Source organism: Artemia franciscana, chromosome 6, assembly GCF_032884065.1.
Source record: "Artemia franciscana chromosome 6, ASM3288406v1, whole genome shotgun sequence".
Taxonomy (NCBI): Eukaryota; Metazoa; Arthropoda; class Branchiopoda; order Anostraca; family Artemiidae; genus Artemia; species Artemia franciscana.
In genome coordinates, this window is record NC_088868.1 from 39,058,473 (window position 1) to 39,346,830 (window position 288,358).

Below are 288,358 nucleotides of genomic sequence, written 5' to 3' on the forward strand. Positions count from 1 at the left end.
ATTTTACGACTTTTAGGGGGTGTTTCCCCCTTTTTTCGAAAATAAGGCAAATTTTCTCAGGCTCGTAACTTTTGATGGGTAAGACTAAACTTGATAAAATCTATGCATCTAAAATCAGCATTAAAATGTAATTCTTTAGATGTAACTATTGGTGTCAAAATTCTGTAAGTTTCGGTTACTATTGAGCCGGGTCGCTCCTTACTACAGTTCGTTACACCATGAACTGTATGATGACTCTAGAAAAAAAAACACTATTTCATGTTTTAAGTAAATTTTTGAAACTATTCACAGAGCAAGTGACGTTTTAAAAAGAAGTCAAAACAATTCATTTAGAATATATGTGTATATATATCCACGAATATATATATATATAGATATATATATATATATATATATATATATATATATATATATATATATATATATATATATATATATATATATATATATATATATATAATGAAAAGAGAAATCACCAATGCAACAGCACAAACACAAAAAAAGACAGAAGGAGAAAAGGAAGTCTGTTTTCCTACATTAGTGATTAATATAGATCAGCACTTGAATGAGGCCTTAACCCTACTCATCCACACAATCACATAGGTCAAACAGCATAGCCATACACAATCAACCATAAAGAATAATCCATGGACAGGTAGTCGTGTCATCAGTAAGTATAAGTCGTCATTTACCAAACATAAAAAAAAAAAAAAAAAATACAAATAATTCAGAGGCAACAACCCAACACAAGGGCTCATCAGGAGAATACACGTGCTGAGTTGAGTGGATGTATTACTTCATCTTCGAAAAAGTCAACATTTATGAAAGGAAACGCTATAGAATTCAGACTGAAAATAATAAGCTGCAGGCGAGCAATAGTAATAATAGCTATACCAGTAAAATAGCGTATAACCATTATACCTTTAACTATAGGCATGATCCGTACAGTATGTAGACATACAGGTATGATAGGTATAAAAGATCGCAACTAATATATGGGTAGGTATATTCTATAGGCATACCGGTATGATAGGTTCAAAATATCGCAGCTAGTATATACAGCATAAATAAAAACTCTTTTTCTTAACAACTATCAAATCTGATATTAAAATTTTTTTTTCACGTTCAAAATATTCTTAAGACTTAAAAAAAAAGAAAAAGAAAACCAACATTAAGAACCATGGGCAAATTGCGCCTATATGAGAATATGTCGTACTATGGGGATGCGGTATAAAGACCTAATTTCTGTATCCTTTGTTTTGTATATGGTATTTTTGTATATATAAATATATATATATATATATATATATATATATATATATATATATATATATATATATATATATATATATATATATATATTACTTAAAAGCTAAAAAGAAACTTAAATGGTAAAGTCCTTCCCCCTCCCTAACTAGTGCAGGTCCAACGTATAATACGAGAACCAGCTTGTCTACATTTATATAACCCAAAGCTACTGAGCGTATAGACAAACTTATGACAGCTCACAGGGGTTAGAGGTTGGAGCCATCCTTGAAGCGCTCCCCCCACGGACGGAGAGAGGCATAGTCTTTACATAGCCAACTTTCAATAAAATTCAATTTTAATACAGTAGAATAAGGCTGAATTCATTATAACAAGCCTCATACGCTTCAAAAAATAGAAATAATAACGTTTCATTGATTCTCGTACCCTGGGTTCCCACTGATGCGATTTTACACAAAAACGGCCGTTTTACGTTATCCATCAAATTTCCTCCGTTTTTTGCTGCAATTTTATGCGTCATAGCTGTTCAACGGCTGCCTTGAAATATGTCTACTAAGCCATTTAAAATCGCATTTGTTTTTCTTCATTGAAAGCTTTGTAGAGCCATAAATTGCACGTAACTAAGAAATCAATCATGTTCAGAAGTTTTCCATTAATATTTGAAAAACAACATGTGGGTTGTTTCCTTCTAATACAAGATTTTGTTGCTCGAGGCCTAGGGACATATTTCAAGGGAAGTGGCATAGAAGATAAGAATTATATTTTTCATAAGACATAGTTAGCCAAGCTTAAAACAGGTTAGACCTTTGAATATTTTTCTTCGCTTCTAGAACTTGATTTATCCAAATTCTATGCATATGCTTTTTAAATATCTCATAATTATTTATATACAATCATAACTATATCATATTTATATCATCATATCATATAATATTTATATCATAATCATTTATTTTCGAGCTTCAAGTGCTGCAGTGAACCGTTTCAGTCTGAAATTTTCTCCGATTTAGCTCTATCCGCCGTCCGTGAGCCGTTTTGCTTAAAAAAAGATCGCATTAATGGAAACCAAAAGTTAAATGTCGAATCCGGAACTCTAGGTATGCTTTCGTTCACAATTATGTTGCTGCAATTTTCTAAAAACTATAAAACACTGCGATACAACAAACATATAGTATATTTTAAATTCAAGACATTGAAGATTTTAGCCAACAGGGAAATATAAAGAAAAAAATCATCTAAAAACATTAATAGATGCAAAAACTTTTGTTAAGTCAAGAAGTTGGATCAACTGCCATCTATTTTCTTATCTCTATGAGCACCATTGTTTTCAAGATTGTCATGAAATATTTGAAAACAAGGAACGAGACACAAATTGACTTGACACTCAGGGCAGCAGTACTTGGTTTTCCGTCGAAGTATTTTCATTGTCCCTGGTATTACGGAGTTCCAACAGTAAATACAACCCAAGGCAGGCCCATTCCGTTGAACTGGGCAGTGACCACTATTGGCAGCTATAGGAGAAATAAATATTTTAATTAAAAAAACAGTATATAAGCTCTATAGGGGTTGAGTAATTACTATTTTCCGTTCCCAGTGAGTCTCCAATAGTGGTTTTTGAAGCTACAAATTATTTTATTTCTTTTTTAATTATTATCAGTTTACTCTTATTTTTTACATTTATTATTTGCTTCGTATTATCATTTTAATCTAGATTCAATATTATAATCAATTAATAACTTAATTACTAACTAATGAAAAAAAAAAAAATTAATTAGACTTAAATTAGTAACTAATTACTTACGTAAATACTAACTCAGTAATTCTAAGTTAATAGTTTTATTTCATTATTTCTAAGCCATTTCTATCGTTTTACAATCACCGAAGTACAATCGCAATTGCTCTGGTCTATAAAGCCTGGAACTCTATTGCTCCATATGGCTGAAACATAAACTAGTAACTTGTATACGCGTGAGACAATGAACTTGACGCCTTTATAGGTTCTATAGCAAAACCTTATTAACTTGACGCCTCTATTTTTCTATAGCAAAATCTTATCATCATAAATGTTTTTGGTTAAGGACGGTCATACAGATCAAGTCCTACTTGTCCCTTTCTCCTTGCTAACGTGACAACATTAGCATACAAATACGCGAAATTTCCTTGTTTTTCAAGCTGGCGGACTGCAGAAATTCCGGTAAAATGATGTGACACTCAAAAGAAACACCCGAGGTCACCCATTATAATTTTTTTTAGTTTATGTGGCTAAACTATTTAGAATTGATTGAGCGGTGTTGCCACAGCTTGTTGAGCTTAAATAATAGATCCAAAAAAAAACAAACTAAAAGGCGGCCCCCACTTTCCCTGAAATCTTCGGAAAACTATTTAACTTCTCCTGTTTTGTGCCGGAGATAGAGGTGTTCATTTTTGATAAAAGTTGCATCACTAGAAAGTGCGAATTCTTTTTTTTTTTTCTATTAAACAGAGCAGAATCGTCTTTTTAAAGTTCAGGTAAGGGCAGTCCCTAAAAATATTGGCTAGCCAGCTAGCCAGTCTAAGATAGAAAAACGCTACAATTCACCTCAAAGGGAGTATCGTCTGAGCAATTTGGCAGCTTTGGGAGTTCATTGTGGTGCCACCCGATTTGATTGACAACCATGTCGATAAAAGTAAAATAAAGTTTTATTGTCTTTTCAACAATTTTTAAGGTACCGCGTCCTTTTAAGGGTTTACAATAAAGGCAATTTCAGTGGTAGGCTATAACTATTTCGCTAGTTAAATCTGAGGAATTTCTGGCTCTTTTCAGAGTCACCCCCCACACCAAAACACCTTAATTGCAAAGAACTATTGAGTTGAATCTGGACAAAAGCTATCATTTCCAAAACAGCGTCCGATTCACAAGGCTATAACTCTGAAAACGCGCTTTTTTTCCTTTTATTTTTTGCTTTAGGTACTATGGGCCAGGGTTCGCTCTGTCTAGATTGAACCTACTGCTGCATCTATGATTATCAGTGCAATTCATTCAACTAGGTTGATTTCTTTTTTGATTCTATCAATTTATCTTAAAGATTTCGTAGTTGCACACTAACAGTTAAGGAGGGGTGGGCATGAAGTCCCAAAGAGTGCAACTTATCACATTTTATTAAAGCGGTATATCTTTTAGATATACCTTTTAGATATATCTTTAGATGTAAGAAACATACAAAGTACAAAGAAGATACAGAACAATATCAGAATCCAAACAATTTGGATTAAGCCAATGGCCCAAAGACCCCCCCTGGTACGCTCAGCCCCTGTCCGTTAGTAATTTGAGAAAAAAGAAATCATAATCTGAAAGTCATTTCTAGCCAACCTGATCTGATTCCTGGAAAACAAAAATTCAGAAGAATTTTTTTTTTGATCCAATGAAATTAGAAGATAGAGAGACTTCCCATTTGAAAAAAAAATATTCAGTTCTACTGTATTTTTATTAATGCAGATAAAAGATAACACTCAAACTTACTTCTGTTTTCTGCGACGTTGTGCTATCAAGCAATTAAATAAAAAAAACAAGTTTTTTCAACTGAAAGTAAGGAGCGACATTAAAACTTCAAACAAAAAGAAATTACTTTGTATATGAAAGGGGCTGCTTCCTCATCAACGCCCCGCTCTTTACGCTGTAGTTTGACTTTTTCTCTCAACTCTACTTTTTAAAACAGTAAAAAATTTAGCGTAAAGAGCGGGGCGTTGATGAGGAAGCAGCCCCTTTTATATACGAAATAATTTCTGTGTTTTAAGTTTTAATGTCACTCCTTACTTTCAGTTAAAAAAACTTGTCTTTTTAGTTTAATTTCTGAACGTTTTTTAATCAATCCATGTTTTGATTTTGGCTCTCTGCAGAGGAATAATTAAAGCGAACTTTGCATATTCATTTTTTTTTTGGCTAAATGGGTGTCGTATAGTTTTGATGGAATGATTTTGAGAAAAAAGGAGCGGGGGACGAAGCCTAGTTGCCCTCCGATTCTTTAGTTACTTAAAAAGGCAACTAGAACTTTTAATTTTTTACGAATGTTTTTAGTAGTAAAAGATATACGTAACTTATAAATTAGCTTACGCAACGAACTTTTGTATTCTCATGTTTTTATTAAATATATGAGGGGGTTCACCCCCTCGACAGTATCTCGCTCTTTACACTAAAGCTTAAATTTTGTCCCAATTCATTAAGAATGACCCCCTGAATCTCAAAAGCCTTAGAATAAATAATTGAAATTACTAAAAATACTTTAGCGTAAAGAGCGAGGTATTAGGAGGAGGTGAGCCCCTCATATGCGTAATAATTTCTATTCGTTTTAAGTTTTAATGCTGCTCCTTACTTCCAGTTGAAAAAACTTTTTCATATTTATTTTTTCATTCTTTTTTCTTTTAATAATGCAAGAAAATCTTGCGCTTCCTTCAAGGAAATTTTCATCCCCCATGACGAATTCCTCGATGGAAAGTTCCTCCAACATATCCCCCACTTCTCAACCTCTCCCCCAACCAAAAAATCCCCCTGAAAACGTCTGTACACTTCCCAATAACCATTACTATATGTAAGCACTGGTCAAAGTTTGTAACTTGTAGCCCCTCCCACGGGAACTGTGGGGGAGTAAGTTGTCCCCAAAGACATAGTTATAAGGTTTTTCGACTACGCTGAATAAAATGGCTATCTCAGAATTTTGATCCGTTGACTTTGGAAAATAATTAGCGTGGGAGAGGGCCTAGGTGCCCTCCAATTTTTTGGTCACTTAAAAAGGACACTAGAACTTTTCATTTCCGTTAGAATGAGCCCTATCGCAACATTCTAGGACCACTGGGTCAAAACGATCACCCCTGGCAAAAAAAAAACGCATCCGTGATCTGCCTTCTGAAAAAAAAACAACAAAATTCCACATTTTTGTAGATATGAGCTTGAAACTTCTACAATAGGGTTCTCTGATATGCTGGATCTGATGGTGTCATTTTCGTTATGATCCTATGACTTTTAGGGGGTGTTTTCCCCTATTTTCTAAAATAAGGCAAATTTTCTCAGGCTCGTAACTTTTGACTGGTAAGACTAAACCTGATGAAACTTATATATTTAAAATCAGAATTAAAATGCGATTCTTTTGATGTAGCTATTGGTATCAAAATGCCATTTTTTAGAGTTTTGGTTACTATTGAGCCGGGTCGCTCCTTACTACAGTTCGTTACTACGAACTGTTTGAAAATTTGGGTAAGAACAAAGGGCAGGGGGTCGAAAGGATGGCACTAGCCTCAGATTTCTAGTAATTTTATGTTCATTCTAAGCTTAGATTTTCTTTTTATGTTGATGTAAAAATCCGTCTTTTTTGGCAAGGTAAAAGCCATGATAGTCATTTTCAGTCATATATTTATCATCACACAATTACTCAGTGTCCCTTAAAATTTTAAAATGGAAAGCCTCAGAAAGGAAATTTTCTTTTTCTCAGAATTTTACTCAATAGGCTACATCACAAAATCGTTAGATCAATCCTCTCCACGACCTAGTGTAATATCCGAGAACTGTACATTCCATCACACATAGTATACTCCACATTAGCCTTGTTAACCCCCTCCCCACCCATAGCCCATTTCCAGCATACGTGGTATGCGGAAAGTGACCCACCTCTTTGGCACGAGCAGAGCCTTGGATCGGGGACACCAAAAATATAGAGAGGACGGATAGGATTCTTTTAATTGTTTAACAAAGTTACATAAACAACACTTTCAAATTCTAGGCGGGGGGCATTTGCTTTCTTCAAAGAAAATACCAAAAAAGGCGTTTTCAAAATCTAAAGGGGGCGGTAAAATCTAGGGAGACTATCACCTCCCTGCAACCCCTTTCCCAGATTCACGCCCCTACATTGAATGTAAAGCTTAGTAAAGTCTAGGAGGCACAAGAGGCAAATTCAGAGGTGTATGACCAGAGGCAAAACTTTGAGTACTTGCTGGAAGTTCAGTATGCAATCGCTTGGACCAGTAAAGCCGTATAGAATTAAATACTTTTATATGGATTTATCAGGAAACAAACGAACTTGAATATTTTTCTGAAAATCATGCATACCCAGCAATACCCGATTTACGTCCAAATTATAAATAAGTAAACAACCAGTACAATAACAGGCAATTTTCCGGGAACACAAATGGTTTTGGTTACAAGAGGTTTACATTTGAGACAGTAACAAGAATTAGATAATCATACAAGAGCGGAAAACGCTTTTACCGCAGTATTTACCCATAACTCTAGGAAATCATTAATATTGTTCGCTTGTAAACACTCATTTCCTGACCGACATGGTCTGAAGGGTTGCCTAATTTCTGTCACTTGTTTGTTTAGCATCTGGAACACTGGAAGGACTAAGGGTATGTTCAGGAACGGCTATTGTTCTGAACTAAAGAAAAAGCAAATATGTGTATCCAATTTGTCACAAAGGAACATGTGCAATATCTCAGGAAACTAACGACATTAGATAAAAACTATAAGGGCATGTCAAACCAAGTCCGAAGACATTATAATGATGGATGTTAAAGACATTATAAGGATGTTAAATGAACATACCTGTGATATCTCAGAAAACGCTAGAGTATCAAGTTAAAACTTTCAGGAAATTTGAGGGTGATGTTAAACTAGATCAAAAGACACAGCGGCGGATCAAGGATTTTCCTAGTGGGGAGGGGGCATAATAGGTTGCTTCAATAAACTTGCGAACAAAGAAATACCCACGACAATTATGTGTGGTAGGTAGGTAGAGGAAATGGTTGTAAATTTAATCCAAAATTCGGTGAGGGTTTAAGTTCTAATAAATATGATGAGATTAAAACGGTATAAAAATACTGATATAAAAAATAGTAAGTTATAAATACCACCCCACGATAAAAAAATAAAAAGCTATTTACCATCTATAAAAAAAAATGATATTTAATATTTTCAGCATAATTTTTTGCATTTGCACTTCTGATCACTATAGCGAGTGAGTTAAGCTTTTTATTGAAAAAAAAAATTATTGGCCTCGAACCATCTTTTGGGGTCATGCACTCTTTGTGACAATTAGTATAGGTCGAACAATTTAGAATGTTGCCTAACTTTGTGACATCGCTTAGTAGCTATGATAGTGATGATGAGTGGGAAATGAGGATAAAGACACAACTTGTATATTCGCAAAAGATATATTAAATATTAAATACTATTCCTTTTAGGGGGAAACAAAAAAAAAAAAAAAAAACAGAACGAAGAGATAGAAATGAATAGGAGACATTTAAAACGAGGATTTTAAGTATAGGCATTAAAGCATTAACTAATCTCTGTTTCTTTTTAAAAATAGTATTTTAATAAAGTTTGTCAACTTTGACGAAATCTCAAAAATTTACAAATGAAAATTATAATTTTCATAACAACGTAGTGTATCTTTCTGCTTTTTAAAGTTCAATATATTTCGCTTAAATTACAGAATTTACAATTTTATAAAAAAGGATATTTCTCTATTTCCACCCCCGTCATATCTGTTTATTACACAGTCGAAGTTTACCTCAATATTTTGGTGAACTTTTATAATGGCCAGCCCTATCAGTCTAGAGTCCTGTCAGTTTAGAGCTCTTTGTTAGTATTTCCTCTTATATTCATCCTAAAATATTCGAATAAAGACCAAAATTGTTAGAAAAATAGGAACTCTATTAAAGATGCGTGTAGGTATGTACTTCAGACTAAGTATATGAGTCGAAATAAAAATAATTATGGGTTTGTTATCTTTGTATTTGATAGGTATAGATTAGTGATTTAAATTCTCAGGGTTTCAAACTGTGGAGATTTCTAATTAATTTGTTTTAATCTTGATATTTTCAGATATCCAATTCAAATGTTTAAATCTAGATATGTCTGTTGAGCAAAAAAATAGAAATTTGAAATTTGACTCAGATTTAGAAAAAAGTAAGAGAATTGTCATGTAAAATTTTGATTTATAAACAACTAATCGTGGAAATATGATTGGATGACAAGTATCAAAATAAGTATAAAAATCCTTAGCGGTATATATAGCAGTTTAGACAATTTTATGGACAAACGTATCCAACCCCTGTACAAAAAATAACTATATTTTGTGACTGGTTCGTATTGAGAAGGTGAGAAATTGTGAAGTAAGATTGCAGTTGCATTCTGTTTCCGTGGTTAACTCAAGTTGTGTGAATTTCCTTTTTTGTCATTTTTTTTTTGTTTTTGAATCTTTGAAAAAAAATCAATGCTATTCCACTTAATCAAACTGAGAATTCAGAGACCGATCTATACCAGCTAGACAAAAAATGAATAAACACGTAATTATTTGCCTTCTTTTATACCTTCTTTTATACCTTTTTATACCTTCTTTTATACCTTTTATACCTTCTTTTATACTTTTTTGCCTTCAATTTTTCGAAAATCCACTCTTCTCAAATGATTACTGCAAAAAGATTTAATCATTTAAATGATTAAATGATTACTCCTCAGAAGGAGTATTTTGCCTCATATACTTAGTTTTAAGTATATACTTACACAAACCTTTATTAAAGTTTAAAGACTATGGCCTTTATTTTAATGTTTTAGGATAAACAGAGGTGATTTGTCATATAATTTACAGCTTTAATTAGATGAAAATAGGCAGTAAAGTGGCCACCATTTGCTCGCCAAAATCCAAAATTTAAATTAATAATTTTTGCACTTCTCATACATTTACTTTCTATTACACAAATCCCCTAAAAAAACAACAATGTTCTAAAAACCACACTGCTTCGCAAAAAAGGCAAGCCCATAAAACCAAAAAAGACAGCCAAAAAAGTAAAAATATCAATTTCTTTGCCTCAGTGCTATAACAAGGCTTCAAAACAAATTTTTGACAGTAAGAAGAATTAAATATTTTGCTTTTCAGCCCCATTGTAACAGCACAATCCTGAAATATCATTTCGACAGCCTGAAGAAGTTAGGATTTTAAATTTCCCCTCCTTGTTACTACGAAATGAAGATTTATGCCTCCCGGTTGGCTTTTTTGGTCAAACAGACATATTCCCTAGATAAACCTAAATTTAATTGGAAATTTTTTGGTAGTAAATACTGTTGTGGCTGACAGCACAAAGTAACTAAAACCTTGTTTCAAGCTTGTTTGCAAAAAGAAACAGTCGTAATAATTAAAAACTTATTAAAAACTAAACTATTAAAGACCCATTACACAAAAAATAGCTTTCGTCCCAAACTAGAGCAGGCGGACCCAACCACAATCCATCACTACATTAGGGGGCACTCCCCCTGGATCCGCTTGCTTCCCCACAGTCCCCATGGGAGGAGCTAAAAGTTACAAACTTTGACCAGTGCTTACATATAGTAATGGTTATTTGGAAGTGTACAGACGTTTTCAGGGGAATTTTTAGGTTGGGGAGGGGGGGGGGGGGTTGAAAAGACGGGGATATGTCGGGGGGACTTTTCGAAGAAAATTTTCATGAAGGGAGCGCAGAATTTTCTAGCATTATTTAAAAAAATGAAAAAATAAATATGAAAAAGTTTTTTCAACTGAAAGTAAGGAGAAGCATTAAAACTTAAAACGAACAGAAATTACTACGCATATGATGGGCTCACCTCTTCCTAATACCCCGCTCTTTACGCTGAAGTATAATTAGTAATTTCAACTATTTATTCTACGGCTTTTGTGATTCAGGGGTCATTCTTAAGAAATTGAGACAAAATTTAAGTTTAAGTGTAAAGAGCGAGGTACTGACGAGGGGGTGAACCTCCTCATATACGTAATAAAAATTATGAGAATACAGAAGTTCGTTACGTAAGCTAATTTGTAAGTTACGTATATCTTTTACTAATAAAAACATACGTAAAAATTAAAAGTTCTAGTTCCCTTTTTAAGTAACCAAAAAATCGGAGGGCAACTAGGCCTCCTCCCCCGTTCCTTTTTTTCTCAAAATCGTTCGATCAAAACTATGAGAAAGCCATTTAGCCAAAAAAAAAAATAAATATGCAAATTTCGTTTTAATTAATCATCTGCGGAGAGCCAAAATCAAAGCAAGCATTGATTCAAAAACGTTCAGAAATTAGATAAAAAAAAACAAGTTTTTTTTTAACGGATAGTAGGGAACGGCATTAAAACTTAAAACTAACAGAAATTACATCGTATATGGAAGGGGCTGCTTCCTCATCAACTCCCGCTCTTTACGCTAAAGTTTTTTACTGTTTTAAAAAGTAGAGTTAAGAGAAAGAGTCAAACTTTAGCGTAAAGAGCAGGGCGTTGATGAGGAAGAAGCCCCTTTCATATACGAAGTAATTTCAGTTCGTTTTAAGTTTTAATGCCGCTCCTTACTTTCCGTTAAAAAAAAAACTTGTTTTTTATTTAATTCATATATGGAATAATTTATATTCATTTAAAGTTTTAATTTCAAGCTAAGCCGATGAGATACCTTAAAAATCATTTTGTAAGCCTTAGTTCCGCCAGCTAACGCAAATTATATCTGGGCATTGTCGGTTAAATTGTTTCTTAAATAAAATTGGGAAGCCTAGAAGTGGAGAATGTACTTGCAGTAAAAGCAAAACTTGTAGCCACTTTACTTCCCTTTTATTCTTTACAACGCTTCGGTTTGGAACTAGAACTCCAATCTCTATGAATTAATTTCCCTTTTTGTCTTAGTTCAGTAGTTTCTGATAAAGCACCAAGGAACTGTTTAAATAGGTTTTTAAGTTCAACTAGAAGACTTGTTTGATGTTTTTATTTGATTGTTACCTTTGATTGTGGCATTTAGTAGTTCAATTTATTCTAGTTTTTATTTTCAGTAGAAGTGAAAAACCTGTAAAGATTTATTCATTTAATAAAATTCATTCATTCGTTCAAGCTTCAGCGACGGCTGATCGTCTCCAAGGAGACTAGTTATCATCGAGCGTTGTCAATAATTTGGGGTTTAGCAGTAAAATTGGACTGAAAAGACAGTCAAATTCCACTTCCCCTTTTTGGGCGAGTTTGGCAATCAGAGCGAGTGGTACGACTGGTTCAGAAGCAGTCAATTAGCATAAACGATAGTTCCTTTAAGCTGATTTACAACACTTTACAACCAGATATGCTAAAGCATTTTTAGGGACTGCCCTTCCCTGAACTTAAAACAAAAAATCTGTTCCATTCCACCGGAAAAAAAAAATTCAAAATTTCTGATGATGCAACTTTCAATATCTCTGATACAACTCAGTAACTCAGTGTCTCTGATACAAAACGGGGGAAGTCAAAGGCTAGTTTCTAAGATTTTGGGGAAATTAGATTTTGGGCCTATAGTTATCATCGTTGATTTGGACCTCTTATCCAAGCTCTACAAGTTACGGTAACACCACCCAATCATTCCAAATAGTTTAGTCAAACAAACCAAAAAAAGTTTATAACGGACGGGATAGGGCATTTTAAAGTTATTGTATAGCCTTAACGTTCAATCATTTACAACCAAGGGGAAACTTCGGAAAACTCAATTACTCTTTCGAGGAAATTAGGGAAAAATCCAAAAAAGTTAGGGAATAATGGAGGACCAATGTCATAAAGAGATGGGTACTTGTATCATATAGCCCCTACTACTCAAGTTGTTCATTCGTTGACACATTATAGAACCGTTTTTTTTGCGTTATTTTCTTTCACCTTAGCGTGATACAAGACAAAGAGAAGTGGCAGAATAGATGGAAAATACATAATTCGGCCTATATATTTGCATATTAGTGGGAGTGGGGGTAAAGTATTTGGACAGTATGAAGTTAGAAAACAATACTTACTACATAATATACAGAATAATTGTACCTAGCAAATTAGGCATGCAGGTCCGCTATACTTTAACCCCTCCCCCTAATGTGCAAATATATAGCCAAAATTTGTTTCTAAGGTACTATATTTTTATCATACTTAGGTATATTTCATAAGGATTGAGCATCGGAGAAAAATCTTATAAGAATATTAGGTAGGGGCTATATTTTACAAGTACCAAGGGATGAATTCCTTTGACGGTAAATACGTTACGTAACATCCAGCTAACACTTATTCACTACCCGACAGTCCTCTAATCTGCCAGTATAATATTTATATATGGAAGATGATACAGGTTAAAAACTAAAAAGCGTAAATACATAGAGTAAGCAAACACAAAGAGACTGTTTAATTAGTTTCACAATGTTTGCTTTAAGTAGTAGCTCAAATTCCAAGTTTCAAAGAATATTTACGCACAACCAGGAAGCTTCTGTCAAGAGAGAAATGACCTTAGTTTGGATCAACTTTGTGCTTGAAAATAAAATCTCCCTGTTTATACAAATGTACCGTACTGCGCATATTATGTTAAAAAAGTACTATCATTATTACTATGAGCAAATTACCAAAACTGAATCTAGGATCTGGCTGCAAAGGCCTCCCCCCAATATTACAAAAATATTAGCCACAATCTAGGGGAGGGGGAGGGGCAAATGCCCCTCCTAATTGACACCAGCGGTAGAGCCTTAAAGCCTTCAATGATAGTGACGAGGTATCCATCAATCTTTTCCTTATTCCGAGAGCCCCACCATCAAGCTTCAGAACGGTTTGTGCAGCCATTACTCATCAGTCAAAAGAGGGAGTGTTACCCACCACTCAGCCATCACCAGCACTTGATCTTTAGATTCAGTACTAGAATGATAACTTCCTCCTGTCATCTCGGATTGTTTTTCAATTGATCCTTTCGTTCGGTGTTTCATGCATCGAGGGGAAGCGAGCCCCGGGCATGATTTCGGCAGCCATTACTGGCTTCAGTCCATCCAATATCGGCAATGTGTTACACAAAATACACAGCCTTATGGTAAGACACTGGCTACGAGGCAAGTGGTTGGACGGTGTGGTGACTGAAATTAGCAGAAACAGACTTTATTTGTGCCTCCTACTCTCAGGGGCATCCCAAAAAGGTTGTCACACTTGGCCCATTGAAAGAAATAACATGGGGTCTATTTTTGTCCAAAAATTTTATGGGAAGACTTTAGTTAATTTCGCTTTTAATGAGAAATACCTGTCGAAATTCAAACGGCAAGTTAATGATTTCAAGATCAAACCAACTTTCCTTTTATAGTTTGATTCCAATTACAACCATTAAGTATGATTATAGCTGTGGATATCCAACATTGTAAAAACATTTCTTCTTTTCCAGAATTGTGAAATACTTTCGCGACGCCGCGCCTCTTCGTGTACTGGAGGGCGCACTTTACATCGCGTCTATTTGCGCACTCCACCACCAGCGTCAGGTGTAAATAATTCTGGAACTGGGCAAGACTTAATAATCTTCGCCAAGTTATTTGAACCTGCCTGAAATAGACTTTGCCAAAAACTGACAAAAAAGAGTAATTTCCGATGCTTGTTGAAGAAGAAAGTGATATGGGTTAGCGGATATATTTCAAACAGAAAATACCTTAATTAATTGACCAAAGATCTCCAAATAAATCATAACAATTATCTTCTTTTGGTATATCAAAGCCAGGTGTAAAGGCACGTGTGTTATTCAAAATAAGCATGGCGAATGGCGTATAAAGAATAAAATGATGGTCTGATTTAGCTAAGAAGAGACATCTAGTCAAATACACATAGACCTATATACAAGGGCATATCCAGGAGTTTTGTTCGGGGGGGGTGTGTGTTTTATTAGAGGGTAGTGTTTCTACAAAAATAACCTTTAAAAAGGCATAACAATTTATTTATATGCATTTCTCTTACTTTTTACAAGTCGGACCTTTTTGGAGGGGAGGGTCTAACCTGGCAACCCCTGGATACGGCTTTGCCTATGCGATATAGAACTGAAAGTTCCCCTACCTCCCAAAAGATGAGAATATTAACAATTTTTCTGTGATTTACAAAATTATCCATAAAAATGACGTACTATTGTGACCAATTTGTCATCTCCCTCCAAAAGACGGACCTAAAAATAAATTTCTACCGACGTGTCTGGGTACGGTAGCTTATGACAGAAGTATATGTTAAGCTAGGCCCACGCTTACTTGCGGTAACTTCTGCTCATTTCAAGTTTTACATGTTATAGACTTTCTTCCTGCTCATTTTAGGTTTAAATATCCCATACTGTAAAAAAGAATTGTTTGAGATTCAACAAAAATTGTTTTTAATGTTTATTAACAACAAAATTGGAATTTAAACAACCAAAAATTGGCAAATTGAAAACTAAAGACCTTATTAGGATTCCCAGATCATTATTGAATTTCCAGTTTGTTGACAAAAAAAATGTTTGATTTTAAGATCCTTATTGGATTTCCATCTTGTTTGTTGAATTTCCTGTTTTTTGGATTTCCATCACTAGCGTTGTTCAATTTCCTAGGCCTATAGTCTAATATCTAGTTCTCATGATTCAGTTTCCCTTTCTTGTTTCTGAAGTGTCAATAAATACAAAAAAAAATTTATTTTACAAGAACAGAGAAATGCAACAAAAATTTCTCCAAGATAATATGACACCTAACCTAACGGCTGCACTTTTTCATGGTGGGAATTAGTGGTTGAACGGCGTTGTTCGTATTAATTATTATTAGTTTAATAATTAGTAGTTCAAAACGCATCCGTGATCTGTCTTCTGGCAAAAACACAATCATTCCACATTTGTGGAATGGAATTTTGAGGTTGAAACCTCTACAACAATGTTTTCTGATCTGTTGAACTTGGAGGTTTCATTTACATTAAGATTCATTTACTTTTCTGTGGCGTTTCTCCCTTTTTCGAAAATCAGGCTTCCTGTTTTCAAAATCCCTCAATCCATCAAAATCTCTTTGTTTTTCTGAGGCTCGTAGATTTGATGGGCGACATTAAAATTAAGGAAATTTATTTATTTGGAATCCGCATAAAAACACAACTCTTATCAATTGTTATCAAAATTCCATTTTTGAGTTTCGGTTACTATTGAGCTGAGTCGCTCCTTAATTTACAGATGAATTAGTGTCTTGTGCTTTTTTTGTTTTCTTTTTTGTGCAACATCTTCTTTTCCATTGATGGGTATAAAATACATTCATTCGTTCATTCAATTACAGCTTAGCACTATAATGCCCTATGAACTGTCTGATAAAACTTATTGGGCTAATGCCCTATTTTTTAATTAACCCTGTAGCAAACTAGAATTACAGTTTAGGCAGCTATCGAAGTATTATTCGTGCTGCTAAAGTGTAGTATTATAAATTGTAGAGTCCAGTTGAAATGTCCACTATTTTGGAGAATTCTCTTTTTTGGGGAAGCTCTTGGTTCCTTTACGTGTAGGCCTACGTAAAGGGCTGAAATACCCATACAGGTGTCTTCTTTCATTGGATATATTTGCTTACCTGATTATTCAGCGTTAGCAGCAAATTTATGGTAAATCCAGGCAAGAATTTTTTGAAACGCTTTTAGGTTTCATTACAAAAATGACGTTCATGGCAAAAATTAAAGTTGTCCCCACAAAAGGATTTTAGTTGTTAATTAAGAAAAATTTAATTCAGATAAAAAAACATTTTAATCATTATTGCTTTTAAGATTAGGGTAGCATCTTAAGAAATTTTCTACCTGCAGGAACTCACAAAAAATTTATTTTTAAAAAGCGATTGTAAAGTTAAAAGATAATTTCTGTACATAAATTTCTGCGTCTTAGTTTTGCAGACAAGTAAGTTAAACTCATTTAAAAGTAAAAATATATTCTCTTTTTAAATCCAAATTTCAATTAGCATCCGCCTTTTTCTGCTATTAAATAAAAAAAAAACAAGTTTTTTTAAATGAAAGTAAGGAGCGACATTAAAACTTAAAAGGAACAGAAATTTCTCCGTATATGAAAGGGGCTTTTCCTCCTCAACGCCTCGCTCTTTACGCTAAAGTTTGAATCTTTCTCTTAACTCTACTTTTTAAAACAGTAGAAAACTATTGAGCCAGGTCACTACAGTTTGTATCACGAACTGTTTGATAATTCCAGTGTTTGAATTGAATTTATACTGAACATATTACTTTCAATAGTCAAATTTAAAATGATATTCAAGGAAAACTATTGTTGAAGTCCAAACCATGTTGATTAATATAATCTTTTATGTTGATAATTACATTTTTTCTACTGAAAAGTACTTAAATCTTAATAATTTCTATAATTTGTGAGATTTCAAACAGCAAGTCAGAATTTTAACCGACAAATTGAATTTTTTTTACTTGATTAAAGGCCAACAAAACTTGTGTAAGAAATCTTTTTTTTTTTTTTTTTTTTTTTTTTTACAGTGCACTGTGTTGTTAAAGTGTTGTTATACTGAATATATGATGGTGATTAAATAAAAAAAAAGTTTTTTTCAACTGAGAATAAGGAGCAACATCAAAACTTAATATATTGAGAGTAGTCAATATATTGAGCTACAATTAGTGATAAGGCTATGATAAGACTACAATTACATTAGTGATTAGTGATAATTATTGAGCTACAATTAGTGATAAGGAAAGAGTTAAAAAGAGATGGGCAGAACATTTTGAGAATGTGTTAAACTGACATATAGAAACAGCAAAAGACAAAGAGGAAAATGAAAAAGTCTGTGATACCTTGGTTGCAAAGGAAGATTTGTCTTGCAAGGAGGAATTAGCGACATTACTAAAAAGATTGAAAATAATAAGGGTCCAAGTGCTGATAGTGTGGTAAATGAGTTTCTTAAATAGACAAATCTCATTCGAGTGCAAATGGAAAGTTCTAGTGCCCTTTTTAAGTGACCTAAATAATTGGAGGACACCTAGGGCCCCTCAAACGCTCATTTTTTCCCAAAGTCAACGGGTCAAAATTCTGAGATAGCCATTTTATTCAGCATAGTCGAAAAACCTAATAACTATGTCTTTGGGGACGACCTACTCTCCCCAGTCCCCGTTGGAGGGGCTGCAAGTTACAAACTTTGACCAGTGTTTACATATAGTAATGGTTATTGTGAAGTATACAGACGTTTTCAGGGGTATTTGTTGGTTGGGGGAACTTTCTACGGAGGAATTTGTCATGGGGGAAGAAAATTTCCATGAAGGGGGCGCAGGATTTTCTAGCATTATTAAAAAAAAACAATGAAAAAATAAATATGAAAAAGTTTTTTTCAACTGAAAGTAAGGTACTGCATTAAAACTTAAAACGAACAGAAAATATTAAGCATATAAGGGGTCCATCTCCTCCTAATACCTCACTCTTTACGGTAAAGTATTTTTAGCAATTTCAACTATTTACTCTACGGCCTTTGTGATTCAGCGGTCATTCTGAAGGAATTGGGACAAAATATAAGCTTTAGTGTAAAGAGCGAGGTACTGACGAGTGGGCGAAACCCCTCATATACGTCATAAAAACATACGAATATAGAAGTTCGTTCAGTAAGCTAATTCGTGAGTTACGTATATCTTTTACTAATGATTAAATAAAAAAAACAAGTTTTTTAAATGAAAGTAAGGAGCGACATTAAAACTTAAAACGAACAGAAATTACTCCGTATATGAAAGGGGCTTTTCCTTCCCAACCCCCCGCTCTTTACGCTAATTTTGACTCTTTCTCTTACATTTTAAAACAGTAAAAAAACTTTAGCGTAAAGAGCGGGGCGTTGAGAAGGAAAAGCCCCTTTCATATACGGAGTAATTTCTGTTCGTTTTAAGATTTAATGTCGCTCTTTACTTTCATTTAAAAAACTTGTTTTTTTTTATTTAATTTCTGATTTTGGCTCTCCGCAGAGGAATAATTAAAACGAAATTTGCATATTTATTTTTTTTTGGCTAAATGGCTTTCTCATAATTTTGATCGAATGATTTTGAGAAAAAAAGAGTGGGGGAGGAAGCCTAGTTGCCCTCCGATTTTCGGTTAATTAAAAAGGCAATTAGAACTTTTAATTTTTTACGAATCTTTTTATAAGTAAAAGATATACATAGCTTATAAATTAGCTTACGTAAAGATCTTTTGTATTCTTATGTTTTTATTACATATATGAAGGGGTTCGCCCCCTCATCAGTACCTCGCTCTTTACACTAAAGCTTAAATTTTGTCCCAATTCATTAAGAATGACCCCTGAACCACAAAAGCCGCAGAATAAATAGTTGAAATTACTAAAAATACTTTAGCGTAAAGACCGATATATTAGGAGGAGGCGAGCCCCTCATATGGGTAATAATTTCTGTTTGTTTTAAGTTTTAATGCTGCTGCTTACTTCCAGGTGAAAAAAAACTTTTTCATTGTTTTTTTTTTTAAGTAATGCTAGTAAATCCTGCGCTCCCTTTATGGAAAATTTCTTCCCCCATGACAAATTCTTCGATGAAAAGTTCCCCCAGCATATCCCCCTCTTCTCAACCCCTATTTCCAACAAAAAAATCCTCCTGAAAACGCCTGTGCACTTCTCAATAACCATTACTATATGTAAGCACTGGCCAAAGTTTTGAACTTGTAACCCCTCCCACGGGGACTGTGGGGGAGTAAGTCGTCCCCAAATACATAGTTATGAGGTTTTTCGACTACGTTGAATAAAATGGCTATCTCAGAATTCTGATCCGTTGACTTTGGGAAAATAATTAGCGTGGGAGGGGGCCTAGGTGCCCTCCAATTTTTTTGGTCACTTAAAAAAGGCACTAGAACTTTTCATTTCCGTTAGAATGAGCCCTCTTGCAACATTCTAGGACAATTGGGTCGATACGATGACCCCTGGAAAAACAAAAAAAACAAAAAAAAACAAAACAAACAAATACACACGCATCCGTGATATAAAATTCCACATTTTTGTAGATAGGAGCTTGAAACTTCTACAGTAGGGTTCTCTTATGCGCTGAATCTGACGGTGTGATTTTCGTTAAGATTCTGTGACTTTTAGGGGGTATTTCCCCCTATTTTCTAAATAACGCAAATTTTCTCAGGCTCGTAACTTTTGATGGGTACGACTAAACTTGATGAAACTTATATATTTAAAATCAAAATTAAAATGCGATTCTTTTGATGTAGCTATTGGTACCAAAATTCCATTTTTTAGACTTTTGGTTACTATTGAGCCGGGTCGCTCCTTACTACAGTTCGTTACCACGAACTGTTTGAAAACGTTCGTAAAAACTAAAAGTTCTAGTTGCCTTTTTAAGTAACAAAAACATTGGAGGGCAACTAGGCCTCCTCCCCGCTCCTTTTTTCTCAGAGTTGTTCGATCAAAACTGCGAGAAATTCATTTCGCCAAAAAAATAAATATGCAAATTTCGTTTTAATTATTCATCTGCGGAGAGCCAAAATCAAAACATGGATTAACTCAAAAAAGTTCAGAAATTAAATAAAAGAAACAAGTTTATCTAACTGAAAGTAAAGTTTTTACTGTTTTAAGAAATAGAGTTGAGAGAAAGAGTCAAACTGAAGCGCAAAGAGCGAGGCGTTGAGGAGGGAACAGCCCCTTTCATATACGGAGTAATTTCTGTTGGTTTTAAGTTTTACTGTCGTTCTTTACATTCAGTTAAAAAACTTGTTTTTTTTTATTTAATAATTGAGAAGTGCCTGAGTTAACAAACACCTTTGATCGTTAGTTTTATAGATTATGAGCAAGGATTCAATTCTGTTTATAGAAGAGTTTTAGCAAAGGTCTTATCCTTGTAAGGTATACCAGACAAATACATTAAACTGATTAGTGCAATGTACTAGAATAACACTGTTAAGGTTAAGGTAGGAAATGAGGTTAGCAGCTGGTTTTGCATTAAATCAGGAATTAAGCAGGATTGTGTGCTATCTCCCTTTATATGGATCATTTTGATGGACTTTATCTTAAGGAGCACAGGAAAGGCAATGGGAGACCACGGAATCAAATGGGGATGAAAAACTCTCATGGACTTAGATCATGCCGATGATTTTAGCATCATAGATGAAATTTGAGCGAAATCAATGTACTTCTAGAGGTTTTACGAGTTCAGGGTGGTAGAATAGGTTTGAAAATTAAAGTTAAGAAAACTAAGTAGCTAAGGTTAGGAATGAACGAAGATAAAAACACGAAATTGGGTAATGAAAAGATTGATCAAGTGGAAAGCTTAAATTACCTTGGTAGTGTTGCTAGTAAAGACGGTGGGAGGAGTGAAGATAGTAAAAGTTGAATAGCTCAGGGTGTTTGAAAAAATTTCGGAAGAATAGGAAGATAAGTTTGCAAAAAAAAATTAGAATATTGGAAGGTACAGTGATGACAGTGGTCAAATATGGTTTTTAAGCATGGGCGCTTCGAAAAACGGATGAATATTTACGAACTAACGGATGGATATTAACGAAATAACGGATGAAAAAGGGAGAAATTGCCCAAGGATTGTTCTTGATGCCCGGCTGCCTGACCATATTTCAAACAGCAGGCTGTACGAAAAGTATGATTCAATCTTGCTTTGTAGGGCTAATGAGAGAAAGGTTAAGATTCCCAGCGCAGGTTCTGCGGATGAATGATAACAGATTGCCGAAGATCGTCCTTTTTTGGCCAACCGTCTAGGGCTAAACGGAAAGCAGGTCGTCCGCCGTTGGGGTAGGATGATGTTATAAAGAAAGATTTAAGGGAAATGAGAAATTTCTTGGAGGGTGTAAAGAGGGAGGCTTTGAATAGATTGGGATGGAGGAGTGCAGGTAGCTGTGTTGGCCTCAGGCGGCTTGGTGCTGTGGTGAGTTGTTAGTAGTACTAGTATTATTACAAATGTAATAACAGGCAGCAATATCTTCACTGGAACAAAAAACAACTCTGATCAAAATAATACTTCAAAAAGGAAGGGAATATAAAGAGAAGCTAAATATACCGACGATGAGTCAGTTCTGCTCCCATTCTCCAGTGTCGATAGTGGGCAGGTGAAAACTTGCAGCCTAGGACATGGCTTGGCTGGGGAGTCTTTGATCGTATATGTGAAAATGGAGTTACGGTTAGCTACATTAGTTGCAAGAGGGCGGTCGCAAGACTTCTTTTGGTCCGATGGAAAGGCATGTATTTCAATATTTTCCTTCCTTATTCTTATTCGCACTTTTTATATGTCGAACTTATATATTTTAAGTTTTTAATATTTCGTCGTGCCACTATATATAACTTACTCCTTCCATGCATTTAGTTATTTGTTGTAGTTACTATTCGTTTCTATATTCTTATGTTTTTACTTATTCTATTCGTTTTACTATTCTTATGTCGCAGTTACTACTGTTGTAGTTACTATTCGTTTTTAGCTTGACTGAATATGAACATTAATCGCTATTCATTTTAGGTTTCAACTTTTCATCTGTAGTATTATTCTCACCCCAGCTTGAGAAAAGAAGAGGATGGGTGAAAGGGATATACTTACAATTTGAAAAAAATCTCAAAACATGGAAAACAAAGCAATGTCAAAAACCAAATATTGGAAAATATATATGCTAAAGGATCTTTGAGAACCTTGATGAACACAAAAAATTAGGTTTTGTTTAAACATAAAATTCAAATTCTCAGGGCAGGACTTTTTACAATTATATATTCACTAAATATTATTTAGCGTATAACATTTTACAATATAGCGTCATATTTAAACTTAAAACGGGCTGAAATAAATTCATATAATAAGTAAAACTTAAGACGAAAAGAAATCATAAATGAACGAAAAAAGCAAATGATACCTAGAAAAAAAAGAATTGAAATAAACATACATATTCAACTTAAAAATACCAGAGATTGCTAAGGATGAAAAGATCAATATAAACAGAAATAAAATGAATAGTCAATTCAAACTTAAAACCCACAGAAGTTACCACAAGCAAGAGCGGTGCTAGAAGAGTATATTCTCCTGTAATAGGCTAAACAGACATATTAATATAACTTTTTTAGAGTCGTATTGAAGGGGGGAAGGGGCGAGAGACTTGTAAAACAAAAGGCCAAATACAGGGACGACTTTGTAGAATAGACGCAAATTGTCAAAGCATTTGTCTGTAAAGTTACAGAGGACGCCATCAGCCTCATAAAGCATGTATAGGCCGAGGCTTCAAATTTCGAAATTCGAGGCTTCAATGTACATGCTTCGAAATTATATAACTTTCCGTGAGAGATCCTTTAGATCAATACAAAATGAAGGACAGATTATCACCCAAATCCTTCATTCACTAGGAGGAATACTTTCTTTGGGTATTTTTAACAAGGTGTGAAATAGGGGTCAATACCTCCATGGTATTTATGTCAAAGCATCTCGTCCCAGAGCCAACTCACCTGAGGCAAACAAAGCTGTGAACACTCCCCCCCCAATATGTCCAAGGATTCATTATTTAATAGGGGGAACACTCCCCCCAACATGTCCAAGGATTGACTCTTTAATGGGGGGGGGGGACACTCCCCCAAATATGTCCAAGGATTCACTCTTTAATCACTCCCAAGAAGTTACAATTGTCTTTAAATTCTTTCTTATGACCTATTCTCAAGGACCTCATTCAACCTCAATTCAACCTCATTCAAGGAAACTCTGAATTTCGCCCCAGTTTCGCGTTATTATAAGAACGATAAGGTTTCAATGTATTATCTGTTTTCAGGCCACTTGGTACGGAAGGAGCTGTCTTTTTTTTAATTCCTGGTTAAAGTTATTGCCATTTTTAAGAGTCAAAAGTGACTAGAAGGCAATCACCACCCTTCCCACGTCCCTTTTTGCCACCCCTTTCCAAAGGAAAATGAAGTGATTCTATTTTTTCTAAAGTCAGCATACTGGCTTGTTTCGTCTGAATTTTCAATGAATTCCTGAGCAACTTACTGAAAAATTGAAATGGACCAAGACTTAGTCGAAACCTTGCAAAGGCGTTAACGATATACGTTTTTTTTTGTTTCTGCTCACAAATTTTCTCAGCAAATGTATAAATGGAATGCAGGACAGGATTAATAAATATAGTCTAGGCGTCTCCCGTGGGAAACTCTCCCCCCCCAAACCCCCGGATATTTCCGGATACTCCTTAGAAGGGAAATTGAAAGTTGAAATGACCTATTAAAGTCAGAGACAATGCTATAGCGTTGCCATAAGAGAGCCATAAGGGTTCAAAGTACTAATAATTACTTATTTTTTCCCCAGAAGCACTTCGTATAAAAGGGTTGGTCGTATAAACTCCAAAGGCGGGCCATGGGGATTTTCGAAGGAATTTTCAGGGGAAAATTTTCCACAGGGGGGTATTTCTGCCGAGGGGAATTTCCAGGTTAGAATTTTCCGCGGGTTGGTGGGGGGGGGGGTGAATTTCCACAGAGGCAATTTTCCAGGGGGGGAGAAACGCCGGTCCCCGGTAAACAATCTTGCCAAGTTAAATTATTACACTGTGAATTGCAATTGTTAATAATTTATTACATAATGAACTGTCAAAATGAAATAATAAAAAGGAAATCACCATGCAACAGCAAAAACACATAAATAAACATACAACATAATACAAAACAAATACAGAAAGGAAGACTGTTTTCCTACTTTAGTAATTAATATTGATCAGTACTTGACCCTACTCATCCATTCAATTACATAGGTCAAACAACATAGCCATACACAGTCAACCATAAAGAATAATCTATGGACAGGCAGTCGTGTCGTGTATGTATGAGTCGTCATTTAACAAATATTAAAAACAGTAAAAAAGACATATAATTCAGAGGCGACAACCCAACATAAGGGCTTATCAGGAGAATACCCACTTGCTTATAGGGTTTCGGCATTTTTAAACCTAAATCAGCGGTAAAACATCACAATAAACAAAAACAAAAAATGCGTACAAAAAGTAGGCTACTTGCTAAGTATTGTTCCAAAAAGGGTTCCGACTTAATAGATAAAATGCTCCCGTTTCTTCTGAGGTCAGTATACAGGTTTATTGTTTCTTAACTTTCGATATAATTTCTGAACAACCAGATGTAACACAAGTTTCATGGCCAAAATTTCCCACACGCGATAAAAGAACACGTTTTTGCACAGATATTTTCAGAAAACACGTAACACCTAACCACCTCTATATGTAAAATACTTAATTAAGATGTACCTGCATCGTAGTTTGTTTCACGAAAGTATCTAACTTCACTTATTGAGTGTGTTCTGAATACTACACAAGTACCGGGGGGTATTTCTGTGGAGGGAAATTTCCAGGTTGGGATTTTCCGCGGGTTGGTGGTGGGGGGAGAATTTCCACAGAAGGAATTTTCCGGAGGGGGAGGGAGAAACGCCGATCCCCGGTAAACAATCTCGCCAAGCTAAATTATTGCACTGTAAATTGTAACTGTTAATAATTTATTACATAATAAACTGTCAAAATGAAACATAAATTTCGGATAAACATTCTTCAAAAACCTAAATCAGAAGTAAAACATCACAAAGAACCAGAAAAATTGCACACAATAATTAGGCTACTTGCTAAGTATTGTTCAAAAAATGGCTTAGAGTTAATAGATAAAATGCCCCCATTTCTTCTGAGGTCAGTATACAGGTTTATTGATTCTGAACTTTCGATATAATTCCTGAACAACATGCTGAAAATTCCGGATGTAACACAAGTTTCATAGCCAAAATTTTTCAAACGCGATAAAAGAACACGTTTTTGCTCAGATCTTTTCAGAAAACACGTGCCAATAGAAAACAGACTAGGTTTACAAAAAAAAATCACCACATTAAATTAGACCGCCTCCCTCCGTATGGCTGATCGAACCCGGCTCAGATTCTACCGGATACACGTGGTTTTTCTAAGTAGTGTAGGGAAAATGCGTAGAAAGAGCCAACTGCTGATGAAAGTCAGTTAATAAAATATGGTATGAGTGCCAAGAAAGGCTCAAGAAGTTACGCAATGAACAGGAACTAAACCAGGAAACGTGACTTCAAAAACACATGCTTCATTTGTGACAATTCAAACCTGTCTGCTTATAAAACGAAATCAGGTCCTGCTTCTTATTTAGCTGATATTTAAGTAATTACAGGGCAAACAAGATAAAAGACAGCCGGTGTGAATACAGACGTACAAATGCCTGTAGATTAGGAAATTACGAACATATTATAATATATTTGTAAATTATAGGTTGTATTGAGTGGGTTTTTCATTGTCTTGAAGAATATATATATATATATATATATATATATATATATATATATATATATATATATATATATATATATATATATGTATATATATATATATATATATATATATATATATATATATATATATATATATGTATATATATATATATATATATATATATATATATATATATATATATATATATATATATATATATATATATATATACATATATATATATATATATATATATATATATATATATATATATATATATATATATATATATATATATATATATATATATATATATATATATACCCCTTAATGGTATTTGTCCCCAACTTTAGTAAAAAAACAAAAACAAAAAAAAACATTAGTTTACCTATTCCTTGTTATTGTCATGCAGACACACGTACACAACGCAACACACCAACAATACCACATAATTATTTTTTCACTGTTATCAAACAGTTCGTGGTAACGAACTGTAGTAAGGAGCGATCCGGCTCAATAGTAACCAAAGCTCTAAAAAATTGAATTTTGATATCAATAGCTACATCAAAAGAATCGCATTTTAATGCTGATTTTAAATATATAAGTTTCATCAAGTTTAGTCTTACCCATCAAAAGTTACGAGCCTGAGAAAATTTGCCTTATTTAGGAAAATAGGGGGAAACGCCCCCTAAAAGTCGTAGGATCTTAACGAAAATGACACCATGAGATTCAGCGTATCAGAGAACCTCACTGTAGAAGTTTCAAGCTCCGATCTACAAAAATGTAGTATTCTTTGCCAGAAGACAAATCACGGGTGCGTGTTTATTTGTTTGTTTGTTTGTTTTTTTCCCAGGGGTTATCGTATCGACCCAGTGGTCCTATAATGTCGCAAGAGGGCTCATTCTAACGGAAATGAAAAGTTCTAGTGCCCTTTTTAAGTGACCAAAAAAATTGGAGGGCATCTAGGACCCCTCCCACGCTCATTTTTTCCCAAAGTCAACGGATCAAAATTTTGAGATAGCCATTTTGTTCAGCATAGTCGAAAACCATAATAGCTATGTCTTTGGGTATGACTTACTCCCCCACAGTCCCTGGGGGAGGGGCTGCAAGTTACAAACTTCGACCAGTGTTTACGTATAATAATGGTTATTGGGAAGTGTACAGACGTTTTCGGGGAGATTTTTTTGGTTTTGGGGGTAGGGTTGAGAGGAGGGGGCTATGTGGGAGGATCTTTCCTTGGAGAAATATGTCATGGGGGAAGAAAAATTCAATTGAAAGGGCGCAGGGCGCAGGACGAATCTGGTCACGTTAGAAAAAAAAGTCAAATTCAGAGCTTAATATACAATGCTGGGTGTTCGGAGCCTCTCTATTATGGAGTATAATTTGAAAATAACACAACTATACGAGCGATAAAACATATATACCACAACCATAACTCAACTAACGAAAGAACTGCTAAGAGATACCACAACTATAAAGCGAAAACAGGTGAAAATTAACGGGAAAATAAACTAACTAAGAGGTGGAAGGGGCCCAGAGAACAAATATAATCATTTTCCAATTTTGAGCCTAACTTCCGCAAAGGAGTAATAATGTCAGAAGCCCCGAAATACCGCATTATTTTCTTTTCAAACAGTTCATGGTAACGAACTGTAATAAGGAGCGCCCCAGCTTAACAGTAAACGAAACTCTAAAAAACGGAATTTTGATACCAATAGCTACATCAAAAGAATTGCATTTTAATGCTGGTTTTAAATATTTAAGTTTCATCAAGTTTAGTCTTACCCATCAAAAGTTACGAGCCTGAGAAAATTTGCGTCATTTTAGAAAATAGGGGGACGCATCCGTGATCTGCCTTCTGGCAAAAAATATAAAATTCCACATTTTTGTAGATAGGAGCTTGAAACTTCTACAGTAGGGTTCTCTGATACGTTAAGATTTTATGACTTTTAGGGGGTGTTTATTTGTTTTTTTGTTTTTTTCCCAGGGGTGATCGTATCGACCCAGTTGTCCTAGAGTATTGATGCTAAAATATACATCAAAAGAATCATATTTTCATGCTGATTTTAAATATGTAAGTTTCATCAAATTTAGTCTTTGTCATCAAAAGTTACGAGCATGAGAAAATTTGCCTTATTTTAGAAAATAGGGGGAAACACCCCCTAAAAGTCACACAATCGTAATGCCCCGCTCTTTACGCTAAAGTTTGACTCTTTCTGTTAACTCTACATTTTAAAACAGTAAAAAACTTTAGCGTAAAGAGTGGGGCGTTAAGAAGGAAAAGCCCCTTTCATATACGGAGTAATTTCTGTTCGTTTTCAGTTTTAATGTCGCTCCTTACTTTCATTTAAAAAACTTGTTTTTTTATTTAATTTCTGAACGTTTTTGAATCAATGCATGTTTTGATTTTGGCTCTCCGCAGAGGAATAATTAAAACGAAATTTGTATATTTATTTATTTTTGGCTAAATGGCTTTCTCATAATTTTGATCGAATGATTTTGAGAAAAAAAGAGCGGGGGAGGAAGCCTAGTTGCCCTCCGATTTTCGGTTAATTCAAAAGGCAACTAGAACTTTTAATTTTTTACAAATCTTTTTATAAGTAAAAGATATACGTAACTTATAAATTAGCTTACGTAAAGAACTTTTGTATTCTCATGTTTTTATTACATATACGAGGGGGGTTCGCCCCCTCGTCAGTACCTCGCTCTTTACACTAAAGCTTAAATTTTGGCCCAATTCATTAAGAATGACCCCTGAATCACAAAAGCCGCAGAATAAATGGTTGAAATTACGTAAAATACGAAATTAGCGTAAAGAGCGAGGTATTAGGAGGAGATGAGCCCCTCAAATGGGTAATAATTTCTGTTCGTTTTAAGTTTTAATGCTGCTCCTTACTTCCAGCTGAAAAAAAACTTTTTCATATTTATTTTTTCATTGTTTTTTTAAGTAATGCTAGTAAATCCTGCGCTCCCTTCATGGAAATTTTCTTCCCCCATGAAAAATTCCTCGATGGAAAGTTCCCCCAGCATATCCCCCTCTTGTCAACCCCTGCCTCCAACCAAAAAATTCTCCTGAAAACGCCTGTACACTTCCCAATAACCATTATTATATGTAAGCACTGGTCAAAGTTTTGAACTTGTAGCCCCTCCCACGGGGACTGTGGGGGTGCAAGTCCTCCCCAAAGACATTGTTATAAGGTTTTTCGACTAAGCTGAATAAAATGGCTATCTCAGAATTTTGATCCGTTGACTTTGGGAAAATAATTAGCGTGGGAGGGGGCCTAGGTTCACTTTTGGTCACTTAAAAAGGGCACTAGAACTTTTCATTTCCGTTAGAATGAGCCCTCTCGCAACATTCTAGCACAACCGGGTCGATACGATCACCCCTGGAAAAAAAACAAACAAATAAACACGCATCCGTGATCTGCCTTGTGGCAAAAAATGCAAAATTCCACATTTTTGTAGATAGGAGCTTGAAACTTCTACAGTAGGGTTCTCTGATACGCTAAATCTGATGGTGTGATTTTCGTTAAGATTTTATGACTTTTAGGGGGTGTTTTCCCCTATTTTCTAAAATAACGCAAATTTTCTCAGGCTCGTAACTTTTGATGGGTAAGACTAAACTTGATGAAACTTATATATTTAAAATCAGCATTAAAATGCAATTCTTTGATGTAGCTGTTGGCACCAAAATTCTATTTTCTAGAGTTTTGGTTACTATTGAGCCGGGTCGCTCCTTACTACAGTTCGTTACCACGAACTGTTTGATATTTGTGACGTTCGTTAAAGAAACAAGTTTTTTCTATAATACCAAGAGGTATTATAGGGAACACATCATTAACGGAACACACCAGTTTTCTTAATGATATATTTATGAGGTTCGTTAAGAAGCCAGTTTTCTCTATAATACCAATAGGTATTATAGGGAACACACCATTAAGGGGACACACCAGTTCCCTTAATCACATATTTATGAGGTTCGTTAAAGAAGCAAGTTTTCTCTATAATACCAATAGGTATTCTAGGGAACACACCAGTTCCCTTAATCATATATTTATGAGGTTCGTTAAAGAAGCAAGTTTACTCTATAATACCAATAGGTATTCTAGGGAACACACCAGTTCCCTTAATCACATATTTATGAGGTTCGTTAAAGAAGCAAGTTTTCTCTATAATACCAATAGGTATTCTAGGGAACACACCAGTTCCCTTAATCATATATTTATGAGGTTCGTTAAAGAAGCAAGTTTACTCTATAATACCAATAGATTACATTCAGAAAGACGTTGGAAGAGCTGCAAATTCCCGAGGATTCGATTCAGAAAAGATGCTCGCGCACTTTGATTCCCATGGCGCAGCAGGCAGTGTTTAAGTACGTATTTAAACATTTTGATAAATCTCATTGTATATAAGTTATTTTGTTTTCATGAGGGCAGTACAAGATTTCTCGAAAAGGAAGTAACTTTTCAATAAACATACAAACCGTGCCTCAAGCATCGACTCAGGTATACACTAAAAGCCACTGATCTGCTATACCTTTATTCATGGATAACGTATTAATAATCATTTATTGTGATTTAATTAACTATAATTAACTTATGTTCCAATAAATATCAATTAAGTATTGAATAAATATTTAAACTAATAATTTGACATTGTATAACTATTCCCTGGTCGGTACCCTTTGAATTTACAAGGCAAAAGCATTAAGAGTGTGCATACTTTTTAAATTTCAATTGGCGCTGAGGAGAGATTATAAAAATAACTCGGTTGACTTGCCCATTTTAATGGCCCAGTGGTTTGAAGATAAAGACATCAATTCCCTCAATGATGTAGTTTTCTTCCATTCCTAGGACTCTGAATGAAACTTATTGGACAATTCGATTACTTGTAAGTAGAATAGCAGTGTAGACTTACTTGGAATGAAAGGTTGTGGAGAAACATCAGGAATCTTAACCCCAGCTTTACCCCCAGTAGCAACTTGTTTTGGCTTTTCACCCTTTCTTAGAGGCGAGGCTTCTATAGTTCTTGATGCTTCTCTTATCGTTTCTTCAATTTTTGACCTTCAAAACAATAAATTAAAATAAATAAAAAATATTCAGTAATGATAAAACATCTTTCAGTGTTGGTATTGATTTGTCGCATTGATTTTATAGCATTTCTTACCTTGACGCTTACAATGATGGACCTTTCAAAATAACAAATGGAAAAAAAAATAATAGTAAGACATCAAACTTCAGAAATATTGGTTACTACCATTCATCCGGCAGCATAGACGGTTTTTATGGCACTTGGTATTTCGGAATTTTTTTTTCCGAATTGCCGGTGAATTCGGAAAAGAAAAAGAAAAATGAAGTATTTTTGACTAACGAACGGATGATTGGATCTTAATGAAATTCGATGTTTGGAAGGGTATCATGTCTCAGAGCTCTTATTTTAAATCCCGATCCGGTGACATTGAGGAGAGTCAGGGGGGGGACCAAAAATCTTGGAATACGCTTAGACTGGAGGGATTGAGATGAAACTTGGTGGGAAAAATAAGCAAGAGTCCTATTTACGTGATTGACATAACCGGAACGGGTCTGCTCTGTTTGGGGGAGTTGGGGGGAGGGTTAACTCTAAAAAAATCAGAAAAAATGAAGTATTTTTAACTTACAAAGGGTGATCGGATCTTAATGAAATTTCAGACTTAGAAGGACCTCGAAACTCAGATCTCTTATTTTAAATTCCAACCGGATCCAGTGTCATTGGGGAGGGGGAACTTGGAAAACACTTAAAGTGGAGAGATCAGGATGAAACTTGGTGGGAAGAGTAAGCACAAGTCCATGATACATGACTGACATGACCGGACCGGATCCGCTCTCTTTGGTGGAGTTGGGGGGGGGAGTAATTCGGAAAAATTAGAAAAAATGAGGTATTTGTAACTTACGAACGGGTGATCGTGCTTTAGAACTCTCATTTTAAATCCCGACCAGATCCTGTGACATTGGGTGGAGTTGTAGGGGGAAACCGGGTGATTGGATCTTAATGGAACTTGATATATTGAAGAATCTTATGTCTCAGATGCTCGATTTTCAATTCGAATCAGATCCGGGGACATGGAGGGTTGGAGGGGAAAAACAGAAATCTTGAAACCGGAAATCTTGGAAAACCCTTAGAGTAGAGAAATTGGGATGAAACTTGATGGGAAGAATAAGCACAAGTTAAAGATAAAAGATTGACATAATTGGAACGGATCCATTCTCTTTGGAGGAGCTGGGGGTTGTTAATTTGGAAAAATTTGAAAAATTGATGTATTATTATGTCATTTGGTATTAAACAAGTGACATATAGAAATCGCATATTCTGACGGTCTATTTGTCTGTCTGTCGGCCCTGGTTTTGCTACTTTAGGCACTTCCAGGTAACCTAGGACGATGAAATTTGGGATGAAATACGACCAGATTAAATTGGAAACAGTCGTTTTCCCGATTTGACCATCTGGGGTCAAATCGAAAAGAAAAACAGACAAAATGAAGTATTTTTAACTTACGAACGGTTGATCAGATCTTAATGAAATTTGATGTTTGGAAGGATATCGTGTCTCAGAGCAGTCATTTAAACCCTGACCAGATCTGGTGACATTGTGGGGGGGGTGGGAGGGTGAAACCTAAAATCTTGGAAAACGAGTGGAGGGATCGGGATGAAACTTGGTGAGAAAAATAACCAAAAGTCAAAGATACATGATTGACACAACCGGAACGAATCCGCTCTCTTTGGGGTAGTTGGGGGGGGGGAGGTTAATTAAAAAATGAAGATCTCAATAAGATTTAATATTTAAAAGAATATCGTTCTCAAAGTTCTTAGTTTAAATGCCGACCGGATCTGGTGACATGGGGGGAGTTTGGGGGGGGGAACCTAAAATCATGGATCGGGATGGAACTTGATGGGAGAAATAAGCAGAGGTCTTAGATACGTGGTTGACATAATTGGAACGTATCCGCTCTATTGGGGGGGGGGGGGTAATTCTGAAAAATGAAGTATTTGTAACTTACGAACGGGTAACCCGTTCTCAATTAAATTTGATATTTAGAAGGATCTTGTGCTTTAAAGCTCTTATTTTAAATTCCGACCAGATCCTGGGATATTTGGGGAAACCGGAATTCTTGGAAAACGTGAAAAATGGAGTATTTTTATTTTACGAATAGGTGATCGGATCTTAATGAAACTTGATATATAGAAGGATCTTATGTCTCAGATGCTCCAAATTCCACCCGAATGGGATCCGGGGACCTAGGGGTTGGAGGAGGGAAACTGAAATCTTGGAAAACGCTTAGGGTCGAGAGATCGGGATAAAACTTGATGGAAAGGATAAGCACAAGTTTTGAATAAAACGAGATTGACATAATTGGAACGGATCCGTTCTCTTTGGAGGAGCTGGGGGGTGATAACTTGCCAAAAGTAGAAAAATTGAGGTATTTTAACTTAAGAACAGGTGACCGGATCTTAATGAAATTTGATATTTAGAAGGAATTCATGTCTCAGAGCTCTTATTTCGAATCCCGACCAGATCTTCTGACATTGGAGGGAGTTGGAGGGGGAAATCGGAAATCTTGGAAAACGCTTATAGTGGAGGAATCGGGATGAAGCTTGGTGGATAGAATAAGCAAATGTTCTAGATACGTGATTGACGTAACCGTCTCTTTGGAGGAGATGGCGGGAGGGGTTCAGTAATTTGGCGAGTTTGGTGCTTCTGGACGTACTAGGACGATGAAAATCGGTAGGCATGTCAGGGAGCTGCACAAATTGACTTGATAAAGTCGTTTTCCTAGATAAGAAGACCTGGGGGGCTAAAGGGAGAAGAAAAATTTGAAAAAATTAGATATTTATTACTTACGAGTGGGTGATCGGATCTTAATGAATTTTGATATTTAGAAGGACATCGTGACTCAGAGCTCTTATTTTAAATCCTGACCGGCATTAAGCCACTGATTCTCCTTTTAAATCAACCTATTGATTCTTAGAATTTTGTTCAAATCCCCACCGGATCTGTTGACATGGGTGGAGTTGGAGGGGGAGACCGGAAATCTTGGAAAACGCTTATAAATGCCGTAGATACGTGATTGACATAACCTGACTCGATTCACTCTCTTTGGGGGATTTAGGGGGTGGGGTTCAGTGCTTTGGCGAGTTTGGTGCTTCTGGACGTGCTAGGACGATGAAAATTGGTAGGCGTGTCAGGGAGCTGCACAAATTGATTTGAAAAATTCATTTTCCCCGATTCGACCATCAGGGGGGGGGGGCTGAAAGAAGAGGAAAAATTAGAAAAATTGAGGTATTTTTAACTTGCTAGTTGGTGATCGGATCTTAATGAATTTTAATAACTAGTAAGACATCGCGACTCAGAGCTCTTATATTAAATCCCGACCGGCATTAAGCCTCTGATTTTCCTTTTAAAGCAATCTATTGATTCTTAGAATTTTTCTAGAGCTCATACCACATGAGCTCTTGGCTCTTCCGACCTCGTCACAAGTGCCATATGAACTCTCAGCTCTTGTTTGTTTTACATAATAAGTGAGAAAATACTGAAATACAATATACACTTTAAATCCACATTTTTAGAACAAAACTTTATGACTAAGGAACGTTTAAGTCAATTTAAAAAAAAAAAAACAAAAAAAAAAAAACAATGGCGTTATAAACATTTCATAATACGAATTTTTAATTTTCAAATAAACATTTACTATTAAGATGAATCCGAAACCCTAAAAAAACCACTTTGATAATAATAGATAGATAAAAGAATTGAATTTTTATGCTGATACAAATATGTAAAGCTCAATAAGGTTAATGTAACAGTAGAGAGACTTGACGTAGAGAAGGAAGTTTCCGCGTATGAGCTCTCCAGGCGAAATTCTTTTTAATGTCCAAATAAACGTTTACTATTACGATAAACTCAAAACACTAAAAAACAGAGCTTTGATAACAGTAGATAGATAAAAATAACTGAAGTTTTATGCTGATTCAAAATATATGAGGTTCATTAAGTTAAATGTAAACCAACAAAAGTTGTGAGCCTGAGAAAAGCTGCCCAATTTTAAAAAAACGGAGAAAACACCCCAAAACCGTCACGAAATCTTAAAGAAAAATACAAGATCAGATTCAGCGTATCAGAGAAGAGAACACTTCTGCAAAGGTGTCAACCGCCTATATACAAAAATGTGAAATTTTGCATTTTTTCGAGAAGATAGATCACTGGTGCGTGTTTATTCGTTTATTTCTTTTTTCTCCCAGGGGGGGGGGGATCGTATCAAACCAATGATCATAGGAGATCGGGAAGGGGCTCGTTTGATTGGAAATCAATAGTTCTAATGATATTTTTAAGTGTGACCAAAAAGATTGGATGACAGCTAGCCAAACCCAAATACACCCTTTTCCCCGAATTCATCGATCAAAATTTTGAGATAATCATTTTTTTTCAGCATAGTTAAAAAGTACTTTTAATATGCCTTTGGGAATAACAAAACCCCTTATAGCCCCAGGGAAATGGGCTGTAATATTCGAAATTTATCCACTATTTACATATAGTATTTGTTTTTGGCAATTATACAGACATTTTCTCTGTTTTTTGGGATGGGGTAATTTTCTTCTTGGAAGGATTTTCCACAGTGATCATTTGCCGTAGAGAGGGAAGTTTCCGCGGGCGAGCTCTCCAAGGAAAATTTTAGATTAAGAGAATTCACCAGAATTCCTGTACGAAATTCTTTTTATTTGTCTTATTTTGTCTTTGCCGACTAAATTTAACATAGGGAGATTTTCCGAGGGAACTCTCCATAACCTAACCTAAACCTAACCTAAAATTTTCCCTAAACCTAGGGAAAATTTCGGTGAGGTTGAAATAGCCTTGAGGATTTTTACACGGGGGGGGGGGATTTTTCACAGAAGAAATTCTCCATGGCTGGGGGATTTCCAGAAAAAAATTTCCGCAGAAGGTGGATTTCCGACATGATTTGAAAAACCTTTTAAAGGTTTTAAAATACTTTAGCGTGTGAAGCGAAGTTTTGAGGAGGCGGAAGCCCCCTCATATAAGGAACAAGTTCTGCTCGTTTTAAGTTTTAATATCCCTCTTTACTATCAGTTGGAAAAAAAAAATCTGTTTTTATTCATTTAATTCTTTAAGAATCCAGAGGCTTTTTTCACCAGAAAGTATTTCGTTTTTTTTTCTTATCACATGACAACTAAGAGTTTATACCCATTAGGCATGATCTGGAAAAAGTCCAGCAGGAAAATTTTGTTTTGGTTGAACTAAATCCTTAAAATGAACATTTCATAAACTTATGCATGTGCCATTGCGTCTGCAGTAAATCACAAGGCGTTATGTGACTCTTTTTGTCAATAACAAAATAAATTGATAATATTAAAAAAAAAACTTATTTTTTATAAAGAAATTTAATGACAATAAATACTTTTTCAATACTAATAATGACCTGATAATTAAACAATGGTTTATGAAGATAGACATGTTAAATTAACCGAGGGTAATCTGTGTTTCTGTATTTCATTTTGGCTTTAAGGTGATTCAGAACTTCCGTTTTCTTCCAAATTCAGTATATTTCCTTCTCCTCTTCGCTATACATACCTTTTTTAATTCACTATATTTCCTTTCCTAGAATAATCATAAAAAAGCCGAGTTTTTTCTTGCGGGAGTAACGGCCAAAGTTGAAACTTAAAACAAACCAAAATTATTAGTCGAAGATTACTCAAGACGTATCTGCAAAACTAGCTCAAATAAACTAACTCGTGACATTTTCCAGCATCCGAAAAATTCTAAAATTAGACATGACTAGCCATTAGACAATTTTTTTCAAGACATGTTTTTAAATTTTCGGCTACTATGGCCTGTGGTTCGCTCTTAACAAGATCACAGCCATTGCTGCAACGTGATAAAACAGATGGAATTTTCAAATTTTGAAAAAAAAAAAAAAAATCAAGCCAGTCACTTCGCGAGGGCTAGACATACACTTTTTTCGTAGGAGCTACTGCTCGTTCATAACACCCGAAAGCAATTTTCAGTTTTTCACTCTCCTGTAGAACTTCTAACATACCACATACCACGTTTTGAATTACCGCAGTAGATTTGCATTGATGTCTAGATGAAGTAATAAAAAAAAAATAAGGAAATCAAATAAAAATGGTTCATTTACATTTCACAAATCCCAAAAAAGTCTCTGTATAGTGGTCAACAACCGGTACTCAAAGGTAAACACCAAATAAATGACGTCACAAAGAGACTTTTGGAGCTTCAGCTTCCGTGGTCATGGTAGTCAGTCACTAGTTAAAGTCTATTGAACTTAAGAAAAGAAAAACTATGCCTACCATGACAAAAAGAACAACTAATATAACGGAGCCAGCCGAATAGCTTCAGATTTAGCTATAGCTGCTATAGAATATGAGTCCCGCCACATTCAGATGAATGCCGAAGAAAAAAAAAATTATACGCCCACCTTTCTGCTGACTGTATAGTCATGTGATACATTGTAGTAGCACAATGGACTGATCTGTACTTGGCAATAAGAAGGCCAGGGTTTCTTCCCAGCTGTTACGGGGCCTGGAAATGCATCGAGATTATGCATTAGCTCCTCTAAGTTATCAAACAAGAAGAAGAAGAAAAAGTTTACCAAGACGGTGGATCTTTAGTCTCGTGTCTAGTTAGCTAGAGCCACCGTTAGCTTTTCAGAAAAGTACTTATGCATTCGACAAATGCAGGTCAGCTTCTTTAGGGCAGTAACTCAAAAAAGTAACAGACCGACGCTCCAGTATGATGGAATTCTTTTCCGATTATGCTAAGAAGACTTCTTGAGCTGGTAGGTCACATCTATTCAGCCTTAGCATGTTTCGGTTAGGAGTAGTTACTGGACCAAGAATTAGAGTCACTTGAAGCTGTGACTAAGGTTTTGCGATACTTTGAAAAAATCACACTGGAGGATTAAGTAGAGGGTATCCTTTCTAAAGTCCTTACACCCATGACGTTTCTGAGGCAAAAACAAATTCTGCATGGATAGTTGTGACTTTTGTATCCTTTCAAAATTCCTTATAAGTCCTTCTAAAGTCCTTTAAAGAGGTTATCATTTCTAAACACCTTTAAAAGAGGTATCATTTCTAAAGTCCTTTCACTCATGACGTTTCTGAGGAAAAAAAGACATTTCGGCATGGATAGTTGTGACTTTTGTATCCTTTCTAAGTCTTTCTAAAGTCCTTTATATAGGGCATCCTTTCTAAAGTCCTTCCACTCATGACGTTTCTGAGGCAAAAAAAGACATTTCAGCATGGATAGTTGTGACTTTTGTATCCTTTCTAAGTCCTTTAAAGAAGGTATCCTTTACAAAGTCCTTCTAAAGTCCTTTGAAGAAGGTATCCTTTCTAAAGTTCTTCTACTCATGACGTTTCTGAGGCAAACAAAGACATTTCAGCACGGATAGTTTTGACTTTTGTGCAGTTTCAGAACGGAAAATATATTTGACAGAATATACGAAACAGCGATTTCGTCCAAATGAAATATGGACATCAACTGGTTAAGGGTGCTATAGAGAGATAGATAGATATATTTATTCACATGAAAGCCCAATTGGGCCATGGTGACATACACAAAACAAGCGAAATATCCACTCTGACTCCAAGAAACTACTATACTACCTATACTATACTACTATACTACTATACTACCAAGATACTGCGACTCACTATGTAACTCTTGTTCGATTTAAACTAAGTTAGGAGCTGGATTTGAGTTATTGTTCTGGATACAAAGATTTTGCCTACAGTTAAAGTAGCGATAGACCTAAAAGAGTCCGACATCTAATGTTGGTTCTTTCTGGCTCTAGCGTTATGCGAATGTACAAGTTTAGAGACAAGGACGTACGAATAAGGGGGGGGGGGTCCTCGTCCCCCATGGAATCCTTATTCAAATTATCAAACAAATTGTTTTCCCATTAAATTATCAAATAATTTTTTTTTCATTATGAGCCCCTCCCGAAATTCCTTTTTATTATCCTCCCAACCCACGAAAAAAAAACTGTGTATGTGTTTGTTCAGAGACTCTAGAATCTAGACCGTTGGTTTTCTGAAAAAGCCTTTAAAATAAGAAAGTTCAGAAAATCTTTGAACTAGCAATTGTTGTGCCTTCAGGAAAGCTCTCGTCCAAAGCTGGGCAACTGTTCAGCAGTCTAAGGCAACTCTTAAAGCCGAAACTATTGACAGGTTATTATTTTTATGTGCATCAAATTGATGATTTTAACAGTGGAAAGAGTTGTTTGAATAACGTGACTTTGGGTTTTTAAATCAGCATAGAGTTGCTAGGATTGTATCGACACCTTTGGGAAGTATCTAATCGAATATCGATACCAATATTTTTTAAGTATTTTCCAGTTCCTCTTCAGCTATTGAAAACAATATGAGAGAATCTTGTTATAGAGGTTACTCGCCAGCCGGGCGCCAAATTTAAATCTGGACAGTAACAGAGAGGAAACGAAACGTCTTAGTTAGACTTGACTGTTTGGAATGGATCCATAAATCAGTCTTTATTCTAGGTCGGGTTAGAGAGTCAAGTAGCGGATTCACTTTTTACTAATCATCTTAACAAGGAGTAGCCTCTGCTTTACTAGCTTATGACCAGAATGGTCAATTTTGACGGACTTCCTCATCATTGGTGGCATTAATTGAATTAACGCATAATTTTCACTAATCTAGTTCTTCCTTTGACAAGGAATCGCGAATAACACCTTCATTTAAGCACCTATAGGCAGATTTTCCTTTCGCGTAACTTTTGAAATAAAAAAATCATGTAGGCTATTGTTTTTACTTTTTGCACATTTTTTTACACTTTGGAAAAAGATTAGGCTATATAAATCTATTTGAGTTTGTTGAATAAAAAGTAATAGATAGGAGATGAAAGCAGATTTTTGTTGATACGACCAGCATTTTGGGAAAAAATATTGGTTTGGAATTTTATGCTTTTTTCTTTTTACTAAAAACTCATTTCGATTTCCTTCATTTTGCTTGCTCAAAGTTGTGTAAATTGCTGCAAAGACTTAAATTTCGGAAGAACCGATATAGCTTCTGTAAGCTATAATTGTTGAAGTAAGTCCCACTGTGTCAGCACAAACCGACTGAAAGCAAAAAAAAAAGTAAAAATAAATTCAGAAAATGTCTTGCTTATAACTTTATTCATCCAATTTTTCCTACTAATTAGCGGTTATTTCGGTGACCAATAAGAAGCAAGTACTAATTGCAAAATCTCACTGATAAGCTAATATTCCCACTACAAATCTCCAAGCACTAGCATCACCAGCGTTGCCACCAGCACTTTGAAGTCAATTGTACCGGTTTCCTCAACCCCAGTTTCGATTCCAAACACAAAAGCACTGGAATAAAGCAAAAAGTAAGTAACCCTTTCTTTCACTCATATCAATCATTCTCCCCTGCTCAAAACTATATGTCATGTGTTCACTACAGCTTTTTCAGGCAAAGTCGGCAGAATAGAAACAGCTTTTGTTCTTCGAAAAATAATTTTTTCTTGAATAAGACACTTCAAATGGGCCTGATTTGCTTATAAAGTATCAATGGAGACTGAGAGTGCCTCAAAATGTAAAAAATAACGAGCGACTTTGCCTGAAAAAGCTATAATGAAGACATACCATGAACTGTCAAAACGTTCTGCATTGTAAACAAGCCTCTAAACTGTATAAAGGCGGAACAATTGTACCGCACTGGCAACGCTGTACATCACTAGGATTTGTCGAATCTCTTAAAAATTGAGTTAGAAAAAAGATAGATTCACCTTTAGAAACAAATAAGGAAAGCATGATTAAGAACATATAATTTAAAAATTGCGTGTAATTTATCTCTGAATGTAGGGACACGACCAAAACACATTAACGTTTGAGCAAAATAAAGTTAAACCAATAGATGTAAAATATAGAGTAGGGTTTTCACGTTTTTCTTTTTCAAAAGTATCATCCCCAAACGTATTTATCAGGAAAAAAATAAAATATAATAAATATATAATAAAAATATAATAAATGTATAACAAATTATCAGGAAATAAAAGGGAGTTGATGCCTGACATCAGTTTTATTGCCCTATTAAAAAAAAAAACTTCAGTGTTTACGAAAAAAATATTAGCGCAAAAAAAAAAATAAAAAAAAAATAGGGTTTATGAAAAAAGTAAATTCAGCTGCGGAAACAATTTTGCTGCCTGATTAAAAAAAAGTCCAATTTTAAACAGCCTATTGGGTAGATTTTGATTTTTTTCATAAAATTAAAAAATCTGTAGAACACTGGGCAATTTTAGAAGAGCCAAGGTCATCAGAATAAAAACATTTTAAGTGCCTGGGCACATGTTAGGTGTATTCATAACCTATAATGTGTCCAAACGGAAATAAGGACGTCTTTAAATAGCATAGGAAAAAGTCGCATTAAAAGAGTTGGAAAAAGTAGGAAATTCATGGGGAAGAGTAATGAATGACACCGATGGCAGAAGAGGCAGGAGTAGGATGGAGCAGGTGTGTTGGCCTCATGCACCTTGGAAGTGGGAAAAGCAGTCAGAACTGTAGTAGAACTAGCACTTAAAGCACCTAGTTTATATAAGATGATATTAATAGAATAGCACATTAAGACAGCTTCAAGGAGTATGGGCTAAAACATGCAGGTTACGAAAATACATTAGTAGAGTCATTGATGTCGGTATAAAAGTAAAAAAAGAAACAAAAGGTAAATAATAGGGCATTAGACTTTACAATCCCTACCGACGGTGCTGATCTCCGTTTTTCAGCCCTTCAGTCAGGAAGTGCAATGGGGGGTTGGGGGCCAACCATACTGTGGTTTTGCACAGCCTTCCTGTTTACCTTCCCCAGTTTTCTCCAGGGACCTATTTAGAGCTGGGTCGACTCTGGCTGAACTTACAGAGTCAAACCACTGACCTCCGTCCCAAACTAAATAATTGCGTACACTAGGATTCGAACATTCGCCCTCTCAGACAAAGGATCCTGAATCCAGGCCACCAGCCAACTCGGCCAGGACGGCTCGAAAAAGGCACCCCCACAGCCCAAAATGACTATGTTTTAGGGAATGTACTTGAAATTACTAGGAATTATCTTTGTAAATGAGGGGTTTTATCTGAACCCCAACCTCAGTGAAATTCTCTGAAATTCCAACCTCAATGAAATGAAATCGATTTATAAATGTCTCCAAAAGTCTTAAACGTCTCGTATCCAGCACTAAGAAACATATGGTTTTAACAGGATCTTTTTGTTCGCTAAAAGCTGCAACTGCGACCTCGCCATACCCATCTTGAAGCATGCCAACAAGTTCAAGGGAGTTCAACCTGGCAATCCAATGTCACATAGCAAAGCCTAGGTTAATTTTAAGGTTAAAGTCAAGGTTAAGAAGGGGTGGAAAAGACGGATGTGTTCATAGCCTCAACCAACAACGAATTCTTTGCTTGACCTTGCATTTGATGACATCCATTCCAAACAAGATGAAGATTTGCACCACATTTTTCAGGGGAGGGAGGGGATCCAAACAACTACAATACAAAGTTAATTATGCGGCAAATTAACATTTTATAAATATAACGTCCAATCAAGAGATTTCAGGGAAGGGGGCCATGGGCCAAGACCCCCTGCATACATCTGATTAGCAAAGAGAAGTAAGCAATGGAAAGGTTTTGTTTCCCTGAAACAAGCGCTGTGCGACCTTTAAAACTGGACTATATCATCAACTTCAAGCAAACTTCTAGTTTCCCCATGAAGAGTTGACAGTCCCAAAAACTGCTCAACTTTTGAGCACCTGTGATTTGAAGCTAAAGGGTTGCATTACAAATAACAGCAGATATTGCACAACGGTTTGTAAGAGCTGGAGGATTCAAGGGGCCCTTTTTATATCTCGAATCATAGAATAAAATCGTATATAACCTCCCCTCCTACTACCAAGGAAAACATCCCCTCGAAAAGATACACCCCAGTGGAAAATCCCCCCTCGTAAAATACCCGCGTGGAGAATAAGGGTTTCCAAATTCGAGAATTTTATTTGAGTTTGGTTTTTTTTTTTTCCGTAGGGAGAAAGATTTTCGGTACTTGTGTATTATACCTTAGCGCGACACAAGAGAAAGACAAGTGACAGAATAGATGGGAAATATATAATTTGGTTTATATATTTGCACATAAGGGGGGGGGATACAGCATTTAGACAGTTTAAAGTTAGAAAACAATTCTTACTTCATAATATGCAGAATAATTGCACATAACACATTTTGCACGCAGACCCGCTATAATTTACCCCCCCCCCCCCAATGTGCAAATATAGAGCTCAAATTAATATTTAAAGTAACGAAGAAACTACTGACGGAACCGGTTTGTTCTCCAGTTATACACATCATGAACTTGAATGAGTGGCGTATAATACACAAGTACCGAAGTCAAACAGTTCGTGGTAACGAACTGTAGTAAGGAGCAACCCGGCTCAATAGTAACCAAAACTCTAAAAAATGGCATTTTGATATCAATAGCTACATCAAAAGAATCGCATTTTAATTCTGATTTTAAATATATAAGTTTCATCAAGTTTAGTCTTACCCATCAAAAGTTACGAGCCTGAGAAAATTTGCGTTATTTTAGAAAATAGGGGGAAACACCCCCTAAAAGTCACAGAATCTTAACGAAAATTACACCATCAGATTCAGCGTATCAGAGAACCCTACTATAGAAGTTCCTATCTACAATGATCGAAAACGATCATAATTTATGATCGTTTGTATGTAATAACGGGAAATCTAGATCTCTTTTCATGAAAGATTAAATAAAAAAAAGATGTTTTTTCAACTGAAAGTAAGGAGCGACATTAAAAATTAAGACGAATATGAAAGGGGCTGCTTCCTCATCAACGCCCCGCTCTTTACGCAAATTTTTTTTACTGTTTTAAAAAGAAGAATTGAGAGAAAGAGTCAAACTTTAGCGCAAAGAGCGGGGCGTTGATGGAAGCAGCCCTTTTCATATACGAAGTAATTTCTGTTCGTTTTATGTTTTAATGTCGCTCCTTACTTTCAGCTGAAAAAACTTGTTTTTTTTTTAAATTTAATCTTTCAAGAAAAGAGATCTAGATTTCCCGTTATTACATACAAACGATCATAAATTAAATTAAAAAAAAAAAACCTTTTTCCAACTCCAACTAAAAGTAAGGAGCCACATGAAAGCTTAAAACGAACAGAAATTATTACGTCAATGTAGAAGTTGCCTCTTTCACAAGAATTTGCTCTGTACGCTAAAGTTTTGACTTTTTGTCCTAATTCTTTAAGAATGATTTCTGAAACACAGTGGCCGTTCAACTAGAACCATAAGCGTTGTTCTAATGTTCTGAAAAAAATTAAGGTAAAGAGCGAGGTCTTGAGAAGGATGCAACTCTTTCATATAAGTAATAATTTCTGTTCGTTTTAAGGTTTGAGGTTGCCCCTTACTTTTATTTGAAAAACTTTTTTTTTTACTTAACAACCTATAGATAGTAGCCTATTTGTTAATGGGAAACATAGGGAACACGTTTTTTAAAGAAAAGTAAAGACCTTGATTAAACTAAAAATGAGCAGATTTTTCAGTGAACTTTCCCTAAAATAATATAGTGAAGAATCCGGAAGTTCATTATTTTGTGAATGACCCAAAAACGTAATTTTTTTTTTCTGTATAAATATGCAAGTTTCAATTATATAATTTTTGTAATTCTAATGATGTCGATCACTATAAGTGTGATCAAAATACCTGGACATTTTTTTGTTTGTTGTTTTTTCCACTGTCTAAATAAATGGATTTATCCCCATTGGAAATGTTTGTTCATTTTAAATGTTACTTTAACAAATAAAGAAGTATTTGGACTATAAGAAATAAATATCAGAATATGTATATCAAACTGAAAATAAACGGTTATTATTTTTTTTAGTGAAGCGCAAATTATATTCTGGTCTTGAAAAGACATTGGTGCTGCCAGGCATACTCCTTTTAAGTTTGGCTCATTTTGAGTTTGACTAGGTTATCTGTTGTAATTTCTCTTAGTTTTGGGTTTCATTTGTTTATTAATGGTGATTTGGGGTAGTTTTACACTTGGTAGATAAGAAAAACAAACTAGAAGAATTTGACAACGCTTTCATCCGTAAAAAATTGAACAATAAGAATTGGTTTGTTCCCAAAGCCAACTATACTTCCACGTGCAACGGATATTTTACACAGGGGAGGGGGTAAGCGCTGGCCATCACATTGAGTATGGGTTGCTCTTTCCTTGCATTATTACAGGTCTTTACTGGCAAACAGATGATAAAAAATAAGTGACTTGGTGCGTACAAGTGTTTTTTTTTTTTGGGGGGGGGGGGAATCATTTTTTTCAATAATTTAAATAAGAGGTACCTATAAATTCAAAAAAACATTTGATTTAAATTCTGAAAAGAATAACTAAATTAGAGCATAAAAATAGTAAAAATACTGTAACTTCAAACGCTTAGAAGACGAGTGTCATACAATAGATAAGTTAAGTCAAAAATGTACATTTGCCAAGCGTAAAATTTTATAACCTCTAATCTGGAACACAGCTACGGACGAAATTTAGCAAATTTCATTTAAGATTTCGAAATATATATTTCGAAGATTATTTTCCAAAAGAGTTAATTTAGATTAGTAATATATTTTCATAATACAATCTAACTACTACTTAAGAGAGGCCAAATAATCGAGCCTTTTAAAAACCTGACTTTTTCATTGTTTCTGCTCTGCAAAATTTAAGCCAGTATAAAGAAAGAAAAGTAAATTTCACCTGATTAGTTATCCATCATAAAATTTAGGTCAGTAAAAAGAAAAAAAAACTTTCTGAAACACAAGTTTTTTTTTACAGGCAATCCTTCTATTTCTCTACATCTTCGTAGTAATGACAATACAAACATTTTAAAGATTATATTGATAGAATCAGGGGAAATCATACAGAGAATTTTCATAGGGGGAGATAATAAAATCTCTTTGGCGGAGGGCATAATAAATAAACAAATTTTATTTCATAATTAAACTGAAAAAGATGGAGAAATACGAGAAAATCTAAAATTCCGTCGACTGCCCCGCCCCGAGCCCCCCCCCCCGGCATACGTTATTCAGAAGATTAGGTTTATTTTTGTTCTTTTACGAGTGAGGGCAAAGCAAATATTTACTTTTTATTCCAGTGATTGAAAATATTTTTTACATTGATTTAAATTAAAGGAAGGAAATAATACCCCTTTTTGTACGAGTTTGAGTTACCTCAAAATATTGTCCTTAAATTAAGTCGGTCTCAGACACAATTGTCTTTACATTAAATCCATTTCAGTCACATTCTCAGGGCATTCCCGCAAAAAATAAAAAAAAATGAAAAAATCCTGATTCTTACGTATAAAATTTAAGACAGATTGATTGGTAAAACCAGAATCCATCTCACTCTAAAATATAGCCACCCCTCTAATAAATAATGACGAAATAATTCGTCACCCCTCTTACATACTATCCATCTGCCAAATTTCGGATTTACTTATGAATAAAGCAAAAATACAGTTAAGTCTTTTAACAATCTCAAAATCCTCAGAATTCTTCTCAGAATCGTAATTCATTATTCTGACGATTCTTAAAAATGTCTAATGACTTTAAACTGGATCTTGGGTTTATTCAAAGTAAAACAATCTAAAATCTGAATTTTGATAGATATGACTGTATACAAGACTGGTGACGAATTCTGAATATAGAATTTCCTTCTAAATAACTTTCGAACAATTTTCAAATGGCGATCTATAAGTCATCTGCCAATCTCCTGAATTTTCTGAATGAGCTGAATTTTCTTTCTTATACGTTTAGTTTTTGTCCCTTGCTTCTTCTTGCTTTTGAAACCAAATTGAATAAACATCAAGGCCGTATCCAGATTGAGCGAGGGGGGCTGTTTACCAGGTTTGAATCCCTTCCTATAAAATTTTTATCCGACTCGTAAAAACGTAACAAAAATGCATATAAACAAACTTTTGAGTCTTTTTGTAAAGTTTTATCCCCCTCCCCCCCAAAAAAATGTAACCTCCAGAACAAAAATCCTGGATACGCCCTTGCTTAACGTCGCGAAGAACAAGAAGTAAAAAATTGTGGAGAAATTTTTATATCTAATTATTTTTTGTGATATCTTTAGACTTTATTTGAAACAAAAGATTATTTAAATTATTAAGTAAATTATTTCAATTATGCAAATTTTTTAAGACTAAATAATTTAAGAATAGACGTTATGTTGCTTTGTCAAATTCGACGGCATTCTTTATGTAAGGAAGGAATTGGAGATGACCAAACAGAAACACAGAGAACAAAAATTAATTATGACCGAGTTAGACAATACCGTTTTACAAATTTTATTATCATCATTTGTAATAAAAGAACGAGAGAGAAAAAAAAACTCTCAAGTTCAATGACATACGTCTTTTCACTGAGACTGTCAAATATATACCATGACCAGACAAGATAGAGAGAAGAGTGTAACAAGCAAACCCTACAACCCGAAATACCCGAAACTCAAGTTTAGTTTTTTAAACTGGTATTGTGGAGGCGGCATTTTCAAAATGGATTAAAGAGAAAATGCAGCAAGAATATTCATAAAAATCTCTCAGTCACAATGTGTAAATTGACGAGACAAGACCTCTTCAGCCTATTGGCTATTATAAATGCTGTTGTATATTTAGTGTCCATATACTACGAGCTAAGCTCTTTACATGCCAAAAAATCAAAATTTAATATAACAATGAGTTTGACCAATACGAGCCTGCTTGGGATTTTACTAAAAATGGAAAGGCTATCGGAATCCAGTTCCTGCTTATCATTAAGTGAAAATGGACTTTGTACAGATGAAGAGCTTCCATTACCTTTCTTATCTGAGCCAGAGTCAGATGACGATGAAATCGAACCCGTCATAGAAGAATTTGAAACGACAGAAAATAAATCTTTTACAATTAGTGGAATGCTAAGGACCAATTACCCCATTGAAAAAGTGCTGTTTTAAGTTATACAAGGCTGTGATCTAAGTTTAAGGTAGTTTTGTCTTAATGACTGAACTTGTTTATTGCTACCTCGAGTGTTTTAGTATGAACTGTCGTGACCCTGTCAGTTGATGGTGATATTAGCCTATTTTTACTTTATTTATAACGTTTCAAATTAAATTCGTGTCGATTTCGTACTCTTATTATTTGACATATTGGGTTCACTTATAGCTTGATGGTGCCTTGTCTTAAACATTCTTTCTACCTTTCCCCCTCCTTGTAAATATTCAGTAAGTTCGATTAATACGATAAATAAGGAAAATACCTTCTGACCTCCGCGCTTTTTCGAAAGTAACGCCACTCTAAGCAGAAACCTTGGTAAGGCGGGAAATGTTTTGGACCAGGCACGAACTCAACATTTTTTATAATCTTTCTTACAATTTGTTCATTTTAAAGTAATTTATCAATTTTTGTCTTTTCTTTCAAAAATTGCTCTCCTCAAATTTCCTGGCTCGTTACTTGGTTTCAAGCAGGTCTAACGGAAAAGTTCATTTTGATCGAATTTAATTTGGTTTTAGATTTTTAGCCTTTAGGAGAGGGGGGGATTAATGGTCAATCAAGGATGGTCCCAGCACTAAGTAAGCCGTTTATACCTTAAACAATTAAGTTGACTAGATTAGGATACTTTCCTTTCTTAGCTGTCCTAAAGGTAACTTAATGTGAGTCTAAGCGGCAAGAAGGGCAGTGGAGCCAAAATAATTTCCTGGTTGAGCACCGTTGTAAGAATGCTTAGCGCCATGAGCACCAATTCCAGCAATTACCGAAGAGAACAACTTCCATCCAAACTAAGTTCTATCTACTGGTAAGTGTATTTCAGTTATAATTAATGTAGTATTTCTAAGACCATCCAAAGGGGTCACCATGTTTGCCGCACAATTCAGGCAAACTTGCCAAAGTTCCGCCACGTTTCCCGTACTGTTGCCACGCTTGGGCCATGTCATCTGGTGTGTGATTTCCGTAAGTTGGTGATCATTCGAAACATCCGATGCTTTATTTCCTACTACTAACAACTCCCCGCATCAACGAGCCGCCTGAGGCCAACACTACCACAAATGTTCCACCTCCTTTTTACACCCTCCCAGGAAGTTCCCATTTCTCTTAAATATCCCGTTACGGCATCCTCCCATCCCAATCGAGGACGACATTCTTTCCGGTTAGACCTAGACGGTTGGCCAAGAGGACAATCTGCTATCTTTCATCCGTAGAACGTGTCCTAGCCATCTCAACCTTTCATACATAATCTACGCCCACGAAAGTTTTTCATCCCTATTTGATTCTGTGTTCTCCCATTGCCGTTCGTGTGCTCCTGAAGAGAAAATCCATCAAAATGATCAATATAAATGGGGATTTCTTGCCTGATTTCAAATTTGAAAATTGACTTTCTATTCTGATCTCGCTTGAGTACTTCCATAGTAAAAAAAAAAAGAAAAAAAGAAAAAAAGACAATCAGGTTTGAAAAAGGCGAGGTTATCGACCTCGCTTTTTAAAATGCGCTAGAGAAAGGCTAGAAGGCGGGACACAACCAAATTCGTGTAAATGGCTTGTAACTTTTTCACTATCACGTGTAAAATAGCTTTGGTATTTATCTGAGTGGGCCGTTTCAGATTTACATGCTTAAATGGCACTAAAAAAAAAAAAAAAAAAAAAAAAAAAAAAAAAAAAAAAAAAAAAAAAAAAAAAAAAAAAAAAAAAAAAAAAAAACCTTTAGTCTACTATCAACAGATATGCTGATGCTGACAACACGCCCAGTCGAAAAAAAATGAAACGAGTTTTCTAAACACGTTTAGTTGTGAAGCCATAACGTTGGCAAGAAGGTTTTAGAAAAAAGATCGCTGTGGGCATAGAGAGAATTTCAGCCGAGGGGTTAAGGTCAAGACAGTATTGCCTGTTGATGGCGAAGGGGCTATAAGTGACTTCATCATACTCGCATATCCCTCGCGCTTTTTCCGCTTGCATTTTTGCATAATTCAATTGTTCAACGAGGCTTCAACAAACATATACAAGGCTGAATCCATCCTGATTCCAACCCTGTACAAACGCTATAGGGGAGAGTGGGGTTGGTTCGGACGCGGGGTGAATCAGGGCAGGCGCTTCTCTTCCTACAGCGCCGTCTGCTATTCACGATTGTAGACCTGCCATCTAGCATTCTACTTTCATAATTAGTTGTGTTACCCCACGTGCAGTCGTAGGCTTTTTCTCTCAGGTGGGGTCAGTTTGGACAACCACAGTGGGGTGCATTCGGACATTGTCCGAACTAACTAAGTCCCCACTAACTATTAAGTCCCTTCCAATCGTTTTTCTTATCATATACCTTCTACAATTTTTAGTTTTAACCGTTTCTCATTTTTCATTACTATTATTATTATTTTTATTTTTTTTAGTGCCATTTAAGCACGCAAATATGAAACTGCTCACTCGGATGAATACCAAAGCTATTTTACAAGTGATGGTGAAAAAGATACAAGACATTTACACGATTTTGGTTATGTCCCGCCTTCAATCTATAGATTCTACAATTTTTCATTTGCCCCTCCTTGTACACAGAATATCTTTGTCGCAAGTCCGTGGTTCATAGTAGAACAGATTTGGAAATAGTCTGGAAGTTTCCTCTCGTGTCCCATGTCAAAAACTTGCCTGTTGTGTTTGGCTTTTATCGCGAAGTTGATAGAGTGGCTGAGTCTCTTCATTGGCTCTTGGTGAAGCTTCTTCCCTTGATGGCTTTGATCGCTTGACGTAGTCCAGTAAAGTAGATTTTTTAATACCAAATTTTTCCGCAATTCCTCTCAACGTGCCTTCTTTCTTGATATAAGCCTCAACAGCTTTCTTCATATTTTCTCGATCAAGAGGAGAATCGTGTCCCTTTCTTTTGTACACTCGAGGCATTCTGAATATAAAAAAAGAAAAAAAAAGAAAAAAAAGAAAGTTAGAAGCAGGTAAAAATAAAAAACATAAAAGGTACATGATAAGAATAACGATTGGAGGGGACAACCCCTCCCCTCATGTACGGAATAATTTCTGTTCGCCCTAAGTTTTCACGTTGCTCCTTATTTTCAGTTCAAACAGCTTTTTTTTTTTATTTAGATGACTGAAATTACTAGAAATAACTTGTATTCTTTATTTAACTAAATAAAAAAAAACAAGTTTTTCCAACTGAAAGTAAAGAGAAACGTTAAAACTTAAAACGTACAAAAATTATTACGTATATGAGGGGGATCCCCCCCTCGTTAATACCTCGCTCTTTAAGCTAAAGTTCGGTTTTCCCCCGATTTTTTTAAGAATGACTCCTGAATCACAAAGGCCGTTTAATTGGAATAAATAGCTCGTTTAAAAGTACTAAAAAGACTTTAGCATGAAGAACGAAGTATTGACAAGGAGGCGATCCCCCTCGTAAGTAGTAATTATTGTTCGTTTTAAGTTTTAATGTTGATCCTTACTTTCAGTTGAAAAAGCTTGTTTTTTTTATTCAATTTCTGATCGTTTTTTAATAATGCTGGGAAATCCGACTCCCCCGTACCCCCCCCCCCCCGACCCAAACTAGAAAAATTCCCCCTGAAAACGCCTGTATACCTCCCAATAACCAATATTATATGTAAACAATGGGCAAAGTTCATAGCTTGCAGTCCTTCCCACCGGGGACTGTGGGGTTAAGTCATTCTCAAAGACCTACTTATTAGAATTTTTGGACTATGCTGAACAAAATGGTTATCTCAAAATTTTAATCTGGTGACTTTAGGGGAAAACGAGCGTGGGAGGGGGGCTAACTGCTCTCCAATACTTATGGTCACTTAAAAAGGGTACTATAACTTTTTATTTTCGATCAAACGAATCCACTCTTCATCTTCTACGATCACTGGTTCAATATGATCATCCCTGATAAAAAATAAATAAAATAAAGACACATCCGTGATCTTTCTTCTGGCAAAAAAAACAAACAACAGAATTACACATTTTTGTAAAAAGGAGCTTGAAACCTCTGCAATAGGGTTCTTTGGTATGCTGAATCTGACGAAGTGATTTTTCATTAGAATCACTTGATGTTTTGGGGTTGTTTCTCCCCGTTTTCAAAATTGGGCAACTCGCAACTTTTGAAGGGTACCGTTAAATTTGATGAATTTACATATTTTGAATAAGCATCAAAATTCAATTCTTTTAATGTATCTATCATTATCAAGACTCTCTTATACATTCGGTTACTATTGAGCCACCTGGCTCCTTACTTACACGAACTGTTTGATCAGCATATAAAGTCAACTCTTTTGATATATCTATTGCTATCAGATTCTCTTTTTAAGAGTTTTGCTTACTATTGAGCTGTCTCTATCCTTACTTACTACCGCAAACTGTTTGAAAATATATAATTCAGATTAAAAATTCCGAAACCCTTTAAAATTAAAAAATAATCCTCGTTAAAATTGCTACAAATGCTACACTCACGGACAGACACATAAGTAGGAATTCATTTCAGGAGGGATGGGGGTGACTTGACTTCGAACAAAGCACGAGAACAGGTGGATTACATGGAAAAACCTCAAAATTTGGGAGGCAGAGGGTTTAAGCCCCCTCCAGCATACATACCTGGACACAAATTCGCTGTTCACTGTCATTTTTTATCTTATTACATATAAAAAAACTAATTAAATTCAATATTGTTCATAATTTTATATCTGATGCTTTTCCTTCTTTTGCAACAAATTTGGCATCAGATTGGCACAAGTTTCGTAATAGACTTCAAAAACTATTGCAGGAAAAATACTTGATATTTTAAATGCGCCAGTAAAAAAAGAAAAAACAAAAAAACAAAACAAAAACAAACAAAACAAACACACAATGTACTAATCTCAAGACTAGCGAGAATTATGATGTGTGCTTGCAATACTGCCTGGGTTGCCGAAATAAAAAAAAGAAAACATGAAAAGGGCTCTTTAAGATGGCAGTTCTTTCCTTTTTTTGGATTGATATCAGCAGAGAGTTCCTCTAACAAAAACAAGAGAGCATCATGGTTGCAGCGGCAGCTGCAACCTAGTAAAGAGCGAACAACAGTTTATAGTAACTGAAAGTAAAAAACACTTTTTGAAAAAAACTGCCAAGTGAAAAAAATTAACACCTGACAGTGGTTCAGGAATAACTACTGTTTCAGTTCGTCTTAAAAGTAAAAATTTATTGCGAAATTTATGGTGATTTCAAAAAGCCTGAAACCCCCGAAAATGTCGTCAGATCAAAATGAAAATTGGAATCAGCGAGGTCGGAAACCTGAAATAGGGAAATTATAGTTCACCCCCTTGAACAACAAAGAAATTTACTTTTTTGCATCGGTAGCACTGATCTGTCCCCCTTTTTTTTCAGTAGGCCTTTTTTTTTTTCAAAAAAAAGGCCTACTATTTTTAGTAGGCTCCCTATTTTTTAAAGGGTCCCTATTTATATTTTAAAGGCTCCCTTTTTTTCAATAGACCAGAGCATTATAGAAAGATGCTTAATGGCTCATTCAAAAACTATTTCTTAGATATATGTGCTTTTTTTTATAAATTCCGCACTCTCCAACTGCCATATGGCACTTTTTGTGCCATTTCTCAAGGGGACTAGCAGGCTACCAAAAAATCTTAGATAGATTTTTATAGCTCATATAAAAGATATTGTTCATATCTACGTTATTCCTATAAATTCCACCATCTCCAAGTTCCAAATGGCACTAAAAACCGCGCTTTTGGTGTCATGTCTCAAGTGGATAAGGTGGGGCTATTGGACTACCAGAACTTCCAAGAGCGATGTTTAATGGCTCATTTGAAAGCTATTGCTCATATCGTGTTTTTTTTTGTCAATTCTACCATCCGTAAGTGTGATAGCACCGAAAACAATACTTTTGGTGCCACTTCATAAGTGGAAAAGTTCTGAAATACAAAACAGGTACTATTATAATAGCTATATTCCAAAACCCTTAAGTGGGGGTTTACTAGAACCCCTCTCGTACACTGCCCCTCCCAGCCCCCTTAGTAAATTTCATAAATCGTCTACTCATCAGTAAGCTACTGAAAAATCAGCAGGCTACCACACCGTCGTATATAGGTGTTTAATGACTCAATTTAAACCTATTGCTTATATTTACTAGGTTTTTATAAGTTCTCAACATTTCACAGATTCCAATGTTAACTAGTTTCTGGGGAGAATTTGCATTGAACTCTTTGTCATTGTTGAAGCACTAGCTGCAACCCAGTAAAGAGCGAACCACAGCCCATAGTAACTAAAAGTTAAAAAACGCCAAAACGGTCTTTTTCTTCTTTTTTTAGAGGCATGGCGGGTTACTAGAACATCATAGAGAGATGTTTAAGAGCTCATTTAAAAGCTTTTTCTCATATGTTCGTGGCTTATATGAATTCCACGATCTGCAAGTGCCATATGGCACGAAAGAAGGCACTTTTTATGCAGTTTCTCAAGGGGTGGGTCTAAAGGGCTACCAGAACATCATAGATAGATTTTTGATAGCTCATACAAAAAATGTTTCTCATATCTACGTTTTTCCTATAAGTTCCACCATCTGCAAGATTCAAATGGCACTAAACCATATCTCAAGTGGAAAAGCTGGGGCTAGTGGGCTACCAGACCTTTTTAGAGTGATGTTTAATGGCTCATTTGAAAACTTTTGCTCATATTTACGTGTTTTGTATCAGTTCTACCCTTCGTAAGTGAGATATAGCACTAAAAACAACACTTTTGGTGCCACTTCTTGAGCGGAAACTCTTGAAATTATACAACGGCATCATTGTAATCAGTCTAAAACCTTCAACTGGAGGTTGGCAAGAACACCTCCCGCAAGCTCATACTCCTGGCCCCCTTAATGAGCTACGCAATCAAAGTCTTACAAACACCAATATATTAAATTATATTATTAGAGGCATGGTTCTGCTAGTACAGCTGTGGACTTCAAATTAGATTATCATACGTTCGATTCCAGCTTGGATTTTTTTAAAATCGTGGTTTGTCCCTCCTAATGATTACTTTTCAGATAATCGATTATTTTTGCAAATGTGATGCACTCATTTTTTAAAAACATATCCCGGGAAGGCTCATTTTAAACCTATTGCTTATATCTAGGTGATTTTTATCAATTTTACCATCCATAAGTGCCATATAGCACTAAAAACGGTAATTTGTTTCCACTTCTTAAGTGGAACAGTTTGGAAGCATAAAATGCTAGCATTACAATAATTATGGCCCAAAGCACTTAACTGGAGATTTATAAGCACCCCTCACATATACTCCCCCTCCAAACCCTCTTAGTAAGTTTCATAAATTGCCTACTCATCTTTAAAGTAAAAGATTGTTGCAAAAACAAATTAACTAAAACAAAAAACTTTTCAACAAAAATCTACGAAAAATTAAGCTTGAATGATCAACAGTTTTGATTTGAACCTTCAAACTTTACTCTGCGATGAAGTCTGTGTACTAGTTCTAATGGCGGTAACTGAGGGGAATGGAAGTCCTTGCCTCCTTAGTTTTTTGCTCCTGCCTAGGTTTTGAAAAACACCCTTTTTGGTCATTTCATTGGAAGAAACACTTTTCATTTGAAGAAAAATGGGGGAAACAACCGAAAGTGCCCTTTATGGGAATGTGCTATCAAGTCAAATTTATAGAAAGCGATTAGGTATAAATATATGATTTTAAATGAACCCTTAAACAGATCTCTTTCGTTACAATAGCCTTCTAGTTTCTGCTAGTCAGTAGGCTATTTATAAAGCCCTGTCTTCATTATGGCTTTTTCAGGCGAAGTCGGCCGAGTAAAAAAAGCTTTTTGTTCATCGAAAAACAAACGTTGAAAAACATGTATTGTTTTGTGAATTATGAATAATAGACTTTATGTTACAGACTAAAAGTTTTTCGTAGATGTTAAGGTTATGTGTAGTATTTTCTAGAGGTGTCTTATCTCCTCTAGATCGGTGATAATCAGAACTTATATTAAAAATAAGTTTTCAGCTGAAACTAAGGAGTGACATTAAAACTTAAAACGAACATACATTAGTCCGTATAAATAAAAAAATCATGACAGCGCTGTTTCTACATTAAGTTTTAATCAAAAACAAATAAACATTAATTTAAAAACAAATTTTTCTTAGGGATTTAAAGATCGAAGTTGAAACCTAAAATGGACAAAAATTATTACTTCACAGCCTATCGAATATATATATCAATAAAACTGGTACAAATAAACCAACTAATTATGTTCCCCTATATTTTTAGAATTATAGAAAACTAGCGTTTTACTGAAAACACAAAATAATATGGAGTTATGGTACAGTGAAAGCAAACCAATTAAAAACCCTTTTTATGGAATAAAAATATTATAAATCCCTTTTAGGATAAATCCTTTTTAAGATAAAGCAACAATCCATTTTAGGGTTGTTGCTTTATTTTTTTTTTCGCTTATCACTTCTGCACGATGGCTCAGTTCAATGACTGGCTCTTGTTTTGGTTCTGAAAAGGAAATGTCATGATTAGTTTGTAGACAAGTTCGAAGTAAAGCCGTTTTGATAGCATTAGGACTATAGACTAGCTTTAGAATTTTATCATAACTTGAAATTCACTGTTGTATCGAGAGAAACAACCAGATTTCCAGAGTTCATGTTGTTCAATTCCAGAGCTATTTGTATTATAGCTGACGAGACCAAAATACTACCTGATAAATCAATTCAATATTTCTGTATACTGTTCAATTAGTTGGCGGTTATTAAAAAAGAAAACAAAATACTAATTTTATGCTTATATTTTTAAGTGATTTTAATTGTATCCTGAAAGTTACTGACGTCAGAACTAGTGTAAGACTATGCAAAATTTTATAGATTCGTTTATTGGTGTCTGAATACATACTCAATTTTGACTACCAAATTACTATTCCTGTTTTTATGCTTGACTTTTGTGTTGTCAGTAAAGCGCTAGTTTTCTATAATCATAAAAGTATAGGGGAACATAAGACGTTGGTTTATTTATACTAGTTTTAATGATATATATATATATATATTAGATAGGCTGTGAAGTAATAATTTCTATCCGTTTCAAATTTTTTATTTATACTAGTTTTAATGATATATATATATATATATATTAGATAGGCTGTGAAGTAATAATTTCTATCCGTTTCAAATTTCAACTTTGCTCTTTAATTCCCTCAAAAAGAAATTTAGTTTTTAAAGATTAATGTAAGTTAAGGATCTTTCAAAACACAGTGATTAAAACAAAATTTAAGAGAATATATTGGCTATACCAAAGAAAAAATAAAACAGAAACAACAAATAAAGTTTGCAATAAGCCTTACATGAACGGGTAGAAGGGGAAGATATACACTTATTGAACATTTTAAATGCATAGGGGGAAAATTTCTTCTATGTCATTCAGTGGAAAATTTATCAAGGTAAAAACCAGGATTTTTCTAAGGGCAGAAGGAGGGAGGCAAGGCATAAGTAGAGGGAAGGGATGCCAAGGGAAAAACAAATTTGTCCATGAATATAAATGGCAGGAGAATTCTTAAACACTATAATTTAGGACTTCTAAACTTTTCAGGAGCTTAAGAAAAGTGCAGTGGCATCAATCAACAGAAATTAGCCTAGGGGGAGGGGGACCAAGATATACATTTTTTTTCAAAATCAAAGGGGAGGGGTCAATTTTGTTATGTTTTTCAATTTTTTAAAATAAAAATACACAAATAAAGAATTTCTCAGAATTTGTGGGACAAAAAAATCAAGAGGCACATGTCCCCCTGTCCCCACCGATTCCGGCCACTGGAAAATTTGAATTATAATTAAAATACAGGAAAGACTAAAACAAAGAAATCAATAATAATTCAAGATGATTAAAAAGCTTCGATAAAAAAGAAAACTAGAAACCAAAATCAAAACTAAAAAAAAAAACACTCCTGCGTATGCGCCTGGCTGATGATCGCCAAGCAAATAAATAGCGGGGCCAAATCACATAAGCGTAGGGGAGCTAAGATTTATTTAAGTAAAGATTTTAACAATGCATTTATAAATCTGGGGACAGAAGAGGGAGGGGCACAATATTGTTGTATTTTTCACTTTAATAAAAAAAAATATATTTTTCAAAAATTACAACCCCACTCCAGCCAATTGGAGTCCCTAAAAGCGCTGATGGAAAATAGTCTCCAACTGTCAAGATAACCGAAAATGGACATGTAAACAAGTATAATACCTTTTCAAACCATTCATCATTCCGCAATTATCTGCTGAATTGACTGATAAAGGAAAATAAATATTTCAAAAGATTTTTAATTGAGTTTAAGCAAAGAAATTGTATCTGCAAATCTTGAGAGTTCACCGACTTTCAGAAATCATGTACATCAGGTGAACGTACTAAGCGTGACAGAACTATGCTATGCGTTGCGGGGACATTACAAAACGTTGTGGGACTGTGCCATGCTTTGCGGAACTGTGTGGCAGACATGGCCCTCTGAGATGTTCACCAGGTGGCGGAAAGTGAGGAACCCTCATAAAGCTCTTTGACCTTACAGGTGATAAACGGATGGACAAACTTTATTAAAGCCTTATGGGTCATTTACAGAAAAATTATTTCATCTCATTTACATTTGCTACATAAATCAGCACTAAATTGAAACACGTATGTAAAAATTTAGGAGCTTAAATTAGATACGTAGACTAGAGACAGTGACGTAATTTCTTCTAAATCCTGGGGGAGGGATCAAAATAGGAGCCAATTTTCCCAAATCAAGTGAAAATGACTGTGAAAACTGAAAAATGAGTAAAAAATACCAAAAAGGTAAAGATATACTAAAGAAAACTGACCCGTTTCTATGGATGCTTGAATTATGCAGGCTTATCTTAATCTTGACCAGATTTTTTGAAGCAACTAAATTCCAGCACGGAGGGGGGAGGGGAAACCTAGATTTGCTAACAAAGTAAATCCCATAACAAAGATTTCCCCATAACTTTTATTTTTAGTATATAACATTTTTAGGACATCCCTGACTAAAAAGTCCTAAAAATGTAAAGAAAATTTGAATTGAAATGCGATTGACTTGGTTAAGTGGAAATTTACACAACCACATATATGTTTGGAAATTAGAAAATCGGGAATTAGATTTCTAATAATCAAAGACTTTCATCTGCAGTTATATAAATTTTTGTTGTAGTTGTAGTTAAGTATAAATTTACACAACCACATATATGTTTGGAAATTAGAAAATCGGGAATTCGATTTCTAATAATCAAAGACTTTCATCTGCAGTTATATAAATTTTTGTTGTAGTGGGCTACAAATAAAAAAAGTAACGCCACCAAAAATCAGCAAAAAATAAACTAAAAAAATATGGCAGTAAAGAGATTAAGAAAATGTAGCTTTCCTTTGAAGGTTAGTTGTTTTTTTTTGGAAGTCAACAGGTTTTTAATGTTTGAATTTTTATAAAAGAAAAGTGGTGTCGCATTTAATTGATTAGTTTCATTTATGAGTTTTCACTGTTCAACGTAGCAAGACTGGCGAAAATGTGATACTGCCATGAAAACTTCATAGTTAAAAAAAAAGCTGAATTCCCAGAAAATTCCTATTTTCAGCTGTGGATAGATCTAAGACAGGTTCAGAGACCAAAAAACGTCTTAATTTCGATGTCCTTGCTACTTGAACTAATCAGAGAAAGACATGGAGTTACTGCCAAAGACCAAGGTGGGCCAGTAGTTTAAAATTTTTACACAGGCCTGCATATTAAAAGTTAATAAATCTATTCAAAAGGCCCGGCATTGAACTTCCTAGCTTACAGGAGGAAAAAATGAAAAATAGCAAAAATCGAAACAATAAGAAAAAAAAATTAAAAATAGGAAAAAAGGAAAAATATCGATTGCTAAAAATTGGGTAATATTTTTATATTTCCATCTTAAAGTAAGCGAAAAACTTACTTATTTCTGGTCAACAATCGACACCAGCCAAATTACATGGGAATTACTCCCCAGAGAGGAAGACGGCGAACAAAAATAAAAAATACAAACTATATGAAAAATTTGAGGAAATATGGGAAAGCATTTTGACGTAGTAGGCTACTTATATCGATTTTCTAAAAAATAACCAACACATTTAATTCTCCTTCAAAAAAGTTCAATTTTACTCCCCACCCACCCAAAAATGCCAAAACTGAGACTGCGTCGCAGCTTGGCGTAATATTCTTTAGCAAGGGGATAGGCAAATATCCTACAAAAAGGGGAAAATTTCAGAAAAAAATTAATTTACAACATAAGTGTCACATTTAAACAGCCTAAAATTGATGAATTCATTGTGAATTCGTCACCATGAGACACGTAGGGATATTGAAAGTTATTTAGTTACAATATGGAACTACCACCTAGTGCAGAAATTATACATCGTACGCTAATTACTTTTAAATTACGTTATTACGTAATTACGTCAATTACGTACGCAGAATGACTTTCTTCCCTATGCCCCCTGCTCTCCTAAATAATTTCTTAGACCACGCTGTCCTTTCAATTACAACTAAAACGAAAATCTACTAGAAAGGGTAATTTCTAAATTAGATATTGAAAAAACAAATTTTGAATAATAATATAAGTCCGAATATGTTTACTTACAATTCGGAAGCCTTTAGGAAAAGAAATAATAATAATAATAATAATAAAAACAACATAAAAAACAAACAAAACAAAAAAAATTACACACAAAGAAAACTCATAGTTACCCTCTCTCCAGAGGCATCGTTTGGGGGGGGGCAAGGGGGAATTTGTCCCCTAATAATTTAGAGAAAAACTGTTATATAACCCATGTTCCCTGACTATCTGGATATATGCCCCTCTTGCCCCCCCATCAAAATGCTGGAACTACGCCCCTGCCTCTCTCCTACATCCCGAGGTATTTCTCAACATTTCTTGTACTTTCTATATAAGTCTCCTTTGTTTTTTTTTATAATTTGTCATTTGATAATCTCCCTGCAATAGCACCCCCCCCCCCCGAGACGAATAGTTGCCTACGTGCTTAATATCAATAAAAAACATCTCATTGCGTTTAATTTTATCTAAAAACACGCAAATCCTTCAAGTGCATGCAATTTTTTTTTTACTTTGTATAAATAATTACTAAATATTCTTATGTCTGTCAGCAAGTCATAGCAACAACGTTATCTGACAGTACTACCTCCTTAACCTACATAAAAAGTTACTAGGTTTAGGCCTTCGGGGGAAGGGATTCTGCTTTTGTAGGGGGGTTACCGAAAAAAAAATCCATATTCAGGAGAGAGACAACCCTGGGGGCCACCAAGGAGGGGTGGAACCCACTATCTCAGAGAGAGCAAGCTTCATACACAAATTCAATCCCTTTAGTCCTTCCCAAACCCAGGATTGGGTATGGGGGTATGTTGAAATACAAGTAGATACCCGGGAGACAAGAGCATGGGGGCCACCAGTAAGGGGTGGAACCCAACATCTCAGATAGAGCAAGCTTAATCCACAAAAAGTCCATTTTCTCCCATTTTATTTGGTTCTCAAGATATTTAGAAGTTACTAATATTTTTCAAATTGTTTTCTGAATTTTAATCATTTAGAGAAACAATAATGAAATGACATTTTTGGTTCCAAACGCTTTCTTGCCATAGCTTGGATGCAAGAACGTATCCAGGATTTTTTTTTGGAGGGGGGTACAACAAAAACGTAAAACAAAATGTCAAAATTTGTCTAGGCCTAAATTCAATTTTGTTGCGTTTTTAGGAGTCAGAAAAACATTGGGGGGGGGGCTACTAACACCCTCACCTCTCCAACGTTGAACACAACCCTGTTTGGATGCCTTTAAACTGACCAAAATTATTTATATCGTTTATTAGCACTTCACTGAAGTAGATGAAGCTTTTGATCTTGAACTGTTTTTTTTTTGCCGCATCTCCTTTTTTAATTTTTACTGTTTTTGCCATCCTTGCACACTTAATTGATCCTTCATAAAAGTTAAAAAACGCAACACGCGTTTCTCAATTCTCCTTTTTCATACTTTACTCCTCCCATAAAGTTCCAACTTCATTTGAATTCTTTCAAGTTCCGACTTCATTTGGCAATTTGCCACCCTTCGTCCGTAAAATGTGCGAAGCAATTCTCCTGGAAGACACTTCACCAATCTATCTCTGCCTTTCGAAGCGCCTACGCTTCAGAAACACACTTGACCACTGTCATTATCGTAGCTTCCAATATTTTACTTTTGCTTCAGAGACTTAGCTTTTAACTCTTCCGAATTTTTCAGCACACTCAACATCCTCTCTTCAACTTCTTTGACTCCTAATCTATGCGACTCAGTCTTCTTAAAATTAATTCTCAAACATATTGTTGCACCCTGAACTCTCAGACCTTCCAAAATATTCATTCATTTTGATAATTTTTTGTGCAGGACACTCAAATTATCTTCATATTCTAAGTCTAGAAGAGCTTTGGCTTTGCACTTGATTCAATGCTTTCCTATAGTCTTTGCCGTGCTCCTTAGGATAAGGTCCATGAAAACAAGCCCTGTACACGGAAATAGAACACGACCCTGCTTAACACCTGATTTAACACCAAACCAGTTACTAATTCAGATTTATTAAACCTTTGAACTGAATGAAAATCAATTACAACACACAAATAGTAATTGTTTAAAAGTTCATGGATGAATTACCAAGTACAGTGAAAAGGAAATCTGTTCGAAACTTACGTAACCACAAATCTCTTGCAAAACTAGAAAAATTAGGAATTCATTTTTGAAGTAAAAAAGACGTCCATGTGCAGTTATATAGTTGTCCATGTGCAGTATATATATATATATATATGTATATATATATATATATATATATATATATATATATATATATATATATATAAAACAAAAAAAAAACAGAAAGTGAAACATCATAAAAATTAAGCTAAAAACATTTGGCACCAAAACAGCTTAAAAGGTGTGGCTTTCCTTTGGAGGTATAGTTGTCAATGGTAACCAACATTGTTGACATTTGGTGTTATTTGGACGGAAACCGTCGTCAATTATAATCAATTAGTTTCACTTATTCCTTTTCATAGCTCAACGTGGCAACACTGAAGAAAATATGATACTGGCCTAATAAATTAGTAATATTGAAACGACGGAGGGGTTACTCACTCTCAGAAACCATGTAGGCCTACACCGGATGGAGCGTGGCAAGCATGGTGGAACTTGGGCAAGTGTTTGGGGAATATACCAGGCGAGGCAGAAATGTGCGGCATTCATGGCGTTCCGAGGACAAAACTTAGAAATTAATGGTAAACAAAGCTAAGATGGGTTCCAAGGGGGCAAAGCGTCTTAGTTTTGGTGTCCTTGGTGTCTTAAGTAAACATTTTTCCTTTGAACAATGAGTCAGAACTCACTGAGTGGCATGATTAAGTGAAAATGAACGTCAGAAAATTGTAGGATGGTTCAAACCAGATCGCATAAGCAATCGCTACGTTCACTTAGTGGGCAGTACTTAATTTTTTTAATATTTAAAAACTTTGATTCCACCATTGCGAGTTCAAAACTTGGAAAAAACAGCAATAACTTGCAATAATCATAGCCCGAGAGCAAAAACACTGTCAACAATTGTATATTACAACCATTAATTATTCCAACTCCTTAAAAAAGAGAACAAATCTACCTACCTATAAAATATTCATAATATAAAAGTACAAGAGAATCGTTAATAGTTTTAAAGGATAATTTTCACCAGTCGTCGAGAAACGCATATAGAATTCAGGCAAGAGCTGAAGATCAGGTCTAAAATTAACGCTTGACCGCGAAGCGACTGCCAAAATCGTGCTAATAAATAAAAAAGCGATTAAATTCTTAACTAACGCTTAGCAACAAAAAACTTTGAACCGTTGGAAATGTCTGGTAAAACCGGAATATCAGTAGTTGCGTCCGAAAACAGGAACTCATTTGATGTCGAATTATTTCGCTTCGTTGAATGCAAAATTATACTAAAAAATCTTAAGTGGCGCGGGATTCAGGGAGTGGTGGTCTTAAACACCAAAAAACTAAAAAATGTTGGCCACCACATTAATGTTTTTAAGGAGGGGGGAGTTAGGCGACTAATTTTTGAGGTAGAATTCGTGATACTTGATACACACGTGGTACACGGTACTTTTAGGCATAATTTTAGTCGCCTAAAAACTTAATAAGAATCCTGGCAAGGGCCCCAAATCAGGTCCTAATTAACATTTGGTGGTGGAGCGGTTGCCAAAATCTTGCTAATACATAAAAAGGCAATTAAATTCTAAAGTAAAAACAAAGCCCTTAATAACAAAATACATTGGAGATGCCTGGTAAAACCAGAATAGAAAACCAGTAGCTACGTACAAAAACAGGTACTAATTTACTCTCAAATTATCCGCTTCTTTGAGAGGAAAAAGAAATACCACATTGGCATAGGTACCCAAAAATATAACCTTTCAGGTGGGGGGGGGGGGTGAAAAACCAAAATTTCGTCTTAAGCCACTATTTTGAACTTATTTTTAGAGCAAGAGGTTCTGAACTCCGGGTTCAGTGCTTTACGTACCATACAATTTTCTAGTCGCCAAGACACTAAATTAGAATTGCGGCGAGAGTTGAAAATTAGGTCCTAAATTAACGCTTGGCCACGAAGTAGCTGCCAAAATCGTGCTAATAAATAAAAAAGTAATTAAACTCTAAGAAAAAGCACCTAACAACAAAGCACTTCGAACCGCTGGAAATAACTTGTAAAACTAGTAGCTACGTCAAAAATAGTTACTGATTTAATGTCAAATTATCCGTTCTTTGTGAGGCAAAACAAATACTATGTTTTCACAGGTACAAACAGTTCTAACCACTTGGAGGGGGGTTTCAAAACATCAAAAATGTATTTTTGCTTATACCACCATTTTTGAGTTTCCTCCAAGTATGGATGTTTCTGAGCAATTTCAGGGGTAGAATCCTGCCCATTTTGTACAGGCATGTAAATAATAAACTTGGTAAGGTTGGGTTTCTAGCGGAAAAATAAAATAAAGAAACATTAAATGTTGTAACCTGTATTCGAACTCAGAATTGTATTCCACTGTATTATTATTGTTGTAACAAAGTGACAAATATAAAAATTACAAGAAAACAAAACCACTTACAACTATCCACATATCTAAAAAAATGGACCAAATTAAAAGAGTCTCGGTCCGAACTTGGGTAAGGTGATAATGCTTAGCTGACTTCTAATTTTGCTAATTTTTAGGTTTTTTCAACTTTTTTTTATTGATTCTTATTTGTCTTAAATTTTCTATGTCTTTCATTTTATTTTTTTTCTTCGTCAAATACAGTGGATATATATATATATATATATATATATATATATATATATATATATATATATATATATATATATATATACATATATATATATATACATATATATATATATATATATATATATATATATATATATATATATATATATATATATATATATATATACATATATATATATATATATATATATATATATATATATATATATATATATATATATATATATACATATATATATATATATATATATATATATATATATATATATATATATATATATATATCTATCTATATATATAAAAATAAGTTGTCTGTGTGTGGATCTGTGGATGGATCATGTGACGTCATGTTTCGGCTGACGTCATTCAAGTTATATAAGACATATGTTCGCCGTCATGTTTCGGCTGACGTCATGAAATTAGTTGCCATCATTTTTGCTTTGAAGGCGTGACGTCATTCAAGTTATATAAGACGTATGTTCGCGTAGAATTCTATTAATGCTTAAGTTTATAATGACTGATGAAGATGCTCAAAGAGTCTATGCCAAAAACTTGCTGCTGATAGAGAAAGTCAGAAAAGAAAGCGTGCCGAGGAACTACCAGAGCAACGCGAAAGCAGACTTGCTGCTAAAAGAGAAAGTGAAAAAAGAAGGCGTGCCGAGGAACTACTAGAGCAACGCAGAAGCAGACTTTCTGCTAAAAGAGAAAGTGAAAAAAGAAGGCGTGCCGAGGAATCAAAAGACCAGCAGGGAAACAGGCTTGAGGCTGATAGAGAAAGAAAGAACAGAAAGCATGCCGAGGAACTACCAGAGCAACGCAGAAGCAGACTTGCTGCTAAAAGAGAAAGTGAAAAAAGAAGGCGTGCCGAGGAACTACTAGAGCAACGCAGAAGCAGACTTGCTGCTAAAAGAGAAAGTGAAAAAAGAAGGCGTGCCGAGGAATCAAAAGACCAGCAGGGAAACAGGCTTGCTGCTGATAGAGAAAGTAAGAAAAGAAAGCGTGCCGAGGAAAACGATGACTCTGGTCAAACATTTTCAGATCAATTGCTGGCAATGGCAAACGGAAAGCTCCCAGTAGACTCAATTTCAGGACGTATACAACTACCTGCTGATTTCTGTAATTTAGTGACGTCCAAAAATGAATTGATTGAAAAAATATTTCCGAATATTCTAAAAAATTATAAAAATAATAAATGGCTAAGTGAAAGAGCGATTCTCGCACCCAAAAATATAGATGTCCACGAAATCAACAATATTGTTTTGACCAAGATTCAAGACCAGGCAGTCCTTTACAAGTCAGTCGACACAGTTTTGGAACCAAATGAAGCGGTTAATTATCCATCTGAATTTTTAAATTCCATAGATCTTTCAGGGTTTCCACCACACGTGCTACAACTAAAAATAGACGTACGAATAATATTGTTACGTAACATAAACCCACCAAAGCTTTGCAATGGCACTCGACTTGCCGTAAAAAAAAACAATGGAAAACCTAATAGAGGCCACAATCCTGACAGGGCCTTTTGAGGGTGAGGCTGTTCTTATTCCTCGCATTCCCATGATTCCAACAGATCTGCCTTTTCAATTTAAAAGATTGCAATTCCCAATTCGATTAGCATTTGCAATCACCATTAACAAAGCTCAAGGTCAATCATTAGAAAAATGTGGTATTGATCTTAATACTGATTGTTTTTCCCATGGACAATTGTACGTTGCATGTTCGAGGGTCGGTAAACCTGACAATCTATTTATATGCAGCGAGAATTGGACAGCGAAGAATGTTGTATATTCGCAAGTTTTACGCAGTTAATTTGTATTTCGGAACCAAATGAAGCGGTTAATTATCCATCTGAATTTTTAAATTCCATAGATCCTTCAGGGTGTCCACCACACCTGCTACAACTAAAAATAGGCGTACCAATAATACTTTTAAGAAATATCAACCCACCAAAGCTTTGCAATGGCACGCGACTTGCCGTAAAAAAAAAAAAACAATGGAAAACCTAATAGATGCCACAATCTTGACAGGGCCTTATGAGGGTGAGGCTGTTCTTATTCCTCGCATTCCCATGATTCCAACGGATCTGCTTTTTCAATTTAAAAGATTGCAATTCCCAATTCGATTAGCATTTGCAACCACCATCAACAAAGCTCAAGGGCAATCACTAGAAAAATGCGGTATAGATCTTAATACAGATTGCTTTACCAATGTACAATTGTATGTTGCATCTTTGAGGGTCGGTAAACCTGACAATCTATTTATACGCACAGACAATGGGACAGCGAAGACTGTTGTATATTCACAAGTTTTACGTAGTTAATTTGTATTGTATCTATCTATATAAAAACGAGTTGTGTGTATGCATGTTTGTTTGTTTGTAAAAAGAGCGTTTGCATATGACGTCATTATTAGTACATACGGCTTTGTATATGGACAGACAATGGGAAAGCCAAGAATGTTGAATATTCGCAATTTTTACGTAGTTTGAAACACATATATAAATCTATCTATATTCACAGGTGGGACACAGGGACATAACTACAATGGCGCGTAACTAATATGGCGCGTAACTAATATGGCGCGAAACGACTTATGCGCGCGGGGGGGCTTGGGGGGGGCGAAGCGCCCCCACCAACTAGGTGTTGGGGTGGCGCTAAGCGCCACCCCAACAGCTAGTATATATATATATATCACTGCTGCTACTTCAAGCCACTCACTGCATCACCAAGTCACCTGAGGCCAACCGGACAGCAGACACTCCTCTCCAATCCCAACTCATATAAACTTTTATTATTTATGCCCTCCCATGGGGTTCGAATTTCGAATATAGGCTTCGAATAGCGGAATTGGAATATTGCAGCATATGATGAAACAATGATCAAGTATGGTTCTGAAATGTGAGCACTTTGAAAGCCTGAGGAACATAAATGATTTTCAGAACGATTGTCTGAGGTACCTTAATACCTCAGACAATTTTCGGAGGTTTTTTTTTCTCGAGGGAAATTTGTCGGTAAAATATATTGGTGTCGTATCGGTACGACAGCGATATACGGGTATCAGTATAAGATACCAAAAATCCATATCAGTCTGGACCTAATATAAGTATATACAATTTTCTGACAATGCCTACGTTTTCCCCTTGTCGATGTTTGTTCTATCCGTTTTTCGTGGTAAAGCACCATAAGAAAACCGCGTGCATTGACTAGTGAAAGTTTCTATTGGCGGCTTTTATATCGTAAAAGGATTCTAGTGACTAAAAGCAAAAAAGTTGGGACAAAAGCTTTCATCTTAGGTAACTGATAGCAGAAAGTGAATACGATCTAGAATTGATGAAAAGGCGAAACAATTGGTTTCCCGTTTGACCGTTAGTCGAACGGGAGGTACCCGTTTGACTAATGGTATTTCGAACAACAAGCTGTGCGAAGAATTTAGTTATATTCCAATTTCCTGGCCGAGTGGATTGGTGCGCTGGATTCAGGGCCCTTTGTCTGAGAGGGCAGGGTTCGAATCCTAGCGTACCCAATTATTTAGTTTGGGACGGGGGTCAGTGGTGTTACTCAATAAGCTCAGCCAGATTCGACCCATCTCTAAATGGGTACCTGGAGAAATCTGGGGAAGGTAAACAGGAACGGTGCGCGAAAGCACAGGGTGGTTGGCGCTTCCTGACTGAAGGGCCAAGGAACGGAGATCAGCACCGCCGGTAGGGACTGTAAAGTCTAATGCCGTATTCTTTACTCGTTTCTTTACCTTTTTAATCAAAGAAAGGTTGAGATGGCTAGGACACGTTTTACTGATGATGGTTGCCAAAGATCGTCCTTGTTGGCCATCCACCTGGAGCCAAATTGTGAGCAGGTCGTCTTAGAATGGGGTTAAGAGAAGTCTTATGGAAGTATTTGAAGGAAATTGGGACTTCGTATGAGGGTCTGAAGAATGAAGCTAGTGTTGGTATCAGATAGCCTAGTGTTGCAGTGAGTTGATATTAGTAATACTAAATATAATATCACTTTCTCTCTTCAATTTTCTTTAGGAAAAGCAACATACAATAGCAGATTCATATTACTCGTATATTTTTATGAATACAATCTATCACCTAAATTCTTTTTTCAAAAAATAGAAAACAAATAAGCAGAAAAATGGACTTTAAAACTAGAAAGTTACAACATCAATAATTGTTTTATTGCTAAGACTTCTAAATTATATTGACTTACCTAATATGATCTTTTGACAAAGGAGCCGGGTATAAGCTCGTTTAGGCTCTAGCTTGATTCACATCATTTTGGACTAATACTGTTTTTTGCTCTGGATAGTTTCACCCTCTCTTTGCCCTCTTCCCCCTTAAAAAACCAAAAGTGTAAAACTGATTGGCATTTCGTTACAGCTTTTGTAATCAATAAATTAGAAGTGGGGAGGGAAAATTCCTAAGGCATATGCAAGCACAGAGGCAGGGAGCAATTCCGTTTTTTGGGGGGAGGGGTAGAGGGTTAGAAACGTCATACATTTTGGCACCAAAAACTTCAAAGTTTCTCTTTGAGGGATTTTTGAAACAAATGTGGCAAATAAGAATTTCTTCTAGATACAGGTATAGCTGAATCACCCAATGAAATAGATTTTTTTTAATAAACCACAGTATTCCTTAAGCAAATCAAGGAGGCACACTCGTGCCTCTATAAAGAGGCGACACACGACAATGTTAAGCGATCTTCGGTTCTAGTGGTCGCAGACGGATGGGGAGGGATGCATTTCGTAGCCCGAGCTCCAACTAAGAAACCTGCAAAATTTCATCCCCCTCCAACTTTTTCTTCATGGGGAAAATCTGGCCGAAAGTTTCGACCTGTCAACCCAAGCCCCCCTTTAACGTTGTCCGATCGGGCTGAAATTCACAAGTTAAGGTCCCCTAGGGCCCAGGAGCTTATCCGCGAAATTTCAGCTTGATCCGATAACTCCTTCCCTGTTTTCCAGAAACCACGCATAGCCACTTAAAATTCATTTACTTTTTTTTCCTAGACGCCTACAGGTCACATCCGACATCGGATCTGGGTGTACGAAGACTCATTCGATGCGGAATTCTCCGAGTAAGTGCCCATGAAAGTTTCGTAGGAAAATCTTAACCCCCCGAAAGTTTCGACCCTCCAACCCCCCCACCCCTTTTAACGTTGTCCGATCGGGCTGAAATTCACAAGTTAAGGTCCCCTACGGCCCAGGAGCTTATCCGCGAAATTTCAGCTCGATCCGATAACTCCTTCCCTGTTTCCCAGAAACCACCCATTAGCTATTTAATTAACGGATTTCTCTCCATAAGAGCCCATGTTAATTTGAAATTTTTAAAAGCTATTGAGAAGTTATATTTACACACATGCAAGTTATTAGCTCAGTTGGTAGAGCGTGAGACTTTTAATCCTCGGGTCAAGGATTCAAGTCCCTTACGGGCGGTTTTTTTTCACAACATCAAAAAAATTTTGATAACACCTGGACAGCTTATCATTTGAGAGATAACAGAATATTAGCTTCTTATGAGCAAAAGAAACATTTCGGTCATTCTATCTATTTTTTTTCTATTTTATACAATGATTTAAAAGCGGGGGGGGGGGGTTCCTCTCTTAATTCCTGTACGAGGAGTACAGGAATTATTAAATTACATCCACCATGGATTGTAGAAAAACGTACAGAATTAATATGAAAAAAAAATTAAACCTGTACAAAAGAGTCTTTAAAAGCTGGGGGTTTGCCTCTTCTAATAGTCTTCTTATAGTCCTACCTCTCCTAATTCCTCCACGAGGAGTACAGGAATTATTAAATTACATCCACCATGGATTGTAGAAAAACGTACAGTAATAATATGAAAAAAACTTCGTTTTCTTAAAGAGTTAAAGAGGCTGCGTCCCAAAGTCGAACCTTAAAACGTACAGGAATTAGAAGAGGCAGTTGGGGGGCTGCCGCCCCCCAAACCCCCAGCTTATAAAGACTCTTTTGTACAGGTTTTTTGTTTTTTGCTAACCCCCAGCTCTTGGCTTCGGAAAGGCCCTCTTTTAATTAACAAAAATTGAAATGAATGAATAATGGAATAACTTCGAAAAATGTTAAACACAAGAGGACAGGAGAACCATTGCGCCGAAACTAGTAATTAGTAACAATGAAGACCCCCCCCCAAAAAAAAAACCTGTACAAAACCTGCCTCTTCTAATTCCTGTACGTTTTAAGGTTCGACTTTGGGAAGCAGCCTCTTTAACTCTTTAAGAAAACGAAGTTTTTTTCATATTATATTAGAAAGGGAAGGCATTGTTACCTGTCATTGCTATATCAAATTTGGTAGTAAGAGTTTTTTAGTCTCAAAAAGGAACAAAACCCTGTCTCGCTCTTATAAATGAAATTTTAATCAATTAAAGGGAACTACAAGTTTTGAGTCATACATTTTTTTTAATAAATAAATTTTCTGTTTCTTTTTGGGTATTTTTTATACCTCTATTGGGTATGACTTTGTGTATAATTTAAAAAACATCTTCACTTACCTAATCTGCTCTTTTGACAAGGGAGCTTGGCTTTGACCCGTTTGAGTTTGTAGTTGACTCCCGTCACTTTGGGAAAATGGCGATTTTTCACTCGATATAATACAATAGCTGAAATCATTGATTCCAGAAGACATTGCAGTTGATTGGTTTGTACACTCAAAGCCTTGTATATAATTATTGGCGTTAGTTTCAAAAACAGGAATTGGCGTAAAACATGCATTGGATTGCACTAGTTCTCCCCCCTAGAAAACAATATAAATGTTGAAATGCCGGAGAATATAATTTTAACATAATTCACATACTCATATGTTATGATAAAGAATAAATATAATCTAAACCAATGGCAGTTATGGCCTCTCTTGCACCGGAGCGAAACCTTGATTAGCGCCCCGCCCCTGTCACCCACAAAATTTTCAGACCAAATTTCAACAAAGTGTTCATTTATTGGCAAAGTTATTTTCAGTTGATTAAATACTAATTAACTTCAATTTATTTATTATTTAGTTTATTTAATCACTATTAACGGAGTCAATTATTTTAATTATTATTATTGTATAATTATTTTTAACTAATTTTTATTTCATTAATTAATTAGCGTTGTATTAATTTGTCATTTTCATTTATTTACTTCGCTCTCTACTTTATTTTAAAAAAATGAAAATAAAAAGCTAAAAAATGATAATAACCGTTAGATTTTTTATTTGAAATTTTTCACCCTTAATATTTCTGTCCACGAGGCAAGTGCCCCTCTGTCCATCCCCTAAAGCCGCCTCTGATCTGAACATAATTTTGTGTATGAAAATCTCTTTCCCCTGAAGACGAACTGGAGATTTCTCTCTAATTAATTTCTGATATTCTTTGGTAGAACATGGGATACACAAATGGATACGGTATGTTTACTGCTCTTACCACAGCTCTACGACTACTAAATGCTTATCACAAGGGCGTAAGAGGGGGACTAATTGCCCTCCAAACTTTTTGGTTAATTAAAAAAGAAGCTAGAACTTTTGATTTCCGTTCGAACGAGCCCTATCCCGACCTTCTAGGACATTCATCCAATTTTTCTACCTCATCAGCCGGGTTATCTGATATGCTGACTCTGATGGTGTGATTTTCAATAAAACTGTTTGAATTTTTGGCGGCATATCTACCTATTTCAAAAGTCAGGTAAATTCCCTCAGGCTCGTAGTTTTTGATTAGTTACATTGAATTTAATTAGTTTTCCATTTTCAAAGCAATACAAAGCATAATTTTTTTTTACAAGATTGTTTTTTTAACTGTGTGAATAAAGAATCAAACGATGTTTTTGGGGTTTCTTCTTCAATTACCTGAGACAAAATCGATTTTCCAACTTTATCGATTTCCCATACTCTTGTTATACAAATAGATGTCTTATGTTATTGATTTAACCACATTTATGGTAGAAACCATAATAATTTGTTTATAGATTTCGATTATCTTCCCTTACCGCAGTTATGTTAGATAACTAAAACATAATATCGATCTAGGCTACTTTTAATTGGACTTAGCAGACTGCACGTATTGAGTGACCATTTTGCGTGCAGGCGAATTAAACGATTGGGTACGAAGCAACATCAGATCCCGTCATAACAGAGTTTTAATTCATTTAATTCATCTTATTTTAATTCAGAGGAGGCTATTAAAAACCTAATTTAACATTTTCTGTATCTTTCTATGTATTTTATATAACTAATGGTAAAAGGTGGGACGGTCCATTCCCTTAGATTTTCGAGATTTAGTTATATATCATTTAGTTTTACATACAGTTTTTAAGTTGCACCCCTCCTACCGGAATGTTTCCAGTGTACGTGTGGGAAAACCAAACCATTTGGTAATGGTCTTCAAGTCCTTTTGCCAACACTGTCTACTTTAGCCAATAGTTATAAGGTACGAGTCAAAAAAAGGGACTACCTTATTTTGCATTAAAACTGTTGCAATGCAATAGCCTAGTAAACTATGCTTAGAGTTAAAAGTATTCCGATAATAATCTATTTTTAACCCTCTAAAATACAAGACAAGTGGAATAAATAAGAAATAATGAAAGAAAAATAAAACAACTATATCAGAGATAAAACTTATACAACACAACCACTAATCAACTAACGAAAGAACCTCTAAAAGATAACACAACTTTAAAATGAAAACAGGTGAAAACTAACGACTAAATACACGAATTAAAGGGTGGAAGGGGCCAAGAGAAAAAAAATAATCCTTTTCCAATTTTGAGTCTAACTTCCGCAAAGGGGTAATAATGCCAGAAGCCCCAAAATACCGAATTATTTTCTTGACGGAGAATGACGGAGAAAATTTTCGGACAGAGAAGTTGAACACGGAAGACAATTGGCCTTAGACCGGTTCAGCGCTCCTCGCGGAGCTTTTATCGTTAGTCCCCCCAACTTCACCATCATCATTTTTGTTGACAAATAATTGGACTATTTAAAAACTATTTATTTATACTCGCAACATAAGGTTCATCCATCCCAACTTTAGTTGGAAAGAAGAAGATGCTTCAATCTACTACAAAATACTCTTTGAACAGTGTATACTTTGGTGTGGTCTGATGGGGATATTCAGTGATAAAATATTGATGATGCTGAGGAACGAGGGGACTTTCGGGAACTAATCCGCTTGGCGTCTCTGAACCCGAATAACGAGAATTGGGCATAGACTTTGCACTAAAGACTAGGTAATCACGCTTAACGATATTCAATGACAGGCCAACACTTTGGAAATGTTTTGAAATAGATGATATGGAATTCGAGAGGCTAGATCTAGGACGGCTTAAAAGAAGTATATCATCCGCATATGCAATATAAGAGAAAATTACCAAATCACAAGACAAAAGAGAGAGCAAGACAAGAGAAAGAGAGAGCATGGACAGCAAACAGTGGATCCAAATACTGAACCCACCTTGACGCATATACGCAATTCAGCCAGATCCCTTTTTTTCAGGATAGGTGAAATACCAAACAGGAATAGCATTAAATGGTCATAAAAGCTACTATAGAGCAATGCAAGCGCTTTTCGAGAACAATGCTTATTTTCCACATTTTTGTATTTGTTTTATTAAGATAAAACTGCGTTAAGTCAAGACTTGCCGGTACCTGATTATTAATCATTATTATATTTGTTACATTGGTACTGTGCATGTTCTTTCTCTCTCTTTTTTTATGCCTATTTTTTTCAACCCGTTCTTCATTCTTCATTTTTTTTATTTTTTTATTTTTTTTTTAGAGAGAAAGAGGAAGATAAGTTTATTAATATAAATAAACAAAACAAAACAGACCAATGACCAGAAGCAAAGCTTGTTTGAGCTTACAACCCCAGTACAAATACAAATAAAAACAATACCAAAAAAAGAGAGGAAAATAAAAAAGAAAAAAAGGAAAAAAAAAAAATCAATTGCCCTGCATTTCGATCGGTACGGGATTACACTTCAAAAAAGACAAAATAAAAAGAAACTAAAACCACTTGACGAGTATCGCATAAAACAAAACCAACACCTTGGATCCATTTGAGGTCCACTAAACTATCAAAAACATAAATATTAAGGCAAAATAACTTTTCCTCTATGTTCTAATAGAATAGTTTAATGCTTTACAGAGTTTTTGTATGTCTGGTGTCATTGCTTTACAGGCCATAAGTCTATATCCAACCATACCATTGGTATGAAAGTAATATTTTTTCCACTTTACTCTCACTATTGATGACTCATTTAAGCATCAATTCACCAGGGCAGCTGTATTTCTTCTTTCCCCAGACATTTTCATTTTTTTTTCTTTATTTCCTTTTCTCTTTTCAGATGACTAAGAAGCACCTGATCTTAAATGAGCAGCATAGAAGGACTTTTATGAAAACGAGATGAATATGCCAAAGATGATAAAGAAATGTAGATGATCAAAAAACAAAGAAGATAAACTACTTCTAGCAGTGCTTTCATCTCTTATATATATTATTATTTATATCATTTATACCTATAGAATAATTAATTACTAGGTAATAAAGACTTGCAAATGGAAATGGAAAGCTTAGCAAATTTATTTCTAGTGTGTAAGATTTTTCGTTATTTTCTTGATGGGTTTATTAATATTTGTATCGATGAGAAGCTTTCAAATACAAATGGTTATAAATTAGTACCATGTAATATTCTAGAGGGATTTCTATATAGGCTGAAATCCCCAGCAGTGAAAAGGATAAAATCATTGACACTATATAAAGTTTGACTTCAAACTGAACAGATCAATCAACGCTGATTTTAACTATGGATTTCCCATTATATCCCTACGAGGAGGAGATGTTAGTGCTGAGCAGCAGTAATCTGTACTTAATAGAAGGGAGCAGGGTTGCCACCTGTAGGACAAAAGCTCTATTTTAGCACCTTTTTTTATTATGTTTAGCACTATAGCAAGACCTCAGGGATGCAGAAATTGAATAAACCCTGTTGATTTTGACTTACTTTCCTCTAAACTTTTCTGAAGTATGGTTGTGTGTTTATAAGGAGGGGGTGGGGTATGTAAGAGGCGATGGTAGCTTTTGTGTAAAATTTTGTGGTTTACGAACATTACATAAAGAAGGTATTTCCTTAAGGTCTATTGTAGTATGGACAAAAGCCCCTGCTTCCATTCAACGGCAGTAGTCTGTACTTAATTGAAGGGAGCAGGGTTGCCATCTCTAGGACAAAAGTTCTGCTTTAGCACTTTTTTTTATTATGTTTAGCACTATAGCAAGACACCAGTTGACACAATTTATTACCGGCCATTGTCGTCTTAATGGTTGAGAATTGGTAAAGTTCCTTCTAGCTTGTGCCATTGCTTTAAAATTCTTGAAACTTACAGACATCTTTTATTTGATTGTCCTTTATATTATACCCAGAGAATGTTTTTGTCTTTGTGCATATCTGAACTAGGTCTTAGCTTTCCTTTTAGTTTGAATTTGGCAGTCAGTAATAAGGATGTTAGAAACCTTGTTATTGTTTTTTTTTTTAAAAGAACTGGGAGATTAGAAATTTCGTAGTTGGTGATCATTGGTTGTGTAATCATTTTTCTTCATTTGTGACATTAAGATTAGATTAGTGTTTTTTTTTTTTTTTTTTTTTTTTTTTTTTTTTTTTTTTTTTTTTTTTTTTTTTATGTCATGTAGTTTTAGTTTAGCATACAGTGTGAAATACCTTGTTTGGTTTACTCACAAATAAATACTTACTTACAATAGCAAGACCTCAGGGATGCAAAAATTGAATAAACCCTGGTGATTGTGAATAAACACCGACCAGCAATAACTGTACTTAATAGAAGGGAGCAGGGTTGCCACCTCTAGGACAAAAGTTCTGGTTTAGCACTTTTTTTGGTAAAATTCTAGTTGTTTGACTTTTGGCTAACTCGGAAAGGGGTTAGGTTAGGAAAATGAAACTTTCAAGGATGGGTCTAAAGGCTAAAGTATGTCCCGGGAAGGTATTTTGATGTGAAATTTTGGCAAAACAACATTTTACCTTAATTTTCGGTTACCAGTTGCCTTTTTTCTCCCTTTAGTTCTGAAAATACAATTCCTGTTATTTGAGTAGAAATCTGATCCATATCAATGTTTTTTTCTTTTCAAAATTTAGGAAATGTATTTGCATATATTTAAAACCTTATAAATTGGAATTGAGCCAAGTTGTGAAGCTGAAAGCAATTTTTTTGTACTTCATTCAAGCAGAAGATCTATTTGCAAGGTTTCATTTTTATAACATACATATTTTTAAAGGTCATCAAAGGTCAGGGACGTCTAGAGGGAGAAGGAGTGGAGGTGGGTCCTTCAAAATACCTTCCCAGGACAAACTTTAGCCTTTAAAATTATCCCTGAAAGTTTTATTTTCCTAACCTAACCCCTTTCCAAGATAGCCAAAAGTCAATCAACTAGAATTTTACCCTTTTTTTTTATTATGTTTAGCACTATAGCAAGAGCTCAGGGATGCAAAAATAGTACTAAAATAACTTAAAAGTGCTAATTTGGCACTATTTTAGTACTATTAAAGTAATTTTTTACTCTAGCACTAAAAATCACTGTGTACCCGCAAATTTGGGCAATTTTTAGCACTTTAAGAACTGACCGTGGTGGCAACCCTAGAATAGACTCTTAGAATTCTCAAGGTCACCAGATACCGACAAAAAAAATCCATGATGTTGCTAGAAATTATTCACGGTGGGCGGGAGAGGGGGAGGTAAATTTTCAAAGAGACAATTCTAAATGAATAGGTGTGTTGCCAAGCACATTGAATGGGTTAATAGGTAATGGCATATTATTGCAAAAATAACTTGGTTTTTTTAACCCACGGACGAAGAGGAACACATGAGCCTAGGTTACGGAGTTTTTCTTTTTCCCAGGGGGAGGACATTGTCTATCTCGGCCATTTCTGGAACCACTCAGGGACAAGATACTTACAAAGACAAAAGAAAGAAGAAATCCGTTGTTTTATTTGGGCCTTGATATGACTTTGAATGACCTGAAAACGGTTCTAACATCAACAATTTTGGAGCCAACATATAATGAATGAGCAATCGTATGTTTGAAAAATATTGTTCAACCTTGCTGAAACACATAGCAACCCAAATTGGACGGGTATGTTAACAACTTACAAAAATCAAATGCAAATTTTATTCATTGTAACATACTGTCGTATTTATAATATTAAAACGATACAATTTTGTATTCTCAGTCTAAATGTTTGTTGTTTGACAATATTTCGCACATCTTATATCAAATAATGATATTATTTTGACCTCATGAGCTTCATGGAGTTAAAAAAAACTCATGGATTTAATGTTGGTGTCTTTAGTGAAGTTCGAGCAAATGGTGAGCGAAAATACTTTACCCTACTGATCCTTCCTTTGGGAAAAGCTTAATGGGCCTTTTTGGCAATTATCGCAGGAGAGTAAACATTTTTGTTGCGGTCTTTAGGTATGACAGCGATGATTAATAGTCCTTACTTTTGGACAGTAAAATTACATATCTACTTGGATATAAGTAAAATTATCAAGGTTGATTCGTATTTAGTTTATATAGGTTGCCCCATTATTGCGCACCATATTAACGTTATTTTCATCGAACAACTTTTATGTCCCACATAGGAAAAAGGGTGACAAAAATAAAAAGGACGACTGACATTATAGTGCGAGAGGTAACATGTGGTAACCTTAGGTCCAGGAGGACAGTCCCAACCCAAAAAGCTGACACAAAACGCATTCACAAGAGGAAAAGTTTTCCTCCAGGAAGGAAAGAGGACAGGCTTCTATGGAAGGAGTTGTAACAAATTCGGAGGGACTCATTCGCGGAAACTGAAAGTTTTATTGTACTTTCTATTAGTCAAAAGCGATTGGAGGGTAACCGGGAAAATCACTGGAGGAAAAGACGACACTGATAAGCGGTGGCGTCGTTTGAGGGGAGGAAGAAAGGGGACAGTTTCCTCTTCCCAATAATTTGAAGAAAAACAATATTAGGTTACTTTAAAATTATTGCTTGTTTCAAGTTTCAGCTTCGTTCTTTACTTTGAGCATATGAGTATATGCTCATGATATATTATAAAATAATCCACCCTTGTTTTTAATAGAAAAAAACAATGGTATACTATTCCTTCTAAAATGTTCCACATTAATATTTATACAAATATACCACATTCAACATGTTTGAGGGGAGAAAGAAAGGGGACAGTTTCCTCTTCCCAATAATTTGAAGAAAAACAAAATTAGGTTACTTTAGAATTATTGCTTGTTTCAAGTTTCAGCTTTGTTCTTTACTTTGAGCATATGAGTATACTCAAAGTATACTATACATGAGTATATATATATATATATATATATATATATATATATATATATATATATATATATATATATATATATATATATATATATTTTAAATAATCCACCCTTGTTTTTAATAGAAAAAACAGTGGTATACTATTCCTTCTAAAATGTTCCACATTAATGTTTATACAAATATACCACATTCAACATGTTTGAGGGGAGGAAGAAAGGGGACAGTTTCCTCTTCCCAATAATTTGAAGAAAAACAATATTAGGTTACTTTAAAATTATTGCTTGTTTCAAGTTTCAGCTTCGTTCTTTACTTTGAGCATATGAGTATACTCAAAGTATACTATACATGAGTATATATATATATATATATATATATATATATATATATATATATATATATATATATATATATATATATATATATATATTAAATAATCCACCCTTGTTTTTAATAGAAAAAAAAACAGTGGTATACTATTCCTTCTAAAATGTTCCACATTAATATTTATACAAATATACCACATTCAACATCTAATCATCAAGTGAAAGATGAGCTTAGTTAAAAGCAAAATTGCAAGAAAATACTATACTTGCAGTTTATTCAGATCGGCCCCCCCCCTAGGGTCTTTTACTTCTTAGAATTTATCAGTCCAAGAAAAAGAAATTCTTGTTTCAAAACGTTCAAAAATGGATATGAATACACCCTCTACATATGCAAGTAGGACAGAAATGGAATCACTGAAAAACAAGAAATCCTTGAAAAGAAGAATTTTTTCATTGAAAAATAGAAAAAGGAATAATTGAAAATAAAGAATAAGACATAATTTGATATAATAATATTCGTGTTTCAGCTAGATAGGTCAAATCAGTTGTAGTTTAGTCGTAGAAGTTAGCAGGGAGGGGAGGGGTCAGCACCTGGAACCATTTAATGTTTTAATTATTTACTTTCAAATATTTAAAGCTAAATTCAATACAGTTCCAGATTCTCTTATCAAACAGTTCGTGGTAACGAACTGTAGTAAGGAGCGACCCGGCTCAATAGTAAACGAAACTCTAAAAAACGGAATTTTGATGCTAAAAGATACATCAAAAGAATCCGATTTTTATGCTGATTTTAAATATTTAAGTTTCATCACATTTAGTCTTTGTCATCAAAAGTTACGACCCTGAGAAAATTTGCCTTGTTTTGGAAAATAGGGGAAAACACCTCCTAAAAGTCATGGAATCTTAACGAAAATCACACCATCGCATTCAGCGTATCAGAAAACCCTAGAGCAAAAATTTCAAACTCCTATCTACAAAAATGTGGAATTTCGTATTTTTTGCCAGAAGACAGATCATGGGTGCGTATTTATTTGTTTTATTTGTTTTTGTTTTTCCCAGGGGTCATCGTTTCGACCAAGTGGTCCTATAATGTCGCAAGAGGGCTCATTCTAACGGAAATTAAAAATTCTAGAGCCCTTTTTAAGTGACCAAAAAACGGAGGTCACCTAGACCCCCTCCCGCGCTCATTTTTTCCTTTAAGTCAATGGATCAAAATTTTGAGATAGCCATTTGTTCCAAATAGTCTAAAACCATAATAACTCTTTGGGAATGACTTACTACCCCACAGTCCCTCGGGGAGGGGCTGCAAGTTACAAACTTTGACTAGTGTTTACATATAATAATGGTTATTGGGAAGTGTACAGACGTTTTCAGGGGGATTTTTTTTGGTTTTGGAGGTAGGGTTGAGGGGAGGGGGCTATGTGGGAGGATCTTTCCTTGGAGAATTATGTCATGGGGGAAGAAAAATTAAATGAAAAGGGCGCAGGATTTTCTAAAATTACTATAAAAAAAAACAATGAAAAACTAAACATGAAAAGTTTCATTGAAAGTAAGGAGTAGCATTGAAACTTAAAACGAACAGAGACTATTACGCATATGAGGGGTTCTAAAAACACTTTAGCATAAAGAGCGAGGTATTAAGGAGGAGATAAATACCTCGCTCTTTATGCTTAAGTATTTTTAGTAATTTCAACTATTTACACTATGGACTTTCTGATTCAGGGGTCATTCTTAAAGAATTGGGACAAAACTTACGATTTAGTGTAAAGAGCGAGGTATTAACGAGGGTACAAACTCCCTCATATAAATAATAAGAATATAAGAATATAAAAGTTTATTACGTAAGTTAATTCTTAAGTTACGTATATTTTTTACTAATAAAAACGTTCGTCAACAATTAAAAGTTATAGTTGCCTTTTTATGTAACCGAAAAATTGGAAGGCAACTAGGCCTCCTTCCCCGCTCTTTTTTTTCTCAAAATCATTCGATCAAAACTATGAAAAAGCATTTAGCCAAACAAAAATAAATATGCAAATTTCGTTCAATTCCTCGCTCTTTACGCTGAAGGTTGACTCGTTGCCACAATTCTACTTTTTAATGTCATGTTTAATGATTTTTAACTTGTCACTTTTAAATTTTAAGTGACAATTTTAAATTGTCACTTTTTAATGAAAATTCTACTAATATGTCATGGGGGAAGAGAAATTCAATGAAAAGGGCGCGGGATTTTCTAGCATTACTATAAAAAACCAATGAAAAAAAAAACATGAAAAAGTTTTTTCAATTGAAACTAAGGAGTAGCATTAAAACTTAAAACGAATAGAGATTATTACTCATATGAGGGGTTCTAAAAATACTTTAGCATAAAGAGCGAGGTATTTAGGAGGAGATAAATACCTCGCTCTTTATGCTAAAGTATTTTTAGTAATTTCAACTATTTATTCTACGGCTTTTCTCATTCAGGGGTTATTCTTAAAGAATTGGGACAAAACTTAAGATTTAGTGTAAAGAGCGAGGTATTAACGAGGGGCAAACCCTCTCAGATACATAATAATAATATAAGAGAATAATAGTTTGTTACATAAGTTAATTCTTAAGTTACTTATAATTTTCCAAATAAAAACGTTCGATAAAAATAAAAGTTCTAGTTGCCTTTTTAAGTAACCGAAAAATTGGAGGGCAAGTAGGCCTCCTTCCCCACCCCTTATTTCTCAAAATGGTCTGATCAAAACTAAAAGAAAGCCATTTAGCCAAAAAAAAAAAGAATTAATATGCAAATTTAATTTTAATAATTTATGTGCGGAGACTCAAAATCAAACATGCATTAATTCAAAAACGTTCAGAAATTAAAGAAGAAAAAACTACTTTTTTAACTGAAAGTAAGGAGCGACATTAAAACTTAAAACGAACAGAAATTACTCCGTATATAAAATGGGTTGTCCCCTCCGCAATCCCTCGCTTTTTGCGTTAAAGTTTTTAATTGTTTTAAAAAGTAGAATTGTGGCAAAGAGTCAAACTTTAGCGTAAAGAGCGAGGGATTACGGAGGGGACAACCCATTTCATATACGGAGTAATTTCTGTTCGTTTTAAGTTTTAATGTCGCTCCTTACTTTCAGTTAAAAAAACTAGTTTTTTTATTTATTTGTAGTTGAAACGCGTATAAGCACTGATAACGTCCATTTCCTAAACTTTCAGATTCACATACTAATCCATAAATATAGAACTGTCTCTATATACCATACCATGCTGACGGCTGACTTTTGGCTATTTTAGCTTTTCTAAATATTTCTTTTAACCAGCTCAAAAAAAAAAAAAAATCGACATAGATGTACTGAGGATTATTACTCACATTAGTCGCATTTCACGTAACACCAGCGCAACTTGTGTGACCTTTATCTCTGCATCAGCAAGCTGTATCAAGCCTGCATCAAGCAAGCTGTACGAGTATCAAGCCTGTATCAAGCCTGCATCAAGCAAGCTGTACGAGTATCAAGCCTGTATCAAGCCTGCATCAAGCAAGCTGTACGAGTATCAAGCCTGTATCAAGCCTGCATCAAGCAAGCTGTACGAGTATCAAGCCTGTATCAAGCCTGCAGCAAGCAAGCTGTACGAGTATCAAGCCTGTATCAAGCCTGCATCAAGCAAGCTGTACGAGTATCAAGCCTGTATCAAGCCTGCAGCAAGCAAGCTGTACGAGTATCAAGCCTGTATCAAGCCTGCATCAAGCAAGCTGTACGAGTATCAAGCCTGTATCAAGCCTGCAGCAAGCAAGCTGTACGAGTATCAAGCCTGTATCAAGCCTGCATCAAGCAAGCTGTACGAGTATCAAGCCTGTATCAAGCCTGCAGCAAGCAAGCTGTACGAGTATCAAGCCTGCATCAAGCAAGCTGTACGAGTATCAAGCCTGTATCAAGCCTGCAGCAAGCAAGCTGTACGAGTATCAAGCCTGTATCAAGCCTGCATCAAGCAAGCTGTACGAGTATCAAGCCTGCATCAAGCAAGCTGTACGAGTATCAAGCCTGTATCAAGCTTGCATCAAGCAAGTTGTACGAGTATCAAGCCTGTATCAAGCAAGCTGTACGAGATGTCTGCTGCAACTAGGATAAAGTGAATCCAAACAGTAGATACATATATTTTTCTAACAATTTAGACGTTTTATGATTGCATCTAGCTGGTACCAACCCATAATCTTTATCTATTGTTATCAGTTTCAACATTCAGCAATAGGAGACTGAGCTTCGCTTGGTGAAAGGAATTTCAGACATAAAAAAAAACTTTTGTGTAATTTGCTATATTTCGCTTTTTATGGCACTTGATATTAGCCAAGTGACATATAGCAATCACAAATTCTGTCTGTCTGTCTGTCTGTCTGTCTGTCCCGGTTTTGCTACTTTAGGCACTTCCAGGTAAGCTAGGACGATGAAATTTGGCAGGCATATCAGGGACCGGACAAGATTAAATTAGAAATAGTCTTTTTCCTGATTTGACTATCTGGGGGGAGTGAAGGGCCGGTTAATTCGGAAAAATAGAAAAAATGAAATATTTTTAACTAACGAACGGGAGATGGGATCTAAATGAAATTAAGATCCCATTTAGTTTTACAAAAAAAATTGTTTAATTTGTTAGATTTCGCTTTTTTTAACAAAGATTACAAACACAAAGATGCAAAAAGGAGGTAATTTTCAAAGTCTAGGTGTCAATTTTTTCTATCCGATTGAGTTCTCTTATTTTAAATTCCGACCAGATCCTGCGACATTGGGGGGAGTTGGAGGGGGAAACCGGAATTCTTAGAAAACGTGAAAAGTGGGGTATTTTTATCTTACGAATAGGTGATCGGATCTTAATGAAACTTGATATATAGAAGGATCTTATGTCTCAGATGATCCATTTTCGACTCGAATTGTATCCGGGGAGATAGGGGGTTGTAGGAGGGAAACAGAAATCTTGGAAAACGCTTATAGTGGAGAGATCGGGATGAAACTTGATGGGAAGAATAAGCACAAGTTCTAGATACGTGATTGACATAATCCATTCTCTTTGGAGGAGCTGGGGGTGTGTGTGTGTTAATTTGGAAGAATTAGAAAAATTGAGGTAGTTTTAACTTAAGAACGGGTGACCTCTTATTTCAAATCCCGACCAGATCTGTTGATGGGGGAGTTGGAGGGGGAAATCGGAAATATTGGAAAACTCTTAGAGTGGAGGAATCGGGATGAAGCTTGGTGGATAGAATAAGTAAATGTCGTAGATACGTGATTGCCGTAACCGTACTGGATTTGCTCTCTTTTGGGGGGTGGGGGGGAGGGGTTAGTGCTTTGGCGAGGTTGGCACTTCTGGACGTGCTAAGACGATGAAAATTGGTAGGCGTGTCAGGGAGCTGCACAAATTGACTTGATAGACTCATTCCCAGATTCGACCATCTGGGGGGCTAAAGGGTGAGGAAAAATTAGAAAAAATGAGGTATTTATAACTTACGAGTGGGTGATCGGATCTTAATGAATTTTGATGTTTAGAAGGACATCGTGACTCAGAGCTCTTATTTTAAATCCTGACCGGCATTAAGCCTCTGATTTTCCTTTTAAATCAATCTATTGGTTCTTAGAATTTTTTTAGAGCTCATACCATACGAGCTCTTGGCTCTTAGCTCTTCTTGCCTCGTCACAAGGGCCATATGAGCTCTTAGCTCTTCTTTTTATTTAGTAATGCAGAAAGTGCGTATATCGGAAAATATAGATTAACTTTAATCTGTAGTATCGTAGCGAATGGGGGGAAGAGGACTGAAGCCTCAAAAGTACGTTTTAGGCTCAGGTTATGTTCATAGCGACTTAGAACCAGTGATTAATCTATTATATCCCACTGAAAGGGAAATTTTAGGGTAGTGCAATATGGGTGCTGTTGGGGATAGTTATTCTATTGCAAAAACGTAGATTTTAATGAAAAATGATAGTTTCCGAAATTGATCCATTAAAAGCTGTACTTTATCCTGAAAAGGGGGAAAAACGCCCTAATACCAAGGATAATTCCATTCTGCTGTGGAAAGAAAACTCTCTTAACAAAAAAAATAACAGTACAATTGCTAATTACTTCGAAGAGGGTAAAAAGTTAGACAGAAAATGGTTTAATAATTGGGCAGTGACTTGACCGGATAATTGCATGCTGTAAAATCCCCCAAGAAAGGCTTCATACATTTATCTAGATTCTTAATAAATGTCCAACTTTTGCCAAAAATCCCAAGAAACCACGGGGAAATTAAACATTTCACAAAATTTCGTGGGGCCCGGGCCCGAAGGCCCCCCTCTGCGTACGTGCCAGTGCTCGGTATACATTTAGAACTAGTCACAGGGGTCATTTGCCTCACTGAAATTGGTTGTTCGCTCATTTAAATCAGTAAAAGTGTGAAAATGATAATTCAGCTCATATTCAGTTTAGTTACTCTATTTAAAGGGGAGTCAATGACTTAAGAATTAATTTTGCGAGTCAGAGAGTCGGCTAACCGTCTCAAAGACAAAGGACCAATTAGCGAATTTTCCCAGCGCAAGGATTTCCAACGCAGTTTTGGTAGAAATTGATATGTGATCTTAAATGAGTCAAAAGTTCGACAAACTAACGAGAGACTATTTTAAAATAAAACCAAATAAAGAAAACGTATAATCTCCTGCTTATTGTTAAGCAGAGCGCTGTCATTTCAATGCACATATATCATGATTAATATGCATCCTGTGTCGGATAGGTTTTTAATCGGTGTGGGTGTTAAACGCCACCGCGGTTTCCCGCCACCGTATGTTTTCCGCAACCCAAGAAATCTTTCATCATCAAGAGGATTAGTTGTGTCAGAATAGACACGTTAGTCTATGTCTATGTTTTTGTCTATATCTGTGTCTATGACTAAGTCTGTTATTATGTCAATGTCTATTCTGACTTACCTGAATTAAAATGTGGCGGAAAACATATGGTGGCGGAAAACATATGGTGGCGTAAAACCACAGTGGCGTTAAAACACTGCTACATTTCAATCAAGGCGGTTATCACAAAAAGGAACTCCTAAAGCTCTCAAATTACTCAAATTATACTTCCTTTAAGCTTATTTTAAATGTTTTCCAAGCAAGTATGCTAGGATACTCTTAGGGACTTGCCTTTCCTGAACTTAAAAAGAAAATTCTTCTCCGTTCAACAGAAAAAGAAATTTACATTTTCTAATAATATAAGCTTTACTAAATTTGAATATCTCTATGTGTGGCACAAAATGGGATAAGTCAAATGGGTTTTCTAAGATTTCCAGGAAAGTAGGTATCTGTTTTTAGTTTTCTATGGCTTACTTGGATCTCTTATCCAAGCTCTTAAAGTTAAGGCAAGACCATCCAATAAATTCTAAATAGTTTAGCCACACTAGCTAAAAAGCTAGGGTGATCCTTTAAGATTGAATTCCCATAATATTCAGTTTGATCACATAACTCAGTGACGGGTCTTTTTTGGAATGATTTTTTTTTTACCCAGTCAATTTTAGTTTCGGTCATTGACCACAAGAGAGGTTTGAAAAAAGAGAAATTACTATGCGGTTTCACCACATGAACATATGCAGCTTGACGACTTTTTATCGGTATTTTATTTTTTTTTTTAATTTCCTTTCTCTCTGCTATAAAATTAAATCAGTACGAAAATTATTACTGACAGCCAGGGTCACATTTTCAAAAATTAAAGAAATCAGAGTCAGCGTTCATAATTTAATGACTCTATAGCCGTGGTTGGATGCACAATCATGGTTGGAGCAATAACATTTTGAAAAAACTGCACGTTGAAAAAAAAAATTACCATCTGACATCATGAATTTATGTTTATCCTAATGGAATAGAACAAAATATGATGAAAATATAATACTTAGTAACAAAATTATGGAAACTACAACAAATAATTATGGAAGGGGGGGCGCCCAGAACACATTAAATTTAATACATAACGTAACTCAACCCTCTGTATATTAAATATTTAATAAAATATACCTACTAGTCCTACAACTTAGATTTCAAATGAGCTAAGCTATTTGTCTCCGGATACAGGCAGCTATAAACCGGTGATTGTCTGATATTTCCTTGTTAAAGCCTCGAATGGTGTTAGTCATATAGTAAGGGGGGATTTTAATTATGGTGATTTCTTAAATTTTATAAAAGCACATGATTTATTTCCACTCTTTATGGCTCTGAAGCATGGACGCTCCGAAAAGCGGATCAAGATTTAGCAGATGTTTTCCGAGAAACTGCTTATGGATTGTCTGGTGTACCCGTCTGACTGACCTTATTTCAAACAGTAGGCTGTATGAAAAATGTGGTTCAAACCCGTTTTCAAGGGCTATATTGAAAGAAAGATTGAGATGGCTAGGGCGCGTTCTGGGGATGAAGTAAGACAGATTGCCGAAGATTGTCCTTTTCGGCCAACCGCCCAGGGCTAAACGGAAAGCAGGTAATGAAAATAGATAGGTATTTCCCTTTTTCCAAAAACCATATTCGAAATTTTCAGTAATTTATTCCTGACTTCATAACAACTGTATTTTGAAAAAACAAAATAAAACATTTACCACACTATCAACACCTGGGGCCTTATGATTTTTAATTTCTTTAATTTAATCATTAAATTAGATAAATTTAGCCTGATAATTTCTTAATTTGCGTAAAAAATTGTCTGAATTTGTACAGCTGATTGTTGATTAATAGGCTAATTTATTAACTAATGTTCTTAATTCAAAGTCGAGTGGTCTTAGCGCCAACCAATAATGAGCTGGCTATTCTATTGCCAAAATAAATAAATAAAAAAACAACTCTTTCACTAATGAGACCTTGTATTTTTCTGCATCACGGCTCCAACTTGAAGAGAAAGTGAAAGTAGTTTTTCATACAACCGAAAAAAGAAAAATTATATTGAAAAAATTTGTATTCTATTCTATTCCTTTAAGTGAGGAGTTGGTCACTTGAAAAAAAATCAAGTGTTCTATGAAATGCATACAACTCGTGACACAAAAATGGATGGCGAAGCAGACGTAACGGGGAGTAGGCCCTATACCATACGTGGTTGAAAAGGTCACGCTCGGGGACATGTACGAGGTGGTGAAGAGTGAGAAACTCCTTGAATGCACAACCCATAATTTTCGTCTAATGATAAGATTAATTTTGAAAAACGAAGTTTTCCCAAGGGAAGTAAGGAGCAAAGTTAAGACTTAAAGCGAATAAAAATTAATACTGCACAGCCTATCTAACATATATCAATAAAACTAGTGCAACTAGATCAACTGATGATATTTCCCTATGTTCGTAGGGTTACAGAAAACTAACTATTTACTGAAAACACAAAAGCCAAGTATAAGAAACAAGAATATTGATTTAGGAGTCAAAAGTAAATACGTAGCCTAGTCTATAACGCCAGAAAATAACATCAAACTAGTCTACAACACTTTTCATAGTCTTACAGGAGCTGTGTTATCAGTAACTTTCAGTGTTTAATTATAATTATCTTAAGAAATTAGGCATAAAAATAATATGTTTTTAAATTCACTAAAAAGAATACAAAATAATGAATTGTTTATCAGGTAACATCTTGCATTCACTTAGTATTACTCGAAATAAAGAACTTATCAACCGTAATATGAGCTCTGGAAATCCAGTTATCAAACAGTTCGTGGTATCGAACTGTAGTAAGGAGCGACCCGGCTCAATAGTAACCGAAGCTCTAAAAAATGGAATTTTGATACCAATAGTTACATCAAAAGAATCGCATTTTAATCCTGATTTTAAATATATAAGTTTCATCAAGATCAGTTATACACATCAAAAGTTAAGAGCCTGAGAATAGTAGCCGAAATTCTAAAAAACGGAATTTTGATACCAATGGTTACATCAAAAGGATCGCATTTTAATGCTAATTTTAAAAATATAAGTTTCATCAAGAACCAGTTATAACAATATTATATTATTTTCAATATTCAATATTATTTTTCAATATTATTTTAAAACAATAGCTACATCAAAAGAATCGCATTTTAAGGCTGATTTTAAATAAACAAGTTTAATCAAGTTTAGATTTATCCATCAAAATTTACGAGCCTGAGAAAATTCGGCTTATTTTAGAAAAGAATCTTAACGAAAATCACATCATCAGATTCAGTGTATCAGAGAACCCTTCAGTAGAAGTTTCAAGCTCGTACCTACAAAAATGTGGAATTTTGTATTTTTTGCACCAAGACAGATCACAGATGCGTATTCATGTGCTTGTTTTTTTCCCAGGGGTGATCGTATCGACCCAGTGGTCCTAGAGTGTAACGAGAGGGCTCATTCTAACAGATATTAAAAGTCCTAGTGCCCTTTTTACATGACCAAAAAAATTGGAGGGCACCTAAGCAACCTACCACGCTCATTTTTTTCCAAAGTCACCGGATCAAAATTCTGAGATAGCCATTTTATTCAGCATAGTCGAAAAACCTAATAACTATGTCTTTGGGGACGACTTATTCCCCCACAGTCCCTGTGGGAGGAGCTGCAAGTTAAGCTTTGACAAGTGTTTACATATAGTAATGGTTATCGGAAAGTGTGCAGACGATTTCAGGGATTTTTTTGGTTTGGGGGAGGGTTTGAGGGGAGGGGGTTATGCAGGGGGAGCTTTCCAAAGGGGAATTTGTAATGTGGGAAGAAAATTTCCATGAAGGGGCTCAGGATTTTTTTAGCATTTTTTGAAAAAAAAAACAATGAAAAATAAATATGAAGAAGTTTTTTCAACTGAAAGTAAGGAGCAGCATTAAAACTTAAAACGAACAGAAATTATTACGCATATGAGGAGTTCACCTCCTCCTAATGCCTCGCTCTTTATGCTTAAGTAATTTTATTAATTTCAACTATTTATTCTACAGCCTTTGTAATTCAGGGGTCATTCTTAAGGAATTGGGACAGAATTTAAGCTTTAGTGTAAATAGCGAGGTATTGACGAGAAGGTGAACCCCCTCATGTAAGTAATATAAATATATGGATGTAGAAGTTCGTTATGTACGTTAATTCGTGATTTATGTATATTTTTACTAATAAAAACGTCTGTGGAAAATTAAAAGTTCTAGTTGCCTTTTTAAACAACGAAAAAATGGAGGGTAACTAGGCCTACTCCCGCGCTCCTTGTTTTCTCAAAATCGTCCGATCAAAATTATGAGAAAGCCATTTAGCCAAAAAAATAAACTAATATGCAAATTTCGTTTTAATTATTAATGTGCGGAGAGTCAAAATCAAAACATGCATTAATTCAAAACGTTCAGAAATTAAATAAAAAAAACTAGTTTTTTAACTGAAAGGTGCAACATTAAAACTTAACACGGACAGAAATTACTCTGTATGTGAAAGGTGCTGTTCCCTCCGCAACGTCTCGCTCTTTACGCTAAAGTTTGACTCTTTCTCACAACTCTACTTTTTAAAACAACAAAAAAACTTTAGCGTAAAGAGCGGGGCGTCGAGGAGGAAAAGCCCCTTTCATATACGGAGTAATTTCTTTTCGTTTTAAGTTTTAATGACGCTCCTTACATTCAGTCAAAAAAAAATTGCTTTTTAAGTTTTTCTCTCTAAAAGAAAAACTTGTTTTTCTTTTAGAAAAAAGAAAAGTTGTGATATAAATTCTAAAGCGAGAATTTGCATGAATTTTGCATTTTGTTGCCAGAAGAGAGACCACGGATGTTCGTTTATCTATTATCAGTTTTTATTTCCTCAGGGGTGATTGTACCGAACCAATGGTCCAAGGAGATCGGAAGAGGGCTCATCCAAACGGAAATCAAAAGTTCTTTTGCTTTTTTTAAGTGACCAAAAGAATTGGAGGGTAACTAGCTCCTCTCCCATGCCCTTTCCTCCAAAGACATCTGACCAAAATTTTGAGATAGCATTTGATTCAACATAATTGAAAGGTCAAATAACTATGCCTTTGGGGATGACATGACTCACCATAGTCCCTGGGAGAGGGCAGCTGGTTTCGCAATTTGCCCATTTTTCTCGTACAGTATTTGTTATTGAGAAACAATGGACAATTTTGGGAGGAGTTTTCTGCGGGGGGGACTTACACGGGGAGAACTTCGGAGAGAAAAATTTCTGGGGAAATTTTCCAGGGAATATTTTACACAGAGGGCGAAGGAAGAGGATTTCCTGGCAGAAATTAAAAAATAGTTTTTTGAAACAGAAAGTAAGGAGTAACTTCAAAATCTAAAACAAACAGAAATCATTGCGTATGTAAGGGGGGCTGCCTTTTCCTCAATCCTAGCTCTTTCCACTAGTTTGACTTTTTGTTACTATTATTTAAGAAAGAGCGCTCGAACACAAGGACCGCCAAATTTGAATGAGAATTATGTAAAAAAAAAAGCGACAGAACTTCAGATTTAGCGTAAAGAGCAATGTTTGAGGAAGGGACAGTCCCCCTCACATAAGGAATGATTTCTGCTCGTTTTAGTTAGTAACGCTGCTCAGCTGAAAAAACTTGTTTATATATATTTTTATATATATATATATATATATATATATATATATATATATATATATATATATATATATATATATATATATATATATATATATATATATATATATATATATATATATATTTAGCGAGCAATAAGAATAATCAAAGAGTAACATTGTATCCCTTAGGAACACATATTCGTCCTGGATTGAGGTTGATCATAAAAGTATAAATATTAACATGAAAAGGTTTATTTAAGAAACGTACAAAGAAAAAAGAGACTGTTTATTAACAGACAGACCAGACAAGTTTTGGGAGGTCACTAGGTCGTCACCATAGTTCAAGACTAACGCAACACACGTCGAGGATAAGGGAGGCCCAGAAGCAAAACAATATCTCACGATTATTACTGTATGTTTCATGCTTGCTCACCAAATTTAATTAACTTGCCCTCTTTTTCTAATTTGGCAGACTTACCTCCCCCTCCCCAAACAAAGCAAGTAAATCCTGAAAACAACGAGTCTAAGTCCAGCTGGAAGCAGTGGCGTAATTTCGTCAAAAATCTGAGGGGGGGAGGGTAAAGTTACAGCAAAATTTCCCAGTCAAGTGAAAATAGCGGTGGAAACTGAAAAATTAGTCATACATTACCATAAAGGCAAAGATATACTAAAGAAAACTGACCTGTTTGTCTGGATACTTGAATTATGCAGGTTTATCTTAATTTACAAGATTTTTTGCAGAAACAAAATTTCAAATGGAAAGGGGGGGGGAGAGAATTGGTTCTGTAGGGGTAGTTGCCCCCCCCCCTGTCCCATAGAAAATGAAGCCCATGGTTGGAAGAACCATCAAATTAATGTTTCGCATGTATGCCGTAGATCCAGTGTTTTCAAAAGTAATCTCTTTGATTTTGTCAAGGGAAGCCAGTTTGGCTTTAAATACTCTATTGCCCTTCCCCTGCCTCTATACAAAAAAATTAAGATTAATCCCTATCCCTGTCTTTTATCCCTATAAAATTTAAGGTAATGCCTAGGAAGAAGTGGCAGCCTTTGAGAAGCTACAAAATTCCTGAAAGCTATAGTTTCAGGAACGGCGTGAGGATATTTTCCATGGACGTACCCGTGACGCTTGTTGGAAAGGGGGGAACGTTGGCACAAGCGTATACTTGTTTTTGATGGGCTTATATCAAGACCGTACCCATGGGAGTAGTTAGGGGGTGTGAACATCCCCCCGACACCAAAAATGTTTGTCTTACTCGTAAAAACGTAACAAAAAATGGATATAAAAGAAATTTTTTATGCATTTTCTAGGAGTTTTTTGTGTAGCTCCCCGTTGCAAAGAGACGAAGAAAAACACAAAAAATCTAATTAATATATTGTTTAATGACCCACTTTCCCTCATAAATTTGATTATACCAGAGAAAATGTAAAAAAAGAAAGTAGCAAACGCAGTCATTAAAAAATAAAGGTAAAAAGTTTCATCCAAGCGGGACCTCTGCCAGAAGTTAAAACAGGATGCTGAGCAGCTCATGATGTCATGCTAAAACTAGTCCAACAAGAAGATCAAGATCCTGTACGGTTTTGGAAAGGTTCAAGGTTATTCACATGGTTAAGAATTCGTACCTAAGTCACGTTTAAAGTAATGAAAAATAAATTGGCAGATAATGTGACACGAAATTACACGATTTAGGTAACTTTGCGTGCTGCTTTTTATACCCAAAGATATTTCTCATCCAGTACGCAAAACTCATGGGCGTGGCGGCAATTTTTATTTGTAGATGCACTGAATGCACGTAAGTACAATTTTCCCGGGGGGGGGGAGGAATGGCTAAATTTCAAAGGGGATAAAAATCAAATTTTATTCCTATAGCTTGGGTGGTTTGATATAAATCTTATATATATTGGTTAAATTTCAGTGTTTCATAAAAATCACAATTTGAAGATTGGTTTTACATCTGTTGTAAACCGATTCACATTTATTGTTCTATTATAATATTATTATTTAAGAATTAACGACGCTTCTTGACTACTAAGGTCCTTGCGTCGGCCCTGCAGTGCATTCCTGCAGCGTGATTCGATCTCTGGGTCCCGTATTACCAAGCTAAGGTCAAATCCACTCCGCCACCACAGGATTTCAATTATAATAACTACTTAAAATCCGAATTTTTAAATATGAGCGAAAACAAATCCAACGTAAGGCTTTGTGGATAAGTAAATCATGTAATCCATTTTTACAAGTGAGCAATGATTGTGTATGTATTCTATTTCTCGAAAAAGAACTCTATATATATATTTTTTTGGGGGGAGGGGAATTGGTATCTTAGGATATTCTCTCATAAAGATATGTTTTTGGCGAACTCAAAGAAATGCATAAAGGGACATGCAAGGGCCGGGTTGCTACACTTGATTTATCACTATTTTCAGCGATTTTTTCTCGCTAAGTAATTTAGTATTGCCTAGTGATTTTGAGCTTTTATTCGCAATTTTTTTCTAAAATAGCGAAATACGAGAAAATTCAGGCAAAAAAGACATAAATACTTGAATCAAAATAAAATTAGTAGGCCTATTGGCATTCGAGTCTTGAAGGGACAGTTTGCACGCAAGGCAGCTTTCATTTGCTTAAAAAGTACAATTATACCCTTTTGGTTTCATTCACATTAACTTTTCATTCGATTTCTCATTTATCCTCCTTTCTAGTTAATTAATTTTGACTTTCTTTCAGCAAAAGTAAATTTTCGAAGAAAAGTGAAGAGCTATATTAAACCAAAAGCGAGTAGGAATAAAGCCATATAATATTTCTGTGACATTTCACATATTCAATAATACTTCAAACGACCGTAAATTACTAACAATAAATAGATGAAACCCAAAATAAACAGAAATTACAATAAATACCAAAAACAAGCAGAAACTACCTGAATTAGGAGTGGGGGCAACACCCCCTGTACCTTCCAAGATTAGAGCGTAGTTTGCCCTTCACTGAAAACAATTTTCAGCAATCTGTATTTAATCCTCATAACATCAAGAAAGAAAATCAGTATAATAACCAATATTACTAAAAAGAACAAATGAATAGGGATTGAAAATGTAATATACACTGATATTCATTCCTAAAAGTCTCAATAATTTGGATTACGTAACGCTACAAAAGAAAAAAACGCTTAAAATATATTTTCTTTATATATTAAAGGAAACTATACCCCTAATACACAAGAAACTATGCCCTTTCTACCGCTCTCAAGAGGAAAGCAGGCACATCATAACTTTTCCACCCGATTAGTTTTTTCCTTCATGGTGCTAGGACTTGGTGGCAATCGTCTGCAAGGGGCCTTCGGGTCTATATCCTCTCCCTCTAAAACGATATCTCGCACAGTTTTCTTATATTTATTAAATAAAAAAAAACAAGTTTTTTTTAACTGAAAGTAAGGAGCGACATTAAAACTTAAAACGAACAGAAATTACTTCGTATATGAAAGAGGCTGCTTCCTCATCAACGCCCCGCTCTTTACGCTAAAGGTTGACTCTGTCTCTCAATTCTTCTTTTTAAAACAGTAAAAAACTTTAGCGTAAAGAGCGGGGCGTTGATGAGGAAGCAGCCTCTTTCATATACGAAGTAATTTCTGTTCGTTTTAAGTTTTAATGTCGCTCCTTACTTTCAGTTTAAAAAAAACTTGTTTTTTTTATTTAATTTCTGAACGTTTTTGAATCAATGCATGTTTTGATTTTGGCTCTCCGCAGAGGAATAATTAAAACGAAATTTGCATTTTTTGATTGATCGAATGATTTTGAGAAAAAAAAGAGCGGGGGAGGAAGCCTATTTCCCCTCGGATTTTTTGGTTAATTAAAAAGGCAACTAGAACTTTTAATTCTTTACGAATATTTTTCTTAGTAAAGGATTTACGTAACTTATAAATTAGCTTACGTAAAGAACTTTTGTATTCTCATATTTTTATTACATATATGAAGGGGTTCGCCCCCTTGTCAGATCCTCGCTCTTTACACTAAAGCCTAAATTTTGTCCCAATTCATTAAGAATGACCCCTGAATAAATAAACCGCAGAATAAATAGTTGAAATTACTAAAAATACTTTAGCGTAAAGGGCGAGGTATTAGGAGGAGGGGAGCCCCTCAAATGGGTAATAATTTCTGTTTGTTTTAAGTTTTAATGCTGTTCCTAACTTCCAGCTGAAAGAACTTTTTCGTATTTATTTTTTCATTGTTTTTTTTTTTAAATAATGCTAGTAAATCCTGCACTCCCTTCATGGAGATTTTCTTCCCCCATGACAAATTATCGATGGAAAGTTCCCCCAGCATATCCGCCTCTTCTCAACCCCTCCCCCAACCAAAAAAATCCTCCTGAAAACGCCTGTACACTTCCCAATAACCATTACTATATGTAAGCATTGGTCAAAGTTTGTAACTTGTTGCCCCTCCCATGGGGACTGTGGGGGAGTAAGTCGTCCCCAAAGACATAGTTATAAGGTTTTTCGACTACGCTGAATAAAATGGCTATCTCAGAATTTTGATCCGTTGACTTTGGTAAAATAATTAGCGTGGGAGGGGGCCTAGGTGCCCTCCAACTTTTTTAGTCACTTAAAAAGGGCACTAGAACTTTTCATTTCCATTAGAATGAGCCCTCTTGCAACATTCTAGGACAACTGGGTCGATACGATCACCCCTGGGGAAAAAAAACAAATAAACACGCATCCGTGATCTGCCTTCTGGCAAAAAATACAAAAGTCCACATTTTTGTAGATAGGAGCTTGAAACTTCTACAGTATGGTTCTCTAATACGCTGAATCTGATGGTGCGATTTTCGTTAAGATTCTATGACTTCTAGGGGGCGTTTCCCCCTATTTTCTAAAATAACGCAAATTTTCTCAGGCTCGTAACTTTTGATCAGTAAGACTAAACTTGATGAAACTTATATATTTAAAATCGGCATTAAAATGCGATTCTTTTGATGTAGGTATTGGTATTAAAATTCCATTTTTTAGAGTTTTGGTTACTATTGAGCCGGGTCGCTCCTTACTACAGTTCGTTACCACGAACTGTTTGATCATGTAATTAAATTTTTTGGCTGCATCCCCACTTAAGAAAATTTTCTCCTACCAGCCCGGGTAATAGGGATGATTCGGAGATGCGGATGCAGCATAAGGAGTTTGACCATCGCTGCATTATGCGGCCCTAGATTCGACCTAAGTAAGTTCGACAACTAGACGACGACGTGATATTTAGCATGTAGAAAGACTTCCAAAGTTCTGTATAGGATCAGGCGTGAAAAACCGCTTCAACGGGATTAGTAGCAAATAGAAGCTTTTTTTTCAAACGAGATTAAAAACCAGTTAGTTCAAAGATCATATAGTGGGTGTCTAGTTTTAACTATACTCATTAAAAGTAGTGGCGTCAATAACCGAAGGACAATTGAGCACCTGCGTCAAACAGTTCGTTTTAACAAAATGAAAGAAAAGAGCGATCCATATTAATAGTAACCGAAACCTAAAAAACCCTTGGGAACGATATTGACATAAATCCGCTTTTATATTAATTTAAGACATTTGAAAAAGTAACCATCAAAAGCACCTAACGATACAAAATTTGCATAATTCCGGAAAAGGGGAAAAATCTCCCCAAAATTGACCCAGCTTTGATAAAAAAAAAATACCATCAATATATGAATGCCCCCGAACTCTTTCACAGAAATTTCAATCTCCTAGCTACGAAGATGCAAAATTTCGTAGGATTCTTGACACAACTGCGTGCATTTTTTTTCACCTGGGGTGATTGAATCGAATCGGCGGTCATAGAAAACTGAGAGAGGTCACATTCCAACGGAAATTGCAAATTCTAGTGCCTTATTAAAAGCTGCAAGGCAACTAGGCTCCCAGGGCATTTTCGATCTCGCGGTCCATCACTATCAAGCCTGAGGATGCAACCTCAAGGGCAGAAGTCCAAAATTCATTTTAGAATTGCTAATTTACATATGAGAATTTAAGAATTAATATTGGAAGAGAGGTATACTCGTTGTACATTCTTGGGCACAGAATCTTAAGGGGAATATATCGGTAACGAAGTATTTTAAGGCTTTATGAAAGACCCCAAGTTGATCAAAACGACTAAATTCAAACGAAAACGTTCATCTGTGAACTGCATCACAAAAAACATAAACAAAGTACGGGATTACTTATTACTATTATTATTATTTATTACTAATTACTATATTGGAGACAAACATTGCAGCACCCCCTCTTTACTAGGTTGCAGCGGTAGCTGCAACCTAGTAAAGAGCGAACAGCCCAAAAGTTAAAAATCACGTTTTGAAAAAAAATTCCTAGTGGAAAAAAATTGCCATCTGACACCGATTATGACACTATTATTGACACTATTATTTTGATTCGTCTTAAAAGTAAAAGTTTATTGCGAAAAGTTTTTTTCGAAAAAAGCCTGAAACCCCTCAAATATGGCGTCAGATCATAATGAAGATTGAACCACTGGAATCAGTATGGTCGAAAACGTTATTCAGGGAAATTAAAGTCCCCCTCTTTGAAAAACAAGGGAAATCACTTTTTTGCAACGGTAAAACTGATCTGTCTCCTGTTTTTCTCTTCTTTTTTTTTCTCAGGCCTAGTGGGTCACCAAAACATCATAGAGAGATGCTTAATGGTTCATTCGAAAGCTATTTCTGATATGTACATGCTTCATATAAATTTCAACATCTGCAAGTGCCATATGACAGTAAAATGTAACTTTCTGTGCCATTTCTCAAGGGGTGGCACTAGAAGGCTATCAGAACATCGTCGACAGATTTTTTATAGCTCATATAAATGATATTGCTCATATCTAAGTTCATCCTATAAATTCCACCATCTGGCACAATTCCAAATGACATTAAAAACGGCACTTTTGGTACCATGTATCAGGTGGAAAAGCTGGGGCTATTGGGCAAGCAGAACTTGTAAGAGTTATGTTTAATGGCTCATTTTTTTTGTTATCAGTTCTACCAATCGTAAGTGTGATATAGCACTGAAAACAATACTTTTGGTGCCACTGCTTAAGTGGAAAAGCTCCGAAGTACAAAACAGGTACTACTGTAATAGTTATGTTCCAGAACCCTTAACTGGAGGTTTACAAGAACCCCTCCCGTACACTGCCCTCCCAGCCCCCTTAGTAAGTTCCATAAATTGTCTGCTCATCAGTAAGCTACTAAAACATTAGCAGGCTACCACACCATCGTAGATAGATGTTTAATGATTCAATTAAAAGCTATTGCTTATAATTATTACGTTTTTACAAATTCTACCATCTATTACATTTCACAGATTTCAATGCTAACTAGTTTCTGGGGAAAACTTACAATGAACTCTTTGTCATGGTTGAAGCATTAGCTGCAACCTAGTAAAGAGCGAACCACAGCCTATAGTAACTAAAAGTTAAAAAACGCTGAAACGGTCTTTTTTTTCTTCTTTTATCCAGGCCTCGCGGGTTACTAAAACATCATAGAGAGATGCTTAAGAACTCATTTAAAAGCTGTTTCTCATATGTACGTTTATATTAATTCCGCCATCTGCAAGTGTAATATGGCACGAAAAAAGGCACTTCTTATGCCGTTTCTCAAGGGGTGGGGCTATAGTGCTACCAGAACATCTTAGATAGATTTTTAATAGCTCATAAAAAAAATATTTGTCATGTCTACAGTTCTTTTTATACATTCCACCATCTGTTCATAGTTTCCCCCAAGTTTCAAATGGCACTAAAAACGGCACTTTTGGTGCCATATCTCAATTGGAAAAGCGGGACTAGTGGACTACCAGAACTTTTTAGTTTGATGTTTAATGGCTCATTTGAAAACTTTTGCTCCTATCTAAGTGCTTTTTATCAACTCTACCATTTGTATGTGTGATATAACACTGAAAAAAACACTTTTGGTGCCACTTCTTAAGTGGAAAATGTTATTAGAGGCGTGGTTCTGTTAGTACAGAGCTGGACTTCAAATTAGATCATCATGCGTTCGATTCCAGCTTGGATTTTTTTTCAATCATAGTTTGTCCCTTCTTATGATTACCTTTCAGATAATCCCCTATTTTTGCAATTGTGATGCACTCATTTTTTCAAGCATATCCCGAGAAGGCTCATTTTAAACCATTTAAAACTCATATTCACGCGCTTTTTATCAATTTTACCATCCATAAGTGCCATATAGAACTAAAAACGGCGCTTTTGGTGCCACTTCTTAAGTGGCAGAGTTTGGAAGCATAAAACGGTAGCATTGCAGTAATTATGGGCCAAAGCCCTTAACTGGAGGTTTATAAGAACCCCTCACATATACTCCCTCTCCAGATCCTATTAGTAAGTTTCATAAATCGCCTATTCTTCTGAAAAGTAAACAATTATTGCGAAAACAAATTAACTGAAACTAAAAATTTCCAACTAAAATCTACCAAAACTTAAGCTTGAATGATCAACAGTTTTGAAGGGACCTTCAAATTTCACTCTTCGATGAAGCCTGTGTGGTAGTTCTAACGGCGGTAATTGAGGGGAAAGGACTTCCTTGCCCCTTTAGCTTTTTGCCTCTGTTTAGATTTTGAAAAACACCTTTTTTGGCCATTTCATTGGAAAAGGCACTTTTAAAATGGGAGAAACAACCGAATGTGATTTTGTGGGAATGTGCTATCAAATCAAATTTATAGAAAGCGATTAGGCATAAATATGAGCTTTTAAATGATCCCTTAACAGCTCTCTTTTGTTACAGTAGCCTTCTAATTTCTGCTAGTCAGTAGGCGATCTATAAAGCCCTGTCTTCATTATGGCTTTTTTAGGCGAAGTCGGCTGAGTAAAAACAGCTTTTTGTTCATCGAAAAACAAACGTTCCCGAAAAACATGTATTGTTTTGTGAAGTATGGATAGTGAACTTTATGTTACAGACTAAAAGTTTTCCGTGTCTGTCGAGGTTGCCTGCAGTATTTTCTAGAGGTGTCTTATCTCCTCTAGATCGGTGATAATTAGAAATTATATTAAAAATAAGTTTTCAACTGAAACCAATGAATGACATTAAAATTTAAAACGAACATACATTATACCGTACAAAAAAAGGGCATGGCAGCGTTGTTTCTACAATAAATTTTAATCAAAAACAAAAAACATTAATTTAAAAAACAAAGCTTTTCCGAGGGACGTAAAGAGCGAAGTTGAAACTTAAAACGGACAGAAATTATTACTTCACAGCCTATCTAATATATATCAATAAAACTGGTACAAACAAACCAGCTGATTATGTTTCCCTATGTTTCTAGGATTATAGAAAACTAGTGCTTTACTGAAAACACAAAATAATATAGGAATTTAGGTATAGTAAAAGCAAACAAATTAAGGACGCTTTTAACAGAATAAAAAAAAACTCCAAAGTAGAGTTGCTAACCCTACTTACACTAAGGTTATCGGCATTACTATAAATTTTAACAAGATAACTTCATTAAATGTGATTACTATTGATTTTTGCTGTACCAGCTGATTATGTTTCCCTATGTTTCTAGGATTATACAAAACTAGTCCTTTACTGAAAACACAAAATAACATAGGAATTTAGGTATAGTAAAAGCAAACAAATTAAGGACGCTTTTAACAGAATAAAAAAAACTCCAAAGTATCCCCCGAGTTGCTAACCCTAATTACACTAAGGTTATCGGCATTACTATAAATTTTAACAAGATAACTTCATTAAATGTGATTACTATTGATTTTTGCTGTAAGGTTACTGACCTTCCAACAAGTAAGGTCACTAGCCTTACTTTTAACAAGGTTGGTAACCTTATTTAATGCAGTAATGACTAACATCATAGGGTTAATAGCCCTACTGTTAAAAAGGTTAACTACCTTATAAAAAGCCGTAACAAGCAACATTTTTCACAGTTAAGGTTACTAACCCTGCCTGGGATTAAGTTACTAGTCTTGTTGCATGTAGCCTTAATTCGTGTCTTTTTTAACAAGTATGGTTAGTAATCCAATGAAGGGTTTAGTTTTTAGGACGAGTCGCAATTGATGCCAAGGGATAGCGTATATTACCTCTGAACAAGGCCGTATCCAGAAAGGGTATGAGGTTTGACCTCCCCCCTCCCTAGCAATGTTTGTCCAACTCTTAAAAATGTACCAAAAATGAATATAAGAAATTTTTGATGCGTTTTTTAAAGTTTTTTGTACCCCCCCCTCGCAAAAAAAAAATCCTGGGTACGACCCTGCCTCTTAAGCAAGCCATTTTGTGACAAGCCTGCTGTTGTAACTTGCACCAAAGGGACAAAATGTCGTTGGATTCATTGATCACAAATCTATCCATTCACCGAGTCAAAAATATTATAGTATTAATTATAAATTAATTAATTATAATTAATTATATATAATTATTTAATAATAATAATTAATATATAATATATAATTATATAATAATTATTAATTAATTATTAATTATATATTAATTATAATATATTTTTATAAATATAAAAATATAGTATTTAGACTTATTCTTTGAAAAGAATCTATACTTGCTTAGAAATAGGACAATTCTCCTTTTTTCAACCACCTTCAATTAATATTCAGTGCATTTTCAATCTAAAACACCGTCCAAAATAAATTTCAAAAATTCAGTTCAGTAAATGGATAAAGCTGAATTTCAACAATGGAATGATAGCAAAATTGCTGTCTTTCGTTGATATAAACCGTAGGAGAGCAGAAAAACAAAATGAATAACCAAAACCTTAAGTGGTCTAAAAATATCGGTTCTATCAGAGACGTACGCGAAAGGGGCGCTTCAGGGCCGGGGAATTTTTCTGCATCTCATTTCGCTTTTCGATAACAGGCTTTCCAGGTCAAAAACCGCTGATTGGTCTTAACAATACAATAAGCGATAGTTTTTCATTTGTTACTGTATCTTGAAGATCCAACATATAGTTTCATAGAAGAAAAACGGAGCCAGCATTTACACACAAACATCCCCCCTCCAGCTCCCTGGCCTCCCATCACTTTCGACTTATAGAAATGATTAGAACTCTGAATTTCTGATCTAATGAGCACCCCCAAACTTTTTACAACCACAAGATGAAGATGTGGATGAGGAAGAGGCAGTCTCCCTCCAAAAAGGAACAAATTCTGCTCATTTTGGGGTTTAATGTTACTCTTTACTTTCATCATAACAGCGTAGACCAGAAATATTCCCAGAAATCATAAGGGAGTACATATTAGGTCCACATTTTCAAATTTTTTATACTTTTTTTTTCTATATTCCCACTCTGGAAAAAATACCTACCCCCTAAAAAAATCCTGGTTTCGAGCCTGGGGATCATGCATCAATTAATACCTCCAACCTCCCTTCGTCTCTCTCTTAGAACTAATTTTGTATTTACCTGATGGCTCGATGAGAGCTTGGATGTTTTGACATTAAAATGCAATCTTTGAGGCGCCTCCCTCCCTCCCTCCCTAGCTAGAAAACAATCAAAAAACCAAAATGTAGAAGTTTAATTGCCTTTTTAAGCTTTGTGATTTGTCCATTGCTTACATATAGCATTTGTCTTTGGGAAACATACGGACATTTTTCACGGGGGAAATTTCTGCAGGGAGGGAGGGATTGTCTGGGGGAATTTTCAGTGGGGAGAAAATTTCCTTTCAGAGGAGATGTATTGTCGACGAACGGTATTTTCCGGAGGGTATTTTCCAATGGGGGGTTTGTCTCACGGGGGTGTATTTTCTGGGGAAAGGGGTATTTTGCAAGGGGTAAGCACCTAGAAACCATAACATACCCCCATGCGGAACAAAACTGTAACTAGAGTGTGAGGAAACACGCAATATGCAAATCATCCTTATAGAACAGAGGCTTCCTACATATATTTCCATAGAAAGGTAGGTATAATGCAACTCGTTGAATAAGTCTTACAGGAAAATAAATTTACACAATTAGAATGCCCTAAGAAGAGTCTCTGCGCCTGTGTTCCATCAAAAGGCCTTCCCCCTATATTTTGTGCCTTCTTCAACTCGCAGAGTACAAAATGAGCTCGTTGTTTACACAACTGAGGCTAGTATCGGAATACATTACGTTCAACATTAAAGCAATTGAAGTCAGAAATTATTAGGAAATGGTACTAAGCGACTAAACATTAGTAAATACGAATTTTTAAGAACACAGAATGACCGTCCCTAAGCACATCCCAATATGTGCATGTTTCACAAAAAAGCTTCATTTCCAGCAAAATTTGTTTTATAAAGGGTTTCTGAAATGATTACATATTGAAGGCTAAAATTGCGAAACACAGGTCCGAACTCGTTAAGAGCAGGTTTAGAAAATGGTGGACATGTCTCGCCCTGTTGAAATCTTAGGGATTTTCGAACCCACCTCATTATTTCAAGTTCCAAAGTAGGCTCCTTGGGCCTGTCCTGCTCCAGCATCCCACCACTTTAAACACAAAGAGACATTGCGCCTGTTTTGACTCGGGATCATTTAAGAAATATTAAGGTACTCTTGAGAAATTGTAAGTCCAAGATCAAAGGATATAAGCTCAAACTCATTTTTCTTAGGTCGGTCTAAAAATTTCCTTCTATTGTTTTGTTCAGTCTTACTTCTCTTATTGCCCTACTATAAAGATGTCATCTTATTTCTTTCTGATCAACAGTTCGTGGTAAAGAACTGTAGTAAGGAGCGACCCGACTCAATAGTAACTAAAACTCTAAAAAATGGAATTTTGATCCCAATAGCTACATCAAAAGAATTGCATTTTAGTGCTGATTTTAAATATATAAGTTTCACCAAGTTTAATCTTACCCATCAAAAGTTACGAATCTGAGAAAATTTGCCTTATTTTAGAAAATAGGGGGAACAACCCCTAAAAGTCATACAATCTTAACGAAAATCATACCATGAGATTTAGCGTATCAGAGAACCCTACTGTAGAAGTTTCAAGCTCCTATCTAAAAAAAAATGTGAAATTTTGTATTTTTTTGCTAGAAGGCAGATCACGGATGCGTGTTTAGTTGTTTGTTTGTTTTTTGTTTGTTTTTTTTTCCCAGGGGTGATCGTATCGACCCGGTGGTCCAAGTCTCTTACGCGAGGGCTAATTCTAACGGAAATGAAAAGTTCTTGTGCCCTTTTTAAGTGACCAAAAAATTGGAGGGCACCTAAGCCCCTCCCCCGCTAATTATTCTCCCAAAGTCACCGGATCAAAATTCTGAGACAGCCATTTTATTCAACGTAGTCAAAAAACCTTATAACTATGTCTTTGGAGACGACTTACTCCCCCACAGTCCCCGTGGGAGGGGCCAGAAGTTACAAACTTTGACCAGTGCTTACATATAGTAATGGTTATTTGGAAGTGTACAGACGTTTTCTGGGGGATTTTTAGGTTGGGGGGGTTGAAAAGAGGGGGATATGTTGGGGAACTTTCCTTGGAGAAATTTGTCAAGGGGGAAGAAATGTTTCATGAAGGGAGCGCAGGATTCTCTAGCATTATTTAAAAAAAATGAAAAAATAAATCTGAAAAGTTTTTTTCAACTGAAAGTAAGGAGAAGCATTAAAACTTAAAACGAACAGAAACTATTACGGACATGATGGGCTCACCTCCTCCTAATACCTCGTTCTTTACGCTAAAGCATTTTTAGCAATTTAAATTATTTATTCTGCGGCTTTTGTGATTCAGGGGTCATTCTTAAGAAATTGGGACAAAAATTAAGCTTAGGGTAAAGAGCGAGGTACTGACGAGGGGGTGAGCCCCTTCATATACGTAATAAAAATATGAGAATATAGAAGTTCGTTACGTAAGCTAATTTGTAAGTTACGTATATCTTTTGCTAATAAAAAGATTCGTAAAAATTTGAAGTTCTACTTGCCTTTTTAAGTAACCAAAAAATCGGAGGGCAACTAAGCCTCCTCCGCCACTCCTTTTTTTCAAAATCATTCGATCAAAACTATGAGAAAGCCATTTAGCCAAAAAAAAAAAATTTATGCAAATTTCGTTTTAATAATTCATCTGCGGAGAGCCAAAATCAAAACATGCATTGATTAAAAAACGTTCAGAAATTAATAAAAAAAAAGTTTTTTTAACGGAAAGTAAGGAGCGACATTAAAACTTAAAACGAACAAAAATTACTTCGTATGTGAAAGGGACTGCTTCCTCATCAACGCCCCACTCTTTACGCTAAAGTTTTTTTACTGTTTTAAAAAGTAGAGTTAAGAGAAAGAGTCAAACTTTAGCGTAAAGAGCGGGGTGTTGGTAGAGACTTGAGAAGATATGTTGATCCCTGTTCCACACTGGTATTTGGAATTATTGCAGAGAACTGGACATTAAAAGGAGCGACATTAAAACTTAAAACGAACAAAAACTACTTCGTATATGAAAGGGGCTGCTTCCTCATCAACGCCCCGCTCTTTACGCTAAATTTTTTTACTGTTTTAAAAAGTAGAGTTAAGAGAAAGAGTCAAACTTTAGCGTAAAGAGCGGAGCGTTGGTACAGACTTGAGAAGATGTGTTGATCCCCGTCCTACACTGGTATTCGGGATTGTTGCAGAAAATTGGAACTTGGAAAGTTACGACGTTAAAAAACGACTATCATATAGACATTTTGACTGACGAATTCAGAAAATTCGAACTAGACTTATTAGGTGTTTCAGAAACTCATATCCCAGGGGTAGGAAGCATGAAATTAGGTGACATAGAATTCGTTTACTCAGGCATGAAGGATGGGGTACATAGACACGGAGTAGGGATCGTGATGAATAAGAAAGCTGTTAAGTCTTGTTTAGGCTGGGAAGGAATTAATAATAGAATACTAATTGCTCATTGTATGATTGAAAAGTTCAGGGTATCAGTTATAGTACTATATGCCATTGTAGAACCAACTGACGGAGATACCAGTGACTCAGATGAATTTTACTTACAGTTAAAGGAGCAAATAGACAGGGTTCCAGGTAGAAATAAGAAGTTTTTACTAGGAGATTTTAACGCTCAGGTCGGTGGAAATAGGGATAGATGGTATCGTAGCCTAGGTAAATTTGGAGTAGGAAAAGAAAACAGTAATGGCTACAGACTTTAGCAATTTTGTAGGTTTAACTATCTAGTTATAACCAATACGGGGTTTGGTTATAAAATGGCCAATAAATTAGCATAGTAATCACATGAGGATAGGACAACCAACCAGTTATAGTAAATCGAAGACTGGCAGTATCAACCCAAGATACTAGGGTACATAGGACTGATGTTATTCACGTTAAAAGTAAACATCACCATCCAGTAGTATCTAGAGTTAATTTAAAGCTGAAATTTCGGAAGGGTAACAACCTCCCGGGAAGTTATGATGTTGGTAAACTCCAAAATGAGAATTTAAGAGAAATCTTCCATGAACAGTTGAATACTAAACTTGAGAGTTTAAAATTTGACAACATGGAAGATGGTTGGAACAACTTTAGAAAAACAATTTGTGAAGTTTCTGATGGTCTCTTAGGGAAGAAAGTTAGGACTACAACTAGGAATATTAGTGAAAAAGGTTTATGTTAAATAGGGAGGAGAAGGGGCTTGTAAAAGAATTATCTAAGTGATAGATCATATAAAAACAAAAGGAATGTAAAGAAGCACTCAACACTTCATATGAAAACAAAAGGACTGAAAAGAATGTGAAGAAAGAACACGGCACATTCTTTATATCCCCCCTCCCAACTCAAAGCCCAAGCTGCATCACTGGTTCTTTCTGTAAATGTATAGTAAAATAATGTGAACTGAAAAGCTTCCTTTCGAGGTCATATTTCTGCTACGTTATATTTACATACCTTAAGCATGTCAGAGGTGATCTTATCCGTAGGTCTTGGTATTAGTCTTGGTAGTTTTCTAGGTAATTCCTCCCAGTTTTTCTGAATTCCAGAATTAGTTTCATGATCTTCAAGCTGATGCTCTTCATGTAGATAATCTGGATCCAGCTACAATCAAGAAAACAACTTAAAAGAAATGAAGTTGAAAAAAAGCCCATGTAATATATACCTCTTTCAAAACAGGACAATCCCCCCCCCCTCGAGCTCATTCAAACGTAAATTTAAAACTCTATTTTAAGTGAACATACAGATTACATCAGGGGAAAGTTTGTTTTCTTGTTATTTTAGGGCACCAAACTAGGACTTAAACCCGAAGAAGACGAATTTGCAATCAAATTAAAATTCTGATAAGCTAACGGTGGCAGTACTGGATTCAACCAAGTTGATTCGATTTATTTGTAATTAAATAAAAAAAACTAGTTTTTTAACTGAAGAAGGAGCGACATTATAACTTAAAACGAACAAAAATTACTCCGTATATGAAATGGGTTGTCCCCGCCGCAATTTCTCGCTCTTTACGCTAAAGTTTTTAATTGTTTTAAAAAGTAGAATTGTGGCAAAGAGTCAAACTTTAGCGTAAAGAGCGAGGGATTGCGGAGGGGACAACCCATTTCATATACGGAGTAATTTCTGCTCGTTTTAAGTTTTAATGTCGCTCTTTACTTTCAGATAAGAAAACTAGTTTTTTTTTCATTTAATTTCTGAACGTTTTTGAATTAATGCATGTTTGATTTTGGCTCTCCGCACATAAATTATTAACATGAAATTTGCATTCCAATTCTTTTTTTGGTTAAATGGCTTTCTCTTAGTTTTGATCAGATTTTGAGAAATAAGGGATGGGGAAGGAGACCTAGTTGCCCTCCAATTTTTCGGTTACTTAAAAAGGCAACTAGAACTTTTTAATTTTTTAACGAACGTTTTTATTAGTAAAAAATATACATAACTTAAGAATTAACTTACGTAACAAACTTTTATATTCTTATATTTTTATTATCTATATGAGGGGGTTGATCCCCTCGTTAATACCTCGCTCTTTACACTAAATCTTATGTTTTGTCCCAATTCTTTAAGAATGACCCCTGAATCAGAAAGGCAGTAAAATAAATAGTTGAAATTACTAAAAATATTTTAGCATAAAGAGCAAGGTATTTATCTCCTCCTAAATACCTCGCAATTTATGCTAAAGTATTTTTAGAACCCATCATATGCGTAATAATCTCAGTTCGTTTTAAGTTTTAGTGCTACTCCTTACTTTCAATTGAAAAAAAAACTTTTTCAAGTTTATTTTTTCATTGTTTTTTTTTATATAGTAATGCTAGAAAATTCCGCACCTTTTTCATTGAATTTATCTTCCCCCATGACATATTCCTCCACGGAAAGATCCTCCCACATAGCCCCTCCCCTCAACCCCACCCCCAAACCAAAAAATCCCCCTGAATACGTCTGTACACTTCCGAATAACCATTACTGTATGTAAACACAGGTCAAAGTTTGTAACTTGCAGCCCCTCCCCCAGGGACTGTGGGGGAGTGAATCATCCCCAAAGACATAGTTATTATCTCAAAATCTCAAAGTTTTGATCCGTTGACTTTGGGAAAAATTGAACGTGGGAGGGGGCCTAGGTGCCCTCCAATTTTTTTGTCACTTAAAAAGGGCACTGGAACTTTTCATTTCCGTTAGAATGAGCCCTCTTGCGACATTCTAGGACCACTTGGTCGATACGATGACCCCTGGAAAAAAAAATATAAATAAACACGCACCCGTGATCTGTCTTCTGGCAAAAAAAAAGGAAATTCCACATTTTTGTAGATAGGAGCTTGATTTTTGCAATAGGGTTCTCTGATACGCTGAATGCGAGGGTGTGATTTTCGTTAAGATTCTATGACTTTTAGGGAGTGTTTCCCCCTATTTTCCAAAATAAGGCAAATTTTCTCAGGCTCATAACTTTTGATGACAAGGACTAAATTTGATGAAACTTATATATTTAAAATCAGCATAAAAATTCCCTTTTTTAGATTTTCGTTTACTATTGAGCCGGGTCGCTCCTTACTACAGTTCGTTCCGACGAACTGTTTGATGATCTTAAGCTACTACTTTTGATGCTCTGTAATTGCGTATCAGCTATAATGAGGGGAGTGGGCGGGTCATTGCTTAGGTGCGGACAGGGTAGATTTCTAAAAAGAACATTTTAATTGACAAACTGCTGACTGTTCATGAGGCTTCAGAGAAAATATTGAAAGAGGTAGGGCGGGAGTAGGAATGAATTAAATTGTTTCTCTATACAGCTAAAATGTTTCATTCCCATATCTAGCAGCACTGATGTGGAAAAGGCAAGGCAGATCATCATCAGCCCCGCCAGTAAACTAGCCCCGCCCGCCTATATCTACCAGTACAGAGGTGGAAAAGGCAAGGCAGATCATCATCAGCCCCGTCAGTAAACTAGCCCCGCCCGCCTATATCTACCAGCACAGAGGTGGAAAAGGCAAGGCAGATCATCATCAGCCCCGTCAGTAAACTATCCCCACCCGCCTATATCTACCAGCACAGAGGTGGAAAAGGCAGATCATCATCAGCCCCGTCAGTAGACTAGCCCCGCCCGCCTATATCTACCAGCACAGAGGTGGAAAAGGCAAGGCAGATCATCATCAGCCCCGCCAGTAAACTAGCCCCGCCCGCCTATATCTACCAGTACAGAGGTAGAAAAGGCAAGGCAGATCATCATCAGCCCCGTCAGTAAACTAGCCCTGCCCGCCTATATCTACCAGCACAGAGGTGGAAAAGGCAAGGCAGATCATCATCAGCCCCGTCAGTAAACTAGCCCCGCCCGCCTATATCTACCAGCACAGAGGTGGAAAAGGCAAGGCAGATCATCATCAGCCCCGTCAGTAAACTAGCCCCGCCCGCCTATATCTACCAGCATAGAGGTGGAAAAGGCAAGGCAGATCATCATCAGCCCCGCCAGTAAACTTCTTTGGGAGGGCAAATACTGCTGGTAGGCTAACTTAGTTTTCAGCAATTTTAAATGGAGTTATTTTCTTTTTCTATTTGTATAAAGTACTTTGATGTATTTAAAGAAATGTATGTACTGTATTTATCGATAAGAAAATCCTATTGCAGAGGTTGTGATGGCTTCAGTTATGTAGAAGATCAAAAGCCTCACAGAATTTCCATCCATACTAACAATAATACTCCTTTTCATCCAACCGAAATTCTTTAGTAGTAATATTAACAAGAAACTTTTACCAAAATTACCATTCAATGCCAATTTTTAAGTACATTCAAATTTTATCCAAAATTGATATTGCAAACTTAAACGTAGGATAGTTCTAATCAACATACAATTATTTATTTACACATTTTAAAATCAATTAATCAGGGATTTAAGGGACCGGTACTTCGAATTATGTCTTGCTTAGGCGTAGGTATGATTTGGAAAACAACCAGAAATTAAATAAAAAAGAGCTTTTCAAATAGAAGCAAGGGAAAGATTTGAAACCTATTTGAACAGATTGCTCTTTATATTAAGGGGGCTGTCTCTTTCTTAGCTCCTAACCCTAAACTGTGAAGTTTGGCTTTTTTCTAATTTTTTAAGAAGATTTGCAATTGGAAAGATAAGATTTTTCAAAGTACTAAAAAACTTTTGTTTAATGAACAAGATGTTGAGAAGGGGGCAGTCCCCCTTATATGCAGAATAACTTATATTTGTTTTAAGTTCTAAACTTGCTCCTTAGTTTATTTGAAAACCTTTTCTTTTTGTTTAATTACATTTCATGACACACTAAAGTTTTATAACGCCAAAAAAAGACCAATATTTCAATGACGTCTGTTTAGATTTATATGGGTAATCAAACAGTTCGTAGTAACGAACTGTAAGGAGTGATCTGGCTCAATAGTAACCGAAACTTTAAAAACGAAATTTTGATACAAATAAACATATCAAAAGAATTGAATTAATATGCTGATTCCGAATATATAAGTTTCATTAAGTTTAATGTTACCCATCAAAACCTACGAGCCTGAGAAAATTTCTCTGATTTTAAAAAGAAGGGGGAAAAGCTCTATCTAAGTCATAGAAATTTAATGAAAATCACACCATCGAATTAAGGGTATCACAGAACCCTGCTGTAGAGGTTTCAAGCTCCTTACACAAACGAACTCTTTTTGATACTATTACCAAAGACTAAGATACGATACCTGCAAAAATGTGGAATTTAGTAATTCTTGCCGGAAGAAGGATCACGGATATGTGCATGGGCTCCGGCAAAAGAAGGGGGCAGGGAGGGGGGTGCCCTACCCCCTCCCCAGAAATTTGGGACTATGAAGTAATTAAATGGAAAACGAAGGAAAAAGAGCATAATAGGGGAAAACTAGGGGGGAAATGTGTGTTGTCCCATTGTTGGCTGCCTGGAAATAGATTTGGCCCTTAATAGGAAAAAATTAAGTTCTGCTTTGTGACTAAGTGACCCCTTTCCAGTTTTTCACAAACATGTTTTCTATATGATTTGGCTGGAGTAACACAAAAAAAATCGATTTCTTCATAGTAAAGAATGGTAAGTAAATAATGATCCTTGTCAATTATGAAAGTGTAAGAGCCTAACTATTGATAACATTCAGTCAAAGAATCAGCGTTTTATGGTGATCCTAAATATGTATTTTTTATTAGGAATTGGTGCAGTAATTATTATACAAGAAAGTTTGTATAATTATAGAAAACACAATGAAAACAACTTAATAAGGGGCAATTTCGGTAAAAATATGCCGTCAATTTTTGCTTACATTGCAAAAGTACCCACGAGCTGATATACGAAGCCACTATAATCAGTAATATTTCTCCTGAACGGAATGCTGGGAATTTTTGCACTTTCCCTCTGAGCAGATACATTTTTTCTGTATTTTATTACATTTTTTCTAGAGGTAATTGTATTTATCTAGTTGTAACTTGAAAAAGAATTTTTTTTTTTTTACAGTTATGAAGTATAGAAGAATCGAATATATTAGTATTTGGTGTTCAAAATTAGATCAAAAATACTGAATTAAAAAATTTTATTTTGATTTTCTTAATTTTAGTTCTGATGTTTTACTTTGAACAAACTGCTTTGGTAATGCGTTACTTTTTATAAGCAATTGATTCTGAAGGCATCAAATATTTTCGCGTTTGATAACCAAGTTCAAAACTTTCAATATTGTTAAAAAATATCAGCCCAACACTTCGGCATTGCTCAACAGAACTGAAGGCTGGGAGTTAACATCCTAGTTTTTGCAACTAGGCTATTGTTTTGTAATTAATAATTTTTTTTTCATTTTTTTTACTTTTACTTTAATTGATATCCTTTTCCATTGCCTTTAGAAAAATCTTTGTCTCTAAGCTTCATTAAAAGTTTTTTTTTCATTTTGCATACAATTTAATTGTTCTTTTTATTTGAGAGTTTTCCCTAAAGTATTTAAAACAAACTTATTCCTATGAAAAAAAAAATCCTGAAATATATTCCCTGTCACTCAACCACCATATTTTGGCGTTTGCCTCCTCCCCCTGGAAAATTTTCTGCCGGCGCTCTTTGCATGTTCTTTGTATTTTGTTGTTTTTTTTCCAAGGGTGATCGCATCGACCCAGTGGGCCTTAAACGTCGAGAGAGGGCTTATTTTAATGGAAATGAAAAGTACTAGTGCCTTTTTCAAGTTACCAAAAATTAGAGGGAAACTGGGCCCTTCCCATGCCACTTTCTTCCCAAAATCGTCCGATCAAAATTTTGAAATAGCTTTCTTTTCAGCATAGTCAAAAACGAGTCCACAGTCCCTGTGGGAGGGGCTGCAGGTTACAAACTTTGACAAGCGTTTACATATAGTAATGGTTATTGGGAAGAGTACAGACACTTTCAGGGGGAATTTCACCTCCTCGTAATACCTCGCTCTTCACGCTAAAGTAATTTTATTACTTTCAACTATTTATTCTACGGTCTTTGTGATTAAAGGGTCATTCCTAAGGAATTGTGACAAAATTTAAGCTTTAGCGTAAACAGCAAGGTACTGACGAGGGGGTGAGCCCCCTCATACACGTAATAAAAATATACGAAACCAGAAGTTCGTTACGTAAGTTAATTCGTAAGTTACGTATATTTTTTATTAACAAATACGTTCGTAAAAAAGTAAAAGTTCTGGTTGCCTTTTTAAATAACCAACAATAGTTAAGAGCTTATATGGCACTTGTGACGATGTCAAAAGAGCGAAGAGCCAAGAGCTCATATGGCATGAGCTCTAGAAAAATACCATGAATCAATAGATTGATTTAAAAGAAAAATTAGAGGCTTAATGCTGGTCGGGATTTAAAATAAGAGCTCTAAAACATGATATCTTTCTAAATATCAAATTTCGTTACGATCCGTTCACCCATTCGTTAGTTAAAAATACATCATTTTTTCTGATTTTTCCGAATCAACCATCCCCCCACTCCCCCCAGATGATCAAATCGAGGAAACGACTAATTTTAATTTAATCTTGACTATTCTCTGATACACCTGTCAAATTGCATTGTGTTTGCTTATCTGGAAGTGCCTAAACTAGCATAACTGGGATCAAAAGACTGACAGACCGACAGAATTTTCGATCACTATATGTTACTTGGAACAAACCAAGTGCCAAAAAAAATTGGAGGGTAACTAGGCCTACTCCGCCGCTTCTCTTTTTCTCAAAATCGTCCAATCAAAACTATGAGAAAGCCACTGAGCCAAAAAAATAAACTAATAGGCAAATTTCGTTTAAAATATTAATGTGCGGAGAGGCAAAATCAAAACATGCATTAATTCAAAAAGGTTCAGAAATTAAATAAAAAAACAAGTTTTTTCAACTGAAAGTAACGAGCGATATTAAAACTTAAAACGAACAGAAATTATTCCGTATATGAAACGGACTCTCCCCTCCTCGACGCCCCGGTCTTTACAATAAAGTTTTTTACTGTTTTTAAAAAATAGAGTTGAGAGAAAGAGTCAAACTTTAGCGTGAAGAGCAGGGTGCTGAGTAAACAGCAATTTCTGTTCGTTTTAAGTTTTAATGTCACTAAGTCATAAGAAAGGACTCACTCAGTCAATAAATTAGAACTTATAATTTCCTTATTAAGGGTCAAACCCTATTGGCAGGTAGCCAACAATGGAGCAGCACACATTTTTTCCATGGTTTTTTCCTATTTCGCTCTTTTTCTTTGATTTCTTTGAAATTACTTTATAGTCCCAAATTCCCAGGGGAGCCATGGCCCGCCTGCCCTCACCCTGCCGGTGCTCATGGCGCAAACCCTTTATATCAGGGAAAAAGCAAGAAGTTATGACTGAATACTCTGTGTGTATAGGAAGATTCATACATAAGCCTTGGAAAAAAGGTAGTTTTGTTGGATAAAGTCAAACTTGGGACTTTACTAATATTTTGGTCAAAGTAACTTGTTTAGATTTGAGTACCACAGTAATTTATACTAAAAAAAATATGATCCAAAAAGCCTTGCATTTTTATGCAAATGAATCAAAATTTAAACGTCACATTCAATACCCATGGGCTACATTTTAAGAGAAAGCTGAGGATACCGTAATGTTTTGAATAGGACATTGAGAGTAAATGACATGCGTGACTGAGGGGCTCTACCTCCTTTCCCCTACTTTCCTCATTCCTACATCCCCTAGAACAATGATCACAAGTACCACTGGAATTGAGCCAATGGTCAAGTTTTATTGGAAGAGGGATGTTCCAAAAGTAACTACAGGCTCAAATACCCTTTTCTGCATTCAAAGTGATGAGGTAACAAGTTCCAATCCTTACCTATGGGCATGAGGCCACACCGTGACAACGGTGACCAAAATAGTTCAATTCAAAAGTCGTATCAAATAGTTAATTCAGTAAAAAAGATTGAAATGCACACGAACTATGTTCCTGGAGGTATATTCCCTGAAATATCCTGAAAATGATATTAAATTAACTGAAACCCAATTAAAAAACTAATTTCTTTAAAAAAAAAGTAAGGAGTGGCATTAAAGCCCAAAAAGACGATTGATTGATTATACTGCCAAGGAATGGGACAGAATCTATTTTTTCAAAATGCCATTGAGGTTGTTTTGGCTTATATATTCACATTTGCTTGAAAAGACACAATTTTCAGTTCTAATGTTTAGAAGGCAACCGGTAACAAAATACTACGTTTTTGGCACTCTAAAATGCTTTCAGTTAAGCACCAGTTAAACTTTGTTGTCTTCGGAATTTTTGATTTCTGTTCCTTTGCAACCTTAATTAAAAAGTAATTATTTTCATTTGAAAGAAAACTAGTTTTTTGTATTTAATTGTTACGAATAGCGGTAAATCTTAAGGCTTGTGCGCATTTGAATACTGCGTAGAATAAAAGTGCGTAGTCGAATATTCCTGCATAAATAAGGAATAAGAGGCAGACAATTACCGGCCTGTTTCCGGAGTCAAAACAAAAGATTCTTTAAGTAGCAACTCTACTAGTAGTTGTGTTTCGGCGAGAAGAAAGTTGTCACTAAATATTATTAAATAAAAAAAACTAATTTTTTTTAGCTGAAAGTAAGGAGCGACATTAAAACTTAAAACGAACAGAAATTACTCCGTATATGAAATGGGTTGTCCCCTCCGCAATCCCTCGCTCTTTACGCTAAAGATTTTAATTGTTTTAAAAAGTAGAATTGTGGCAAAGAGTCAAACTTTAGCGTAAAGAGCGAGGGATTGCGGAGGGGACAACCCATTTCATATACGGAGTAATTTTTGTTCGTTTGAAGTTTTAATGTCGCTCCTTACTTTCAGCTAAAAAAATTAGTTTTTTTTTATTTAATTTCTGAACGTTTTTGAATTAATGCATGTTTGGTTTTGGCTCTCCGCACACAAATTATTAAAATGAAATTTGTATATTAATTCTTTTTTGGCTAAATGGCTTTCTCTTAGTTTTGATCAGACGATTTTGAGAAATAAAGGGTGGAGAAGGAGGCCTAGTTGCCCTCCAATTTTTCGGTTACTTAATTTTTCGGCAACTAGAACTTTTAATTTTTAACGAACGTTTTTATTAGTAAAAAATATAGGTAACTTAAGAATTAACTTACGTAACAAACTTTCATAACCTTATATTTTTATTATGTATACGAGGGGGTTTGTACCCTCGTTAATACCTCGCTCTTTACACTAAATCGTAAGTTTTGTCCCAATACTTTAAGAATGACCCCTGAATCAGAAAGGCCGTAGAATAAATAGTTGAAATTACTAAAAATACTTTAGCATAAAGAGCGAGGTATTTATCTCCTCCTAAATACCTCGCTCTTTATGCTAAAGTATTATTATTAGAACCCCTCATATTCGTAATAATATCTGTTCGTTTTAAGTTTCAATGCTACTCCTTCCTTTCATTTGAAAAAAGTTTTCATGTTTGTTTTTCACTGTTTTCTTATAGTAATGCTAGAAAATCCTGCGCCCTTTTCATTGAATTTTTCTTCCCCCATGACAGATTCCTCCAAGGAAAGATCCTCCAACATAGCCCCCCCTTCTCAGCCCCACCCCCAAACAAAATAAAATCCCCCTGAAAACGTCTGTACCCTTCCCAATAACCATTACTATATGTAAACACTGGTCAAAGTTTGTAACTTGCAGCCCCTCCCCCAGGGATTGTGGGGGAGTAAGTCATCCCCAAAGACATAGTTATTTTGGTTTTCGACTATGCTGAACAAAATGGCTATCTCAAAATTTTGATCCGTTGACTTTGGGAAAAAAATGAGCGTGGGAGGGGGCCTAGATGCCCTCCAATTTTTTTGGTCACTTAAAAAGGGCACTAGAACTTTTCATTTCCGTTAGAATGAGCCCTCTTGCGACATTCTAAGACGACTTGGTCGATACGATGTCCCCTGAAAAAAAAAAACAAACAAACAAACAAATAAACACGCACCTGTGATTTGTCTTCTTGCAAAAAATAGAAAATTCCACATTTTTGTAGATAGGAGCTTGAAACTTCTACAGTAGGGTCCTTTGATATGCTAAATCTGATGGTGTCATTTTCGTTAAGATCCTACGACTTTTAGGGGGTGTTTTCCCCTATTTTCTTAAATAAGGCAAATTTTCTCAGGCTTGTAACTTTTGATGGGTAAGACTAAACTTGATGAAACTTATATATTTAAAATCAGCATCAAAATGCGATTCTTTTGATGTAGCTATTGATATCAAAATTCATTTTTTCAAGGTTTTGGTTACTATTGAGCCGGGTCGCTCCTTACTACACAGTTCGTTACCACGAACTGTTTGATAAGTGAATTTCTCCAACTATAGAAAATTGTGCATCCTAAAAAAGGACTGGAAAAATAAAAGTATAAATTACATACTTTCATTTAAGAAATAATTGTCGACGCATTTTCATAGCTTGGAACCTACATAGTGCACTTAAATGCTAGTTAATATATTTTTACAAAATGTGTTTATAGTTTCCACACATCTATTTTATCAAATCATTATGGCAACATATCAATGTGTCTCCGCAAATTCTCTGTGACATATTTTTATTGGCAAACAATTCTGTTTACGTGAGATGACAGTAAACTGTCAGCAATAACTAGGACGGCAGAAATAGGCCAATTGTTAGGAAGTATTTTTGATATCAGGACTGGACCAATGGGGATAGTCAGAGCAGGGAAAAAATTATACAGAACTCTGGGGCAAAAATTATTCAGGTGTGACCTGACATATGAAACAGTGTACACCCGGCGGCGCAGGCAACTCATGGAAGAAATTGTGGTGCAAAGATATCTATGAGTAGTTTGATGAGGCGCGGTGTGGCGAAAAAAGTGGAACTTCAAGATGTGCACCAAATGGTTGAGTGTGTGTAACCCCTTGGAAAACCACTTATCTTGTTTTGTTTTTTTAAATTGAGGCCAGTTTCATCAGCTGTATACACTGATTAACACTTATCTTTATTTTTCTAATTCTAAGACAAAATTCTATTCCCACGAAGAGCTTTAAATAATAGGCCTACTTCGATTGGTGCGAAAAAACTTCTTATCTCGTAAAATAAGAATAGCAATGAAAGCTCTTTTGTTTTGGGGTAACAAAGACTTGAATATTTTTTTAAGGTGATTCTCCGAGGTTTGAAGCAAATTCTATTTCCTATAGCATTGAAATACGCAACGAGATTTTCTCCTTTCTCATTGGCTTAATTGCTCTCTTGAGGGTTGTACCAGAATATTTAAATACTGTTGTTTATTACGATCGGATTTAAAGGGAATTTAAATTTTTTTCACATGTCTAATTGGTAACAGCTGACCTTTGAAATTTGGTTGGTTACAAGTCAGATAACAGTTTAGCATTTGAATTTTCACAATGGGCAGAAAAAAAATAAGAACAAATAAAGGATGGGAAAACCTGAGACATTGGTAAGTTCTATTCCAACGTTATTGTAGATTATATTACTTTTATTCATGTACAAGTTACATTTTCAAACAGTTCGTGGTAACGAACTGTAGTAAGGAGCGAAGGGGCTCAATAGTAACCAAAACACTAAAAAACGAAGTTTTGATACAAATAGTTACATCAAAAGAATTGCATTTTAATGCTGATTTTAAATATATAAGTTTCATCAAGTTTAGTCTTACCGGTCAAAAGTTACGAGCCTGAGAAAATGTGCCTTATTTTAGAAAATAGGCGGAAATACCCTCTAAAAGTCACATAATCTTAACAAAATCACACCATCAGATTCAGCGTATCCGAGAACCCTACTGTAGAAGTTTCAAGCCCCTATCATAAAAATGGTGGAATTTTGTATTTTTGCCAGAAGACAGATAACGGGTGCGTATTTTTTGTTTTTTCTTTGTTGTTTTTTTCCTCAGGGGTGATTGTATCGACCTAGTTGTCCTAGAATGTCGCAAGAGGGTTCATTCTAACGTAAATTAAAAGTTATAGTGTCCTTTTTAAGTGACCGAAAAACTGTAGGGCACCGAGGCCCCCTCCAACGCACAGTTTTCTCCAAGGTCACCGGATCAAAATTTTGAGATAACCATTCTGTTTAACTCAGTCAAAAATCTAATAAATATGTCTTTGGGGATGACTAAATCCACCTCAGTTCCCGGGGGAGGGGCGGCAACTTATAAACTTAGACCATTGTTTACACATAGTAGTTGTTAATTATGAAGTGTACAGAGGTTTTCAGGGGGACTTTTTTGTGTTGGGGTTAGGGTGGGTCGGGGGGGCAGGTTACGTGGGAGGATCTTTCCATGGAGGAATTTTTCATGAGGGAAGAGAATTTCCATGAAGGGGTCGCAGGATTTTCTAGCATCATTTATAAAAAGACAATGAGAAAATATTTTTTTTTCAAATGGAAGTAATGATCAACATTAAAACTTAAAACGAGCATAAAATATTACTTAAATAAGGGGGTTTGTCTCTTCCACAATACCTTGCTCTTTACGCTAAAGTATTTTTAGTAACTTCAATTAGTTATTCTACGGCCTTTGTGATTCAAGGGTCATTCTGAAAGATTTGGGACAAAATTCAAGCTTTAGTGTAAAGAACGAGGTATTGACGAGGGGGCAAACTCCCTCATATACGTAATAAAAATACACACATATATAAGTTCGTTACATAAGCTAATTCGTAAGGTACGTATGTTTATTACTAACAAAAACGTTTGTAAAAATATAATAAAAAAAAATCTAGTTGTATTTTTAAGTAACCAAACATTAGGAGGTAACTAGGCCTCCTTTCCCCCCCCCCCCTTTTTTTTAGCGAAATCGTCCGATCAAAACTATGAGAAAGCCATTTAGCTTGTAATTAACATAAAATTGCTTCTCCAAACTAAACATCCGTATGATATATGGGTAGATTATAGCAAAATATATCGTGCAGAGTACATTCCGGCAGAATATGCTTCAATCTTTTGAGGATGCCAACTCCACGTGCAACTTTGGTGGAGATAATGTCGCTATGATGCTTCCACGATAGATTTGAATCAATATGGAAGCCGAGGTACCGCAGCTTTTCACCTAATAGAACTTTACTACTTATATCAACAGAATCACCCACTCTACAAAATGTCAGTAAGAATTTTTCTTTACATTCACACACAGCAAACTTAAACTTGTAAACATCTCTAATCTTTTGAGAGTAATATGAGCTTTTACTATTAAATCATCTGCGGATTTTGCAAATACTGTTAGCAATATATGTATCCTTTAGATAAACGCGCGTCTTGTTCACATAAACTGAATAAAGTAAAGGGCCCAGCACAGACATTTTGCTATTTATAATGTTAGATATTGTCGTATGAGTGTCTACACCAGGTAACTACTTTACCCCATGAAATACAAGGCTATCAAGCATGGACTCCTGATCATAATTATCAAGCTTTTTTTCTATTCTACTAATCCTCTCCTCCAAATTTTCAATTTGAAATCTCAGACTAACAAGAGCCTGCTCGATTTTGCAAACTTTGGATTAAACTTGAGCGTGATTGAATCATAAACCTGGCTGATTATCAGTTCAATACCTTCTTTGTTCAATGAATTTGGGTCATTGGGTCATTGGACGGTTAATTCGAAAAAATTAGGTATTTTTAAGTTACGAAGGAGTGATCGAATCTTAATGAAATCTCATATTTAGAAGGATCTTGCAACTCAGATCTTTTATTTTAGATCTGGCTGAATCCAGTTTCATTGGGAGGAATTGTGGGGGGGACCGGAAATCTTGGAAACGCTTAGAGTGGAAAAGTCACGATGAAATTTGGTGGGAAGAATAAGCACACATCCAAGATACGTGACTGACATAACTGGACCGGATCCTCACTCTTTGGGAGAGTTGGGGGGGGGGGGGTAATTCTGAAAAATTAGAAATATGAGGTATTTGTAATTTATGAACTGGTGATCAGATCTTAATGAAACTTGATATTTAGAAGGATCTTGTGCTTCAGCACTCTTATTACGAATACCGACCAGATCCGGTGACAGTAGGCGGAGTTGGATGGGGAAACCGAAAATCTTGGAAAATGATTAGAGTGAAGAGATCGGGATGAAACTTGGTGGGTAGAATAAACAAATATCGTAGATACGTGATTGACGTAACCGGACTGGATCCGCTCTCTTTGGGGGAGTTAGGGGGGTCTAGTGCTTTGGCGATTTCGGTGCTTCTGGACGTGCTAGGACAATAAAGATTGGCAGGCATGTCAGGGACCTGCACAAACTGACTTGATAAAGTCGTTTTCCCCGATTTGACCATCTGAGGGGGGCTGAAGGGAGAGGAAAAATTAAAAAAAATGAGGTATGTTTAACTTACCAGTGGGTGATCAGATCTTAAGGAAATTTGATATTTAGAAGGACCTGGTGTCTTAGAGCTCTTATTTTAAACCCCGACCGGCATTAATTATCTGATTTTCCTTTTCAATCAATCCATTGATTCTTAGAATTTTGCTAGACCTCATACCATATGAGCTCTTGGTTCTTCCGACCTCGTCATAAGTGCCATATGAGCTCTTAGCTCTTGTTTTTTTTTTCAGGAAGAAAAACTTGCCCGAACAAGAAAGTTTACCTGAACAAGAAAAATTTCCAGTGTCTCCAAATTGTTCCAGGCTTTCCGAAACTCCGAATCCGGCTTTAACTATTATAGATGATTCTACGGTTAGTAAAAATGCGCCATCTGGTAGCTCTTGCGATTTTGGTTCGCCAGGAGAACACTTTGGAATCGATTTGTCTGGAATTCCAGATGTAAATTGTATAGTCAACTTGCGTCATCTGCTTAGTGAGTTTATAGAAGCAATAAAACATCAGTTCAATTGCAAGGACGGGAAATCAAAGCTTTGCGTGAAAGAAATTAAAAACACTGGACTCCAAACAAAGCTCGTCGTTCAAATCTGCCAAGACTGTGGCTGGAAAAAGCGAGTAGAAGGTGAGCCGGAAGCCCCCCTCACTACTGTAAAAGAATACCTAACAAATTTCAGTGAACAGATATTAGGTAACAAAAAAGAGAAGATCAGCAATTTACGAGGCAACGTGAACGTGAAAGCTGTATGGGGTATCATGGGGACCGGAGGAGGCTACGCATCTTTGAACGAATTATTAAGTGTATTGGGAATAAAAAATATGAATCCGAAAACGTTTATGAATTTAGAACGCTTAGTTGGTAACGCATGGATGGATGCACTATCAGATGTCTTAGAAGAAAATGGTCGTGAATCCTTGAAATTAGCCATTCATGAGGACAGGTTTATCAACGATTTTTTCTGGACTAAGGTCATCTGTGATGGTGGCTGGAATAAACGCAGCAAAGGACACGATTATACTGCAAAAGGTTGTGTTGGGGTAATCATTGATGCCTTTACGAAAAAATTATTATATGTAGGAATAAGAAATAAATATTGTTACCTCTGCTTCAGCTCAAAGAAGGCAAACCAGAAAGTGAAAGATCATGTTTGCTTTATGAACTACAATGGTCCCTCGAAGAGCATGGAAACCGACATTCTTGTTGAAGGTTTTCGCCAAAGTGAAGCCATGCATAACCTTCAGTATTTACAATACATCGGAGACGGCGATTCTAGTGTTTTTTACAAGCTAAGACAAAGTGTTTCATACGGATCATATATCCAAAAAGAAGAATGTGCCAATCACGTGACCAAGAACTATACAAAATACCTCCATAATGTTGTGAAGACAAAAAAAGGGATGCACAGCAAATTTCTTTCAAATGACATAATTCTAAAGCTAACCAAAAATCTACGAGGTGCAATAAAAAAGAACTCGGCTGATGGTGGGTCTGCCGAAAATCTAAGACAACTCTTACGAAGAGGCCCAGAGCATGTGTTTGGTAATCATAAAGAGTGTGATTCTGGCTGTGCCAAAAAGAATGGGGTCTTAGAAACTGTTGAGAACCGCTATAATAACCTTCCGAAAACTATTTTGGAGGATGTAAAAGCTGGCGTGGAAAATATTTGTAAAAAAGCGGACTTATTAAGAAACGATGCAACGACCAATCTTGCCGAGAATTATATGTCTGTTGCAGTGAAATTCGTAGGCGGAAAACAAATAAGCCGCTCTAAACGATGGTCATACCATGCTAGGATAAGTGGAGCAAGCCTATCCTACTCCTTGGGCCCGAAATGGCAATCTTCTACATGGAAAAAAACATTTGGCTACAGTCCTTGCAAAATAACAAAAGAATACACGGTGAAAACTTCTAATCTTCGGAAACGGACAAAAACAAATCTGAAAAGATATTACGCAACCATGGGTGGGATATATATGGCCAAAAAGAAAGAGAATCGGAGTTTGCCTAAAGGCGATCAAAATTACGGACCAAATTGCAACAAGCCTGATATGAATCCAGAGGAATTTGAAATCGCAAAGGCTGATTATGTTGCAAAAAATATGAATCTGGATGGAGCCAAACTGCAGGAGATCTACGTAAACACAATGGGGCAAAATGATAACTGGATATTTGAGAGGAGCAAAAGGATTACTGCCACTTATTTTCATAGAATAGCTTCTCGCAAAAAAAATACTCCAACCGCACCCATAGTCAAGAATATCCGAATTAATTCTAATTTCAAATCTATTCCAATGCTTAGGGGAATTCAACTGGAGGCTATTGCACTGACGGCGTACGAGCAGAGAGAGGGAGTATCATTAATAAAAGGAGATCAAATGGGACTACTCATTCATCCAAATATCCAGTTTCTTGGAGCTTCTCTTGATGGTCGCTTAGAAAACGGCACACCAGTTGAAGTGAAGACTGTCCATAATATTCCCAGAGGAATGGCCATAAGGGAAGTGGCATCCCAAAAAGGATTGGTAAAGAATTTTTTCCTATGGTCACACAATTCAAAATTGGAGTTAAAGAAAAATCACAAATACTATGCTCAAATTCAAGGTCAGCTAGAAATCACCAATCATGAAGAATGTCACTTGGTGGTATATCACCATGAGCATGATGTGGAAATTTTAACTATTCCGAGATCAAAAGAATATTTTTTGTCCATATTACCAAAGCTTCAGGAGTTTTGGAGCGATTGTTTACTTCCGGAGATATTAGACTCGCGATTGATTAGGAACATGCCACTTAGAGAGCCTGCCTTAGTCCGGGCTGCAGCAAATCGCGGAATGAAACGGACTTTGGAGCCAGAAGACAGTGGATGTGAGAAAATTACTTGGTCCGACACTGAAAGTGAATATTGAAAGTGGATTTTTCATTGACATGCGAATAGTATAGAGATTGTTTAGGGGTCATAATGTATTAGTAGCAGTATTGTTAACCTTAACCTATTAGGGTTGTTTGAATAGTAGACTATTATAGGTTAACTATTAGTGTTGGTGAATAGCATATAAATATTAGTAAGTAAATTCTATTTGAAAAATTTCAGCATTCTGTCGAAGTCCAAACCATGTTGATAAGTAAACTCTAATTACGTTGAGATTTAGTTGCTACTTTAGGCACTTCCAGGTAAGCTAGGACAGCTAAATTTGGCAGGCGTATCAGGGAGCGGACCAGATTAAATTGGAAATAGTCATTTTCCAGATCTGACCATCTGGAGGGGGTAGGGGCTGGTTAATTCGGAAAAATAATATTTTTTCGGGGGCCGGTAATATTTCAGAAAAATTTCGGTTAATAGAAAAATGAAATATTTTTAACTGACGAACGGGTGACGGGATCTTAACGAAATTTGATGTTTGGAAAAATGTTGCGTCTCAGAGCTCTTATTTCAAATCCCAACTGAATCCGGTGATATTGGGGGAATTGAGGGGGGAACCTAAAATCTTGGAAAACGCTTAGAGTCGAGAGATCAGGATGAAACCTGATGGGAAAAGTAAGCAAAAGTCATAGATACGCAATTGACATAACTAGAACGAATCCGCTCTCTTTGGGGGAGTTGGGGGGTTAATTCTGAAAAATAGAAAAAATGAGGTATTTTTAACTTAGGAAAGAGTCATCAGACCCCGATGAAATTTGATGTTTGGAAGGATATCGTGTCTCATAGCTCTTATTTTAAATTCCGACCGGATTCGGTGACATTGGGGGAGAGATGGGAGGGGGAACCTAAAATCATGGAAAAGGCTTAGAGTGGGGGGATCGGGATGAAACCTGGTGGTAAAAATAATCATAAGTCCTAGATATGAGATTGACATAACTGGAACGGATCTGCTCTCTTCGGGGGAGTTGGGAGGAGGATTGTTAATCCTGAAAAATTAAAAAAAAAGGTATTTTCGAGTGACGAAGGAGAGATTGGATCTTATAGAAATTTGATATTTGGAAGGATATCACGTCTCAGAGCTCTTATTTTAAATCCCGACCGGATCCGGTGAAGAGGAAGTTGGGGGGGGGCCTAAAATCTTGGAAAATGCTTAGAGTACAGGGGTCGGGATGAAACTTGGTGGTAAAACTAAGTACAAGTCCTAGAAACGGGATTGACATAACTGGAACAGATCTGTTCTGTTTGGGGGAGTTGGGGAGGGAGGGTTAATGCTAAAAAATAGAAAAAATTAGGTATTTTAACTTATGAAAGAGTGATCGTACCTTTATGAAATTTCATATTTAGAAGGACCTCGAAACTCAGATCTCTCATTTTAAATCCCTACCAGATTCAGTGTCATTAGGAGGGGGGACCGGCATTACTGGTACGGATCCGTTCTCTTTGAGGGAGCTAGAAGTTGTTAATTTGGGAAAATTAGAAAAATTGAGGTTTTTTTAACTTAAGAATGGATGACCAGACCTTAATAAAATTTTATAATTAGAAGAAACTCAGGTCTCAGAGCTCTTCTTTCAAATCCCGACCAGATCTTTTGACATTGAGGGGGAATTGGAGGGGGAAACTGGAAATCTTGGAAAACGCTTATAAACGGCGTAGATACGTAATTGACGTAACTGGACTGGATCCGTTTTCTTTGGGGGAGTTAGGTGGTGTGGTTCAGTGTTTTGGTGAGTTTAGTGCTTCTGGACGTGCTAGGACGATAAAAATTGGTAGGCATGTCAGGTAGCTGCACTAATTGACTTGTTACAGTTGTTTTCCCCGATTCGACCATCTTGAGGGCTGAAGGGAGAGGAAAAATTTGAAAAATTGAGGTATTTTTAACTTACGAGTGGGTGATCGGATCTGAATGAATTCTGATATTTAGAAGTACCTTGTATCTCAAAGCTCTTATTTTAAATCCCGACCAGCATTAAGCCTCTGATTTTCCTTTTAAAGCAATCTATTGATTCTTAGAATTTTGCTAGAGCTCATATCATATGAGCTCTTGGCTCTTCTTGACCTTGTCACAAGTGCCGTTTGAGCTCTTAGCTCTTGTTTTTGATGAATAGTATATAAATATAAGTAGTTTCAAAAATTTATTAAATACTCCTAAGGGGTTTCCTTCCTCCCTTACCTGTATTTATGACCCCAGGGCAAGGGTGCCTAATGTTTATTATGTACCTTCAGGAGCATATCACTTTAAATGACATTAATTTAATAAGTATATGCATTACTCCGTAAAGCAAAGTATATGATTACCCCGGTTCCAAACCGGGGTAATCAGTCATTTATGAACGAGCTTATAAATCATCAACTATATGAGATGACGGGGAAAAACCAAAATATTCTAAGATACGGCACTATTAGGAATAAAATGAGATCCCGTGGAACTAAAATGGACGAATATCCTACAACTTTAGATTTAAAAAAATAATGTTCGTATATTTTATAGGCCTACAATCGGCGTTTCTTTACTTTTAAGAGCCAATAATGTCTAAAATAATGTGTTTTAAAGAATAACGTTCTTTTTAAAAATAATATTCATACATTTTATAGGCCTACAATCGATGTTTCTTTACTTTTAAAGGCCAATATTGTTTAAAATAATGTGTTTTTAAGAATAATGTTCTTTTTAAAAATAATGTTCATACATTTTATAGGCCTACAATCAGTGTTTCTTTACTTTTAAAGGCCAATAATGTTTAAAATAATGTGTTTTTAAGAATAATGTTCTTTTTTAAAAAAAATGTTCATACATTTTATAGGTCTACAATCAGTGTTTCTTTACTTTTAAAGGCCAATAATGTTTAAAATGATGTGTTTTTAAGAATAATATTCTTTTTAAAAATAATGTTCATACATTTTATAGGCCTACAATCGGTGTTTTTTTACTTGTAAAGCCAAACTGTTATCTGCTTTGTAACCTAACAAATTCCAATTCGTATGGTGTTAAAATGATATTGCCTCAAGGTGTTGTTGCCAATTATACATGTTTTCAGCTTCCTTTTAAATCTGGTCTTAATGCTAAGGAGATGTCAACATTCTTAATGACATTCTGGCAAACCCCTCAAGGAGTGCTTAAGCCAATGAGAAAGGAGGAAATCTTGAATACTAAGAATTATTGCTAAAAATCATCTGTTATAACTACAAAATTAACAATCTTTGGGATTATTTGTCGGTATAAGATCTACAAAACGACACAAAAATCAAGGCTATATGATTAGTAAAACCCTTTTAAACAGTAAAGGAAGAATATCTTAAATGGCAAATTTTAAAGGAAACTGATGATAATAAAAAAAAAAATTCACGGCTAAAATTTTTGAAATCTTGTGGCAAATGGAGAGGCTACTTTACAATTCTCTACGTCTTCTAAAAGTAATTTTATTGCTACTTTTAAAAATTAGAGGTGTCCCCACTAATTAATTTTTTATGAAGCTCTAAAGAAAAAAAATGCAAATTTGTTCGGCCTATTCATGTCAAAGCTTTCAATGAAGCCACAGTAATTTTTTCATCAAAGAATCTGCTCGTGTCTGTTGTTAATACGCATTACACTGCTATAGGAAAATAGCATTGGCTTCAAACCTCGGAGAATCACCTTAAGTGTTCGCAATAATGGAAAAATATTATTTACCAAACCTTCAAAAATTTGACAAGCTAGAGAAATCTTTCTAGTTTTCTAGCTCGTCAAAGTTTCTGATCCACCCTTTTACTCTGTGCACAAAGATAACAAAAACATCCGCATTTTTTTTGCGTGATAATTTAGAAACAGCAGTTACAAAAACACCTTCAAAAATTCAACCAGCAAGAGAACTCTTTCAAACTCGTAAAAGAAAGCGTCAGGTAGGCTACAGCCTATTTATTCTGGGTAGGAGGATAACAGAGACTTTAGCATTTTTTTTTTGCAACCCATGGATAAAACACACTAAAAGGATATTTCTTACTTTTTAATTCGTTTTAAAAAAGCGTCAGATTATGTCCCATTGTTAATGGCACGAAGATAACAAGGACCTCAATATTTTTATTATCCTGATAATTTAAAACTACCATTTAAAAAAGCACATGAAAATGTGACCAATGAATAAAATGCACTAGAAAGACCTTTTTGACGTTCTAACTCGTTATTAAAAAGCATCATATAACACCACTTCATCTCCTGCCTTTAACTATCAATTTCATATATGCAGGCAAAACTAAGGTAAACCAGATATTTTCTAGCTACCCTAACAGAATTGAATTTGAATTGAAATAGATGATTTCTTCTCTCTTCCTGCAAGGACTCAGGAGGCTTCTTATATTATAATCACTATACCGCTTGGTTTATATAAGATATACCCGATTAATATCCTTTAAAAACTTGCATATTAACTTAAGTCCATCAGCACAGTCAAACAGTTCGTGGTAACGAACTGTAGTAAGGAGCGACCCGGCTCAATAGTAAACGAAACTCTAAATAACGGAATTTTGATGCTAAAATATACATCAAAAGAATCGGATTTTCATGCTGATTTTAAATATATAAGTTTCATCAAATTTGGTCTTTGTCATCAAAAGTTACGAGCCTGAGAAAATTTGTCTTATTTTAGAAAATAGGGTAAAACACCCCCTAAAAGTCACAGAATCTTAACGAAAATCACACCATCGCATTCAGCGTATCAGAGAACCCTATAGCAAAATTTTCAACCTCCTATCTACAAAAATGTGGAATTTCGTATTTTTTGCCAGAAGACAAGTCACGGGTGCGTGTTTATTTGGGTTTTTTTTTCCAAGGGGTAATCGTATCGACCAAGTGGTCCTAGAATGTTGCAAGAGGGCTCATTTTAACGGAAATGAAAAGTTCTAGTGCCCTTTTTAAGTGACCAAAAAAATTGGAAGGCACCTAGGCCCCCTCCTACGCTCTTTTTTTCTCCAAAGTCAACAGATCAAAATTTTGAGATAGCCATTTTGTTCCGCATAGTCAAAAACCATAATAACTATGTCTTTGGGAATGACTTACTCCCCTACAGTCCCTGGGGGAGGGGCTGCAAGTTACAAACTTCGACCAGTGTTTACATATAATAAAGGTTATTGGGAAATGTACAGTCGTTTTCAGGGGATTTTTTTTTTGGTTTTGGGGGTGGGGTTGAGGGGAGGGGGCTATGTGGGAGGATCTTTCCTTGGAGAAATATGTCATGGGGGAACAGAAATTCAATGAAAAGGGCGCAGGATTTTCTAAAATTACTATAAAAAAAATTAAAAAATAAACATGGAAAAATTCTTTCAATTGAAAGTAAGGAGTACCATTGAAACTTAAAACGAACAGAGATTATTACGCATATGAGTGGTTCTAAAAATACTTTAGCATAAAGAGCGGGGTATTTAGGAGGAGATAAATACCTCGCTCTTTATGCTAAAGTATTTTTAGTAATTTCAACTATTTATTCTACGGCCTTTCTGATTCAGGGGTCATTCTTAAAGAATCGGCACAAAACTTACGATTTAGTGTAAAGAGCGAGGTATTAACGAGGGTACAAACCCCCTCATATACATAATAAAAATTTAAAAATATAAAAGTTTGTTGCGTAAGTTAATTCTTAAGTTACGTATATTTTTTACTAATAAAATATTCGTTAAAAATTAAAATTTATAGTTGCCTTTTTGTGTAACCGAAAAATTGCATGGCAACTAGGCCTCCTTCTCCATCCCATATTTCTCAAAATCGTCTGATCAGAACTAAGAGAAAGCCATTTAGCCAAAAAAGGAATTAAAATGTAAATTTCATTTTAATAATTTATGTGTGGAGAGCCAAAATCAAACATGCATTAATTCAAAAACGTTCAGAAATTACATAAAAAAACTAGTTTTTCTAACTGAAAGTAAGGAGCGACATTGAAACTTAAAACGAACAGAAATTACTCCGTATATGAAATGGGTTGTCCCCTCCGCAATCCTTCGCTCTTTACGCTAAAGTTTGACTCTTTACCACAATTCTGCTTTTTAAGACAATTAAAAGCTTTAGCATAAAGAGCGAGGGATTGCGGAGGGGACAACCCATTTCATATACGGAGTAATTTCTGTTCGTTTTAAGTTTCAATGTCGCTCCTTACTTTCAGTTAGAAAAACTAGTTTTTTTTATGTAATCACTGTTAAAGCCTGCTCCACTTAGTATGTCACTATTCTGTCGAATTCTTTTTTCCCAATAAATTGTTTAATATCCTTCCTCCTGCCTTCTGGTCCGGCACATTCAAATAAAAGATGCTCTACCGTTTCCTTACTTCCACAAAATGCACATCTCGGATCTTCGTAATAAAAACGGGCTATATATGTCTGAATTTCTGTATTACCAAACCTTAGTCTATATATCACCCTGGCTTCAGATTTACTTAGCGCTCCATATATATTCTTTTCAAATCGTCTTTCTTTGGAATAATTAATATACTTGTTGAGAGCGCGCGACTGTCCTCGAATGTCCTTATTTTCAGTTTCTTTATCACTTCTCCAATTTGATTAACCATCCGTGGCGTGGCTACCCTAACGGACTGGGCATTTGATGTCGGTTTAAAATTCCGACACTTTCAGGGAGAAGGTTATGGGGACTAAGGCGTTCAACCCCCATGAAATCTAACAAGAAATTCTCTTCCAGTAAACAAAGAGCGTTGGCATTATTACTGATCACCCTATACAGTTGAAATCTAATGACCTTTCACTTCATATATTGCTTAGTACTCATTACTGTGCCATACCACCATGTGTGTGGTTGAGGGGGGGATTGCTTTATATCCATAAGCCCCGTCGGATTAACAATATTTGTCACCACTATTATAAGCCTTTATAACTGATCCTGCGAGTATTACCATGTTTACTTGATACAAGGGATGGTAGACCATACCTAATTGTGATCAGAAATTTCAAACTTCTTTTTTTATCTATATAATACAAAGTTGCACTTCTAGCAACTTTCACAACAGTTGATTGCAACTTCAGTAGTATCCTCTTTTAAGGTCTCATGTCACAAATATCCCTGGATTCTATGATAGCCCTAGTTCTAAACGTCCCCCTAACCCTGGATTCCCTGACAGCCAGCAGGAGTTTGTTACACCATAAGGAATGTTTACTTTTGCGTGTTACAACATAGGGAATGTTTTTATAAGGTTGCTATGCTTAAACAAGAGCTAAGACCTCATATGGCACTTCTGATGAGGTCAAAAGAGCCAAGAGCTCATTTGGAATGAGTTCTGGCAAAATTCTTAGAATCAATAGATTAATTTAAAAGGAAAATCAGAAGCTTAATGCCGGTCGGGATTTAAAACAAGTGCTCTGAGTCACGATGTCCTTCTAAATATCAAAATTCATTAAGATCTGGTCACCCACTCGTAAGCTAAAAATACCTCCATTTTTCCTTTCCCTTCAGCCCTTCAGTTGGTCGAGTCGGGGATAATGGCTTTATCAAGTCAATTTGTGCAGCTCCCTGACACGCCTACCAATTTTCATCGTCCTAGCACGTCCAGAAGCACCAAACTCGCCAAAGCACTAAACCCGATTACGTCAATCATGTATCTACGACATTTATAAGCGTTTCCCAAGATTTCCAGTTTCCCCCTCAAACTCCCTCCAATGTCAACAGATCTGGTCGGGATTTGAAACAAGAGCTCTGAGACATTACTTCCTTCTAGATATTAAATAAAAAAAACTAGTTTTTTTAACTAAAAGTAAGGAGCGACATTAAAACTTAAAACGAACAGAAATTACTCCGTATATGAAATGGGTTGTCCCCTCCGCAGTCCCACGCTCTTTACGCTAAAGTTTGACTCTTTGCCACAATTCTACTTTTTAAAAAAATTAAAACTTTAGCGTAAAGAGCGTGGGACTGCGGAGGGGACAACCCATTTCATATACGGAGTAATTTCTGTTCGTTTTAAGTTTTAATGTCGCTCCTTACTTTTAGTTAAAAAAACTAGTTTTTTTTATTTAATTTCTGAACGTTTTTGAATTAATGCATGTTTGATTTTGGCTCTCCGCACATAAATTATTGAAATGAAATTAGTATATTAATTTTTTTTTTGGCTAAATGGCTTTCTCTTAGTTTTGATCAGACGATTTTGAGAAATAAGGGGTGGGGAAGGAGGCCTAGCTGACCTCCAATTTTTCGGTTACTTAAAAAGGCTACTAGAACTTTTAATATTCAACGAACGTTTTTATTAGTAAAAAATATACGTAACTTAAGAATTAACTTACGTAACAAACTTTTATATTCTTATATTTTTATTACGTGTAAGAAGGGGTTTGTACCCTCGTTAATACCTCGCTCTTTACACTAAATCGTAATTTTTGTCCCAATTCTTTAAGAATGACCCCTGAATCAAAAAGGCCGTAGAATAAATAGTTGAAATCACTAAAAATATTTTAGCATAAAGAGCGAGGTATTTATCTCCTCCTAAATACCTCGCTCTTTATGCTAAAGTATTTTTAGAACCCCTCATATGCGTAATAATCTCTGTTCGTTTTAAATTTCAATGCTATTCCTTACTTTCATTTGAAAAAACGTTTTCATGTTTATTTTTTCATTGTTTTTTTTTTATAGCAATGCTAGAAAATCCTGCACCCTTTTCATTGAATTTTTCTTCCCCCATGACATATTCCTCAAAGGAAAGATCCTCTCACAAAGCCCTCTCCCATCAAAGCCACCCCCCAAACCAAAAAAAAACCATGAAAACGTCAGTACACTTCCCAATAACCATTACTATATGTAAACACTGGTCAAAGTTTGTAACTTGCAGCCCCTCCCTCTGGGATTGTGGGGGAGTAAGTCATTCCCAAAGACATAGTTAATATGGTTTTCGACTATGCTGAACAAAATGGCTATCTTAAAATTTTAATCTGTTGACATTTGGAAAAAAATGAGCATGGGAGGGGGCCTATTTGCCCTCCAATTTTTTTGGTCACTTAAAAAGGGCACTAGAACTTTTCATTTCCGTTAGAATGAGTCCTCTCGCAACATTCTAGGACCACTTGGTCGATAATATGACCCCTGGGAAAAAAAAAAACAAAAAAAAAACAAACAAACAAATAAAAACGCACCCATGATTTGTCTTCTGGCAAAAAAATACAAAATTCCACATTTTTTAGATAGGAGCTTGAAATTTTTGTTATAGAGTTCTCTGATATACCGAATGCGATAGTGTGATTTTCGTTAAGATTCTATGACTTTTAGGGGATGTTTCCCCCTTTTTTCCAAAATAGGGCAAATTTTCTCAGGCTCGTAACTTTTGATGACAAAGACTAAATTAATTGAAACTTATATATTTAGAATCAGCGTAAAAATTCGATTCTTTTGCTGTATCTTTTAGCATCAAAATTCCGTTTTTTTAGAGTTTCGTTTACTATTGAGCCGGGTCGCCCCTTACTACAGTTCCTTACCACGAACTGTTTGAAAAGAAAATAATTCGGTATTTCGGGGCTTCTGACATTATTACTCCTTTGCGGAAGTTAGGCTCAAAATTGAAAAAGGATTATATTTTTTCTCTGGGCCCCTTCCACCTCTTAGTTCGTTTATTTTCCCGTTAGTTTTCACCTGTTTTCGCTTTATAGTTGTGTTATCTCTTAGCAGTTCTTTCGTTAGTTGAGTTATGGTTGTGGTATATATGTTTTATCGCTCGTATAGTTGTGCTATTTTCAAATTATACTCCATAATAGAGAGGCTCCGAACACCCAGCATTGTATATTAAGCTCTTAATTTGACGTTTTTTTCTAACGTGACCAGATTCGTCCTGCGCCCTTTTCATTGAATTTTTTTCCCCCATGGCATATTTCTCCAAGGAAAGATCCTCCCACATATCCCCCTCCCTCAACCCTACCCCCAAAACCAAAAATATCACCCTGAAAACGTCTGTACATTTCCCAATAACCATTATTATATGTAAACACTGGTTAAAGTTTGTAACTTGCAACCCCTCCCCCAGGGACTGTGGGAGAGTAAGTCATCCCCAAAAACATAGTTATTATGATTTTCGACTATGCTAAACAAAATGGCTATCTCGAAATTTTGATCCGTTGACTTTGGGAAAAAAATGAGCGTGGGAGGGGGCCTAGATGCCCTCCAATTTTTTTGGTCACTTAAAAAGGGCACTAGAACTTTTCATTTCCGTTAGAATGAGCCCTCTTGCGACATTCTAGGACCACTTGGTCGATACGATGACCCCTGGGAAAAAAAAAAAACAAAAAAAAAAACAAACAAATAAACACGCACCCGTGATTTGTCTTCTGGCAAAAAATGCAAAATTCCACATTTTTGTAGATAGGAGCTTGAAACTTCTACAGTAGGGTTCTCTGATACGCTGAATCTGATGGTGTCATTTTCGTTAAGATCCTACGACTTTTAGGGGGTGTTTCCCCCTATTTTCCTAAATAAGGCAAATTTTCTCAGGCTCGTAACTTTCGATGGCTAAGACTAAACTTGATGAAACTTATATATTTAAAATCAGCATTAAAATGCGATTCTTTTGATGTAGCTATTGATATTAAAATTCAATTTTTTAGAGTTTTGGTTACTATTGAGCCGGATCGCTCCTTACTACAGTTCGTTACCACGAACTGTTTGATCAAATCAAACAGTTCGTGGTAAGGAGCGATCCGGCTCAATAGTAAACGAAACTTTAAAAAATAGGTTTTTTATACTAATAGATACATCAAAAGAATGGAATTTTTATGCTGATTTAAAATATATAAGTTTCATCAAATTTAGTCTTACTTATCAAAAGTTGCGAACATGAGGAAATTTGCCTTATTTTGGAAAATAGGGAGAAACACCCCTAAAAGTCATAGAATCTGAACGAAAATCACACCATTGCATGCAGCGTATCAGAGAACCTTACAATAGAATTTTCAAGCTCCTATCTACAAAAACGTGGAATTTCTTATTTTGGCCAGAAGACCGATCACGGTTTCGTTTTTTTTTGTTTTTTTTAAGGGCTGATCGTATCGACCCAGTGGTCCTATAATGTTGCAGGAGGGCTCATTCTAACGGAAATTAAAAGTTCTAGTGCCCCTTTTAATTGACCAAAAATATTGGAGGGCACCTAGACCCCCTTCAACGCTCTTTTTTTTCCCAAAGTCAACGGGTCAAAATTATGAGATAACCATTTGTTTCAGCATTATCAAAAAACCTAATAACTATGGCTTTGGGACGACTTACTTCCTCACAGTCCCCGGGGGAGGGGATACAAGTTACAAACTTTGACCAGTGTTTACATATAATAATGGTTATTTGGAAGTGCACAGACATTTTCAGGGGAATTTTTTCTAGGATAGAGAGGGGATTGAGGGGAGGGGTTACATGGGAGGATCTTTTCACGGAGGAATTTGTCATGGGGGGAGAGAATTTCCATGAAGGGGGTGCAGGATTTTCTAATATTATTTAAAACAAAAACAATGAAAAGATAAATATGAAAAAGTTTTTTTTCAACTGAAAGTAAGGAGCAGCATAAAAAAAACGAGCGGAAATTACTACGCATATGAGGGGTTCATCTCCTCCTAAATACCTGTTCTTTATACAAAAGTATTTTTAGTAATTTCAGCTATTTCTTCTACGGCCTTTGTGATTCAGGGGTCATTCTGAAAGAATTGGGACAAAATTTAAGCTTTAGTGTGAAGAGCAAGGTATTAAAGAGGGGGCAAACCCTCTCGTATACGTAATAAATATATACGATAATAGAAGTTCGTTACGAAAGTTAATTTGGAAGTTACGTATATTTTTTGTTATTAAAAACGTTCGTAAGAAATTAAAAGTTCTAGTTGCCTTTTTTTAGTAACCAAAAGATTGAAGGGCAACTAAGCCTCCTCCCCCACACCTTTTTCTCAAAATTGTCCGATCAAAGCTAAGAAAAGCCATTTAGCCAAAAAAAAAAAAATGCAAATTTCGTTCTAAGTATCCATGTGCGAAGAGCCAAAATCAAAACATGCATTAATTCAAAAACGTTCAGAAATTAAATAAAAAAACAAGTTTTTTCTAACTGAAATTAAGGAGCGACATTGAACCCTAAAACGTAAGGAGTAAAGTAAGGAGCGACATTAAAACTTAAAACGAACAGAAATTACACCGTATATGAAAGGGGCTGTTCCCTCCTCAACGCCCCGCTCTTTACGCTAAAATTTTTCACTGTTTTAAAAAGTAAATTTGAGAGAAAGAGTCAAACTTTAGCGCAAAGAGCGGGGCGTGGAGGAGAGAACAGCCCCTTTCATATACGGAGCAATTTCTGTTCGTTTTAAGTTTTAATATTGCTCCTTACTTTCAGTTAAAAAAAAACTTATTTTTTTATTTAATTACATTAAGAACCGGTCAACCGTTCTTAAGTTTAAATACCTCAATTTTTCTATTTTTCCAAATTAACAACCCCCAGCTCCCCTACAGAGAACGAATCCGTTCCAATTATGTCAATCACATATCTATAACTTGTGCTTATTCTTCCCATCAAGTCTCATCCCGATCTCTCCACTCCAAGCGTTTTCCAAGATTTCCGGTTTCCAAGATTTGCGGTTTCCCCCTCCAGCTCCCCCCAATGTCACCGGAACTGATAGGGATTTAAAATGAGAGTTCCAAAGCACAAGATCCTTCTAAACATGAAATTTCATTAAGAACTGTTCGTAAATTACAAATACCACATTTTTTCTAATTTTTCCGAATTACTCCCCCCCCCCCAACTCCACCAAAGAGAGAAGATCCAGTCCCGTTATTTCCGTCACATCTCTTGTGTTTGTGCTTATTCTTCCTATAAAGTTTCATCTTGATCTCTCCCCTTTAAGCGTTTTCCAAGATTTCCGGCCCCCCTCCCAACTACACTGGATCCAGTCGGGATTCAAAATAATAGATCTGATTTACGAGGTCCTTCTAAGTATGAAATTTCTTTAAGATTCGATCACTCCTTCGTTAGTTAAAAATACCTCATTTTTTGTAATTTTTTAGAATTAACCTCCCCCCAACTCCCCCAAAAAGAGTGAATTCGTTCCGGTTATGTCATTCACGTATCTAGGACTTGTTCTTATTTTCCCCACTAAGTTTCATCCCGATCCCTTTACTCTAAGCCTTTTCCAATATTTTAGGTCCACTCAACTCCCCCCTGAAAAGTCTGAAAAAGATTTTTTTCAAATCTTTAATAATTAAGGCCCCCAACTCCCCCAAAGAGAGCGGATCCGTTCCGGTTATGTCAATCACGTATCTAGGACTTGTGATTATTTTTACCACCAAGTTTCATTCCAACCCCCCACTCTAAACGTTGTCCAAGATTTTAGGTCTCAAACACCAAAAACAAGAAGAACAATAGGGAATTCCTCAAGATAGTTGGAAACAAATTAGAATGAATATTTCGGCCCTATGTCCAAGGGCCGTCCTCAGCAATACAAAAATATATAAGAAGCAACAACTTACAAGAGAATCAAATCAATAATACTAAAATGAAAAGTTTTTCAAAACAGTCCCAGCATTCTTATCTCAGCGAAGTTCAACAAGGACTGATAAATAAATTGTGATGAAACGAGGTAATTCATTGAAATGAAAGAGAATGATTTAAAAACACGTTTTTAATGCCAGCCTTGCTTTTTTGGCTGCTGATGTCATAGGTCTATTTGTGACAGGTTCTGTGTTAATATCTATTGGTTTTTTATTTTCGTAAGATCATTTGTAATTAAATTTGTGTATAGAGCATTTAGTGAATATTCTCCCAAGTCCCTATTTAAGGAAATATTATTATTAATCTTAAGTCTGATTTCAATTGCTTCTCGAACTACTTGCTTTATGCCTAGGTCATTGCTAATAATAGCAATTACTAGTTTAGAAATATTTTTCTAGAGAATCCTAGAGAATGATCTAAGTTTGCTAAAAATATAGGAAGTTTTATATTTTATTCATTTTTCTTGGTATAATTTTCTCTCAATTCCCAAACAAGGACACTAAATGGCTGACCAAATTCCAAAGCGAGCAATTCAAACGGGGGGTGGGGGGAAGGTGTCCTAGCAGCAAATTCCAGAGGGGAGGACTTTTTGTCGATTCAAATATTATTATAAGAAAAAAATTTACAAAGCATTATTAAAACACAGAAAAAGCAGTAAACACTCGAAAGTTAACAACGGAAAAAAACAAAACATAAAAAAATACCTGAAATGGGATAAAATATAACCGAAAGAACCATGAATTAAGGAACAGTTGGGGGCCTAGCAACCAATTCCATGGGGACTTTTTGTACATATAAATTTTAACATTAAAAAAAGAATTACAAAGCAGTATCAGAACTCAGGAGAAGCACCGAAAACTCAGCAAACGAAAGACAAACTTAAAAAAAAACTGACATAGGAGAGAATATAAAACAGTTCGTGGTAATGAACTGTAGTAGGGAGCGACCCGGCTCAATAGTAACCGTAACTCTAAAAAACAGAATTTGGATACCAATATATATATCCCCAAATATATCAAAAGAACCACATTTTTATGCTTATTGTAAATATATAAGTTTCATCAGGTTTAGTCTAACCCTTCAGAAAATACGAGCCTGAAAAAATTACCTTATTTTCGAAAACAAGGGGGAAACACCACCTAAAAGTCAAAGAATCTTAATGAAAGCCACACCATCACATCCAGTGCATCATAAAACCCTGCAGTAGCGGTTTCAAGCTCCCATGTAGGAAAAAGTGATTCTCACAACCCTACTTTTTAAACCAATAAAAAATTTTAGCGTAAAGAGCGGGGCGTTGAAAAGGGGACAGTCCCTTTCATACACGGAATAATTTCTGTTGGTTTTAAATTTTAATGTTGCTCCTTACTTTCAGTTAAAAAAATTGTTTTTTATTTAATATATAAAAAACCAACGAATTAGAGAACAGTGGGGGTCTTGGCAACCAATTCCGGAGGGGGTAAGGTTGTTATTAGAGGTAAATTTAATTCATGTTAAGAACTATATATTAAAACTTTTAATGAAAATACCGCATTTCTTTGAACCAAGACTATACATAATCAAGCTACCGTAAAAATGTGGCAACCTAACCGAGCCAGCAATTCCACATTGGGGGGATTATTATTAGGGGTAAATTCAAACAATATTTAGAAGTATTTCTAAGAGGTCCTAATGAAAATACCTCGTTACTTTGACTGAGCGTTGGACTTCACTCCCCCCCAGTCGAATAATTCATCGAGCATCTCCCGGCTTAACTTTAAACTATAGACAGTATTAGTCCAAGCAATTCACACCACAGTGGCAATATGTGGCTGCTCCAAGGCAACTCTCTGATAAATATTATCATTCCTAGAACATTTTTACCAGATAGTTTCATGATATGATACATCACGTCAATTAGTGTCACCATAGCACACTATCATTGACCATTTGGCACCTTCTGTTCCACCCACTAGTTATCATTCCGAAGACCTTTTCCGGGTATTTTCGCGTTAAAAATCATACATTACATCCAATGGAGAACGTTTTCGCAAGTCAAAACTCCACCATACCCCATGTCAATTCTCACCACGTGCCACACTAATACTGCCCCTTCTAGCGCCCTTTAAGCCCCTCTCACCATTCTAAAGACATTTTCCAGATATTTTCCTGTTAACAAGAGCTAAAAGCTCATATGACACTAGTGATGAGGTCGGAAGAGCCAAGAGTTCATATGGTATGAGCTCTAGAAAAATTCTAAAAATCAATAGATTGATTTAAAAGGAAACTCAGAGGCTTAATTCCGGTCAAGATTTAAAATAAGAGTCTTGAGACACCAGCTTCTTCTAAATATCAAAATTCATTAAGATCCGATCACCCACTCGTAAGTTGAAAATATCTTATTTTTGCTAATTTTTCCTCTTCATTCAGCCCACCCCCAGATGGTCGAATCGGGGAAAACAACTCTGTCAAGTCAATTTGGGCAGGTCCCAGACACACCACCCAATTTTCATCGTCCTAGCACATCCAGAAGCACCGAACTCGCCAAAGCACTGGAAATCCCCATAACTCCCCCAAAGAAAGCTGATCCGTTCTGATTATGTCAATCACCTATCCAGAACTTTTGCTTATTCTTCCCATTAAGTTTCATCCCGATCTCTCTACTCCAAAGGTTATCCAAGAATTCTGTTTCCCCTCCAGCCCCCTATGTCCCCGGATCCGATTCAAATTGAAAATAGAGCATCTGAGACACAAGATCCTTCTATATATCAAGTTTCATTAAGATCCAACCACCCATTCGTAAGATGAAGATACCTCAATTTTCATGTTTTCCCAAAATCTCCAACTCCCTCCAATGTCAACGGATCTCGTCGGGATACACAATGAGAGCTCTAAAGCACGAAACCTTCTAAATATCAAATTTCATTCAAGATCTGATCACCCAATCGTAAGTAACAAATATCTGATTCTTTCTAATTTTTCCAAATCACTCCCAGCCCTCCCCTTCAACTCCACCAAAGACAGCGGATCCGGTCCAGTTATGTCAGTCATGTATCTTGGACTTGTGCTTATTCTTCCCACCAAGTTTCATCCTTATCTCTCCGCTTTAAGTGCTAGTCAAGACTTTCGGTTCCACCCTATCCCCCCAATGACACTGGATCCGGTTGGGATTTAAAATAAAAGATTTGAGTTACGAGGTCCTTCTAAATGTGAAATTTCAAAAAGATCTGATCCCCTTTTCGTAAGTTAAAAATACCTCATTTTTTCTAATTTTCAGAATTAAACCTCCCCCCACCAAATCCCCCAAAGAGAGCGGATCCGTTCCGGTTATGTCAATCATGTATCTAGGATTTGTGCTTATTTTTCCTACCAAGTTTCATCCCAATCCCTCCACTCTAAGCGTTTTCCAAGATTTTAGAATCCCCCCAACACCCCCCAATGTCACCGGATCCGATCAGGATTTAAAAGCTCTGAGACACAATATCCTTCTAAATATCAAATTTCATTAAGATCTGATCACCTACTCGTAGCTGAAAAATATCTCATTTTGTCTAATTTTTCTCAATTAACCGTCCCCCCAGTCCCCAGATGGTCAAATAGAGGAAACAACTATTCCTAATTTAATCTGGTCTGGTTCCTGATACACCTGCCAAACTTGTCGTCCTTGCTTATCTGGAAGTGCCTAAACTAGCAAAACCGGGACAGACAGACCAACAGAATTTGCGATCGCTACATGTCACTTGGTAAATACCAAGTGCCATAAAAATATGATTTAAATTCACTGGTTCATGTTTTTGCGAGCCAACATTCTGTGATACACAGTCTCAATTCTTGCCACTGTGCCATACTACAACTAGCCTTTCTGGCACCTTCCAGCACTCCTCATCATTCCTAAGACATTTTCCAGATATTTTCTTATTAAAAATCACGCATTAAATCCAGTGGTTTATGTCTTAGCAATCCACGCCCAAAAATGATACCCCCATGAAAATTCAGGGCACTTTGGGCAAACTACAAATAGCACACGGCACCATCTTGTGCACATTATCACACATATGGCGTTTTTCAGACACTTTCCTGCAAAAATATTAGTTTTTTCAATTTTATTTTCTTCACATACAAAACCAAAACACTTCTTTAGACAAGAATCAATCGTTCAAAGCGTAACGTTTCTTCCGATCACTCCTAGAATGTGAGGCCAGGGTGGCACGATGTAACACTCCCAATGACGCCTTTTTGGTGCAAATTATCGCACCTTAAGTTTCTTCCAACATCTTCCCCTCAAAAATAAATTGACGAACTAAAAAACGACCATTGTTCTTATTTGAATTTGTTGTATGTTGATTTTTTTAGTTCATGGAATTTGTTGCGTGCTGATTTTTTGTTCGTGAAACTTCTTGCATGTTCATTTTATCTCTTCGTAAAACTTGTACATTGATTTTTTCTCCTCACGAAACAGATTTTGTTCGTAAAATTTCTTGCGTGTCGATTTTTTTTCCAAGAAATTATCGAATGCTGATTTATTTTTGTTCTTGAAACCTCTTGCATGTTGGTTTTTCTCTTCGTGAAAATTATAAATTGATTTTTTTTTCTCCTCATAAAAAAGATTTTGTTCATAGAACACCTTACGTGTTGACTTTTATTTCCTAGAATTTATTAGTGCTGATTATTTTTGATCGTGAAACTTCTTGCATATTGATTTTTGTCTTCGTGAAACCTGTGCATCGATTTTTCCTCCTCATGGAACTGATTTTTGCTCATGGAACTTGTTACGTTATGATATTCACTCGTGGAACTTGATGTGTACTGATTTTTATTCGTGAAACTTATTGCACATTAATTTTTCACTTCGTGAAATTTGTACATTGTTTTCTTCTATTTGTAAAACTGATTTTGTTCGTGGAACTCTTAAGTGCTAATTTTTCTTGTTCGTGGAACTTGCTGCGTCCTGTTTATTTGTTCATGAAACTTGTTGTATGTTGATGTTTCTCCTCGTGAAACTTGTGCATTCATTTTTCTCATCACGAAACTGATTTTGTTAATGGAACCTATTGTGTGCAAATTTTTATTCGTGGAATTTATTACACGCTGATTTTTTGTTCATGAAACTTGTTACATGTTGATTTTTCACTTTTGTGAAAGTTGTGAAAGTTGTATACACTGATTTTTCCTCCTCGTTTAACTGATTTTCTTCGAGGAAGTTTTTGTATGCTGATTGTTTCTTGTTCGTGGAGCTTGCTGTGTCCTTCTTTTTTGTTCGTAAAACTTTTTGCATCATGGTTTTTCTCTGACAGAAACTAGTACAATAGTTTTTCCCCTCGTGAAACTGATTTTGTTCATGGAATTCATTGCGTTCTAATTTTTTTGTTCGTGAAACTAGTACAGTAATTTTTCTCCTCGTGAAACTGATTTAGTACATGGAACTTGTCGCGTGTTGATTTAGTGCTCAGAGAACTTGCTGCGTGCAGATTCTTTTTCGTAAAACTTGTTGCATGCTTATTTTTCTCTTCGTGAAACTTGTAAATTGAAACTAATTTTGTTGACGCAAGCTGTTACGTGTTGATTTTTCAATCTTGGAACTTGCTGCGTGCTGATTTGTGTTTGTGAAACTTCTTGTATCTTCGTTTTTCTCATGATGAAACTAAAAATTGATTTTTCTCCGCGTAATCTAACCAGCTTAGGCTAACCTACCATGTGTAGGTTAGATGTAGGTTCCGTCATGTTTGGTACAGTTCCCCCCCCCCCAACCTAGCCTTACCTATTACAAGTTCCATGAACAAAATCAGTTTCACAAGGCCAAAAATCAACGTACAAGTTTGACACAGAGAAAAAATCAAGTAGAATGAACATAAAAAAGTGTCAAAAGGAAAAAAAAACTGGATATATAAATTTCACAAAAAAAAATCGAAATTCAAATATTTTCACGAACAAAAATATCAGCACGCAGAAAGTCCCATGAATAAAATCAGTTTCACGAGGAGAAAAATCCATTTACGAGTTTCAAAAGGAGAAAGGTCAACATACAAAAAGTTCCACGAACTAAATCAATGCGGATCAAGTTCCATGAATAAAATCAGTTTCCTGAGGAGAAAAATCAACGTGCAAGTTTCACGAAGAGAAAAAACCAACATGCAACAAGTTCCGCGAACAAAAATCAGCATGACTCAAGTTCCATGAACAAAAATCCGCATAAAACAAGTTCAGTGGACAAAACTAGTTTCATGTGGAGAAAAATAAATTGTAAGTTTCAGGAAGAAAAAAACAACATGGAAAAAGTTTCACGATGAGAAAAATCAACATGCAATACTAGCAATCAAAAATAAAAATTCAGAATCCAATGCCAATGTAAAAACCCCTTTGTGCATGGGACTGATTAAATGGGATTCCCCAACCCCTTGACGCAGAGGCCATTCAAAGTCTAGGTTCTGGATGTGAGAAAGCCGAACAATGTGGAAAATCACGCGCATTCAAGCTGCATTTTCCAAGTCGTGTATCCCTCGATACTGCCACAAAATTGTCAATGAAAGTGGGCTTTGAAAGTTTCAGAATTCAAGAATTCGTATTTCTTTAAACGTTGCTACAATTGCCATGCTTTTCATCTCCTGGAATAAGAATGGTAGTCTTAGTACCAAAATTATAGTGCTTGAACAGCTCTGCCTCACCGAAGAAATTATTTGTCTCCAAGAACACTTTCTGTCTAACGACAGTAGAAATATATTCGATGCCTTACCCTAACACATGGTCCATTTTTTACTAGCAAAAATACCTAAGAAACGAGGGCACCCCTCAGGTGGGCTTGGTACGCTACTAAGTGGGCATATCAACTCCAAATTGTTCACTAGTTCCAACCATTTCTTAGCAGGTAGAGTGGGTGAGACTGTTATAATAAATGAGTACCTGCCAACAGACTACAGTGACGATTGCTCCGAAATGAAGTTTGCTCTAGCCTGCAAAGAACTTGGGAAACGTATGAATAAAATTTCGGCGACCGTTTATGATAACTGAGACGAAGGAGCTTCGGAGAACCTATTGCCGGTATGCCAAATACCTGCTTGCCCTTCCACCATGGTCAAGCAACTCCTGGGTCATTAAAAGATACGGCATCATACACCCCAATACTTCTATCAGAAAAAGCATGCCATTTTCTTTTTCCTATTTTCTTTTATTCACATTATATTCCGCTTTTCATGTGTATTATAGCAGGTTATAAATAAATTCAATTCAATAAGAAAAACAAAAATAAGTACACAACAAGTTCCAAGAACAACAATCGGCACGCAACAAATTTATGTACAAGTTTCACGGTGAGAAAAATCAACGTACAACAAGTTTCACGAAAAAAAATCTGCAAAAACCAGTCCCACGAACAAAAATCATCACGCAACAAGTTCCATGAGAAAAAGAAGTTTCACGAGGAGAAAAATCAATGTACAAGTTCCATAATGAGACAAAATCAATATGTAAGAAGTGTCACGAACAAAAACTAGCACTCAGTAAGTTCCAGGAACGAAAAAAAAACACGCTAGAAATTCAATGGACAGAATCAGCTTGGCGAGAAGAGAAAATCAATGTACTACTTTCAGGAAAAGAAAAATCAACATGCACGAAGTTTCACGAACAAAAATCAGCATGCAGCAAGTTGTATGAGCAAAAAATCGACACATGACAAGTTCCGTGAACAAAATCAGTTTCACGAGGAGAAAAAGCAATGTACAAATTTCATGAAGAGAAAAATCAACATGTAAAAGGTTTCACGAACAAAAATCAGCACGCATTAGGTTCCGCGAACAAAAAAAAAGAATGCAATGGGTACCATGAACAAAATCAGTTTCACGAAGAGAAAAACCAACGTACAGGTTTAACGAAGAGAAAAATCAACAAGCAACAAGTTCCACGAACAGAAAATCAGGACGCAGCAAATTCCATGAACCACAAAAAATCAGCACGCAAAGAGCTTCATGAAGAAAATCAGTTTCACGAGGGGAAAAATCTATGTAAAAGTTTCGCAAAGTGAAATCAACGTCCAACAGGATTCACGAACAAAACAAAATCCACACGCAATAAGTTCCACGAAGAAAAATCTATGTGCAACAAGGTCCATGAATCAGTTTCGTGATGATAAATATCAATGCATAAGTTTCCTGAGGAAAAAATCAACATGCAACAAGTTTCATGAACAAAATCAGAACGCAGCAAATTACATGAACAAGACAACAAACATCGCGCGAAGAGTTCCCTGAACAAAAATTAAAGAAAAACAAATTTTCCTTTTAACTGCAAGTAAGAAGCGACATTAAAATTTAAAACGAACAGAAATTATTCCGTATATGAAAGGGATTGTCCCCTCCTCAACACCCCGCTCCTTACGGTAAAATTTGACTATTTCTCACAATTTTACTTTTTAAAACAAAAAAAAATTAATAAAAAAACAATAAAAAAAAATCAAAATTTAATAAGTTCCATGACCAAAAATCAGCACGCAACAAGTTCCATGTTCAAAAACAGCTTCACGAGGAGAAAAAATAAATATACAAGTTTCACGAAGACAAAACTCAATATGCAAAAAGTTTCACGAACCAAAAAAAAAAAAAACAACACACGACAAGTTCTAGGAAGAAAAAGATCAACACCCTAGTTCCATGAACAAAATCTGTTTCGTGAGGAGATAAAATCAAATTAAAAAGTTTCACGATGAGAAAAAATCAGCATGCAAAAAGTTTCACGAACAAAAAAAAAGCACGCAATAATTCCTAAGAACCAAAACAAAACACAAGAAGTTCCATGAACAAAATATGTTTCGTGAGGATAAAAAATGTGCAAGATTCACGAAGAGAAAAAATCAACATGCAAAAATTTCACGAACAAAAATTAGCATCAAGAAGCTCCATAAACAGAAAAATTTAATACACAAAAAGTTCAAATAAAAACAATGGTCGTTTTTTAGGTTATAAATTTATTTTTGAAGGGAAAATTTCGAAAAATTCTTAGGTGTAATAACGTGCATCAGAAGGGTGTCATCGGAAGTGGTACATGGTGGCGCACTGGTCTCAAATGCTAGGAGTCATTATAAGAAACGCTAATGGGGGTTTTTAATTGATTTAAACGAATGATTCTCGAGTAAACGAATAATTTTTGCAGGAAAACGCCTGAAAATGCTATATGTATGATAATGTGCACCAGATGGTGTTGTGTGCCAATTTTAGTTTGCCACAGTGGCGTGAATTGTCATAGGGGCATCGTGTTTGTGGGTGGGCTGCTAAAACATGAGCCATTGAAATTAATACGAGATTTTATCAAGAAAACATCTAGAAAATGTCTTAGGAATGATGAGGGGTGCTAGATGGTGCCAGAACAGTTATTGATAGCCTACTGTGGCACAGTGGTGTGAATTGAGACGTTATATCACGGAGGGTTGGCTTGCAAAAACGTGAACGAATGGATTGAAATCATTTTTAACAAGAAAATATCTGGATAAATGTCTTAAAAATGATGAAGGGGTGTAAAAGGGCACTTGAAGGGGGCAGTAATAGTGTGGCACGGTGATGGAAATTGTCTAGGGGTACCACGGAGTGTTTGCTCGTGAAAACATGAACAATTTGATTTAATACAGCATTTTCAACGAGAACTACCTGAAAAATGTATTGGGAATGATGAAAGGGAGGGGGGCAGAAGGTGTCAGATGGCTAATCATAGCGCGGTATGGTGGCTTGGATTGATGTGGCGTATCACGGAGGGATGACAAAACGCCTTAAATAAAAATGTTTAAAAAACGTCCTAAAACGGCTTGAAATATCTTGAAAAAACCTCTTGGGAAAAAAGTCTCAAAAAACTCCTCTGCTTGAGTAGTGGACTCTAGCAAACCTTATTACGTAACAACAACTCTATTACGTAACATTCGAAGAAATCCTGAACATCCTCAATTACATAATACGCAGAAGTGAACATTCCCTATGACGCGCACCAGCTGGCTGTCGTGGAGTGTCGGGCACCCTTTAAAACAGGGCACTTTTTAAAACTAGGGATAGGGTTCAGAAGGCCCCTGAAGGTTTCTCCTTACACCTTAGGTTATTTTAAGAAAAACACCCAAGGAATCTTGAAGCAGAGAAGCCCTGACACTCGTAGGTAGACACTCGTGACACTCGGAAGTAGAGAAGCTTAGATTTTTAGACAGAACCAGAGAAAAGATGAAATAAAATCTCAGAAACCCCGATTTGGTGAGGCTCCTCGTAGGTTTTTTAAGCATAGCAACCATATAAAAACATTCCCTATGATGCAACAAGCAAAAGTGAACATTCCCTATGACACAACAAACACCTACTGGCTGTCATGGAATCCAGGGGTAGGGATATGTTTAAAACTAGGGGTGTCATGGAATCGAGGGATATGTGTGACATGTGACCATGAAAGCGGATACTACTAACTTCATAGAAAATATAACCCTCTCTGGTCAGAAAAGGTCAAGAAGTGAGGGACAGGGGTTGTAGCAGGGTCGGGGGGAGGCTAAAGGTACATTTTCAGTTATTTAAATGGAGTAATAGGGTTGAAACTACATAATATTGAAAAGGCATTGAGGGAGGGGAAGGAGGGGGTTGAAAAATACAAACAGCTCTATTTTTACCTTAGATCCGTAATTTTATTTCCTGAACTAAAGTACTATCAGAATAGAAAATAGACGGTATGAATAGCAGTACGACTACGCAATATTTTTTATCTCATACTTGTAGTCGTAGAAATTCTAAAATCTGACCTAAGAAGACAATCTTCAAGTCAATATTTCATTTATTAAACGAGTCCTTCATAGGACATATTCTAGCCCCTCTTTCAAGTCCCTTCTAAATAATGAAAGGGCGAAAATATTAAATGATATCGATGTCTAGAAAGGTGCCTTAATTTGTGAATGAGCCACGAACATCACCAGCGATTTCAGAGACATTTACCCTTTTAAAAATTAAGTTTTTTATAGGATGTGTGAAAATCGAACAATTTCAACAAAACCGGATAAAAAGAAAAAAAAAGTAACTATTCAGTACTGTTCATTGCATAATAAATCATAGTATCTCTTTCAATTCCCTTCTAAATTATGAGAAGGGCAAAATCATGATTGTAGTCAAATTTTAGAAAGGTACTTTAACTTCGGATAAGCCATGGGCATAACCAGCGGTTTCAGGGGCCATTTCAATTTAAAACTGAATTTTTTGTAGGATATATGAAAATTTAAGAATTTCCTCAAAATTGGACAAAAAGAGTAATTCTTCGGTAATATCCTACATAGGAACCCCCCCCCATTCCTGCTCCCTTTTAAATTATATAAGGGCTAATACCCCGAGTCTAGTCAAATTCTCTAAGAAGGTACCTTAATTTGTGGAATACTATTTGAAGTTTTTAATTGTGTCCTACTGAACTTCCTGGCGATTGCTCCCCAACTGTCTTGACCCGGGACTGGCAATGACTCATCAATAGGAGGACTTATCAACGCATCGTCTACTTCTTTCTTCAAACATTCCTGGCGTTTCAAAACACGTGCTCTTTTCGCCCGATTTACTACACCTACATAAATGAAAAAAATTAAACATATTGAATTAATTTAGGATATGAACAGACAATTCAATAGGTAGGATGAATTAATAGGTGGTGTTCATCATAATCATAAGGAATCATTCCAAAGGAAACTAACATCCTTAAAGATTTATGGAAGCCACTTTGGGAAACTGCTATTACGAGCCACATTTACAAGCATGTGTCTTAAACTTAGACAACTCAAAAGTTTGTCTATACCAACTGTCCAAGAACTCCTAAAGAAATGTTGAAAATAAAAAAGATAGAGCAAATTTAAAAATTAGTCTGCGGAGTTAATTAGAAATAACTGGGCGGAGCTAATCCAACTCCAAAGGACAGCCCTTACGAAACAAGACATTCCTCTAGAATCATTTGAAGTCATTTTAGGCCTTATCATAAAAAATACTATTTGAAACCATCTTTATGAATAAATCTTTATGGCAGGTCAAAAATATATCTCAATGTGCAGTGTCGTTTAAAAAAGGCCAAATTCAAGAATATATGTTATAATATCAAAGCAGCAAAAAAGCTCATGATTTTGAACGATACAAATACCAAGGACATCAAATTAAAAATATCCCCCCGGATTCATACTTGACAAAAAAAAAGAAGAAAAAAAATGCCAAGACTTTTTTTTGGTTGTTTCAAATTTACATGTTTTTAGTGCAGTATCGAATTATTAAGCCACGTTGCCATATTTTGATTGCCAGGCTGATCAGCAAAGAAATAAGCAAACTTATGTTAAACTTGACGCTTTCCGTTGCTAAAAATTCGAACATTAACAATCAGTCGAATCCCAAGTAAACTACATCTTAAAAGGAAAACCACACCTTCTAAAGGTGTTTATTGCCATATTTTTCTAGGTTACTTTCTGCTAATATTTCACCCATGTTTCTTTTTTTATTTAGCACCCTCAACTACCAAAAACTGTTCAACTGCATATGGAGGTTATCTAAAATCCCCTCAACTACCAAAGACTACACAACTGTATATGGACATTATTTTCATTACCCTCAACTCCCAACCTGCACAACTGCATATGGAAGTTATTTTCATTGCCCTCAACTACCCATAACTGCAAAACTGCATATGGATGTTATTTTCATTATCCTCCACTACCAAACTGCACAACTGCATATGGAGGTTGTTTTCATTACCCTTACCTACCAAACTGCACAACTGCATACAGAGGTTATTTTCATTACCATCAACTGCCAAACTGCTCAACTGCATTTGGAGATTATTTTCATTACCCTCAACTATTAAACTGCACAACTAAGTATGGACGTTATTTTCTTTACCCTCAGCTATCAAACTGCCTAGCTGCATATAGACCTTGTTTTCATTTCCATCAACTACCAAATTGCACAACTGCATATAGAGGTTATTTTCATTAACATCAAATACCAAACTGCACAACTGCATATGGAGATTATTTTCGTTACCCTCAACTACCAAACTGATCAACTGCATATAGATGTTATTTTCTTTACGATCAACTACCAAAGTGCACAACTGCATATAGAGGTTATTTTGTTTACCCTCAAGAACCAAAAACTGCACAACTGCATATGGAGGAAATTTTCATGAAAAATTGAATACCCAGTTTTTCCAGATGTATATGTCTGTGTAAGTTTCCACTTAACAAATTCAAGCAATCATATTCCATTTTGAATTACCCTCTACTTACACTAGGCGTACTTAAAGGGGGAGGCGAGTTAGGGGCCTTGGCCACTTCCTCTGAAATGTATGTTCGAATCATAAAAACGACACAAAATGCATATAAACAAATATGTGATGCGTTTTATTTGTACCCCCCATATCTCCAGAAAAAAATCTTGGATGCGACCCTGACATAATTTTTCACATAAAAGGACATAGAAAGGTCAGTAAGTGGGATTAATCAATTGATGGAGTTATTAATGTATCATTTAGTTTTTTTTTTCAAAAAAGTGTCTGTCGTTTCGAAACACGTGCTCTTTTCACATCACTGACTATTCCTAAGGAAATGACGTACATACTGAAATAATGACTTGGTAACCGCGATTTGGTTTATTGATACTAAACGGTGACTAGGTTTCTGTGGTCCGACTAGTGAGAATTCTCTCAGAAAACTGACATTATTACGAAACAGGAAGAAAATGAAAATAAAACTAAAAAATTACAAAAAATGAACTCTTAAATAAGACTGGATATTTGGTTTAAAATATCCTCCCAATTGAGGAGTACAACCCTGGTAGAGACTGGCCTTACTTCAAAACTGGAAGGAAATAAGAATAAAAGTAAAAAAAAAAATAATAAAAACGTTGATTTTACTCAAAGAGTAATGCTCAATTGAACTATTTTTCTCCTTCAACTCCTTTTTTTTTGGTACTCACGTGTTATCCCGACCACACTCAAAAAGTGAAGTTAGGTTACTCATAATGAAAAATACCAAAATCTGATGAAAATATAATACTTTAGTAACACAATTACGGAAACTACAACGGAGAATTATGGAAAGCAGGCCACCCAGAACGCATTATATTACTACTACTTCTGGCAATTCACCATAGCACCAAGCCGCCTGAGGGCAACACAACTATGCACACTCTTCCTCAATTCCAATATATTCAAGGCCTCCCTCTTTACACCCTCGCAGAAAGTTCCTCTCTTCTATAAATCTTTCTTTAGGACATCCTTCCACCCCAACCGCGGAAGTCTTGCTTTACCTTTAGCCCTAGACGGTTGGCCGAAAAGGACAATCTTTGGCAATATGTCATCCTTCATCCGCAGAACGTGCACTAGCAATCTCAACCTTCGTCTCATTAAAGCCCTAGAAAGCGATGTTGAACCAGATTTTTCGTACAGCCTATTGTTTGAAATACGGTCAGTAAGCCGGGTACCCAGAACAATCAGTAGGCAATTTCTCTTGAAAACACCTAGAAAATTTTCATCCGCTTTTTGGAGCGACCATACTTCAGAGCCATCTTTGACCACTGTCATCATTGTAGCCTTCAAAATTCTAATCTTGGTTTGCAGATTTATCTTCCTATTCTTCCAAATCTTTTTTAATTGCGAACAAACACCCTGAGCCTTGGCTATTCTACTTCTAATCTCTTCACTGCTCCCATCGTCTTCATTAATAATGCTACCAAGGTAAGTGGAGCTGTCCACCTGATCAAATACCAAATCTAACCAACTCTATATATTAAATGTTTAATTAAAACATACCTGCATAGTAGTTTATCTTAGCTTTTGCTAAGCTAATTATATTCAAATGCAGACGGAGAAACTAGTTTTTACTCAAATCAAGAACTTGAGTGTGGTCGGTATAACAAATAAGTACACTTTTCTTATTGTAGACATTAGTTTAAAACACCCTGGTGTTGAGGCGTACATCCCTGGTACTTGAAGTGTATATTTCGGTGTATGTATTACATATTCGAAGAGTATATAGAGGTATATGAACTGAGAAAAAGTGTCAATTATGACGCATTTGTTACGCAAATATAATCTGTCTTTTTAAGAATATAAAAGCAAAAAATTGTGTTAAAAAATTTGTCGTATGCAAAGAATAAATCCCATTTGCTATCTTTTTTCTCGTTCAAACCCAATAGTAACAAAATCCAAAACACTTTTCAAAAAACGAACTCTTGAATAAGACTAAAGTCAAATTTCAAAACATTCAATTTTATGGAGAAGACACATTTGTTGTTTACTGGAAATATATTTAAAAAGATTGGACATTTGGTTTAAGCTAGTTTCTTACTTGAGGGGTACATCCCTGGTAGAGATAATATAAAAAAAAAGTTTTTTTTAAATGAAACTAAGGAGCAACATTAAAGCTTAAAACGAACAGAAATTACTCCGTATATGAAAGGGGCTTTTCCTCCTCAACGCCCCACTCTTCACGCTAAAGTTTGACTCTTTCTCTTAACTCTATTTTTAAAACAGTAAAAACTTTAGCGTAAAGAGCGGGGCGTTGAGGAGGAAAAGCCCCTTTCATATACGGAGTAATTTCTGTTAGTTTTAAGTTTTAATGTTGCTACTTACTTTCATTTAAAAAAACTGTTTTTTTTATTTAATTTCTGGGCGTTTTGAATTAATATGTTTTGATCTTGGCTTTCAATAGAAAAAACTTTCAATAGAAAAAACTTTTCATATTTATTTTTGCATGTTTTTTTCAAATAATGCTGGAAAATCCTGCGCCCCCATCATTGAAAGTCTCTTCCCCCATGAGAAGTTTCTCCATGGAACTGGAGAAACCCCCCCCCCCCTCAACTCTCCCCCGTAAACAACCAAAAAATCCCCCTGAAAATGTCTGTACACTTCCCAGTAACCATTACTATATGTAAACACAGGTCTAAGTTTGTAACTTGTAGTCCCTCCCACGGGGACTGCGGGGGAGTAAGTCGTCCCTAAAGACATAGTTATTAGGTTTTTTGACTACGGTGAATAAAATGGCTATCTCAGAATTTTGATCCGGTGACTTTTAGGAAAACATGAGCGTGGGAGGGGGCCTAGGTGCCCTCCAATTTTTTTGGTCACTTAAAAGGGCACTAGAACTTTTAATTTCCGTTAGAATGAGCCCTATCGCGACATTCTAGGACCACTCAGTCGATATGATCACCCCTGGGAAAAAAACAAAACAAAAAACAAATAAACACGCATCCGTGATCTGTCTTCTGGCAAAAAATGCGAAATTCCACATTTTTGTACATAGGAGCTTGAAACGTCTACAATGAGGTTCTCTGTTACGCTGAATCTGATGGTGTGATTTTCGTTAAGATTGTATGACTTTTAGGGGGTGTTTCCCCCTATTTTCTAAAATGAGGCAAATTTTCTCAGGCTCGTAACTTTTGATGGGTATAACTGATCTTGATGAAACTTATATATTTACAATCAGCATTAAAATGCGATTCTTTTGATGTAACTATTGGTATCAAAATTCTATTTTTTAGAGTTTCGGTTACTATTGAGCCAGGTCGCTACAGTTCGCTACTATTGAGCCTTACTACAGTTCGTTACCACGAACTGTTTGATTGGCATTATAACGAAACGGGAAGAATTTGAAAATAAAAGTTATTTTTTTTTCGAAAGTCCATTTATGCATGTAGTAAATCTTTGCTGAATTCTTTTTTATTGTTCAAAGCAAATTTTTCATTTTTAGATATTTCTTTCAAACACTTGGTTTAAAGAGGCCTGATACTTCAGGTGTGCATCCCTGTTAGATATTGGCTTCATTAGGATTATATTTTAAATCTTCTTCCATATTATAAATCTTTATAAATTTCTTTTATAAATCTTTTTCAATCTGAAAAAAAGTGACAATGGAACATATACTGCATACATATAATGCATGGACATATACTGAGATTTCTTTTTTAAGGTTTGATAATTTTTCATTTATGAAAGTAAGAAAGGTGAAAAACATTCAAACGTATTTTATTTTCAGTAAAGTGCAAATTGTGTTCTGGTCTTGAGAAGGCATAGGGGTTGTCAGCCCTACTTATGTTGATTTCTGCTCGTCTTGAGTTTGAATCGGAAAATATTTTTCGATAAAAAAAAAAAAAAAAAATCCATGGAATGGGTCGCTATTTGTATGTTGGAGAAACTTTTTAACAATTTTTAATTCGGACACGAACAATATTTATTAATTTAATTTTATAGCTCCTGAAAATGACCTGAAAAAAAAACTTATTTTCATTCCCAAAAGGTTCTATCTACGCTCTTTGACAACATGAATACACTTACACTCTTTTTATTTACTTAAATTGTAAGAGCAGAAGTAGTAATAGTAGTATCCCAAAAAGTTTCAACTTAATACCCCCAGTCGTTCTCAATATATTGCTGAGGTGTCTTATAGGCAACAATAAACACAATGCCTTGATTTATTTTAAAGCAACATTTAGTTTTAATACATAATGGGCCAATTGCATAATTGTGGGGAGCTGACATTGTCTCAAAATTTTGACTGGATGCGTTTGGAAAATGTATGGGCTTGAGAGAAGGGCTGCTTATCCTCCAATCTCTTGTTATTCTTAGAAAGGGCACCAGACACCCTTGCTGTAATTGGAATGCAAGGGGTAGGATATATCTAGTCAAAACATTTAAACAAGCAAAAATAAAGTGAAAACATTTAAATGTATTTTTGTCAGTAAAGTGCAAATTATGTTCTGGTCTTCAGAAGGCATGGGGGTGGTCAGCCCTACTCATGTTAATTTTAGCTCGTTTTGAGTTTGACATTGTTATTTATTGTATGATTTAAATAAACAAAATAGGTTTAAAATCTTTCAGCTTTTCAAACTTTAATAAATAAAAAATTATTAAAACTTTAATATGAGAATATGTATGCTAAAGTGACAATCCACAGCCATTTTTTTCCAGTAAAGTGCAAATTATGTTCTGGTCTTGAGAAGGTATGGGGGTTGTCAAAGATATATACCTTATGTATATAACCCTAACCTTATATATATATATATATATATATATATATATATATATATATATATATATATATATATATATAAATATATATATATATATATATATATATATATATATATATATATATATATATATATATATATATATATATATATATATATATATATATATATATATATATATATATATATATATATATATATATATATATATATATATATATATATATATATATATATATAAATAAGTTGTCTGTGTGTGTGTGTGTCTGTCGAGTGACGTCATGTTTGTGTGTCGACTGACGTCATGTTTTCGACTGACGAAATAACAGACCGGGACATCGGGACACAAATGACGACCGGGACACCGACACATAGGGAATATAAATGACGACCGGGACACTCAAAGAGAAAGCGACCGGGACACAAGGAATGTTCGATTAGCAATCACCATCAACAAAGCACCGGGACACAAATGACGACCGGGACACAGGGAGTATAAATGACGACCAGGACATAAGTAAAAAAAAAAATAAAAAAAAAGGTAAAAACTACAAAAAAACTAAAAAGAAAAAAACAACTAAAAACTAATAAAAAAGCTAAAAAACTAAAAAAACTAAAAAAGAAAAAAATGAAAAAAATGAAAAAAAGGAAAAAAATGAAAAATAAAGGAGAAAAACAAAACTAAAAAAAATAAAAAGAAAAAAAAACTAAAAAGAAAAAGGGAAAAAAACTATATACAGACCGGGACACCGGGATACAAATGACGACCGGGACACAGGGGCACTACTACAACGGGGACGCCGGGGGGCACAGGGGGATATATAAATGACAACGGGGACACAGGGAATGTTCGATTAGCAATCACCATCAACAAAGCTCAAGGGCAATCATTAGAATCATGAGGTATAACTAAAAAAACTAAAAAAAAAGGTAAAAAAGTAAAAACTAAAAAAAAGACCAATTCAAAAACGAATCCATATACAGACCGGGACACCGGGACACAAATGACGACCGGGACACCGGGACACAAGGTATATAAATGACGCCCGGGACACTCAAAGAGAAATCACAGACTGGGACACCGGGACACAAATGACGACCGGAACACAGGGAATATAAATGACGACCGGGACACAGGGACACAACTACAACGGGGACGCCGGGGGGCACAGGGGGATATATAAATGACGACGGAGACACAGGGAATGGTCGATTAGGAATCACCATCAACAAAGCTCAAGGGCAATCATTAGAATCATGAGGTATAGATCTGAATACGGATTGTTTTCCCATGGACCATTATATGTTGCATATTCAAGAGTCGGTAAACCTGACAATCTATTTATATGCACAGACAATGGGACAGCAAAGAATGTTGTATATTCGCAAGTTTTACGTAGTTAAAAACATATATATATATATATATATATATATATATATATATATATATATATATATATATATATATATATATATATGTATATATATATATATATATATATATATATATATATATATATATATATATATATATATATATATATATATCTATATTCAGAGGTGGGACATAGGGACACAACTACAACTACAATGGCGCGTAACTAATATGGCGCGTAACGACTTACGCGCGCGGGGGGCTTGGGGGGGTGGCGCGAAGCGCCACCCTAACAGCTAGTATATATATATATATATATATATATATATATATATATATATATATATATATATATATATATATATATATATATACATCGCCCTCCAATCACTTTTGAATATACACATTGTATCTTTATCCCCATTTCCTACTCTTCATTACTACCATAGTTACTAAGCAATGCCACAAAATTAGGCGACATGCTAAATGGTTTGACCAATACAAATTGTCACAAAGAGTGCATGACCCCAAAAGATGGTTTTATTATTAAGTTGTTTTTTTTTCCAAGACCACACTACCTTTCTATGACGAACAAATACAAGTTTAGATGGGGATAAGTCCCACTGGGTATCGTTTATCTGCTGATGACGACCACTGGTATATGGGGTCAAAATGTCCAGATTTCTTTTGTATCCGATTTCACTGTCTAATAAAAGGACCTATTCCCATTGAACTCTTATTTGATCGTCAAAGTAAGGCAGTGTGGTCTTGGATTAAAATACCCTACGTCGTATATATGGGGGTGATTTGACCAATCAAGTACAAAACTATAAATCCATACACATTTCTTTGGCAATTGTAAGAAGAAGAAGAATGTACCCCCTCATTAGAAATTTAACTTATAAGTAGGCAATACTAAAGAAAAAAGAATTTTCAACAGAAGACTTTGAATGAACCATGTTAATGAAATCTCTCAGGCAAATCTAGTTTTGAACCGGAAACTATTTGTGTCCCGAAAGTAATTATTTTGTTATGTATAAATTCGTTTGTTTTAATCGTAATACTTTAGTTTATCTGCTGACGACCACTGATGATGTGGTTGATATATCAACATTTTTTTTTCATCTATTTTCACTGTCTAATTAAAGGATTTATCTTGATTTGAACTTTTATTTGTAATCCAAATACTATTTCTCTTTGGATCAAATCTTTATTTTTGATAAAAAATATCAATAAAAAAATATATAACAAATAACGTTTAAAACTTTTCTGTGTGATGACTTAAAAAAATGACACAGAAAAAAACCATAGACTGTTGGAACCGCCAATTCAGTGTGCTAAACCCTATTTTTTCACCACAGCAGCACAGTTGATGACCCCTTCAAATCATTATTTTTAAATACAACAATTAACACTCCCCCTGAATTCCACCCTTTCAACATAAATCATTCAATTCTGGGATAGTTAAGAATCCAATTGAAATCAAATTTTTTTTCTTCCTTTTGGATCCTTTCTTATTCAAATGTATAGAAAAACTAACTACCCAGACAAAATTTCCTATTTAAACTATCTACAAAGTTTTCAGTAAAGTATAAATGGTGCCGAAGCTTTTTTGGCAAGGTTTGAGGGGGAACACACTTGTGATAATATCTGCATGTTTAAAGTATGACTTTAACCTACTAATTAATACTAAATTTATACTACGATTGTTCATTATAATCTCTGCTTATTTCAGGATGTATTTCTTCATTCTTATTTATTTCTCTTTATTTCAAATTGAGATCTAATACAAATTTATTTTTCTTCGCTTTATGTTTTAAGTATTAGTATGTTAATTATCACACTTGTGATAATTTCTGCATGTTTAAAGTATCCCTTCAATCATACTAATTAAAACTCAAATCATACTACGATTGTTCATTATAGTCTCTGTTTATTTCAGGATATATTTCTTCGTTCTTATTAATTTCTCTTTATTTCAATTTGACACCTTATACAAATTGACATTTCTTCGCTTTGAGTTTTAAATTCGCTGTTTACTTTTGTTCTATTTTACAATCTCATAAGATAGGAGGAAACTAAGTTTTATAAGAAAATTTTAGCTAAGCATGCTATTGATGATTTTAAAATATCTACACACAATGATAATAATTTATAATCATAAATTTCCTCATAGTAATTATAACCAACATAAGTACTTAAGTAATATTATAAGTAAATACATACTTTGTACTCACTTAAGTAAGTACAGTAATATTACTTAAGCAAGTACATAAGTACTTTAGTATATTATAAGTACATAAGGAATTATAACTAATATACTTAAATATAAAGATACTTTAATTTATATTTATACAATATATCAATTAAATTTACACATAGAATAAAATGCAAATAAAAGTTCACGGACGATATGATATTTTTAAGTTGTCTTTTTATACTGTCCACAGTACTCCTATCTGTTAAATATTTTTATTTCTGCACTAAAGTAATAAAATAATTATATAAAAAAATTTGTATTTAAGTAAAAAAAAAATATTTAGAAATAAAAAAATAACATTTATCTATAAATATGTTTATAAAAAAATTACATCTCGACTAAAATATTTGTATTTTTCTTCTTTTTATTATTTTTCTTATTACCTTATTCTTATTATTTTTCTTCTAAAATATAGTATTTTTCAGTACTCGTATCTGTCAGATATTTTTATTTCTGCACTAAAGTAATAAAATATTTTTATACAAAAATTTGTATCTAAGTAAAAAAAATATTTAGAAAAAAAATATTATTTATCTATAAATATATTTAGAAAAAATTATATCTCGACTAAAATATTTGTATTTTTCTCCTTATTATTATTTTTCTTATTATCTTATTCTTATTATTTTTCTTCTAAAATATTGTATTTTTCAGTGCTCGTATCTGTTAGATATTTTTATTTCTGCACTAAAGTAATAAAATATTTATATACACAAATTTGTATTTAAGTAAAAAATAATAATTAGAAATAAAAAAATATTATTTAACTACAAATATATTTAGAAAAAAATTATATCTCAAGTAAAATATTTGTATTTTTCTCTCTTTGTCACTGGCTATGGTTTATCTCATTTTTCTTCTTTCTCATTTGCTTTTTCATTTGGTGAAACTTTTCAAATAAATGCTAAGGGACATTTTAAGGAATAAATATTAAAGCGGTTAAAACTTAAATTAAATATTCAAATCAAACTTAAAACGAACAAAAATCCCTACAAATAAAAGCTTAGCTACTGTCCCCTTTCCACTCCCCTAATTGTAAAAGTCTAAAGGCTACTGTGTCATTTGTGGCTTGCTGAAAACAAATTATATTACAAATATTTTCTTTCGTACTTACAACATTGAAAAAGAAAATAAAAATTACAGTGAAATCAAATCTTGAATTGCTGATCATTCAGCAACTAATAGTATTATATACAAATATTCAAATTAATTTTATTAGTTTTTTCTATGGGCTCTTCAAGACACATATATATAGTTTTCAATAAAATGTAAATGACACAATAGGCTTTAGACTTCAACTGTTTGGTAAGAGGGCAGTAGTCAAACTTTTATTAGTGGTGATTTTTTTTTTTAAATTGACTATTCAATTTAACTGTTACTCGCTTTAAGATTTATTTATTGATTTGTATTATTAACTGTTTTTCTGTTAGCTATGAATGTTTATTCAATTTCTGTTCGTTTTTGGGTTTCATTTATTCTTTAACAATGATTTATGATCGTTCTGTTTGAATTAAAATGAAAGTTTATCTCTGCCACTCTTAAGTTTAATATTGCTCTTTATTTTTCTTTGAAAAACTTCTTTTTCGGGAGTTTTTTTTTATTAATTTCAAATGAGTGCTAAGGGACATTCTAAGGAATAGAGCCGCGTTATCAAGAATCAAACCCTATTTTGGATTGCCACAGCCAACTTCTCGTTTGTCACCTCTTCCATTTTCTTCCTTCAAAATGGCAAACACTCACACTACGCCCGCCCATTTAACATAAATAATTTGATTTATTTATTTCCAGATTCTGCCCAACGATTGATTTGCCTAATTGATAATGAATATTTGAGGTTTATAAAGAAATTGCTTAAGGAAGATTCTAGGAATACAACCAGGTGATAATTTGTCAAGCTCTATCGTCGATCACCAAAGCCAAGTGGTCATGGCCCCAATGGATTTCTTTTTTCATTAACCTAACCAGCCAGCCTAACCAAACCTAACCAGGTGATAATTTGTCAAGCTCTATCGTCGATCACCAAAGCCAAGTGGTCATGGCCCCAATGGATTTCTTTTTTCATTGAAATAAAATAAAGAATTCAGGAATATACTTGATATTTATAAGAGAAATCGTTTAATGAATGAATGAATGAATTCCCATCAATGGAAAAACAGAAAAAGTATGGAGCACAAAAAAAAGGCACAAGACATTAATTCATCTGACACAAACAAAACAGATGCCGACATCTGCTCTAAAACATTGGCCCTTGGCTTGGTCTTCACTGATGAATTATACCCGTCAATTTGCAACAGCATCGTTTCTTCAGGGTTGGTAGCACTGTACTGGCGCGTAACATACCAACGCTGGTAAACGCAGCAAAACGCTGGTAAACGCAGTCAACGCTGGTAAACGCAGTCAACGCTGGTAAACGCAGCAAAAACTTTGCAAACTGGGACATACATTGAGCGTGATTTCAGTTTATCTGTTGCTTTAAAAATGCGCCAAAACGGGCTAAGGTACATATAATGTGGCGAAATCATACCATTCTACACCTGGGTCAAAACGACAATCAAATTTCCGCTTATTTGCCACTATACAGCTATACGTAAAAGAATACCGCTTCTGAAAATGAGAGAGCAGTAACCGTGGTCTCTCTAGTATTGACCGTCCAATGGGAAGGCCCAGATATACGAAATCATCCACAAGCTCAACAATAGAATCACCAAGTGTGACGCTCCGATCAGCATCTGATTTGACTTAAAAAGCAGCACTTCAGACTTTTCAGCATTAAACTGAAGTCCAGTATGGGCATACTCTTGTTGTAACTTCATAAAATTAGCTTCTAGCCCATGCAGAGACCGAATCAGGTTCAGCACATTATCTGCATAACCAATCAAAGACAAATCAATACCACACAGAACATATGTCATAAGTGACTTTGATTGCGGTCTTACAATATTGTTATTAAATGCTGTCAGTGACGAAATAGCAACTTGTCTTACCCCCTTCTTCTTTTAAAAGTAATATAACACTACTCATACGTCCTGCCCTCTTTACATGAAATTACTGGATCTATTTACCCAACGATTATATCAAACAATTTATTTGCCGAACTGTCCTTAAAGTTCGTTAATTTTTTTCAAAAATATTACCTAACACTGTCCATTTATCCCCTATGACACGAAATCATTTAAATTTCAAAAAAAAAGTTACCATCAAAAGAAGCATTGCTTGGTGTCGTGTCGCTATCGAATGAACTCCCTGCTGCAGACGATATACTGCTTTGGACGGTCAGAGAAGACAGATACTAAAATGGGAAAAAAAATCCATAATTTCCAGTATAGTTTGAAGACAGGCATGTACAGATAAATCTATTTATCTGTCTTTTTTAGACAGATAAATCTATTTATTTGGCGGTCTTTTTGTCATATCCGAATCTACTGTTTAGCTGATTTTTAACTTAAGTATAATGCGATCAACCTCTTTTTTGAAATTTTTCTGACACTTGCATCTAGATAGGCAGATAGATTAGCTACATTATAGCCTATATTTGTTTTTTTCATTGCATCATGATCATTTTTTTATATTCACAAAAATGACAGACAATGGAGCATTCGTTTTTTTTCATATTACCTCCTCGTTTCCCAGTGGTATCTTAAAATAAATCCAAACCACATGTCGGCAACAAATGTTGGCGGGTTATAGCACCTATCTGGCAATTTTACTGCCTCAAAGTTTCCCAATGACCGGCAATTTTAGTTTCCCGGCAATTTTGCAGCCTCAAAGTTTCCCAGATGGGAACCTCCTCGTTTCCCAGTGACATTTTAAACTAAAACCAAACCACATGTCGACAACAAATGTTGGCGTGTTGTAGCACCTATCCAGCAATTTTACAGCCTCAAAGTGACAGTAGGTAATTAGAAATTAAATTTGGCGTCAATGGCTGTTTTCTACAAGTATTTCCAATATATCTTCGAAGAGTTACCTCTACATTACCTCCGTTTGCCAAGCCAATACGGCAATCACATCAAGGGATGGCATGATTATAACACTACTGGTGATATACATTAATTACAAAAACTATTAAAGAAATACTTTTTCTTGAATATTAATTTTGTTCTTCTATTTATAGGTTTGTATGGAAAATTTTGAATATATATATAGTTTCAGAGGTAATGAAAAAAATGTTAGTTATTATATATTCATTGGAAACTACGGGGGTATGGGTGGTGTCAGTGGCAGAATATTCTTTCTTTTTTTCCCCTTTTCCTCTCCATGACTTGTTCCCCCTACCTCTGCCACGGACAAGTCGCGCTTATTAAGATAGGTAGTAAAAAAAAAAAAATATGTTACTTGTGTGTTTTATTTAATAAATTCTTCAGTTCTTATATGCTTAGAATTTAATAAAACTCATTTCTGTTTTCACTTAGAGAGAGTAAATGGCATTTCTATATTTGCAAAAATAACATTAAACTGCGAAATTATATGAAAACTACATGCCAATTCTTTACTGACTTCGAATTTTTTTGCAAGCATATCTTCATATTCATTTCCCTTCGTAAAAAAACTCAATTGGTTTGACACTTTGCTTTGGCTCAAACAGCATTAGTTTGACAATTTTAGAGACAGTTTTGATGGGGGGTGGGGACTTTAAAATTTTGCATTAGGGGGGGGGCTGTAAAATATGGTTGAGTATACAAAAAACGATTTTTATTGTACCAAATACCATTAATCTCGGAGCGAAAAGTCACAGCAAATATTATCCTTTGCTTTCAAGCATAAGTCTATTAACTTAAATAATAATTATCACGAAATTAACGTTAAAACTGGTTTGTGCTGAGAGTCAACAGGTAGCCAGACTTGACAGTGAAAAAATATTATCTTGCAGACGAGTTTTTGGTTGGATTGTCTCAGATCAAATAATGAAAAAAAATTAAAAGAAAGGAGTTACATTAATACTTAAGAAGAATTGAAATTATTCTGTATACTGAGGCTTCCCCCTCCTCACTCCTCTACAGTTTACGATAAAGTTTTAAAGTGCTTAAGCGCAAAGAGCATTAGTTGAAGAAGAGGCAGCCCTCCCCCCTTCTATATGAAATAATTCCTATTCGTTTCAAGTTTTAATGTCACTCCTTGCTTTCATTTGACAAAAAAAAGCTTTTTATCTTAATTTCTGAATGTTTTTCAGATCACGCCCAGATCTCTCCAAGGTATGATGGGGGATATCACCCCCATAACACCCGACTGCCTGCTGTTATACTGTATATATCAATACTTGGAAATTTATTGGTTGTGCTAAAATTTGTCCGATTAACAAGATTGTTGGATAACAAAATTAACACAATTTCTCTGGCGCTTAATTTCTTTTATGTTGTAATAATGATAAAGCGATTAAGTGCATTTGACACTGATGTGAATTCGTGAATGAAAGAGTGAAAGTTGCTAAAGTGTTTCCGCTCTTTTTTCAGGCTCGTAAGTTTGGTTGGGTAACTTCAAACTGAACCAATTTTATATTTTTAGAATTATCATAAAAAGCGGATTCTTTTAATGTAAATATTACTATCAAAACTTATTCTTTTTAATTTTTGGTTACTATAAAAAGAAGTAATTCCTTCATAAGAGTCTGTTCATATATAAAACTCAGTATTTCCAATAAACTGAAAAATTTCCTGGTAAGGCTTGCCTCCCCTCTCCTGGGAAATTCCCAGAAGGACTCCTAGGAGGACGGTCCAGATGCCTCTCCGCTTCTCCATCTTTTGTGCCATAAGCAGTAGATTTTATTCTATTATGTTCCAAAGAAATATTTTCTGCAATAAAAAGGAAGCTGTCATCCCGCAGGTTCAATTCCAATGAAAAGAGATTAAAGATTAATTTATACCCCCCCCCCCTTCTTCTATATTTCCTGAAAACTCACAGAAAGTTATAAAAGTCGCATCTAAGATAGCACTCTTTGAAGCATCACGCCACCCTCCCACCTTTGCACTGACCCACCGCCCCTTGTCCATAATAGCTGATGAAAATTTATCCATCATTGTGTATAAATTTACCGAATATCAGGAAAATCAACTTATATGATCCTCAGTACTTGACTGTTTAAGCACGAATGCGCCACCATGCGGTAATACTGCCGGAAACAGGGAAACTTAATAGGCAGTTTCTCAATAATTTTAGTTCGAATGGCTGTCTCAGATTTTCCAATCGATAGCAACCTTGCCCTCTTTGAGTAAAAATTGTAGTTCGGTGCCACAAATGGCAGAAAACGCCAGCTTACTGAGGTACAATCTTTTTGTAACTTAAAAAAGCACTAGAGCTTGTAATTTCCGTTCGAATGAGCCCTCTCCCAATTCTCTAGGAACATTGATTAGATACGATAATACCCTGGAGAAACACAATAAAAAGGCGACAAATAAGCATGCTTCCATATTATTCCTCCTCAGAAAAAAAAAATGTAAAATTCCACAACTTTTAGATAGAAGCTTTAAAACTCAACAGCAGGGTTCTCTGATATGCTGAATCAGATGGTTTGACCTTTGTTAAGCTTACTTACCCTCGGGGAAGCTGTTTCCCCCTTTTACGAAAATCTGGCAAATGTTCTCAGACTCCTAGATATAACTGTAACTTTAAAACTGACGAACTTTCTATATTGAGAATCACCATGAGCGTATATTCTTTGAATGTGCTCCATCTTTTAAAGTTTCGATTACTGCCCAAATGAGTCCTTACTTACAATTCGTCACCACGAACTGTTTGATTACTGTTGAACAAAGAGATACCGTGGCCATTTCCGGTTTCCTAGGAAGCAGGAGGGATGGCTAAAGATCTTTCTATTTTTGAAAATACAAATTAGAACGAAATCAGCCACAAAGAACCAGGAAGGGTAAGGTAACTTCGTGAACATGGTGCACTTTTCAGTTTGGTTCACTTAAATATAAATAGTTCCGGTACCGTTCTCATTTTTCTGGAAGGCGGCAGGGATGGAGGGAAATGAAACGAAATCCTAAAGAGGTAAGAAGGATAAGTAACTTTATGAATGTAATGCAACTGTCAATTTGGTTATATTAAATTAAAAATCAGTGCCGGTACTGTTTTCGTTTTTCTAGAAGGCGGTAGGGTAAATGTAAACAATTCCGACTAAAAAAATTTCAGGAAACTGAAAATGAAACTTAATCAGTCCTAAATAAGCACGAATCAACTTCGCGAATACTGTGCTCTTTCCATTGCAACCGATTTCATAAAAAAAAACTTACTGGGGCCGTTTTAGTTTTTCTAGGAGGCGGTAAGAATGAATGTTGCTGATAAAGTAGGTGAATTATGTAGGTGGATGCAGAAACGTTATATTTAGGAATATAATCAGTTCGCTTCTGTTTCAGGTCACTATAGAACAAATTAGTCTCTTTAACCGGTAAAATTTGGTTTAAACCAAATTAAACTATATTTGTGTTGAATCGTTTATAGCCAGCGAAATTATCTCCTTTACTATCAACCCTAAGGAATACAATTTGAGGGTCAAAAAATAAAGAAGAACAAAGAACTAACGTAATAAATAAAGAAAAACAAAGAACTAACGTAATAAATAAAGATGAACAAAGAACTAGCGTAATAAATAAAGAAGAACAAAGAACTAACCTAATAAATAAAGAAGAACAAACAACTAACCTAATAAAAAAAGAAGAACAAAGAACTAACGTAATAAATAAAGGAGAACAAAGAACTAACTTAATAAATAAAGAAGAACAAAGAACTAACGTAATAAATAAAGAAGAACAAAGAACTAACGTAATAAATAAAGAAGAACAAAGAACTAACGTCATAAAATAAAGAAGAACAAAGAACTAACGTCATAAAATAAAGAAGAACAAAGAACTAACGTCATAAAATAAAGAAGAACAAAGAAATATACTATAATATGATAATGCATTAAAAAACCAACATTCAGATACAAGAAGCCACAGAAAAGAAGATTGTTAGGTAGCAAGGATGTCTTGTGCATTCGTTTGAATATCTGGGTATCACACAATGATATGTGATCAAAACCTGGTTCAATCTCACATTTTGGGACTGTCAGAAAAAGACCATGATGGTTTTATCCCGTTTAACGGGTAAGGGATTGTAACAAAATCAGCGATTTTTGAAAATCCAGCTGGGGCCAAACTAAAAAATAGACACCCCAAACTAGGTTTTGAGGGGCCCCTACATTTAAATGCATAATTACCTCCCTAATTTCAAGCAGCAGTCTATTAGCTGACGTATAAGTCACTCAGCATATCTCCCAAGAAAAATAAAATAAATAATCACACTAAAATATAACTAGTTATGATTATAAAATGCGTATTTTTCACCCGACTCCATTCTCCATCTACAAACTCGTCTATGGGCTCCCCCAAAAAAACCTGGTCGTGCGGAAGACTCTTTGATATACGCGTTATATCTCTAGCCTACTAATTCTGAGTCAAATATTTATCCAGAAATTATGAAAGATTCTGCTGTATATCGCAGATTGAATTACCGAAGAAGCATACAATCTACGTATTTCCAATCTACTCAACTACCCCAATAGCGTCATTTTTTTAAGTTCTAATCAATTTTCTGCTTTCTAAAATAAGTGTCTTCTGACGTTAAGATTTAACGGAAGGTACTTTGTTCAAATTTAACAGCTAATACAGCTACTCACTTCTCGTCCTTGTATCCTATTATCCTCTTCAGTTGATGGTTTGGATATGGGAATTGGATCGTCCCCCTCTAAGCTTGTATGGGGGTCATTTTTCGTCATATCTGTGTCTGCAGATGTTTCAAACGATTCTGCTTTGAAACTTGGTAGTGATGAAATGCACAGAAAAGATGGCGTTGATTGATTCAGTTCTGACTGACTTACTACCCCTAGAATGAAACATAAATATATAACAGACAGTAAGACAGTAAGCCAAATTGGATATTGGATTTCTCAGTGACCGAGTTGAAGGTAGTTAGTTGTGGCTTGTGCAAAAGATTTTTCAGGGAGGGGGCAAAGCTTTGAAAAGGGCATATTATACAAAATATACAAAACTGTAGAAGAAAGCGTAACGAAACCAAGATTTCAGAAGGAGGACCCAAGGCCCCCATCCCTCCATGACAACACGTTTGGTTACATAAATTTCAGAAAAATGAGTTTTACTTTTCACAATTTCATCCAGCTTTGATAAAAGTCTAATGATTTTTCTGACAGAACAACTTAATGCCTTACCCCAAACAATTTGGAGCCATTTTAGGTAACTTTAAGATAAAACTGCTCTGAAGATACGTATGATCCTTGGTAGTTACAGAGAAATAAATGTTTCAATGTTGCCCTTTGTTCTTCCAAACCTTAAATTTCTACTCGAACTAGTTCTTCTCAAATAATCCTTTTTAGGACTTATAGTTTTTCAATCACAATAAGAAGGAGTTTCAGATGTGGGTACAAGAAACAATCATATTCAGTGGCGTCGAAAATGTAGAAGGGGACTAAACGTGTTTTTCGGAATCTAGGGGGCGGAGGACATGCAATGGAGGGCTGGGGGCCCATCATCCTGTGCTTTCGCAAACCCTTCATGTTTACCCTCCCCGGATTTTTCCAAGTACCTATTTAGAGTTGGGTTGACTCTGGCTGAGCTTACAGAGTCACGCCAATGACCCCCGTTTCAAAAAAGTAACCAGTGACACCAGGACTCGAGTCCCTATCCTCTTGGACACTAAAGCGTAATACTTTACTCGGACGTAAAGCACTATTGAGTCTGTAAATATAAGTAGCTAGTCTTTTTGGTGCAAATCACAGCAGTAGATCGGGGTGTCGCAAAATGGGATGTTTTACAGGAAACACAAGCTTTAAGAGTCAACTTCTTTAAAAAAAAATGAAAATAGTTTTTATATATTGTCTTGGGCAAAAAGTAGTTCCCATCCTCGGAAAAAAAAACATTCTGAATTATTAGCATTTTTGAAATGACAAATTTCGAATAAACTAACGAATTTTGAACTAGCGAATATCAAATGCAACAGGATGGTATAAAACTACTTTAGCTTCCCTTATAATTTTAGAATGAAAACTTTCTTTGAGTTAGCCGACAAGCTTGACATAAAGAAGAACTTTTATCATTATTCTTTCTGAAGCTTAAAATGTTTTTGACCCACCGTGAAATTATCCTCTCCCCATAGCTGAAATTTAGCGTCTTCAGCAATCATTTCAAAATTAAGATAGATCAGCTTAATTCAAGGATCCACAATAACATATCAGTTTCTTTTGATACACCTTTGCCGAGTGTCTATTATATAACCGATAAGTACCTATTTAATTTCTAGTTACATTCCACCTCCCCATTAACCCCCCCCCCCCATTGCTAATTTCCACATTGTTAATTTTTTAGCAGAATGCTATTTAGAGACAGATCAAAGAGATTCCATTCAATAAGACCCCATAAATCATTAGGACATGTCGAAATGGGATATTTCCTATTTCTAAAAATGAGAAGTTCTTATATCTACTCCCTACTGCCTCCCAATGAAAACGAAAACAGCACCTCTGAATTAGCGACAAACTATTTGTCTTCTATTCAACCAAAGCAGTTAATTTGGCATGTGCACCATATCCACCCAACCCTTCTTGCTTCTTGAGGATTGATTTCATTTCAAGGATCGAAGATATACGATTAAAGTAATTAACATGGCTAAATACATTTTAAAATGTATTATTATATTTCATTACTTATACATCGGGGTATACGTCGGGATGTATAAAGGGTAAGTGATAGTGATTTATTTTAATTATGTTTGTATCTATTTCTATACATAATTTTTTGGCCAAGTTCTAAAGCAAAATAAAAAAAATTGGAGGAAAATTTAAATGAAACCAGAGAGGTTAAGAGCCATGAAGCTTAGCTTTTGTGACTAGAGCAAAGTATGACTAGAACATAAATAGGGCGGGGAGGGGTCTGAAAGAGAAAAGGGGTGAATGAAAAAAGGGAACAAACAACTTTTTTTTTCTTTTTATTTAATCCCCTAAAGAGTAGTTATTCAAGGAAATAATTCTGAAAACTATGGTATTTTTATATAAACATATTCTCATGTTAAATCTTACGATAATGCATATTACAATTGCTTATACGTGACCCTTTGAACACCATGTATAACTATTGTAAAAAACAAGCAGATATTACCCTATATATGCCTTTAGTACTGTTTTTAAATATGCCTTTCCACTCAATTTTGAAATATTTCGAGTGTACATCTTATCCTATGCATAGTAAAGGGCAACCCAAGTTCAACTGTAAGCCAAATTTTGAGCCATCAGAAGTCAAGTTTAAAAATCCTGAGTAGTGCATAAAATATAGAATCAAACACACTAATTTTTTTTTTTTAGCTTATTTCAAACATGCAGAAAAAATTGAATTTACTCAGAATATATAACTAAGATTTGGATGAGTAATTTGGAGTAAATGATGTTATTCACAAAAATTAAACTGCACAACATTTCAGGAATTAAAAGCATTTTTGGCCAAAAGGAGCGAGTATCGAAATCGAAAAGAGTGCATTTTAAGGCTATTGTTTATCAAGTTTGGGATTCAAAATCGAGAAAAATAATATTTTTAGGTCGTATGACTTTGAAAATATGGGGAAATATCCTAAAGAGATAATCACACCTTCAGCAGCTAATTTTTTTCCCGGTATTACGTTATCAGTAGAGCCATATTCCTTTGGTGGCGCATTGCCAAAATTAAGCCGATGGCACGCCCTATATTTTTTTGTGTCCGTCTTTCTTTCGCAGCTTTTCCAGCATTTTTATCTCCTTACATCGGTAGTTAATCGCAGTCAAAAAGGCAGAATAATAAATTAAAGAATATTAAGAATATTTAGAATAAAAATTAAAAAATATTTATGCTTAACGAAAGTTGTACATATCTTCCAAAAATAATGTTACAAAAAAATAGAAGAAAAATTTAATAGGTTTAAGCATTAACAAATTGAACTACAACACATAAATAAAAGTTATCATTCTGAAACTTAGGAGACACAAAAACACATACAAACGCATAGATTCAGACTGTTGCAAACTAGAAGCGATATTACAGGCCAAAAGTTTGTGAAATCCCTCTCCCCTTAACAAATCTTAAGCTAGAAAGCCGACAACACATGCTATACACCTGTACATACACTAGGTTATACGCAGTTAGCATTTCAGCTATCCTGTGAAATGTGGCGACCACAGGAATTTAGGATGGCTAAGATTTAATATCGTTCAAATAAGGATGGCTAAGATTTGGGTATCGTTCATGTAGTGCCAAATATAAAGCGAGTTTACGGCAATACACATCTAATATTCATATAACTAATTATGTGAAGCAAATGCAAACCATAGCTTTTAGTCGTTTTTTTTTAATCTAGCACCTCAAAATGCCTTTAATGCCACGATGTTATCCTGTCATTGCCACAATGCCACACACAAACTTTGGAATATTTGACGAAGATATGTAATGTCGACTTAATCCAAAAAAAAGACGACAGCCAAAATTTATAACTGAAATTTCACCATTACATGTTGTTTTTTGTGTGTTTTTTTTATATCAAAAAGAAATCTTTCAGGCGTACTGTCAAGTCTCTATTAGCGGGAAAAAAATAATTTTTTTTCCAAGCGTTCCCCAAAGGAATTGGTTTGTGGCATCCGTGTGACTGATCGTATATCTACAGAAACATACGCGAAAAATATGGTTGGATCCCTCATTTTAGAGCTATAATGTCACCTTCATTAAAAAAAAAAAAAAAAAAAAAAAAAAAAAAAAAAAAAAAAAAAAAAAAAAAAAAAAAAAAAAAAAAAAAAAAAAAACGGCCAAAATTAAGAATCGGAATTCGACGTTATACGATTTTGTTTAGGGTTGTAATATAAAAAAAGAATAGTTTCAGGCGTACTGTCAAGTCTCGGGGAAAAAGTGATCCCATAATGAGAGAGGTTGAGATGGCTAGGTCGAGCTTTGCGGATGAAGGATGACCGATTTCCGGAGATCATCATTCACATGGGGCCAAAGGAGAAGGAGGTCCTCCCCAAATGGGATGGGAAGATGTGACAAGAAGTGATTTAAAGGAGGTTTAAATAAATGGGAGGTGTAAAGAGTGATGTGAATCGATTGGGAGAGAGGAGGAGGTGCATGGCTGTGTAAGCCTCCAGTCAATGAGCGCTCCAGTAGGCTGTTAGTAGTAGAGATAGTAGTTTTTTCCCTTTAGAATAGATACAAAGTTTTACACGCAAGCTTCAATACGTTAGCAAAACACCTCAAGATAAAAGTATCTTTTGAAAGTAACCCTTTTAAAGATAAAACTCTTTAAAAGGATTAAACTCAACTTTCAGAAAAATACAGAAAAAAATTATTGACCATGTTGTGTCAAACTAATTTTTGGTTCAACATACTTGAGACGTTTATAGCTCTAATACGGTCTTACTACTCGTCTATATGGTAAAACCAGAATAAACTTACTCGGCTGAGGTGATTTATCAGTGGAGTCACTTGAAGAAACTACATTTCTAGTGGTAGCCACGGTGACCTCTGCATCCCTTGTTAGAGTGGCAGTTTTTTCCAAAGGTGCCTGCCTAGAAAATGGAGAATATCCTATCTTGGGTTTAAGGATGAAGCAAGCACTAGGAAGATTTGTTTTCTTTATTTGTTTTATTTAGATAATATTCCTCACTGTATTTAGGAAAATCCTGTTTTTTGTCATGGTAGCGCAGATAAATTTCGATTTATTTTTTAGATCAATTTTTCTTTTTTAAGGGATAATCGTTCTTTTTTAAGGATAACCTTGAATTTCAAAAATTAATTTTTCGAGTGTTTATAGAAAACAAGAGCTAAGAGCTCATATGGCACTTGTGACGAGGCAAGAAGAGCTAAGAGCCAAGAGATCATATGGAATGAGTTCTAACAAAATTCTATGAATAAATGGATTGATTTAAAAGGAAAATAAGAGGCTTAATGCCGGTCAGGATTTAAAATAAGAGCTCTGAGTCACGATGTCCTTCTAAATATCAAAATTCATTAAGATCTGATCACCCATTCGTAAGTAATAAATACCTAATTATTTCTAATTTTTCCTCTGCCCTTAGCCCCCCAGATGGTCGAATTTGGGAAAACGTCTTTATCAAGTCAATTTGTGCAGGTCTCTGACACGCCTATCGATTTTCATCGTCCTAGCACGTCCAGAAGCACCTGACTCGCCAAATCACTGAACCCCTGCTCCCAACTCCCCCAAAGAGAGCGAATGCAGTACGGTTCCATCAATCACGTATCAAGGACATTTGCTTATTCTCCACTCCCGATTCCTCCACTCCATGTGTTTTCCAAGATTTCCCCCTCCAACTCCCCCCAATGTCAAAGATCTGGTCGGGATTTGAAATAAGAGCTCTGAGACATGAATTCCCTCTAAATATCAAATTTCATTAAAATTCGATCACCTATCCGTAAGATAAAAATACCCCAATTTTCACGTTTTCGAGAATTCCGGTTTCCCCATCTAACTCCCCCCAATGTCACAGGATCTGGTCGGAATTTAAGATTAGAGCTTTAAAGCACAAGATCCTTCTAAATATCAAATTTCATTAAGATCTGGTCACCCTTTCGTAACTTACAAATACCTCAATTTTCAAAATTACACCCCCCCCCAACTCCACCAAAGATATCAGATCCGGTCTGGTTATGTCATTCACGTATCTTAGACAGGTTTTTATTCTTCCCATCCAGTTTCATCCTGATCTCGCCGCTTTGAGTATTTTCTAAGATTTCCGGTCCAACTGTCCCCCACCAATTACGCTTGATCCGGTTGAGATTTAAAATAAGATATCTGAGTTACGAGATCCTTCTAAATATGGAGTTTCATGAAGATCTGATCACTCCTTCGTAAGTTAAAAATACGTCATTTTCTCTATTTTTTCGGAATTAACTCCCCCCCCCATAGAGCGGATCCGTTCCAATTATGTAAATCACGTATATAAGACTTTTGCTTATTTTTCCCACCAAGTTTCATCCCGATCCCTCCAATCTAAGTGTTTTTCATGATTTTAGGTTCCCCCACCCCAAACTCCCCCAATGTCACCAGATCCGGTCGGGATTTAAAATAAGAGCTTTGAGACACGATATCCTTCTAAATATCAAAATTCATTGAGATCCGATCACCCGTTCGTAAGTTAAAAATACCTAATTTTTTCTAATTTTTCAGAATTAACCCCCCCCCCCCCAACTACCCCAAAGAGAGCAGATCCATTCCGGTTATATCAATCATGTATCTAGGACTTGTGCTTATTTTTCCCACCAAGTTTCATCCCGATCCCTCCACTCTAAGTGGTTTCCAAGTTTTAGGTTTCTCCCTCCCAACTCCCCCCCCCCAATGCCACCAGATCCGGTCGGGATTTAAAATACGAGCTTTGAGACACGATATCCTTCTAAATATCAAGTTTATTGAGATCTGATCACCCGTTCGTAAGTTAAAAATACCTCATTTTTCTAATTTTTTAGAATTACCCCCCCCCCCCAACTACCCCAAAGAGAGCAGATCCGTTCCAGTTATGTCAATCATGTATCTAAGACTTGTGCTTATTCTCCCCACCAAGTTTCATCCCGATCCCTCCACTCTAAGTGTTTTCCAAATTTTAGGGTTCCCCCTCCCAACTCCCCCTATGTCACCAGATCCGGTCGGGCTTTAAAGTAAGAGCTCTGAGAAACGATACCCTTCTAAATATCAAATTTTATTGAGATCCGATCCCCCGTTCGTAAGTTAAAAATACTGCACTTGTTTTATATTTCAGAATTAACCCCCCCCCCTAACTACCCCAAAGAGAGCGGATCCGTTCCGGTTATGTCAATCATGTATCTAGGACTTGTACTTATTTTTCCCATTAAGTTTCATCCCGATCCCTCCACTCTAAGTGTTTTCTAAAATTTTAGGTTTCCTCCTCCTAACTCCCCCTCTATGTCACCAGATCCGGTCGGGATTTAAAATAACAGCTCCGAGACACGATATCCTTCCAAACATCAAATTTCATTAAGATCTGATCAACTGTTCGTAACCAAGTGCCAAAAAGAGTGAGTGTCCGTGTTTAATCTGGTATCTTAGAAGTATGAAACATAAGATTTATACGCAAAACATCGTCCATTACAGCCAAAAGCTCCATTTCAAATAATAAAAAAAAGCCTTAAAAAAGATGTAAAAAAGAACCTTGGCACCAATTCAATCTAGCGGCATAGAACAGATTTGAGGGTATAAAAATAAGTAGCACAGATTTCATCGAGAATACTCACACAATCATATATGTAAATAGACATGTTTTTAAAGTTTAAGTCACATGTGTACACCAAAAGCAAAAGTGAACACAACATTTCATTATTTCGTTATTAATTTTGTATTAATAAAAGTAATCACTTTAATAATAAATATTTTATTTATAAACTTTCGTATCCGAATACACTATCATACACTCAGATCCTTATACATGAACGAGTTTCAGAGGCAGTGGCAGACTGTCCAGCACTCAGTAATGTACGTGTGAGTTCGTTGTGCAAGGGGAGAGGGGATCCAAAATTAGAAAAGCGCATAAGACGAACTAAACGAGAAATGCACAAAATTACAGGTAAAATTATAAAAATATCACCTTTAAGTTTATTAAAACATACAAGGATTTCAGCTTAAAAGGTAATTATCCTATAGTTTGGTTTTGTTTAGCATTGGAACAGTAATAATATAGTTTAATATTTATGCCTGTATTCAAAAACTGATTATATATACATTTAACAAAAAGTATTTATACTCAGTTTATATTATCAAATATTATCAATAAAACCTTATTGGCCTACCTTTATTTCAAATTTTAGGGAACAACATCTACTACTACTACCAAAAACTCACCGCTAGCCCAAAGCCACATGAGGCCAACACAGCTACGCATGCTCCTCCATCCTAATCTATTCAAAGCCCTCCTCTTTACACACTCCAAGGGAAACTCCATTTCCCTCGACTCTTTCCTTACAACATTGCTTTCCGTTGAGCACTAAAGAGTAGGCAGAAAAGAACAATCTTTGACGGTCTGAAAACTTTCATCCGCAGAACGTACCCTAGCCGTTTCAGCCTTTCCCTCATTAAGAAAGCGGGATTGGCCAACTTTCTTCCTGCAGTTTACTGTTTGAAATACGGTCAGTCAGTTGGGTACCCAAAACAATCCGTAGGTAATTTCTCTGGAAAACATCTAGCATATCTTCCTCCATTAATGGAACATCAACAAACAAACAAAATTAACAAGGATAAGTACTCTTGGTGACACAGAGCAAAGAAGAAAATCAACAAACAAGGATAAGCACTCTTGGTGACACAGAGCAAAGAAGAAAATCAAATCAAAACGAGAAGATTTTCAACAAGCTGAAAAACAAACAAAGAATTTTTGTGTTGTTTATAATTTTCAGTTAGCTTCAGGTACTAACTGTTTCCATGTTTTGTGGAATACCGTATTCCACATGTTTGTGGAATACAATAAGCAAAAGGGTCGGGTCACACTACCTCATTTAAAAAAAACCCACTTGCGAGCCAAAAAATAAAACCTTGTCCCCTTATAAAGAGAAAATGTCATCTAGCATCTGGCGAATATGTGCCTTTGTAGCCCACACAAATCTATTGCATACTGGTCTATTAAGATACTTAAAAATGCAGAGACTGGTAAACAGAGCAAAATTCTAAATGCGGAAGGTCTACAAGATTAAAGCAAACTTGGCCTACTTTGTGCAAACTGGATTTTGACTTCAAACAATTCTTGAGAGCAACAAATGCACATTAATTATCACTTATGCAATAAGGTCAATTATTTAACATCATGTAATAAATAACAAATTCAATAATAGCACAAGGCAAACAACAGATAATACTTTTTAGACTTTGAGATGCGTAAAGTTTTAAGGGAAGAACAACATAGGCACTTCGGAAGACGGAGGTAAATTTATAAGGAGGAGGATTTGTTAGAAGGAAGATTTGTTAGGAGGAGATTTTGTTAGGTGTTGTCCAAGGAAAATGTCAAAAGATAGACTTTGTGTACCCGTTTGACTGACCGTAATTCAAACACCATTCTGTACGAAAAATTTGCCTCTATCCCACTTTTTAGGGCTATAGGGAGAGATTGGCTGACATGGCTGGGACAGATTTTGCGGACAAAAATGACGGTCATAAGGAAGGACTTAATGAAAAATGGAACTTCTCTGGAGGGGGTAAAGAGGGACAATTTGAAAATTGAGATGGAGGAAAAGCTTGCGTAGCTGTCTTGGCCTCAGGAAGCTTGGTTAGTAGCAGTAGCATATGAAAAACAAATTTTTTGAAATTATTACACATTGGGGCCCGGGCCTGTAGGCCCTACTACGCCAATCCTGGCTATACAGATTAGTCTAGGGTTTAATCCTCTAGTACTCAGTAAAAGTTCAAAACACATATTTCAGGTAATAAAAGCAGCAGATTTCTGGCTTCAAAATTTACTTACTTTCCTATAGTAACAGCCCCGCCGAACCAGTTATACCAGGAAATAGAATAGAGGCTCAATAACAGAGAAATGTAAGCTTTAATACCATTTCAAAATAGGAAAAGAATTCAGCCCCCCCCCCCCAAAGGAACTTACAAGTTTTCCCTACGTTTTTTACATTTGATAGACTTGGCCTGTATAATTATAAAGGTCAATAAACAGACTACGGCTGGAACAAGTCAGGAATTCAAGAACCTTTGGTCACTCATTTAAATCAAGGGTAAAATAAGCAAGACATGGAACGCTTTCGGCCAACTAAGAAAGCCAATATGGCCCAGAAGAGAAATCACCGGGAAGGCCGAAATTCGAGTATATATGGTGTGTATTGTGTGCACCATTTTGTTGTTTAGATGCAAGAGCTGGCCACTAAAGACAGAAGAAGAACACTCGCTCGACATCTTTGATGAGGAGTGCCTTAGAGCCATTTGTGCCTGGAACTGCTAAGCAACAACCATCTAAGGCAAAGGTGTAATCAGAAGCATTCATTATAATATAATAAAATGAATACAATACAATAAAATGATAAATATAATAAAATATAATATAAATAAATATAATAAAATAATAATATAATAAATATAATAAAATAGTAATATAATAAAACGATAGATGATTTATGATGATCCGCTATCGTAGAGAGCAGAATGCTTAGATGATTTGGGCACGTTGTGCAGCACCCAAGCACCGACCCCACCAGTCCCTTGAATTTAAGCCCCCTTACCAGTGGAAGAAACAGTAAGATCAAATTAAATCCTTGCAGGTCACAGTGAAGAATGACCTCAAACCTTTGGGAGGATTCCAAAAGCATAGATGCAAATAGGCAAACAATGGTTGGAAATCATCTGCCCCACAACAGAAGATCCAAGACAGTGGCAGAATAGGGTTACAAATAAGTACGCCCGGACATACAGCCCACTTGGTAAGGGACACAATATTTCAACATATGAAATCAAAATAGCCTATGATTAGTAATCGGTAAAAAATTTGATAACAAGTATTTCTGATAATAAAATCTGCAAATGTCATTCTTTAAGCTGTGTTTTTTTTTTCTTTTTAAAAAATTACTTTAAAAAAGGTCAATCCAACTCGATGGAAAACGAGAACAAGTTCCCAGATTCTCCTTATTAAGGATCTGTACCCAATCCTACGTATGTGTAGTAAATGAGTCCTTAAACTCCTGTTGTCACGATAGAAATCAGAAAGGGTTTCACATCTTCGCTGCTATGAGAATTAGGGGAAAATAAGACCTAGTGTCACAGCTAGGGGTTTTTGGAGACCCAGACACATTCCAAACTCCGCAGACTAGGGCATGAGGGGGGAGGGAGAGGCTTCTAAAGTGATTTCATCATAGTAATACCAAATTTTTCAATGATATTATTATTGTTCCCTAAATACTATACAAGTTCCCTGTGTTATTTTTCTGGAATCATATTTTTCATTAGTTTCAACATAAGGCGACAATTTTTCTCTTATTCCGTAACTGAGATCCACCTTCATACGTTCATTAAGTTACAATTTGGAATTTGTTTTACATTTTCTTAGATTGAAAAATACGTTGAGAAATGCTTGGAATTTGTTGAAAAAGACGAATTTCCTTTTTAAGGCAAGCTTAGATGATTCCCCAAGAAACAGTGCAAGTGATTCTTAATTCTGACTTTGTGAATGGAGAGATATGAGACTAGTATAATCTACAATACAATATATAAATGATAAAATCTAACAATATATGAATACCCTGTGTTTTTGGATCAAGATGCAGCTGAGGGCTTATCGCAAAATTGGTGTTTAAGAGGTAAAGTAAACCTTGAGTAGCAAGGAAATCAAAAGATTTGGCCCCTTGAATCCCTCTAAAATCTATTAATACCTAAAACTCACGACTTTCTAAGATTTTTATTTTGGCTGTTTCAAATTATGAAGTTTTAGGGACAGTATTAAATATTCGTCGATGTTGCCACATTGAACCATGACAATAAATAAGGTAAACTAATTAGTTAAATTTAACAACGGCTTTTAATGGTAAAAATTCAATTGATTCCTGAAGAAAAGTAAAGCTAGAAAAGGAAAGGAAAGTGATTGCTGATTCTGTAGATTGTTTCATTTATTTTAATTTGTGCAGCCACTAGCGTAAGCTGCACAACTGCATCTGTTATCACTTTTTACAAACACAACTGCATATCTTTTTAAAAAATTGTATCCACTAAAGTTACGACTTATCCGATTCAAATAATCTGATTTTATTTCCACACTCTTTTAGTTTGTGCAGCCACTAACGCAAGCTGCATAACTGCATATGAAGACCTCCTTTATTAAAAATTGTATCCACTAAAGTTACCACTTATCCAATTCAAACAATCTGATTTTATTTCCACTGCCTTTTAATTTGTGCAGCAACTAACGTAAGCTGCAAATCTGCATATGGAGAACTCTTTTTTTTAGAAATTGTATAAACCAAAGTTACCAATTATCCAAATCAAACAATCAGATTTTATTTGCACTGCCTTTGGTACTTTGAGGGTCTTCACATTAGGAAGTATTGCTTCCGTTAATTCAGGAGGGGAAATTTCATGACCTTCATTAATTTCCTCCCATTGTATAAAACCTCCGTGTCATATCTTGTACATGGCTTAGACCAAACACAGCGAAGAAATCCTAAGACATACTAGTATGCATGACCGTATGAAGGATTTTTATTCGAGGAGAGTTTTTCTTCTTTTATTGAATCTGCGTTCATTTATATAATATTTAGAGTTATAAATATAGTTACTTACTTAAAATAATTGTTCGGGGGAAGGGGGGGGGGTAAGTTTGACTTTTTGTCCCAGCTTCTTAAGATCGATTCTTGAAACATAAGGGCCGTTTAATTAGAATAGAATTTTTTTTAAGTATTATTAGCGGCAAGAGCAATGTATTAAGGAGAGGGGCGACCCCTTCACAGGCGGAATAATTTTTGTTCGTTTTGAGTTTTAATGTTGCTCCTTACTTTCAGTTAAGAAACATTTTTTTAAATTAATTTCATGTTTTATCTAATTTCGTAAGAGCAGAAATGACCTTTTCATTATGTTCTCAATAAAAAATAAGTACAATTAATGTTGATCGCGGACCTTGCTTCAGCTTAGTCCATTTTCTTCAACCTGATAGCATCAACAGAAAATCTACCCTACAGGTAAATTTACCCTGTTGGTTAAATTTTGAATAAAATTAAAAATTCTCAAGATGGAATACAAAAAATTGGTCCGCATTCTTTCTATCTTTAGTAAATCTTAATTAATTTTTATTTAAAGTTTAAATAATTATTATAAAAATTGGAAGTGGCTTCCCTAAACAGTTGTTAATGGTATTAGAATTAAGCCACTTTTGTGTCTTTTTTTGGTCATAAAATTTTATATGTTCATTATGTTCTCAAAAAAAAAAAAAGTAAAAATAATGTTGATCGCGGGCCATTATCTTCAACCTGATATCATAAACAGAAAATCTACCCTACAGGTATACAATCTACCCTACAAAAATCTACCCTACAGGTAGATTTACCCTGTTGGTTAAATTTTGAATAAAATTAAAAATTCCCAAGATGGAATACAAAAAATTGGTCCGCATTCTTTCGTTAATCTTTAGTTAATCTTAATTGATTTTTATTTAAAATGTCAATTAAATATTATAAAGATTGGAACTGGCTTCCTTCAACTGTTGTTAAGTTTTGTCTTCTTTGTGTACTTTGTGTAACTTTTTTTGAGTATAAAATATAGTATATAGTATAAAATATAGTATATAAATAAAATAAAAGACTTACAGTTCGTTGGAAGCCACTTCTGAGCATTCTCTTGAAAGTCGGTTCTCTGCAAAGGAGCTTTGTGATGTGAGACTGGCAGACATTGATTGACTCACGAATCGACCCCGTTTTATCATTGAAGGATGTGAAGGCAATTCAACAAGCCCCTTGATCTGGAGGGTCTCAGCAGTCTTTATGAAAACAAGAATCATTCTTATGATTATCAATTATAATCACAGATATGAAATATAGTTTGAGCGGGGAAGTAAGTTTAGCCTTCTTTTATGCTTTTAGAACCTACAGAAATGGGGGAGGGGGGATGGTTAAAAACATAAAATTTGATCTTAATGTCAGAATATTTTGCACTCCTGGTGAATTTTTTATCTTCAACAAAGGGGTGGAGGGCTAAGGGAAGTACATATTTCTAGCACCCTCCTAAATCCACATTAAAAACAAGACTCTTGCTTATGACGAACCTATTACTACAATCCTTCGACATCAATTTGTCAATAGTGATATTCAGAAGCTAAGTTTTAAAATAAATGTTTGAAGCCAAATAGACAAAACTTAGACGAAACTTTTGTTGTCAAGCTTACATAAAAGACTAATGCTTGATATAGCATAAAATGGACGCGGAAAAGTACAGTCAAACGTGTTTGAGAAACACGTTAAGGGTTGGAAACACGTAACAGAAAACTCGCAAGGGCTGGAAAGACATGGTGTTTTCCTTCTGCGTTTGAAGAACGTAGGTGTACAAGAGAATAGCGGAATTTTCTCGTAAGAAATAGCATTTTCTTGGGCAAATAATTTAAATTTGAAAACTCTGATACTCGGAATGAAGAAAATGGTTGGCCAAACCATCAATCAGTATATTAAGAGAGATTGGGTGAGCTCTAACTCAATTGTAGATATTCCCGTAAATGCAGTATTGAGAATATTCGGTTTTACTGAGTCAAACTACTATTAAAAATTTGTAAAAAGGGAGCGTTAACCAAGAAAGAATTCGTAGGTCGAAGTTGGTGTAAAATACGTTTATATTGCATAGATATGGCCGTTCTCTAACTTTACGCATTCCCCAGCAATCAATTAAAGCAACTTATTGCTTCCCAGTAGCTTACTTTACGGCAAAAAAGTTACCCCCGAATAATTTTCACACTTCTTTTTTGCTTTTTTTTATTTTCAACATTCATATTTGCTCACTATATTATTTATAGCATTATGATTTGTTTTTCAATTCATGCCTATTACTTAAATGACATGAAAATTTTCCCAGTAATCAATTACAGCAACTTATTGCTTCCCAGTAGCTTACTTTCTGGCTAAAAAGTTACCCCCGAATAATTTTCACATATTTCTTTTTTTTTCAACATTCATATTTGCTCACTCTATTATTTATAGCATTATGATTTGTTTTCCAATTTGTTATTGATTGTTATTCAATTCATTATGATTGTTTTTCAACACAGCAATACCAAAAAAAAAAAACAGCAGACCCTGTGCTAGCCATGCCATTGCATAACAAAAAAGAAGCTGGTAAGAAATTGGTGCGACTCCTCTTTCAGTGATTTTTATATGTATCTGTTAATTAAAGTGATTTGCATATATTGGGATCGGCTCACCAATAAACATACAATTATTTGTACCTTTTGTACAAATTGTCAACAGATTAATAATTACCTTTTTTTTACCAGCAAGTACAAGTAAGTATCTTTTGTTGTTATAAACAGAAATGGCAACAATTTTGCCAATTTTGGCCATTCCTATTGTCGGTTGATGGGGGGCAAACACGTGCAGATGAAACTAAGCAAAAGTTAGAATAAGGTAAAATTTTACCTAGCATACCTTACCTCTTCACCCTTACTATAATATCGAGATCTAAAATCCACCTCAAATTGGAAAATCCTAATACCAGAGGTGAATATCTACAAATTTTATTTAATCCCATAAGTCTACAGTATATATTACTTGGATGACCTTAGACCCACCTGTGCCTCCAAAAGCAACCAGGGCATCAAGAAGGAGCCACCAACCTTCCCGCAGCTTTGCTTCTGATAGTATATCCTCTCACTGAGGCTGGATTGAGGTGCTCAGTTTAAGCACATCTTTCTGTCAAGTTAGGCGCATGGTCTTTCTGTTTCTGCCTCTTCAGAGAGTACCCAATGATTGTCAGTGGAACACTGCATTCGGTAGGCAGGGATTGTCCATGCGTAGTATGTGGCCAAAGTATCTCCATCGGCGAAATCTTATCATATCTGTCGCAAGCGGCTGACTCATCTTGTCGAGGATTGATTGGTTGGTTATCCCTTGCTGTCCAGTGGATGTTGCGAATTCTTCTGAGACATGTGGTCTCAAAAACGAGAGTTCTCCTCTCATGTTCCTGGTTAAAGTACCAGGATTCACCTGCGTAAAACGTTGCTATTAAGCAGTCGTGACTTCAGCCGAAGAAAAAAATTTAGGGACCACCAAAGTTTCCGTAATCTATTGAAGGTTCTATTGGCTTGACCAATTCTTGGAGCACTTCTTTTGTTGGCAGCTTCAATTCTAGGTGTGGCATGTGGCCACATAGAGTCTTCGACCGTATAAGAAATAGAACCACTGAGCTTGATGTAGGTTGAAAAAAGCAATATCCCCAGCTATCTACGAAAACAACTTCCTTAATCACCTGATTGAACTGACCGAAATCGCCTTAATCAACCTTACTGAAAAATCCCCCAACATACTCTTAGCTGCTTTTGTAATTTAACAGGAAGTTGTTGGAGTATCAACACAAAAACGTTGAATTACGATGGTTAGCAGGCTCAAAAGAGATTTCCTTGGCTTAATAGTCAGTTTTTCTTGGGACTGCGGTCTCTGTTTTAAAAAACGTTCAAAGCCGTTAGGGATTAATAGCCAGTGAGTCTCCATTTTGTTGAAGAAAAAATCTGGTCGGATATTTTTGTTTATTTGAAACAAAATCTTCTCATCAAAAATCTGTTGTGATTTTCTCTTGAAATGACTAAGAAGCGCTGATAACTTCATATTCCTTACGTTTAGGATTCACGTACTAGCCCATAAATGTATAACTGCCTCTATACTGACTTCTTGCTAATACCATGCTGACTTTTTGCTATTTTCACTTTTCTAAAGTTTTCTTTTAACCAGCTCAAAAAATTGATATAAATTTGCCAAGAATGACTGAAATTAGTTGCATTTCACACAATGCCAACGCTACTTGTGGAACATTTATCTCTCCACCAGCATGCTAAAATGTATATATTTTCTCACAATTTAGGAATATTGTGTACGCGTGTGAGCGGCACCCACGCATTCTCTTTTTCTATTGTTATCAGTTTTTCATGCTGCACTAAGAGACCGAGTTTTGCTTGTGAAGGGAATTATAGACATAAAAACGACATTCAGTGTAACCCCCCTTCGGAAATGTATTCCCTTACCCTGATTTACACGAAAAACTTTTCTGTAATATTTACAGAATTCTTTTTTTTAAACAATGGCACAGAGGGGGAGGTAATTTTTAAGCTCTAGGAGTCAATTTTCTCATCCAATTGACATGCCTGGGAATTTATAATTAATTTAGGTTCCTGCCGCAATGATGCCATGAATTATTCAGATTTTCTGGATAATCTTTGTCAAACAATGTCCGACGCATAAGTTAAAAATTCTAACTTTATTTTCCGAATACTTTCAAATTTGGAATACGGTCACTTTATAAATGTGGGGAATATGCCGCAATAAAATGTTATACAATTTCTGGCAATACTTTATCTTTGCTTAGACGGCACTATTGCCATGCCTATGATTTTTGTTTCGGCTCTATGTTAAACTCACGAAGCAACGTATTTGCTAAATAGTTACTTTTCTTCACTGCCGCTTGAACAGCACCTACTTCAATAGCACCCCCTCTTGCCCCTCCCCCCAATAAAAATACTGTAGCTACACCCCTGCCTACAGCCATGTTAGTTCTATTCATACAAAAAAAAACTCAATTTTCTAAGATTTTTGATAAGTTATTTTTAAATTGTAAAGTTTTTAGGACATTTCCAAAATCCTGTCAATTTTGTCATTTTGAACCGTGAATATAAATAAGCGCAACTAATTAGTTAGATTTCGTACATAAAAGTTCAAATATTAACCTCTAATTTTAATTCTAATTCTCAAAGACAGCTACAACTTCAAAAGAAAGCTACATCTTTTTAAGCTGTTTTTAAGCTGTACATCGTATTTTTTTATCATTTTCTTCTTCTTTTTTCTTTTTTTTTTACAGGTTTTTTTTACGGATCAACCGAGATCCGTTGATTTTTGAATTTAAAAAAGAGGGAATAGTTGTGGGAAAAGTGGAAGTCATGGCCAATTGTAGAAAAAAGCCAAGACAGATATTTGAATTCAGTGGGCAGCCCAGTCAAGGGTTAATTTTATCCCTTTGATTGCCGTTGCTACTGTCTGCCATTTATGCTACACCTTTCCGTGCATGTGTGTCCCTTCACCAATGCCAAACTAGAGTCGTACCTGTTGGAGGTTCTCGCTGGGGAACACACGCAGGTTGACTACGGGTTAACTAGAGTCAACCCTCTCAGAGTCAACCCGCTGAACTAGAGTCAACCCGCTGAACTAGAGTCAACCCTGCTAATTCACGGTGGGTTGGGTTCAACCTGTTGGAGGTTCTCTCTCAGGTTAATTCACGATCGCAGAAAGGGGGAAGCAGCATATTGACAAATGGAAATAACGAGTCCAATTCAAGGCCTACAAGGGCCTCCTGCAATCTGTCTCGACTCTTATGCAAGTGAACTTGCATTTATAAGCCAAGGGATTTGGGCGAGAAAATAAAAGCTACATCTTTTTAAGCTGTTTTTAAGCTGTACATCGTATTTTTTTATCATTTTCTTCTTCTTTTTTCTTTTTTTTTTACAGGTTTTTTTTTATCCAATTTTCATTTTTCGCGATTTCAGAAATTTCTACACGATTAATCCAAACGCCAGATTCTATTTTCACTGTTATTGGTGCTTCCAAGATACTACAAAAATACAAGAACACAACTGATTTTTAGTAGGATTTAAAAAGTAATTTCGTATTTTCCTTATATTTTATGTATAAAACATTCTTTGCGTATATTTTATGTTAAGCGGAAAATAAACAATTATTCTCATATTTTATAATAAATAAAAAGACAATAAAGAAAATACGTAATTTTTCAGAACTATATAGAACTAGTTTTAACTATTATTTATTAGGAAATTTTATTGAATACAATTTAACCATGTATATTTAAAAATGAAAATTTTCATCAATTTTACATTCATTATATACATTATGGTTTACTTATCGTGCATGATTTTTAACCAAAAAGTTATGGATATTTTCAAGATTCATTCTTGTTTGCTTTCATAAGAAAAAAAAACAAATAAAATCGCATGCCAGACGGTTAATTTGACTGGATCCTTTAGTCGTATCATGAAATCTATCCATAAGCCTACACATAAATATATATCCATAATATAAGCATAATTTTATCCATTTAATACTGTAATGTTAGGGAAAAAAACTAAATAGAAAATCGCTAAATTTTGCAGGACAGTAGAAACCCGGAAAACTTCCTTCAAAAACCAATATTTGGAAAAGGATAGTCTATATCCATCCTTCAAAACACGATTTTGACATAAAAACTTCTAAAATTTTGCTATTAAATGTATCCTTCAAGATATGAATTCGACATAAGCTTCCAAAACATTCGAATTAAATTTGGCATGGTCTTGACATAAGATATATTAAATTTCAATTTATAAATATAAAAATCGAAATTGTGACATAAAATGCGTTAAATTCCAATATTTAAGTATTTGAGGAAATCTGAAACTCTGATACTAAATTTATGATAGTTTTGACATAAAATGCATTAAATTGCATTATTACAGCATTTGAGGAAATCTGGAATTTTGATATTAAATTTGGCATAGTTTTGACGTAAAGGACATAAGATTGAAATACTTGAGAATTTGAGGACACCTAAAATTTTGATATAGATTTGTCCTAGTTTTTACATAAAATGCAGTAAAATCCAATATCAAAACACATTATCAAATAAAAGTGTGAAAGTGTGAGCAAAATGAATGAACTTTTGGAGGTCTTGCGAGTTTAGGGTGCTAGAATTGGTTTGAAAATTAATATTAAGAAGACTACGTTACTAAGGTAAGGAATAAGTGAAGATGAAAAGGTGACGTTGGGTAACAAAGGATTGATCAGGTGGGAAGCTTCAGTTACCTTGGTAGTATTATTAGTAAAGACGGTGGGAGCAATGAAGGTATTAAAAATAATATATCCAAGGCTCAGGGCGTCTTTTTCACGGTTAAAAAAAGTTTGGAAGAATAGAAAGATAAGTCTGAAAAAAAGATTAGAATATTGGAAGGTACAGTGATGACTGTAGTCACATATGGCTCTGAAGCATGGGCGCTCCGAAAAGCGGATGAAGATTTACTAGATATTTTCGAGAGAAATTGCCTCTTGTTATCAGTATCATTGATTATTTTATTATCTTTTATTATATATATCATATATATATGTATATATATACATATCAGGGCCTCCCCCCTTCAGCTCCAGCCTACTAATGTACCTGACGTTGTACCAAATACGAATAGTTATAATCTATATAGTTGTATCATAATAGTTAATCAGTAAACAAGAATAATTAATTAATACTTATCAATATATAATGAAAAATAATTAATAGTTTACTATTAATAATAATATTAAAATAATCATAACCTTAATAATTCCACTAAGTCGATCATTTGTGATGTTAACTTCGCCAAAATAAACAAAATGGATAACAGCAACAAGATCAGATATTATAAATACATAATTAAAATAATATTATAAATACATAAAATAAATATTATAAATATATTTATAATTAAAATTTATAAAATAATTAAAATTTAAATTTAAATATTAAAATTATTTTAATATTAATATTAAAATAATAATAATTCAATAGGAATAGTTAACCTTAATAATTCCGCTAAGTCGATCCTTTGTGATGTTAACTTCGCCAAAATAAACAAAATGGATAACAGCAACAAGATCAGATATTATAAATACATAATTAAAATAATATTATAAATACACAAAATAAATATTATAAATATATTTATAATTAAAATTTATAAAAAAAATTACAATTTAAATATTGAAACTATTTTAATATTAATATTAAAATAATAATAATTCAATAGGCATAGTTGACCTTAATAATTTCACTGAGTCGATCCTTTGTGATATTAACTTAGCCAAAATAAACAAAATGGATAACAGCAACAAGATCAGATATTATAAATACATAATTAAAATAATATTATAAATACATAAAATAAATATTATAAATATATTTATAATTCAAATTTATAAAATAATCTAAATTTAAATTTAAATATTAAAATCATTTTAATGTTTATATTAAAATTATAATAATCCAATAGGAATAGTTAACCTTGATAATTCCGCTAAGTCGATCCATTGTGATGTTAACTTAGCCAAAATAAACAAAATGGATAACAGCAACAAGATCAGATATTATAAATACATAATTAAAATAATATTATAAATACATAAAATAAATATTATAATTATATTTATAATTCAAATTTATAAAATAATCTAAATTTGAATTTAAATTTTAAAATTATTTTAATGTCTATATTAAAATTATAATAATTCAATAGGAATAGTTAACCTTAATAATTCCGCTAAGTCGATCCTTTGTGATGTTAACTTCGCCAAAATAAACAAAATGGATAACAGCAACAAGATCATTGTATGATATATCTTTTAAAATGACTATCGGATGCTTGTCTGGATTCACTGCAAACAATTCCTGAAAGCAAAATCAAACTAAAATACACATAAAAATATCGTCAATAAAATCTTCAAAAAATAGTAGACTAGAATCAAGTAAAAATACTATTAATTATTGTGCAAAAGGGCATAGATCCTTTACTTGTCTCTATAAACTGACTAAAGAACAAGTCTTGGACTTCACACAACTTTTCTGTTAGAGACAACCTAAATATTGCACAAAAATAGAAAACTAGAAATTTGGGTAAATATTGAGCAGTTCACATAAATGACCTACGGATAAAGCGAATATATTAATCGACGCCTTTTTATGCTCTTTCCGAATATAATAATCGTTTTTGTCGCAAATTCAAATTCAAGCCCTTTACGGACGCTCAAAGATGATACCTTTTTTCTTATTTTGGATACGGTTTATATATTTATATATATATATATATATATATATATATATATATATATATATATATATATATATATATATATATATATATATATATATATATATATATATATATATATATCTGTTAGCGTTACTTTTGCTAAAACCGGGTTACCCGTAAAATAAATTGGCGGTGCCGAAATCAAGAATCAGTAAACGCATAGGAAATATATAATATAAGCTATATATTTAAGTAAGGTTAGGGAGGTTACGCAAGGGCACGCAATTCGGTCCAATAATCAAAAGGAGGAACCGAGTACTTGAAGATGAGCTTCATCCGGCGTTGCACTTCTATCAGGAACGATTTTCCTGGGGATTTTGTTCCAGCAAATCCCTCTTTAGACTCCTTCAAAAGAAGGCTCAGCTTACATTTACAACCCCAGGGTTTCAATACTTGAAATTTAATTAAAATACTTAATTGAAATACCTTAGGGTTTCAATACTTGAAATTTAATTAAAATACTTAATTGAAATACCTTGACTAAAATTAATACCTGGCTGAAATTAATTAATTGATATACTTGAAAATTAATTAAACCTCGGGGTAAATGAAAAGCAGCATGTCAAATACGTTTAAGTACCTGGCGCCGAGAATATAGGATAAAGGGGTAAGATTGAATTCGCACCAGAAACGATTATTATATTCGGAAAGAGAAAAGCACAGTATGTTCACTATATTCATAGAGCATTTATGTGAACTGCTCAATATTTATCGAAATTCGTTTATTAATTCGATTCACTAAATATACGAAGAAGGCTTGACAAATTTTAAAAGAAAGCAGAAAGCTTACAAAGCATTTTCAGATTTCACATATTATTTCACGTATAGAACTGTAAAGAAAATTCAAAAATTTATTCTTTATAATGACAATTTTATATTCCCTAAATTTTACGTAAAAGAGTACATATACACATAGAGACTAAATTAGTGTTACAGGAAAACTAACTATTAGTCCCAGATTTAACATGCGTTTTATCAAGACTAAGAAAAAGTATACAGAGAAAGAAGAGATGTGGATAATTTTTCTTAAGTTTTACAGAAAATTTACAGTGCAGATTATAAATAGACTGCATAGAAACATCTATCGACCAAAAATTGTAGTCAAAATTCAATATTAGCCGCAAAATGGGTACTGAAATTTAAGCCTTCCAGTCTGTCGAGAATAAAAAGCAATGACAATTCTAGTCAATTCCCAATTGTCCAGTCAATTGAACGAGTCAAAACAAGACTTTATTTTTTAAACAATAAGAAAAGAAAAGGTAAATTTGGTAAATTCTCTTGTTTCACCTTGTTTCAATCTTGCTTCATTAAATTTGTTAAAGACGCATCCCGTCTTTTGGAAGTTTTGCTCGTTCTGGATGTTTTTTTTTCTTTTTTTTCTATGCTCGTTTTACATTTTAGAAGTATACGGAAAGCTTACAAAGCATTTTCAGATTTCACATATATTTCACGCATAGAACTGTAAAGAGAATTCTAAATTTTATAGGAAATTTAGTCTCAGAATTGACGAAATATACGAAAAAAACTTGACAAATTTTAGAAGAATGTAGAAAGCTTACAAAACACTTTACAGGAAAGCAGGAAATAAAAAATTATTGTCAGATATGCCCTAAATTTTACTTAAAAGAGTACAAATACACAGAGAAACTAAATTAATGTTACAGGAAAACTAACTATTTGTCCCAGATGCAACATATATTTTATAAAAAGGAGTAAGAAAAAGTAAACAGAGAAAGAAGAAATTTGGATAATTGTTCTTAAATTTTGCAGAAAATTTACAGTGCAGATTATAAATAGACTGCACAAAAACAAAGGGACAACATAAGTTTTACAGCAAAGGTGAAAGCTAAAAATGATCTCAGCTGTTACCTACAATTTATGTAAAAATACAAATAAACTACACAAATTGAAGAGACAATGTGGTGGGTATTAGTGAGTTTCTAGGGTTGATATCCAAGTATTCATGCGACAGGCCAATTATTTTTCAACATAGATGTAATGGGACTACTTAAACTTTACAGGGAAAATGCAGGCGCTAGTGGGTATTTTTCTGGGGTGGCTGCCTAATAATCCTGAAATACATCACCTGTTTCGTTTACACCCTACCCAATGGCAAAAACTCGACAGATTAGACATGCAGTCTCATGAAACCGTCCATGGTATCAAACAGCAGGTACATAAGGAAATGAACAGAAATTAAAGCTCTAAAAATTAACTTTTGATAAGAAAATATAGACCTGCATCAGAGGAATTTTCTCTGCATGCTGATTCCAAATATGTAAACTTAATTATTTCTAATTTCCCAAACTAAAAATTATAATTCCAGAAAAATTCTAATAATTTCAAAAATGTAGAAACACAATCCTAAAAAGACGGGCGAAACTGTTGACAATTATAACATCAAATTCAACCTGTTTGAGAACTCCAAAGCAAAAGTTTAAAGACTCAACAAAAAACATATAATTTCATATTTTTCTTGGAAAATTTCCCTAATTTTCTTATTTCAGCATTATATTTTCATCATATTTTGGTATATTTTATTAGGATTTGCTAACCTTCTATTCTTGAGTGGGGTCGCTATAATACAGAACCCCAAAGCACAAGTTTAAAGACTCAACAAAAAACATATAATTTCATATTTTTCTTGGAAAATTTCCTTAATTTTCTTACTTTAGTATTATATTTTCATCATATTTTGGTATATTTTACTAGGATTAGCTAACCTTCCATTCTTGAGTGGGGTCGCTATAATACAGAACCCCAAAGCACAAGTTTAAAGACTCAACAAAAAACATATAATTTCATATTTTTCTTGGAAAATTTCCCTAATTTTCTTACTTTAGTATTATATTTTCATCATATTTTGGTATATTTTACTAGGATTAGCTAACCTTCCATTCTTGAGTGGGGTCGCTATAATACAGAACCCCAAAGCACAAGTTTAAAGACTCAACAAAAAACATATAATTTCATATTTTTCTTGGAAAATTTCCTTAATTTTCTTACTTTAGTATTATATTTTCATCATATTTTGGTATATTTTACTAGGATTAGCTAACCTTCCATTCTTGAGTGGGGTCGCTATAATACAGAACCCCAAAGCACAGGTTTAAAGACTCAACAAAAAACATATAATTTCAAATTTTTTCTTGGAAAAACCTCTTTCTCTCTATAAGGGTGACCATAAGAAGGAGAACTGAAATTTCTAGATTTCTTTTGTAGCAACAAAACATAGAATGGCAGCAAAGTGTTGATTTGCGTGTTACATACACGTGTACGTGTACGTTGTAGCACAAGAAAAATCATTTGGCCCAAAGCGGGCCGACATGCTATAAATATAATAATAATAATCTATTTTTGACCCAATAACATGATAATAAAGTGGAGTAACAAAAACAAAAGAAAACATATAAAAAATAAACTTTCCTATGGCAATATTAAAAATCAATAACAACAATACAAATAAAATAATCGCACAAGAGGATGAAAACGACCTAACCCCAGGCAAGCCTCTTGTTTTAACTTGGCAACCAACTTAATTATAAGATTTCAATGAATCAGTAGCACTAAACATTCGAATAATCTTTCGGTTCCTATATCAACGAAATAGATATAAAAGATAGCAAGATTAACAATCGATTTTAAACCATTGGTAAGAATTTCGATACTCACGGATTATAGCGACCCAACTCAAGTTCTTGATCGGAGTAGAACCGGTTTGTCTGTCTGATCTCGGTTATAATTAGCTTCTTAGCGTGAATACTATGATATAGGCATATTTTAATTAAATATTTAATATAGAGAGGTGGTTAGGTGAGGTATTTAATATAATGTGTTCTGGGGGGCCTGCTTTCCATAATTCTTTGCTGTAGTTTCTGTAATTTTGTTTCTAAAGTATTATATTTTCATCTTATTTTGGTGTATTTCATTAGGACTTACCTTCACTTCTTGAGTGGGGTCGCTATAATACATAAGTACCGATACTTAATACATAAGCACCGATATTTCTATAGTTTTATAGTTTCAGGGATTATAATGCCTTGCGGTGGCGCATTCATTCCAAAATCTACATTGTAATCTACATTGTACATTGTCTTTATTTGAAGCTGCATTAATTTATGTAGAGTTAAGCTGCATAATTGAGCAAGAGCTATTGGAGGAGGAGAGATCAATGGGTCTTTCTGTAGGAGGGAAGAGGGCTTCATTTTTGGGCCAAGCTTTCTTTCTAATTCCAGTGACAAACTCTTAATATAAACACAGAGGAGAGGCAGGAAGGGTGGATATCTACCACCTAAGCTTCCTTCATCTGCAAGAATACATTTAGATTAAGCATACAATATGGGTGGGAAAAAAAAATCCTGTAAAATCACTGGCTCTCTACGGTTACATGCTTTGTTTATGATATCTTGATTCTGTGTCTCTGTAATTTATAAATCATAATGTACTTAAATCTATATTTATAATTTAAAAGTATAAAAATTTTCGCAAATTTCAATGCCAATTCTTCTATAGCAGTTTTTTTTTACATTATTAAATAAATAAAACATGTTTTTAGCTGAAAGTAAGGAGCGACATTAAAACTTAAAACCAACAGAAATTACTTCATATATGAAAGGGGCTGCTTCCTCATCGACGCCCCGCTCTTTACGCTAAAGTTTGACTCTTTCTCTCAACTCCGCTTTTTAAAACAGTAAAAAACTATAGCGTAAAGAGCGGGGCGTTGATGAGGAAGCTGCCCCTTTCATATAAGAAGTAATTTCTGTTCGTTTTAAGTTTTAATGTCGCTCCTTACTTTTAGCTAAAAACACTTATTTTTTATTTAATTTCTGAACGTTTTGAATCAATGCATGTTTTGATTTTGGCTCTCCGCGGAGGAATAATTAACACGAAATTTGAAAGTTTTTTTTTGGCTAAATGGCTTTCTCATAGTTTTGATCGAATGATTTTGAGAAAAAAGGCAACGGTGGAGGAAGCCTAGTTGCCTTGCAATTTTTTGTTGCTTAAAAAGGCAACTACAACTTTTAATTTTTACGAATGTTTTTATTAGCAAAAGATAAACGTAACTTATAAATTAGCTTACGTAACGCACTTTTGTAATCTCAGGTTTTTATTACATATATGAGGGGTTCACCCCCTCGTCAAAACCTCGCTCTTTACACTAAAGCTTAAATTTTGTCCCAATTCATTAAGAATGACCCCTGAATCACAAAAACCGTAGAATGAATAGTTGAAATCACTAAAAATAATTTAGCGTAGAGAGCGGGGAATTAGGAGGAGGTGAGCCCCTCATATGCGTAATAATTTCTGTTCCTTTTAAGCTTTAATGCTGCTCCTTACTTCCAGTTGAAAAAACTTTACATATTTATTTTTTCATTGTTTTTTTTTCAAATAATGCTAGAAAATCCTGCGCTCCCTTCATGGAAATTTTCTTCCCCCATGACAAATTCCTCAAAGGAAAGATCCCCCAACATATCCCCCTCTTGACAACTCCTCCCCCAACCAAAAAGTCCCCCTGAAAACGTCTGTACACTTCCCAATAACGATTACTATATGCAAGCACTGGTCAAAGTTTGTAACTTGTAGCCCCTCCCACGGGGACTGTGGGGGAGTAAGTCGTCCCCAGAAACATAGTTATAAGGTTTTTTTGACTACGCTGAATAAAATGGCTATCTCAGAATTTTGATCCGTTGATTTTGGGAAAACAATTAGCGTGGGAGGGGGCCTAGGTGCCCTCCAATTTTTTTGGTCACTTAAAAATGGCACTAGAGCTTTTCATTTTCGTTAGAATGAGCCCTCTCACAAGATTCTAGGACCACTGGGTGGATACGATCACCCCTGGAAAAAAAAACAAAAAAAAAAACAAACAAACAAATAAACACGCATCCGTGATCTGCCTTCTGCCAAAAAATACAAAATTCCACATTTTCGTAGATAGGAGCTTGAAACTTCTACAATAGGGTTCTCTGATACACTGAATCTGATGGTGTGATTTTCGTTAAGATCGTATGACTTTTAGGGGGTGTTTCCCCCTATTTTCTAAAATAAGGCAAATTTTCTCAGGCTAGTAACTTTTGATGGGTAAGACTAAACTTGATAAAACTTATATATTTAAAACCAGCATTAAAATGCGATTCTTTTGATGTAGCTGTTGGTATCAAAACTCCATTTTTTAGAGTTTTGGTTACTATTGAGCCGGGTCGCTCCTTACAAATCTACAAAAAGGAAGCAGATATAAGCTTTAGCCAATAGAAAGTACCTAGTTGATTTACATAATTAATAATTTCATGTAATTATTTACATAAAAAATCTTCATGTACTTCTTTGTTCGTTGTAAACCTTTTTTATTCTTTAGATGAGTACATTCTAAGACCAAACTGACTATACACGGCGTTTGACAAGAAACAAAAAAAAAACAAAGCAAAGTCTAAAGATAATTGAGAAACACGATAGGAAAATGAAAAAAAAAACTGACAAAATATGAAGAGGAACAAAAATAATTGAGAAAGTAAGAAAGAATAATTGAGAAAGGGGGCAGCTGATTTAACGAAACACATATATAAAGACATTCTAAACGGTGGCCGGCGTATACCCTCCCCCCCCCCCCCGCGGAAAATACCCTAGTGTGGAAAATAAGGCTTTTCAAACTTGCGAATTTTATTTGAGTTTTGTTTCATTATTTTCCGTAGGGAGAAGGAATTTTGGTACTTATATATTATACGCCACTCACTCAAGTTTACACCGTGTAGAACTCACGAGAACAAACCGGTTTCTTCGCTAGTTTCCTTCAGCTTAGCGCGAAACAAGACAAAGACAAGTGACATAATAGACGGGAAATATATAATTTGGGATATATATTTGCATGTAAGGGGAGGGGGTGAAGTATTTGGACAGTTTGAAGTCAGAAAACAATTCTTACTCAATAATGTGCAGAAAAACTGTACCTAACAAATTTTGCATCCAGACCCGCTATACTTTACCCCCCCCCCCTTTAATGTGAAAACACATAACCTAAATTTGTTTCTAAAGTAAAGAAGAAACTAACGAAAAAACCACTTTTTTCTCGAGTTTTACACATCGTGAACTTGAATGAGTGGCGTGTAATACACAAGTACCAAAATTTTTCATGCTGAGAGCCAGCACGGAATTATTTGAAATCGATCAGGAATTAAATTTAAGAAAGCAAGTTTTTTAACTGAAAGTAAGAAGTAACATCAGAACTTGAAACGAACAGAAATTATTGCGTATATGAAACGAGTTGCACCTTCCATAAGGCCCTTTACGCCAAAGTTTTGACTTTTTGTCCTAATTCTCTATGAACGATTCCTGAAACACAATGGCCGTTTAATAAGAACAATAAGCATCGCTCTAAAATTCTATAAAAAAAAAACTTTAACGTAAAGAGCGACGCCTAGATCCATTTTAAACAGAGATACTGGGGATATTTTTGTAAACCCAACTTGTGATATATTAATACAAAGAGAATCAATTAACATCCTTTTTCATTTTGAACCCAGTAGCAACAAAATCAGGTCAATAGAAAGGACGCATTAATTCCCAGGGAAAGAACTCTTGCGAAATCTAATTTTTTAAAGTCTTTCTTTTGTTTAACTCAGTACTTGTTTCAATCTTTTCTTTTGTATTGTTATAATTTATTGAAAAGGTTTGTTTTATATTTAACTGTTTTTCCTTCCATCTCTTTTTTGAGCACCAAGGACGGCTTGATGGAAGCCCCTGTCGAAATATCTGCTATTTCCATTGCTTTTCTATTTTCTATTTTTTCTATTTTCATTGCTTTTCTTCCGCTGGCTAAAAAACAACCTTATTTTCGTGTCTCAATTATTTTTATAGATGTTTTTTCTTCATTTTTTCGGCCAAACGTCAATCTTTTGATATAATCAACTGTTACAAATTTTTGTTTCTTCTCTACATCTAATTTCATCCTTTTTTTCTTTCTTGTTCCACTAAGTTTTATGTAAATGGTGGGTAAATAAATCCTTATTATATAATTTATATAACAAAAAAAATGGTTTTAATATCACAAGACAGTCTTCACTCACCTGAAAAAATGGACTACAAGCAGATAACACTACTTTATGGACCTGCATATGTTTACCTTCAGCAGCAACTGTACAGTCAATTAAAGCTTCATTTCGGAATAGCTCAGAAAACACTGAGGCAAAATTTGTCAAATGGTCATTCCAACGTAGACAATAATGCTGGAGTCCTCCAGACTGCCCTTCACTGTTAGATGACATGGTAAAACGATTGAAAATGCTCTAAGATGCACAAGCAAGCATTCATTGATATTATTGCCCTAGAAAGTATAAACATTATAACCATTTCTTTTGATTGGCTAAGTCTAGAATATTATTTTGTATTTGGTTTTAATAGTATACTATTAATACTTACAAAGGCACTAGATATAGCAATTTTTTTCCAATGAGGCGCTTAAACAACTCTCTATGGTGTTGCAGTGCTGGTGGCAAAAAAAAATCAAAAAAAAAGAAGAAAAAAGAAACAGTGCTACCCAAAATGTGTTTTCTGTGTATGGGAAGGCAACTTTGTCGATTTCTTTGACATTTTCAATGAAAATACCAAAAAAGACATTTTTCAAAAAAAAAGTATTTTTGAAAATCATGGTGGGGCGAAATCTAAGGGGCACACGCCCCAGTACCCTCCCGCAATCAGATACCACTGATCACAAACTGTTGACATTTATGTGGCTACAGATTCTCAACAAATATTTATTATCTTAAATCACAGTTGCCAGCAATGAGGACGAATCCTGTAGATACCAGTCAATGATGATGGTGAATCATCTCTTTGGATGCATCCTAAACTGTGTACCGTGGCTTGTTGCATCAATCTCTGTTAACACCTGACTTAAAGGCTTCAATACTAGAGGACATGACTGTATTTGGTCTAAGGGAGTTCCATAGGCCAACCACACGATTGGAGAAAAAATTTGTTTTGCAGCCCAGTATTAGCACATTTTCAGTAAAACTTCAGGATGTACCCTCTTTTTCTTGAAAGACTGTCCATCTGGAACAGATTAGGGATGATTTAAAGGTTACAGGTCAAATTATAAGCCAATTATTCATCCCCACACCTATGTTAGTATGTAACTACTACTACTGCTAACTCACTGCAGCACCAAGCTGCCTGAGGCCAACACAGCTACGCATGTTCCTCCTCCAACCTAATTTTTTCAAAGCCTCCCTTTTTACACCCTCCCAGGAAGTTCCCATTTCCTTAAGATCTTTATCTATGGCATCCTCCCACCCCAGACAAGGACGACCTGCTTTCCAAGTAACCCCAGACGGTTGGCCAAAAAGGATAATCTTTGGCAATCTGTCATCCTTCATCTGCAGAACATGGCCTAGCCATCTCAACCTTTCTTTCATTATAGCCCTAGAAAGCAGGATTGAACCGCATTTTTTGTACAACCTACTGTTTTAAATACAGTCAGTCAGTCGGGTACCCAGAACAATCCGTAGGCAATTTCTCTGGAAACACCTAGTAAATTTTTGTCCACTTTTCAGAGTGCCCATACTTCAGAGTCATATTTCACAACTGTCATCACTGTAGGTTCCAATATTCTAATCTGGGTTTGTAGACTTATCTTCCTATTCTTTCAAACTTTTTTGAACTGTGAAAAAACACCCTGAGCCTAAGCTACTCTATCTTTAATATCTTCAGTGCTCCCACCATCCTTATTGAAAATACTACCAAGGTAAGTGAAGCTGCCCACCTGATCAGTCCATCAAAATGACCCATATAAAGGGGGATAGAACACAACCCTGCTAAACTCTGATTTAATACAAAACCAATTGCTAACCTCATTTCCTACCTTAACTGCAGTAGTATTATTCTTGTACATAGCACAAACCACTTTAATGTATTTGTCTGGCATACCATGTAAGGATAAGATCTTTGCAAAAGCTCTTCTATCAACAGAATCAACCATATTTAAGAAACTCATTTATCACACTATCAGCAACTGGAGCCTTATTATTTTTTAATCCTTTTAGTACTGTTGCTAATCCTACCTCAAAAAACAAATCTTCCTTCACATCCAAGGTATCACAAACTTTTTCATTTTCATATATATCTTTTCCTGCAACTTTATCTTGGTTTAGCATATTCTCAAAAAGTTCCGCCCATCTCTCTAACTCTTTCCTTATCACTAATTGTTGTCCCATTCCAATCTTTAACTGGGACTAATCCAGACTGACTACTCCCTCTCAATTTATTAACATGGAAGTATAATATTTTACTATTATGCCATCTAGCTGCATCTTCCAGATCCTCAGTAATTTTATCCATGGCCTTCACTTCACATCACCTTATTTCCTATATTTATGTTTCCTTCACTTTTTTTAAATTCCTTTTGTTTTCATATGATCTATCACTCAGATAATTCTTGAACAAACCCCTTCTACTCTTTATTAAACATAAAGCTTTTTTCACTAATATTCCTAGTTGTAGTCTTAACAGTCTTCCTTAAGATACCATTAGCAGCTTCACAAATTGTTTTTCTAAAATTGTTCCATTCATCTTCCACATTGTCAAATTTTACTCTCTCAAGTTTAGCATTCAACTGTTCCTGGAAGGTTTCTCTCAAATTTTCATCTGGGTGTCTACCAACATCATAACTTTCTAGGAGGTATTTACCCTTCTGAAATCTCAGCTTTAAATGAACCTTAGCCACTACTAGATTGTGATCTTTACTTTTAACATCAATAACAGCACTCCTCCATGCTAGTCTTTTGTTTACAATAACATAATCAATAAGGTTTGCTGTGTTACCATCATGTGAATATCATGTCAACTTATGGGCCATTTTACTACCAAACACTATATTGGTTATAACTAGGTTGTTATACCTACAAAATTGCAAAAGTCTTTGCAGTATGGTAGAAAAGGGCAAGTTTTGGAAACCCCCTATACATTTTTTACTCACTACTGTACAAATTCCAGGATTGATTGATCTAGCTTGTTAACTGGAGCAACAATGGACATCCAAAATTCTACTTTAGGTCAGATCAGGCCCTTTAGGAGCTTAGTAATCACTGCTGGGACTTACTCCAGAATGTTCTCTTTAGTATACCAAAAGTTTGGTTGGCTTTGCCTACAACAGATTGCTTGTGTAAACTGAATTTGCTTGTCCAAACCAAAATTCCCACAAATTTTTAGCAGCAACTAGTTGTGAGTAGCTGTTTAGAAAAAACTATCACTGAACTCCATAAGCTATTGAGCATTATTGGCTCCAAAGTATATGACATTACATTGTTGATATTAAATTCTGGTTGCTAGATTTTTGCCCACATTGAGAGTGCATCAAGATCTGCTTGGAGTTCTTAGGTGCTTTTGGGGGTTATAAATCAGACCAATTAATTTGGAATCATCTGCACATTAGCAAGTTTTATTCTTTATGATTGAGGCTGCATCATATATAAGAATATTAAATAAAGTTGGCTGTAACTGTCAGATTATTATTGAAGTAACTGTTAAGAGTAATGCAATTACAGAGTATTTTATGTACTATCCAGGCATAAATAAATGTTTTGAATGAAAATTCAATACTCTGCAACCCAACACAAACACTCCCCCTAGAAGAAAATATCTAAAAATTCAATATTTAGTAATACTTCAAAAATTAGAGTGTTTTAAAAGCATAAACAATGTTCATTTCAGACCCCTGGAGGCCAAATTCTAAGCTCTGTGCAATGGGCATCCATGAAGATGTTGTCAACAGGACAATGCAATTTCTTACCAATAGAAAGCAGGTGGTAAGGGTATTTAGAGATGGTGGATCAATCTTCTTTTCAGAATCAGCAGATGTAAAAAGTGGAAAACCCCAAAGAATGGTTTTGGGTCCAACTTTATTTAATATTTTCATCTGCCTTTAACCATAGAGAACAAAACTTGTTTGTATGTGGAAGATTCCAAAATAATCTGTCCTGTCAATGAACAGTGGAAAACTCCAAGGAATGGTTTTGGGTCCAACTTTGTTTAATATTTCTATCTGCCATCAATCATAGAGAACAAGAATCATAGAGAACAAGAATCATAGAGGAACTTGCTTGTATGTGGAAGATTCCAAAATAATTTGTCCTGTCCATGACCCACAATGTGCCATAGCCATCCAAGCTGATCCTGATGTACTTTCAAAGTGGGAAAAATCCAGGCAGCTTGAATTTAATACCTGCAAATGCAGAGTCATTCACTTTGGAGCAAAGAGCTCTCTGTGCCAAAATTTTAAGGAATACAACAATGGCTCAAAACAGCCATTCATACAAAGTCATAGTGAAAAAGATCTGGAAATATTGGTTGATGATAAGCTTAAGTTAAATTTTCACACATAGTCTGTAGCAGCCAGAGCCAACCAAACTTTTGGTTTAACAAAAAGAATGTTCTGCAGCTGATCACTAAGCTCTTAAAGAGCCTGACCAGACCAAAATTAGAATTTGGGATGTGTATTGCAACTCTAACCAATAAGGATGAATCAGTGAATTACTCTGGAATCAGTATAATGATATGAAACTAAAAACAATAAAGTAATTTCAACATCTTCCATATCCTACCCAAGTATATAAGCTGATGTTACCATCTCTCACTTATAGACAGAGGCAAGGAGATGTATTAATGACATACAAGTTAATACATGACCAGTGTGTGATCCCTAACCTGTTCCAGAGAGTAAGTTCACAGAGTACTAGAGGCTATTCCTTGAAGCTTTACTGAAAACGTGCTAATACCAGACAGCAAAATAAAATCTTTTCTGATCACATAATCAATCCATGGAGCCCCCTTGGCCAGAATGTAGTTAGTCTCCCAGTGTTAGAGACTTCCAGTCTGGAGTTGACAAAGACTGGGAAAATACCTTCCCACAGTATTTTTTAGGCCTTGGATCCATCACTAAAAACTTCATTTTCCTAACTTATCATTTTTCCAAGATAGGAAGAAGTAGCTGAACTAGCAATTTTACCTAAAATGACATTATGGATCAACTATGGACAACAGTAAGGTGAAAAGATAATGCAAAGCAAAATATTCCCAAAAAATCTCACAGGAACCAATTAAGACTCTGAATTCATTCATGAATGTTTTAGGCTACTTTTCTCTCAGCCTAAAATATTTTCTAAGACAAAAAAAAATAAAAACTTATCATTTTTGGTATATAATTACCTTAAATCACATTTGCCAGCAAGATAAGGTGGTAGATCCTCCTGTAGGTTCTTGCTGGTGGTGAGTGATGTAATTATGTTGGCTTAGCTTCCCAGTCTAGCCTCCACTCAGCCCTCTCCCAGTCCCTGTTGACTCCAGCCTTGAAGGAGTTGGGAGTCTCAGCTTGGATGGTAGACTCAGATAGGCTATTTTAGAGGGGGACCACCTGAATGGAAAAGAAGCCATGTCCTTCCCTTCTCCAACATCCAGGCAGGTGAAGCTTCAGACTGTGACCTCTTGAATTGTTAGCCAGGGAAGGGGTGAAGATATGGTTCAGGTGACCAGATTTGAAAATTTTGCATGCCATGATCACATCTCCTCCATATCTTCAATATGTGAGGGTTGGAAGTCTCAGAGACCTTGGGCAATCCTGGTAGGAGCATTATTTAGGCCACAGACCAGTTTGGCTGCTCTCCTTAGAACACTTTCAAGGGCTCTTGTGTCTGTTTTATTTTGGGGGAAGGCCAAAGTCAAGCCAAACTCAAGGTGGGGACAGACAAGGGATTTATAAAGTTTTGTAACCATATATGACTTTCTGGTTACAAAAGAGCACTTAATGAGTCCAAGAGCATGATTAGCTTTTACAACCTGAGCCTGAGCCTGAGTGTGGCTGTGGAATTTTAAACCCTTGTCCACAATGACACCTAAGTCTCTCAAGCATTTTAAGGGAGGGCCTGGGGTAGAGTTAAAGTGAAAGTAACAGTAAATTTGATTATAGACTGGAGTAAGCTAGGGATACCACCAGATAGCTAATTTGACAGTGTATACAGCCTATATACAAATCTTTAAAGTAGCCAACTAGCTAACCAGTATTATGAGCCTAGGAAATATAAGGAAACATGTTAAGAAAACTATTCTTACTCCATAACATGAAGATAAAATCAAAGGCCTAGTTAAAATGGAAAGAACCTTTATTTCTGCTAGTTTTCTTTAGTTTTCCAAAGGAATTCATGAATCTCTTATATATTTACAGGGTATATACACCCACTACCTTAAGGTGCAAAAACATACCAAAAATTACATCCTAAATCTAAATATGACATTAATTTGCATCACAAATGAACTTTACCCACCTAATACTTATAGGATGGTGGATGTTCAGGTGGGCTATCACAGTTTTTCTGAATTAAATAAAGCAAGAATTTCGTTATTATAGTTTAATTCAGAAAAGTTTATGGATAATCGCGTTACCAGAATGTCAAAGAGATTTAGTCCAGAAATTAATTATTTAGGCTTAGATGTTTTTCTAGTTGTGGTGCTGCTGTGACTTATGAGAATGTTCTGAAAAATAAAACTTCCTGTGAACCATTTATGGGACTTACCTATGGGTTCTTGCCTTTAGCAATGAATAATCTTACTAGTATGTTCTTGGTCTAAGTAACTTTTGATTTCAATGAGGTTTTCATTTGAAATTCGGCTAATTTTAAATTCTACTTTAACGTAAATGGATAAACGGGACAAAATCATCAAAAACATGGGGTACTAGTAAGTTAATATAGATAGAAAACATTTCAATTAAGGTTTTGAAATGTTTTTGGAACAAAAAATACACACTTTGTAATAAGAAATTACGAAAAATATGGATGTATTTTCCCAATTTTGCTGAGAACATAAGCTGATTGGTAAACTTTTGTCAAAGCCTTATCTTTGCATTTTCTGCGTTAGCCGAAACTGCAAAGATAACTTCTTGCTGTTATACAAATAAAAAAAAGGGAGAAAACCTTCGAACTCATGGCAATCGAAACTGTGTTTTAGGACAAAATTAACTTATACCTCTACCGTCCAAGCACCTGTACAGAAAAGTTGCCTATAATGCATTACTATCTGTAATAACTTTTCTTTATTTGCCAATCTTTCCTTTGTAGCTAATCAGAGGTTAATAAAAAAAGAAAAAATAGCCCTTGCATATACAATTTCAAATAAAAGTAATTAGCGCAAATATGATTATTTAATACTTTTTCTACTTTCATGTATTCTTAATTGTTATTGCAATTTTTATGTTCTTAGTGAGATTTCTAACTGTTGAAAGTAAATTTTTCCAAGGGCACATCGCTTTCATAAAAGGAAAATGATTTTATGGCACGTTGATGGTTTAAAAAGCTGTATCTCCTCGTTGATGCGCAATATTTCTTCTTATAGAATTCTATAAGTTCTTGGAAATGAAGCTTAACATTCGTTCTTACGACATATCATTTGCAACAGATTCTGAAAATGGATAATTCTTCCGGATTTGGTCTGTTGTTGTGGGCTTTTTTGAGCTGTTCCACCTCTTCCTCGCTAATTTATCTAGTATGGGCTTCCTCCCCTTAGTTGCACAAATTTTTTTGGCGTCAACATATAATGAGTCGGAAGTAATAGGCTTGAGATTGTATGTGGAGGATTTCGACTCTTGTTGATAGAAGAGCATCGTAAAATTTGAGAAACCACGTTGTAACAATATGGGTGCTGAATTGCTGACAACCTAAATTCTATTGTAGGTCATACGGACTTCTTGCTGTCCAATCATAAGCCAGCTTAAGCGCCTCGTGTAGACTCGAGAAGATGTGTCGGTCTCCTTCTTTCACTGATTCTTGGGTCATTTCTTTTCCTGCGGCCAAAATAATTTCAATGATTTAAAGAATATGAAAATTAAAACCTGAAATGTTACAACGTTAAAAAATAAGTTTCTTGTTGATGTTTCGACTGACGAATTTAGACACTTTGACCAATTAAAAGTTTAAGAAACTCATATCCTATTTGTAGGAACATGAAATTAAGTGATATAGAATAATTTACTAGCGCAGCAAGGATTGGACACATAGACAGGGAAGGATGGGGTATTATTCAGCTCATGATGAATAAGGAAGCTGAAAAGCCCTGTTTAAGCCGGGAAGGTATTAATGATAGAATACTAATCGCTTTTTTTTTAAACTCAAACTTCAGAGTATCAGCTATAATAGTATATGCCCCTATAGAACCTACGGACAGAGATACTAGTGTCTCCGATGAAATTTTTCTTACAGTTACAGGAGCAAATAGACAGGGTCCCAGTTAGAAATAGGGTCTTTTTATTAGGAGAGTTTAATGCCCAGTTGGGTGGAAACAGGGATAGAAGATATAATAGTATAGCTGAATTTAATGAAGGAAAAAGAAACAGTAATGGCTACAGACTGTTGCAATTTTGTATGTATAACAATCTTACTGTAACCAACACGGTGTTTGGTCATAAGATAGTCCATGAGTTACAATGGTATTCACATGATGGTAAGACAACATACCCTACTGATTAAGTTATTGTAAACCGAAGACTGACAGGATCAATACAAGATACTAGGGTATATAAGAGTACTGTTATTGATGTTAAAAATAAAGAACATCATCTAGTAGTGTCTAGGGCTAATTTAAAGCTAAAATGTCGGAAGGATAAATACCTTCCCAGAAGTTTTGATGTTGGTTGACTCAAGGATAAGAATTTGAAAGAAACTTTCCAGGAACAGTCGAGTACTAAACTGGAGAGTTTAAAATTTGACAGTGTGGAAAATGGATGGAATACTTTTAGGAAAACAATTTGTGAAGTTACTGAAGATGTTTTAGGGAAGAATGTTAGTACCGCAGCTAGGAATATTATTGAAAAAGCTTTATGTTTAATAGAAAGGATAAGGAACTAGTACAAGAATTTTCTGAGTGATAGATCATATGAAAACAAAGAGAATGTGAAGAAAGTGGAGAAAGTATTAAAATATCGACTAAGGAGGTGTGAAGTGGAGGCCACGGATAAAATTGCCGAGGATAGGAAATATGCAGCTTGAATGCATAATAGTAAAATATTGTACTGGCATGTTAATAAATTAGGAGGGAGTAGTCAATCCGGACTTATCCCAATGAAAGATTGGAACGGGCTACAATTAGTGATAAAAAAGGAGTTAAAGAGAGATGTGCAGAACATTTTTTAAATGCGCTAGATAGAGACAGAGTTACAGGACAAAATATAAAGGAAAATAAAAAAGTTTGTGATACTTGGCTGTGAAGGATGATTTTTTTTCTGAGGAAGAATTAGCAACAATACTAAAAGGATTAAAAAATAATAAGGTTCCAAGTGTTGATAGTGTGGTAAATAAGTTTCTTAAATATGGTGACTCTGTGGCTAGAAATAAATTACCGAAGATTATGAATATGAGTTTTCAAAAAGGGGAAGTATCTAAGGATTTTAGGAAAACCCTAATTAAACCGCTGTATAAGAAAGGTTTCAAGAGTGAATGTGGTGACTATCGAGGCATTAGTCTGGTCTCTGTAGGTAGAAAATTACTCAGTAACATGATTCGTTTTAGACTGAGTGATGATATAAACAAAGTTTAAGAGAAGAACAGTACAGTTTTAGAAAAGGTAGAGAATGTGTTGACCAAATTTTAACTCTTAGGTTAGTAATTGAGAATTGATTAAGTTATCAAACACCTTTGGTCCTGAATTTTATAGATTGTGAGAAATCTTTCGATTCTGTTGACAGAAGAGCTTTAGCGAAGGTCTTATCCTTATATGGTATACCAGACAAATAACATTAAAGTGATTAGTTTTATTGACGAGAATAGCACTGCTGCTGTTAAAGTAGGAAATGAGGCTAGCAGCGGGTTTTATGTTAAATCAGGAGTTAAGCAGGGTTGTGTTCTATTGCCCTTCATATGGATAATTTTGATGGACTTAGTTTTAAGAAGCACAGGAAAGGCAATAGGCGACTACGGAATAAAAAGGGGAGGAAAAAATCTCCTGGACTTATAATTGTACTTATGCTTTAAGCGTTCTAGATAAATTTTTTAGTAAAATGAATAAACTTACAAAGGTTTTGAGAAATCAGGGTGCGAGAATAAGTTTGAAAATTAATATTAAGAATACTAAGTCACTAGGGCTAGGAACAAGTGAACATGAAAATATTCATTGGATAACGAGAAGATTGATTAGGTGGACAGATTCACTTACCTTAGTTGTATTATTAGTAAAGACGGTGGTAGCAGCGAAGATGTTAAAAGTAGAATAGCCAAGGCTCTGGGTGTTTCTTTTTCACAGTTAAAAAAAGTTTGGAAGAATAAGAAGATAAGTCTCCAAAGTAAAATTAGGATATTGGAAGCTACAGTGATGACAGTGGTCAAGTATGACTCTGAAGCAAGGGCAATTCGAAAAGCTGGTGAAGATTTGCTAGATATTTTTCAGATAAATTGTCTACGGATTATTCTGGGTACCCGTCTGACTTACCATATTTCTAACAATAGGCTGTAGGAAAAGTGTGGTTTAATCCCATTTTCTGGGGCTATAAAAAGAGAAAGGTTGAGATGACCTGGGCACGTTCTGTGGAGGAAGGATGATAGATTGCCGAAAGTTTTCCTTTTCGGCCAACCGTCTAGGGCTAAACCAAAAGCAGATTGACCACAGCTGGGGTTGGGAGGATGTCATTAAGAAAGATTTAAATGAAGTGGGAACTTCTTGGGAGGATATAAGAAATGTAATCTTTGAATAGATTGGGATTGAGGAGGAACGGGAATCAAAAATTTTGGTGACCAAGTTTGGCAGCTGTAAAGTAGTAAGAACACCATTATCGTGTCAAATATTTGCAATGTTTTAATGGACTTGCTGTTTATTCTATAGGGGCTCTCTGCAGGACATAAACACCCCACCCCTTCGTAAAAGAAACGTGTGTTCTTGATTTATCTATAGTGCTGCAATAGAATTTATTGGAGGTCCAAGGTATCACAAATTCAGAAGAGAGAATAATAAGGACTTTTTTTCCAAGACAGTGAATGAACAAAGCGCATCTGAATATATCGAATATTATTTACCTCTAACTAATCAGAAGGAGTTAAGATCACCTTTGACAGGATTCTCCTAAAATTCAAACGCTTGCACCTTCTTTGCTACTTGTACACAAAGGTTTTGCTTTCTGTTGGATTACATAAGGTCCAATGGGTTCACCTACTGGATTGATAGGTCATCAAGTGAACGTTGTAACTCTTGGATCGGATCATAAGGCAAATCTGTATCTTCAAAACAATCTAGATTGGCTACTGAAAGGCAAGGATTTATTATAATTCCTTAGTATTTCTCAATAACAATAGGGGTACAATCCATGAAAGAGTGGGGCTGGGGTTTTGCTATTGACCCATCCCACTCCCCTAACCGTAAAAGTTTAAGGCCTTTTGCATCATTTGTTCTTTACTGAAAACGAATTTATTACAGATATTTTCTTTTATGATTACAACATTGGAAAATGAAAATTGCAGTGAAATAAAATATTAAATTACTCAGTGTCCAGCAATTAATATCATTATATACCAAATACTTAGTTTATTTTCATTTCTTCATTGAAGTTATCTTGATTATAATAGTGAATTATTTTTTATTTGTCGATGAAGTCTTAAAAAAAGCCCATCTCTCAAGACATATATATTTTTTATATAAAACACAACTGGCGTAATAAGCTTTCATCTTTTACCACTAGGGGAGGGGGAGGGGCAGTAGTCAAACTCTTGTTTGTAGTGTGTTATTGTTTGTTTTAAGTTTAATTGGATATTCAATTTAATTTACGCTTGCTTTAAGGTTTATTTACTCATTTTTATTAGCGTCTGTTATCTCTATGTTTGCTGTGATTGTTCATGTAATGTCTATTCATTTTGGGTTTAATTATTTTTGGTCGTTGTGAATTCAAATTTTATTGGAACTTATGTCTACTGGTCTTAAGCTTAATATTGCTCCTTGCCTTTCTTTGGAAAAATTCTTTTTCAGAAAGTTTCTCTAATTTGCCCGAACAAAAAACCTCTTTTTACACCTTCCCAGGAAGTTTCCATTTCCTTTAAATCCCTCTATTAAGATTTTCCTCGGTCTCAACCACGAAGGAATAGCCTTTCGCTTAGCCCCAGACTATTGGCTAAAAAGGAAAATTTTTGGCTGTTTGTCATTCTTCATCCGCAAAACGTGCTCTAGTGATTTCAAACTTTTTCTCATTATAGCCCTAGAAAGTGGGATTAAAACACACATTTGGCATAGCCTACGAAATATTTGTTTGAAATGCGGTCAGTCATCCGGATACCCAAGACAATACGTAAGCAATTTCTCTGGATAACATCTAGCGAATATATCTAATCTTTGTTTACAGACTTATCTTCCTATTCTTCCAATTTTTTTTTTAACTCTGAAAAAATGCACTGAGCATTGGCTATTTTTTACTGCTCCCACCGGCTTTACTAATATTGCTACCAAGGTAAGTGAAGCGGTCCACCTGATCAGTCTTTACGTTATCCAGCATCACCTTTTCATCTTCACTTACTCATAGCCTTAGTGACTTAGTCTTATTAACAATAATTTTTAAGCCTTTTCTAGCACTCTGAACTCACAAAACCTCTAAAAGTTCATTAATTTTGCTCACACTTTCATCTACGATGCTTATATCATCAACACAATCTAGGTCCAGGAGAGTTTTTCCTTGCCCATTTGAGTCCATGGTCTTTCATTGCCTTTCCTGTGCTCCTTAAGACAAAATCCATCAAAATTATCTATATAATGGGGGATAAAACATAGTCCTGCTTAGATCCTAGTTTGAAACGAAACCGGCCACTAATCTCATTTCTTAGCTTACCCACAGCAGTCTCGCAAATGGCAGAAATCACTGTAGTGTATTTGTATGGTATACCTTTCAAGGGTAAGATAATCGCTAAAGCTCTTTTGTTGACAGAATCGGACGATTACTTATAACCTACAAAACTGAGGACCTAGGGTGTTTGAAAACTCAAGCACTTCTTAATTATTAACCTAAGAGTAAAAATTTGGTCGACACATCCTCTGTCTTTTCTAAAGCCGCACTGTTTTTCTCTTATAACTTTGTCTTCAGTATATCTCATTCTAAAAAGAATTATATTACTAAGTAACTTGCTACCTATATGACTTTGACAAATGCCTTGATAATTAATAAATTCACTCTTATTATCTTCTTATACAGTGATTTAATTAATGTTTTCTAAAATCGCCAGATACTTTAAACTTTTCAAAAATCATAATCGTAATCTCTCAATAGCTTATTTCCAGCATTAGAGCAACCATATCGAAGAGAAAAATTTACAACATTGTCAACACCACGAGCTTTATTATTTTTCGATTCTTTTAGTACTTTCGCAAATATTTTTCTCATAAACCAAATCTTCCTTCACATCCAAGGTATCACAAACTTTTTCATTTTCCTCTGTATCCTTTTCTGCAGCTCTATCTTCTTTTTGCGGATTCTCAAAATATTCTACCCATCTCAATTTAATTCTTTTCTTATCACTAATTGTGGCCTGTTCCTATCTTTAACTGGGAAAAGTGCGGATTGACTAATCCCTCTCAATTTATTAGCATGCCAGTACAGTATTTTACTATTATGTCGTCTAACTGTAGCTTTCAGATCTTCGGCAATTTTATCCATGGCTTCCACTTCACACCTACTTAGCTCATAGTTTAATACTTTCTCCACTTTATTTTCATTTGTTTTTTTTTCATATGATCTATCACTCAGATAGTTGTTATACCCCTCCTCCTGTCTATTAAATGTAAAGCTCTTTTACTAATATTCCTAGCTGCACTCCTATCTTTCTTCCCTAAGACACCATCAGCAATTTCACAAATTGTTTTCTTAAAATTATTCTACCCATCATACACATCATAAAATTTCAAACTCACCAATTTAGTGTTCAGCTGTTCCTGGGAAAACTATCTCCAATTTTTATCCTGGTGTTACCATAACCATAACTCCCCAGGAGTTTGTTATCCTTCCGAAATTTTAGCTTTAAATTAACCCTAGGTAATAGATGGTAATCTTTAGTTTTAACATCAATAACAGCACTTTTAAATACCCTAGCATTTTGTCTTGATCCTGCCAGTCTTCAGCTTACAATAACAAGACCGATTAGAGTTGATATCTTACCATGATGTGAATACCATGTTAAATTATGGGCTATTATGTGACCAAACAAATAGATTATTATACATACAAATTTGCAGCAATCTCTGTACCCATCACTTGCTTCTTTTCCCAAACAAAACTATCTTAGGCTAGGATACCACCTATCCCTATTTCTAATGGCCTGGGAGTTAAAATCACCTAATAAAAACACCATATTTCTACCTGGGTCCCTGTCTATTTCCTTTTGTAACTGTAACTAAATTTTATCTAAGTCAGTAGTATCTCAGTCGGTCGGTTTTAATGAGACAAATACCACTATAACTGACACCCTGAACTTCTCAGTCATAAAATGAGTGATAACTATTCTATTATTAATACCTTCCCAACATTAACAAGAGTCAATAGCTTCCTTATTTATCGTAAGCCCTACTCCCTGTCTATTTGCCTCATCCTTCCTTCCTCTGTAAATAAATTCATGAATGAAGCATGAATTCCTAATTTCATGCTTCCTATCATTGGGATACGAGTTTATAAAACTCATAATAAGTCCAGTTCAAATTGTCTGAATTCGTAAGTCATAATGTTAATACCATGGTTATTTTTAACGTCGTAACATCCCAAGTTTCGATTTTACTATTCTTTAAATCACCGAAATTATTTTGGACTCAGGAAAAGCAATGGTCCAGAATACCAGTGCTGGACGGAGACCAACACATCTTCCAAAGTCTACACTGAAGTGCTTGAATCGGCTCTGAACCGGACAGCAAGAAGTTCATCGAGCTCCATTATGAATGGAGGCATTGTGCAATCCTAAGGTCATCTTGGTCACAACATGGTTTTCGGCACTGGACGATGCTCTTCTATCAGCAAGAGTTCGAATCCCGAAGAGATAGTCTTTAGCCTATTACTTCGGACTCATCATATGGTCATGTCTACAAATATTATACAATTATGGGGAGGTAACCCACAGTTAATAGATAAATTGGCTAGGAAGAGATAGGAAAATATTAGAGACAAATGAGCCGTAAGAAAATTTTCCTCGCATTTCAAATGAATAGCATCGACTTGGTCAATACCAGATGAATGTTTCCATTATAATTTTTTGATCGTATCTCAGGACCACAAAATATTCATCGAGCTGAGTATCCAGAAATTGATCCAAGGCTACTTCATAAGATGGCTCTATGATGGGATCAGGGACAGGAAGCTCAGATTCATATTATGCATACAATTCCGCTTCTGGAATTTCAGCTGAGGCCGTTGGCAAAGAAAGGGGTGCTGAGGGAGAGAAAAATTTAAATTCCATGTTTCAATCTTGGTTTGAACGGGCAGAATAGCTATTAATCAGATCTCTACGATGCCGAGCAAGAGTTTTGGAAAACTTCCGTTTTGAAGAGATTTGTATGTCATTCATATACCCAATAGTAGGGTGCCGTCACTGTTTCTATATAGAAAACCAAAACTTTTCTTGTCCACATGATGTAAGAAGCTCTGGATTTGTGTACAATCCAGGAACGGCTCCTTTGAAGACACGTTGCATTGCGACAGCTTATTTTTTGGCAAGGCGAAGGGCATTAAATACTTCATCACAGTATATATCAAAACAAATCAGGACTTTATTCCTAAGAATAAAGGATGGAGGTGAAATGGGACATTAATTTTACTTAGAATTGAGTCAAACGATTCGGGGAACTGAGTTTGGTTAATTTTTGACCAATTACGACGATACAGCTGAGCTGAAGAATCATGTACTAGTGTACAACTTTGAGAAACCCAAGATCCGCACACAGACAGTTCAAGTTATGGGTAAGATATCAGACAGCTGATAATCAAATATAATGTTAACTTTATCGCCTATCAGATTTAAAGATACAGCGAGGTTATCCAAACTAGAGCTTCGTGAAGAAATGTGAATATACGTAAATCGGACATTTTGTATAATAAATGCAAAAATTCACTAAATAATCCCTTAACTATAGTAGTACGTGGAGACACCTGAGAATCTGGTAGAGACAAATTACAATTAAAGCTTCTGGTTATAATACAAGGTAAAACTAGACGCCAAATTTTCAGCTTTCTAGCAGGCACTGTGTTTCATACGCGGAATGTTTTCTATGGGGAAATGGGAGCATGCGTCAATCTTGGGGTAGATTCAGGTGGATATGAAGTCTTGAACATAATTTTCAACGAGAACGAGTAATGACCAGTTTCTATCCATGTTTACCAGCTTTCAGAAGCATTGCTCCGTGCATAAGAGAGTCAAATGCACGTCTAACATAATGTTCCCCCAAAACGAGGCTTTTTCCAAACGATTCTGCATCAATCGGGGCATTCGCAACAGAAATTAAACTGTCGGCACACCTAGCTAGCATCTTGCTTAAATCCTTACTTGTGTGGAGGGGTATAGCAGACTTTTCCCTAATAAATAATAGCTCAAAGTGCTTGCAAAGGGATGTAGCTACGCTAATATGGCTGAATGAGTGGAAATTATCTGCATAATCAGAGACAGATGAGCAATAAGAAGTTTTGCCCCGTATTTAAAATGAATGAAGCTATAGAAACAAATAAGTGACAACTCTTCACCTTCCCCTTTCTTGACTGGGATTAGTTTTCTACGCAGAAATGAGAGCATGCGTTTATCTTGGGGTAGCTTCAGGCGGATATGAAGTCTTGAACATAATTCCTGACGAGAATGATTAATGGCCAGTTTCAATCCACGTTTACCAGCTTTCAGAAGCATTGCTGCGCGGATAAGGGAGTTGAATGCACGTCTGACATCGTTTCCCTTCAAAACAAGGCTTTCTCCCAAACGATTCCGCATCAATCCGGGCATTTGCAACAGCAGCTAAACTGTTAGCACACCCAGTACCTTGCTGAAATCCTTACTGGTGTGGAGGGATATTGCACCCTTTTTCAAGCACACTGATAAATATTAGCTCAAAGTGCTTGCAAAGGGATGTAGCTACAGTTATAAAGCTGACTAAGTGGAAATCTTCTGCATAAGCATAGACAGATGAGCCGTAAGAAGTTTCGCCCCGTATTTAAAATGAACGACACCAACCTTGTCTATACCAAATTGACGTTTCCATTTTAATTTTTGGATGTCATCTTTGATAAAAAAGATACTGACCTCAAATCTTCATTAGATTGACCATCCAGAAACTGATCCAGAGCTACTTTATAAGATTGCTCAATGATGGGATTAGGAGTAAAAAACTCAGATTCATAATATGCATAGCATTCAGCTTTTGGAATGTCGGCTGAGGGCGGCGACAAAGAAGAGGGTACTAAGGAGGAGAAAAATTTTAAAACTATACTACGATCTTGTTTTGCACGGGCAGAACAGCTCTTAATCAGATCTCTACGATACTGGGCAAGCATTTTAGAAAAATTCCGCTTTTTATAGATCCCTATGTCATTCACATATCCAGTAGAAAGACAACCAAACTCTTTCATATAGAAAACCAAAACTTTGCTTGTCTAAATGACGTAAAAATGATTCGGATTTCTGGACTATTCAGGAAAGATTCCTTTGAAGACACATTGCATGGGAACACCTTGTTTTTCTGAAAAGTGGAGGTCATAACGTATTTCAGCACAAAATATATTAAGATAAATCATGACTTCATTCTTAGGAAACGTGGTGTGACTTTTAAAGGAAGTGAAACGGGACATCTATTTTACTTATAGTCGAGTCAACTGACTCGAGGAACTGAGTCTGGTCTCTGACCAATAATGACGATACTACCACGGTGAGAAATCATATGCTAGTGGACTACCTTGAGAAACCTAAGATGGCACACCAATAGTTCAAGTTAAAGGTAATTGGTCAGATAAATGATAATTAAACTAGCTGTTGGGATGGCGCTTCGCGCCACCACAGCACCTAGTTGGTGGGGAGCTTCGCGCCAACCCCCCAAGCCCCCCCCCGCGCGTGTAAGTCATTACGCGCCATATTAGTTACGCACCATTGTAGTTGTGTCCCTGTGTCCCACCTGTGAATAGAGATAGATATAAATATATATTTTTAACTACGTAAAACATGCGAATATACAACATTCTTCGCTGTCCCATTGTCTGTGCATATAAATAGATTGTCAGGTTTACTGACTCTTGAACATGCAACATATAATTGTCCATGGGAAAAACAATCCGTATTCAGATCTATACCTCATTATTCTAATGATGTGTCCCTGTGTCCCGGTCGTCATTTATATTCCCTGTGTCCTGGTGTCCCGGTCGTCATTTGTGTCCCGATGTCCCGGTCTGTAATTTCTATTCGAACAATCCCTGTGTCCTGGTTGTCATTTATATATCCCGCCTGTGCCCCCGGCGTCCCCGTTGTAGTTTTGTCCCTGTGTCCCGGTCGTCATTTATATTCCCTGTGTCCTGGTCGTGATTTGTGTCCGGGTGTCCCAGTCTGTAATTTCTCTTTGAAGTTCCCGGTCGTCATTTATATTCCCTCTGTCTCGGTTGTCATTTGTGTCCCGGTCTGTAATTTATCTTTGAGTGATTTTTCTTTTTAGTTAGTTTTTTACCTTTTTTCTTTTTTCAGTTTTCTTTTTCTTCTTTATTTTTCAGCGTCACTATGAAGTACATATCGCCGAACCTTTGTTTTTTTTTTTTATTTAAATCTGGTAAGCATTGATGACCTTATCCAAGTCAAAATCCCAAACCCAATCATCATCGCTATCATTTTTAGTTTTGATATGTTTTGACTCTCGCTGTCCAGGTGGATTTTCATCTAACTCCGCGGTTTTGCGTTCTTTAGCCGCAAACCTGTTTTCTTGCTGTTCTTGTGATTCCTCGGCACGCTTTTTTTTCTTACTTTCTCTATCAGTCGCAAGCCTGTTTTCTTGCTGTTCTTGTGATTCCTCGGCACGCTTTTTTTTCTTACTTTCTCTATCAGTCGCAAGCCTGTTTTCTTGCTGTTCTTGTGATTCCTCGGCACGCTATGCGAATATGCAACATTCTTCGCTGTCCCATTGTCTGTGCATATAAACAGATTGTCAGGTTTACTGACTCTTGAACATGCAACATATAATTGTCCATGGGAAAAACAATCCGTATTCAGATCTATATTTCATTATTCTAATGATGTGTCCTTGTGTCCCGGTCGTCATTTATATTCTCTGTGTCCCGGTCGTCAATTGTGTCCCGGTGTCCCAGTTTGTAATTTCTCTTTGAGTGTCCCGGTCGTCATTTATATTCCCTGTGTCCCGGTGTCCCGGTCGTCTTTTGTGTCCCGGTGTCCCGGTCTGTAATTTCTTTTCGAACAATCTCTGTGTCCCGGTCGTCATTTATATATCCTGCCTGTGCCCCCGGCGCCCCCGTTGTAGTTGTGTCCCTGTGTCCCGGTCGTCATTTATATTCTCTGTGTCCCGGTCGTGATTTGTGTCCGGATGTCCCAGTCTGTAATTTCTCTTTGAGGTTCCCGGTCGTCATTTATATTCCCTCTGTCTCGGTCGTCATTTGTGTCCCAGTCTGTAATTTCTCTTTGAGTTTTTTTTTTTAGTTTTTTTTTAGTTTTTTACCGTTTTTCTTTTTTCAGTTTTCTTTTTCTTCTTTAATTTTCAGCGTCACTATAAAATACATATCGCCGAACCTTTGTTTTTTTAACTTAAATCTGGTAGGCATTGATCACCTTATCCAAGTCAAAATCCAAAACCTAATCATCATCGCTATCATTTTCAGTTTTGATATGTTTTGACTCTCGCTGTCCAGGTGGATTTTCATCTAACTGCGCGGTTTTGCGTTCTTTAGCCGCAAGCCTGTTTTCTTGCTGTTCTTGTGATTCCTCGGCACGCTTTCTTTTCTTACTTTCTCTATAAGCCGCAAGCCTGATTTCTTGCTGTTCTTGTGATTCCTCGGCACGCTTTCTTTTCTTACTTTCTCTATCAGCAGCAAGTTTTTTGGCATAGACTCTTTGAGCAGCTTCCTCGGCTGTTGCCATTGTAGGTTCTTCAGTCATTTTACAATTAAACATTTTTCCGTGAACGAATGTCTTAAATACCTTTAATGACGTCATCGTCATAACAAACATGACGACAACTAACTTCATGACGTCAGTCGATACACAAACATGACTTCACTCGATACACACACAGACAACTTATTTATATATATATACTAGCTGTTGGGGTGGCGCTTCGCGCCACCCCAACACCTAGTTGGTGGGGGCGCTTCGCGCCCCCCCAAGCCCCCCCGCGCGCGTAAGTCGTTACGCGCCATATTAGTTACGCGCCATTGTAGTTGTGTCCCTATGTCCCACCTGTGAATATAGATATATATATATATATATATATATATATATATATATATATATATATATATATATATATATATATATATATATATATATATATATATATATATATATATATATATATATATATATATATATATATATATATATATATATGTTTTTAACTACGTAAAACTTGCGAATATACAACATTCTTTGCTGTCCCATTGTCTGTGCATATAGATAGATTTTCAGGTTTACCGACTCTTGAACATGCAACACATAATGGTCCATGGGAAAACAATCCGTATTCAGATCTATACCTCATGATTCTAATGATTGCCCTTGAGCTTTGTTGATGGTGATTGCTAATCGACCATTCCCTGAGTCGCCATCGTCATTTATATATCCCCCTGTGCACCCCGGCGTCCCCTTTGTAGTTATGTCCCTGTGTCCCGGTCGTCATTTATATTCCCTGTGTCCCGGTCGTCATTTGTGTCCCGGTGTTCCAGTCTGTGATTTCTCTTTGAGTGTCTCGGGCGTCATTTATATTCCCCCTGTGCCCCCCGGCGTCCCCATTGTAGTTGTGTCCCTGTGTCCCGGTCGTCATTTATATTCCCTGTGTCCCGGTCGTCATTTGTATCCCGGTGTCCCGGTCTGTATATACATTCGTTTTTTAGTTTTGTTTTTCTCCTTTATTTTTTTCCTCTTTTCTTTTTTTTCTTTTTTAGTTTATTTAGATTTTAAGATTTTTTAGTTTTTTTATTAGTTTTTAGTTTTTTTGTAGTTTTTACCATTTTTTTAGTTTTTTTTTTTACTTATGTCCTGGTCGTCATTTATACTCCCTGTGTCCCGGTCGTCATTTGTGTCTCGGTGCTTGTTGATTGCTAATTTATATTATATTTATATTTATATTTTTTATATTTATTAATATTTTTTTAGTTTTCTTTTTCTCTTATTTTTCAGTTTTTCCTTTTTTTTAGTTTTTTCTTTTTTAGTTTTTAGTTTTTTTTGTTTTTTACCTTTTTTTAGTTTTTTTAGTTTTTTTAGTTTTTTAGCTTTTTTAGTTTTTTTATTAGTTTTTAGTTTTTTTTTTAGTTTTTGCCTTTTTTTAGTTTTTTCAGTTTTTTTTGTTTTTAGTTTTTTACCTTTTTTTTAGTTTTTTTTAGTTTTTTAGCTTTTTTAGTTTTTTTTTCTTTTTAGTTTTTTTTGTAGTTTTTACCTTTTTTAGTTTTTTTTCTTCTTTTGTATTAGTGTGAAATAATTCAGACGTCATATGCGGACAAACACGACGTCACTCGACAGACAGACAGACAGACATAACCCACAAACAACTTATTTTTATATATATTTATTCATATTTTCTTAGTTTTCTTTTTCTCTTTTATTTTTCAGTTTTTTCCTTTTTTTTAGTTTTTTTCTTTTTTAGTTTTTAGTTTTTTTTAGTTTTTTACCTTTTTTTAGTTTTTTTTTAGTTTTTTTAGTTTTTTAGCTTTTTTAGTTTTTTTATTAGTTTTTATTTTTTTTGTAGTTTTGCCTTTTTTTATTTTTTTCAGTTTGTTTTTAGTTATTAGATTTTTACCTTTTTTTAGTTTTTTTTTAGTTTTTTAGCTTTTTTAGTTTTTTTTTCTTTTTAGTTTTTTTTGTAGTTTTTACCTTTTTTAGTTTTTTTCTTCTTTTGTATTAGTGTGAAATAATTCAGACGTCATATGCGGACAAACATGACGTCACCTGATCCACAGATCCACAGATCCACACACAGACAACTTATTTATATATATATATATATATATATCATGAAAAGAGAAATCACTAATGCTACAGCACAAACACAAAAAAAAAAAAAAAAAAAAAAAAAAAAAGAGACAGAAGGAGAAAAGGAAGACTGTTTTCCTAAATTAGTGATTAATATAGACTAGTACTTGAATGCGGCCTTAACCCTACTCATCCATACAATCACATAGGTCAAACAGCAGAGCCACACACAATCAACCATAAAGAATAATCCATGGACAGGCAGTCATGTCGGCAATAAGTATAAGTCGTCATTTACCTAACAATAGAAAAAATAATATAGACAAATAATTCAGAGGCAACACCCAACATAAGGGCTCATCAGGAGAATACACTGGCCTATATAGGGTTTCGCCACTCTAAATTCTCTACCCAGCACAGTGTTGTGGCTACCACAGAATATCCATGGCATCCCCACGTCAGGTATCACCCCCAAAATACATGCCTATGAAAAAAAAAACAGCAAATGTAAAACAACCAAGTAAAACCAAAACAAGCTTATCCTGTTAATATATCCCTCCCTTTAGCAACAATAGGTAAACTAAATATTATAAATTTTACCAAATCACAAATATTAACACATTGCAAAAAACCTGAATGAACTAAACAATTATAGAATTCATCTTTACCATGTGGCTAATTTTTTAAAAAATCCGCTCAATTAGAAACATAATTCAAAATAGATGGCGCTGTGACAACATTTCTCGAACCTCCGAAATTAGTTAAAAATTTCTTTAAGTATTTCTAGATAATTCTTTTGATATTTATTTAGAAGTTCGTTATAGTGAAAACTAAATTTTTTAAATTGCCAAGTTAATTTATTTGCAGAAAAACCTCTTGATATCAATTTTTGGCTTAAGATTTTACATCTATTTTTAAAATCAATATAATTACTACAAATCCTTGCATAACGAAGTAACTGTGAGAAAAACGCTGAATGTGTGATATTTGAGTGTATATTACTTTCAGGGAATGGGAAACTAATCACTTCAAAATCAAAATCATCCGTTTTATTATACATTTTAAAACTTAATTTATTATTATCACAAATATTAATATTTAAATCTAAGAAATGATCTTCATGACCAGCGCCATGACTAGGCTCAAGAATAAGCTCTGATGGATATATATTTTTAGAAATATCAATGAAATCCTTACAATTTAAGACCAAAATATCATCTAAATATCTTTTATTATTTGACAAAGCATGTTTTAAATTAATTGGATTATTCTTATCCATCATATATTTATATTCTAGTTGACTTAAAAACAAGTCAGCTATAAATGGGCTGGCATTCCCCCCCATGGGAATTCCCATAATTTGCTTGTACAAATCACCCCCAAATCCTATATAAGTATTGTATAAAACAAATTCCAATAACTCAAAATATATATATATAGATTTAACGTTAACTGTATCGGCAGTCAGATTTTAAGATACAGCAACGTGTCTAATACTTGCAAAAACCACTAAATAAGCCCTTAACTATAGTAGTATGTGGAGACGCCTGAGAGTCTGGTTCAGACAAATTAGAATTGAAGTCTCCGGCTATAAAACAAGTTAATCCTGGACGCAGAATTTCTTCTACACGAGAATCTAACTCTTCGCATGATAAAGCAAATAATCGCTTTGACTGATCGCTGGAGTAATTAGTGATTATACATACTAAACACATAAGCACAGGAATCCACTCTCACGGCTAAATATTGATCATTTAGCTCGAACATGCTAGAAAAGAAACCTGATCTAGCGAAAGCAGCAAATTTACCAGAGAGTCTGCCAGGTTATTTCGCTTTCTGGCAGGCACAGTGTACGATGTCTTCCCATCAAGTGTAATTATGATGTTACCATGTTTAGTAAGAAAATGTTCCTAGAGAGAAATCCCATTATAACTGGAGCTGAGGCTTTGCAAAACAGAAAGTTTATAAAATGTAAATGATCCGTTTATATTCCATGATAGTAGAAACGAGTCCATAGGCTTAAGTTCTGTGTTCGGGCTCTTTGCAAAATAGCACATATGAACATTGATCTTGCGACAAACGCAAAAAATACTTTTTTGGCCTTGAGTATCAGGCGTCAATTTGTGATCAAGGGAGCCACATTTATAACACAGTACACTGTTATTACAATTCACGGTGAAGTGACCGATTCCATGGCAATTAAAGCAGTGACGGAGTAGGAATACAAACTCTTCAGCTGGAAGGCGTTCATATCCAACTTTCATTGATGCTTTCAGAAACGTATCAAGATCATTTCAAGACGGAAAGTAAACCTTAAATGCTTGAGACTTGCCACAATGTACTGTTTTAGTGCACTTGGGAATTAGCTGTTGGGGATTAGCTGTTGGGGATTAGCTGTTTAAGCGACGTACGTCTAAATTTTATGGCACTCATTGAATCGCGGCAACAAAAGCTGGCTCCTTGAGGGAAATGTAGAGCGAAGATTCGGTGCCCATAACATTTTTGACTATCTGGCCTGTAATTTTCTTAGACCGAACCACAAGTTTCCACTCGTCGTTAGACCGGCATAACTCGGCTATAATGTTTGGATTTGGTTGCACCTTGTCGGTGAATGTTTTCCGTTCATTTGGACGTTTAAAGGTCTTTTGGGGAGTTCTGAAGTATAACAGGGTAGACTGATGAGGGAGGTGCTGATTGAGGAGGCTGGAACTGGTCAGCCAGGCTGGTGGGAAGCGGCTAGCATTCAACATAAATCCATCTAATTTTCTCAAAAATTCATTTACTTTCAAAACTACTGTGGCGTGAACACACTCACCAATGGCAGGTACTTCACACGGACTGAAAATTGCAAACTTCGGGATCAAAACATTTTGCTTTGCCGATGTGACAGCGACTAGCATATTTCCGTGATATTGTTATCATCCTTGGCTAGGAACCATCCGGGTTTGGATATCCAGCACATTATGAAGGGTCTTCTTAGGTTGTAAAACTGCATCGTGTCGTAAAACTGCAACACAATATGCAGTTAACATACAAATAATATATATATATATATATATATATATATATATATATATATATATATATATATATATATATATATATATATATATATATATATATATATATATATATATACTAACCAAAGCTCATATGGGTCTTGAAATTGAAATTTGAAATTTGAATTCATTTATTTATTTATTAACAATGATGTTCAGAGAATACATTATATATATATATATATATATATATATATATATATATATATATATATATATATATATATATATATATATATATAGATATATATATATATATATATATATATATATATATATATATATATATATATATATATATAGATATATATATATATATATATATATATATATATATATATATATATATATATATATATATATATATATATATATATATATATATATATATATATATATATATATATAACGAGAAAAAAGCTCGTTATATATAACGAGAAAAAAAGCTAACGAGAAATTTTGGACAAAAAATATTTATGTGCTTGACGTCATTTTCATACACAGCAGTATGGAAATGACGTCACACTTCCGTGGAAAATTGAAGGTTTTCATGTATGGAGAAGTTTATATTAAATTGCTTAAAGAGCAAATTACTGGTATTTGCAAACATATTCGGATATATTTGGATAAGGGATTGCAACAGTTCTAAAGCTTAGAATTGAAAATCAAAAGTTAGAAGCTTAGTAGGAATCGTTACAAGAAATCAGACTTTATAAAAAGAAAAAAAAAAAAGAAAACCGAAAGTTTGAAGATTAGTACATATTGTTGTAGAAATGGAACTAGCTTCAATAATCAAATATCTATGAACAGATTCAGTATAAAAAGACATTAAATTGTGTAAAGAGCAAAAAACTGGTAATTGCAAAAATATTATATATATATATATATATATATATATATATATATATATATATATATATATATATATATATATATATATATATATATATATATATATATATATATATATATATATATATATATATATGTTCATATCATATGTTTTTCGGAATAATACCATAGCTTGAAGACTTATTCTCTTCGCAAATATGTACAGGAATTCTAAGTTAAGTTTTATAAAACCGGAATACATTTTAATTGGATCCATATCCAGTCCAACTTAAAGTTGAAATTGGATCAAATGATGTAATGAAATCCTACTCTAACGAGAAAATTCTACGTGATGAGCAGAAATTATCGTTTTCAGCTTTCACCAGTAAATTTTAATGTCATCTTTTACGTTTAGTAGCGATGAACTAGTAATTCATTAAGTTTTGGATGATTTACAGTCTTTGATGCATGCAATTTCCTAAGGTATATAGTGTTTGATTGTCTTTATTTTTATAAGTGAAGGAAGGGAGTTTCAGTTAATCAGCTAATATTTAATCAAAATACCCCCAGAGGGGACACTAGCCTCTACATCTTTCAACTTTATATCTTTCTGTTATGGGGTATACAAATAAGTTGATCGATCAGAAGAAAAGCAAGTAATCCCGATGGGGGGGGGGGTGCAGATAAAATTTTTTTACAATGATAAATCGTAGAGCACTACTCTATTTTTCCAATTTTTCTCACAGATACATTCGGTATCTTCCAATTTTAAGCTTGTCTCGCCTGATTTTTGAAAAAATATATATAGGAAGGCTTTTGCTTCCAACATATTTGAATATTCCAACATATTGAATCAACGTTGGAAGCAACGTTGCTTCCAACGTTGATTCAAATTATAATGGATACCTTTAAGGGGAAACGAAATTTTTCGCGTTTCTTGCGTTTAAGAAAGTACGCAGGGTAGCTTATTGATGTTTATTATTATTTTTTTTTAAAGAGTAATTCAATACTGAAACCATAAATAAACAAGATGTATGATTAGTGTCCCCACAAGTAGTGCTACATTATTGCCTAGAGATATTAACTAGTTTTGAAAAAAAAAGTATAAACCGATGTTTTTCACTCCAGGCTAGAAGAAGTCGGTTAATCAGTGAATCTGTATAAACAGTTTCTACAAAAATGTATTCCACACCGCTTAATATTTTCACACTTCAACGTCAAGTTACTTAGCCCCCGAACTAGTTTTGATTTTGTTCAAAATACACACTAGCATCCCCTTAAAGTTTCATTTTAACGATCTTAGACATTCCAGATACATTGTAGTTACACCCTTTTAGCATCCATATGTAGTTAAACACCCCCGCAATATGCCCTGAAAGCTTCAACTTAACACTTTCAGCCGTTTCTAAATGTTCCAAATACGCTATTCTGACTGACTTTGATGGACATCACATATATTTTAATATAACACCCCGAACTGTTTACTCAATATTGCAAGTACTCCCTCTGGACAATCTAGATAGAATCTTTTGATGTATTTATCCCCCCCAACTTTCCCTGAAAATAAAAATAATACCTATTCTTTTCTTAAGACATTGTATCTATGCTATTTTGACAACCTGGCTGCAATTAAGCTCTTTTGGTTTGGTTTAATAGTAGTATCATCAGTTGTAATAGTAGTAGCCGTGGAAGTTTCAATTTGATACCCTCAGCATTTTTTTTTTACATATTGCTGATATCTCAAAAATATCTCAATGACAGCCAGCATAGAGACAGTGCTTTTAGGTTTAGTTTTATAGCTGTTTGAATTTTCACCGAAAGCTTTTACTTCATATCTTATTCCTGGCCTACGATATCCCGCTTATATAATTTTTTAAACCTAGATACATTTCAACTATTTTGATTTCGTCCAATGGGAGCAGCAATTACGGAAGAAATAGTGACAAAAACGTCTAAAGTAGCCTTGAAAGTGTTACCTTAATACTCTAAGGGTTTGTTGCAATATTGCTACACCCCTATGATAAACTAAATATACATAGTGTGTTTTAATTTAGTTCAATCCCCCTCAAAATTCCTTGAAAGTTCCACGTCAATGCTCCAAGTCGTTAATTTGGTATACTAATATGGCCTTCTGACATTCTTCTTGGACATGTGTTATGATTTAATTCAACATCCTCCTCTATCATCTCTATGCGTTTCACCTTAAAAACAGTAGCCTAGGTAGTAGCAGTAAACGTGGTAACAGTAGTATTAGTATGCACATATTATCTTTACTCAGTTCAACAATCGCTCAATATACCCTAAAAGATTTTAATTAAATGCTCTAAGCCGTTGTTAAGACATTGCTGATACACACTTTTTACAACCTACATTCACGTTGTGTGTTTTATTTAGTTCAACACCCCCCTAAAAATTCCCTGAAGGGCTCACCTTCAAAACCTTAGCCTCAATAGTAATGATAGTCTTAGTAATACTGGTAGCATTAGTGACATAGCATCTTTGTTTTGTTTTTCAATATCCCCACTCAACATACCTTGAAAGTATCTACTTGATATCCTAAGTAATACATGGGACATTGTCGATTCATCCTTATGAAAACCTCCATGTAAATGGTTTCTTTTGATTTAGTTTAACATATTCTCAATATCCCTTGGAGTTCTCACCTTAACAGTCTCAGTTTTATTAGTATTAGCACTAGTACTAGTAACAATAGTAGGAGTAGTACTAATAGTAGTAGTATCGCTAGTAGTAGCAGCAGTAGTAGTAGTAGTAGTAGTAGTAGTAGTAGTAGTAGTAGTAGTATTGGTAGTAGCAGTAGTAGTCGTAGTAGTAGTAGTAGTAGTATTAGTAGTAGTAAAAGCAGCAGCAGTAGTAGTAATAGTAGGTGTAGTAGCAGTAGTAGTAGTAGTAGTATGTGTAGTAGTATTAGTAATAGTAGCAGTAGTAGTAGTAGTATATGTAGTTGGTGTAGTAGTAGTAGTAGTAGTAGTAGTAGTAGTAGTAGTAGTAGTAGTACCAGTACTAAGAGTGGTACTAGTAGTAGTAGTAGTAGTAGTAGTAGTGATAGCAGTAACAGTAGTGGCAGTAAGAGCAGCAGGAATAGCAAGCACAAATTACCTTTTGTTTAGATCAACATTCCCCTCAAAATGCTCTGTAAGTTTCAACTCAATTCTCCAATTCAATCGTAAGGTATTGCTGATACGCTCTTTTGACAACCTGCACATATAGTTTGTTTCGATTAAGTAGTAGTACAAGTAGCAGTAGTATTATACCCATATCTCCTTTCGGTCAGTGGAATATCCTCCTCATCAAGCCCTGAAAGTTTCAGTTTAAAACTCTAAAGCATTCATAAGATATGGCTGATATGCACACTTGATCACTTGTTTCCATCTAGTTTCTTTTGATTTAGTTCAATTTCGCACTCAACATTACCTGAAATTTGCACCTGTATGCAATAGAAATATTAATTGTAGTATTCATAGCAGTGGCAGTACTAATATACTACTAGCAGTAGTAATATACTACAAGTGATAGTAACATTAGCAATAGTAGCATACACATATTGCATTTTGTCAATTGATTAACCCTCTCATCATTCCCTTAATGTTCCGGCTTAACACGCAAAACCATTCTTGAGATACGTCGTTTTGAGAGCTTCCATAAACAATGTTTTTTTTTTTAATCAGCTCTCTGCTCGACATACCCAGAAAGCTGTGCTTGAGTGCCCTTAATCTTTTTGGACGGAAAAGTCAAAGATATACTCATTTTTCAATAACAAATACTCCACGCAACAGTGGGTGAATTAAACAGCTTACTACTCCAGCCCTAAGGGATGTTGGACCGTTCAACTATTCTGAGCAAAATGTTTGAAAGTACGTGCAGTATTTTTAGGTCTGGTAAAACTCTTCGACGTGATGGATCATGAACTTCTTCTTAAAAAGTGTGAGGCGTATGGTCTGAGGGGAAAAGAGTTGAATTTCTTGACAAGTTTTTAAGTAATTGTTAACAGTATGTTCAACTAAATGATTCTTCTTCTGGAGAAAAAATGGTTGAAATAGGTGTTCCGCAAGGATCAGTTCATGGTCCTATATTATTCTTGATATTTATAAATGGTTTACCAAATTCTCTAAATAATTTTTGCTACAGAATAAATGAACTAACGGTTAACCCTGCTAGCGAAAAAGTTTTACTTTTCGCTGTTGACACAACAGCAATTACCCTAGCTAAGACAGTGCAGCTGCTTGAGAAGTTAATGAGGGAATCAGTTGATGACCTGGCTGAGGGTAAATAAGCTAAGGATAAATATAAGCAAGTCTAATTTTGTGATTTTCTCACGATCGCCGGAATTTTACCCATGGATGAAGGAATTAAATACGTCTAATGGAGTTATAAAACGAACCGTTTCTTTTAAATACCTCGGGATCACAATTGATGAAAATTTATCTTTTAAGCAGCATGTAACTTTAACTAGTACACCCTATTTATATACTTTATCGTTCAAGTATTTGGCTCTCCACTTTTCCATCTATCCTTAAGCCAATAAAAGTTCCACAAAATTACGTAGTTAGGTTTTTAGCAGGGATTCCTCCTCGTCAGTCTGTTTGGGAACTTTATCCAACCTTGAAAATTTTGTCAGCTGCGAGCCTCCGTGAATTTGTGTATTTTCGTCTATTTTTGGAGTATTGCAGGATGTTCAACCACGCTGTTTTAGTGATTTATTATACGTTAGGCCTTTTGTTCATTTACACTATAAAAGGGGTAATGTTGATTTAAGTGTACCTAGAGGCATATCTTCCCATTCATGTTTTTCTGTTTTATATAAAGGTACACGGAAATGGAATAGTTTGACTAGTAATATAAAGAGTATTGGACACCCTGTAATATTTCGAAAAACCATTAAGGAACTGCTTTTGTGTTTTGATTTATTCATTTATTTTATTTATTGTGGGGTCTATGATGATATATAATTCCCAGAGTAAAGTAATGATATTGTTTTTTCTTCCATATTTATAGTTGAGTGGGGTGGCCTAGTGTTCTTTCATTTTATGTATTTTGTTTTCACTATTTTCCCCTCGGACAAACTTTGCTTTTTAGGGGAGGTAGTAACCATTTCCTTGTTTATTATCTGCTTAATGAATTAATTCTTCTTTTTCTATAAATAAAATTGGTTATCTCAAGTTTTGATTGAATTTCTTTGAAGAAAAAAGGATTGTCAGAGGGGTTGATCGACATCCAGTCACTTTTCACTCTTAAACATGAACAATAGAACTTGCAGTTTCCAATCGAATGACCCCCTTCCAAAGTTACACTGACAACTCCTTCTGTACAAATTCCAAACTGAAAAAAACATATACATTTTACCCGCTTCGCTCTTCACTTAGGCAGCACTTTTTAGCGCTGTTAAACGCTGGCTATCATTCAACCGAGTTGCTTTTTACTCACAGTTTGCTAACTTGAACTGCTTGAAAGTTCTTCTAAAAAAAGTGTTATGCAATATTAATTTTTATTGTGAGGAAGAATCATCGACCAGATGCTCGGTATTTCTGTGTGTTGGAGGGTGTGAATGTTTGTTCTTATTTTCAACCGTGCAATTTTCCAAAGGCAATCACACATTATTAGCACTTAGCACCAATTTTCGAAATAAGTGTTTATTCTATTTTTACCTTCAAAAATGATAACCTAAATTCAAGAATTGCTCATGTTTAGCATATTCTTACGAATTAAATATCGTTGATTTTTTTCTCCTACCAATATATTTAGCGAACGCAAATAAAACTTGCATTGCTCTAAGCAGTTCAACAAGATGTGTAAAAAACCAAAATACAAATAAAAATAAAATTAATACCAAACATTAAAATAAAAACAAAATACCTGTAACTGAAGCTTCGACACTTTTTTGTTTTTTTTTCATACTTTATTTTCTTATTAATTTGGTGTCTGTAGTCGACAGGGAACATATATCCTTACCCTGAGAACATATTTCAAATTTTTTGGATAATGGAATATATTTACCACCTTTTTAGGGAAGGGGGGGAGAGCTCAAATTTTGTTCATTGTGCTGATTGCATGCAATGAGAATTGTAGCTTAAAGTAATTTTCTACGAATACAGCTGATATTTCCCGGAAAATATTTGACCTGAATTCAACGAAATTACAGGCAAGCTTCTAAGGATGTTCAGTTGAAAAAAAAAGCTTTTATCCTTCTGCTTGCACCTTCGGGTTGATTAAAAGAGCCACCCATACCTTACTATAATAATGATACTTATGAATTTTAAATCTAGGAATGGAACTTGTGTTTCTACTTGTTATCCTTTCCTCCACGGGAAATGGGATAACAAAGGCTTATAAAATTGGAGATTTCCGGAGTAATCTGAAGGATTTCAAAACTAAGTCCAGTCAAAACACAAAATCTTTTTTAAACAGGATATATTTCGGCCGTAAAAATGTAGAAAGCTACGAAGTCGACACTGCCAGACATATAAATACCCAACAGAGGTCGGATCAAGGAAAGAAGAGTATTATGACAAAGATGCATTCAGGCCTTGAAAAAATGGAAAAAATCACACTACAGAGCGTTAAAAATAATCAAAATGGAAGAAGAAGTGATTTTGGTTCCAAAAATTTAGGAGTGAGACCAAATAATTTATTAGTTAATAATGGTAATTACAAGTATTTAGCTTCAAAGCCTAGTAGCAATGTAACTATACCCAAAAAAAACAAGCAAAAAACTTTTGAAACTAATAAAGAAGAGTCCCTTGAAGAAACTATAGAAACTTGGATCCAACAGATGTCGCTATACTTCCTTGGTTACACGAACGAAAAGGATATAAAACTTCCTGACAATTTCACTGAAGGCTACATCTATGATGGTAATTGGCGACTAATAGGCCATCAACTTGCCTTGGCTATAATAGAAAATATTATATTTACTTATATTTTGGTAAGAGGTGTCAGAATAAGGCCTAAACCATGGGCAAGGGAACTGGGTAATAAGCTACATCGTCTAAAGTTGAAGTCACATGTCAGAACAACTATTACAAAACGTGATGTGAGTGGTGATATGATGATCGTTCAAAGAATTAATGATTTCCTCCTTAAGCTTCTAAGAGCTGAAGAATGTTTTGAGGAGACTATTTGTCGGATTCTTCCTAATAATTTGAGGTATGTTCAAATATTTTTAATTTCTTTGGATACTTATTAGTAACATTTTTTACTCCTGAAAACAGTTGCTTAAAATCTTAATTTTTTTGTTAAATTTCCAAAAGCTTAAGAGTATTTTGAATACATTGTTTGTCGTGTTGTCCTTGTTAAGCCAAGGATGCTTAAATTTTTTCGCCATTATTTAAAATTGTCTTAGTGACTAAGCTAACAAATTTTAAGCGATTAATGACGATTTTCTAAAGAATTTTCTAACATTTGAAAAGTGTTTTGCGAAGATTATTTGACGGATTGTTCCCTTTAATTGGAGGCTTCTTCAATAATTTCAAATTTCTCGGCTACGTATTAGCGGTGTTAGAAAGGCTAATGTAGGGATTTAACTATTCTAATGGTTAATTGAAGTATTAACAATTTTCCAATTAATGTTAAAGAAAAATATGTTTAGGGGAGACTTTAAATTGAAGCATTCCTGTTATTTCAAGGACTGCTCAAAGACTATAAATTTTTCCGCTATTTATTAAAGATTTTTACGATTAATTGAAGTATTAGCGAAATTGTTAATATATCTTAGGGTTAATCTTTGTGATAAACCCTGCTTTGATTTTCTGCTACTTTTCCATTTTTTTAAGAAAAATCATCTGCCTAACTGTCTTTAGCCATAAATAATTTAGACACACAGGAAGAAACATCTTGTGTATTTCTTAAAATTTTCTGTTATAAAGAGTTCAAATTTTCAAAAGAATTTTTTTTGGTACATTTTGTTTTTTTTTGCCATGAAAATCTAGTGACTGTTTACATAAATATGAATTATGTATGAATAAAAGAAGTGTATCTTGTATAATTTTTTTTTCACCTTAATGTACCTGACCAAACAGTTATTTTTATTTGAGCTTACCAACTTTAATGATACCTAAAGAAATATATAGTTAGAAAGAAATGAAAATCAAGTAAAAATTTCGACAAGGAACCGTCAAGTCGTCCTCAGTGCTAAAATTAAATAAAAAAAACAAGTTTTTTCAACTGAAAGTAAGGAGCAATATTAAAACTTAAAACGAACAGAAATTACTTCGTATATGAATATATACGTATATTCGTATATGTTATTGTTTTAAAAAGAAGAGTTGAGAGTAAGAGTCAAACTTTAGCGTAAAGAGCGGGGCGTTGATGAGGCAGCCCCTTTCATATACGAAGTAAATTCTGTTCGTTTTCAGTTTTAATGTCGCTCCTTACCTTCAGTTGAAAAAATTTGTTTTTTTTTAATTTAATTTCTGAATGCTTTTGAATCAATGCATGTTTTGATTTTGGCTCTCCGCAGAGGAATAATTAAAACGAAATTTGCATATTTTTTATTTTTTTGGCTAAATGGCTTTCTCATAATTTTGATCAAATGATTTTGATAAAAAAAGAGCAGGGGAGGACCCCTAGTTGCCCTCCAATTTTTTGGTTAATTAAAAAGGCAACTAGAATTTTAATTTTTTACGAATCTTTTTATTAGTAAAAGATATAATTTTGTCCCAATTCATTAAGAATGACCCCTGAATCTCAAAGCCGTAGAATAAATAGTTGACATTACTAAAAATACTTTAGCGTAAAGATCGAGGTATTAGGAGGAGGTGAGCCCCTCATATGGGTAATAACTTTTGTTCGTTTTAATGCTGCTCCTTCCAGCTGAAAAAAAAACTTTTTCATATTTATTTTTTCATTGTTTTTTTTTAAGTAATGCTAGTAAATCCTGCTTTCCCTTCATGGAAATTTTCTTCTCCCATGACAAATTCCTCGATGGAAAGCTCCCCCAGCATATCCTCTTCTTCTCAACCCCTCCCCCAACCAAAAACTCCTCCTGAAAACGCCTGTACACTTCCCAATAACCATTACTATATGTAAGCACTGGTCAAAGTTTGTAACTTGTAGCCCCTCCCACGGGGACTGTGGGGGAGTAAGTCGTCCCCAAAGACAGTGGAAGTATTCGAAGTGGAAGTATTTTATTTTGTCAAAGCGTGACAAAGTCAAAGCGTGTGGAAGCTTCGAAGTTGAAGTATTTTATTTTGTCAAAGCGTTTTAAAGATAAAAATTGTCTATCGAAAATGAAAAAAGAAAAAAAAGAAAAAAACTCTATGAGAACTTTAGGAATTATTTCATCGCATCGAGTTTTTTTCAGATGTAGAAAAAAAACTTCTGTATTAAACCTTTAATTTGAAATAAATATCACCATAGGAAACTAAAGAAAAGAATGAAGAAACCCAGTAACCAAGTAATCAAACAGTTCGTGGTAACGAACTGTAGTAAGGAGCGACCCGGCTTAATAGTAACCGGAAAACTCTAAAAAATGGAATTTTGATAACACTAGCTATATCAAAAGAATGGCATTGCAATGCTGATTTTAAACATATAAGTTTCATAAAGTTTAGTCTTACCCATCAAAAGTTACGAGCCTGAGAAAATATGCCTATTTTAGAAAATAGGGGAAAACACCCACTAAAAGTCATAGAATCTTAACAAAAATCACACCATCAGATTCAGACCTGCATAAGCAAGGAAGTCAAAATTTGCCTATTTTAGAAAATAGGAAGTAAGCAAATAATTAACGTTAAATAAATCAGATTCAGCGTATCAGAGAACTGTATGGTAGAAGTTTCAAGCTCCTATCTACAAAAATGTGTAGTTTTGTATTTTCTGCCAGAAGGCAGATCACGAGATGCGTGTTTATTTGTTTGTTTGTTTGTTTGTTTTGTTTTTTTCCAGGGGTGATTGTATTGACCGATTGGTCCTAGAATCTTTCGAGAGGGCTCATTCTAACGGAAATAAAAAGTTCTAGTGCCCTTTTTAAGTGACCGAAAAAATTGAAGGGCCCCTAGGCCCCTCCCACGTTAATTATTTTCCCGAAGTCAACGGATCGAAATTCCGAGATAGCAATTTTATTCAACGTAGTCGAAAAACCTTATAACTATGTCATTGGTGATGACTTACTCCTCCACAGTCCCCTTGGGAGGGGCTACAAATTACAAACTTTGACCAGTGCTTACATATAGTAATGCTTATTGGGAAGTGTATGACGTTTTCGGGGGGAGTTTTGGTTGGGTCGAGGGGCTGGCAAGAGGGGTATATGTTGAGGGAACTTTCCATTGAGGAATTTGTCATGGGGGAAGAAAATTTCCATTTTCTTCCATTAGTATTATTTTTAGCATTATTAAAAACAAAACAATGAAAAATTAAATATGAAAAGTTTTTTTTAGCTGAAAGTAAGGAGCGGTATTAAAACTTAAAACAAATAGTAATTATTACGTATATGAGGGGCTCACCTCCTCCTAATACCTCGCTCTTTACGCTAAAGTATTTTTAGTGATTTCAACTATTTCTTCTACGGCTTTTGTGATTCAGGGGTCATTCTTAATGAATTGGGACAAAATTTAATCTTTAGTGTAAAAGCGAGGTACTGACGAGGGGGTGAAGCCCTCATATATGTAATAAAAACATGAGATTAAAAAAGTTTGTTACGTAAGCTAATTTATAAATTACGTTTATCTTTTACTAATAGAAACATTCTTAAAAAATTAAATGTTCTAGTTGCCTTTTTAAGTAATCAAAAAATCGCAGGGCAACTAGGCTTCTTCCACCGTTCCTTTTTTTCTCAAAATCATTCGATCAAAATAATGAGAAAGCCATTTAGCCAAAAAAAAAAGAATTTTGCAGATTTTGTGTTGTTTATTCTTCAGCGGAGAGCCAAAATCAAAACATGCATTGATTCAAAAACGTTCAGAAATTAAACTAGAAAAACAATTTTTTTTTGTTGGGAGGAGGTTGGGAGGAGGGGTTGACAAGAGGGGTAGATGTTGAGGGAATTTTCTATCGAGGAATTTGTCATGGGGGAAGAAAATTTCCATGAAGGGAGCAAAAGATTTTCTAGCATTATTCAAAACAAAACAATGAAAAGACAAATAGGAAAAGTTTTTTTTAGCTGAAAATAAGGAGCAGTATTAAACTTAAAACGAATAGTAATTATTACGTATATGAGGGGCTCACCTCCTCCTAATACCTCGCTCTTTACGCTAAAGTATTTTTAGTGATTTCAACTATTTCTTCTACGGCTTTTGTGATTCAGGGGTCATTCTTAATGAATTGGGACAAAATTTAATCTTTAGTGTAAAATTGAGGCACTGACGAGGGGGTGAAGCCCTCATATATGCAATAAAAACATGATATTACAAAAGTTTGTTACGTAAGCTAATATATAAGTTACGTTTATCTTCTACTAATAGAAACATTCGTAAAAAATTAAAAGTTCTAGTTGCTTTTTTAAGTAATCAAAAATCGCAGGGCAACTAGGCTTCCTCCACCGTTCCTTTTTTTCTCAAAATCATTTGATCAAAACAATGAGAATGCCATTTAGCCAAAAAAAGAATTTTGCAGATAATGTGTCGATTATACTTCAGCGAAGAGCCAAAATCAAAACATGCATTGATTCAAAAAAGTTTAGAAATTAAATTAAAAAAACAAGTTTTTTTAGCTGAAACTAAGGAGCGACCTTAAAACTTAAAACGAACATAAATTACTTCGTAATTTCTCGAACAGAATTCGCTCGAGATTGGATTTTCCAAACTAATTTCCAAGAAATCCAGAAGAGACGCTAAATATATTCTCCGGTTCTCAGACAGAAAATGTAATGTCTTGCAGGAGTACGCATATTTTTTTCTGAAGAAGTTTTACTTCTGCAGCAAGTGTTTCACCTTGCGTCACGATTTCCACATCCAGAAATAGTTTCGAGTTCACGAATGCTATCACTTCCGAGAGACACCCCGTTGATTACGAAAAGAAAAACAAATTGAGGAAGCTGTTGCCTCTCTCTGCAACACAGTTAGAATTTTTGAAGTGCTTAAAAGTCTTTTGAAATCAACAAAAATTTATTTTCTTGGTTCAACATCAAAACCCTGGCAATAATTTGAATGTTAACAAAATAAATAGCAAATTGGGAAAAGTAATGCACTTAAGATGCAAGCAAACTTTTTCATATCTAGACCAAAGGTCGAACTAGTGCAGATACCAGTTTCCGGGTTCTATTTCTTTGGCTGGCAATGCTTTGCGGGTGTACTATAATGCATGTATGATGAAAAGTTTATTGCCACATATAAATAAAATTAAATACTGCAAACCAGTGTAAAAAAAACAAACATTTTAAATCTGTATTGGAATACAACTTTCTATAGCTAAACAAAAACAAGCGTCTACAACCATAGTCCGGAAAGATGGACAAGTTCCGATGTCTTCGAACGGACTCACTCAAGAAGATTTACCATTCAGTCGAAGACTTACCCTTCAACTATTGAAGAATCAATCGTTGGTTATCGAATCCCCATAACCAACAATTGATCCAGGCAATGGTCTAATCCAAATATATTTCAAAGGACAAACTTGACGTTTTAAAACGAAGCTAGCCCGGCGTAAACTAGCCCAGCCCTTAAAAAGTTAGCCCGGCTATTCATATGTAAATTTAGCGTGAACATGTTCCTTTTAATTTCCAGTTCATTGTTAGAAGTATTAGTCAGCTCAAAATTAATAGATTGGCAAATTTAGTTCATCGAAACAAAGTTTTCTTTTGAAAAAGCTAGAGGGACCTGACTTGAAAGGTAGTAACCAGAACTAGTAAAGATAAAAAAGGTAGCCTTTTACAGGCTGGAGAAAAATTGTAGACACGTTTTGTAAGCTTTAAAATATCTTTCATTTTTATATTAATGTTTTGTATAATAATCTTGTTCCATACTGTGTATTTTGTATTGTGTTTTAAATACTGTTAATATATTTTGTAGATTCGAGCGCTACAGCAAGAAAGCTTTCAGCAGTAAATTTCGCCGACAGTTTCAGAAACACTGTCAAAACAGACGGAATATGAGAAGTTACACTTGTAAATTCAATAAGCGGTTTGGAAATAATAAAATATTGTGAAAAAGATAATATCTATTTTTATTTATTTCTTTCCTTAAATATATTTTCATCTCCGTATCAGTCTAATTGTTTGAATGTTAATTATTGTTAGGATTATGCTCAGTAAGCAAGGTTTCGACGCAAAACTTGTTTTTCGTTGTGTTTTAATACTGATTTGTTAAACTTAGGCTAGCATGAAGAATTCTTCGCTTCACAAATCCAGCTTCAGTGGATATAAACAAATCTTGACAATGGCTCTAGAGTATGTGGAGACCGCCAATTCGAACATAAACTATAAGTTCTATTTTCTTTTTAAGCGACCAAAAGGATTGGGGTAACAAGTTCCTCCTACAGTCCTTTTCCGCCAAAGTCGTCTGATCAAAATTTGGGACAGAAGTTTCAAGCTCCCATCTGCAAAAAGGTGGATTTTTTTATTCTTAGCCTGTTGATCAGGGACAAGTTTTTATTATTTTTTACTTAGTTTTTTAGTTTTTTCCCAGGGGAAATCGCATTGAGGCAATGGTTCTAGAATATGGAGAGACGGCCCATTCGAAATAAAATTATGGGTTCTAGCTTCTTTTTAAGCGACCGCAAAAATTAGGGGAATCTTGTTCCTTCCACTGCCCTTTTCCCCCAGAGTCGTCTGATAAAAATTTGGGATAGAGGTTTCAAGCTCCCATCTTCCAAAAGGTGGATTTTTTTTCTTATCTTGTTATAAAGGATACGTGTTCATTTGTTTTTTAGTTTTTTTTCCCAAGAGAAAATCATATTAGCCCAATGGTTCTAGAATACGGGAAGACGGCCTACTTGAACATAAATTATAGATTATAGTTCCTTTTTAAGCTACCACAAGGATTTGAGGGAACTGGTTACACCCACGGCGATGTTCCCCAAAAGTCACCCAATTAAAATTTGAGATGATTCAGCATAGTTGAAATGTCCAATATGACTCACCCTCCGAAAGTTCAAATTTATGTCTTAATTCCTTAAGAACGACTCCTGAGACACATGAATCACTTATTCAAAAAAACATGCTAAAGTCAGAATGAATCACCGCTTATACTGCTGAATCACCGCTATGAATACTGGGTCTACCTAAATCTAAGATCGATTTATAAGAAGGCTCTGCATTTATTTAAAATTGTTGTTGATTTCAACTTCTGATTTTACAATAAGTTGATTTTACCCCCCCCCCTTGCCTCTTGACAAAAATTTGTACTCCTTTTTTTATTTTATAGGAATGTTTGGAATTACTTTGTTTCTTCTGTTATTTATCAGAGCAGCAAATGTTAACGGTTCAAAAACTATTCAACAAACTGATATTTCATCTGGTGATCCTGAATTCAGTGGTGGGAGAAGCTTGAGTGAAGTTTTACCGTATAACATGAAGATTAACATAGAATTGAATCAGTCTCCTAGATCTTCTGCAAATGCAACTTTAATGTTACCAATGTCTTATTCTCGAAAAGTAAGAAAAAGGAGAGACGGTTGGGGCTTCAATATACGTAATTTAAAGCGGCGATTCTTAGACGAAAGGGTTTTTAAGATGAAGCTCAAAAACTTTGTCTCCAATAGATATAGAACTACAATGGACTATATACCCTTAACAAAGTTACTGTCGACATCCCGCATGAGATCTATGATGGGATTCAAAAATAAATTTGATCCTCAGTCAAGAAGTGAACCTAATCCCCATAGCTTAATTACAGCAGTTGATGGTAGTTCAACAGAAAGGAAGACCTTGGACATGTATCAGGCAGCACATAATTTAGACTATCAAAGGGTAAGCTCTGACAGAGATAATTTGTCAAGAAGACGTCTATATGTAACCCCACCACTTTTACGTACAACAGATTTCCCTAAAGAAAAGTTGGAACAAAAAAACTTAAAATTACATAGAAGTGCAAATATAGCTAGTCAAAGATTTTCTACAGCAAACCTTTCTCACTCAAACGTAGCTTCAAGAATTCTTAAAGTTGCTAGTCCAGTAAGTCGGAAAGAAACGACGATGTCAAGGATTCCAGACGTATCAGTAGGTGGTTTAATGAAAACTGATAATCGTCAACCTTTCTCTTATCATTATAATAATCATCAAAGACAAACAATAGATCAAGCCCCATCATTTTATCGCTCCAATACTGCTACACCTAAGTTTAATTATGGGTCTTCAGTTTTATCAAGTTACAATATCCAGCGCAATAGTGAAAATTCAAAGCATCAGCTTCCAGCAAGAGAAAAATTGGCTGAGACATTAGAAATTCAGGAGACAGGCTCCATCAGTGCCGATCAAGTATATCAAACATCTCCCATATATTTACAAAGAGGAGATCATAAAAAGCACTACCAAGCAAAAGAACACAAAGTTAATAAGCCTTCAGTTTCTCCTTACGTTAATGTAAAATTTACTCAGCAAAACCTCACAAAATCAAAACACGTATTACCAATAGTACATAGCTACGAAGGTAGACTGATACCAAGGGTGGAGCCAGATAAAATATCAATAAAAAACTTAGAATTTGACGTATCCCTGTCAAAAAATACCAGCATCACTCGTAAGACTCCTCCTACGTTGTCTTTAGCAAATCACAAAAAGTATCCTAAAGAGACTTTAGGTGGCCATGGACATCAGACGTTGAAGTCTAACGATAATTTAAAAAGTGACGCAATATTCAAAAGTGTTGGACCAACAAATTATGTAAATCAAGAAGACAGTTTTAGAAGAACAATACCATCTAATTATTCTGATCAGGTGAATGAGTTCATTTCAGTAAGGCAGAGCTATCTACAAGAAATACAAAAATCAATACAAAAGGCTATATCTGCTATTGGAGACCTTTTTGGTTTACCAGATCTACTGATGGATGAGTTAGGAGAAAAGGGTGATGTTGACGCCATTGGATTTTATTATGATGCCGTGTGGGACGTTTTTATTTATGTTATAGTTATTAATACCGTATGGCCGATTATATTTGGTAATAAGGCAGTCAAAGGGAAATATGACAATTTACCAAACTGGGTATATAAAAGTTTTGAATTTTGGGAGCAAACACTGCTACCAAAACTAGGGATTGACGTTGTCAGACGTGGAAGGAAGTTGACAAATCGACATGATGAACTATTGCAACAAACGTTGAAATTGTTCGTTGAGTCTATAGTATCAAAGGAAAAACTTGAGCATTTATTTAAAAAGTACCAATAACTAGAACGAAAAAGTACTACAGGAGCTGAATGCTATGTTGCTAATTCATCTTAAACAAGACTGTAAGACAGAGAGAGACAGAAGACATACAGAAAAATACTCCTAAAAAGTTTTTCAGAAACATTGAACCTTTTTCGTTTTTAGAAAAAAAAACTATCTAAAATATGTATTGTATTTTTTTTTTTTGGAATGTCGTTCATGCAACTGAATGAAAAAATGAAGACTAGTTATGCTTATTAAAATACAATTTAAATTCAACAAAAGCAGAAAGAATATGGTGTTAATAAGCAAAACCATGAAAACCTCCCTAGTGTGTCTTCATAAGAACGAACTATAACTCGTAGTAACCAAGACTTTGAAATTCTATTTTGAAAAAAAAACAACTGTCAATTGAGGATGAATTACTATTTGAAGGTCATTCAAGGATGGTAACTACTTTTTTGATTAATCTTGATGGTAAAAGTTCACTGTGAGCATAGATTTATTTGCATTTCGAAATTCCACCTGAAACCTTGCAAATGTGATGTCAGCTCGAAATGAAGACTCCACTTCTGGAATTTTCATGGCCAATGACCCCCAAATATGAAAATTGCTGTACCCTATCTTGAGAACCGAGAAAATCTATTTTGTCGCATGAGAAACAGTGATGCCTCTCTTTTTATTTTCCTTCTTCTTCCTTAATTTACCGCCAATGGGGTACTAAAAAACTATACAAAGGTGCTTAAGGGCTTATTTGAAAAAAAACAACACAATATCTGATACTTTTGTAAGTAACAAAAGATAAAACTAAAATAACGCATAATTTTCGACAAAAAAACTGTGTCTTCATATACTAGATAATACAACGTACGTATCATTTCACACAATAATATGTGTCTTAAGTTGCTTCTCTTGGGTATAATATTATTTTTGACTTATTCTGATTCTTGATTTTCTATAGTTCGTTCTTTACTGCACGAAGTAAGTAACAGACGAATTCTTTTCCGTTATTTAACAATAAAGGGCTACGTTAAAATTTCCATCAAGCATAAAGAATCATCAATTCGGGTTGGGGGAGCTTCCTTGGTGGGTTAACTTCTCTATTACGGTAATTTTCTCTTATTTTAGATTTTAACGTTCCATTTTCTTGAAATTTGGAAAAATGTTTTTTTTTATTTAATTTTAGCGTTTTTATTTAATACGCTAAAATTTTTGCCTTTTTTAAAAAGTAGAGCTAAGAGAAAGAGTCAAACTTTAGCGTACAGAGGGAGGCGTTGTGGAAGAAAAGCCCCTTTCATATACGGAGTAATTTCTGCTCGTTTTAAGTTATAATGTCACTCCTTACTTTCATTTAAAAAACTATTTTTTTTTTATTTAAATACGCTGTAAGAGCGAAAATTTAAATAATATATGTTGCTTCCATTAAAGTACACATAACAATTCTGCTTCTAGAAGGCTTAGAGGGTTTCAGTTCTAGTCTTGTTTGTGGTATTTTTTTTTATTATTATTTATAGTTTGAATTGATTGTTCACTTTAGTATACATTCTGTTTGGGTTCTAGTTACTCATTGATAATTAATTCTGTTATTTTTATATTTAAATTGCTATTAACTTTATTTAGGGTTGTCTTTGGTTTAGTGGTGCTCTTTCCTTTTTTGAAAACATTTACTTTTGAAAAGATATTTTACAAATTGGCATTCACTTGTTTTTAAATAACATTTTTTTTTTATTCAGTAGTAAAACTCATCGTAAGAATGAAAATTTCGACGTGGAATTTATTTTTTTGACGAATATTTTGCAGCAAATCTTAATTGAAGTTGTGCTACAGAATCCTGGATGGATAGGATGGAGGAATATTATCAAAACAAAATCTGTAAGATTTTGATGAAAAAATTAAATGGAAAATGTGGGCCTTCTATAGGTATGAACCAATAAATAAATGAATCAATAAACACTGTAATAAATACAATAAATAAATGAAACTAGAAGCGAGAGGGAATAACAAATAAATATTCTAGTCAAACTAAAACACAAACAGAAACTGCTACACACAGGAGAAGGGCTAACACCGTCTAAGTCTTCTAAAGACCGGAACATCATTTGTGCTTTTCTAAAACAAAATAGAATTTGAGCGTTTTTCTTTTTAACATTAGTAAATTCAAAAAATATTTAGACTTACAAAGAAGAATATCTAAATAAAAATCTATACATAATATCTTTACGAATATCTATATAAAACAGTCTATCTGTATTCATTCATTATGACGACGTTTTTCTTTTTTTTATGTTATGAATCAAAAAATAGCTGAAAATACAAATTGTTTTCAGTAAAGAGCGAACGACGTTCTGGTGATTGAAAGGCATAGGGCCGATTGCCCTAGTCTTCGTCGTGGAAATTTCTCTTCCTCGTCTACTCTTCATCGTGGTAATTTCGTGGTAATTTCTGCTCATTTTAAGTTTGACTTGATTAATTGTACTTTCTGATCATTTTGGGTTTCAATTAGTCATTGATATTCAAGGTTGTTTTTTTCGAGTCAGAACAATTCTTTAAACTCATTTCCGCTCCCCTTTAGTTTAATTTAACTCCTAGCTGTTCTTTAAGGGCACTTATTTTTTCAGAAAAGTTTTTCAATTAAATATATGACTGATTTCAAAGTAAAGGTTTTTTTTTATTGGGTAATAAAGGACTATTTGTAAATTTTTTCTTTTTGGTTCTTTTTCTTAAGAATTAAGATTTTAGCCCGACACTAACATTTTGTGCAGCAAATATAAGAATAATTTACTGGACAACTTATTATTTTCTTTTACTTTCTTTTATTTCATATTTTTCTATTTACCAAGATATGAATTATTTATAAGTTTCTGTGGTGTTTCAACTCTTGAATAAAAAAAAAAACTATTCTCTTGGAACGTAGGCTGAAAAGGTAGTACCAAGTTTTTTTTTGGCCCGAGGAGTTTTCTATTTATTTTCTCTTTATTCTATTTACTATATTCTATAAATTAACAATAGAATTTTGTACGGATGGAAAGGAAAGGAAAAATTTTGTTAGAAAAGATTTACGATTGGTAAAAATTTGAACCTTCTACACGGGTTTATCCCCCAACTTCATTTAAATCTAATACAGAAGAATAGAGGTTGACCTTTTACAGAAGAAGAGAAGGTTGACCTTTATACTGCAATTGCACAAAAAAACAAGTTTTTTTAACTGAAAGTAAGGAGCGACGTTAAAACTTGAAACGAAAGAAATTACTCCATATATGAAAGGGGCTTTTCCTCATCAACCCCGCTCTTTACGCAAAGATATGACTCTTTCTCTTAATTCTACTTTCCAAAACAGTAAAAAACTCTAGCGTAAAGAGCAAGGCATTAAAGAGGAAAAGCCCCTTTCATATACGGAGTAATTTATGTTCGTTTTAAGTTTTAATGTCACTCCTTACTTTCATTTAAAAAAAATTGTTTTTTTTGTTTAATTTCTGGACGTTTTTGAATTAATGTATGTTTTGATCTTGGCAAATAAATTTCATTTGTTTTGCTCTTTACGCTAACTTTCTAATGGTATTAAAAAGTAGAACTGTGGCAAAGAGTCAAACTTTAGCGTAAAGAGCGAGGGATTGCGGAGGGGACAATCCATTTCATATACGGACTAATTTCTGTTCGTTTTAAGTTTTAATCTCGCTCTTTACTTTCAGTTTAAAAAACTAGTTTTTTTATTTAATTTTTGAAAGTTTTTGTAATAATGCATGTTTGATTTTCACTCTCTGGACATAAATTATTAAAATGAAATTTACATATTAATTCTTTTTTTGGCCAAATGAATTTCTCTTAGTTTTGATCAGACGATTTTGAGAAATAAGGGGTGGGGAAGGAGGCCTAGTGTCCTTCCAATTTTTCGGTTATTTAAAAAGGCAACTAGAGCTTTTAATTTTTAACGAATGTTTTTATTAGTAAAAAATACACGTAACTTAATAATTAAGTTACGTAACTAATTATTATATTCTTATGTTTTTGTAATGTATATGAGGGGGTTTGTCCTCTCGTTAATACCTCACTCTTAATGCTAAATCTTAAGTTTTGTGCCAATTCCTTGAGAATGACCCCTGAATCAGAAAGGCCGTAGAATAAATAGTTGAAATTGTTAAAAATACTTTAGCATAAAGAGGGAGGTATCTATCTCCTAACTACTTCGCTCTTTATGCTAAAGTATTTTTAGAACCCCTTATATGCGTAATAATCTCTGTTCGTCTTAAGTTTTAATGCTACTCCTTACTTTCAATTGAAAAAAAACTTTTTGATGTTTATTTTTTCAATGTATTTTTATAGTAATTCTAGAAAATCCCGCGACCTTTTCATTGAGTTTCTCTTCCATCATGACATATTCCTCCACGGAAAGATCCTTCCACATAGTACCCTCCCCTGAAGCCCACCCCCAAACCGAAAAGATCCCCCTGAACACGTCTGTACACTTCCCAAAAACCAATACTGTATGTAAACACTGGTCAAGGTTTGTAACTTGCAGCACCTCTCCCAGGAACTCCGGGGGATTAAGGCACCCCCAGAGACATATTTATTATAGTTTTCGACTATGCGGAACAAAATGGCCAAATTTTGATCCGCTGACTTTGGGAAAAATGAGCCTGGGAGGGGGCCTAGGTGCCCTCCAATTTCTTAGTCACTTAAAAAGGGCATTAGAACTTTTTATTCCCATTAGAATGAGCCCTCTTGCAACATTCTAGGACCACTTGGTTGATGCGATGACCCCTTGGGGAAAAACGAAAAAATAAAAAATAAATAAATAAATAACCACGCACCCGTAATATGTCTTCTGGCAAAAAATACGAAATTCTACATTTTTGTAGATAGTAGCTTGAAATAATTGCTGTAGGGTTCTCTGATACGCTGAATGCGATGATGTGATTTCATTAAGATTCTACAACTTTTAAGGGGTGTTTCCCCCTATTTTCCAAAATAAGGCAAATTCAGGCATGAGACGTTTGATGACAAAGACTTAATTTGATAAAACTTATATATTTAAAATCAGCATAACAATCCAATTCCTTTTATGTATCTATTAGTATCAAATTCCGTTTTTTAGAGTTTTGTTTACTACTGAGCCTGGTTGCTCCTTACTACAGTTCATTACCACGAAGTGCTTGATAGATTTTATATTTTGTTGTTATATTTAATTTTCTTTCGTTAATTAATATTATCTGGTTCCTTAGTTTCTGCTTTGTTTAAATAAACACAGCTTTTGCTCACTTATTCCAAGGGTCCTGATGTGTTGTTTAAAAAATAAAATAAGACTTGAAGGATTAATACATTGATTAAGAAATCCGTTCTTTTTTTTTAACTGTTCCTTTTTATGAAGATTCTCATGGGTCTTTCAATATTTTATTTTAAGGCCATCATAAAACATCCTACGTGTGGATACTTAGTCTTTGGAAACTATACATGCGCCTCTATCACCTCCAATTTGGCCCAACTGATTTGTTTTATTTTATCAATCGCTTGGAAAAAAGAACTCAAAGCTGTGACTTTGAAAGTAATAGATGGCAATGCGTTTATGAACCGATTTTGGGATGCCCCTTAGCTCCCAATCATCCAAAAATAAATGCATAATACTCCTAAAATTTTCAACAATTTGAAAGCTGAAAATCAATAAAAAAAAAGCTATTACCCCTGTTCTACTCCTTAATCAGATTTTCCCTCCCCTGAATATATCTCTTCATTCAAGTTAAATTGGCAAAAAGACTTGCTGGTTTAAATTTCCTTCTGTTGAGAAAAAAATAGGAGTTCGATGGGAAAGACTTAGGGATACAAGTATTGAGCAGCTTAGGAAAACAGAAAATTTCTTTTCTGGCCTGTTTTTGGGATGGTCAGTGTTTTTTAGGCAAGGTGATTATAGCTCCAAGTTTTAAATTGATTAGAGACCAGGTAAGGCCAATTTTGGGCTCCCTAGCACGCTTCTCCTTCCCAATAGATTATTTCGCGTTCTTTTTTATCAGACAATGATACTAAAACCTTAGAGCCAATCTAAATAAATATTTCAGGCCCCTAATATTTGGAGTGCCATGCCGCATCGGGGGAAAAAATGGCCTACTCTTTGGGAGGGCCATATTTACTTTTCACACTTTATTCTCGCGCATTGGGGTCTTCATGGCCTCAATATTTGAGAATATAAATTCCAATTGGACTTGAAATTTTCTTTTAGCCTTTTTGGAAGCCCAGCTTTAAATAAGTCCATTCCCTAAAGCTACTGCTTTTTCGTCTTTTTTACGCTATATTAAATAAAAAAAAGTTTTTTGAAATGAAAGTAAGGAGCGACATTAAAACTTAAAACAAACAGAAATTACTCCTTGTGTGAAAGGGGCTTTTCCTCCTCGACACCCCGCTCTTTACGCTAAAGTTTTTTTATTGTTTCAAAAATTAAAGTTGTGAAAAAGAATCAATCTTTAGCACAATGAGCGGGGTGTCGAGGAAAAAAAGCCCCTTTCATATGAGGAGTAATTTCTGTTTCTTTTAAGTTTTAATGTCGCTCCTTACTTTCATTTCAAAAGCTTGTTTTTTTTATTTAATTTTTGAAAGTTTTTGAATTAATGCATGTCTGATTTTGGCTCTCCGTACATAAATTATTAAATGCAATTTGCTATTAATTCTTTTTTTTTGGCTAAATGGCTTTCTCTTAGTTTTGATCAGACGATTCTGAGAAATAAGGGGTGGGGAAGGAGGCTTAGTTGCCCTCCAGTTTTTTGGTTACTTATAAAGTTAACTAGAACTTTTAATTTTTAACGAACGTTTTTATTAGTAAAAAATATACGTAACCTAAGAATTAACTTACGTAACAAACTTTTATATTCTTATATTATTGATTATATATATGAGGGGGTTCGTCCCCTCGTTAATACCTCGCTCTTCACACTAAATCTTAAGTTTTGTCCCAATTCTTTAAGAATGACCCCTGAATCAGAAGGGCCGTAGAATAAATAGTTGAAATTACTAAAAATGATTTAGCATAAAGAGCGACGTATTCATCTCCTTCTAAATACCTCGCTCTTTATGCTAAAGTATTTTTAGAACCACTCACATGCGTAATAATCTCTGTTCGTTTTAAATTTTAATGCTTCTCCTTGCTTTCAATTGAAAAAACTTTTTCATGTTTATATTTTCATTGTTTTTTTTTAATAGAAATGCTAGAAAATCCTGCACCCTTTTTATTGAATTTCTCTTCCCCCATGAATATTTCTCCAAGGAAAGATCCTCCAATATAGCCCCCTCCCCTGAACCCAACACCCAAAAAAAAAACCCCTGAAAACGTCGGTACACTTCCCAATAACCATTACTGTATGTAAACATTGGTCAAAGTTAGTAACTTGCAGCCCCTCCCCCAGGGACTGTGGGGGGTAAGTCATTCCCAAAGACATAGCTATTATGGTTTTCAACTCTGCGAAACAAAATGGCTATCTCAAAATTTTGATCCGTTGACTTTGGGAAAAATGAGCGTGGGAGGGGGCCTAGGTGCCCTCCAATTTTTTGGTCACTTAAAAAGGGCACTAGAACTTTTCATTTCCGTTAGAATGAGACCTCTTGCAACACTCTAGGACCACTTGGTCGATACGATGACCCCTGGGGAAAAGAAAACAAAAACAAAACAAACAAACAAATAAACACGTACCCGTGATTAGTCTTCTGGCAAAAAATATGAAATCCCACATTTTTGTAGATTGGACCTTGAAACTTTTACACAGGGTTCTCTGATATGCTGAATGCGATGGTGTGATTTTCGTTACGATCTATGACTTTTAGGGGGGTGTTTCCCCTATTTTTCAAAATAAAGCAAATTTTCTCAGGCTCTTAACTTTTGATGACAAAGACTAAATTTGATAAAACTTGTATATTTGAAATTAGTATAAAAATTCGATTCTTTTGATATATCTTTTAGCATCGAAATTCAGTTTTTTAGAATTTCGTTTACTATTAAGCCAGGTCGCTTCTTACTACAGTTCGTTACCACGAACTGTTTGATAAGTGAACAAATAAGCGAGAATTTGGATTTGCCATGATGACGCAAAAGTATACAAGTCAACTATATGTGATCTGATTTGTAACTCCTTATTTCAAAGATATTATTCCGCACGTGATTGCTTTTATCAAAATATAGGTCATTTAAGTAAACCAAAACTTGGCAAATCACCTTTCTGCAACCTTAATAATTACACTTGTGTAATGCATTAACAAAATTGACGAATGTACAATAATTCAGTTTCATTAGCAAACCTTAGTCTACTGAATAGATTAAGTGGGAAATAAGAGTAGAAAAACAAAAAGAAAAATAAGATGCGTATATGGATGTTCGTTCTAATATCTTTGTTTCGATGTTCTACTTGTAAGTAATTTTAATAATTCTATAAAGCCACCCAGGAAAGCGTACATAACATAAAGATTGTTTAAATCTAGCAAAGAGCTAACCAATGTCCATAGTAACCAGGAGTTTACAAAAACTGTCAGAAATTTAAACTGTCTAGTGAGATAAAATCGCTAATTTATCCCGATTCAGAAACCCTTTTAGACAATTTTAACAGTAAAAAGTCATGTCACGAAAAAATTTATAGTAAATTTTAATCAGAGCCTAAAACTTCTTGAAAGTGTCCTCAAATAAGATTTATATAGATACCATAGGAATCAAAACGGTTAAAAAAAAATATTAAGAATAAATAAATTACCCAACAATTAACAAACATGGAAATCCCTTTTTGCCTCTGAATCACTGGTTTGTCATTTTTTTCGTTTTTTTTTGTCACTAGTAGTGGGGTTTTGGAATATCCCAATGGCTTTTAATGGTTTATTTGAAAGCATTTTAAATCTCTAGTATCAATCATGAAATGGAAAGGCTGGAATCTATAAAAATTGAATGAACCTGAATAATCTCTATCGTCAAAATCTTTAACCCAAGAGTTACAATCAAATTCGGTCTTTAAACTGTAAAATGAGGCTTTACAACCTCTCGGCCATGACCATAACTGCCGTGAATTGCCTCCTTAGTAGCAGAACGTGCAAGCTGCAGCAAATCCTTGGAGATCTTCAGCAAAGCCTCTTTATCAAACCACTGTGAAGTTTCATATGGCACCGAAATGGTCCTACGGGCAGCAAAGAAGAACTTGAAACCCTGATATGTTGCTAAAAAGAGGGATATATTAACAGAATAAGCTTGTTTTGGTGTTACTTGGTTGTTTTACATTTGCTGTTTTTTTTTCATAGGCATGTATTTTGAGGGTGATACCTGACACGGGGATGCCATGGATATTCTGTGGTAGCCACAACACTTGGCTGGGTAGAGAATTTAAAGTGGCGAAACCCTATAGGCCAGTGTATTCTCCTGATGAGCCCTTGTGTTGGGTTGTTGCCTCTGAATTATTTGTCTTTACTATTTTTTCTATTGTTTGGTAAATGACGACTTATTCTTATTGACGACATAACTGCCTGTCCATGGATTATTCTTTATGGTTGATTGTGTTTGGCTATGCTGTTTCACCTATGTGATTGTATCGATGAGTAGGGTTAAGGCCTCATTCAAGTGCTGGTCTATATTAATCACTAATTTAGGAAAACAGTCTTCCTTTTCTCCTTCTGTCTCTCTCTTTTTTTCTTTTTTTTCTTTTTTTTTCTTTTTTCTTATGAGTTTGGGCTGTTGCATTGGTGATTTCTCTTTTCATGATAATAATGTTTGAATTTTCGTGTGGTCTACTATTGATATCTCCGAAATCCAATAACTTCATCTAGGTGTTTACAATCATGTTCTACCTCACAGTCCCCTTAGTAAGTGAAAATAAATAACACAAGCATTAATAAAAAATGACAATCAATCAGAAGAATGTTCTCACTCAAATTCAAACTCAATTAAGGAATAATGATAAGAAGTGCTAAAGCATTTTATTGGGAAGGTATGAGAAACTTTTTGAAAATTTTCTCTCAAGACAAGAACTCAATTTTCATTTTATTAAGAAAGCATTACCTTGGATTGTCAGTTTAAAATATTTAGTGATATTTATTCCTTAAATTAAAAAAAATATTGTATTTATTTTAGCAAAAACTGTGAAAACGTTTAAATTGTGCTTTTTATTCTGTACAGTACGAATTATTTTCTGGTCTAGAGTATGCTTAGGGGTTGTTAGCCCTACTTATGTAAATTTTATTTCGTATTAAGTTTGACTCGGGTATTCGTTGTAATTTCTGTTAACGTTAAGTTTTATTTATTTTTTGAAGGTGAATAATGGTAGTTTCTCGCTTACAACATTAGTTGACTTTGTTTCCCCTCAAATTTAATGTTATAGAGCTCCTCACTTTCTTTTAAAAGTTGTCTTATGGATAAAGTTTTTTAAATTAATTTCTGTCCGTTTGGTATTGTTGTAGTAGTTCTCATGGAAAATATAATTTTTATTAGTTTTTATGTTTAACTTTTTCAACACTCCATGTTTTGCAAATTATTGTAATTAGAATATTTAATTATATTTCCGATATCATTCCTATATATTTCAGTATGATTTGATTATTTAAACCCTTTTGAATCCTGTTGTGAGGCTTATGTTTGGTTGAAAATACTTCCACCAACTGTGCTCCGTGACCTTTTGCTGGTATTTCTGTGTATAATTGCGTCAGAGGCAAGTTCACTGTTTTCTAAGTGAGTTTCCACAAGTTATTGAAGTTCATCTCCATGTCATGAAGTCAATGAACAGAAGTTATGCTAATAGGTTATGATTTTCTTTTGTTTTTAGAAGAGCTAACCAACGGAACTGGTTAAATGAAAATATTAACAATAGAGATTTAAGTGAATTTCAAGTATGCTGAAGAATGAAATATTGTCTAAATATAATTTTATTGATTAATGTAATATGCATAGTTGAGGCATTAAATTGGTATTAAATTGTTAATTGTAGTGATTTATTTTTATTGAGGTATGTTAAAGAAGAAGTTGAGTTAGTATTAAAGCATAATGGGTCAATTGCATTTTGTGGGGGATTGACATACCCAATATACCTAGAAACATAGTCGCTGGACCTTTCAAACATGCCAAACTAAATGTCATGAATGTTATGAATTAAAGTAACTGTATAGGTAGTTTTAATAGTATACACAGAGTGCCTCCTGGCTAGTTCAAAATCTACCCCAATTTACTAAGGGTCTAACTTGATAATATATGTCGTTCTGAGACATTGCTGCATCAACTTTTTAAAAATGGATATGCCCTTAGTTCCACTATTTCAACATCTACCTAAATATTCGTTAAAAGCTTTACTTAATGTTCTTAGTATGCATAGCAGTAATAGGTGTAGTAGCGCTAGAAGCAACATGCTCATAGAACCTTCGGTTAATTCAATATCCTTTTCAATACACACTGAATGTTTGAATTTAAACCATCAATTGTTCTTGAATTATTTGTGATACGTCTTGTTGACAACCTGTTGGGATGTTGTGCTTCTTTTTAGTTTCATAATGTTTCAATATATTCTAAGTTTTCACCTTAATACCCATAGTTTTAAAAGCGAAGGTATTTGCAGTAGATGTTGAATTAATAAAAGCAGCCTCAGTTAATGGCAGTAATAGTAGTATTAGAGTTAGCAATAATAGCTGAAATAGTAGTAGTAAGAGTGGCAGCAGTAGTATTAGGATGCAAATATATCTTTTTGGTTTGTTCATCATCCTACATAATAAGCCTCGTTAGTTTCAACTTCACGTACCAAACTGATCCTAAAATGTTGCTCTTAGCCCTTTTGACAACCAGCAAACAGACAGTGTTTCCTGATGAAGTCCACTTATGTCACCGCCCAAAAAAAATCCTTGAACTTTTGTCTTCATAACCTTAGATATAGTTGTAATAGTATTCTCAGTAGCAGCGCTGGTATTATTAGTAGTTGAACTAATTGGAATAGCAGTATTCCTAGTAGCAGCACTAGCATTAACTTATTTGCTTTCGGCTATTTGAACCCCCCCCCCCCTCTTATCAAGTCCTGAAAGTTTTAACTCACAAAAATTAACCATTGATGTGACAATGCTGATATGTATTTTGATAATTTTTTGTTCTTCTTGAAATTTTTATTCCAATACTTTTAGTCTTACTCGTAGTTGAAATAGAAGCAGTGTTAACATTAGTTTTAAATGTAGCAGTAATGGTGGCATTAGTAAGAACGTACACATATTGCCTTTTGGTCAGATATTCCTCCTCTTGAGGATTTTCTGAAAGTTCTAACTTTATTCCCAAATCAATTTTTGAGATACGCTGTTTTGACAATGTACATGTACATAGCGTCTTGTGATTTATTTCACAATAATTATTATATTATGTATTTATTATATTATATTTATTTTTTATAATATTATTATATGGATGAGTAGGGTTAAGGCCTCATTCAAGTGCTGGTCTATATTAATCACTAATTTAGGAAAACAGTCTTCCTTTTCTCCTTCTGTCTCTTTTTTTTTTTTTTTTTTTTTTTTTTTTTTTTTTTTTTTTTTTTTTTTTTTTTTGTGTTTGTGCTGTAGCATTGGTGATTTCTCTTTTCATGATATATAATAATAAATTAAATAAAATGAATAAAATAATAAATAAATAAAATAATAAAATAAATAAATAATAATAATATAATAAAATAATAAAATAAATCAAATAATAATAAATATAAGTAATAACAAATTATATATATAATGATATTTCAAATTAATTATTGGTGATAGCTGCAGTAGTAATGGTAGCATACAAATACCACCTTTGCAAATATCCTCCTTGTCATTTCTTGAAAGTTCTAAATTTATATGCTCAGTCATTTGGGAATTACACCCTTTTGACAATCCATATACACACAAACCATTTCAATTTAGTCCACCACCCTGCTAAAATTCTCTGAGAGGCTCCCCTGAATGCTTTTCGCCTTTTGGAAAGTAAATTATAAAATACATACCTTTTCTCGATAAGACTTACTGCGTTCAAACACTGAAAAAATTGCCATAAGGCCTTCGGGGACCTTGTCCTCCCCAAAGACGTAATTACCGGGTCTCTTTAAAAGGTTGAATAAAATAGTTCACATAAAACTTCAGATGTACTTTGGAGAATGATAGGCCTAGGTTAGAGGGGGGGATATTGCTATCCATTCACTTTTGGCTCTTAAAAAGGAACTACAGTATCCAAGTTCCAGTCAAATAAACCCCTTTCAAACTAAAGATTATACGACCGTCCGTTCTATAGAGACCTCATATCTCTTGAGGAATAACTTACAACCCTTGTCACCGGGCTCCAAGGAGTTGTGCCCACTTTGACGAAATGATGATAATCTCTTTGGACTATTTTGGGTGAAGTGAGCATTTCACAATTTCGATGGGATGCGTTGTGAGAAAAGAGCATGTCAGAGAGGGGGATTAGTTCCCTCATTTACTTTTGACTCAAACGGGAACTATCTGTTCCGATCAAACTATCCTCCTCTAAATTTCAACCGACAACTCCTTCCAGATAAGCTTTCTACGCCTCTGGGATATAAGTAACGACCCTTATCCCAGACTGTAGGGGGTTTGGTCAACCCAATAGGCTTTTATTATGACACTTTTGAGTATTTTTGAAGAAATTCCTATCTAAAAATTTGTATCAGATACATTTTGTGAAAATATGACGTTTGGGCTGGGGGGGGGGGGTCTACTATACTTCAATCACTTAGAATTTCGAAAATAGCGCCAGAGCTTATAATTACCAATCCAATGAGTCACCCAGAGTATAACAGGGGTTGTCAGCCCCACTTACGCTAGTTTTTGGTGGGATTGAGTTTGACTCGGTTATTCACCGTAATTTCTGTTTGTTTTGAGTTTTATATATTTTTTGATTGTGGATTATTGTAGTTTTACGCTTGCTACAATAGTTGACTTTGTTTCTGCTTAAATTTGATTTTATAGAGCTCTTTACTTTCTTTTAAAAGTTGTCTAGTGGAAAGAGCCCCAGGGTACAACTTACAAACCTTGCCCAGACGGCTATGGGGGTTGTCATCCTTGAAGCTGTAATTTCAGACCTCTCAACCACACTGAACTAAACATCCTTGACAAAATTTCGAATGAATGTGTTGAGAAATGATAGGCCTTGGGGGGGACTAATTGTCCTCAAATAACTTTTCATTATTGAACGGGCATTAGAACTTTCAGTTTTGCAATTGCCCTTTCAACAAAATGGTTGTCTTTAAATATAGACTGGATATTTAGAAAATAAACGAGCTTGGTCTTACCAAGACGACTTACCAAGACTTACTGTAAGACGACTTGGTAAGACATAGAACTTTCCATTTTGAAAGGAATTAGCTTTTCTGAAAGTTTCAATGATATTTATTGCTATTTTAGAGCAGAAGTACCTATGATATTTTTTATGTGCTCTTTTGAAAACTTGCATGTATATTTTTTTTATTTAATTGAAACTCCCCTTAAATGTTCCCTGAAAGTTTCACATTATGACCATTGGCATAATGAGTTACGGTAACTATAGTGGGAGTATTCATACCTGCCACAACTCAAACCTAATAATGTAACTTAATGATTCAGCCCGTATTGAGATATGGCTTTTGTCACCTTATTGAAATCCAAATGTTCTCAGTTCGTTATTATTTAGTTGATAATTCACCTAAATACTCATTAAAACCTTTACATCGTATGAATGTGCACTTTCACTTGAAAAGGAAGATGATTGGATAATAGTAATAGGTGCAGTAGCAATATTACCAGCATGCATATAAAATCATCGGTTTTTTCAACAGCCCCTTCAACACAGGCTGAAAGTTTCAACCTAATACCATCAACTGATTTCTGTAGCCTCTATTTGACAACCTGTGTTGGCATGTTTCATTTCTATTTAATTCCATAGGGTTTCAAAGCTTTCCGAATTTTCACCTTCATACCCTTAGTTATAATAGCAGCAGGAAGAGTAGTAGCAGTGAGTTAGTTATAGTAGCCTTAGTTTTATTGGCAGCAGTAGCAGCAGAAGTAGTAATAAGAGTAGCAGCATGAGCATTACCAATATGTAGCAGTGTGTTAGTAATAGCGTGAACACATTGTCTTTTGGTCCAATGACCTTCCCGTTCAAGTTTTCTCTGAAAGTTCCGATTTAATAACCAAAACAGTTCTTCAAATACGCTCTTTTGACAATTTGTGTATACATCCTTTGTTTTGATTTAGTTTAAACTTCCCCTCAATATCATAAATGGAGCGATGTGGTAGAAGTGGTGGTAGCAATAGTATTGGTGGTAGTTTTTGTCGTAGTGGTAGCATGCAAATGTTGTATTTTTGATCAAATCTCTTATTTTTCCTGAATATTCTAAATTAATATAATCAGGCTTTGCTGAATTAAACCCTTTTGACAATTTGTATATATGCACGTCCTCAATATTTGCACGTCCAATGTGCACGTCCTCAATATTTGTCTGAAAGGCTAACCAGAATGTCTTTCATCATTTGGAAAGCATAGACAAAACACTTGCCTTTCTCAATACCATATGTTATACGTAAACAATGAACGAGGTGCCGTGACGACTCTGGGGAGGTTGTGGACCTCAAAAAAATAATTACTGGATCTTTAGACAGTTTTGAACAAAGCAGCATTCTTAGGGGTGTATGGTTGCACCCCATTCACTTTTTAATCTTAAAAAAAGGGACTAAAAATTTCTACTTCTAATAAAATAAACCCCTTCCGATCCAATATTTACACGACCCCTCATTCCATAAGAACCATTTATTCCACGGGTATAACTTACAATCCATGCCACTCAGCTCTGGGGGGGGGGGGTTCCACCGTAAAGATGATATTATATGCTCTTTGAATTATTTGAATTATTGTGAACAAATGGCTATATCATAGTTTCGATCAGATTTGTTTGGAGAAAAGAGGACGTCAGGAAGGCGGTAAGGTATTAGTTGCCCTCTGATCACTTTCATTCTCAAAAAGGGCACTAGACCTTTTTATTACCCATCCAATGCCCCCTCTAAAATGCATACACCCATAATTTCTACGAAAACATTATTTACCCCCAGGACATAATTTACAACACTTACCCTGAAGGGTGCAGGGGGTTTTCCATCGTCGAAAATATAATTTCGGGACTGTTCAATGACGTTGAACAAAACGGCTATCTAAGAATTTCAGATGGATGTGTTTAACCTGATGATGGGTGCTGGGGGGCTGGTTGCCATCATGTCACTTAAGACTATAAAAAGCAGGCTCTAGCCATTGGAACTGGCAATCGAATGACACCCTTTTGAAATTTCTATGACAATTTCTAACTGCCCTGATCGAACCAAAAAATAGCACATTGTGCCTGCATTGTTCTTTATTTAGGCACCGCTATCACAATGCCTGTGATAGAGATTTGCTGAATGATCTGCTTCTTTTTAGTGTCGCTGTGGCTGTGCCATATAGTAGGGCGTTGGAAAACCCGTTTTGAACTGCACTAAGCTCATGGATTTTGTCCATTAGAAAACAGCTGCAATATAGGGAAAATACTGTCATTATTGATTGCAATAACTGTATTTTGATTTCCTTTTTGACAATGCAATCAAACAAGAAAAAGAGAACTGACATATATAATTTGTTTTGAGATTTTAAGTCAATTATGCTCAGCTGTATTAGCATACTAGCAATGCTGACGCGACCCATAAAGCAATTTTATTTCTTCGCACAGTGAGGTCTCAACACTTCTATTCGCATTTTTTGTTTGCCCTCCAACCTCTCACAAATATCTTCTGGATCCAAAGCTGCATAAGATTTTTGTGCCAGCTTATTTTCATTGCACTTCGTCACTGCAACATTCAACTGCTTTTCCACCTTCCAGTCATACAAGCCTCTTCCTTATGCTTTCTTTTTGCCATCTAGTTTCAAAGCACAACCTTTTAACATATTTGCTCTAACAGTAGCTAATGTAAGTGTGCCTTGGTCATTTAAGGTCTAGACCTGGTCTAGTGATGAAAAGCAGCTATTTTGAAAGATCTTTTAGTTCATGTGATTTAGAATTTCCCTTGCATGTCGGAGGACAAAATCAGCGCCATCCCCCAAATTACTTGCATCAACTAATCCTTGCCACTGTAAATTTATATATTATATACAAATACAGTTATTCCCGCTCTGAATATGAGCTTGAATCCTCACTTATGTTTTTTTCAGATTTTACTGCTTAAGCAATATTTGTTACTTCATCGGAACTATTTGCTCATCAATGATCTGGTGTTTTTACGGGTCTTCCCTCTGTATCTTGATCAAGTTAGCTAACAGCTTCTCTCTCAAGAGACAAATTTTATAAATGTTGTCATGACCAGGGTCTCCGTGACACTTCAAATTCAAATTCAAATTCATTTTATTTAAAAAACATTCGACGGACAGAGCCGATTATTAGTTTTTATTGTCATACACACACAAAATCACAGTGTAAAAAGTTTTGTTTCATCAGTAGCTGCAAGAGGATGGTCTTTCTTGTATAAAAGAGAAAACTCCCAGGTAACGCTCAGTGCTAGCAGAAGAAACTCCTAATGTCTTTCCATCTTTCTAAAGTGTATATATATTCGTCTAATCACAAATGTAGCTTATTACCAGGGATCAAATAACAACATCAAATCTTACAATTGGGTTTTGTGCCAATTTCTTGGTCGACTTTAAGCTGATCCGTCCAAAGAGCGTCTGATTGGATAAAATATACTGTTTTCCAAGCCATATCTTGGTGTCCCAATAGTTTGAAAGTAGAAAAACTGGAGGCTTGTGGTTTGATTTCTGAACTTCCATTAGCTTGTGAATCATTCTGACTGTCACAGTCGTTGACTTCAATTCGGCAGGCTTCTATTTCAGCTTCGGGTGATTTTTTCAAATATTCTTTAGAAGCCTACTTTGAATGAGATTGGTCTTCGTCTTTCCTTTTGCAGGTATTCCAGGTCAGGAGCATCATATGACTGTAAGTAATACTTACAACTTTAGCCGTTGAAATTGGGTATGAACGTAGTTTCCTTATAATTGTAGAGCACTCGCTGTTTCGGTGAAAACGTGGTGTATCTCCATTGGAACCATCGAAAACATATATTGGCTTAGAAATATAGACGATGTTGCTATATTTCTATACATAAAGCTGGGTAATTTAGCTAAAGAAATCTCGGCATTTTTTTTTTATTATTAGTGAATGCCCACATCTCAAGATGCTCTGGTTGGTTTCACTGGCACAAGCTTTTAATTTTGTTCTTTAACCAGGGGATACTTCTGGAGCTACAAATTCTATTTAGCAAGGTTGAACCATCAGAAATTACAAGATAGGGGAATGAAAACCGTGGTTACGAGACTTCAGAATATTTATATTTACAAACTATTTTGTAATTTAGCTAAAAGAAAGCTCAGTATTTTTTTTTGTTCACAAAGAAAACCCACAGCTCAAGATGTTTTGATCTGCTTCACTGCCACAAGCTGTAAATTTGGCTCTTTAACCAGGTGATATTTCTGGAGCTACAATTTCTATTTAACAGGGCTGAACCATCAGAAATTATAAGATCGGGGAGTGAAAACAGTGGTTGTGAGATTAAAGACTATCTATATCAACACAAAATTTCAGTAATTTAGCTAAAAGAAAGTTTAGTATTTTTTTTAACCGTGAAAACCCACAGCTCAAGGTGTTCTGTTTGGTTTCACTGACACAAGCTGTTAATTTTATTCTTTAGCTAGGTGATACCTCTGGAGCTACAAATTCTATTTCGCAAGATAGAATCATCAGAAACTATAAGATAGGGGAGTGAAAACAGTGGTTATGAGTGGTTATGAGTCATACTATTTGCATCTACAAAAAATTTTAAAATTTAGTTAAAAGAAAGCTTAATGTTTTTTTTTTTAATAGCGAAAACCCACAGCTCAAAATGTTCTGGTTGGTTTAACCGGCACAAGTTGTCAATTTTGCTCTTTAACCAGGTGATATTCCTTGAGCTACAAATTCTATTTAGCAAGGTCGAATCATCAGAAAATATAAGATAGAGGAGTGAAAATAGTGGTTATGGGATATCAGATTATTAAATCTGCAAAAAACTTTGTAATTTAGCTAAAATTAAGCTGAGTATTTTTCTTGACAGTGAAATCCACAGTTCAAGATGTTCCGGTTGGTTTCACTGACACCAGCTGTCAATTTCATTCTTTGAAGTTCAGAAAATATAAGATAGAGGAGTGAAAACAGTGGTTATGGGATATCAGATTATTAAATCTACAAAAAAGTTTGTAATTTAGCTAAAAGTAAGCTGAGTATTTTTCTTGACAGTGAAATCCACAGTTCAAGATGTTCCGGTTGGTTTCACTAACACCAGCTGTCAATTTCATCCTTTAGGTATCAGAAAATATAAGATAGAGGAGTGAAAACAGTGGTTATGGGATATCAGATTATTAAATCTGCAAAAAAATTTGTAATTTAGCTAAAAGTAAGCTGAGTATTTTTCTTGACAGTGAAATCCACAGTTCAAGATGTTCCGGTTGGTTTCACTGACACCAGCTGTCACTTTCATCGTTTAGGTATCAGAAAATATAAGATAGAGGAGTGAAAACAGTGGTTATGGGATATCAGATTATTAAATCTACAAAAAATTTGTAATTTAGCTAAAAGTAAGCTGAGTATTTTTCTTGACAGTGAAATCCACAGTTCAAGATGTTCCGGTTGGTTTCACTGACACCAGCTGTCAATTTCATCCTTTAGGTATCAGAAAATATAAGTAGAGGAGTGAAAACAGTGGTTATGGGATATCAGATTATTAAATCTGCAAAAAAATTTGTAATTTAGCTAAAAGTAAGCTGAGTATTTTTCTTGACAGTGAAATCCACAGTTCAAGATGTTCCGGTTGGTTTCACTAACACCAGCTGTCAATTTCATCCTTTAGGTATCAGAAAATATAAGATAGAGGAGTGAAAACAGTGGTTATGGGATATCAGATTATTAAATCTGCAAAAAAATTTGTAATTTAGCTAAAAGTAAGCTGAGTATTTTTCTTGACAGTGAAATCCACAGTTCAAGATGTTCCGGTTGGTTTCACTGACACCAGCTGTCAATTTCATCCTTTAGGTATAAGAAAATATAAGATAGAGGAGTGAAAACAATGGTTATGGGATATCAGATTATTAAATCTGCAAAAAAATTTGTAATTTAGCTAAAAGTAAGCTGAGTATTTTCCTTGACAGTGAAATCCACAGTTCAAGATGTTCCGGTTGGTTTCACTGACACCAGCTGTCAATTTCATCCTTTAGGTATCAGAAAATATAACATAGAGGAGTGAAAACAGTGGTTAAGGGATATCAGATTATTAAATCTGCAAAAAATTTTGTAATTTAGCTAAAAGTAAGCTGAGTATTTTTCTTGACAGTGAAATCCACAGTTCAAGATGTTCCGGTTGGTTTCACTGAAACCAGCTGTCAATTTCATCCTTTAGGTATCAGAAAATATAAGATAGAGGAGTGAAAACAGTGGTTATGGGATATCAGATTATTAAATCTGCAAAAAAATTTGTAATTTAGCTAAAAGTAACCTGAGTGTTTTTCTTGACAGTGAAATCCACAGTTCAAGATGTTCCGGTTGGTTTCACTGACACCAGCTGTCAATTTCATCCTTTAGGTATCAGAAAATATAAGATAGAGGAATGAAAACAGTTGTTATGGGATGTCAGATTATTAAATCTACAAAAAAGTTTGTAATTTAGCTAAAAGTAAGCTGAGTATTTTTCTTGACAGTGAAATCTACAGTTCAAGATGTTCCGGTTGGTTTCACTGACACCAGCTGTCAATTTCATTCTTTAAGTATCAGAAAATATAAGATAGTGGAGTGAAAACAGTGGTTATGGGATATCAGATTATTAAATCTAAAAAAAAGTTTGTAATTTAGCTAAAAGAAAGCTGAGTATTTTTCTTGACAGTGAAATTCACAGTTCAAGATGTTCCGGTTGGTTTCACTGACACCAGCTGTCAATTTCATCCTTTAGGTATCAGAAAATATAAGATAGAGGAGTGAAAACAGTGGTTATGGGATATTAGATTATTAAAGCTGCAAAAAAAATTGTAATCTAGCTAAAAGTAAGCTGAGTATTTTTCTTGACAGTGAAATCCACAGTTCAAGATGTTCCGGTTGGTTTCACTGACACCAGCTGTCAATTTCATCCTTTAGGTATCAGAAAATATAAGATAGAGGAGTGAAAACAGTGGTTATGGGATATCAGATTATTAAATCTACAAAAAAGTTTGTAATTTAGCTAAAAGTAAGCTGAGTATTTTTCTTGACAGTGAAGTCCACAGTTCAAGATGTTCCGGTTGGTTTCACTGACACCAGCTGTCAATTTCATCCTTTAGGTATCAGAAAATATAAGATAGAGGAGTGAAAACAGTGGTTATGGGATATCAGATTATTAAATCTACAAAAAAAAAAATGTAATTTAGCTAAAAGTAAGCTGAGTATTTTTCTTGACAGTGAAATCCACAGTTCAAGATGTTCCGGTTGGTTTCACTGACACCAGCTGTCAATTTCATTCTTTAAGTATCAGAAAATATAAGACAGAGGAGTGAAAACAGTGATTATGGGATATCAGATTATTAAATCTAAAAAAAAGTTTGTAATTTAGCTAAAAGAAAGCTGAGTATTTTTCTTGACAGTGAAATTCACAGTTCAAGATGTTCCGGTTGGTTTCACTGACACCAGCTGTCAATTTCATCCTTTAGGTATCAGAAAATATAAGATAGAGGAGTGAAAACAGTGGTTATGGGATATCAGATTATTAAATCGACAAAAAAAATTGTAATTTAGCTAAAAGTAAACTGAGTATTTTTTCTTGAAACTAAAATCCACAGTTCAAGATGTTCTGTTTGGTTTTACTAACACAAGTTGTCAATTTTATTTTTTAGCTAGATTTATTTAAAACAAAGTTTATTTATTTTTAACTAGAAAGTATAAGATAGGGGAGTAAAAATAGTGCTTACGATATTTCTAAACTTACAACACTATATATACGTCTAGTTCTCTAAAAACTTCCCCTTTCTGAAAGATAGTTCCTTCAGAACCATGCTTCTTTAAAGTCTCCCCTTCCCTTGAGTTTCAGACTATCGATGGAAAGTCTGTAAATTTTCACAATTCATTTGAACTGTTAGACACTCATATGTGCCAGGCCAGCGGAATAAAACCACATGAACAAATCATTGCATAATCAATTACAAAAAGTACTTATTTTGACCAATTATATCACCCAAAGAGAGATGATAACTAGACCCACTTTGCCTGAGCAACATGAAAGGTTGCGGCAACCTTTGTACGGCTTCGCCGAATAAATTGTTGCGAGAGGAACACTTTGGTTTTGTTTCATTGCTATCGGTTAAATGCTGAAGTTGTCAGCGTATCGAAGCTTTTTAAACGTTATGTTCAAAGAATAACGCGATCAGTAGTCACATAATCATAGACTATTCCTCAGCGTTGAAAAAACAACAATAACATAAGAACATCGAAAGAAGGCACTAAATTGACTTTGTTGCCAGTTGAACTTTATAACTCCATTAATTATTACGAAACTGTCTCACTGTTGTCTGATATCGTTTGTATCCGTTGCGTAAACACTTAATTATATGTTGCAGTGAGTATGGGTACACCAACTAGCAAAATTTTTACAAATTCCTCTGTGTTTTCATTGTTTTACTTTATCGCTTGTACCCGTTGCGTAAACACTTAATTCTAGGCTACAGTAAGTATGGGTATGCTACACTATGCTACACTATGCTACACTAACTAGCAAAAGTTACAAGCCTCTCTTTACTGAATATGATTGTAGCCTACCAGACGATTATTACTTACAAGTCCCCTGCATTTCTTACCAATGAAACCAAACTGGTCTTACCATCAAATACACCGCAAACAAATAATAGGTACACCAATATCCAAATTCGCAAACCCCTTATTGCCAAAGATGATTATAGTCGAAAAGTCGACTGTTGCTTACAAGTCCACTACTTGTCTCACGATTGCTATCCGCCTATTTTTGATTTCAGTGCGTGCCCTACTACTGAAGGTGTCAGCCCCTTGAAACTTTCAAACTAGTATATCTCTTGAAAAAATTTTATACCAAAAATGGATGATATATACTTTGATCAGCTCATCAAGAGCTGTCGATTGCTGTTGTACAAAGTCTATCAGTCTTACTTCAAAAGTTGATTTTTTTTTGCCGTAGGCCAACTTTTTAAGGTCACCACTTAGAAAGGAGCTAAGGATAATCTCCAATTTCTTTAGCAATAACAGAACTTTTAAAGTTTAAAAGGTACATCTGATAACATTTCTCTACCTCAATTCCAAGTCCGAAAAAACAAATGATAAACACAGCCAAAATCACGGCATCACTTTCAGACCCGTGGGAAAATGCTGCTTTTTTGCTTCTGTAAATTTTTCTATTTATCACTCAAAAAAGATATATTGGCTGTGAGGCCGGGTAAATGCCGCATATATTTAACACTTATAGATTTAGTCCATCTTCAGTTTGAAAGTGGTGCCTGCCTGCTTCCCTGCTAGAACGGAGCTTTCCACACGAAAGCAGAAACATGGTTTGATGAAGCAAAAGCTTGGCTGCACATCTTCATATACTCCTCTCTGACACAGGCTATATAACTCCACGTTGCTTCGCACATCATAGGCTCTTGCCCGTTGACAAGTAAAAACCATCCTTTTTGCCCCAGGCAAAAGTTCTGCGGAGCTTTTCAGAATGTTATGTCATATTCTTTAACCCGGTCTGAGGTCCACACTTTGGGTAAAAACCGCACAGGTTGTATTCTTACCAGTTCCCAGGAATAGGCTGAGATCTGCGGCACAGAAAAAAAGACAAAACCAAAGTGTTGCTCTCTCAACACAATAAAAACTAGACCTACGTTGCCCGGAAAACTTGAAGTATTGCGATAGCAGCACCTTGCTTTTGTTTCTTCGCTATCGATCAGTAATCACATGATCAAAGGCTATTCCTTAGCGTTGAAAAAACAGCAACAAAATAGTATCAAAAGAAGGAACTAAAAGGACTTTGCATTCATTTGAAATTTGTCCTTTTCAACTGTAGACATCGTGACGGATGAAAACTCGGAACAATATTTCATATAATCTAGTCAAACAGTTCGTGGGAACAAACGTTGGGTAACAAACGTGGGTAAGGAGCGACCCGGCTCAATAGTAACCAAAACTCTAGAAAATAGAATTTTTATACCAATAGCAATATTAATAGAATTGCATTTTAATGTTGATTTCAAATATATAAGTTTCATCAAGTTTAGTCTTGCCCATCGAAAGTTACGAGCCTGAGAAAATTTGCCTTCTTTCAGAAAATAGGGGAAAACACCCCCTAAAATCTTAATGAAAAGTTCCCCCATAAAATCTTAACAGAATCTTAACGAAAATCACACCATCAGATTCAGCGTATCAGAGAACCCTATGGTTGAAGTTTCAAGCTCCTTTCCAAAAAAATGTGGAATTTTGTGTTTTTTGCCAGAAGACAGATCACGGATGCGTGTTTATTTGTTTATTTTTTCAGGGGGATCGTATCGACCCAGTGGTCCTAGAATGTTGCAAGAGGGCTCATTCTCACGGATATGAGAAGTTCTAGTGCCCTTTTTAAGTGACCAAAAAATTGGGGGACACCTAGGCCCCCTCTCACGCTAATTATTTTTCCAAAGTCAACGGATCAAGATTCACTTTTAGGGACTTTCCTCTTCCATATCAGGTTAATGACACCCTTCAGCCATTCCTTGCGTATTATTTCGGTTTGTCAGATTATGGAGAACAGGGTGGTTAAAGCTTAAAGGGAAGTATCAAATAATATAGACAAGAAGCTGTAAATGACATATTGATCTGGATAATATTGCTTGTGCGCTAACACATATCTAGAAACTGGCATTTTTACAAGGACCAATTAAATTGATTATAGCACTTTGGAGTCATCATTGGACAATAAAAAGTTAAATCCGCTTTTTACAGGGACAAGTTAAAATAATTACTTTGTTTTATTGTCCTAAGCTAATTTTTTTACAGACATAATATTTTCACACATATTATCTTATTGTTTTTTTTTCCTTTACTATTATTTTTCTTATTATTTTCTGTTTTAGCAAGTATTATCAGTTGCTTAGGATGCACTGAGGCCAGTTTAGTCTTTGTTGAGTGATAACAACAAATGTTATGAATCTTCATGACCTTTGTTTTTCTGTATTTCTTTCTTGTATTTAGTCATTGGTTATGACCATCTGTAAATAACAAGTGTATCTTCCCATTTTTTAAAGGCCTATGAAGTCATGGTTTGAATAATTGTCTCGTTTTTGATGAATTATTTTGTTTTGCTATTGTTCCATAGTATGTATTATGTTATACTTGTCTATTTAACTGAATTCTAGCTACGTATGTTATTAGTGGCATTCATTTTACTGAAAATATATCATGTATTTTGCAGCGAGCAGGAACGCAATATTACTAAGGCCAGTCTGGACTATTAATAATCGTTTAAATATACCACTTGTCACTCAAGGAACTGGTCGAAATTCAATCCGAGGTCTATGGCAAGTAATTTTCCCTGTCGCCTTATTTCTTGACTCGTTGTTTGATGAAAAAATGGGAACAGAACAGAAAAGGTAATTATTGTGAAGTTTTCCACGATGGGTTAAAGGAAATTTAGGCACCAATGTTTTAACTACTCCTAAATGTCTCCTATAAATATTTTACTGAAATCTTCCGAATAAGCACGTTAGTAAAGATGCTAAATTTAACTACAACTACTATTAAAAACTCTCTGAAGAACCAAGCAGGCTAAGTCAAACACAGCCCAGTTTGCTCCTGCTCTATCCAAAAGTCCACGTCCTTACACCCTCCTATTAAGTTTCTATAATCCTTAAATCTCACCCTACTACATTCTTCTGACTAATTTTGGGGGAGCCCTATTTCGTCTACCTATGGACAGTTTCCCAGTGAGGACGATCATGTGCAATCTGTCATTTTTTATCTGCAGAATTTATCCTACTCATCTCAACCTTTTTCTAATTACAGCCCTAAAAAGAGAGATACGCCCAATTTTTTGCACAGCCGACTCCTTAAGATACGGTCAGTGAGTTGGAAACCCAAATAAATCCACAGATAATTTCTCTTCAAAATATCTAGCAAATCTTCGTTTTTCGGAACACCCAAGCTTCAGGAACATACTTGGCTACTGTCAAACACTATGGCCTTCAATATTTCAATCGTGGTGAACATGCCTTTCTTTCTATTCTTCAACGATTTTTTTGACTGCTAAAAACACCATGGGCCATGGTTATTCTACAGCAAAAAACTTCAATGCACCAAAAGCTTTTATTAATAATATTATCTAGGTGAGTTGAACAGTCCACTTGGTCAATCTCTTCGTTACCCAATTTCATTTCTTGACCTTAACATCTTACTAGCCTCAGTAACTTTTCTTAACACTAATTTTCAACCCTATTCTTGTATCCTGAACTCTCGATACCTCTAAAACATTCAATAATATTGCTAACACTCTCTTTAGGAATCCTAAATTGTTGGCATAATCTAGTTCAAAGAGATTTTTACTTCCATTTTTAGATTCTGTGCTTTCCTTTTGCCTTTGTTGTGCTCCTTAGAACAACATCCATCAAAATGATCCAAATGAAATGAGCAGGGATAGAACGCAACCCTGCTTAACTCCAGATTAATACCAGATTCCTATCCGTAGCAGCGTTGTTCTTTTTGCATAGGACTAATCACTTTAATATATTTATATGATATCAAACAGTTCATGGTAACGAACTGTAGTAAGGAGCCACCCGGCTCAATAGTAACCAAAACTCTACATAGTGGAATTTTTATGTCAATAGTTACATCAAAAGAATCGCATCTTAATGCTGAATTTAAGTATATATGTTTCATCAAGATTAGTTTTATCCGTCAAAATTTACGACCCTGAGAAGATTCGCCTCATTTTAGAAAATAGGGGGAAATATCCCATAAGAGTCATACGATCTTAACGAAAATCACATCATCAGATTCAACGTATCAGAAAAACATATTGTAGAAGTTTCAAGCCCTTATCTACAAAAATGCGGAATTTAGCATTTTTTGCCAGAAGACAAATCAAGGATGCGTGTTTATTTGTTTTTTTTCCCAAGGCTGGTCGTATCGACTCAGTGGTCCTAGAACGTCGCAAAAGGGCTCATTCTAACGGAAATTAAAAGTTCTAGTGCCCTTTTTAAGTGACCAAAAAGTTGGAGGACACCTAGGTCCCCTCTAACGCTCATTTTTCCCCGAAGTCCCCAAATCAAAATTCTGAGATGGCCATTTTATTCACCATAGTCGAATAACCTAATAGCTATGTCTTTGGGGACGACCTACTCCCCCGCAGTCTCCATGGGAGGGGCTTCAATTTACAAACTTTGACCTGTATTTACATATATTAATGGTTACGGGGAAGTGTACAGACGTTTTCAGGGGTGGAGAGTTGAAGGGTGGGGGGTTACGTGGGATGATCTTTCAATGGAGGAACGTTTTATTGGGGAAGAGACTTTCTTGGAAGGGGGCCAGGATTTTCTAGCATTATTTAAAAAAACAATGAAAAAATAAATATGAAAAGTTTTTTTCTGCTGAAAGTGAGGAGAAGCCTTAAAAACTAAAATTAAAATAAATTATTACACATATGAGGGGTTTACCTCTTCGTAATACTTCGCTCTTTACGCTAAAGTATTTTTGTAATTTCAACTATTTATTCTACGGCCTTTTTGATTCAGGGGTCATTCTTAAGGAATTGGGGCAAAATTTAAGCTTTATTGTAAAGAGCGAGGTATCGACGAGGGGTTAGCCCCCTCATATACGCAATAAAAGCATACAAATATAGAAGTTCGCTAAGTAGGTTAATTCGTAAGTTACGTATATTTTTTACTTGTGAAAACGTTCGTAAAAATTAAAAGTTATAGTTGTCTTTTTAAGTAATCAAAAAATTGGAGGACAACTAGGCCTACTCTCTCGCTCCTTTTTTTCAAAATCTTCCAATTAAACTATGAAAAATCCATTTAGCCCAAAAAATATTAATATGCAAATTTCGTTTTAATTATTTATGCGTGGAGAGCCAAGATAAAAAAATGTATTAATTAAAAAACGTCCAGAAATGAAGCAAACAAAAAACAAATTGTTTTAAATGAAAGTAAGGAGCGACATTAAAACTTAAAACGAACAAATTACTCCGTATATGAAAGGGGCTTTTCCTCCTCAAAGCCCCACTCTTTACGCTAAAGTTTTTTACTGTTCTAAACTGTAGAGCTGAGAGAAAGAGTCAAGCTTTAGCGTAAAGAGCGGGGCGTTGAGGAGGAAAAGCCCCTTTCATATACGGAGTAATTTTTGTTCGTTTTAAGTTTTAATGTCGCTCCTTACTTTCATTTTTTTAAAAATGTTTTTTTTTTGTTTAATACCATACAAGGAAAGGACCTTTGCTAAAGTTCTCCTGTTAGATGAATAAGCTGCTTGCTTATAATAGAGCTGAGAAATAAAGGGGCGTGATGACTCAACCATTTATCGATTACTAATCTATAAGTTGTTATCATTTGGGAAGAGTGTTTAGAGTGATAATTTCGTTGACATATTCTTATATTATAATTTCGCTGACATAGTCTATATTCTTTCTAAAATCATCCATTCTCTTAAGCATTTCTAAATTGAAGCATTTTTATCAAAAGAATTTCTAAGTTTAAAAATATACATCATACTAATAATTTTCAAAGAGTTTGTGGTAACGAACTGTAGAAAGGAGCGACCCGGCTCAATAGTAACCGAAGCTCTAAAAATAGAATTTTGATACCAACAGTTTCATTAAAAGAATCGCCTTTTAATCCTGATTTTCAGTATATAAGTTTCATTAAGATCAGTTATACCCATCAAAAGTTACGAGCCTGAGAAAATTTGCCTTATTTTTAGAAAATAGGGGAAAACATCCCCTAAAAGTTATACAATCTTAACGAAAATCACACCATCAGATTCAGCGTATCAGAGAGCCCTATTGTAGAGGTTTCAAGTTTCCATCTAAAAAATGTGGAATTTCGCATTTTTGGCCAGAAGACAGATCACGGATGCGTGTTTATTTGTTTGTTTGTTTTTTAACCAGGGGTGATCGTATCGACCCAGTGGTCCTAAAATGTCGCAAGAGGGTTCATTTTAACGTAGATTAAAAGTTCGAGTGCCCTTTTTAAGTAACTGAAAAATTGGAGGGCACCTAGGCCCCCTCCCACGCTCATTTTTCCCAGAATTCACTGGATAAAAATTCTGAAATATCCATTTTATTCACCATAGTTGAAAAACCTAATAACTATGTATTTAGGAACGACTCACTCCCCCACAGTCCCCGTGGGAGGGGCTGCAAGTTACAAACTTTGACCTGTGTTTACATATAGCAATGGTTACTGGGAAGTGTACAGACGTTTTCAGGGGGATGTTTTTTTTGCTTAGGGTGGAGAGTTGAGGGGAGAGGGGTACGTGGGAGAATCTTTCCATGGAGAAACTTGTCATAGGGGAAGAGAATTTCAATGAAGGGGGCGCAGGATTTTCTAGAATTATTTGAAAAAAAATGAAAAAATAAATATGAAAAGTTTTTTTCTACTGAAAGTAAGGAGCTGCATTAAAACTTAAAAATAAAAAAAAATTATTACGCATATAAGAGGTTTACCTCCTCGTTATACCTCATTCATTACGCTAAAGTATTTTTAGTAATTTCAACTATTTATTCTACGGCCTTTGTGATTCAGAGGTCAAAGGTCAAAGTGTAAAGAGCGAGGTATTGACGAGGGTTGAGCCCCGTCATATACGCAATAAAAAAGTACGAATATAGAAGTTTGTTACGCAAGTTAATTCGCAAGTTACGTACATTTTTACCAATGAAAACGTTTGTAAAAAATTTAAAGTTCCAGTTACTTTTTTAAGTAATCAAAAACTTGGAAGTCATATAAGGAACAACTTAAAGAATCAGGCTGACAATTTCAGAGGGCATTGGTGAGCTGAGTACACTCAAAAATTTAGATTTAGAGAGGGGACAGATTTCAGAGGTAAATTGAAAAAAGTTTGAATCAAGGCTATTAAAATTGAACATTTAGACCATATAGAGAACAACAAGTGAGGATAGAGCCAAAATATGTCAAAGGTACAGGAAGAGGATGGTACTGACCAAAACTGGTAATAATACAATGAATGAAAATGTCCATACCAGATCAAATAAAAAATAAATTAAGCAGGAGAATTCTGATGGCAGTAAAAATTCCTCCTAATTACACGAAACTTAAATGTGCGTATTTTAAATAAAGTATTTTTAAGCCAGCAATTGTTTATATCACTGGGAACAAACAAACTAACACAGGGACTTCAAAAACGGATTAATCTCAAGAGTAATGTTTTTCTCATTCTTAACTACAAATGAATTTATTTTCTAGGAGCATCGAGGATGATCAATATAAATTATTCAAGGCCTTAGAATCTGCTCTAGCAGTAATGGGTGTAGATGGTCGATCTTGCATGCTTCGAACCATTTGTGAAATGCAAAGACACCCTATAGGTGAGATGACCATGATTGGGGAGATAATTACAATAATGCTAACGTAAGTTTTTATGCTAACATACTCCTTCTAAAAACTACTCCTGCATTGGGAACCCCCAAAAATTGAAGCTTCTAGATTTGTTGCTCAGAAAATTAATAAATTTATGACGAAAACATAATACTTCTTGGTGGTTGTGGAAATTTTGAAGGCGCAATGTGACATTTTTCAAAACATTCAAGAGAAGCAAAAATTATTTTGGAAAGCATGATTTTGTAGTTTTCTTGAGCTCAAATCCTGTCTTTCTGGTCCTTTCATGTATGGGCTGAACTAACTTTGTGGCTGTGGAAGAGCCCTGCACTCTTTGGTGTTCAGAACTGGTAAAAATTCGGTGGATTTCAGGCCTTTTCATTAGATTAAAAAATTAAATACATGGAGAAGGAGAGTGGATATGTAAATTCTGATTAAACCAATCGATCGAATGTACCTGATAATAGCGTAATCAATGCATACATTATTTTGACTCATTAGTCATTTAACGCCTTTTCTATTTCCACAGTCGGTTTGATGCGTACCGATAATCACTACTTACAAAATATAAGCTCAGGATCTCAGAAAGAAGAAAGTGTGAGAAGAAAGAAATGGTAAAAGCGTATTTACAGAAACTGTTTTTAATTTTGGTAAAACTGGAAATGGCTAACTACACTTTTATGGGAAAAAATTCGAACTTACAGATACTTTATGCAGCGCACAAAGAGACGGGTCCTTCCTTTTTGCATTTGGGGCAACTATTGCTTAGAAAAATACATTATTTTATTTTCCATAATCCTTTGCCATTATCTATATTATACTACTAGCAACTCACCGCAACACCAAGCCGCTCGAGTCCAACACATCCAGTCCAACTTACTGATACTTTAAGCAGCGTACAAAGAGACGGGTCCTTCCGTTTTGCATTTGGGGCAACTATTGCTTAGAAAAATACTTTATTTTATTTTCCATAATCCTTTGCCATTATCTACATTATACTACTAGCAACTCACCGCAACACCAAGCCGCTCGAGTCCAACACAGCTATGGATGCTCCTCCTCTGCCCCAATCTATTCAAATCCTCACTCTTTTACTTGATTTTTTTTTATCTTGAATTATTTCAATTTTTTCATTTTCATGTTGTACTTATTCTTTGTACCATGGTGACTATGCATCATACATCTATATCTTTTACCTTTGATCAAGATAATTATAATCCACCTAAATTAGATAATTTATTATATCTCTATGGTCAATGTGGCAATTCAGTAACGACAGTTAAACATTTAATGGAATTAAATAAAAAAAACTAGTTTTTTTAACTGAAAGTAAGGAGCGACATTAAAACTTAAAACGAACAGAAATTACTCCGTATATGAAATGGGTTGTCCCCTCCGCAGTCCCTCGCTCTTTACGCTAAAGTTTGACTCTTTACCACAATTCTACTTTTTAAAACAATTAAAAACTTTAGCGTAAAGAGCGTGGGACTGCGGAGGGGACAACCCATTTCATATACGGAGTAATTTCTGTTCGTTTTAAGTTTTAATGTCGCTCCTTACTTTCAGTTAAAAAAACTAGTTTTTTTTATTTAATTTCTGAACGTTTTCGAATTAATGCATGTTTGATTTTGGCTCTCCGCACATAAATTATTGAAATGAAATTAGTATATTAATTTTTTTTGGCTAAATGGCTTTCTCTTAGTTTTGATCAGACGATTTTGAGAAATAAGGGGTGGGGAAGGAGGCCTAGCTGCCCTCCAATTTTTCGGTTACTTAAAAAGGCTACTAGAACTTTTAATATTCAACGAACGTTTTTATTAGTAAAAAATATACGTAACTTAAGAATTAACTTACGTAACAAACTTTTATATTCTTATATTTTTATTATGTGTACGAGGGGGTTTGTACCCTCGTTAATACCTCGCTCTTTACACTAAATCGTAAGTTTTGTCCCAATTCTTTAAGAATGACCCCTGAATCAAAAAGGCCGTAGAATTAATAGTTGAAATCACTAAAAATATTTTAGCATCAAGAGCGAGGTATCTATCTCCTCCTAAATACCTCGCTCTTTATGCTAAAGTATTTTTAGAACCCCTCATATGCGTAATAATCTCTGTTCGTTTTAAATTTCAATGCTATTCCTTACTTTCATTTGAAAAAACGTTTTCATGTTTATTTTTTCATTGTTTTTTTTATAGTAATGCTAGAAAATCCTGCGCCCTTTTCATTGAATTTTTCTTCCCCCCTGACATATTCCTCAAAAGGAAAGATCCTCCCACAAAGCCCTCTCCCATCAACCCCACCCCCAAACCAAAAAATCCCCATGAAAACGTCTGTACACTTCCCAATAACCATTACTATATGTAAACACTGGTCAAAGTTTGTAACTTGCAGCCCCTCCCTCAGGGACTGTGGGGGAGTAAGTCATTCCCAAAGACATAGTTATTATGGTTTTCGACTATGTAGAACAAAATGGCTATCTTAAAATTTTAATCTGTTAACTTTTGGAAAAAAATGAGCATAGGAGGGGGCCTATTTGCCCTCCAATTTTTTGGTCACTTAAAAAGGGCACTAGAACTTTTCATTTCCGTTAGAATGAGCCCTCTCGCGACATGCTAGGACCACTTGGTCGATAAGATGACCCCTGGGAAAAAAAAAACAAAAAAAAAACAAATAATTAAACACGCACCCGTGATTTGTCTTCTGGCAAAAAATACAAAATTCCACATTTTTTAGATAGGAGCTTGAAATTTTTGCTATAGAGTTCTCTGATATACCGAATGCGATAGTGTGATTTTCGTTAAGATTCTGTGACTTTTAATGGATGTTTCCCCCTTTTTTCCAAAATAGGGCAAATTTTCTCAGGCTCGTAACTTTTGATGACAAAGACTAAATTAATTGAAACTTAATATTTAGAATCAGCGTAAAAATTTGAATCTTTTGATGTATCTTTTAGCATCAAAATTCCGTTTTTTAGAGTTTCGTTTACTATTGAGCCGGGTCGCCCCTTACTACAGTTCCTTACCACGAACTGTTTGAAAAGAAAATAATTCGGTATTTTGGGGCTTCTGACATTATTACTCCTTTGCGGAAGTTAGGCTCAAAATTGAAAAAAGGATTATATTTTTTGTCTGGGCCCCTTCCACCTCTTAGTTCGTTTATTTTCCCGTTAGTTTTCACCTGTTTTCGCTTTATAGTTGTGTTATTTCTTAGCAGTTCTTTCGTTAGTTGAGTTATGGTTGTGGTATATATGTTTTATCGCTCGTATAGTTGTGTTATTTTCAAATTATACTCCATAATAGAGAGGCTCCGAACACCCAGCATTGTATATTAAGCTCTTAATTTGACATTTTTTTCTAACGTGACCAGATTCGTCCTGCGCCCTTTTCATTGAATTTTTTCCCCCATGGTATATTTCTCCAAGGAAAGATCCTCCCACATAGCCCCCTCCCTCAACCCTACCCCAAAAACCAAAAAAATCCCCCTGAAAACGTCTGTACACTTTCCAATAACCATTATTGTATGTAAACACTGGTTGAAGTTTGTAACTTGCAACCCCTCCCCCAGGGGCTGTGGGGGAGCAAGTCATCCCCAAAAACATAGTTATTATGATTTTCGACTATGCTAAACAAAATGGCTATCTCAAAATTTTGATCCGTTGACTTTTTGGAAAAAAATGAGCGTGGGAGGGGGCCTAGATGCCCTCCAATTTTTTAGGTCACTTAAAAACGGCACTAGAACTTTTCATTTCCGTTAGAATAAGCCCTCTTGCGACATTCTAGGACCACTTGGTCGATACGATGACCCCTGGGAAAAAAAAACAAAAAAAAAACAAACAAATAAACACGCAACCGTGATTTGTCTTCGGGCAAAAAATGCAAAATTCCACATTTTTGTAGATAGGAGCTTGAAACTTCTACAGTAGGGTTCTCTGATACGCTGAATCTGATGGTGTCCTTTTCGTTAAGATCCTACGACTTTTAGGGGGTGTTTTCCCCTATTTTCCTAAATGAGGCAAATTTTCTCAGGCTCTTAACTTTTGATGGGTAAAACTAATCTTGATGAAACTTATATATTTAAAATCAGCATTAAAATGCGATTCTATTGATGTAGCTATTGATATCAAAATTCAATTTTTTAGAGTTTTGGTTACTATTGAGCCGGATCGCTCCTTACTACAGTTCGTTACCACGAACTGTTTGATATGATAACTGTGTCAATTCGATGGTATTGCTCATTTGCGAGTGATGCTCTTCGAAACCGTTAAAATTGTAAGACTTAAGAAACCCTAAAAATATTTTTGGCTCTTATTTTAGCTTTTGGCCTTAGCTTGACTATATTTTTTCTTAATGTTATTATAATTCTTATGATCCCCTCTTTAAGGATTTTCTTCTTAGAGTCAGTATTTAAATGACTTTTACGTTCCAGTTCTCAATTTATGGGTAAGCGAGCCCTTAATAGAATTGATGCAATAACTAAACCAATTACATATTTAATTAATTATGATTAGATCTTGTTTTATCATTGACAAAGTGTGTGAAACATTTTGAAACATTTGTGAACTGTGAAAATCAAAACAAATTAGAAAGAAATGGTGGGAACTAGCCAAAAACTGATATTTAAAAGAATTTCTTGGTCTTAAAATTTATCAGGAGGGTGGTCATGCTACTTCCTAATAAAATTACATCTGAGCAAGGAATTTAAAGCCTCATAAGAACAAAGATTTTGAATCGATGTACGAATAAACATCATAAAAATTCCCTATTGTCTCTACGTTGTATTTGTTTGTTATGGAAAGGCAGTGTGGTCTTCGTCGCTATTATGTGTAATCTAAGAACAAAACAGTAATTGCTTCATAGGAATTATTGACTAGTATTAGGGACTGAGTTTCGGTTAGTGAACGAATTTGAGACTTAAAAATAATATATTTAACCCCTCACCTGAGAAAAGGTTGCTTAGAAAATTCCAACCTGGAGAACCTTACCCATATTTGGAAGCCAAATGGCAAATAAAACAAATAAAAGGAGTAGAGAAAAAAAAATTCTAGAACATTATATTTTATCCAAAATAAATTTAGGTAAAGGGTGTCAGAAACACTTCGGAGGGAGCTTATCAGATTGAAAATTAAAAGCTTCATGTTCTTTTTAACAGTTGAGAGTAAATGGGGGGAAACCAGCCCTCCGGCCTCTAATATTGAACTTGGCAGGCTTGTAATCAGAAACAAAAAACTGTTTGGTTTTCATGCATTAGTTATTCTGGTTTACTTTTTTAGGTTTTTGAATTGTTGTGTCCTGTTGTTTAAATATGTACACATATTTTTTAAATCACTCTTATTTTTTCTTTACGCAATTTGATTTCTTTTCAGAGCGCTGTCTGTTCCAATAATCCCGTTCCTTGAATGCATTTAAATATTTCTGCAATTTTAGAAATTGAAAAGCCAGCAAATTTATTCCTGCTACATTTAGTCCTATTCTTTAATAGACGTGAAATCTAAAACAATGATAATCCTGAGAAAAAACCTTTTATGAGGTATTCCCAAAAAATAATATTTCCCGACGTTTTTTTAAAGCAAAATGAGAGAAAGCTGACTCATATACCAAAACTAAATTTTGCTCTTCCTTTACCTCAGCAAAACTCGATTATGACCTATTGTTAAGATTATCAGAGCCGAGAAAAGCTGGCATTCCAGGAAAATATATAATCTCAGACGCGTTTAGAAAGCAAGATGGAGAAAGTCGACTCGTTTACAGAACAGAAGTTTTCTCTCCCTTTACACTAAAAAAAACTTGATTATGCCTTACCGAAAAGAAATAGAAGAGTCAGGAAAGGTTGACTTGCCATGAAAAGAATTATGTTCTCTGATGTTTTTACAAAGCAAGAAGAGAGAAGGCCGAGTCATGTGCAAAATATAAGTTTCGTCTTCATTTATCTCAACAAAACTTGATTATGCCTTATTATCCAGAAATATCAAAACTAAGAAAACTGGTGTTCCAGGAAAAATCATAATCTCTGACATTTTTACAAAACAATAGGAGAGAAAGCCGAAACATGTGAAGAATATAAGTTTTAAATTTTCATTTACCTCCAAAAAAGTCGATTATGTCCTATCGTCAAGAAATATCAAAGCCTAGAAAGGCTGGCGTTCCAGGAAAAATTCTAATCCTATAAGTTTTTACAAATCAAGGAGAAAAAATTGACTCATATACATAATGCAAGTTCTTCTCCTCCTTTATCTCAAATAACTCTATTATGCCTTATTGATAAGAAATATCAAAGCCAAAATAGGCTGTTTCCACAAGTCCTAGTAAAAAAAAAGGGCTGTCTCCATGGGAAGTTCAAAAAGTAGGTCTTAGTAGGACTTTTTATCCTGAAAAAGCAAACTTTTTGCAGCAAACTTAAAGAAAATACTAAACAGAACACTATCCTATAAATTACGTTTGTACCATGTAATGAGGGAGGCTTAATCCTGGTTAAATTAAGGGCTCCAGACCTTCACCATTCGGAACGCGAAAGGTTTGTAATCAGAGAAGATTTGCTGGGTTCTTATACAAATTTATTTCAAAAATATTTGGCTATCAAAGAAAGTCCGATTTTTAATTACGATATCTGCTAAGCTTGAAACTTTTGGTTTTCTTTTTTAAGGTTTTTGGACCGTTCTAACCCAATTGTAAAAATTATGAAAATATATTTTACAATCACCAGTTTTTACTCTCTACTATCTTTTCATAGTAAAGTCTGCACAACGATATGTGTTTATTAAAGCAAGTGAAATATCTAATATCGATATATACTTAACTTCAATATTCATCCTTTTTGATAATGCTTAATTCACTGTTAACTAATGTGTTTTTTGTGTTTCTTTTCATATTAACATTGAGTTCACCTCCCAGTTTAAAAATAATATTTTTTATTCTACTTGAGAACTCACCTATGTAAAACATACATTTTAACTCAGTTCCGTTGACAAATATTCTAAGATCGTTAACTTCAGAAACGGGTTGAAATTAGAAAACCAGCCGAAGGAACGTTTTGGAAAACAGCAATTCTTCGATTATGCCTACAACATTAAGTGAAGTCAAACTTTCAATTTGTTTATTGATAAAACAGGAAGAATCATAACACATTAGCTGTATCATATCCCAAAACTCATGTTTTCCAATTTCTGTCAATCCGACATTTAACTAGGATAAGCCTCTGGTGTGACCTTTGACTAAAGGTAAATTTTACTACCCTAATATGGGTGTATGTCCAGTAGCAGAGGAAATGTTTAGTATCCACATATGGGTATAAACTATGTATTCCCTATGGTCCTACTATTGTTGGTCCTTGTTGACATTTAAGATTCTTTTGGAAAGGATTGGCTCATAAGGCACGGACGTGGCTCATTCTGTTGGAAATGAGTCATTCGTCATCATTCAATTGGAAAGAGTCAAAATTAGGGTAAAGACATATTTACCCTAAATGCATCCAGAGGAATTTAGAGATAGCCATTTTGTTCAAATAGTCTAAATATCCTATAAGAAAGACTTCAGGTTTGAAATATCCCTTCATAACCTCGTGGCTCTGAATGATCGACAATTCGATATTTCTAAGGCATATAATCTTCACATGTAGTTGATGGCCATATAAACTTTGGATTGTGGTCTTATGATTGGAAATTGCAACTTATGGTGCTCTATTTAAGAGATAGTTAGTAAATTGTGGGCAACCAGCCTCCCCCTCCCAGGACCACAAGTTTTTTAAACAGACATCCATTCAAAAGTTTTAAATGCCCACTTAGTTCAGCACTGTTAAACGATCCTGCCATTATGCCTTTCGCCGCTTCTCCTTAGAACATAGATCAAGCCAAAGTCCCTTAGAACAAGAGCTGTAAGTTAGGTCACTCCTTTTATGTTTACATGCAGCACATGTTATGGAGAAAGGTATTTATGTTTGACCGTCACTTTCCAAAAAGGCGAAGGGCATTCAGGTGAGCCCTTCAGAAAAGGTTGAGCTAAATCAGAAAAATTTTGTGGATACTGACTTTCAAAGGGTGAAACTCAGGAATGACTTAGTATATTAATTTGGAACTTTCAAGAAGTTAAATGGGAGATGATCAATTAACCAAAAAGGTGATATTTCTATGTTACCACTACTACTCCTACAACTGCATAAAGAGCGAGGCGTTGAGAGGGGAACAGTCCCTTTCATATAAGGAGTAATTTCTTTTCGTTTGAAGTTTTAATGTCGCTCCTTACTTTCCGTTAAAGAAACTAGTTATCTTTATTTAATTTCTGAAAGTTTTTGAAATAATGCATGTTTTGATTTTGGCTCTCCGCACATGAATAATTAAAACAAAATTTGCATATTAATTTATTTGTATGGCTAAATGGCTCTCTCACAGTTTTAATCGGGCGATTTTGAGAAAAAAGAAGCGGGGGTGACTAGGCCTAGTTACCCTCCAATTTTTTGGTTATTTAAAAAGGCAACTCGAACTTTTAATTTTTTACGAACATTTTTATTAGTAAAAATATACGTAGCTTACGAATTAACTTATGTAACGAACTTCTAAATTCGTATGGTTTTATTACGTATATGAGGGGAGTCACGCCCTCGTCAATATCTTGCTCTTTACACTAAAGCTTAAATTTTGTCCCAATTCCTTAAGAATGATCCATGAATCACAAAGGCCGTAGAATAGATATTAATAAAATTACTTTAGCGTTAAGAGCAAGGTAATAGAGGGAGGTGAAACCCTCGAATGTGTAATGATTTCTGTTGGTTTTAAGTTTTAATGCTGCTCCTTATTTCCAGTTGAAAAAACAATTTCATATTTATTTTAAAAATTTTCCTAAAAATGTTAAAGAATTGTTCCCCCTTCATGGAAATTGTCTTTTTCCATGACAGAATTCCTCCATAAAAAGCTCCCCCATTTAATCTCCTCCCCTCAAACCCTCCCCCTCCCAACCAAAAAATTCCCCTCAAAGCATCTGTACACTTCCCAATAACCATTACTATGTGTAAACACTGGTCAAAGTTTGTAACTTGTAGCCCCTCCCACGGGTACTGTGGGGGAGTAAGTCTCCCCAAATACATAGCTATTCGGTTTTTCGACTATGTTGAATGAAATGGCTATATTAGAGTTCTGAGCCGGTGATTTTTGGATAAAAATGAGCGTGGGAGGAGGTCTAGGTGCCCTCCGATTTTTTTCACTTAAAAAGGGCACTAAAACTTTTGATTTCCGTTAGAATGAACCCTTACACGACATTCTAGGACCACTGGGTCGATACGATAACCTAAGTGAAAAAAAACAAATAAACACGCATCCATCATCTGTCTTGAAGCAAAAAATGCAAAATTCCATATTTTGTAGATAGGAGCTTGAAACTTCAACTGTATGGTTCTCTAATACATTGAATATGATGGTGAGAATTTTGTTAAGATTCTATGACTTTAAAGGGGTGTTTTCCCCTATTTTTGAAAATAAGGCAAATTTTTTCAAGCTTGTAACTTTTGATGGGTAAATCTAAGCTAAATGAAACTTATATATTCAAAATTGCCATTAAAATTTAATCTTTTTGATGTAATTATTGTTATAAAAATTCTGTTTTTAGAATGTCGGTCACTATTGAGCTGGGTCGCTCCTTACTACAGTTTGTTACCACGAACTGTCTGATGTCTGTATTTGTGTTTTGGTTTGTCTGTTTCTGCTTGTTTGTGTGTGTGTTTTGTCTCTCTTTCTTTGTTTGTGTGTCTGACTTTCTATTTTTGTATGTGTGTTTCTTTCTCTGTGTCTGTCTTTGTATGTTTGTGTGTCTGACACTGTTTGTCTGTGTTTATGTATTTTTTCTCTCTCTCTCTTTGTGCTTATTTGTCTGACTCTGTGTGTATGTTTGTGTTTTGTTTATGCGTCTGTCTTTATTTCGTGTGTCTGACTCAGTATGTCTGTGCGTGCGTGTGTATTTTGTCTATCTCTCTTTCTGTGCCTGTGTTTCTGGCTCTGTGTGCTCATGTACTCTTTTGTCGCTCTCTCTACTCCAGAACGTCTGACTCTGCGTGTTTACATGTGTTTTTTTTATCTGTGTCTGGTTGAGTGTGTTCGTGTGCCTGGCCCTGTTTGTTTGTGTGAGTAATTTGTATCTCACTCTGTTCTCGTGTGTCTGGTTCTGTGTGTTTGTGTGTTTTTGTCTCTGTGTCTATCTTTGTTTGTTTGTGGTTTTGACTCTGTGTTTGTGTGTGTACGTATTTTTGTCTGTCTGTCTATGTGCCTATGTATCTGACTTTTTGTGTGTTCTTTTGTCTGACCATGTTTGTTTTTGCATCTGTGTCTGTGTGTCTTACTTTGTATGTTTGTTTGTGTTTTGTATCTGTTTGTGTCTCGGTGTGTTTGTGCGTTGACATATTGTGTTTACTTTAAAAAAGTTGAGGAACTCCACGTACATGTGCTATTTTCTCTAAATGTTTGGTTCGTTTTCAGTCTATTCAATATAGGTTCGATTTATAATTCAGTGTCTAGTTTTGGTCATAAAAAGATAGATACACACACACCCAAATGATTTAAAAATCTTTAAGAGAGGTAACACTTATTTCATCGATTTTCTAATTGAAAATACCAAAAGGATTCTTTTTTATATTTAGGGCTACCATTAACTGATATAAAGACTTTCAAAGGATTGTTGCAAGAGTGGTCCTGGACAAGTAAGCTACTGTAGAAGCAGTTTCGGTCGGTAGAATCGTTAAGTTAGCGACTGAAAATAGTGGAACGCCTTAAATGTGATATCGTTATAGCGAGAGCTTGCGATACCCAACAGCTAAGAGTATTAATTTGATCCTGTCAGGAATTGTTCAGTCGATGCTGCACTAAACCAAAAGATACTATACGCATCCATATGTCAAGATGCTGAATTTGTAATATTTCAGGAACAGCCAAGTGTGTTGAATGCCTAGTTATTTTTACTTGGTATAGGAAATTTGACTCCTGCATTTGAGTCCCCCCCTCTAGGATTCTGGCAAGACTATGGTCCTATTTATATTTATAGTTTCTTTGAAAAAAATTGCTTTACTTTTTAGTCATTGAAAATGATTTTTTTTTTAATATCTTTTTTATTGCTATTTCAGGCCAAAACGAGGGAGGAAAGAATTCTTACGTAAATATGTAGAGGCGGAAGATTTTGGACGAGAAGAAAATGCATCCATAGAAACATGTGGATTCCACTATCCTAAATGTCCCGTTTCTTTATTTAATATATTCAGAAGTTGGAGTGGAACTGATAACGAGTGCGAGCCGATTTACAGCGTAGATGGAGTTGAGCTTCAAGTTCCTTGTGATGACAATGAAGACTCTTATGTTGATGATGGATGTTCGTCAGTGAATCTCACCGTTTCCCAAAAATGGCATGAATAGGGTGTAGTTTGTTTGTTCAAAATTTTCGCGTCAGCTCATAAACAACGTGTGTATTTACTTTTGAATTCGTCAGTGAAACATTTTATAGTTTTATAATATATTAAAGCTCAGCCGATTCAAACCTACTTTAAGAATCAAAGCATTAAATTAGTTATTTGGACTATCTCAGAATCCATAATGTCTAGTTTCTTATTATTTTTTTTTTTTATATAAACCTGGGTAATAGAAGAATACGACGGTGGGACTAACGACAGAACAATTTAATTTAAAGTCTCAGCTTCCAACAATGAAGATGAGTGTCCAGCCAAAATGCCAAGCATACACATTTATTTGCAAAGCACAAAAAGAAACAGATACCAAGAGATGGCACTTTAAAAAAGTTGAAAAGCTTCATAAGAAATTCTATACAATGCATATTTAAAAAGAAAAAGAGATAAGATATCGTTAATTATTTTATTTTAAAAGAGAAGTTATTTTGTTCAAGAACAACAGGTAAGAAAAGACTATTGCATGATTGTTTTTTTAATTGTATATTTGTTATCTTTTTTATCAGACAAAAAGATAAACATTCAACTTCATAAATTAAATGACACTTACAGTGTCAAGTTTATTTTACAGTTTTTTAATGGCACGCCGTGCTAATTCAGTTAAAATGAACCCAGTATAAAATAATTCTTCCACTTGAAATCACTTTTGCTGCAATCTGGAGTGGGTGGACTGCAGTACGAATGTATTTGGGGAGCTTTCAGTTGGCAGCAGGAAGCCAGGGTACGGTAATTTTGCTGCAGGTACCTTGAGTTAGTTATAGGCTGGCTTAAGGTACCACAACTGTGGTAGGTGGTGCTTTTATCATTTCATTGTCTCTGTTGATGGAACTTATTGTTGGTCAAGATTTCATTGCAATGATTAGAAATTATAGAGACCATTTGTGAAATCCTTTTTGGAATGACTGATCAGATGCAAGTTGTAAGCAGACCCAAGATAAGGAACATCCTCAGGACCAGAATGGTGTGCTCCCGATATCTTAGCCAGCACACTAGAAATACGAATCTTAAGAAGCGTAGGGGAAAGATCACCGCCTTACCTCTTGGGTACATATGAAGTAGATAAACACATTTAAAAAAGAATTTGAAGTTGATATCAATCAATAAACCAATTTATTCAATCAATCAATTTATTAATACTAAAGAAAACTATTACAAAAGTAAATCAGTTAATAGGCCCAAGAAGCTATGCTTGTAATGGACCACAGAGAACAAAAATAAAACACTTATAAAATATATACAAAAAAAAAATTAAAAAAAGAGAAGTGACATACAAATTGGGATAGAATTAAAAGAGAGACAAAAATTATTTAACTGGAAAGACCCGACGAAATAATGCCTTTGCAGAAAGAAAAAGAGGGACAATCAAAGAATATAAATGATTTATTTTATATTGATTTATATTCTGAGAATATAAATCAAGCATATAAAATCAAGCAATGAATTTGAAAAATTGATAAAAGCACTTCATGTTCTGTTGACAAGCTATCAGTGTCATTTTTATATTTGAAAAAAAAATTGAGATGGAATTTTCATCTCGAAACTTAATTCTTGTCATTGTTTTAGATTTGGTTCAATTTCCGTTGCATTCCACCACTCCACTCGTAAGTTATACTGAATTAAATGAAAAATTCAACTTTTTTGCATTTAAAGCCCTATTTCTCTCACCCTAATTAAGCTAGGGTCTTCATCTCCAAACATCATGTGTTTTCCCCTTTGCTCTAATTAAGCTAGTGTCTCCGTCCCAGAACTTAATGCGTATCATGCTATTAGGCATATTTTCATTGAAATTTTTATTGAAATTCATCTCAAAGTTATACAGCTACAGAAGAAAGAATAATGACACTTTTTTTCCCCAAAACAGTGAACCAATTCAATTCAATTCAATTCAATTTATTCAAAAAGAAAAGAAAACACATAACAACAATAATAATAAAGATCCTACAAGCGAACTTGTTAAGGACCAAAACAACAAAAAATTGTAAATGAAAAAGAGAGAGAAGAAAAAAAAAGAAAAGAGAAAACAAGGGTAATTAAAGCAAATTGAACAAACATTTAGAGAAATATAATATCAAGATTTTAGTACATTGTTATATAGCGTCCGAAAACTTGTGGATAGCTCGACACTGGAGGGTATTAAATTCCATTGAATTATAGATTTATAAATTGGGAATCGCTGGGCGGAACTAGAGATACACCTGGGGACAATGAAGGAACGGTTGGATGAACGGAGACAGTGGCCTTCAGAATTATTACTATTAAAATAAGATAATAAGTGGGGAGGAAGATTCTTATGGTAAGCGAAGTATGCAAGGGATAGATTTAACTTTTTGATGATTTGTTCAAAAGGGACAATACCAAAATCTGAGTACAAGTCCTTGGTGGGATATAGTCGTGGCAACCGAAAAACTGCTTTGACGGCACGGTTTTGAGCAGATTTTAATTTATTGGTAACTGAAGGATAAGTATTGCCCCATACAGATCCGCAGTATGAGATACATGGGTAAATAAAAGAATAATAAAGGGTGACAAGGAATCGGGAGGAAGAAAATAATTCACACGATTAATTATACTTACCTGTCGCAAAATTATGGCTCTGATATAGGACACATGTGTTACAAATGATAGGCAGGAGTCTTTGTGGACACCAAGAAACTTGGCAACTTCGACCTGCGGGAGGAGATTTGTAGAATATTTTAGGCCAAGTGCTGGCTGAACTTCGTTTTTTTTGTAATGGGTTTGAAATAATACCACCTGACTTTCCTTGCTGTTAATGGTCATGCAGTTAACGAGACACCACTCCTGTACTCTATTCAGAAGGGTTTGAGTAGAGGTGACGACGGAGGGTAAATTAGGACCGGTGATGAAAAAGTTGCTATCGTCAGCAAAAAGTACTGGGTGCACTGATGGGCCCAGGTCCGTAATCAAATCATTAATATAAAGGAGAAAAAGTATTGGACCAAGAACAGAGCCCTGTGGGACGCCCCTCCGGACAGGTAGGGGATGTGAAGTCACCCCACCCAGTCTCACACTCTGCACTCTACCAGAGAGATAAGAGCCGAACCATGAGAAAGGAACTCCGCGAATCCCTAGGTTATTGAGTTTACTTAATAAAACACTGTGATCAACCATGTCAAAGGCCTTTGAAAAATCCAGAAATAAGCCCAATACAGTATTTTTAAGGTCAAGTTGGGAACGTATAAACTGTGTGGCGTCTATTAGTGCATGAGCAGTTGAAAATTTGGCACGGAAGCCATATTGATGAGGAGAAATCAACGAATCTGATGAATGATTCCCAAATACAAAGGGAGAAAGACGTCGGAATATAATTCTCTCGAGCACCTTAGATATAACTGGGAGAAGTGAGATTGGACGATAATTGCTTATCTCAGACGGATCGCCTTTTTTATGAATCGGGATAACAATTGCTGATTTAAATATTTCTGGGAAGACTCAATTGGTCATAGACAGGTTTGCTATGTGCACAATGGGTTCACAAATATAGGAAGATACGGTCCTAAGAAGCTTATTACTTATGCCAAAGAAGTCAGGTGTACTACTATTAGAGAGAGATTCGATAACTTGACGCACCTCTTTGCGATCACTTGGAGAGAAAAACATGGATCTGGGATTCTTGCTAGGGTGTACTGACTGTGAGAAGGAACAGGAGTTAGCATTTGGAATATTAGTGAAATAATTATTAAAAGCATCCGCTACTAAAATTGGGTCAATTAATCTGCCACTGATGTCCCTAAGGTTCATAGGAACAGATCTTGAATTCCTTTTTTTTGAAAGGATTTCATTTATTGTAGACCAAATTTTTTGCAAGTTCCCTTTGCAGTGAGATATTTTTGAATAATAATAATTTTTCTTTGCTTCCCGGATGATTTTGGTATATATGTTTTTGTATTTTTCATAATTAGTCAGGTCAATAACGCTACTGGTTTTGCAAGCTAACTTATACAGGTAATTTTTTCGGTATGAAGAGATTATCAGGCTATTTGACATCCAGGGGCGTATATGGGTAGTTTTTCGGTTTGATTTACGAACTGGAAAGGTTGAACTAATAAGATCATTCAATCTCTGTGTAAAACTACTTGTGGCTGAATTAACATCCTGACAATCCAAAGTCTTGGACCAATCGAAGGATTTCAAACAATCCGTGAACCGGTTCATATTCACAGTATTATATATTCTATTAGACGCACGGGTATTAGTTCTACGGGGTTGAGTAGCTGATAGGGAGGGTAAGGAAAGATAGATTGGAAAGTGATCTGACAGGTCAGAAAATATTATTTTGGAGGACAGGTGGTTTCCCAGGGAAGTGCATACAAAAATGTTATTAATTAAAGTAGCGGTAGACCTCATGGGATCAACTCTAGTAGGAAAAAGAATTGTGGGAAGAAGACCACTTGAGGTAAATGTTTCAAAGAAGGTATCACTATCATTGTTATTGCTAACATTTAATAAGTTACAATTGAAGTCCCCAAAAACTATTGCCTTCTTTTGTGGTAAATTAATAAAACTAGAAAAATTATCAAACTGATTACAAAAGAAAGGTGTCGGAAATGAGGGTGGTTTATAAAATAACGAAAAAATAAAAGAATTCTCGTCTACACTTATGTCGACGATTATTGAAAAAATGCATCTATTATTTATAGGTTGCGAGAACAAGAATTCGCAATCTAATTGTCTGGTGAATTTTAGACTTGATCGGATGT

General features: G+C 34.9%; 3 protein-coding genes across 6 annotated transcripts; 2 read left to right on the forward strand and 1 right to left on the reverse strand.

Moving 5' to 3' along the window:
* Positions 1-2,422: 2,422 nt before the first annotated feature.
* On the reverse strand, positions 2,423-206,024 carry LOC136028410 (longitudinals lacking protein, isoforms H/M/V-like). Of its 2 annotated transcripts, XM_065706243.1 has the most exons (12): positions 205,910-206,024; positions 199,415-199,671; positions 190,796-190,936; positions 183,094-183,263; positions 174,244-174,356; positions 169,443-169,648; positions 163,985-164,078; positions 150,521-150,714; positions 108,514-108,660; positions 72,131-72,372; positions 31,156-31,301; positions 2,423-2,777 (listed from the first exon to the last, which is right to left on the reverse strand). In XM_065706243.1, exons 2-12 carry the CDS (start codon positions 199,610-199,612, stop codon positions 2,551-2,553), a joined length of 1,878 nt encoding a protein of 625 aa, XP_065562315.1. In that variant the 5' UTR covers positions 199,613-199,671; positions 205,910-206,024; the 3' UTR covers positions 2,423-2,550. The 2 variants fall into 2 exon arrangements, with proteins under 2 accessions (XP_065562315.1, XP_065562316.1); XM_065706244.1 differs by lacking the exon at positions 31,156-31,301 and having other exon boundaries at positions 2,556-2,777; positions 205,910-206,021.
* A 19,675-nt stretch (positions 206,025-225,699) lies between these two features.
* LOC136028411 (uncharacterized) lies at positions 225,700-244,963 on the forward strand. 3 transcript variants are annotated; one of them, XM_065706246.1, is made up of 3 exons: positions 225,712-225,855; positions 231,654-232,533; positions 238,332-238,533. In XM_065706246.1, exons 2-3 carry the CDS (start codon positions 231,656-231,658, stop codon positions 238,465-238,467), a joined length of 1,014 nt encoding a protein of 337 aa, XP_065562318.1. In that variant the 5' UTR covers positions 225,712-225,855; positions 231,654-231,655; the 3' UTR covers positions 238,468-238,533. The 3 variants fall into 3 exon arrangements, with proteins under 3 accessions (XP_065562317.1, XP_065562318.1, XP_065562319.1); XM_065706247.1 differs by having other exon boundaries at positions 225,747-225,855; positions 231,796-232,533; XM_065706245.1 differs by lacking the exons at positions 231,654-232,533; positions 238,332-238,533 and adding an exon at positions 239,685-244,963 and having other exon boundaries at positions 225,700-225,855.
* Positions 244,964-249,440: 4,477 nt separating this feature from the next.
* LOC136028412 (uncharacterized) lies at positions 249,441-283,718 on the forward strand. Its single transcript, XM_065706249.1, has 4 exons — positions 249,441-250,004; positions 267,080-267,257; positions 272,079-272,243; positions 283,308-283,718. Exons 1-4 carry the CDS (start codon positions 249,956-249,958, stop codon positions 283,591-283,593), a joined length of 678 nt encoding a protein of 225 aa, XP_065562321.1. The 5' UTR covers positions 249,441-249,955; the 3' UTR covers positions 283,594-283,718.
* The last annotated feature ends 4,640 nt before the right edge of the window (positions 283,719-288,358 follow it).

Bases quoted from the DNA above. Each gene is read 5' to 3' on its own strand.
- LOC136028412 (XM_065706249.1), top strand. From the start codon at position 249,956: ATGCGTATATGGATGTTCGTTCTAATATCTTTGTTTCGATGTTCTACT. The intron at 250,005-267,079 runs GTAAGTAATTTT...TGTATTTTGCAG, and splicing joins TTTGTTTCGATGTTCTACTT to CGAGCAGGAACGCAATATTA. The intron at 267,258-272,078 runs GTAATTATTGTG...TTTATTTTCTAG, and splicing joins ATGGGAACAGAACAGAAAAG to GAGCATCGAGGATGATCAAT.
- LOC136028411 (XM_065706245.1), top strand. From the start codon at position 239,687: ATGTTTGGAATTACTTTGTTTCTTCTGTTATTTATCAGAGCAGCAAAT.
- LOC136028410 (XM_065706243.1), bottom strand. From the start codon at position 199,612: ATGTCATCTAACAGTGAAGGGCAGTCTGGAGGACTCCAGCATTATTGT. The intron at 183,264-190,795 runs GTTAACTATTCC...GTTTTCATAAAG, and splicing joins GACTTAGCGGAATTATTAAG to ACTGCTGAGACCCTCCAGAT. The intron at 108,661-150,520 runs GTACCTTCTTAG...TCTTGATTGTAG, and splicing joins ATAGTATTCCACAAATTAAG to CTGGATCCAGATTATCTACA.